Genomic DNA, 207,665 nt, shown 5'->3' on the forward strand with positions numbered 1-207,665 from the left:
AAACGTTTTTACCTTGTCTTAGTTGAATAACGGTAGTCTGCCCGCATTCACGAACATACGAAAAGTGCTAGACATTCTGAACATCTCCGCTTCATAGAAATTCCTCCTTTAGAAATGTCAGCCAGAAAATGGCCCAATCTGAACAACGGATACATATTACGTAAAATGCATCTCACTGCCCCCCCACTCTCATTCAATTCCCTCCCCTTCAAAATAATTTGCATACATCCGCCCTCTCGCCTCCAACGGGAAGTACATTGCAGCAGTGCTTGCGGAGTTCAAGGCGAAATGGCGAGTCGCGTTCCGAGGTGTGCTCTTCCAGGCTGTGCAAGCGGTGTGCAAACTTTCCATTACATTCCCACCGAAAGAAATGCACGAGATGCGTGGCTGCTGTTCATTTATAATCGGATTCCAACTACATTCAACCACAGACTGCTACTTCGTTTGTGAACGGCAGTCTATGGCGAAAGATAAATTATTTTCTGGTCCCGATCGACTTGTGCCTTGGATTATACATATGTTGTTTTTCAGAATAAAAAATGATTTTACATGTCAAGAATGTCACAGTTTGTCGCAAGATAGTTAAGTAAAACGCTATGGAAAATACGTAATTAAACGAACTACAAGTCCCGCATGCTGGCGCGTACAGAACCGACCAAAACTCCCTTCGGTAAGTAGAGGGGCGGGACTTCGGCTCTCTATAGCGAAGTTTACATTCTTTTGAGTGGCAGCAAATGCAGCCAATCAGCGTCAAGTGCTTGCATTTCATAATGAGGTTGCCAGTTAAGCCCGAAGGGGCGCCAAATAGGTGCAAAACCACGCGTTTAAAATCCCCCACCCTAATATAGCTTTCTGAGAGAGGTTTTTAGGAAGCTTCTAAGGCATTACAGACCCAACCAAAATTTTGTTGTCTGCATGTCACATCACAGATCAAGGATAAATACCCCGTTCAATCATTCTATGTCACCTTTAATATAGTTATGTCAACAATTTCCACATAACTGTGTTGTGTTCAGGGCGGCACAGTGGCGAGGTGGTTAGCACCGGTGCAAGAAGGTCACCGGTTCGAATCCATGGGCCGGCTGGCCTTTCTGTGTGGAGTTTGCATGTTCTCCCTGTGTCTGCGTGGGTTCTCTCCGGGTACTCCGGCTTCCTCCCACCGTCCAAAGACATGCTCATTAGGTTAATTGGTGATTCTAAATTGGCCATAGGTGTGCGTGTGTGCGTGTGTGTGTGTGTGTGTGTGTGTGAATGGTTTTCTGTCTCTGTGTTAGCCCTGTGATAGACTGGCGACCTGTCCAGGGTGTACCCCTGCCTCTCGCCCGATGACAGCTGGGATAGGCTCCAGCAGACCCCCACGACCCTTAACAGGAATAACCGGGTATAGAAAATGAATGAATGAATGAATGTGTTGTGTTCAAACTAATTTAATACTACTAATACAGAGTAAATAATAAACTTATGTGAAACCAACAAGACTGTATTAAGTAATTTCAATATTATCTGGTCAAGTTAGCCTTAATTGATCAGGCAGTGTTCAGCTAACTTAACAAGCATTCATTACACTGACCTAACTCACTAATGTAAATGTAACTCAGCTGCATTGAGTAACACCAACTGAACAACTCCTTGTAGTTCCAACTTAACTGACTTGAATAATCAGTACTTACATAGTTGTCTTTATTATCAAGTTGGTGATTAATGTTGGACTTACTAAACCTAGTTATGTCAACAATATAGTTAAGTAAATTCAAATTACAACACCTTAGTTATGTGAAAAATATTATTTATTAACAAACAAAACATTCATTCATCATCTTCTGTACCCGCTAAGTCCTGTTAAGGATCGCGGGGGTCTGCTGGAGCCTATCCCAGCTGTCATCGGGCGAGAGGCGGGTACACCCTGGACAGGTCGCCAGTCCATCGCAGGGCCCACAAACACAAACAAAACAAACGAACAGCTAGCATGAGCTAACATGTGTTCATATATGCTAGATTTTCCCAAGACAAGTAGTAGCACCGGCAAAACCTCTCTCTAACCATTCACGAATGTTCCAACATCAAAAAATATACTTAGACAGAGATAGATGCCAATTTGATGAAATCAGGTTCTTGACCGAACACATCCACCCGGCCAATTTTCACACAGCAACAGTGGAGTTTGTGGAATCAGCTTCTGAGCATGCTCAGAAACCCATCTAGAACATTCTCACTGTGATTGTGCAATTCACTCAACAGTGTTATGTTGAATTTACTTAGCTGGCTTTTTTTGCTTTGACAAGTTTTAATTTTAAGTTACACTTATTAAAGTAGACTTGGTTTTAAAACCAAACACAGAAATGTTAATTAAATGTAAAATAGGATCATTTATTTAATTCAACAACTCACAGAGTTCACTTTTTTGAGTGAGAGAGAGAGAAACACAGAAATACGTTGCCCCTGCAAATTTAAAGCATCAGAGGACCTGCAACTTCCAGTGTGGGTGCGTTTCTGTTTGATTTATTTCAGATGGGCGCCCAAACTTTCAATGTCAAGTTGGTGAAATGTTACAGTACACATTCCAACATCCAGTTCCTGAAGGCATTATGGAACTGTGTTACAGAAAGCTGAATTATTGTAGAGTCGTGACAAGTTTCAGCTCGTCTCTTCCCGAATCACCTGAACACCCTGAGAACACCAACACCAACGCACCCCTTTCAAAAGAATACTTCCAGCACCCTGCGACATTCTTTGAAGACCCCCATATCTCCATACTTGGTATCTGGGACCCCGTGGACTATCTTCTGATGACTTGGCCTCTGAGCAGTATGCTGCGGGTTTCCAGTGAAGCCAGCAAATATCTGGCTAGTAGATAATGTATGTCTGCCCCTACTTGTTCCATGTGACTGACATTTTTCTCACTCAACATCTGCAGGCACAAGAATGGGGTCGGGCTTGAGAGGGAAACATCTACAACCAGACATGTTGCAAACTGTTTAAACACCACTACAGGGGCTGTGTTTGAGGTATTTTCTTGACAGACATAACGCGTTAGCTTCATCGTTAGTAGACTATGACGGTGACTTATATCCTCCACACAGACTGTTTGCTTTCATGCAAAGAAAGCTTGCTCAGACATGACTGGTCAATACTCCTGTGATTACAAACATAAACCAGAAAGGTTCTGTAAACCAAAATCGTGTCCCAGCTGCATACTGACATACTGTACAATCACCCCCTTACAGAGACAGAATAAGTTTGAACTGACTTGGTAAAGCTGGAACACTAGTAGAGCTTGAATCCCTCAAATCTTTTACTTCATTACTTCAGTTTTGACTTTATAACAAGCGCAATTTTCCCTTGATGACTGAATTTAAGACAAATGTTTATGGAAACACTATTTGTTGACTTCAAGCCTCGCTTTAAGACATAAAGACTGTTCAACTGAATCAGCTTATGCTTTAAAATAAAGTGGTGGCCTGTCCCAGTAAACATCCCCGTTTTTAATTGGGGAGCAAAGTATACTTAAGTAAATCAATAAATTCAGTGGCAGCACGTTGCCAGTTCAGTCACATTTGGGCTTCTTTTTGTTAACAGTACTTACTTGCTTACTACAGCAAACCTCCAACCACTATGTACTTTTTTTGAGTCACCCACCTAGGCCAGATCAGGCACCCCCACCCCATAGCAATGACACTCCTTGATGGCAGCAGCCATCCCCAGCAGGATGCAGCCTGACACAGACACACAAAAAATGGTTTAGGAACAACTAAAAAAACAGCACAAGGTGTTGACCTGGCCTCCAAAATGATCAAGTATCTGTGGGATGATCCACAGAGGCCCCTCCCCTCAACTTACAGGACCCAAAGGCCCCCCACTAACGACACCCTCAGAAGACCCATGTCTATTCTCTGATGAGTCCTAAAGGCTAGATTATGCTTCCGCGTAGTGATCACGCAATGGTCACGCAATGGCCACGCAGTTGCTCGGACGCAGTCGTGAGACCGTGATGGTTCTGCGTGGGGTTTACGTGTCGAAATGCATGCCACACTGGTAGAGGGCGCTATGATTTTTTGTGACCGACCGACCGAGACTCTTGTGACGTATCTCGCCTCGTTATTTACCTTCCGGCTTTTGTCGTAGTCACAGTGTACGATGGACACCGAGACAGAGAGACTGGCGTTGGAGCTCCAAATTATTCAAGCAGAGGAAGAAATACTTCTATTGCAAATTAGGGCACGACAAAGGAGACAATGATGTTTATGAGTGGAAACCGGAAAAGCGGTCTCCAGCGGATGTAGTTAGCGGACCAATCACAGCCAATGCCGCTGCGTTGCTGCTGCGTTGCTGTTGTGTCGCCTCGACGCGCGTCGAGGATTTTTGGGAGGTGCACGTCTGGCCCTTGCGTAGGACGCACGGGGGTCCGCAAGGACGCAATAGGTCCGTAATAGGTCCGTACGCACGGACGCGCTGTGTCAACGCGGAAGCATAATTTGGGCTTAACTGTTTTGGAGGCACAAGGGAGACCTACACTATATGAGGAAGTTGGTCATAATGTTATGCCTGATCAGGGTACCACCTAATTTAAGCGCTCAAGGCCTCAACTGTGATTATTTGGTTTCTTCTGTGTACTTTGGGCCGACCTGTAAGAAAAAACGCATGAAAAAACAGACACCACAAATGTGTTGATATATTTTTTTATGGCTCGTCATCCTCAACATTTAGCAACCATCACACATCCATTAATTTCATCCAGTTGATGAACAAGAAGAAAACACAAATTCAAGAAAAGCAATAATGATGCAGTGACTGTACACCGGAATTGGTGCTTGTTGTTTTCAATAGAAAAATGAGTCAGGCTACCAGTGCTCTGATGTAACCGCAATAGCAGACCAACTTTCCATGTAGCCTGCTTTTATGCTTCATCACAGAAGCATCCTGTAGGGAGCCTCCTTTCTCCTAGAGGACCTATTCAGTTGTGTTGGTAAAGTGGAAGCTGACCTTTGTTGGGCGACCAGCTACTAATTCCTGCGTGCTTGTGGACGGGCTGGTAACAGCACCGCCATGGTAGCAGCTGTTTATGGTATTCCCTGTGGTTTCTCGCCCCTGTGGTCCCTCTGGTAGTTGGGTTTAGGGTTGGTGCATGGAAAGATTTGAGTCTTTTACCACTGGCTTGAGAGTTTAAAGTAATGCTTAAACGAGGGCTGGACTGAAAGGCGGTGTTAAGAAAACAAATAGCGGTTTGAATCCAACCCGGGCCCATCCATACCAAGCAAACTGAGAATGTTTCAAGGCAATCTCTTTCCTGTTTGAAGTCCAAATGACTCATTCAGTGGAAAACAGTATTATACAAACACATCAATAATCCATGCTATTACGATGTAAGATTAAAAGCTGCAAAACTAAACTGAGAATCTAAAACCTGGCACCCAGTTCCACCAGGATCATTCATAGTGCATTTTCTTTTTCTTTTTTCTTTTTTTTTGCATGAATCAACGTCTGTATCCTGAACTGGAATATTCAGCCACCTCTCACAGTCTCACATCTTCAAGTGCCAACGCTGCATCAATAGTCTCTGAGGAAATGTGTCAGCATTCATTCCGTACAGCCTTAGCCATCCAGTCTGACCTGGCCACTAGTAACCTCAGTCTGGCACCAGATGACTGGATCAGCTCCCGTCCACTGAAAGAGAGGTGAAACAAATGTAAATAAAGCCGTTCATCATTATTAGACTTTAGAATTTGGGGTCTTTTGGACTTCATACCCCTGGTAGTCCATTCCAAGCAGACTGATTCCATTAACGGCCATGATCCTGTCTCCCGGAAGCAGCTTCTGACTTCTGCCTGCAGGAGAGTCTGGGACCACTGTGCGGATGAAGATGCCCTTCACCATCAGCGGAGTGTCCTGGAGACATATGTTTGATGTGATGAGCTGCCCAGTCAAAGACACTTTCTAATTTCAAGTCCAGCACCACACAAAATATAGTTAATAGACCTAAATGGGGGCACATTATAAACTAAATGAAAAGAGCTGTAGTGCTGAGGTGGACTTCAGCGGAGTTTGGGGAAAGAAAAGTTACATTATTGGCAGTGAAGAAGTCAACAGCCATGCTAGCAGCTCTGAGACTGTACTTAGCTAAATGCTAACAGGCTACTTTTCACTACACTCACCTTCTGGACTCGTGTCAGAAGCTTATAATGAGGTTATCACAAGACAGCAAGCATCAATAACAGGCAAGGATATGCAGCCCAATTGTATGAAAGCTAACTGAAACCTCTCTACGCTCTTATTGTAACAAAAGTATTTTTGATCACTCGAAGGACGATAGCTACGTACCGCGTCTCAGCTGTGCAGCCAAACTACACATCTCAAACTAAAAGGCTGGTTAGAAAATGCGGTTTTATTGTCATGACAACAAGGCTGTGTAAGATTAGAATTACAAGGATCTCGTTCACTCACACTTGTGTCAACCAGAGCAAGACCAAGTCCTGTTTCACCTCGCTCCAGCTCCAGGCAAAAAACCTCATCGTTGTTGTCATCATACTGACTGTCTGCCTCCTCTTCCTCCTCCTGCTCCTCTTCTTCCTCTTTAAGTTCTGCAAGTCTTTTCGTGCTGCTGCAGTCTGATTTCAAACGGTCTACCTTCAGTGCAGCCAGACATTCAAACACTAATCCACCTGCAGAGAAAACAAAGGTCGTGTTTAATTTCATTACATGTTTTTTAAGAGCCCTGAATGGACGTGTCTTTTCTTTGTGTACCTTCATCGTGTGTGTCTACATCAGAGCACCAGGGAATTGTTTCACCATCAGTCTTCATCCCCTTTTCCTGGTCTGCCTTCACCTGATCAACGGCATCCATTAGCTGCGGGGTGTTAGGTGGGGTGAGGAGACAGGAGGGGTCCAGAACCGACCTTCTCAACTCACTGGTCTCAGTCTCTCTGGTCTGCAGCTCCAGATTCCTCAGCTTTTGGGATAAGATGACGGCGCCACAGGAGCTGAACTCATCCAGGTGGTGGGTGAGGAGAGGAGAGGACGGCGATGGCGGGGATGGAGGTATGAGAGGAGAGGTAGTAGAAGGAGGTGTGTGGTGTGGGACAGTCGCCTGAGATAAGACCAGCTCAACTGCTGATGTATGACAGGTTTCCAGACTGGCGTTTGGAAGGATGTCCACCTTAGTCAGGTTAGCATCCATCTGAATGGTAACATCCTGGAGGACAAACAACATTAGATAAGTAGGACACATTTAATAACCTTATCTGAAAACTGGTTTAACACAGTAGTCTGGCTTTTTTGGGGGCAGTTGGACGAAATTGGCATTGTCAACATTAGAACAGGGCGGCATGTCGTCTCAGTGGTTAGCACTGTTGCCTCACAGCAAGAGGGTTCTGGGTTTGGACCCGACGACCATCTGGGGGCCACTTTTTCCTCATTCTAAAGACATGCATGACACCTAGTGGCTCTAACCACTAGTGGCTGTAGTCGTGCATGTGAGTGTAAATGGTTGTTTGTCTCTTGGTGTTAGCCCTGTGATAGACTGGGTGTACTCCTCTAAGGATAAGTAATTTTAGATAACGGATGGGGCCAGTATTGCTATGCAGATCAAAAAGCCTAAAAAACATTTCTTGTACCTGGTGCTCTTTGGCAGCCGTGGCACTTAGCTGCGAGTCAGAGAGTGTGTAAATAAACTCGTTGAGCTTCTCCAGCTGCTCCTTCAGAACTGAGTCTGTGACTGGCCTTCTCAGCTGGAGCTGGTAACCCCCATCAGGCAGCACCAGTGGATGATGGGTGTCAAAGCTCTCCAGGATGTCAGCTGAGGAAGCAATGGGTGTGTTGCAAAATTTAAGGAAATTAAAAGCAAACCTTTCCTATGAGAATATTACAGATGACTATACACAGGTAAGTATGTGGACCTCTCACCTGTTTTGTGTGCTGCTGCTTGGTCCTGCGCTGATGGAGTCCAGGTGTGCCTGCAGGGAGACGCTGGGCTGTACAGGCTCAGCAGGTGGTTCACCTGGGCAGGACTCAGGGCAGGGTAGTCGGAGCGCAGGGACTCCCAAGATGTCTGCAAACAAACACACACACACGGGCTATTCCTCAGCGAATGGTGCACATTTATGATATTGGCCATGTCCAAAGGAAAGAAAAATGCACGATTCTTTCCTCTCGTGTAAAACTTTTGTCCATTAAACACAATTTAATTAAAACAAGCAGTTAAGATAATGTTTGGCATTTGTAAGGATACCTTTAGAAACACAAGATCCAGAAAAAAGTACGGGAGCTAGAATTCAATAACAGTACTAGCGCTGGAAGATGTGTGTACACTACGTGGCTTTGGTGACAAGTTGCTTTAGGTCTTTAAAACGCTCTCTATTGGATTCCTTCCATCCATACAAATAACCTACAGATATTTGAAAGGAACCGTATCTGGAATCTAAGAGGGAAACAGCCATTAAGGTAAATAAACCAACTCCAAATAATTCACCAAGCCGAAGACTAATCTGGAATTGTCTCAATTTTGGACCAATTCTGGACATAACAGAGTTTTGCCTTTTGAAGATGAAAGTTAAATTTGATTTAAATATATAATATAAGAAAAACTGCAGACATATTCATTTCTGCAGGACAGGCTACAGGACACTTTCTTCCTGGAAGTGCAGAAGTACAAAAAAGAAAACGATATATCCAGAATACGATCAAAACCAGGATACCCTGATGCGTATGTGAACACATCTGAAGTAAGTGGTGGTCTCTGACCCTGAGGAAGTTGGACCCAAGGCCAGCAATCACGTCAAGCTCAACTTGTCTGGATGACTTGGAGCAGGAATGTTTTAGGCCTTATCACACAGTACCACCAGGGAGGAACCTGATTGGTCCCGAATTCATCCTGCAGACTAATGTTTGCGCTCACTTCAGGCCTTTTTCTGGATTTATTGTTAACCTTGAGTGCTGCATGTGGAGAATTTGAAATATTACAGTGGGAGCAAGAGAGTCGATACTAGATACTGCTAGACGAATGGCTCAATTAAGTCACTGACACTGTGAAAACATATAAGTAGGGGAAAGCTTTCAAGGCAGAATTTAACCTCTACATTTTAAACTTATGAGTTTCCTTTTTTTAAACTGCAGGTTCTAAACACTAAAACCACAGCTGCTTGAAATAGTAGTCAAAAACACTTGCTTAAATAACACACTTAATTGAGACTGACTTTTTAAGGTATAACAGGGCACTGTTTAGTTGTATTATTTTTCATGTAGAAATAAAATTGTACTCCTGCTGGACTACAAATGACAAGCCAGACAAGCATAATGGCTTCAGTATATCTTTTTTTCTTCAGTCCACCCAGCTGAAATAGTATGATTCAGTCCTCTGCCTGCTATGTGTCCGCTGATGATTTATAGTTGTATAATCGTAACACTGCAGATGGTGATGTGTGTGTGTGTGTTTTTTTTTTTTTACCTGCACTAAATTCTTTCTAGGCGTAGCCAGCAGATTGATAGCCGACGAGAGAGTGTGTGTGTGCTCCATGGCCAGTTCTCCCAGTCCTGCTGCATGGGCCCAGTCCAGGAGCAAGTCAAGACTGGCCCTCATTCTCACGCCTCTGGACCACTGGTAGAAGCCTGGCTCCGAGCCTGTGAACATATCGGGACAAAGACTCGTTTTAAAAAAGAAGCTTTTTGTTTGTGGTCATCATTTGGGTCGACACCACAGCAAGTCCATGCAATTCTTTGTAAATAACTCTGCAAGTGATGATGTTAGGGAATGGGTTGCCTGCTATTCCAGACAACCTGTGCACATTATAATATCCTATCCTTATACGTATAAAACAGCAAATCAACAAGTCAGACGCTGCCAGATCTCATGACAGCCACTAGGGAGCAGGGCCGTCACAGCTAAACATGACTATGGCTTTGAGCCAATACTCACAGTTGAGGCCTTGAGCGCTTAAATTAGCCTGTACCCTGATCAGTCATAACATTATGATAATAATACTGTGTAGGTCTCCCTTGTGCCTCCAAAACAGTTGTGACTCAACAGAGAATGGACATGGGCCTTCTGAGGGTGTCCTGTGGTGTCTGGCAACAGAATGTTGTTAGCGGGGGCTTTTGGGTCCTGTGGGTTGAGGGGAGGGGCGGAGGGGTGGATCTGGCTTGTTCCAGTGCATCCCACACCCACACTCCCACACATTGTGCTGTTTTTTTATGTTTTTTTGAGTTGTTCCCAAACAATTTTTGTGTGTGTGCCTGTGTCAGGCTGCATCCTGCTGGGGATGGCTGCTGCCACCAAGGCGTGTCGTTGCCATGGGGTGGGGGTGCCTGGTCTGGTCTAGGTGGGTGGTACATGTCTAAGTAACATCCGCACAAATGCCAGGTCCAAAAGTTTCCCGGCATAACATTGGATTGTCTCAAGATGGTCAGCGTTATTTCCTTCTCCTGTCAGTGGTCATAATGTTATGCCTGATCGGTGTATGTAGGGACACTGTATATTTTATCCACACGTGATGTACCATGGTGTACGGCACCAGTGCAGAATTAAACCAAAGGCACAGAAGCTTGTACCATTAACATATTTGACAGAACGAATGACAGCATTATCATTACAACATTGGATCATGTTACTCTGAGCTCCACTGATGAAATCCTGCAGGTATAATCATTATTTATGAATTTAGTAGTGGCGCCCTCAGTTTGTCAAAGCAGCCTTAGTTGAATCCGGAGTGGACACATGAAAGCCCTGCCCTTTATATATCTATTGCTCTTTATTACTCATCAAACTTTTCCATCCATCCAGCATCAATGACTAGATACATAGATGGATGAACCCTCCCTGACCTTACCCTTAGATTTCCTGAAAAGCAGTTAGAAAGCTCAGTGTGGCGTCTCCACCCATTCCCATCTTGGCAAGGTTACTGACTCCCCCTAACTGCTGGCTTATTCAAAAATGAGCAGAGAGGTGGAGTGTGAGTGAAGCTGAAGTGGGCGAGTCACCCACCTGTCACTCAAATCAACCATGACTCACTGAATAAGCATAACCTTGGGCCTTGTCATGAGGGAAAACCTTAAAACAAAAGATCAACTGGATAATCTGACAATCTCAAAAGTTAAATTACATCAGCCTGAAAGGGTGGGATAACTAAGTTTAGGCAGCACGCTGGAAGGGTACATTGTACAAGAGTCCAAAACATTGAAATGTCTGCCCAGCTTTAATACTGCTAGCATGCGATATTTGATACACAAGAGGTGCAATGGCAAAATGTTCCAGGTGAAATTACTGGCATTAATGTCTGGGAAGGTTCTCAGTGATCCAGGTCATGGTAGATGAAGAAAAAACAAGCTAAATCAAAGGACTTGTTGGGTTCCTTGAAGACGTTTCGCCACTCATCCAAGTAGCTAAATCACTTCTAAATGACTGGAGTAGGGGTTTTAACAGGAACATCTGGGTGTTGCCCATCTTAAACTGACATGAATAGGGCTTGTTAACGAGACACTTACATGTAATTTGAGAATTCTTGAATTACAGGTAACTGCTGACAGTAATTATTAGAATTAGACTTAAACCAAACATCCTGTGTTGGACTGTTGGGGATGGATATGGACAGTGCTACACCACTACTGGCCACGGAGCGTGTACTTTCTCTCTACTATTTTTGCTGATACCTCTCTCCATGAGTGAGTTGAAGAGTGATGCATTGATGAAGTAGAAGAGGTAGCCGATGAGCTGAGAGGAAATCTCCACGTGGACCTGGCAGTCTGAGAGCAGCGTCCAGCTCTCGGTGAGAACCTCCACCACCTGCTGGATCTCCCCAGGGACCTGCAGTCCGCCGCCGCCCGGGACCCGAGCGTTCTCCCCAGTCCCCCTGAAAGGGTTGCAGTCCAGAAGTCCTGGCAGGATCGGGTAGAGGACCTGGTCAGACGGAAAAGAGAATGCGCAGCTAAGAGTGACTCACTCATTCATGTGGAGCTGAGGATTGTTGACAATTCCTGTGGGTCACTTTGAGGTTGGAAAAGTTAACGTTGTGTGGTGGATGTTCTAATCAGTGGTGGGATGAATTAGAACATGTAACCCTCTAACCCAGATTTCGGACCACCCGTACTGCCTCTGCAAGTCTGTCTCTCACACTATAGCAGAGCTGATACAAGATTAGTTTGACACAACCAGCGGTTGCGGAAGTAAATGAAGGCAGAGATTCTAACATTTCCTCCCTTTCAGCCAAAGGTCCTTGGTGTTCTTGAGCGGGAGCCCGGACAACGACAGCTTTGTTCAGGCTAATTGTACACAGACATCCCCCTTCCCTTCCAATCTCACTCTTACACCCACCAAGCATCCGAGGCCTGCGCCAGCCGTGGATCCACATTCCTAAAAAGTTGAATATGGCTCATGTGGGCTTGGCATGGTGCTGCAACAAGGACTGCTGAGTGAAGAGTTCTGAAGGAATTCACCCTGAGCAGATCGGTTTACATTTACTGTAAGGCCCCGGCAGCCAGGACAGGCTGAACACGAACAGGCCCAACGGAGACAATGGAAATGGCAAAGCATTAAGCCAAATTATCTCGCAAGTGCTGCTGGTTGGAAAATGTCTCTTAGTGGAGCCAAGCCAGAGAGGATTCCTTCATTTAAGAGCACTGGATTCTGGGACTACCACATGCATCCGTGGCACGTATTAGCCTGGAGTCAAAAAAACAAAGTGTGTTTTAAGCCTATTTGTGCATTCATGGTGCAAGTAAACACACAGTCCGCCCACAAGACTGTTAAAGTGCACATATATTCATCACAACACAATCTTCGGCGGGAATGGTCGCTCACCAGTGGCGCCTTTTGTTTTCCAGCGACAACCCACACACGCATGGATGACCATGCAACATCCCAAAACAAACAGAGATCTAAGAAACCGTCACCGCTTCCGTCATGATTTAGATCATTTAAGACGGGAGATTTACAATGTCACCGTCTGTCTTGGTAAATGGAAGATGAAACACGGAGGTAAGCTGAGGTAATGCAGCTCGGTCTTTCATGTGAAACTTCGAAATCCCTGCTGAAACCTGGATCAGGCGGGCTACGCTCCATTAAGAGCTGCCAAAAATCACTGTCAGCTAAACTCTCTGAACCTACTACGGAGGGGACAGGATGGCTGCTAAAATAAATCTTCAGGCCGCAGTCGGGTTAAAGCCGAAGATTGACACCGGTGACTCCGCCGCATTCCTCGAGCCTTCCGCGGAGTGACCACAACAGCCATGATGGACGGCACGATTAACTAGCAAGACTGAGAAAAAGTGGCCACATGCTCAAAGACTATGCCCTAAGCTAAGTCTGAAAGCCTGAATGTCCAAGCAAAAGGAAAATAGCTTCTCCTCTTGTTGGCAGCAAACATAGTTGTGCACCACACCTATGTATGGCAGTAAAATATTACGCTTCATAATAATGTGTCCTTTGCTTAGAAAAGAGTAGTATGATGGAGTAGAGGTGGAATATAAAATGAACTGTACAATTCTGAGGTATTTTATTCTACTTGCGACTTTAAAAATGCACACATGAATGTATGAGTAATAAAAATATATAAGGCTTTATTAATCCCAATAGGGTTATTTTACATTAATGATTTACCTGCCTGTTATTTTCTTACTTGCGCATCATTTTCTTTCTTCTGTCAAATATCAGAAAACGGTTAAAAAATCCAGTTTACTATTCCCTACATGTGGGGACAACCTCGATCTAACTATCCAACGACCTCAAACTTAAATATACTGAGTTTAATAGGACACAGAGAAGCGCTCAACTTCACATTTGAGTGGATAATTTGCCAAATTTACATAATTGATGGATCAATGAATTCTGAATTATACCAGCAGATTGCAAAAGAAAATGTCAGGGCGCCTGTCTGTGAGCTGATGCTGAAGAGAAACTTGGTCATGCAGTGAGACAGTGGGCCCAAGAACATAAGAAAAAACACACACAAAAAAACAAAAATTGGTAAAGAAAAACAAAATGAATGTTTTGGAACAGCCACGTCAAAGTCCTGATGTTAATCAAAAAGAAATGGTGTGGAAGGACCTGGAGCGAGCAGTTCATGTGATAAAACCCACAAACATCTCAGAACTGAAGTGGTTCTGTTCTGAGGAATGAGCTAAAATTCCTCCAAAGCCGCTGTAGATGACTGATCAGCAGTTACTGGAAACTTAGTAAACTTTTACTGCTGCACGAGGGGATCGCAACAGATACCGAAAACGAGAATTGTGCAACTCACAGACATGTACGAATGATTAATCTCCTCGAATAAACAAATATGAGTATAATATTTCAGTTTCATTTGTTTGATTGGCTTCGCTTCGTCAACTTTTGGGACTTTTCTGCGAACATCTGCTGATGTTTTAGTCATTATTATGCAGAAATGTAGAAAGAAGGGCTCGGTAGGTTTTAAGCGACACTGCATGTACACACATGCAAGGGATTCGTTCTCTGCGTTTAACCCAGCCATTTGCGAACACAGAGAGTAGTGACCCCACTTAAAAGCAGTTACAATGGATGTTATTTGGCTATCAAAACACTGTGGTTGCAGATCATTTTCTGTCAATTAACTAACTTATAAATCGATCTAAATCCCAGTAATACAGTATTGTTTAACATTTTTGATGGTGGCTGGTTTGCAATATGAGTGGATGTTTGTTGAGGTTCAATTTTGTATCAATGTGTTAGTTTAGGAAATGAGGGTTAGGGTTAGGGTTACCCTTTAAGATCGAGGGAATTGGCTATCCTCGACTGCAAGAGGAAAAATGCAGCAATGCAGTAACTCAGATGTTGTCTGACTTGCATGTTTTTAATTATTGGCTAACCACCTACCTAGGTTTAGGCCGAGTTACGTTGTGAGGCCAAGCTATCACTGCCTCTTTGTTAAACCACTGTTTTACGTGTGTTACATGTAGCTGATCAGAAATGCGACAGTAGACGTTTCAGAGCTGTTTACAAGGAGTAAAGATAGATTGCTGAACGGCGGCGTCTCTTTCGTTTTCAGTGAAGTAACTGATCGAGCCATAAAATGGATCTGGCTCATGAGCACAACTGAACAATTTTCAGATTCAACCACACTGAAAGAAAGTTTTCAGACAGCTCGGTTGTTGGATGTGGAAAGTTGGACAAGAGAAGACAGAGGGCAAACGTACAGTGTACAAAAAAAAGGAAAGTTTTCACAGGTTTCAATTAAGATCTTGCAGAATTTCTAGATTAGTTACGGACACACCACATCTGGAAGTCATTTGGTTCATCAAGCAGATTTGAGAAATGACTGCTATCTGAGAGCAGGTACTTAGATAACCACATCCTCACTGAGCAAAAAAATGAAAAAAAAAAAAACTGCTGTCTCAAAGAAGAAAAATGAACAGCAGCTACTGAGACTATAGTTTCCTCTTTAGACGTCCATCGTCACACCACTGACTTCCTTCCTGTAAGGGAAATTGATATAGAAGCAGACAAAACCTGGCACATTAGCCACTAAACCCATCTGATGCCTCAGTAGTTAACATGAAATGGCCCTGCGCTCTTCAGACAGATGTTCGTGGAGCATCGAGGTCTCTGGAGGGGGAGAGTCTGAGTTGACATCCACCTCAGCTGTCTGCTGCAATTTCTAGTTCAGCTGCTGTTTAAGAAGGAGGAACGGTTGTGTAAGTTCAATGTCACTGTATGAATGTAAATAGGTCGATAGTCTCATTAGTACTTTTTTGTGTGGTTTTGATCTTCCCACGCAGCTCAACTGGAAATTCATCTGAAAGTTTCCTGGGATAGTTCCATGGGTGTGGTGCTTCAATGAAAGTGTACACCACTGGAAAGTGTGGCTACAATGACATATTATTTTCTCCCTTTCCAAGGAAAACTGAGTGAGCACAGAACATAAGCCACCACAATGCAAACATGTAGAGTTTGTAAACCTGCCTATTTACTATCAGTGTTCAGAGGACTTGACATATACAACATGTAGCTTAAAGACTAGGCTGCTAGCCTGGCTATCATGCAGTCATGTTGAACTATACTATTCTTTAAAATAAGAAAAAAGTCAACTAATAGGACCATCTCCCAATTCAATTAAAGCAGTATTTTTTAAGTTTTGGCCACTTGGGGGCAGAAGAGCAAGCTTTACATGTAATACTTACTAGCTGTTATGGCTAATGTGTTCAATTCAGCATTCAGTTTCTTATTCATACATCAAGACATTGGAAATAGCATTATTTTAATTTATGTTTAATGGAAATCTGACACTCTTCAGTTACGAAATGCACCTCTAGTGTTCACCAAGCAGCAAACTCCGTGTGCGAAAACGAAGCCAACAAGGAAGTGCAAAAAATTGCATTTCCTTGAATGACAACTTCAGGCGGCCTCCAAAAGCGAGACAATGCCTACAGACCTCCATGTTAAAATGTCTTACTTTACAGCAAGTATAAATAAGTGTACAACGGATACACACACACACACACACACACACACACAAAGAGTTTTGAAGTTGAATGCTGAATACTTTTCTTGTTCACGGCTATACATTTTTTATACAACACACCTATTTAAATTGCGCTAAGGCTCAACAAAGATATACATAATTAGGGGCGTGGCAGCTGGGAGTTAAATGCTGCCAAGATGGCGACAGCCGGAGACACCATACTGGGCTTCAAACTTGCGCTTCAGGAGACCTATTGTCACAGAGTTGTCCATTTTTATATATAGTCCATGTTGTTCACCAGCAAGTTTGTGACTGTGTCGCTTTTAGTGGAGGGCAGCAACATTACAGTGGTCTTGTAAGAGCTTTTCCATATAAAACATCCGCTCTCTTGCACTGGGAATAAGTTTGATGAGTGGCCTAAGAGTAAATCAAAACCATACACAACTCAGAAAAGCAGAGAGAAACTGTGGAATCTGAGATTATCCCTTCTCTGCTAGGACATTTCACATTTCATATAGTCATTTGATCAAATGTTCATATGAAAACACTGATTAGTGCAGCTTTAAGATCTTACCATGTAAAGTGTGCACTGGCTGACATTCAGCTGCTCCTGGTTATTTTATGCTCTAATCTTTTACATTGGCTACATGTTCTTCATTTGTGTACCTGACTTCTTCTCCCAGCTATTTAACCAAAAATAGAAGTTGCAATGAAACGGCTCCTTGCTTGTGCGAACACTATTCATCCTCCCCCAGCACTCGCAAACACACAAAGGTCCTTGCTGTCCTGTCTCTCCCATGTCACAAAGCCCTCAGTGTGGTCTGGCAGTGTAGCTGCTCGGGCTGTTAGAAAGCTGTCAGATCGCCTCACTGGGCTCCTTATTCTCAGCCTGTCTCTGATTATTTTTTCCGTCTTTTTTTTTTTTTTTTAAGCCACGCATCACAATCATCAGCGAGAGAATCAGATGTAGCTGCAGCACAAGCCAGGTTAGACTTTTCTCCGCTGGCCAAAATGACCCGGTTTTGGTTAAGGTGGATGTTTAGTTATTATGAATACTTGGTTAGCCCTAACATTTTAAAACTGCCTTGGCAATCAACTCTACTCCAGTAACATACAATTATTTATATGTTTCTTACCTTGGTAATGTAGTACACACACTGCTGGAAGGCAAGCATGATGACCTCCTCCAGGACGGCCATCGTCTCCTCACTGGCTGAACGTACATGAGACAGGAGAAGCTCCAGCTTGGCTGAAAAACATTTTTACAAGTGCATAAATATCTTGCAGATTTACGAGAACGGAACGTAGACTTAAAGAGACACTAGTAAACGTTGCCTTTTTTGACAGGGTTTGAAGGTCTTCCTTGTCTTTACTACTATACATTTCTTTCAATGGTCCAAAAAGCTGATGGCAGGAGGGTGTCAGCCCAGATTCTTTTGAAAGACTTAATGTTGCTTTTAACTTTCAATCTGCTCTTCCCCCATGTGCAAACATTTTACGTTTGCAACCAAGAGCAGCAGCTTTAATTATTATCACGGTCACACGATCACCGTATCACGTACCCAGGTTCTCCACTTCCTTGCTCTCGTCATTTCCCCTCTCTTCTTCCTCCTCCTCATCCTCCCGTCCCCGCTCTTTTCGGGCTCTCCACTCCAGAACGAGAGGCAGCTGATACTGAATGAACTGCAGCAGCTCCAGACAGTTGGACATCCACACTACAAGGGGGCACAGCCCTGAGATCGCCTCATGCAGGCTGAGGGCCCGGAGGTCTTCTGGGTGGTAGTCTGTAGCGCTGAGACTGCAACACAAGAGAGAAGGGTCTGCTGTGTCCTCTGTGGAGACTAATAGGACCGATTGTTGGAAGAAATAAAACCCTGTGTGGTGTGCTTACACTTCGGGTTGAACGGCAGCCAGGTCCTTAGTGTGCTCCTGCATGAGAAGATGAAGATGTTTTGAAGTAAACACAAACTGAGACATGGAAACAAATGTAGACTACACCCATGGTTATGTGAAGAGTAAATTGAATTTGAGCTGTGGGCTCCCACTCCCCTTCTCTGTGCATTTGTCTGTGCGTGCTTTGGCCTTTAATCACCCCATCAGTTTTAATGTACCCCTCTGACTGATGTTTGCTGTTTATCATTTGCATCTGGGTAAAATACTAAATCACTTGATTAGTAACTTCATAATAAATTAATCAACATACGATAAACCCGACCATAGAGGGAATACTTCGAAATTGAACACACTATAAATATAAAGGCTGCTCATGAACTGCCTTCACTCTGCATTGTTTCATTTCTTCGAATTTTCTCTCTGATAATCCGTCATCCATTTTCTTGTTTGGCAACAAGGAAAAATTACTTTTGCAGTTATTTTTCTCCAAATATATTTCAACCCCATAATCCTAACATCCAAAAGCTTACAAACCTTTGGTCTATGTTAATCAGGTGATTTATTAAAAAGCAGTGCCTGCCTTATGTGATTCTTTTGGTTCCATGTTACAAAACAATGATGGCCTTAACAAATTGAATTACAGCAGGATTATGTCAGCTGCTCAGTGAACAAAGCTGAAATTAAGTTTGCTGTTGCACATTTTGGAAATTGTGCAATCCCGTTGTTTTGGATAAAGTTGCAAGCCCCTCCTAGAAAGTTCATGTCTGTCCTCTACAGAAAGCAGCAACCTACCTCTGGAGGAGCAAAAACAAACTTTTTAAAGGATTATCTTATCTCATCATCACTCATTTAACTGAATCTCAAGTCAGATTTTTCACTGTTTACATTCTCAGCTGGGTCTTGGTGTTCATCATGATTTATGACTGAGTAGAGCTACGGAGAGTTCAACTGATTTGAACTTTCAGTATCATCAGATGTCAGAGCAGTTGTGACTGCTGTTGAAACAATAATGCACATTTGCTTTTAACTACACGTGCAGTGGGGCTACCTCGCGTGCCCTGTTGTTATGTGGGAGCATATCTTATGCGTGTTCTCAGCAACTTACGGTATGCATACACAATGTGCCAGCCAGCCCCTTTGTGGAGATGCGCACCAAGTAGGCAGGCACGTCAACAACAACAAAGGGCTTTGCAGCTGTTTTTTACAAGTAGAGGTTGGTTAAAAAAAAAGAAAAAAAAAGAAAAAGCAAGCATATCATCCCTTTAACCCTCAAACCGTGTTTTTAAAAAGTTTCCTTGTTACCACTAAGGGACAAAAGTGTCTTATTAAAAAAAATAAAGCCTTTAAAATAGTTTATGTTAATATTTCTTTATACTTTTGTTTTACATGAATCTTGTAATCATGATCATGAATACTAAATATTTAGTTAATTTCAATTTTTTAACTGTTCATATGCCAGTGTTTGTGAATTTTTCTTTATATTTTCAATAATCCGAATTCAAAGTGGGTTTCTTGGGGGGAAAAATTCTGAAATGAATTGAATATTTGGTATTTTATGATCAGGACTGAAGCTGATTAAAAGATTCACGTAAGAAAAAGTAGAAAAAAATATTAACATATACAACTTTTATGCCGTTTTCAGAGAGGAAAACGTCATAAAAGGAAGGAATAGGTTACACAGTGTAAATATAATATATATGCACTGTGCATCGTTTAGTAGCACTCACCCACATGGCACTCTGAACTCCGTCAGCGATAAGCAGCAGTAGCCTGCGGAGGTCTGAGGTATGAAGACATGCCGACGAATACTGAACGCACAAGCACAGCAAAAAAGAAACAGTCAGCGGTGGCCTGTCGTTGCTGCATCCCATAGCAACGATTTCCTTGACAACGTGATCCTCATCGTCAGTCCCATAGGTCAGAGTCAGGCAGTGGCCCTCGGGAGTCTTTAGGAACGGAGGGCCGCCGTCTGGGGACGGTTTGCAGTTTGAGCTCTGGAGGTCAGTGCAGGTTGAGATGCAGGTGTTGCAGAGGATCATTTCTCTGGGGTGGCTCGCTGCAGTGGTGGAAGCGGCGGACAAGCTGGGCTCAGGAGCAAGGCTGATCACTTCCTTCATTTCCATGAAAGAAACAAAACAACATTTAAATTGTCGAAGAGGACAAACAAATCTAGCATATTTGGAGCAGAGTATCGTCTTACCGCCTGCTTCAAACCTAAAGGGTCTTTGAAAAGAAACAGGTAGTGCTGTCCCAACCCGATAACATCGCCCGGGCAAAGCTGGACGTCGTTTCTGAGCACTTCGCCGTTCCTCGTGACCACGGCATCCTGACACGGGCAGAGCGTGGTGGGACCGCCAGCGCAGCGGCGACGGAAGTAGCAGTGTCTCGGAAGAATATCAGTGGCAAAGAGGAGGATGTCGACCTTTGACCCGTCTTCATTATTACTGTGCTGACCAATGACAACGTTTGGGCCCACAAGTAGGTAGATGACAAAATCCTGAGTGGAAAAATAAATGAATAAACTCATTGATTTGTTCCTGTAGGTGTAAATCTTTATTTATTTAGCCATGATAAAGCAAATTACTAGATTTCCTGGAATAATGTTTTCTGCCGTTTGAGGACAGTTCAACAGCTTGGACATACAGCAGTGATATAATATCGCCGTTTAAAAGCCTAGATCAGTGGTGGGTAAACTACGTCTCGTTGGCCACATACAGCCTGTCATTGTCTTAAAGACTGTATTCACTTCCTCTTTTTCCTACAATACTGTGCAGTTATATTGATCCCAGTAAACTACTGTAACAACCTTTGCTAAAGCAGAGTCTATCGTCTCTTTTCACACGTCATTCACAGTCTGCTACTGTCCCGCCCTGTCTGTCAAGTTTTAAAACCCAGTGTTGCCCTTGAGCCAAAAAGTTTGCCCACCCCAGGTCTAGATGTTTAGACAGAAAGCTTAGATGGTTTAGGAACGACTCAAAAAACGTGTTGACCTGGCCTCCAAATTCCCTAGATCCCAAACTATTCAAGTATCTTTGGGATGATCCACAGAGGCCCCTTCCCTCAACCCAAAGGACCCAAAGGCCCCCCACTAACAACATTGTGTTGCCAGACACCACAGGACACCCTCAGAAGGCCCATGTCCATTCTCTGATGAGTCACAACTGTTTTGGAGGCACAAGACCTACGCAATATTAGGAAGGTGGTCATAATGTTCTTCTTGTCGACATCCCAACTGTAAATAAATAAAATTTGACCCACTTCGACCACCCAAATAGCTATGGAAAGGTGAAATGTGTTTAAACGAATGTCTAAACTTCAGCCATTCTGACCATAACTGAGAAAAGCGGGAGATTTTGGATGTAATTTAGAACTGACGTTCATTTCCGCCACCAGCTATGTAGCAACAGTCTCCCTCAGTCAAAGCTTAGCAGTCTGATCATGTGAAGGTATTAGAATTACAGCCTTGATCCAAGCCTGATTAGACAAACAATGTTTTATTAAACTCGGTGAGTGGCAAGCACAATGTGCAGGGATTATTATTTCTGTCATACCCCTTGTGATGGCCGTCTTTTCCAGCTGGACAGATTTAATCGGCCGAATTAATTCACAAGTAAAGTCTCTAAACCTCGTTGTAATAGTATTTGTCAGGGGTGCACGATTATACTCTCATGATACGTCTTTAGGGAGAACAAGTGTGACGCAGTCTAAATCACTGTGTGAGAATAGCCAGCTGTGTGTGTCTGTGTGTGGCAGTTGTCCACCGTTAAAACGGCGCTGGCAATCAGTCAGGAAGCAGTGGCAGGTTTGTCTTTCTCTGTTTCCTGATCAGTGTTTTGACACATGCAGCCTCTAAGTACAGTTCACAGACCTTTCGGATGATGACTATCTCCTCTGTTTCTCTTTGCACTGTGAAAACAGCTTTTTGTCTGTGTGTTTTACAGCGAATGAAAGGCATAACAATGTCCCGCAATAAAATTATTTAATCTAATGCAATCCTCACATGGACATTTTGAAAAGAAGCCAAAATCAGCGTGCAGGAGGTAGAATATACTGTTAGCCCTGCCCCACTTGTCGTTAGCGCGCCGTTATCACGCCGCACATATACACTTTAAGATAACAGCCCTTCATTCCAGGTTTTTAATCTTAGTGAAAGACAAAAAACAGGCCTCTCAGTTCTGTTTGTTGACTGGAAATTTAACCCGTTGGAAGGATGACTGAAGATTTTAACCGCAGGAGCTAGGCGCCGATCGAGTGAATGAAGCTACCTCCATGCTAACTCCGTGAACTGGTACAAAATGCTAATTCCACAATGAGAATGCCATAAATGTTTAATGCTGTTGCCATCAAATGAGACTTGTGAGATTGTGATTATGAACGTAGAGTTAGCTACACAAAATAGCCGGTGTTAGCTTTAACATGAGCTGTAAGTCAGGAGAACACTGCTGCTAGGCAACTGTTAGCGTCTAGATAGATAGATAGACAGACAACTTTATTGATCCCTTTGGGAGGTTCCCGCAGGGAAATTGACATCTCCATCGCATACAGCACTGTCAGACACACATGTACACGAATTATATAGAAAGCAGTGAATAAACCCCAAATACTCTACACCCAGAAAAGAATAATAATAATAATAAGAAGAAGCAACCGAGGCTAACACTTTAGCAAGCTAACAACTTAACGTAGGAATTCATTAATTCACTTATTTTCTGTAACCGCTTGTCCTCTGGAGGACTGTTTTTTCACTGTATCTAGTCCGGCTACTTAGTTTGCATACATGTTCATATAATATACACTGAAATGACACAACATTATGACCAGTGACAGCAGAAGTAAATTACATTGATTACATTACATTCTGCTGGGAAACTTTTGGACCTGGCATTCGTTTGGATGTTACTTAGACATGTACCACCCATCTAGACCAGACCAGACACCCCCACCCCGTAGCAATGACACTCCTTGATGGCAGCAGGCATCCCCATCAGGATGCAGCCTGACACAAACACACTCAACGGTTTAGGAACAACTCAAAAAAAATGAAGAACAGCACAAGGTGTTGACCTGGCCTCACTAGATCCCAAACGGATCAAGTATCTGTGGGACACACTAGAACAAGCCCGATCCACAGAGGCCCCTTCCCTCAACCCATAGGACCCAAAGGCCCCCACCAACAATAATCTGTTGCCTGTTCCAGACACCACAGGACACCCTCAGAAGGCCCATGTCCATTCTCTGATGAGTCACAACTGCTTTGGAGGCACAAGGGAGACCTACACAATATTAGGAAGATGGTCATAATGCTATGCCTCATCGGTGTATATTCATATAGGCAAATAAACTTACTTTCAATGTTACATATCAGCCTTGGACATGAGGCCTGTTCGATGTGTTTGGTTTTTGGTACTTCTTGTACAATCAGCTGGGGCAAGTATTTCACAGTTGATGTAGTAGTCGTGCATTACGCTTTTTTAAAAATCCCACAAAGTAATGTAGCTTTGTGAGCCCTGAAAGTAAAGTTTGATTGATGACACGCCAGCTTTTGCAACGTCAATAAACTGGAGCGCCCCAGAAGAGCAGTGGTCGAAGCCCATAACCACAAAATATGAACTTTGCGGGCCGCAGAATTATAATTATCAGCTGAAAGACGCTAAAACGCTCATTACCTCAGGGATACAAAAGAGTGAGATGACGATAATAGCCCCAACCTCGCCCGCTAACACAATATTTGCAGCAGAATGTTGGTCTGGAGTCGCTCCGCTGGGAACTCATTATGCTCCAGTAAAGCTTTGCCAGGACAGTCCAATTGTTTGTGTGGGCGTTGTGTGGTGACGGACAGAAGAGTAACAGCTGAATATGTTTACAACAAAATGCCTCTGATTGGTTGTAGGACTATCCCGATTGCGTGCAGAGGTATTTTTTTCTGTGTATCGGTTGAAACACGCCCCGTAATGAAATTAAAAATGCGTCTACATTTCACTGAGGGACAGTTTCATTACATTTTTGAAGCATTATTATAGATTTGATTACACAACTGAGAGTCAAGTTAAAATAAACTCCACTTTGAACAGCTACAATGCTGCTTCCACTTTGATGATTCAGGAACAGTAATGCTGTGTACACTATGTATTAGATTATATACTTACTGTATGTAGTAGTGCACCGCAAATTATATATTTAGTAAATGACGGGCCCTTAAGTTAGACTATGCTAGAGGATGCTGGATAGAGATGAGGGTGTGGTAATGGGACTGTACATAACCACAATGTCCACAGTTTGATTTGCATTTCTACTCTCTCATTACTTCTGGTCTCTCTCTCTACTGTCTTCTCTACTGAAGACGAATTGACTATGAATAAAGACGTAAGCAGATAAACAGATAATTTAACATACGTCTGCTGTTGTGTTTAGAGTGTTTACTGGGACTAAACAAGACGCTGCCTTCTTCTATCAAACTTTTTATATTCACAGTTGCACACTAACATGTGGAGAAAGCCAAATTCTGACAGGCATAACTTGCCCCGCCGCCGATGCTAAGCTATGATTGGACGGTCGCCTTTCAGGGCCGGTTGCAGAAGGTGTGTGTTTGGATACCTGTGCGGGGCTGCAGCCCTGCAGCAGCAGCAGGTACGGACAGTCGTGAGGAGGGTGAATGGAGTACTGTGTGGTGTTGTCGTCGCTGCTCTCCGTCTCCTCCCTCTCCGACTCCTCTCCTTCCCGCTCTCCTCTGGGCCTCGGTGGACAGAGGGTCTCTGTTTTGGCCCGTGACCCGCCGTCCCCCTCAGAGGGAGCCGCGAGGCCGTGAATGTGATTCTGTTCTTGAGTTGATTGGGGACGTCCGTAGCTCTGCGCTGCCGCGTGGTTCAGGCTCTCGACTCGATCCCGGCCGTTCTCCTCTGTGCCTTGTTTGGTGTCGATATCCAGGAGGTCCATCTCACTCTTGCTCCTCCACAGTTTCTGGCTCCGACCCAGGGTCCTCTCTATGAGGGTGGAGGTCACTCTGGAGCGGCTCTTCTGCAGCTTACGAGCCTGGGCATTGATACCTAACAGGGAGACGAGCAAACAAATAAGAGGGCTGGGAACGGTGTTAAAACTATAAATTGAGCAGCTATACAAACAATAAAGCACAGGGGTTATGGAACGTGGCAATAGGACAACACCCGTTTTTTTTTTTTTTTCCTGAAGCAAGGTGAAGTGTGTTTGAGCCTGTCGTTTGCACGTGTTGTGTTTATGCCAGAGTCAACAAGGAGAAGCTTCATACAGGAAACAGACCTCAGTGGAAAGAGAGACAGAGCTCATGGAAACAGAAAAAAAAAAAAAAAATTCACCCTCTCAGCAGGCATCCACGAGCTGACGCTGATAGAAGGCCATCACAAGCTGCGCCATTCATAAACGCATAACAGGACGCACTCTTACACCTCGACCGCAGCTGTGTCAACCCCAGCAGGGCCCTCGGATAGAAATGACGAGCGTGGTCCACCCTCCGCCTTCACACCACCATGTAGTGTTTGTGTCAAGCATCTGTGGAAAGTTCTGGCTATTGTTTCTCTTTTGTCTCTTTGTAAATATGAGCGCATCCCGTATTTTGCAGTGTAAAATCTTTATAGCACGCTGCTGCTAACAGTAAAGTATTAAAGCCAGGGCGTGCCACTGGAAGAAGTTCAGTTAAATGAGTTTGTGTCTGCAACATTCATTACATTCAGAGATTTAAAACCCATATTAATGGCAGTAAGAATGAAATGTAAATCCAAATTTGTTGCAGAAATTGAAAAGAAAGAAAGAAAAAGAAACAGCAGACCTATTAAAATATAGTTTGGTTTGTGCGGCTTGGCAGTTTTCCGCTGGAAAAACAGCATGCCAGCAAACCACATTTTTACAGTGAGAACTCTAAGGCTGGATTTAATACTGACAATGCTTGTCTTAATGGTAAAGGGCTCATATTCCAGAGCATGCAGACGCACTGATTCAGGATGTGGTATACCGTGAAGCGATCACTCCCTAAAGCGCCTCGAGGCCAGAGCGTACCAGCCGTGATGGTGTCCTTCTCCTTGGACGTCTTCTCCTCCACCAGGCTCCTCTTCTGGATTTCAAACCTTCTCGCCAAACCCTCCCGCGGTTTCCATAGTGACTGCAAGAGGAGGGGCTTCTCGTGGTCGCCCACCACCCTGAAGCCTTCTGTCCTCCACTGGTGATGTCCGATGGAGCCAATGGTGTCACAGAGAACGTAGGACTCTGCCTCCTCCTTGCCCAGGCCATACCTAGATCACAGGTTGAGCATTAAAGTAACTGTCATACACCGATCAGGCATAACATTATGAACAGGACAAGTGAATAACATTGACCATCTTGTGACAATATAATGTTCTGCTGGGAAACTTTTGGACCTGGCATTCGTGAGGATGTTACTTAGACATGTAGCACCCACCTAGACCAGACCAGGCACCCCCACCCCATAGCAATGACACTCCTTGATGACAGCAGCCATCCCCAGCAGGATGCAGGTTTAGGAACAACTCAAAAAAACATGCACAAGGTGTTGACCTGGCCTCTAAATTCACTAGATCCCAAACTGATCAAGTATCAACCCATAGGACCCAAAGGCCCCCACTATCAACATTCTGTTGCCAGACACCACGGGACATCCTCAGGAGGCCCATGCCCATTCTCTGATGACTCATAACTGTTTTTGGAGGCACAAGGGAGACCTACACAATATTAGGAAGGTGGTCATAATGTTGTGCCTATTAATGGAAATGAATGGATGGTTGGAAACATGATCCAACTATTCAGGGTTAAATTTGGAAACGGTTTGTTCTTCAGCCACTTGAAGGCTGCATGACAAGACATCCCCTGATACAGTAACTTACTTACCCATCCAGTAGACTCAAAGCAACTTTAGCATCCATATGGAGCTGTTTGTTTGTCCTTTTAACTCTGTTTTGGTTTCCGTCTGCTCTACCAGGGAAATATGTCTTTATCCCTCGTGCTACCTTTGGGGTCTCTGGGACCCCGAGCGAATGGACAGACAGATAGAGATCATGCAAGAGGGTAGCACGAGGGATAAAGATGCTAACTGCTATGCTAAGTGGTTAGTCCTGGTCAGGTGTGAAACAAATCATAAAAGGTGCACATGATTTGACCAACAAAAAACCAAAGAATCTCTGCATGTGTGTGTCTGTTCTTTCCTTTCTGCATTTATCGCATCTACTTCACACTTTTGGTGTTTTTGTTTTTTTGTCGTTGCCGGGGTTTCAGGTAAGAGCGGTGTCGAGTTTGAAGTTGTTTGGATGATTGGTCGTTGTGTTACAACAGCAACTAAAGCCGTCTGTCATCAGGAGGCTTCGACCTAAACTGCAGACATGACGTCGGGAGCTGCCAGGAAATCACATGACCTCCACTGCAGGCTTCAGGGGGCGTGGCCAACTGCTATCTGTTATTTCGTCTTTAAGTAAATTCACAAGCTCCCCCATTTCAAACAGCCCTAACAGGACTATTTGAAGAAAGCACTATTTAAAGACATCATGGATGGTGAGCAGATGTCTAACTGTAACAGTAGGTAACTCTGCATCATCAACTGTTGTCCATTTCTTTACTGTCCTGAAATAAAACCTTAAGAGTGAAGCATGATTCATCGTCAGCGGAACCAGATCGCTGAGTGAAGTGTCTTTTTTTGGTCTGTTGTTTAGGGTAGCAGTCCTGGAGAAAGCTGCAAGGTGCAATCTCTGCGCTGGCAAAAACCAAAACGACAGGTTGCAAGAGGATGAAAGGCTTTGTGTAGTAGAGGGAGGCGGTGAAACCAGGTGATTATTCTTTGTGGGTTATCACATAGCGTGAGTGATTTGACCCACTGTCAACATAAAACAATACCTATCAGTGCAGCGCCGGACACCCGAGGGGTCTCCTTAACTCTTGAGTTGCAGAAGTACAACCCTCCCGTTTCCATGAAAAGTTGTGATGAGTGACGTGAAGCAGAGGACGTTATTGTGATCTGATGTGCGATCATTTGAAATACATTTTAGGAGATCGTGGATGGATACCAAGCTTTCTGCGCTGATAAAGGGAAGAAGGACTTTCATGCTGGTTATCAGCACTCGCACGGACAACTTGCACATCTGTGAAGGAGCCATCAGTGCCGAAACAATACGCACGTGTTTTGGAGACGATCATGTCCAGGGCCTATTGAAAACCTTTGCTGCATTAGGAAACACAGAAGATAAGCTCCCCTGAGCTTTCCAGTAGATGAAATTCAATATCGAGCGAGAAAATATTTCACTTTCGAAACTAAAGATAAGGGTCTCTTCAATTCCCGAACACTTGCAGGGTTTTGTTAAGAGAAGATGTGATGCAAGAAAGTGGTGAAAATGCCTCCCAACTTTTGAATCTGGAAATCACTGTACTGTTGTGTTCTGTTTTTATCTACATTTTACACTACATTCTAACTAATGGAAACCTGCTTTCATCTCTTTCCTCGAACATAATCAAAGCAAAATGTTTGTGATATCCGGTTCAACCTGCACCAGCATAGAGAAGAAAATATATATTAAAAGTTATAACGCCATGATGTGCTTCATGCTAAACTCTTCCAAAATGCATGGTGTAGTAGTGACATTAGCTAAACGTCTACCGAAGGAAAAGACCCACGGTTTACTCGTTCCACTGCGAGCTGAATACCGCTCGCATTAATCATCCCATCATGTTTTTGGCTGAAACAAAAGCAAAGACGGACACTGACGCTCCAAAGAGGCCGCCTCAGAGGCAGCACTGACGCTGGCTGCCTCTCCCATAAGTCTGTGGTTTGCTCTTTTCAGAGCCACTAAATAAATAGTACTTGGCTCTCACACACTGTGTGCATTGTACTGCAGTTGCAATAAACAAAACAACGGGTCAAGTTGACTCATCACAACAACAACATCCGCGTGCCAAAGCTTCATGCACAGAAAACTATTCCAGCTGCTTTGATATGCAGACGATATAGCACAGAGGTCCACTGCAGGGGAGGAAGCGCGTGCATGGACTCACAAGGACACACGTACAAAGCAGACACATGTGGCAGGCAGACGCACACACACACACACACACACGGCCAGATAACACATGGTCTTACCGTTCGAGGGCCTCCTTGACGAGCTCTTTGGCACTTGACTGCGTGGTGGCCAGGACACTCTTATAGTGAGCTCCCTCGCAGATTTCATTCCCAAAGATCTTCAGGATTCCCGGGGCGGTTATTTGATTGGACAGCTCAGACGGGTCGTCCTCTATCAGAGCTTCGGTAGAGATCGCTGGACATGGAGAGATGTTTCACTGCCAAGGAAGTGGTGCCAGCGCCCATTTCCACATTTTATTGCGAATGTATCAGCCTTGAAGCCGCGTTAGTTTGACAGCGAGGAAGGGATGCCAGACATGCACAGACGGATGTAATTTACACTGGTTCCTCGATTTCTGTTTAGCAGTAGTGCAATTCAAAACCCAATTAAAGAATCAAACAATTTAAGAATGCATATTGGCAACTGTATATGTATTTAGTACTGTAAATTTCTCTGGATAAATGAGCAGAGTAGCCAAACTATGGTGAGATGTACTACTTGAACATGGCACAAATAACAGGTAGATCTTAAATAGACAACAGAGTGTCTCATTTGTTTGACTTTAAAGTTTAAAGTACTGCACTTTTAAAGATGAATGGTGGTTTTTGGAAAGATGTAATCTCTTGAATGGATCTATTGTCCTACTTTCCCCATGAGTATCTTTTCTGTTGGAGTGTGGCCTCAAAGCCTAAGCTGAGATAACCCTCAGGACACCTTTAACACTTCCTCCAGAGCCGCAACCACCTTACAAATGTGAAAATGCTGCAACCTCGCAATGGCGGCAAAATCCAAACGTGCAGGGATAGAATACAGGCGGTGTGACGTACTGCTTCCCTTCCTGCTTTGGATGGACAGCGACGACCTGAGGCCCGCGGGCAGCGCCATGGAGCCTGAGCCGGAGGCTGGGCCGCCGCGGAGGAAGACGCCCGAGAGGCGGTTGGTGTGGCGACGGATGCGGCTCTTGCTGGGCTGCCTGACGGTCACGGCCTCGGCTGACCTGCAGGTGGAGGAGCTGCTGCTGGATGAAGCTGACCTGAATGAAAGAGAAGGGCGAGGAGAGGGTCCTCTGTCAAGAACATAACCTGAGGAAGTTCAGGAGGAGGATCAGCTGGTGATCAGACCAGAAACACAGCTGACTGAAGAATGGGATGTGTCTCCAAACCATCAGGCACTTCACATCAGCTCATCAGACAACTAGCATCTAATGGCAACACGAACAAAGGAAATAAATGACTAAAAAGGTAATAAAGCTGAGACTAAATGTCAGGATTGGTGTGTACATACGTGTCAGTCCCCGGGACAGTGCCCTCCGGTCTCCTTCACCATGCCACCCTCTGCTCTCTCTCAGCACATGAATGAAATAATGAAGTCCTGTCTAACTCTGGCCAAGCCTCTAAGCTTCTTACCACTATGGTTCAAAGGTTCTCTGCTGTTACGCCACCACTCGGATATGAAAGATTTACATTTCTGATTATTATTATCAGTGTTGGTGGTGAAACTCTGTGGCAGTATGCCATTACAGAGTGGTTTAAATTCATATTTAGAGGACTATCAGAATAACAATAACTGAAGTGATCTTTGATAAAATAATGTGTCTTTATTCGAATTAAATTAAATTAAAGGCCTTAGACTCCATCAATTAGAAGAGGCTGAGTACTCACTGCTGAGAGCCATCACTAGTCTTCCTTCCCAGCTTGACAAACCGTCTCTTTGGGGAAGCCGCAGGTAAACTCGGAGGTCTCGGTGGGAGAGAGCTCAACTCCTTACAGGGATTTGTCAGTTGATTCATCCCTCTCTGATCTCACTTGGGAATCCCGGCTCAGTTCAGACTTAGATGCAGATTTAAATCAGCAGTGATGGATCTTCCCGTGTCCCATTGGGGAGCAGCTCGAGCGATCTAAACGGTTTTCGGTTCATTCCTGAGATGTTCCATCCAGGACAGGCGGCGCAGAGCCACTCTGCAGCTGCTTCTTTTTACGCACTCCGGAACAGGCGCTGCAGATGTTTCCAGCCCTCATCCAGCTGTTGGTTGAGGCTGCTGCGGGCGGGCTGTTCAGCCCAGCGAATGCGGCTCGAGTTACAACTTCACCTCGCACTGTTTCTGGACGCTGGAGATGAATAAAAAACGCTTAAGGCGCTCTGGTGCCAAGCCAGAAACGACCCGGGCAAATGTGTGATAGATACGCATTTTATGATTTATTCCGCGTCAGAGGAGGAAGTGCGCTTCAAATTAATAACGGCCCCCTCTCTCCAGATGTGGGCCGAAAGCGCAGCTGCTTGGAGGTGCCGACCCGCCCATGCACATATAAAACTTTCAGAAACAAATCCCTCACAGATGTCCTTAAAATCCTTATTGGACAGAGTTCCTTTTTGTTTGGAGGAGGACGCTTGGATCGTGTTTGTGCACAGAGGAGCTGTCCTCGTTTGCACCAAGAACTGTACGAAACTAACACCCAAACGTTTTCTACGTCCACGACTCCATCTTCTGGCAGCGCACAGATCTCCACTGAGATGAGAGGATTTCTGTTGAGTAAAACCAGATTCAGTTTGTGTTGAAACAGCATCTGAAAGGTGGTTATTCCACTGGATGATCACTTTGGAGGATGCAGATTGTGGTCTAGTCTAGGTCACTGACTATAAATTGAGCTGAGACAGTCTCTACACTGAAAAGATACAGTGATCAGGCATTACATTATGACCGCCTTCCTAATATTGTATACTGGAAGCCAGGCATGCTGAAGGCCAGGTCAACACCTTGTGCTGTTTTTCATGTTTTTTGAGTTGTTCCTAAACCGTCTTTGTGTGTGCGCCTGTGTCAGGCTGCATCCTGCTGGGGATGACTGCTGCCATCAAGGAGTGTCATTGCTACGGGGTGGAGGTGCCTGGTCTGGTCTAGGTGGGTGCTACATGTCTAAGTAACATCCACATGTCCAAAAGTTCCCCAGCAGAACATTGTAGATGGTCAGTGTTATTCACTTCTCCTGTCAGTGGTCATAATGTTGTGCCTGATCGGTGTACCATAACCATAACAACCACTTTCATATGCTCAGTAATAGTTCTCACTGAAACCACACTGACCTTAATGCACAATATGTGCATTGTCCCCTTAGGTCAAAAGGACTTGTGAGGACTTTTTTTTTTTAATGGCAGTCATACTTTGTATGTTCTCTCTGTACCTTGGATTACTCCCACAGTCCAAAGACATGAATGCGAGGTTAAGTGGTGATTGTGGATTGGCCTTGTTGTGGATGTGAGTGTGAATGGTTGTTTGTCTTTGTGTTAGCCCGGTGATAGATAGATAGAAACCTGGCCAGTATATACGTGCACATACCTGTCGGCTAATGCCCCGGGACCTTCTACAGGTCAAGAGGTTTATCTAATGGATGGATGGATGGATGGACAGATGGATGATCTTAATGCTGTTTGTGTTTGTGTTAGTGACCACTAGGTGGCGTGCTCTGCTCTGTAAAACACCTGAATGAACTGTGACACCCTGAACAGTTTCAGGAAGAGGATCAGCTTTAATGCTGCCATAGTTTACAAGCACAAGCATATAAAAATATAAAATCAGGCTGGTGCATAATTAAATATATGGCATTATATCACATAAAACCTGCACGTTACAGCAATAACAACGTGGGAGCCGTGTGGTGTAAATGCTTGGTCCGTTTTTGGATCGCCTTTCTTTCAGACTTTCATTGAATTAATTTATTTCTGCTTGATTTGATTTGATTTATTTGTGTCAAACCTAATAAGACGAGTTGCGCACCAACCAGTGAGGCTAGAGGGAAATCCCTCCTGGCATTCACTGAGAGGTAAATGGGTTTACAAGGCGCTGGGCGGAGCTGCTCTGGATAGACCCTACTTGTATAATGTGACACTGCTGATACCTGAGGACCTGTGACAGCTCACGTAGCGCAAATACTACACAGGGCATCCCTCACATGTCATGGTGAGTTCACTCTCCCCAGGTCCTCTGCCAGGTTGTTTAATTTACCTGCGCTGGAAAGGATATCCATCTAATCACGGGCGCAGAAGAATCTGCCTGCAGGCCAAGGTCAGCTCTTCTTGGGACGTATAGAGAACAGCGGGGCTTAACGGCCTGGTAATCAGATCCCCTGTTGGACAAGGAGGAGACACCTGCAGCAAGAGGCCTGGAGTCTTAACAAAGCCTTTGCTCCTGGGTGCTTTTACAGCCCATATAGCGCAAATTCTTGCAGTAAAGTGTGGATTCAGTGTCGCTTATGTTGGCAGGACATTTAAGTGGTCTTTCCTAAACACAAAGCTCCCTTTCTCCACTATTATCTCCTCTCCAGCCAAAGACAAAACACTTCTACTGTTTTGCATAATGAGCCAAGACAAGATAAAGCACTGTACGTTTAACTCTTTGTGTGTGAACTTGGTACTCTAAGCTGTATCTGATGTTTTCGTCAAGACTGCTTTATCACACAAGCCACCACCACAACTCAAAGATTAGTGAGAACTTTAAAGGGCATATCTTGGAAGCCTTTATCTCGAGCAGATAAGATCTAAACATTGCTGAGGGCACGCAAGTGCAGCCTCGAACGAACGACTTTCTCGCTGCATGTTCCGTCTTGGATTTTAAGAGGAGACATGGAAAGCGGCCCGAAGAGGCGGTATGACACCCACCCGTTCAGCATCTGAGGCACTTAGCTTGGAGAAATGTTGAATGAACTGCAGAGACACAAGAAGAACAAGTTCCTGTTTCAGAGTTTTACTTAGCTAACATGCAAGGTTGTGTCACCGGGCAGCATACTTGTAAAAATACGTCTCCAAATAGTGCTTCTGTTGAGGGTGTCGGAATTATCAAAACTAAATAATTAGGGTTGTGTACATTCATATACACACAAAAAAAGACAAGACTATATGCACGTATGTACCTTGGTTTTAGGGCAGTACATCAAATAACAATTCTGACGTTCATTTTGGAGAACATACATGAGGCTAATGCTGCTAGCATGCTTTATAGCCGATCAACTTGACTGCCAAAACATTTTAGATGGAACTCTGCGTTTTCTGTTAAGTTTCCTGTCTTCAGGTTTGGGTTGCTACTAGGAAACCAGGATAATCCAAACAAACTCGTGTGCCTGAAATCAGCCGCATACAGTTCAGTGTGTGTGGAAGTGAGCGTATGTGTGAATGCGTATTCACCGCCGAAAGAAGAAATGGTCCGATTCCTGGTTATGGATACTTGGAGAAACTGTACACATGGCAAATGCGTGTCCATGTAATATGTATTTGTGGAAGGGATGGATGAATGTGACCAGAGCTGGGTCGTCCCCGACCTTTCTCGCCGATCCCTGAAAAACAAAAGTCGTTGTGAAGTGGTTGCGAACGAGGTCTCAAATAAGCAGCTGTTAATGATCCCTGGAGTAAGAGAGACATCTGGCCTCTGCATGTGACCCGTCTTGACTGTTTATATGCAGTCATAACCGGGGGCCAGCGGGCTACAGATCTGAGGCCAGTGTTTTCAGACAGACACTAACATTCGTTTGTGCTAACAAAGACCAGATCAGATCTTCATTGATGCAAAGAAGTTCATTGGCAGTGAGGGAAAAGGATGTAGGGATGAGAGAGGTCGAAGGGAAGGGATGAAGGTGGAGGAATGTGTGGATGAATGATGGTAGGGGAACCCGGGGATTGAGACTCAGGGCGGGGACACATCTCAGGAAGCTCCGGCTCCTTGTCCCCCTGGTACCCGATGGAAAAGAGAGAAAGGAGAGGGATTGGTAGGGTGTTGGTTGAGAACAGAGAACGGGGATTATAAGTTATAAGTTATAATAACTTGCTGAGAACTGTGATGGATTTCGGAAGTTGGAAGGGGGCGCTTTAACATCCCTTTGAATCAGCTGTGATGGTTAGTAGGTACTGGTAATAGCCACTAAATGGATGTGGGTTTGAGGTGTGAGGGCTGTGAGGTATCATTATGATCTGATCACAAGTGGGCATCTGCAAGTACAGGTGTGAACGCTTGCATTGAAGACGCACTGAGCTCAGACCAGGTTTGGAGGTTGCCCGGGACGACCACATCAGTTAAGCAGTATAACCACACATGTGTCATGGCCACATGACAGGCCACCTGCACCACGGGTGCCTTCTGCATATGTAGAGTTTTTGCCTCATTCATTGTGTTTATGTAGCCCAACACCACCACCGAGCTACCGCCTCCCACACACTGCATAAAACATTAGGTTTTTCTAAGCAGTAAGTGAGACTGATTTCAAAAATGTTTTATTTATCGACCAAATTACACAATTTTGTTTTTCAAGGGAGGCTGTCACAAGCACCTTGGAAAACTCCTCTACTGTAGAATGGAGACTGGGCGTCTTCTGTGTCTTCACGTAACCCCAGACTGACTCCATGATGTTGAGATAGACACACGGTGGGGGTCACAACATCTGTTGTAGGTAGTTCTGGACTCTGGCCGCGTGTTTGGGCTGATGGTCGTACATCAGAACGAACCGATCTGACGCTTCACAGGTGGCACCTAAACAGCTCAAGAGCCAAACACCTTTTTCCACAGTGATGTGCATTTGGGAGTTGGTACCAATCAGGCATAGCATTGTGCAGGTCTCCCTTGTGCCTCCAAAACGGTTGTGGGTCATCAGAGAATGGACACGGGCCTTCTGATGGTGTCCTGTTGTGTCTGGCAACAGAATAGTGTTAGTAGGGGGTCTTTGGGTTCTATGGGTTGAAGAGAGAGGCCTCTGTGGATCATCCCACAGATACTTGATCAGTTTGGGATCTAGGGAATTTAGAGGCCAGGTCAACACCTTGTGCTGTTTTTCATGTTTTTTGAGTTGTTCCTAAACTATTTTTGTGTGTGTGACTGTGTTAGGCTGTATCCTGCTGGGGATGGCTGCTGCCATCAAGGAGTGTCATTGCTATGGGGTGGGGGTGACTGGTCTGGTCTAGGTGTCTAAGCATCATCCACACGAATGCCAGGTCCAAAAGTTTCCCAGCAGAACATTGTATTGTCTCAAGATGGTTATTTACTTCTCCTGTCGGTGGCTTTAATGTTGTGGCTGATCATTGTGTAACTACTCCAGGATGACCAAAACCTCACCATTTCACCTCTATGCTTCCTGTAATTTCTGACTACATGACTCAGCATTGAACTTATTGAGTCATGCGTGCACATGTGTGTTGGCAAGAGTGCGAGACAGAGAGGGAGGGAAGAGGCGAGGGGGGCGGGGCTTCGTAAGCACGCCCTGCCCCGCCATCGCGACAACCTCCCATAGAAAGAATTCTTGCCTGGCTCCGGATGACTTTTTCTCTGTCGTGTCTCGGCAGAGCGGAAGGAGCGGAGCGTTTCCTGACGCAGGTCGGTCGGTCGGTCGGTCCACGCTGTCAGGAGGAGGGCTGCAACGCAGAAGAAAAAACAAAAAAACAACAGACGCGTCTCACCGACACACACACACACACACACACACATACCTGTCCGTGCGGGGCATGTGACAGCTGGCGAGCGTCTTGCGAAGCGAAGGAACAGGAAAGCTGGTCGTCAAGAAAAAGGGCTCGACCTGCAGAGGGGATTAAGAGCTCTCTCTCTCCGGTGGTTCCCGGTCTCCCGCCGTGACGGAGATGGAGCGGCTGTGCGGACCAAAGCTCCCCTTCTGGGTGAGTGCGTTTCCAGACACCGGTGGTTTATCGTCACCGCTGTGCACGTTACTAATAAAACAAAAGAAAACTATAATGGTGCTTTAGTACCTGAATAAGGTTGTACACGGTCCTCTTTTCTTCTCGGGCCAGCATTCAGAAGTGTGTTAACGGTGGTAGCTGACTGTAAATACCTCTTAATAGCATTTACCGGGTTAACAAGCTTCCAGGTAAATAACATGTTGAATCACGCACTATTTTCGTTATTATTTTGCTTTGCCATATAAGAAAAGTCGTTCAGCGTGTTTTATCTTTCTCGAACAATATCACTGTTTGCTGCTGGTTATAGCTGCCATTGCTGTCAGTGTCATTGTTAAAGTGGTGTCTGTGGTAGTAGTGGTGGTGGTCGTGACACTGTGAACTTATGTCAGTGGTGCAGTAGCCAAGTCCCTGCAGGAATACACAGAAGACATAACAATACCTGTTACAGCCTATTAAAGACACAATGTAGTCCCACTGGGAACCATTGTGTATGAAGATAAAATCGAGTAGAGACTCTATTATCACTGCCTGGCCACATTACACCTTATTAAGTAGGTACTGGTAGGCTGTCATGTATATTAGAGGAGATGGGAGATGCTGTGGCCTATTGTGGTATAAGGTGCCTACCACCCCAGTAATCCCAGTGATACAGATGATAATCTCCAAGGGGACTATTATGGAAGACACACCACCTACGCAGGGATTTTAGCAGATGATGTGACACTCACTCTCCAAAACATTAGGTCCGCCAGCGACAGGTAATTAAATACTGCACTAAGTCTTAGCTTCACGACTGCTCTGATGTTCAGTTGACGGGAAACAGCGTCCAAAAGGTGGTCATTCAGCTAGATGATCACTTTGTAAGGATGTAGTGTTTCCGTTATTTAGCCTAGCACACTGACTAAATTGGGCTTGTCAAAATAACATGACTGGTACTACACAATACAATACAATACTACAACAAACCGCAACCTCCGAACACAGTTGAAACAACGCCTCTCTGTTATTTGAAACAAATAACCTTTGTTAAGATAAGATTTTATGTTTTAGTCGGTGGCCCAGACTTAATCACACACACGTCAGTATTTACAATGATAATCCAGTTGAATTACCATAAATTGAACATTAGAACAGTCTTAAAGAGGGATTTAGTGCAGGACTGTTATATTAGAATGCACTGATTTGTACCTAACGTACTGGCAAGTGAGCGTATACGGCATCAGCCGCCTTGCTTTTGGCATTTCTTTCTCTCTTTTGCGGTCTTCCATCTTTCTAAGAATGAAATACGAAACCCCCGAAGAACCCCCCCTGTTAGACTGCATTCGTTTTAACCTGTGTACCTCATCGACTGGCAAGTGAGTGTATTTTGGTGTCTGACACAGGTGTGTGTGTGTGTGTGTTTGATTTGCATCATCGTCCGTGCCTTAAATTGAATTTGATATACGGGTATGAGGAAGTCTGCCTTATAGAACTGTCGCTGTGGTGGATCAGTGTTCCCCAGGCTAGGTGTGGATGGTGGGGAGAGGATATGTAGGTGCTGGGATGGAGATGAGAAACGGTCCGAATCGCGAGGAGTGTTCTTCGTAATGAAAGCAGGCTAGATTATTTTGAGGAATTGACAATTCGAATATGATCGTGTAGCATTACAATAAGATTCAGCAAGATCAGTATAAACTCTTTGCCAGTTTAGTAGGTATGTCTAGCTGAAACAAACCATATGCAATAGACTTATAATGAATCCTTCTTTATAAGAGTTATACTGTATAGGTTGGAGCCACATAACATGACATAACATTACCTTACATTATATTTATCTGTGGTTTCATATTAAAAGCATTTATTGAAATTTACATCATTTTATTCCCTACCTTTTGGTATTCAAAGCACTTTACTGTCACAGTGCCACATCTACCCAATGCCAAGCACTGGGAACAACTTCAAGTTCAGTGTCTTGCTCAAGGACACTACGATGTGTGGCTACAGCCGCCCCAGTTTTCTGGTACAAGGTATAAACTCACCATACCAGACTCCACATACTTTCTTTACATTAATAGCTGAAACATCACACATAGGGCCTATTAAACTGAAATTGTTCTTAATTGTTTGGCCAGACATGAACATATCAGTTGCCTATTTATACAGCAGGAGTTAGGCAATATTACGGTTTTTATTTGTGTTTCTTTCTAATAATCACTCTCATTTTAGCTCTACCTTCGTCCCCACCAGGTCTTGAAAATAAAATATCATTTTCTTTTTGGTTCGGCAACACTGACTGTCTCAACCGTGCTTTTCCTACGGTTCAAATGCTTGTCATTAAGATGCCCTGTTCTGGCGACGCAGTGGTGTGGTGATTAGCACTGATGCCACGGAAGGTCTGGGTTTGAATCCACCTTCCTCTGTGGAGTTTGCATGTTCTCCCTGTGCCTGCGTGGGCTGTCTGGTTACTCCGGCCTCCTCCCACCGTCTAAAGTCATTTGGTTAATTAGGTGATGCTAAATTGGTATGAGTGTGTATGGTCGTCTGTCTCTCTGTGTTAGCCCTGCGATGGACTGGCGGCCTGTCCAGGGTGTACCCCGCCTCTCGCCCAACGGCAGCTGGGATAGGCTCCAGCCCCCCCACCCACCCAGGCGATCCTCCAGAGGACAAGTGGTTGCAAAAAAAAAATGAATGAATGAATGCCCTGTTCTGTATTAAACCTTCTTTAAGCTCTCGTTAATATAAAAATATCATTTCATGAGCTCTTGTGTTGCAAAACAAAAAATCCTAAGAATACGAGTGTGTTGATGTAAATAGGTCAACGCCTCCACAGCATTCAGACGTCCAAATATATGGGTAAACCTTATCAGACTCTCTGTCTGTGTCATGCTGTATCTGTCTGCTGTACGAAGCGCTGAGGAGCCCTTAGCTCACGCTGTCATGAAGAAATCTCTCTCCGCGCCAAACGGTGACTCTGATTTGCCTTGACCTGATCTCACTCCAAGGCCTGGCAGGTTTTTGAGGCCATCTGAGGTGGCTTAAACTAGTTGCTGCTGTTTACGTCCACTTCAAACAAACTGGAGGCGCTTGTAATCCCCCAGCGCTCAGCAGTGCGTATTCAGTACAGGTCAGGTTAAATACTGAGGTCTGGTCAGGGGCTTTATGTGCAATCTCACTGTTTTCAAAAGGTGGTAAATGCGTTCTTCGTCTGCTCTACCTCTAGCTGATAGCTCAGACAGCATTTTCCTTAATAAGATATTTATGCAGTATTAATGAAAACTTCTGTAAGTTCTTCACTAGACTGATGTTTGATTCAGATCCCAAAGCTTATCAGCTCATCTGCTGCCTATTGTGTACTGATCATCAGACAAACAAGGGGAATTATTAATATGATATTATGCCAACCAACTGTCCAAATCCCAAGGATATTCAGTTGACCACACTCTCAGTTTTTGTCTACTTTAAATTGGACACGGCAGATGGCTTCCACCGGCAGCTTATCACCATCACTGTGGCTTCTGCCTAACAAGAACCTGAAACATGAAAGTTGCTGAATACCGACCATTATTTTTTATTAGAGATTTTTGAGGAACAGTGCTAAATGTGAAAAATATATTAGGTTTCCTGCAGCTGCTCACAAGAAGAAACCTTTTGTTTTGGCATCGAAAACTGAAAGCAGAAGTGCCAAATGATGAAATATCAGGTCTTATTGGTGTATATGGTGCTACTGGTAGACTGTAAATAGTAAATCCAGTAACACTGAGATGAAATTGGGCTGGATCACATGCTTCATCTTTTCTTTCTGGTGCTTCCTGAATTGCTGTTGTCTTTGAAGGCAGCTCCAGTCTAGGGCTAGAATGGCTCTCATTCAGGGACTGAATCAAACATCTGTACCAAACTGTCGGCAACATTTACCCCTTCTGATACACCCCAGCAGAATGTAAATACATTTCATGGTTGTTGCTGAACACTGTCAGCAATAAACAGCATTAAAAATGGGTTTGATTTAGGGTTTATACTTTTTAAAAGCTCAGAAGAATTGTATCGTGAACATCTGCAGTTCTGCGTTAACCGAGCAAACTTTCAATGAACCTTTTACTGAGTGTGTTTAAAGAAAGATGAAGTGCCAGAGCTTTTTTTTTTCAATGGCACCAATGACTCATTGATTGTGGAGGCAGGTCTGTGCTGCAATAAAACCATTAGGCACTGAATATTAATCACGCTATCAGCAACCCGATGTGAACCGTGCCTGGAATGCATACATGCGGCACAGTTTGTGTTCTCACTTAACAAAAGCTATGAGGCAAACATACTGTATTTACAGCAGAAGCAGAGAGAACGCGCGGCGTGCAGTGCACATGTTAACAGGACGATCCAGAAAGCCTCTTTATTAGCGGCATTTTATAGCAACAATTCAAACTGTCAGCAGCTGCTCGGATTATGGTTGAGTGTCGAGGGGAAGCGTAACCTGCCGGGGGGGGGGGGTTGGGAGTTTGCCTTGAATGCTCTGTGCTCCCAGACCCTGTAAAATATAGTGTGAGGTGTTGAGTCTGGAATAGTTTATGTCATGCCTCTCGTTACTGGTTACTGTGGGGCAGAAGCTGAACAGAAAGTGAAAAAGAGGAACTTGTTGTAACTGAAGAAGTAATGATGACAAAATGCTGGGAAAATATATATATATTTTTTTGCAGAAGTTGACATTTGTTTAAAATGTGTTATTGTGAGGTCAAAGCTTTTTCATATTGCAAATGAGCAATCAGATAATAGTAGTGCACAAGGCAGATAAGGTATATCCTTAATCCTGTCCTTCATAGAAAGGTTAGACAGTGGTTTATCTAGTTAATTTTTAGTAGTCATGTCCCAACGCCGCTTTCTACCATTTTCATAAAAGTGCTTATGACATCCCACAAGAGGCTTTGACTTAAAACTGAACATTACATCAGCTTTTGCATCCTGTATTGCCATTCAGACCAAAAATCCCAAGGTATAATTTTTGGTCCACACCGCACAGCTCTAAGCCAAATTCCAAAATAGTCCCACTTAGGACTGGTTCTTGTTTGAGAACATTTATTGTCAGCCCTGGACAGCCTTTAAAACGCCTCTCTGTGTCTTTTAGACAATCAGTAGCTTGCAAAGATTGTGTGATGTTGCAGTTGAGAAGAATTTACCAGAACTGACAAACATGTAACGCTGGTTGACAACAAACCACAGTCAGAGCAGCAGCTTGTTCTGGAAGTTTGTGAAACTAGTGGGAACCTAATGAGGAGATCTTTCAACAGGCTTGGTTTAGCTAAAATTGAATTTCTCCAGCTGTTAACGTCAGTAACCGCCATCTTTCATTATCACCAGAAGTGGAAAACCTTTGTCTCATATAAATTCTAGCACTGTAACATTTTTATATGTCTGTGTACACGTCCAACCCTTAGGTGAGGCAACAGTGATCCTCTAGGAAAAGTACTAGACTGCCAATTATTTGACTTTTTTACCCCTTTGCCTTGCACTACCACAATTCTTTTCTATTCTCACAGGAGAATCTCCAGATGCACTGTCGACTTCCTGAACTGTACGATAATTGTGCTAACACACGGCACGGAATCAGGAATTGAAAGTTGTGAAATGGTCTCATTTTCACCTCAGATTGAGAAGGGAGCGTACAATTGTGGGATAAAAAATCTTGCAGAAAATGTGCTGCCGTACGTGAACCCATGATATCAGTGAGGCAGCAGCTTGCTGCTCAGCACATTTGTAGAATAATGTCCTTCATACATTGTCGTATAGCAGGCTGAGCTGACATTTCTAAGACACACAGCAAAAACCTTTTCTCCAATTCACATAAACAAATCTGTTCTGTATTCTGCATTTAAGGAATTTTTCCACACAGCTATGGAGGGCACATGTATAGCACTGCTAATGTGTTCCTTGTTGGCGTGTAAGCGGCCATAGCTAGCAGCAGTTCCCGTCCCCCTGCAGTCTTTGCTGTCGTCAAACTCCCATTCATACCACATGACAGTTTTCAGCGTAACGGAGAACAGATGGAGAGCCCGCTGCAGTTTGTTTTCTCAAACCTCTAAATACGCTAGAAAACACGAACCTGTCACCCTCAAACCACCTGCACCATCTTTTAGAAGTGGTTGATGCATTGATCTGCTCTGGCACGTTGAGCATTTAGATTTCCAGGCAGAAAAATAACGACTTCAGTGCCCAGTCCCAAACACGGTGGAAATTATATTTACAGTAATTTTGGGAGCAATACGTCTAAAACTCACCAACTAAACTAAAGTAAAAACAGCAAGGTTGGCTTTACTGTACAAGTGTGGGAGTGGTATCTGTCTTGTCATCTAACATCTGCCACAAAAAGTTAATGATTGTACTTTCCAGTTGGTTTATAAGTCATTTAATGTACAGGAAGCAGCTGCTGCCTGTGATATTACATCAGGTTTTCTCAGAATGAAAGTTACTCTTACTTTGACCCTGACAAACAGCATGATGCCACGTTACGCTAACACCTCATGAGAGCGATGCTACATCAGTGTGATAACGTATTAAATACCGTACACTAATAAGAGAAGTGACCAGGCAGACAGCTCGACAAAAAAGAAGCCGTGCTTTGTTCTGCTAAATTTAAAATAAAAGGCGTTTCTCGTTTTGGATTTGTTCCTCTTTTAACAGATCTCTGTCTCCCTGTTTTCTTATCTACTTCCCAATAGTTTTATTGAGGCTCCTGCCTTGATTGGTTGCGGCGTTGCGAAGGAACTGAGCACTTCTCGCTGTGTCACATTAAACGCTTTCAGATCAGATTACGTTTGTATTCCAAACTTTGACTCTAAAAGCAACATTTATGAATGGGGCTAGAAACATCAACTTCACCTCATGTTTTACATCTATATTTAGTTCTGAGTTCTGCAATTGGCATTTGCTAATACTGTATTTATGTGGGAAATTTGAATTTTAGGAAATAACAGCATCGATAATGGCTATATAACGATAAGCTTATAAACTAACCAAACTGGGGGGGAGACGCTCCCGGTTAGGGAATAGCAAAGAAGGTGTGAACTCTAATATATCCCAACCCTTGTTGCCATTACAGGAAGATATTCAGTGTTATTCACTTAACCTGTGAGTGGTTTTAATGTGGCTGATTACCGTATGTTGTCATGTTTTTGCTGGATAGAGCGGTTTCAGGGTTTCCCATACAGTGTTAATACTAGGGCTGGCCCACCTGGGTCTAATTTACTCCGCCATGGTCTCATAAAGAAATATTTCCGAAATCATCTCACCATTAGTTTGCTCGTCTCTTTTATTAAAAAAGAGCTAGCTAGCACAGTTAAAATGTTAAGTCAACTGTTTACTATAAATTACTTTTATTCCCTTATACTTTATTTAATCTTACATACTTTTGTCCATAGATTGCCACGTCTCAACAGCATTATGTTTATGAACTGCACACGCTGCAGCCGTTTGTCGCTAATAAATGTGTTATTGTGGTCATTTAAAGCCAGAGTGATGAAAACATCTTATTCTACGTGCAGTAATTTTAATAGGAGGGATAGCATTGTAGTAGAAGTAGTAGATAATTAGGTGCTTTCATTTCATACGGTAGAAGTAAACCCCCCTCCCCCCGAAAAAAAGAATCACAACTGAAACCAAGACACTGCTGTATTCAGTTGCATAAATGACAGAAGTTTTTGGATGCAGCAGTGTTGCCCATCTCGTTGCACTCTTGTGCATCTAAAGCGGTATTCACGTTTGACATAGTTTCAGTTTTCACTTTCTCAGTGTAGAATCAGTCGATGTTTCCTGGCACATGTCCGTTTGCTGTATACAAGTCACGAAATAAATAAATGTGGCAGCCCTGTGATAGACAGGCGGCCTGTTCAGGGTGTACAAGGCCTCCAAGCCCCCTGTGGGGAAGATAAGTGGTAATGGATAATGAATGAATGAATGAAATAAATCACTGTAAATTAAATTTTTGACCTGGCGCCAGCTTGCTCTTAATGGCTTTAACACTAATTCTGTCTCAGTCAATTTGCTCGCTATACTGCCCACGTATAGTATTTGTCTAGATCATCCTGTGACAAGTCATCTATCGAAAGATTCACTGGAGATTGTTTTTATTATTTTGTCCAGGATACTCAGCACTTTCATGTGTAACTACTAAAACCACTAAATATGGTTAAAAAATTGTGTTGTAGCCTCATCATCACACTAACTGCTCCATTGATTAGTCTGACTAATTTGGGAACGCCACATACTGTATATATGTTGTGAAATGGTTCAGAATTACTCGTAGATGAGAAAGGCCTTGTGGTTATTGTAACATGCCTTGTTCTCATAGTTCTGGATAAACTAAATACAAAAACTCTTTGGTCGTCTGTCCATTTTGTCACCAAAGATCAAGCTCTTCTGGTTTCCCAAGTTGCAAATCTGGCCGAACTACTTGCGCCTTTCTAGGAGCATAGTTGAGGCAACTAAGGGAAAGGTTTAGAGGATTCTCTGATCAGTCCTTACTCCTCTTTGGACCACTAACAGAAGGTTTTGTGACCAACAATCTGCTGGTTTGCTTTTGAACCAAAAAAAAGCAAGCAGATTCTGAAGTGCAGCCGTAGTTATTCATTTTAGGATGGTATTTAGCGCCAAAACTACCAAAAATTGAAGAAAGAAAGGCATCTCTGAGCCCTGTCAGATAGTTTGTTCTTGACAAGAACAAATTTACCTGCTTTTGCTGTCGATTTGAACTGAGCAAAGAGCTTTCTGAGTGGATGAGATATTGACAAGAGTAATACAAACTTTATAAATATCTCTTCCAGATAAATTTAAAACTGATATTAAAAAGAAAGGGAATCATGCGATTAATCACAATTAATTATTTTAATCCATGTAGTAGCATATATAATACTATGAGACACACTTGAGAACATTGTGAAATCTCTGTAGAATGGGTGTGTATGTATTTTTTTTGTTGTGACATCCAGTTACCGATAAGGTGAGTGTGTGGGCACAGATGGGAGCAGATTCATGAATGAATGAATGAATGAAGTCTTACTAGTGTGAGTCATTTTACAAGCTCAAGCCCCCTAAGCACATGTTGCACCATGTATAAACAAGGTGTGTCATATCAAACCAAAGAAAGGCTCTGACACACGCCTTCTGAGAACTCAGATGATGGATGATTTGGAGGGAAGTCTGAGGCCAGGGCATATCTGCCCTTTGTCTTCAGGGAGGAACTGTTTATTGTTAAGCCCGGCTTCCACAGAGAGATTCAGCAATTTACCTTTACAGTAATGAAGTGGAGGGTTAACGGTTTGTCGCGCTGTCTTCGCCTGGAAGTACAATGCATTTATGTAGTAAAAAAAGTTTTTTTTATACCCATTTCTCAACATCAAAGATATAATCGGCAACTGTGTTGTGTTGCTGTTAGTATCACGGTGTCACTACAGATTTCCTGAATCGATTTGAGTCCGATTCACAGGGTCCTGATTTGATTCAATTCAAAATTATATTTCAGTCTTAAAACAATTTTACATAAAACTAAAGCTAACGTTGTCAGTGGTTCCTTAGATTTGTGGTATTTCCACAGTATTTGATCTCTGGTTTCACATCTTGCATTTGGCTTTCACACAGCCCTTCTCTGTCATCCTACTTTTTTAAATTCAGACACTTCTGACGCTTGACTGAGCTCTCTGGGTAGTAGCTGTTGTCATGTTTAGGATCTCCCTCACAAGTTTGTTGCGTGGTCTTGTGAGATTTGTTGTACAAAACCTGTTTTCTGCCGAGAGGATGCAGGAAATTGTGTATATTTAAAAAAAATATATCCGAGAATTTCATGAACTGATATCGGATATTTCAAATCAAGAAGCATTGAGTTAGGCAGGAAATTAAGATGATTTTGTCTTTCATTGTTTTATTTCGCATCAGGGAGCACCAAGAATTCAGGGACAGGATATGTAGTCTGTGTTGGACATATGTGGCACTAGGGTGGGGTTTAATCTGCCTTTAATTCTCCCTCCAAAAGTTTCACTACCAGTAAAGGAGCTTGTTTCTTGGATATAGAGCTCCTATTCTCTCTGTGCTTTTACAGTTTTCCTGTCATCTGTTTTTGCATCGCTTAGCAATCAGATTCTGTCTATATACATGGATCAGGCATAACATTATGACTACTGACAGGTGAAGTAAATGACATTGACCATCTTGTGACAATTCAGTGTTCTGCTAGGAAACTTTTGGACCTGGTATTCATGTGAATGTTACTTAGACATGTACTACCCACCTAGACCAGACCAGGCACCCCCACCCCATAGAAATGACACTCCTTGATGGCAGCAGCCATCCCCATCAGGATGCAGCCTGACACAGACACACACACAAAAACGATTAGGAACAACTCAAAAAACATGAAGAACAGCACAAGGTGTTGACCTGGCCTCCAAATTCACTAGATCCCAAACTGATCAAGTATCTGTGGGATGATCCACAGAGGCCCCTCCCCTCAACCCATAGGACCCAAAGGCCCCCCACTAATAACATTCTGTTGCCAGACACCACAGGACACCCCCAGAAGGCCCATGTCCATTCTCTGATGAGTCACAACTGTTTTGGAGGCACAACAGAGACCTACACAGTATTAGGAAGGAGGTCATAATGTTATGCCTAATCGGTGCACTTTACTTCAACTTGAGTATAATTGTTATATCATATATATTTGTTGCTTAGCCCCACAGAATGGTTTAAATGCTGAAAAATTATTCAGATTTACATTGAAACTGTAGGAAAGGTAGGGCTCGGTAGGAATTACAACCATTTTATACGCAGTCCCTTATATTCATTGCTCAAAGGTGATTGGACACTTGACTCAAAACCTCTTTCATTGACCGATACTCTTTCATTATGTCTTTTTCAGCTAAGCAGGTGAAAGGCCGTGTTTCCGGTCTTGGTGATTGCATTTAGAAACTGTTGGAACATGTGTTCAGTCATACTCAGGCTGCAAAAAACAGAAGGAACATTAGCAGAGACCAAATCAAAGGGGAACAAAAGAACACACTCATGAGCTCTGGAACAAAAAAAGGCCTGGTCATCAACAGTCCAGTGATGGATGATACCAGGATTCTGTTTGTGGTGTGGAAAACCCCTTCACAAAATCCAGACAAAAGTGAACAACCTTCCTCTGTAGTTGGGCCTTTCTTTATCCAAGTCTAACATAGAGAGAATACTTCACTAGAGCAAATATGGAAGGCTTTCCACAAGGGGCAAAGCATTCATACACCTCAGTAATAGAAAGCCAATATTAGACCTATACTGGAATGACAGGAAGAAGAAAATATGGAGAGGGCTTTGAACTGCTCATGATCCGAAGCATTTGACATCATCTATAAAACACAGTGAAGGCAGTGTGATTCATGGGCATGCATGGCTTCCAGTGGCACAGGGTCGCTAGTATTTATGACGATGTGACAGAAGATAGAAGCAGTCTGATGGAGTCTAAAGTGTACAGAGATATACTGTCTACTCAGATTTAGAGAAATTAAAAAGGTTCTTCACAGTACAAATGGACGTCAACCTGAATGAGCATGCATTTCACTTTTTGAAGATAAAACTAAAGGCAGAAAGACCCAAGATCAAACAACAACTGAAGACAGCTGCAATAAAGACTTAGTAGAACATCACAAAGGAGGAACCCCATTCTTTGGTGATGTCCACAGGTTCTAGACTTCATACGGTCATTGGATTCGGGACGAAGTATTAAAAATGAACAATAGCAGCACTTGAAAATAAGGGACTGTGTATACTCTGTATAAAATGGTTGTAATTTTCACGCACACACACAAAAAATGTGTTAATGTCTAAACATACGTAAATCTAGCTGTATTTACATGGACATTTTTGGATTTGACTTTAGTTAAACCAGTAAATAAACTGTTATCTTTATTTCCAACATAGCAATCTGCAAACAAAGGGGAACGTATGATGGGAACCGATTCATTTGTCCATGCAGTTGATGTGTTAATACATTTTAAGCTCTGGTTGAAAAGGTGTTGCTTTGAACCACACTCAATGTGATGCAGTTTACTTCTTTGAAACTTTAAGGCATGTCATGTCAGTTTATTAAAATAACTAGGTGTAATACTAATGTGACAGTTAGAAGAATTACCGTCCTGTAGTTTAGCACTGTCTGCTTTCTTTCATAGTTGATTGCTTTCAGACTTCCTACTCTTTTAATGTATGGGTTTTAACCCTGTCAGTGAAGTAATCCAGCCCTCTGGTGGCTTGCTGTTATTGTAAAGCGACGCACTCTTTTTATTTCTCCTTTGGTTAAAGTGTCAGGTTTCACGTCTTCAATGTACTGGTAATCAGCAGAAATAGGTTCTATATCGTAATGGTAGTCTACTTTAAAGAAACAGAACTTCTATCTACTTTTTAGAGGCCTCTGAACTGTCATTGAACTGATATAGATTGTGGAGTCTTGAAAGGTTAACAAATGCTTATACACTCGCAAAATATTCTGTTCCAGATTTTGTCAGTAAGCTTAAACATATTTTAGGCTGTGACTTTGATAACAACCAGCAGAAACTAGCCTCTATATCTTTTTTTTTCAAAGGAGAGCATGTTTACGCAACAACATTCTTTCATAGCAACCAACGGACTTACAAATCAAAGCCTTTACATTCTGCTTTTTTTAATCCATAAAAGCTTTCTTTTAATCTTATATAACTTATTTGTTTTTACTTTCAATAGCAACCAAAAGTCTGAATATCCGTTGACAAACTTCCCCCATTGCCTTATTTTACCACGTGAAAGCGCCGTCTCAAAGACGAGCGACCATATCAGAAACTAATTAAACCACATCCTATGTACATTCAGCATATTTTTGATAAGAAATAATCTGATGTGTGTGTATGTGTGTGAGAGAGAGAGAAAAGAAAAATCTCTAGCCTAGTCAACATACAACATCAGCGTGGTATGTACACACTACCTTTGTGCAGTGCAGAGATGTCAGTGCTTTTATATTTGATATTTACTTTTCAGTGCTGTGCCCCATTCTGACTGAGACAATGATGTGTGTTCTGTACGATACAAACACAAATACTTTGCGGTCGGCTGCTTTTGCGCGGGTCACGTTGAAAAGTTTGAGTGGACGGTCTATGAGTCATTGCAGAAGTCATTACTCCTAACAAAAATGGAGTATAGTAGAGGCAGAAGTAAAACGATTGAGCCTGGGTATGCCGCGTCTAGCTCTAATGCTTTGTCTCACGTCAGACGGCATGGATTCGCTGGATTCGTTTGGAAGTAACTACTTTTTTTTTATGTGTATTATCACTTTGGCTCGTATGTCATAGGCATCACTTAAAAGGAATAGTTCAACATTTATTATGGATGAGAACTGATGAGAAGCTTCACAGTTAGTTTAGCTTAACAACAATAAACAGGAAATATTAGCTAGCCTGGTCCTATTCACTAATTAGCACACTATACTATAGCTTTCCAACTAGCTTTCAAACTGATGGTGTTTGTAAGAACTAGGTAAGTCTTCGCAAGAAAAAACTGTGTAATTTGGATCCAGGAAATGTTAGCGTTGTCCAGTCAAGAGCTATCACACCAACTGCAAGCTTCAATTTTGGCTAGCAAGCTAAAAAACAGCTTGGGTTAAACAATATATTGAACTGAACTACACATTAGAACGTATTAATATGTTTTATACATGGAGATGTTTATTTCAACGTCAGTCGGGTTCATATAGTTAGTGAGCCAAAGTTTGGAGCCTAATGTTGTTAGCATAATGTCTCATAATTCCAGGTATGTGCTAGCGTTTTTGTGACATATTTCAAATCTTCTATTAGTTCATGCAACACTGTGTTGCTAACCAATCATATTAGCTCTTTGACGCCCCGCTCTTAACTGGTTAGATATTATTGCTAATTTTGTCCGTTAGATAACATAGATAGCTACTCAACCTGGTGAAATATTCAGTAAAACTTCTGGATGGTGCAACCAGGATCTTTTTTTTTTTTTATTTAGTGAACATGTAACTTGTTATGCAGAGCTGTACTTAAGTAGATTTTTCAGGTATCTGTACTTAACTTGGGTATTTATTTTTCTGGCGACTTTTTACTTTTACTCCCTACATTTGTAGACAAATATCTGTACTTTCTACTCCTTACATTGGAAAAACAGGCTCGTTACTTTTTTAACCTCCACGGATGACGTGACGTAAAAGACGTGACATGATCGGACCGGACATGACTAGAGCATCGGACTAGAGAAGGAAAGTCGATGATGCGCTCACAAAATGACTGGCCTGTTGGTGTTACCTGTTGACCTGATGCTGATGCTGAAGGTGCCTGTTATCAATCGATGGAAATTCACAGTGGACTGAGAAACTGAGCATAGAATTAGACCAGTCGCGTCATATTTAGTAAAAACGCGATCTATGTACATGCCTACAGTTATAAAGAAAAATACCCTCCAATTCAGGTATGGTGTGGTTTCTGTTGCTATCATTAGCTTTTTGAGCATTTTTTGGAAGCCACTTTACAACGTTAGCAATGCTATGGGAACACATCGTTTATAGCTAATGCTAGCTAGCTCTCGGTTTAAAAACAACAACCCAATGACCCTTAATTTATTATTAAAAATTATCCAGATGCTCATGCAGGACCTCTGGTCAGATCAGTCTAGATTATTCTGCTAGAATCTTTTTCATTTTGCAAAATTATCAACGGATGAATTGTTTAATTAATGGCAAAATCATTTTTACTTTTACTTAAGTACATTTCAAAGCCTGTACTTTCTTACTTTTACTTGAGTAAAGGAGTTGAATCAGCACTTTTACTTTAAGTAAAGTATTTTTAGAGTTTAGAGTATTATTTTACACAAGCATCTGTACTTTTACTTAAGTACAGATAATGAATACTTTTGCCACCTCTGTTGTTATGTAGTCAGCTATAGATGATCTTACAAGTGGATTGTTTTACTCCAGAGCAGTGCTTGGCCAGCCTTTGTGCTAAGCTAGGCTAACATACAGCTCGCAATAGCACACAGAAATTAGAGAAATCTACAAGATCGGAGTATGGCAACATTTTCTCTTTCTTTCTTTATTTTTTTAATAAAGATATATTTATTGTCTGTGGTGTGGAATTTTATTTAGGTGATGATAAATTATTCATTTATGCTACTCACTGTAATTTCAGATGTAGCATTTGAACAGTGTCTTAGGTGAGCTGGTTTATCTGGAGTTGTTTATCTACACTTTCAAAGCCTTTTTCCTTTGCTTTTTTTATGGAGTCCTGCCTTGTTAAAATGGAAAAATCCTGTTGAACGACGTTGTTTGAGTGCGATGTAAATGTTTATTCACCTTTCTGCTGAGTCATTATTAGAGTTAGAGCCCGTCCCTTCTTGAGACTCAACATTAAAAACATATTCCGCTTGAAGATCTTAAAGTTGGCTCCAAAAGTCAAACGCATTTCACAGGAATGAAACAGCTTGTTCAGGGGTTCGGTCATGAGCGAAGATGTTAAGACCATCTGAAGTAGTTAAGGATATTTTACAGCTGCCCGACTCAACACACTGCACACACACAGACACACACTGGCACGAGCAGCTACCAATCACCTCCTTACACCGCAACACTTTCACTCACACTTAGCCGTACATACGTGCTTCAGCAGATGGGTGTGGTGATGTATGGAGAATGGTTGGAGGTTGGCAGCTGTGTTTATCTTAGTTCTATCTGTGGGTGGGCCTTCAACCGTGTTTATCCAGGGGAGCACGATAACTACTGTGTCAGGGTTGTGCCTCACTATTATTCATGTTTACCTTACCTTTCACCTCCGGATGTCCTCTAGATCACTCAGTTATTGTTCTCAAACAGCCAAATAAATATTCACACAAAGTCCTGGATGTTTTTGAAATAACATTTTACCTTGTCTTCTACAAGTTTTGTGATGAGTCATGGCCGACACTCAAAGGCTGTGTCCCGTCAGCGTGGTCTCTGGATCAGATGCTGGTGTGTTTTACATAGTGACCACAACGGTCATAGCTTAATAGCTATGAGCTACATTTCAGTGTATTACCACAAATAAATGTTTTCATTTTAAGATGGGCCCAGACTATAAGAGTTTTGGGTTGATTTATCTCCTCATTGACCCTTCCCAAAAAAACAGATATAAACTCCGGACCTCACTCAGTACTGAGCTTTTGCCAAGTTCCTCTTGTAACATGAGGTGTTTACAGGTCTGCTCCTAAACCTCTCGAGCCACTTGAACACTCATCACAGCTGCAGATTAATATCAGAACAGGCAACAACTGCAATAAGTCTATAAGGAGGTGGTGCAGCTGACTAGACGTCTTAGCTAACATTTGCTAACGTAGCATCCATACTCATTTAGACCTATGCTTTGTGTTTTTTTTCTCACTGCAAAGAATTTTGAAGTTACTTTAAGTTGAGTTATTATTACCGTAATGACTCAAATATTGGGTTCAGCGACAAATAGCTAAACATAAAGCTGTTGAGACGTTGTTTTCTTTGGACAAACGTATGTCAGATTAGATAAAGCAATTAAAATGAATTTATAATATGGAGTATGGAGTATGGAGTCGTTTCCTCTGGATTTTCATTTTAAATTATATGGTCTAAAAAATCAAGAGCACAAACATTTGATTTTAAACGGTGTCGTTAACGTGCCGTTTTCTCCATCAGATTAAACTCAGTACAGAGCAGGTGAGCGACCGGTGTGTGTGCCATAGTCGGCGGGCTGCCATAGTGTTAACATTGTATGGGAAAAACATGAATATCATTATTTTCAAATCATGTAATGTGTGCAAGTTCGAGATTAGAGTGCAGAATATCTGCAAAGATTCTGCTAAAGTGTGTGATGCAGGCAAAAATCATGGGATTAAAAATTTAGCCAATACATTTTTGTTTGTTGTGGTCCTTGTTTATACAGTCATCCATGATACCAATATTACAAATGCAAATATATGAAGTTGGACATCTTTCTAATTTTATATTGGTCAGATTATACTTCTAATACAACACACATATTTAGGAAACCAACTGGATACTGATTGGAAGTGTTTTCCGTATTATGTTATTATTACTTATGGATATTACTCTTGGCTGAAATCAGTTGAACACTAATTTAATCTTAATACTTAACAGTAATATATCGAGCACAGATATGATGCTTTGAGGTACATACCTACATACAGTGCTGAATACTTCACATGCTCCCTGCTGTGCCTCGATTCACTTTATAAAGTGAGACAGAATTTAACATGACTCCATGGACGTGCAGTATATTTCATCCGAATATCTGACACATTTTCCTGTTGAATAATAAATCTCTGGTTCTGACAATGTTGCCACGTTGTTTCTTTTACAGCCGGAAGTGTTTACAGAAGGAAAACATCTTGTCTGAGTGAGCTGTGATGTTTGTGTGGGTGGTGATATCTGGGGTGACACATGAATGTACTGTTTAAGACATTGTGTCAACAATATTGATTTGCCTCAGTGGCGAAAGCTGAAGAACAGAACAGTTTGGGGTGGTGTCGTAATGGGTGACTAAGTAAGTAAACTAAAGCAACGTCTCGTATGACTTTACAGGACGCCAATCTGACCTTACACACAGAACCGCCCAACCTTACCGAGTGTTTTCAGCTCTCTGTGCTGTCATGGCTGCCGTGCATCTACCTTTGGGTCGTCTCTCCCATCTACCTCCTCTATCTCAAGAGGAACAACAGAGGGTACATCATGATGTCCATGCTGAACAGGTTCAAAACGGTGAGAGGGTCCTCATTCATTATTTGTGTTGGTGTACTAAATGATGAAAATAATAAGCATTTATATCATTTAAGACAGAGGTGGCAAACTCATTTTAATTCAGGGGCCACATACAGCCCAGTGGAGCTGTAATGAACTGTGTGAAGTGCGATTTCGCTGCTGTCATGCGCTGTTAGTTGTAAACACAGTGCGCCCCCTAATGGACAAATTAGGAATAGCTGGAAATTGTAGTTAGGGTCTTTCATGTAGTTTTCGCACTTTGCAAATTCGCCCCGCGGGCCAGATCGGATCCTCCGGCAGGCCTGTGTTGGCACACGGGCTGTATGTTTGATACGCCTGATCTAAGAGCAGCAGAGTGATATTGGCTGTCCCCTACTGATGGTGATGAAATAACAAATGGTTAACAAATTATTTTCAACGTTTAAAGACATAAAACAGTTAAAAACATGATAGAGAACCTCAACGTCAACTGAGTCTTGGATTACGTTGGTTGATATTGTTTTTCTTAAAGGGGAACTACTGTTTTTTACAACCTGGACGTTATTTCTGTTATTTTTTGTCATTCAGACGATATTTAGATCTGCGTATATCCATATAGTGGGAGTGACTGGGGCACCGAAACACAGCCTCTAAATAACACATTATCTGCCGCGAAACTCGTTCATTTCACCAATATTTTGTTATGATACGCTAGTGCTATTCCCTGTATCTGACGAATGACAAAAAATGACACCAACGTTATATGGGTGAGTACAGTTGTTCCCCTTTAAGGACATCCTGTCTTCACAGATGCTATATAAATGTTATCTCGTGGCTTCTAATGCCACACATGGCACAGCACATCTCCTGCAGCAGCATGTACCAGAACAGTGACTCAGATTGTCTGATCATACCGTTTTACCATTTCCCCTTCCTTACCAAATGCCATATGGCTATATTATGAAGACTGATGTCTAATGATCTAGAAATTAATGTCAGATGCTCTTTTTTAATCAGTAAACACTCATAATACGAGCCAACCCAGTTAGCAATTTCCAGAACTGAGTATACAAACTTAAAGAACCCTTGCTACATATCCGCTTGTGTTGAAGTGGCTTCCTCATCTTGTTTACTTTCAGTTTTTCTCTTTACTTCACTATCCTGTGTCTTCCATCAGGTTTTTGGCTTGTTCCTGTGGATTGTATGTTGGATAGATCTCTTCTACACATTCCACGAGCTGCGGCAGGGGCAAAGCCAGCCGCCCATCTACTTTGTCACCCCGCTGATGCTCGGCATGACCATGGTAAGGAACACATACCTTCAAAAACTATATTTGAATAATGTCACGGCTTGAAAGACACATTGATGCAACTGTGGAAATATACAAACATTTTTTTTTACATATGCAAATGCTGACGACACGGTAACGAGATGCTATCTGAGGGCACAGTGATAGAAGATCAGGGTCACCAGGCTGCTGCACAGTAAGAATGACGGCAAGAGGCTGCAGTCGCCGCCGCCTACACTGTTTTCAGTGCAAACACAGCAGATAGGTGGCTGCTGCTGCTGCTTTCGTTTGGCAGTTAATAAAGCGGATAGAGTAATCAAACAAAATTTCATCCATGTCAGTATGTTTGATGAATAAATTTTGTCTCTTGGGCTGTAAACCGTGGTCAAACTTAAACCTCAGGAGCTGCCTTGACTTGCTTGCTAATAAAAGCAGTCATGGTCAGTTAACGTAGTCATGCTTACACATAAACAGAACTTTGAGATGAGACAATATGTGTCAGTCTACGCACAGAGAGTGACGGTTTCCATAAACATACACGTAAGAAGCCATGTACACATGCCATGTGTGTAACCATGGTAACCACAGAAACCACAGAGAGGGAAACATTACAGGAGGTGATTTTTTTTATTTGGTTTAACACTTTAGTGTTTAATTGAATCCAATTTAACAGCGCCACAAACTTCATCCTCCAAATTGATCATCCAGTTTGACGCGTTTTGACGCTGTTTTATCATCAACTAAACAGTAAAGCAAAGCAGTCGTGAAGGAGGATTCAGATCATATTTAAATGCATTCATATTCAATTCCACAAACTCGTTCGCCCCAGCCCTGTCCCATAAACAGATGACATCTTCAAATAGCCGCAATAAACTATTTTAAACATAGCTAAAGCAAATCTTATCTGACGTTCACAGCCGCTAACTTGTTTACTTTATTCAAAAGCGAAAATTATTTTTGGCTTCTTTGGGACTTCATAAAACAAGTACAACTTGTTTAAGTGGCAGGAGGCGCAGTCGTGGTAATTCAGGTTTGTTTTTCTCCCGAGAAACCGTTTAAAAGGCCAATTCTGCAGACTTCACCAGAGGCTGTGAAAATAGAGATAGTGTATTTTGCCAACTTCCTCTCACATAGCAAAGTCTCATTTTCTTCTCCCTCTTCTAAAGCAGAGGAATGTTGCCACGAGGAATTAATGTTAGTGCAGTCTTAGAGCCGTTTAAGCTACGCCAAACTAAGTTGTTTCTGAACCAAAGCCTTGTTGACAAACTGGCTTGGTTCAGATACTGTACCTTCACAGAAAGGAAACTGACCTTTGAAGTGTTCTTGATTTTAATGTGGACAGGAGACGAGCACACGGCTCTATTTAATCTATGATTTAGGCTACATGCTGCTATGTGGACTGGTCATCATTGTGGTATTTTGAAGTCACGCCCCCCTCTCCCCCCGAACAAAGAAAACGTCAAAGGGCTCCTGTGGTCGCTTCCAACGGACTGCCTGTGACTTTGCACTTATTATCTACGGAACATTCACAACAAAGTACATCAGCTGGTTACAGATTTGGCTGGAGCAACGTGTTAGTGATTAATCCTGAAGTGTGTCAGACGTTACGGCGAAGCTTGTCCCTGGACGTTGTTGCCTTCCCGTGTGAACTTTAACAGCTTTTGAGGATGAATAATGAAAATAGTATTTGTAATAATTTACAAAACTAATTCCCGATTTGTAGTAGATTAGTTGGGTCAGTTAAAGACATTATTAACCTTCGTAAAAACAATCGTACTTCCAAGATGATAGATCACTGACTTTTGTGATCCTCGTACCTAGTAATATATCACCAAATGTTTTAGCTGGATTGCTTTAAGGTCTGGTAGAATTTATGGTTTCCCAGAAGATGAATCTTACCTAACCTCACTTTGGTAAACTAATTTGTAAGTACTTACACGCTCAGCCGCTAAACCAAGACCGTGGTTAAAAATAATTATATGTGGTAAAAATCAAACGATCTAAACAAGCTCTGAGCTTGCTAGCAAATTGACGTTGGCTTCAAGCACGGATGTACAGGCTTAAAGACCTTGAGTATGCATCCAAATTCTGTTGTAGGGGAGAGACGTACCACTTAAAGAATCTTGAACAGAAAGATGTTGGGGAAGCACAGTTCTCTTATTTGAGTGCTGCTCTAATCCATATTATAGCAAGAACCACTCAACTAAATAAAGAGGAGCAATAGTCCATATTAGTCCTTCAAGACATGAAGGTCAGTCAACCCGGAACATTTGAACGTATCCCGAGGTGCGGTCAGAAAAAATCATTAAACGCTGTGTTGATAGTGACTCTTCTGAGGAAAGGAAGACCAAGAGTCACCTCTGCTGCAGAGGATGAGTTCATTAGAGTCACCACCCACATAGATGCACGTACACAACTGAGGTTCATCCCAGTTTCAGCTATGCATTGGCAGGATTCAGACTTTCAAACAGCTCCTGCTGGATTGCTGCAGCCATAATGTGACTTAGCTTCATGAAACAGACTTCACCTTTTAGTTTTGATGACAGACATGAACACGTGGGATGTTGGACATCAGTCAAATAGCGACGTTTTGAAAGTTTCTGCCAATTAACTCTCTAACGTTAATATTTATTTGATGTATCGTGTTCACAGTTTAAACACCATCTGTATTTTTTCTTTTTTGCATAGTGGAAAAGTAGTTTCTGCTGAAACCACACAAATGCTCTATGTTCAGTATGAATTATTTTTGCTTTAAGTACAAAAGTTAACTAACCCTAACCCTAACCCATTTTTCTTCAGTGTCCAGCCTTACTGTTTGTCTAGTTTAACAATCGTTAAACAACATGTTGTTCTTGTGAATTGGTCTTAGCTATAGCTTAGCGATAGCACCAAGCCTGTAAACATCCACACAGGGCATTGTGCTGATGCAGAGCTCTAACCCAGCTTTTCACAGAGGAACAGTCGGCTTGAAAGACTGACCCAGACTCACCGTGCTTTACCTTACGTGCCCTCGGTTGCCCTGTCGGCTAATCTAACTCGGCCTCTCCCTCTGCTACTCCACACACCTCCCACACCCTCGTTTATTTTTCCTAATACCCCCCCTCCTTCTTTCCCTCCCTCCCAGCTGTTGGCCACGTTTCTGATCCAGTTTGAGAGGTTACGCGGGATTCAGTCCTCAGGGGTCCTCTTCATCTTCTGGTTCCTGTCTGTGCTGTGTGCCATTGTGCCTTTCCGCTCCAAGATCCTACAGGCCTCCAGCGAGGTGAGAACCCTCCATTGCCCTCACATGCCTTCTACATGTCTGCCCTCCTTTCAGTCTGACCACAAAGAATCGCCACCACATCGTTTTATCTTCACCTCACTTGTTTTCCTTCTTTCTTCTTCCTGTTCCATTTATTCCACTCCTCTGCCATGAGCCATCCTCAGTGTTCTTGACATTTAAGGATACTTGAGCAGTCAACGTCCCCCTGTGCACTTTCCCCATCTTGTCCTAGAAGAAGTTGGTTTGGAGCTTACAGTGAGTGGATGTCCTGGAGGGGTCTTACCAGGGCACCGCTAAGCAGAGGGAATAGAAGGCCCGTTGTTCCTAACACACTTATTTCGCTTTCAGCGTGAACAGCACACAGCAAACAAAGCCTTCAGGCAGCATGACCAGACAGTCTATGGTGTCAGGGTTTAGAAAGTATTATGCACAGACACGCATAGATCATCAAAATAAAAATAAAATGTACAGCGTGATCAAAGGCTATGCATTTTGGTTGATTCATTAAAGCTGTTGACAAACACCACTGACCCAGGCGATTATTTGGCTAAGTGCTGAGATTTCTGGCTTTTAGGACTGAAAAGCTTACAAGACTTCCAGATAAGTCCCAATTTCTTTTGGGACCAAAGTGATTAGTGACCTGTAAACGTTCTACTACAATGGCTGAAAAATGTTTTCTAAAAGGTTTTCCAAAATTTCTAAACCGATTGGCGCTCAAACATCTTAGACCGTGACCTCTGATCTACATTCTGTCGGTAATCTAGTAATTGTTGACTCCCGAATGATTTCACCCAGAATTTACTCCGGGTGTTTGACTGTGAATGGTGCCACCGAGTTTAGCGTGGGTGTGAGCTTTCTAAAGATGATTTAAAGGGTCATTTAAAGCTGCTCTTAGTCTTTATTTCAACCGTCGAACAAATTATTCACACAAATTCCCTGACAGCTAAACTCAAAACACTGAAGAAAAAAAAAAAAAAAACACTGGAGGAGCCGTCTAACCCAATGGTTGACAATTAATTCAACCTATTTTTGTGCTCAGTTAGGTGTTCTTACGTGCACGCAATGATTGGATTATGGCGAGTAAGGATTATCCCAATTAACATGTTTACATTGGCTCATATTCTCTTTTAAACATGTGGAGGGTAATCTGATTTATGGCTAAAGACGTCCCCCTGTGACCTTAGACGGTCTTTCTGACAGTAGATCTTATAATAAAAACAATTACTTCCAGTGGTAAAAACATTTAGTACAGTACATTTATGCCTTTATTGGTTCTGCAGGTATGCCAGAGGTCACAATGTGCATCCGACTGTGACAGATTTGTTGCATCATGTCTTTGTTACTTTATGCTTTGGTGATGAGGGTAACGCCCTCCTCCTTCAGAGAGTCGTCCAGGCAGGCAGAGAGGCTTGGTGCACCCACTTACATTGATTTATGTAGCCCATGCACAAACATCATAGAGAAAACTGATGCGATTTTACGCTGTTGAAGGTAAAAACAAAAAAAGTTCCCCCTTGTGCGGGTGCTGGGAGAGCGACAACTCAAATGAATGGAGGGAAGCGGCATTTGCATATATGAAAGTATTTCTGTAAACACACAAAATGAGGTGATGCAGTTTTATCAAAAGATGTATAATGCTGATGTAGGCTATTGGATGTTTGCTTCCTGCTAGATGTTAGTATTTTAGGTCAGTTCTGTGCAGAACTTCAAAGTATTCACAGTAGGAAATATATGAACCGTGACTTTGGTTTTCCCCTTGTTTTTACCTAGCGTCACCATGTGGGTTTCACTTTTGGCTTTGAGTTAAATACACTGATAACTATGGGATGTAGTGTCATGATATTTGGACCCCATCAAATGAAGTGTAATTATGTAGTTGGACTGAACTCATGAACCCCACTTGTGCTTTAATTGTTTTATCAGCAAACATCGGTGCGCTAAACTGTTAGACATCAGCATTTTAGAATTGTTGTCATAGAATAATGACGTTAGCATTCACCTCATAGCTTCACACCTCGCTGCACACTCTTCTATCCAATGTTCTGTCCAATCCCCTGTTGTATTAACAGAACAGCAGCCACTAAATTCTTTCGAAGACTGTCCTTTCCAAAAATAGACGGCAACGTCTGGACCGGTGCTTATACTTTCATCGCCATGATGTGAACATGTGCCATAAACACGTAGCACAAAGCTGCCTGGAATTTGCGGTTTGTGCTTCAGAACATGACTGCCGTGATACAGTGATCATGTTTTATTTCCACGATTCACCCGCCGGCCCCTCTCCTCGTCCACCCGCTCGACAGCCACTTCAAACTGTGACAAAGGTGTCCATTTGCTGTAGGCGCATGTATCATTTTACCTAGAGTATGGAGAAAATGTTCCTGTAAATGAAACACAAGACATCATTTCCCTTTTATGTAAACACTATTGGACGGGCAATGCTTGCAGCTACTGTCTGAACTTACTTCCTGCATTTGGGTGTGTCTGTGTGTCTTTGTGGTTTTTATACATTTCAGAACGAAGTCACGGACAAGCTGCGATTCACTACATTCTACTTCTACTTCAGCCTTGTGGTCTGTGAGCTGATCCTCTGCTGCTTCAATGAGAAACCCCCTCTTTTCTCCAACGTTGTCACTGACCCCGTGAGTCGTACATCCTGTCCTTACACAATGCAGGAAAGCACTTTTGCATGTCACTGGACATCTGAACGTCTTATATTCCTGCTGACATTGTATGTTTAGTGTTCTGAGCAGTCGATAGTCTGGGTGCTCTGTTTTCAGCTTCATGCCTGTGAAAGCAGGTCACACACTCAGTCACACTTTCAGTCACACATACACACACACACGTACACACAGAGAATTCAGTTGTTTCTGGCTGCCCGCAGAAGCATGTCCTCCTTATCCTTGTTTAACCTCGCTGGCCTATTTATTTCCATTTCTCCTCAGAATCCCTGCCCTGAAAAAACTGCGGGTTTTCTCTCCACCATGACCTTCTGGTGGTTTACGACGTGAGTTCACACTACTCGCTGACGCCACACCCGACATCCATTCACACATAGTTTGAGCTCTATATAAATATGTATATATGTATGGTTATTTGTTTTGTAATTCTTTTTGTAATATTTACAAAAAGGCATTTTTCTTTTGCATATTGGGCTTGCAATTGGATAATCTTACAATCAACCATTTTGACATAAACAAATTCAAATCAGCTGCACTCACATGATATATATGACTATGTCTCTGTTACTCTTCTATCCATTGCCGCATAAAGACCACCCACTCTATTTGATTGGCCCTTCAGGTCTTTGCTGGAGCATAATCAGTTACCAACAGAGCAAATCCAGGTCAACTTGGGGGGGGTGTTCAGGTGGGCTTTCAGGCTGTTAGGTCTTTAAGAAGGCCAAAATCAAATTTGCTGATGTAATAAATGTGGTTAACGGACACACTTTTCTCAAACTAACCACCTCCATTACTTAAAAGTGAACATCTAGCTAGGCTAGGCTAGTTTGCAAGCTTGGGTTATTCCTGAAGGTGAAGCACCAAGGTAGTGCTGAATAAACTAGCTAGCTTCCGTTGATAATGCTAGCACTTACTTAATGCCAAGTTAAAAGCCAGTTACACTTCTTACCTCTGTCGTCGCCATATTGTGCCAAGGTAAACCTCAAAAGTGAAGCCAAAGCAAGTAGAGCTCCCCCTGGTGGTTGCCTGCAGTATAGGTCATAAGCTCCACCTCCTCCATGTTAGTGGTTGGGACTTGGACCAAACTAAAACACTACAATACATGTCAGATAATTTTTTTCAAGGATGGTTTCAGTCATTTTAGGTAGTTAATATAATGTTGATGCAAAAAGTGTCAATTTTTTGGACTAAGTTATTTAACGCTGTAAAAAACAGGATGTGACGTAATGGCGACCACCAGTTTCCATGCCCATGGGACCGTGAGAGTTGTAAAAAAATAAAATGTTTTAAATAAGTACAGTGTATAATCCAATATTTCTTTGTAACCGGCGGAGGTAGACCAGAGCGTAGTAACGAAATTAAACGAAAACACGAGTGAATCTGGATGAAGTGTGGTCGACTCATCGATATCGCGGCTCTGCATGGCTCCACACTAGGACCATACTGCGCAAACTCTGGCTCCTAACTTGGCGCTGCCCGTATCCCCAGGGAAATAGCGTCAGTTTGGTCAATGAAAGGAAGTGGACACGCATTGTCCATATTTATATACAGTCTATGGGCTAAACTAGTCAGCTGGCTAGGTAGCCTGAGCAGCCTTGTTAAATTAGAAAAGTAATAGAGAGGATAGTTGCTAGGCTCTAATTGGGTGAATAATAATTATTTATTATAGATTATTTTGGAAGCTTACAGGAGTTAACTGGTTAAATTTATTTGCAGTCTTTTAGCATTTCATTAGCTGAATGCTCAGGGCTAGGTCATAATGACTGCAATTGAGATAATGTAAGAGTTTATTAAAAATCTATTTAAATGTAAACATTTATTATTATAAAAATATGTAAAATCACAACATGCAGAGTAATAGTGGATTAAAGCCTTGGTGGTTACTGTAAACAAGTGAACCTAAGTTTGAGACAATTAACAGTTCTTCCATGTAAGCAGTTAAGCTATTAACTTTCTTCTGCAACAAAGAGGACATTGTTTTTGTTTTTTTCACATGGAAGCGCCGCGTCTTCTTTCTGTTTTACTGTAAGACAGTCTCTGCCCTTGTGCCGGAAAATACATCGAGCCAATTTCCGGTGAAATCCGATCCTGTAGTACATAATGATGATTAGCAAATCCAAGAAACTCAATTACATGTTATACGGAGAGAAACTAGGAAGGCTCTGAGATAGATTAATTTAGATTTAGAGTCACATTTTGGCCAAAGAATGAAACGAACACATGGGATTGAAGAAATCATAAGATTCCAACTTTAGTCCAACAGCGTCTTTCATTTCTAGGAACTGAACTTGATTGTGTTGAATTGAAGTTGTCAGTAGCAGATTGAATTAAACTACTGATTCTCTCTCTCTCTCTCTCTCTCTCTCTCTCTCTCTCTCTCTCTCTCAGCATGGCAATCAAAGGGTACAGAAAGCCCCTGGAGGCTAAAGACCTGTGGTCCCTGAACCAGCGTGACAGCTCGAAGGTGATGGTGCCCAGACTCCTCAAAGAGTGGGAGAAAGAGCAGGCCAAGTCCAGGAGGTACGTTTGTAGTAGAGGAATTAGAGAGAATGGATATGAATGAGTCGGTGAAGCGCTGCTAATTTCTGAAATGGATAGCGCAGGCTAAATGTTTTCCAGTATGTCTGTGTCGCTCACATGAAAGCTTCACTTCATGTCACAGTGTATGAAATTGAAACACTCGCTATGTTTGTGTTTACTAAGAAAGCGAGTTATTGGGGCAAATCAGGTTAAAGCTGGAAACTGGAGAACTGCTGTAACCTGGATACTTTAAAATGCTCAGCTGGTCAATAATTTGAAACCATTGCTGGCTTAATGTAAGTTTATTACTGACATACGATGCCTTGAGAGCAGCAAGGCTCCCTAGTGACAGAACACAGTTTTTATTTAGTGTGCAAAGGGTCTGCATTTGTACATTTATACACATATACATATAAGTTATTTAGATACAGCAAAGGAAGATTCTGTTTCCTTTCACCTCTCAGCACTCATGCTACACAAGCGGCTTTGTCTCTACTGACTATAGTCTCAGCAAACACTGTCTAACAGGAGAACGTAATGCATTTATCGAGGACTATTTTCCTCCAAAGATGAATACACATTAGGTGCTTTATTGACTAATAATTAGGGCAGCAGGATCGTATATGTGAGTCAAAATAAACTACAGGATCATGTCACACAGTGCAAAGATGCAGCACGCTGAGCTTCGCTGTCCTAGTTACAGTAAAGGTCTGTGGCATAGACGAACAAGATAACAGTATACCCAGCTCTGGATACAAACACAATACGTGTGCTGTCGTCCTGCAAGTGATAAATGGATAAGAAATTGGATTCTCCCGCAGCATTCAAGCAGTGTTAATCAGGTTTCTCATTTCTCGAAGTTCAATCATCGTGTTCGTGCAGAGAGCCGAGCCTGACAAGGTGCTATTTCCCAGAGAAACTGTAACTCTAATTCATGTAAATCTATAATTTACATTTTTTATTATTATTATTATTATTATTATTGAAGCTGCCTTTGCTTTTATTTCTTTGTCAGACCATATAACTGGGAGGATGTTGCCTTAGAGGGCAGGGCTCTTTGTTTGTGCAGAGGCACATGTCCATTCCCTTTTTTCATCAGTGAAACCGTGAACATGTTTTTTGTAATCCTAGAAGCAGGGTTTCTACTTCATATATGTGAAACTGTTACCACTGCTGCTATGACCAGTATCTGCTTCAGAGGACTGTGGGAATGTACTGAAAGTAAACAAGAGAAGGAAAAGAAGAACTCCTCAGAAATGGAGACTGCTGCAACATTTCGGCCAAAGAGCGTCTGCAGACACCAGAGAGGGCATTTAATATGCTTTGCCTTGTTTGCGGAATATTTTAGATTTTTAATGTCAGAGCCTCCAGGGATTAAACCCACCCCCTACTGTTCTGCTAAATTAAACGTTTTTTTTTCTCATGTCTGTAATATTGCATTCCAAGTTCAAGCGAGCTCAGCTACATACTGGAGAAATTGGATTAGTTTCCTGGCCGTTCTGAGCGGCTACACATTCAACTGCCTCGGCGAAAGAAAAAAAGGAAGGAGAAAAAAAAAACATGAGGCAGTTTTATGCACAAACATGCCCGACAAGCTCTCTGAACTTTGACCTCCATCTTTCTTTGAGTTTCACCATGCGCTCACCGCTGAGAGCTACGTGTAAAGTGATACAGGAAAGCTCTATTAAGCCTTTTCACTTCTTGTCTGAAAACCTGTTTGAATTCTATCACGGTCGTCTTGTTGGACCGTAGTTACCGGTTAGTTCACCGCTGGAATCTGACTCTTGCACTTTAAGCAAGCCGGTTCCTTTCCCCGCAAAGTTGGGTCATTTCTCGCGTTACATCTTGCTGCCTGAGGTACCTTTGAACAGTTTAACCCTCCTATTTACCTGCTCAACAAATGCATTCACAAGCAGCCAAGGAGGTCACGATAGCATTTCATGTTGTCAGGGTTTTCCTACTTGGTACTTAAGGAATAAATAGTGCAAAAGGGATGAAGTGTGTTTTATTTTTATATTTATCTCCACTAAAGTGGTTAATTGCAGCCCTTCTGCTCTAGCTGAAGCTCCGCTACTTAAATCAGTTTATAACAATTAATTACTGCTGAGTTAGAACTCATTGTGAACCGTATCGTGAAGACCAACATTGATTTAAGTCAATACACATTTACTTTATTCAAAAGATTAATGTGTGGTCTCCACATTTTACCCTTCCTTTGAGCCAACTTCTATAAATTAATCACTTATCAAGAATCAACTCTACTTGACATTTAAATCAAATTAGTTAATAGGTTTGGATGGTCAGCAATTTCCTTCTTCGATAACAGCTGTCCCATTTATCATCCAGCAGATGTTAGCCTCCATATAAAGATCCGTTATTCTGTTTCGTTTTTTGCTCTAGTTTGGTCTCCGCTGACTGCTGGGTGCGACAGGGTAGCATTGAGAGCAGTGAGTTTGAAGTTGTGCACGGTAAAACCATAACGAAAAGCCGGGAGATGCTATAAAACTCTGTGGGGCCAAGTAAAGTTCAGATGGGTGATATTTGTATATGGGTTTGTTGCTATGAGCAACCTCTTTTACAGAGAAGCAAATATTTAATCAGTTGTGATAGCGTAAAGACTGATCATAGCAGCTTTGATATTAATCTGATTATTGGTACTGCTAGTGTTGCTCAGATACAGCTTAAGCGCCGAAGAGTCTACACAAAGTAATTTTTTCAATTTTTTTTATATAAAAAGTCTGTAATCTGTCATGTATTTAAAACTAGACTTTAATATGAAGTGATCATTGGAAAAAAAAAAATTAAATTCAAAGTGAAGATGGGTTGCGATGGCATAAAAGTTGTTGAGAAACCTGAAGAGCTGACTGGGAAGGATGGCGTCATTTCTAGTATAAATATTAAGGGTTCAAGAATAGAGCCCTGAGGCACTCCATTACCAATGGTACGAGGGCTTGACTAAGTACCATCAACAAAAATTCATTCATTCGTTTTCTGTAACTGCTTGTCCTCTGGAGGGTCGTGGGGGTTGCGGAGCCTATCCCAGCAGTCATTGGGCAAGCGGGGGTACACCCTGGACAGGTCACCAGTCTATCGTAGGGCTAACATGGAGAGACAGACAACCATTCACACCTACAGCCAATTTAGAATCACCAGTTAACCTAACAAGCGTGTCTTTCCACGCAGACACAGGGAGAACATGCAAACTCCACACAGAAAGGCCCCATTCGAACCCAGAAACTCCTTGCTGTGAGGCATCAGGGCTAACCACCACACCTTTGTGCTGCCCATCAACAAAGATTAATCTCTAAAGTGTTATAGTGCAAAAACTGTTTTGAAACTGTAACTTACAATTTCTCTTCCTCTGTCTCTTACTTCTTGAAATTCTGTCCTACCATTCAACTGCAGTGATCAGAGTCTGTCCAGCCAGGCTGTGTACTCCAAGCCCCCACCATCGACCACCAACCACATCACAGGCGGAGGAGGAGGAGGAGGAGGAGGTGAAACCAGCCCGGAAGAAGTCGAGGTGCTGCTGTCCAATCAGAAAGCTGCACCCCGCCAGCCGTCCTTCCTGTACGCCCTCATCAGGGCCTTTGGACCCTACTTTCTGATTGGCTCGGCCTTCAAGCTCCTGCAGGACGTCATCACCTTTGTCAACCCTCAGCTGCTCAGGTAGAACGAAAGATTGCACTTCACTACTGCATGCTTTCTCCCAAACAAGCTACCACTGTTCCAGCGTTGCCCCTACGTATTGTTTGCATATCATGTTTGTGTTTTTGCATTATGGTTTGCTTAATACACAGCCATACTCTGTTATTTATTTAAAAAAAATGTGTGCTGTCCCTGTTCAGGATACAAAGTCATTATGTAAATATGGTTCCTGTTCATGCTTCTAATGGCCCTGGGTGGAAATTTAGTAATAGCAGCTGTTGTGTGAAAACCTTATCTCTATGTAAGTGAGATAAAATATCCGAGATGGTTGACCACATATTTTTCCTGTAGCCGGGGCATTTCGTCTAGGTCATGTGGTTGATGATTGATAATTAATGTTGACGTCGATATCTTTGTCCCCAGATAAACATTGTCAGATTTTGCATAAGGCTAATGTTAGCGGCTGCTCAGCCTTCCAACACTGTATACCCGGTTCATGAAAAGCCAGAAGTTAGCATAGTTAGCTCAGAAATTATGCAGAGATTTTTTTTAAATAGACCCTTAGCCAAGACCATGAGCCTTGAGGCTAGCTAGCGTTCTGCACGAGGGACGGAATAAATCAAGTGTTAGGCAATTTGCGAAGCTGAACAGCTGACATGCAAAGATAACTACCACGCTAAGCTAACCAGCGTGCATGCGTAACATTTAAGATAAGTAGCATGCTAAAGAACATAACTTCATGTTGCCCGAGCCATCAAATAAAATGATAATTAGCATTTAAACTAATTAACTAACTTGCTGAAAGTGTGCCAGTCTATCCTTGCAGTCATCAGCACACATTCACATACTATATGTTGTAAAGAACGTTACAAAGCAGTATGCCATTACATAAAAAAAGGAGCCAGCATACGTAGACAACTGTGTGTGCATAGTTTCGGTCTCTCTGAGGCTTCGGGGGACCCCAACAAAAAGAATTAACCCACGTAGGATAAGGGCCATTACATGTTTGTATGTCAGAAGATCCCCTGATAGGAATGTTGTGCTGCCCTAACATATCATAGGCTCATAAAAAAAATGCAGCCTGTTTTGATTGTGATAACAAACAGGCTTTTCCAGAGAAGTTAGAGATCATGATTAGTATCTTTGGAGAGGGGATGCAAATAGGGTGTATGAGGTCTTTACAGCGGGGAGACAACAAAGTCTCTGCCAACGTGAGAAATTCTGAATAATTAATCTAGTGAGTTGTTGTGAATGCTTGTCTTTATTTATCCAAGCTGGCACGAACAGTGTTTATGTTTGCTGACAGGCCAGAATGTGTATCTATCGTAGTCAGGAGTCATATTTTATGGTCACAGGAGAGCACATGCATGTGTCTTTGTTAACGCTGGTTATTTAAGCGCTGTGAGCTTTAATCCAAACACTTTTTTTTCTGCTTCTTCCCCTTTACAGGATGCTGATCTCTTTCACTAAGCAGAAGGACGTTCCTGACTGGTGGGGTTACACTCTGGCGTTCCTCATGTTCTTCACAGCCTTGATACAGACCATCATCCTCCATCATCATTTTCAGTACTGTTTCGTCACCGGCATGAATGTACGCACCGCCATCATTGGAGCTATCTACAGGAAGGTAAGCTGGACGCAGTCACGTCAAGCCTAATTTCTTATCAACAAAGTGAACGAAAAATCCTTTTCATATACACATTTCATCAAAGAGAAAATACAGCATGCTTCACAGAGCGCTAAGTGTAGTTGTGTTTTTTTAACCCTTCAACATTATTCTGCAGGCGCTGGTGATAACTAACGCCGCCAAGCGTTCGTCTACGGTGGGAGAGGTCGTCAACTTGATGTCCGTGGATGCACAGCGGTTCATGGACTTGACCACTTTCCTCAACATGCTGTGGTCTGCTCCTCTCCAGATTATGTTGGCGCTGTATTTCCTCTGGCAGGTACATGCACAGATTATACTCATCGTCCGCGTGTCAGTTTTGTGGAACAAAGTCATTAATTAATTGTAGATAAATGAGTTTTCCCTCCTTATTTGAGTACAAGTTGTAACAGGGTGTCAAATGTAAAGCCATGGATAGAGCCAAACAATGACTGTAACTTAGTAATGTATTTTCTACTGTCAGTAATAATAATAATTTGTTCAGCCAGCAAGACGAAGATTTACTGCATGTTTCTGTTAGCATCGCAGAGATTTATGCTTTTAACAGCTGACAGACTATTTAGGAACCTTACAGGTGTTAGTGAGGTTAACAGGAGCTGTCATATTTTCTTAACGTGTGCTCGGGGGAGTTTTGCTTCGTCTCGAGGCTTCACTGATTTGCTGAAACCCGTTGTATTTCCACAGAACCTCGGCCCATCTGTGCTCGCTGGTGTCGCAGTCATGGTCATGCTGATTCCTTTCAACGCCGTCATTGCCATGAAGACCCGAGCCTATCAGGTATGAACCGTCAAACTAAGACAGGGCAGTGTTTAATATAGGCATACATAATGTTTTTGTTTTACATGTACCGAGTTACTGCATAAGTTCATTGTATTAAGCTTCAGTTTCAATGATATAGCCGGACTCAATCAGAGATATATTGCTGTAAACGTATTCAGCTTCATTTGTCCACTTTTTCCAGTTTCTTTAGGGTTTGGTTAGTTTCGGGTCCATCAATTCTCAAATTAACAACAGTTTGTCTACTTGTCAACCTCAGGTACAGCAGATGCAGCATAAAGACTCTCGTATCAAGCTGATGAACGAGATCCTGAACGGCATCAAAGTCCTCAAGCTGTACGCCTGGGAGAACTCCTTCAGAGACAAGGTCCTGGCCATTCGGCAGAAGGAGCTCAACGTGCTGCGCAAGACGGCCTACCTGGGAGCGCTGTCCACCTTGGCCTGGACCAGCGCGCCATTCCTGGTAGGCTCAGTCCACATGTCCTGGGACCCACTGTTATTTTATTTTGTTCATTCAGAACAAAACGGATGATCTTGGCTTGCAACTTTCTGCCAAACTGTTCATCCACAACAGTTTCTTAGTGGACACTGCTCATACTAAGGAATACACCTGCCATGACTTCTCCTAACAATATTAAACCTTGGCTTTGCTCAGTGGCCATCTTTAGCATGAATAACGCTACTGTAGGAACAATAAAATTCAGGCTGTGGCTGTTTAACCATGATTTTACGCAACCACCAACATGATGCAATAATAATAATAATAATAATAATGTTTTGTGTATAATTTGAGAGTGTGCTGCTGAACATACACACACAAAGACAACAGCAATCCTTGCCATGTAGGTAGAAGGGGTTTCCTTTAGGGATGGACCATACATTTCTGTGAAGATGTTGCTGTGGAGTAAGGTTTGTCACCCCTCAGGGGCCCCATGGAGTGTCTCATAATAGTATCCTTATGAGTGTTACACCTCACTGAGGGACCAATTCTCCGTACCATTTTAAATATATCTTCAAAACAACACCACGAGAGTACTGGGAGTTGGCATACGTTGTGGAGCAGTGAGCTTAAACTCAATATGAAGGCGTCTGGAGCTGCAGATCCCAGTGATACTTTCTCTGTAGGTTCCACTTTCACATTATCACATTATTTTCACACTGATAATTTATGCACTGTCTCTCCAAAAATATCTGTCATACGTGTTTTTAATTAAACATTAAAAGTGACATACAGTATATTTGTCACTTACAGCCTCGATACGTGCGTTATGCTGTGCTACGTTACGGTATAAGCTAACGGGTTCAAACGATACTGGCCAGGTGAAAAGTGACACGTGTCTGGTTTAGAACAGCTGTGGTAAACCCCTCAGGAGCGGTGTATCAGCCATTATTAGTCATTTTGTGCTGACAAGGGTCAGTGTGGATGTGTTGTGGGTGGCCTCTGTCGCAGTGCATTTACTGTAGAATGTACATGCACTATAACCTCTGGACTCGAGGCCCACATGCTTGGCTTCAGATTCTTGGATTAATTTCACAGCGATGTGTCAAATGTGACCCCTCAAGTTGACCTGCTGGCAGAAACCGAGGTTAATATTTTAATGGTATAAGCACTTAATGGAAATCAAAGCCAAGCGGTGTGAGGTGGCTGTAGGTCGACTCATAAAGAAACCAGAGCTTGATCCTGGATTACTCCTGTTCGGGAGTTATCCAACCAAAGAAATAGTCAACTGTTCTGTTTTTTTTTGTTTTTTTTCAAATGTCTGACATCTATGTAATTAGATTTTGAGGGCATGTTGTGTTTACTAGATAAAAGCACATTCCATTAGCCAAAAGCCAGTGTTTATGAGTGATTATAAACTGTAATGTGCTGAATATCCACAGCTCTGACTGCTGTTCATCCCTACAGTAAACTGAAAGACCCCGACGGCCTGTTTGTCCATGTGTTTCCAGGTTGCCTTGACAACGTTTGCCGTGTATGTGACGGTGGATGAGACCCACGTCCTGGATGCGGAGAAGGCCTTTGTGTCGCTCTCGCTCTTTAACATCCTCCGGTTCCCTCTCAACATGCTTCCACAAGTCATCAGCAGCATCGTACAGGTGAGCGCCGGTTCATTTCCCTTTTACTGCCTTACTTCCCGCCAGCGATTGTACTTCAGATTTCAGCGAAAGCCCTTGTGTTTACTCTGCCTGACAGGCCAGCGTCTCTTTGAAACGAATCCAGACTTTCCTGAGTCATGATGAGTTGGATCCAGATTCAGTCGACAGAAAGAACACGGGCACAGGTAAACGTAAAAACTGCACCTCTTTTGATTATTGTTACAACACACCCAACAAACCTTAATGACTGCTACACACTGGGAAAATTGGCATTGTCATTGACATACCATCAGTCACTTCAACTCCGTATAATCACAATATAAGGCTTAAAATGGAAAGCCTGGAGAGCTTTGAACCACTAAGAGTTGTTTTAGTCTTTTGTTCTGTCAGATCTGTGATGTCAGTAATTGAATAGCCGCTGAAAAGAAAGTCGTATTTCATTTTGTTGCTCAACAGAGTTTGCAGTGACAGTTGTCAATGGGAAATTCACCTGGGCTAAAGAAGATCCTGCAGTTCTGCACAAGTATGTCTTTAAAAACAAAAAAACACATTACTTATCTCGGTATCAGTTGTCGTGTGTGCACGCTCTCAAAAGCTCCTCGTGTTGACTGTGTGTTTGTAGCATTAACGTCATGGTGCCCCAGGGCTCCCTGCTGGCGGTCGTGGGCCACGTTGGCTGCGGGAAATCCTCCCTTATCTCTGCGCTGCTGGGTGAAATGGAAAAAGTGGAGGGAGAGATTTCTATTCGGGTAAGATTTAAACAGCGGGTTATTTCATCAACTTTATTTTACCCCTCGGTCTTCAGCAGCTGCAATACGCAGCGTTTTTGTATCGGTATGGATAAGTTGACCATATAATGTGAAAGAGGTTGCTTGTGGTGATAATAATCACCTGACTCTGCGGTTCCCCTCAGCTCTGTGGAGAATTTGAGTGTTTTCCATCTGTTTGTTTTAATTTCATGGCGCGCAATTTTACTGTTTTGCTTCAGGTCCTGCTGTCTTTATTTTTAGTGAGAGGGTCCGAGAAACTTAACGCACTGTGCACAGCATGCATACAGCTGAGTAGCTGCTAAAGCCATAAAGACATTTTCCTAAAAGGTTAGCTTGTTAGCCTGCAGACAGTTAGCTTAGCATAGCTGTGTGCAGGGACATTTTGGCTCATTTATACATTTTGTGTTTTGTGTCACTTAGTGAGCTTTAGAGATTCGTGTCAGTTAGTTTTTTACTAAGTTGAGCTAATCTAGTCACCTGCTAGCTTTATCTTATATATAAAATAGACACGCATGACAGTTGTGTAGCATACGTTCTCAACTCTGAAACCAAATACCATCAAAACGTGCAGCTTTAATCTAAGGCAAAATACAACACCTACACCACCTCCTGGCTCCCGATGGGGTCACAGACATATAAAAAAGTAAATAATAAATTAACTGCCAGAGTGCATCAAAATGTTTTACAACCTGTTATGACTATGGAGCTCATCAGCGGGAGTCTGTGGAAGTTTATTTCACAGATTAATTTAACTTCACTGTTAACCGTCAGTGGGCTTTAGAGCTCCAGGCTCGTTTTTAGTCTGTTGCTAAGTTAAACTAAACTAATATCAAGCTAAACTCTTTATCACAGCGGTGTTGATTTTCTTGCCTTAATAACCAATTATCCTCCAAACAGTGTGTCTTAATAATGTGATCAATCCATATAAGTGTCAATACGACGTGTCTCTAATCTAGTCTTCATGCACTACGACATACGCAGTAGTTCAGAAGAGTTCTCTCAGGGGAGAATGAAACTTAGTGCGGCTGTAATCATTTCTGGAAATGTAAATACACAGATTAGCTATGATTTATTCTGGAGACTAAAACATGCGAAGGTTTCCTAGTTGAGAAAAACTGTTGGTTGCCTCTCTCCTCAGGGTTCAGTGGCGTACGTGCCTCAGCAGGCCTGGATACAGAATGCCACCCTGCGTGACAACATCCTGTTTGGGAAGCCCTACAATGAGCAGAAATATCGCTGCGTTTTGGAGGCCTGCGCCTTAACCCCTGACCTGCAAGTCCTGCCTGGAGGAGACATGACTGAGATCGGAGAGAAGGTACATAATATTTCTTTAAGTATCTACTTCAGTTCTAGTTTCCCCACAGCAAAGACTCGGCTCCAAACATTCTCTCAAGACTCTCTCTCTCTTGAGTTTGTTAAATACTTTTCTATAATTTGATTAAGGTTTTGTTTTGAAGAACACTGTCGCGCTTTCATGTGGTTCGACTGGCCACCAGCCACGGCGACTAAAGTGACTTGTTTTGGCGCCGCAGGGCATCAACCTCTCCGGCGGCCAGAGACAGAGGGTGAGCCTGGCTCGGGCCCTGTACAGTGACGCAGAAGTCTACCTGCTGGACGACCCGCTGTCCGCCGTGGACGCCCACGTGTCCAAACACATCTTTGACAACCTCATTGGTCCAGAGGGGGTGCTCAAAGGCAAGGTGAGAGGAGTCAAAAGACAACTTTCAAGTTCGTGGTATTCTTTTAGACTGATTGTCATGGCGTTTCTCACAAATGTTTTTGCGCCTCACAAGATGAAATCTAGTGACATTGATGACTCAACCTGCTACTCTTTGTGGTGACTCCTTTTTAGCAACTGCTGTCTTTTCAAATGAGGTTGACAGCTGTGACAAAACCCAAATTAGCGTGTTAGCATAGTCACTGTTAATACGTTTTCTCACATCTCAAAGCACCAGAGTGGCCGTGTTGTTAAAAAATGTTTGATGTAGCAAATCCTAGACATGAAGAAGAGTCTGCTGGATGGTCCTTTGTGAATTCCTTTGACAGTCCAGATGTTTCTTTGTATTTGTCTCCAAACCAGCTTAATGAAACACATTTGCTTTAGAAATAAACTGGAGACAGCTGGCACCTAGATATATATAGTCTCTCAGTGCCTAGTCTTGTTTCAAAAGAGGAACTAGCTTATCTTTTCACTAAAGGAAGTTGAGTCAGGTTTGATCAGTTTATTACTCATTCGGTTTTCATGTTTATGACACCAGTGTCTGATAAGATCTGTCTGAGTTCTTTATTCTGGTGGGAAAAAGCACAGAATACGTTGACCTTTTAATAAACGCTGCGTCCGTCTGTAGGCTTGCATCAACACAAACAGAGTTTTCTTTTGTTCTTTGACTCCAGACGCGAATTCTGGTGACACACGGCATCAGCTTCCTGCCTCAGGTGGACAACATAGTGGTCATTGTGGAGGGCCGGGTGTCCGAGATGGGCTCCTACCAGGAGCTGCTCAAACAGAACGGAGCCTTCGCAGAGTTTCTCAGGAACTACTCCCTGGAGGACATCATAGAGGAGGAGGAGGCCGCTGGTAGAGCAACACTTCCTTCCTCCTTTGATATTCAAAGTCATATGACTGCAAAGAAATCAGATGGTCGTGGTAGCTCCTTAGACGGATCATAACACCGTTTCTCAATACTTTCACAGATGAGTTCGAGGAGGAGGAATTGTTCCCCGAGGATGCCCTTAGCAACCACACAGACATGGTGGACAGCGAACCAGTCATCAATGAAGCTAAGAGAAATTTCATAAGGTACTGGAAATATTGATCCTGGTTGTTTGTGTTTATTTAGCTAGCATTAAAGGACCTGAGCACGGACTGATAAGATTTTGGAAGTTAAGCTCATGCTTTAATACTCCAGGACTTCTGTTATTAAAGATTTAATGCTTTGTTTTTATTTCCTATTAGTTTTTTCTTTGTTCACCTGCTAATTGACTCTTACTTATACAGCTGCCATCTTCATACTCTGACTTCAGTTGTTTCCCCCCTCTCTCTTTCTCTCCCTTCCACAGGCAGATCAGCATCATCTCATCAGACGGAGAGAACCCCAGATCCCGCTCGGTGAGGAGGCACGGCTGCAGCCAAAGGAGACATTCAGAACAATCAGATAAGAAGAAGCCACGGGAGATGGAGAAACTCATCCAGGCAGAGACTGCTGAAACGGGCAGGGTCAGACCATCACTTCTATGTTCTCAACATCGCCTCAGTGTGGCTGCTTTTATAGAGCAGACGACAAAATGTGTTTTTCTCATTTGTACATTACATTTTCTAACAGATCTATAATTCGTTTTTCGTCACAACTTTAATAAGTAGCCCGTTTCTCTCCCTGTAAGAAATGAGCAGTGTAATAAAGCTAATACTGTCAGAACTCTGTTGACTGTGCCCTCATTCCTAACAGGTGAAAACCAAAGTGTACCTGGAGTACGCCAAGGCGGTGGGACCGCTGCTCTCGGTGCTCATCTGCTGCCTGTATGGCTGTCAGAGTGCCGCCGCCATCGGCGCTAACGTCTGGCTCAGTGAGTGGACCAACGACGCGGTGACTAATCGGACCAAGGAGAATGTACATATGAGGGTGGGGGTGTACGCAGCACTGGGCATTGCACAAGGTAAGAAACAGTGACGCTGAATAAGTGCAGTAGCTCATTTCATAGTCAGATCTTGTTCGTTTTGATGCATTTATTGTATAAAACAGCAACGTTAACCCCACGATGGCGATTCTACCCTCACAGCTCCTTGTTGCTGACCTCATTGAAATAATCTGAATGTATTTGCTTTGCAGCCAGTGAAAAGTTTTGCGTTTTGTACTGAAAGCTCAGTGGAGAGATGATGAACCAGAGGCTATTCTTGAAAATACTAGCTTTAATACCTACACTTAAAGGACCAGTATTACACCTCATAATTAAATGCATTGTTCCTGTTAGGCTTTTGTTCACTGAATGCATGGAGGCTGCGGATGATAACTGTTGTCTTGACTTCTTCATTCTCAGGACAGATGCTGCCTTTGTCAGCTATTAATTCCACTGCATTCTCGTTCTAAAATAAAACTTCCCTCTCCAATGTCTTTTCCCTCTACTCCTGTGGTCTAACCCAATCCCAGGTATCCTGGTCATGATCTCTTCCTTCACACTAGCCATGGGGAACATCGGTGCAGCCAAGAAGCTGCACCATAACCTGCTCATCAACAAACTTCACACGCCCCAGTCTTTCTTTGACACCACACCTTTAGGACGCATCATCAACCGCTTCTCCAAGGACATCTATGTCATAGACGAGGCTCTGCCAGCCACTGTGCTCATGTTCCTGGGCACCTTCTTCGTCTCTCTCTCCACCATGATAGTTATCATTACCAGCACGCCCATTTTTGCCGTTGTCATAGTGCCCCTGGCTTTGATATACGTCTTTGTCCAGGTACTCGGGAAGGGAAGGGAAGGGGAGGGGTGCTGGTGATGCTCTATGTTCCTCTTTTCCTTGCAAATGTGTGGCTCTTCCTCTTCCTCCTCCTGGAGTGGCATGCCGCATGCACGTTGGCGCAGCAGGTTTTATAACCTTCCAGCTTTTGTTTCTCCCTAGCCTGTGATGTTGTCAGTCAGTGACTCCCTCCTGCTGGTTTTCTCCTTTTTCCAAGTGTAAAACTTAACTATGCTTCCTCCGCAGCACTTCCTGTCCTGCCTGCAGTCTGCTGCCACACACACACACACACACACAAAGACACACAACACTGTCATGCTGAGCGATACAACCTGGTAAAACACAGAATATACTGTAACTGACTTCAATGTAAATCCAGACCTGGAAGCACCGGCGGTTGTGTCAGTCAGTCTTTTGTGAGCTATAACCTCCCTCTAGTGGTGGACCAGTGGTAATACAACTGAATCTACTTGGTTTGTCGTAGGGATTGTGTGTGGAGCTGGGTATGTCGCTACTGTTGCGTAATACACAGCGTATGTACGTGAGTAAACTTGGAAACATGGAGCATTTCAGTTCAAGCAGTTCAAATGCACTGGCTTGGCGTCCTCATAGGTAACTGTGACTAAATAATGATGAGACTAGTTTTAAAATCTGTGTCTTGCACGGTTTGGGTTTCACTTGTTTTTCTAAACCTCCAGGATACTCACAGCTGACCTAACACACTGTAGCTGAATAAGAATTTGGGTCATGCCCCGTGAGGGATTCACATCCGATTCACTGTCTTAAAATGCAGTTTTCTTCACTGCTTATTTTGATTTAGTTTAGTTGGTTATGAGCAGAGGTGGAAAAAGTACTAAAATATCGTACTCAAGTAAAAGTACCAATACTTGGATGAAATATTACTCAAGTACAAATGAAATTACCCATCTGAAAAATTACTCAAGTAAAAGTAATAAGTAGCTAATTTAAAATGTATTTTAAGTAAAAGTTACTTAGTTACATTTAAAAAAAAAACATGTAGGCTAGAACGGGGCGGGGGATCTCTCCCATGTAGTGAAAATAGGACAAGGGGTCATACATCCAAAACTGTTTAGTTTTTAATTAAAGAACAATCTATACAAATGTATACACATGTAATGACAACATAACACATGTCACACATGACATGTAAGACCCTTAGAAAGGGATAATGTGCAATTTTAGTTCTGACCATCCCATAAAACTTTTTCAAATAATCAACTGTCAATCAAACTGTCTCTGAACCGTCGTCGCTCTTCTGATCCACCTCCATCTCGTTCTCAATCTCCTACAGAAAGACTTGGCGCTTGGTAGTGGTAGCCTACATGCTGACCATACGTCACTCACTACGTGGTTCCGGGCGCGATTTTTTTTTCGGTTTTCGTTAGTCAACGTTTTTTTTTTTTACTCAGTAACGGATGGGATTTGTAATGTAGCGAAATACAATACTTCACTCAAAACGTAATCAAGTAAAATTTAAATTACCGATTTTAAAAACTACTTGAAAAATACAAAATACACAAAAAAACTACTCAATACTGTAACGTGAGTAAATGTATTTCGTTACTTTCCACCTCTGGTTATGAGTTATGATTCATGTTACGCTGCATAAAATGTATTCCAGTGCAGACAATAGATTTAAAAAGCCACAAAAAGACATCACTGGTGTTGGATACGCTGTAGTTAATCCCAGTTAAAACTACTCCTGTTATTGCCATTGCCAATTTTGCAGTTTAGGAAGTAGGAGTGGGTAACGTACATGGCCACAAAGGTGAAAAGCTAGAGGCAGGTTATATCACTGTGAGGACTGTATTCAGATTTCTGCGGGATTAATGTTATGAAACACACGGGGGACAAAACCTGATTTGTGCTGACACTCCCCTCTACCTTCAGAAAAATGTGCGTGACACACAAGAGGTACTGGTATACTGGTATAGATTTACCGGGCAGTCAAAACCATGCGGGTAGCAAACATAAAAAGGAAAAGGAGTCCCTTGGAGAAAGATGAGAACTTGGTCTTGTTTAAAAAAAAAGCCACAATCCAGTGCTAAATCTGCGACACCTGCACTGACAGTGGAAGCTGCTGTTTCATTGTGAACCACTGGTCCTGGTCCATTTAACACAGGTGTTGTTGTGTTGTCATACTTGACCCCCTCCCCTCTCCCCTTCTCGCAGGTGTGCTGTTGTTGGCTAACTGCCTGTTGTGCCGGGCCTACAGTATGCTGCGGGCAGCCAAGCTTACACACCGCAACATGCTTCAGGGGGTCCTGCGAGCTCCGCAGGCCTTCTTCGAGAGCACCCCCTCTGGGCGGTTATTAAACCGCTTCAGCAAAGACGTGGATGCTATAGACTCCCTCATCCCAGAAAATATTGACATATGGATGCGCACTTTCTGGTACACACTGAATGTGCTGCTCATATGCTCTGCCCTCACCCCAATGTTCCTCATAGTCATAGCCCCGTTAATGGTGTTCTATTGGTGGGTTCAGGTAAATAGGAAGCGAGTCTGCTGACTTATTAATACAACATGCATGTCTGAGTGTTGTGTGCGTGCTGGTAGACTGTTGCATGCGTTTGAAGCAGTGATCATTGCAGCTCTGTAGGCCCTAGTCCAGTAGTTGTAGACGGCTGTGGCTGTAGTGGCTGTGTGGTCAGTTTGTAGTTTAGGACTGTGGGAGTAGTTTGCAGCACCACATGGTTCAGCTGGTCACAGCAATCATCTTTGTGCTATTTATAAATGTAACATAACATAGACGTTTAATTAGGATTGAGCCGTTATTGGAAATTTTAATTTTTAATCAGTGCTAGGCGGCAGGGCGACTCTTTAGGCAGAAATAATTTTAGTGATCACATATCAGACACAGACAAAGGCCTGTGTATATAAGTACTTTAATATTAAGCCAAAGGGAACATGGCTCACTCGTAGAATTAGCTTTTCTCTGCTAGCTCTTTTTATTTATTGTCCATCCAGTCCTTATAAACATAATCAGTAACTTAAATCCAGTTAATGAGAGTATTTCTGCCGCAGGAGCAGCTTTGTCTGACCTGTTAGTCGTTGAGCTGTCAGAAACAGATGAACTGTGGTGGCTGGAGAACAGCCGTTTCTAATCATGGTGTGAGTGTGGCTCAGGTTATTGATTATTATTATATTTAATAATAACAATGATAATAATAATAGGGCAGATTCCAGATCAACACTATTTATTTTTTAAGAAATTGCTCATGATTTGCTGAATTTAGGTTTATAACTGAGGATCTTTTATGTGTTAACACTGCATCATGTTGAGGTTAGAAATCTGATGGGTGTAGATTTGACAATATTAACTTCTGGTTACAGCACACTCTTGAAGTAGACCTCGAGATGGGCCCACCACTGGTTAAATGGGCCCTCCAACAAATTTAACACATGCCAATTTTAACCTATTTGCTTAAATTACAGGGTTTTCTAATCATCCTGTGGAAAAATAGTGATATAAGGTCTTCTGGAAAGCAAAAAAAAAAGGGAGAGAAAACATGTGGTCAGGGTTATCTCAGCTCAGGTGTTAAATTTTAATCATTACAAAATTAAAGTGTGCGCTTTGAAATGATCCAGTGTTGACCCATATTAAAGGATAAACATCGGGGACATCTCTTAATGCTACTTGTAAATCATTTTAATATCCTTCTAATGCTGTCTGGGATGAAATCATTTAGCTGTTTGGCTAACCAGATTAGCTTTCCTCTGACGCTACTGACATTAAATTAAATGATTACGCAGCTCATCAATCACTCAAGTTGTAGTAATTTCTTGGGGCTTCGCTGATGATGAAGATTTCAGGATAACGTGCATTAACATGTCAGTTCGTATAAATTTATCCAGCTTGTTTCAAATAACTGAGAGGGTTGCTGATCGTGAAGTCGGTGGTCAGAAATCAACCAGAAAGCAGTGCAGGGTCTGTGTGTTCACTGTGTGACGCTGACTGGACCTACAAACGACTAAAATCCGCTGTACTAACACGAGCTCATGTTACTCCTGCTGCTTTGTCATTGCATCCACCCTGCATGGCCTGTCTCTTTGCTGCATCATGTGTCTTTAACCATATTGTACTGGGAGACTTCTGTTTGACTGACGCCTAATGACATTAATCCGATGACACATGTGGGGTCTAAGGGAACAGACCTGTCGCTTCTAAACTGTCTTTATTAGAATATAAATTTGGTGTGGATGGCTGTTTATGTGGAACTAAAAACATCTGCAGGTAATCATATCCAGTGCTGTCACAGCCCTGGACAGTAATGTTATAGCGTTATGTTGGTGACTTGATTAAGCTGATTACACGCAGCGTGGCATGTGAAACAGTCGCGAAGCGCCGACTGATTTACATGTTACTCCGCCGAGCGTGCGTTTCTCTAGCTGGCGCCTTATCCACAATCTGAAAAATTGGAATATCAAATGAGCTCTGCAGGTGCTTTGTTCACACAGGCTTCATTTATGACTCTGCGTGCGTGCGTGCGGGTGTGTGTGTGTGTCTTGCCTTTGTTCACTGTTTTGAAAATATCTGAGCATGTGCACAGCCTTGTCCAATTGTAACGATGTGTTTGTTTCTCTCCCCCCTCGACGCCTGTAGAGATTTTACGTTGCTACGTCTCGGCAGCTAAAGCGCCTGGAGTCGGTCAGCCGCTCTCCCATTTACTCCCATTTCTCTGAGACCGTCACTGGCTGTAGTGTAATCCGAGCCTATGGCAGACACTCTGCCTTTGTTCTGATGAGTGATATGAAAGTGGATGAGAACCAAAAGAGTTACTACCCGGGTATAGTGTCCAACAGGTAGGTGTCTCCTGTCTCGGATCATCAACTCTGTGATCCAGTTTGGTTGAGAAGGTTTCTTTCATCCCTCTGTACTCAGCCAGTGGAGTCACGGACGAGATGTTTAAGATCCTCTGTGCTCATGCTGCTTGATCAAGACTTGGAGCGATACTGTGTAAAGACCGTGTCAGCATTACGGCTCCAGCTAATGATCATTATTTATAAGTGGTTAATCTGCTGCTTCTATTCTAAATAAATCCATTAATTCTTAAAAAGACAATGCAGAATGCAGCAAACTATGTTGTTATACCTATAGGGACGTCATGTGATGTCTTAATTTGTCCATGAAATAGTCCAAAATTCAAATACACTCCAATAATGACAAATGACAAACCAACACCTACGCATGCCGTAATTGAAATCCTGTTGATTTAAATGTAACTTTAAATCACCTGTACTCGATATGTGTGTTTCATACACAGTTTAAATTGAAAAACAATGTTGAAGTGATTGTGCATTTCAGTCTTAAAAGCATTGTGCTCCTATAAGTAATCGTTCAGACATAAAGGCTCCGTTTGACTGACTAATTTGCCTGTTGATATTTAATTTGCCAAGGAGGAAGTTATTCCATGCAAATCATAACCAAGACGCTATTTAAATTCAGAAATGATGTATTTATTGAGGTGTACGTGTTCTATGATACATGGAAGTGATAGTCACACTCAAAAATGTTACGTTCACATACAGTCTTACAGATTACTGTTTGGGAGATTTTGTGACTTTTAGACAGAGCTGAGCAAATCTCTATATGTTTATGCATTTATGCTAAGCTAAGCTAAGCTAACTGGCTGCTAAGTAGAAACTAGTGAAAAGGTTCAGTGATTACGTTCCACTGGCAATGTGGTGTTGTTATCTGTCTCATGTCCAATTAAAATAAATAAAAAGTAGTGTTTATCCTGTCCTGAATAGCAGAACCAAACAAACCTCCATCACCATCTTATTATCAGAGGAAGGACAAAAACAAAATCAAGCAAGCTCCATCGCTTCCATATTGACTGTCTTACCAGTCCTCTGTGACCCTGTGGCTGAACACAGAGGATGAGAGAAGCCGCAGAAAAGAAAGATTTCAACACTGGAGCACAGCGTTGACACATTTCACTGCAGTCACTTAACCACAGACTATACTCACAAAGCTAAATGTGTTGTAATGATGTCTTAGAGTAACTGAGAATAAGAACAGTTAACAGGAAAAATAATCATTCTTTTATTTTGAAAACACTACCGATAAATGAATACTTTACGTATTTACATCAGAGTCTGATGAGTCGTAGACTTCTTTTTAACTGTAACCTTGGTGTCATACAGGTGGCTGGGAGTGCGTATCGAGTTCATTGGGAACTGCATTGTGTTGTTTGCTGCCGTGTTTGCTGTGACCGGGAAGGCGACCCTGAACCCCGGCCTCGTGGGTCTGTCCGTGTCCTACGCTCTACAGGTGCTGCTATAAACTAACAGCTGTAATATGATTATTAACATACAGCAGGGCAGTATGGGCCATGGTTAATATTTACAGATTAAATCCAGTAGCAGTGTTATCAGCATCAGTACATACTTTAAAGTTACAACTGCCACCTAAATATTTCTCCGTTAAAGCCGCACCAGTTGTTGTTTTTCTACTAGCAGTGGATCAAGTATGTTTTTTAGCCTCTTTTAACTCGTTGTTTTGGTTTTACAGCCACAAACTCTGGCCCCTTCAACCTTGTTTCCAACAGCTGGTATCTATTTTCAGCAACAAAACCTCTGATAAACCCATAGTCCATTATCATCCCAGTAACTAATGACGTGTGCTCATTACTTTCAGCCTTTCCACCACTGATCTACATTTTGACTCATTTTTAGCTCACTAGTTTAACTGTTTAACTGTTACTCTTATCTCAATGGATAAAAGAGTTATCTAAAAGTATCTGTTAGTATTTCCATTGCTTTTAGACAATAATTAGCCAGTAATTGTTTAGACTCCTCAGCTCGCTACCGTTTCCACTATACTGTCGCATGATTCAACATGTCTGTATATTTTTAATAGAAACCGGTAAGTTCATTTTGGTGGCTGAGCTACCGACACACCCCAGTAGTACCTACTAGTTTTTCACTAGTATATAAAATAAAAACTTATTTTTTGTTTTCTGTAATAATATGCTTTTTCTGTCTTAAAGCACCGGATCAGGCATAACATTATGACCACTGACAGGAGAAGTAAATAACTTGAATAACGTTTGGACCTGGCATTCATGTGGATGTTACTTAGACATGTAGCACCCACCTAGACCAGACCAGGCACCCCCACCCCATAGCAATGACACTCCTTGATGGCAGCAGCCATCCCCAGCAGGATGCAGCCTGACACAGACACACACACACAAAAAACGGTTTAGGAACAACTCAGAAGACATGAAGAACAGCACAAGGTGTTGACCTGGCCTCCAAATTCACTAGATCCCAAACTGATCAAGTATCTGTGGGATGATCCACAGAGGTCCCTCCCCTCAACCCATAGGACCCAAAGGCCCCCACTAACAACATTCTGTCTGCAGACACCACAGGACACCCTCAGAAGGCTCATGTCCTGATGAGTCACAACTGTTTTAGAGGCACAAGGGAGACCTACACAATATTAGGAAGGTGGTCATAATGTTAAGCCTGATTGGTTTATATTGCGATGGTATCTGGTATGAAAGGTGCTATACAAATATACTTGCCTTGTGTTACTGTAAAACCCCTAACTGAGCTTTTAAGTAGCGCTTTAAAGACAGTATTTTTTAACAGGTGACCATGTCTCTGAACTGGATGGTGCGGATGACTTCAGATCTGGAGAGCAACATAGTAGCAGTGGAGAGAGTGAAGGAGTACTCTGAGACCAAGACAGAGGTATGTTGTGTGGCATGTGTGAGCGTACACACACACACGATGCATCCAGTATTCATATTCCACAGAGTCTGGATGTTGCATGTGTTTGCTTTTAAAGCAGTGTTGGCTTTGTGTTGCACTTAACATGCAGGAATTTACCCACATTCCAAAAAACTGCCCCGCTGCTCAAATCACACACTTCCAAGACCTATAAACTATAACCAGATCCAGAAATGTTAGATTAGATGGTGCCAGCAAGCCCCCCTCTGTTACATAAGACAAAAAGGGCATTTGTACTGTACACAGTGTGCTTTTTCAGCAGGCATCACACAATGTACCCCTTTTATACGGGAACTGGTATAGCTGTTAGTGAAAGCCTTTGTTTGGTTCGTCCGTTGCTTCCCAGAGGTAAAATAAATGTTTGGCAGCTCTGAGTGAGCTCTCCAAGTTGTTAGAGTGATAAACAAACCAGTTCTGCTAAACGCCACGCAGGATAATGAGTTGTTCAGAAAGTTTTCCTAGTCAGAAAACCTGTTTGTGTTCACAGGCCCCCTGGGAGGTGGAGGACAAGAAGCCCCCTCCTGAATGGCCCATGGGCGGGAATGTGAAGTTCAACGACTACAGCGTTCGGTACCGAGAGGGACTGGACCTCGTCCTGAGGAACATCTCTCTGAGTGTGAAGGGAGGAGAGAAGGTGGGCGACGGTGTGACCGACTGATTTCTGATCAGTCAGAAGGGTTCCTGTGACAGCTCTTCATGTGTTTCTGTACAGATTGGCATTGTGGGGCGTACAGGGGCCGGCAAGTCCTCCATGACGCTCTGCCTCTTCAGATTGCTGGAAGCTGCAGGAGGAGAGATCACCATCGATGAGGTGAAGATATCTGAGATAGGCCTGCACGACCTGAGGTCCAAACTCACCATCATTCCACAGGTACACAACTCTCACAGTCACACAAAAATGGTTTGAATGCCTGAAGCCCAGATCTTTAAAGGGGAACTACTGTTTTTTACAACCTGGACCTTATTTTTGGCGTAAAATACGGTTGTTTACTCACCCATATAACCTTTGTGTAATTTGTAGTCCTTCGGGAGATATTTACATCCGCGTACATCCATATAGTGGGAGTGACTGGGGCACCGAAACGCAGCCTCTAAATAACACATTATCTGCCGCGAAACTTGTTCATTTTACCAATATTTTGTGATGATACGCTAGTGCTATTCCCCGTTGAGTACGGAGTTACCTGTTATCTGTTCGCGGACGTGCAGCGGTTTGTTGTTCTTTGGCCAGCTGTTCCTCTCTCTGCCTCCGCGTCCTCCTTTCAACAAGCTCCTCATCTGTATACTCTGGCTCGAAACGGTAAGGAAGTCCATCATAAACAAAGTCGTCATCCACAATCTCAGAATCGGAAAAATATTTAGCCATGTTGCAAAAAACTAGCAGTAGCAAACTACAGGTAAACAAGCCGCGCGGGGAGATGACATCATCCAGGTCAGAGGTTAGTAGGTCAATCTACAGACCCCAGATGATGATAACAGGTAACTCTGGACTCAACAGCGAACAGTACTAGTGTATCATAACAAAATATTGGTGAAATTAACGAGTTTCGTGGCAGATAATGCGTTATTTAGAGGCTGTGTTTCGGTGCCCCATTCACTCCCACTATATGGATATACGCGGCTCTAAATATCTGACGGCAAAGTTACGTGGGTGAGTAAACGATCGTATTTTATGCCAGAAATAAGGTCCAGGTTGTAAAAAACAGTAGTTCCTCCTTAATAGGATCTCCTGATAGCAGCAGATAGTTAGCTTAGCTTAGCACAAAGCCTGGAAGCAATGGGGGCAGCTCGCCTGTAAAAAGGTAAACTATAATATAATAATCATCAGATTTATTGATTTATTTATTGACAAAAGTCAGGGGCTTATTTGTTTTTCTTTGAGCTTCCTTAACTCACTGTCTCTGCCTTAGGAGCCAGTCCTGTTCTCTGGGACACTGAGGATGAACCTGGACCCCTTTGAGAAGTACAATGACGAAGAGTTGTGGAAAGCCCTGGAACACTCTCACCTCCACAAGTTTGTCAGCAACCAGACGGCAAAACTGGAGCTGGAGTGTTCGGAGGGAGGAGAGAACCTCAGGTATGTCCAGAGGAAAAAGAAACGAGGCGAACCACAACCCTGGCTCTCTCTCTCTCTCTCTGTCTAAATGTTGGTTCTTGTGCTGTTGTGCCTACAGCGTGGGCCAGAGGCAGCTGGTGTGTTTGGCTCGAGCTCTCCTGAGGAAGACGAGGATCCTCATCCTGGATGAAGCTACTGCTGCTATTGACCTGGAGACGGATGATCTCATCCAGTCCACCATAAGGACTCAGTTTGAAGACTGCACCGTCTTCACCATCGCACACAGGCTCAACACAATCATGGATTATACAAGGTTAGATACACTGCATAGTCCACCATACTACTTTGTACTGCTGGTAGGTGAACTAGGCAGAACAGATCAATCACACTAGTCGAGTAGATTGGATATTGGAAATCACATGTGGCTTGTTGCGTTCAAACCTTGTGGCCCTACGTGGCCAAGGCTCTGTTTCACGCCTCCTACTAACATGCATCGTGGGTGATCCATCCACAAGTGAGCAGCAAGTACAGGTGTGAACACACCAGGCGCATTTAGGACACACTGAGATATAATCACTCAGACCACAATAGGAGGGGGTCTGTGCGTTTTGCCTCCTTCATTCTACGCTGCAATTTGCTTTGAAAGCATGGGGGCACGTCAAATGATCACAGAACAAAGAGGCGGCTTGTTCACTGTTTTGCCAGCATGTGAGAGCGTAGAGCACACAGCTGCTGTTATGAATCATGGACCGGCGAAAAAAAGGCCAACTTCTTGTAAGTGCTGTTTATCAATAGGGAGAGCTGTTAAACGCCTTCTAACTAAACTAATAAATACATGTACACAAGAATAAACGGAATCGAGACTGTGTGTAGTTACAGCAGAGACATTACTCTGATTATAGAGGCCAACGTACTAAATACTGAAGTACAATGGCCTTTATCAAGGCTTTGCAGACTATTAAATTACATAAGTATCTTTTCTTTTCTGTGTGAAACTCTAGAATAAGAGTTTCTCCTACCATGTAAACCCTGCAGAGCGTGCTTTGGCAACCCTACACTTACAGTCATTATGGTTACCGGATTGTTCCTGTAATGGCTATGTGTTTGTGTTTTGTATTTAAAGTTGTGTATGCTTTGCAAAGGAGTCATCCTTTTCTCTCTTCTTGCAGAGTGCTGGTGTTGGACAAGGGACAGATAGCAGAGTTTGATACTCCTGCAAACCTCATGTCAAAGAGAGGAATCTTCTACGGCATGGCTAAAGACGCAGGACTGACACAGTAGAACTGCGTTTTTGTCCCGCGGTCATAAAACCCAGGGTGGAGGATCATCTCAGTTCCCGTCAGTCTGGCCGTGTGCTTTTTAAATTTTTGCAGTGGAACTGAAGAGTACTTTTTTATGTGCACTTGGTATTTATCGGGGCACTTACTGCTCGTTTTAAATGAAGCATGAACTCCTTTGCAGACTTGGGTCAATCAGCAGTTCCAAAGAGTTTGTCAGAGGCCACATCAGGACATTTACACGCTCTTCTCTTTGACGTTTCTGGCACTGACTGTGTTGTCCTGCAGGGCTCTCTTAATCCAACTGTTTGGTATCTATATAGGAAACAAAAAGCCATATGTGCACATGCTGCTTGATCCAAGTCTGCCCTTTAGTGCCTTCTGCCAGTGGGATAAAGAAAGCCAGTGAATGTATAATTTTTTTAATCCGCTGTCTGCTGCAAAACAATGGAGAAAAAAGAAAAGGAGGAACTTTTTTATTTTATTTTTTCTACAAAGAAGAATATTGTGCCACTGTACCTTCCTCATAAGAAAGAAAGAACTACACTTTTTGTACTGTACCATTATTTAAGCTACTTTTTAAACAGTTGTCTCATCTAGGGAAGTTTGCTCAGTTAAATATGTGATTCTTCTGTGAACCAAATCTATAAAGACTTGAATTGTGTACCACCAAAATATGAAATATGATAATGCCTTTATTAAAAAAGAAAAAAAAAAAGGAAGAACAATGTGTTGGTGTACTGTCTTGAATAATGGATTACCATTAACATGCATGGAGATGTCTACATGTGACATACCTACATCTCTGACTTCAGTAATAGATGTTCTGTGGCTCTCTAGGAGCTCAGGTCTAAATAATAACCTGTTATTCCAATGCTAAGTTACCCTAATGTCTAAACTACAGGCCTCGTAGTCACGGTAAGTACACTTTAACATTCAAACTCATTAACAAGCCTGTAAATTAGCTCCACCGTTTATACTTGTGTTTATATTCTGTTATTTTATTCAGATTTAACTGCTAACTGGTGGCTCAACGGCCACGCTCCTAGCTTATATGCAGCTTTTCTACCAAGTGAGACTTCAATTATTATTAGATCTCTTACGTTTTGAATGATTCAACATGAATGCAGCCAATTGCACGTTTAATCACGTTGCTTGCATCATGTGAAGATTTATTCTACGGAGCAGAAGTGAGGTTACTCCTTTGAAAATAGCTCATTGAGATCAGGTGTCTAAGCTCTCTGTCCTGGTTGCAGTTTATCCCGTAATCCACGTTGCGGGTATTTTTTCATATTATTTTTTCAGGTACAGCAATATCACATTTCTCATGAGTCATGTTGCTGGGGTTGTTTTTGAGTACAGAGTGACATGACCTGACAATGTTTTTTACAATCTGAAAATGTAAATATGCATGTAATGACTTCAGTCATCCACTAGAGGGTGCTCACAGCTAAATGGCAAATAACACACAAGCCGCTCACAGGCCAATGCATTCTAATGGACCAGTCCTGCACTAAATCTGTATTATATTACTATATTGTATTGTGTTGTACCAAGACATGTTTTTTATTTTTTGACAACCCCATTCTAGTCAGCGTGCTAGGCTAAATAACAGAAACACTTGTTTAATTCAATCCAGTTTAACAGCACCACAAAGTACATCCTCCAAAATGATCATCCAGTGCAATTACCACCTTCCTGATGCTGTTTTAATATAAACTAAACTTTAGAACAGATCTAAAAGAGGATTAATCCAAGACTGTTATATTAGAGTGCATTCATATTCACTAGTGTGCCAATGAACAGGCAAGTGAGTCCGTCTAAACTTGTTTTTCTTGGTACTACAATTTGCAGTAATACAGTCATACTTGATCTTTCACTCACTAAATAAGGTCAGACACGCGTTTCTAATGTCAAACACTTGACTAAATAGTGTTTTTTTCTAGTTTGCTTGGTTTAATTCTGTGATTTAGTTTATTTTTTTTTGGGAGGACGTGTCTCATTCAGACTTTTTAGCTGCCTGCTCTCGGAGCTGATTTGAGAAACACACAGACAGGTCGAATAAGTTCAGCCTCAGATCCCTTTCAGCAAGATCTCTCTTGCTCCACACACACACACACACACACACACGCTGTGGTTAACGTTTCTCAATATTTTTTTTCCCAAATTACCGATTGTGCAGACACCCCCTCTTTGTCTCCGACATGCCATGACTGACAGATGCTGATGGCCCGGGATGAATGAGAGCTCAGCTGCCAGCTTTGTCGGTAATGTCACTGCCTATGGGCAAAAGTGTACCATGTAATGGCAGGGAGGTCTGGCTCTGGCTGTCTGCTGACTTGCCTTGCCTTGACTTGAGAGGAAGATTGGATGCCACTTTGTTGGAGAATTAACGAAGCAAAAAAGCTCCTTGTTTTTCTTTCGACACTCAATTCAGGGAGTTTTATTCGGGAGTGTTGCTCAATGTTACGGTTTGTCTCTGAATACCAAAGTGATTGGAATGTTCTTTTGCTATATCCGGGCCACCCATGGTTGACTAAAAAGTTAAAGGGATAATTTAACAGTTTGAAAAGTTCTGTTTTTACCTTTCTTGTGGAGAGTTCAGTGAGAAATGAGAATATGAAGAAGAACAATTACTAGCTTGCTCTGCGTAGAAAAAAAAAAGAAGGTAGCACTTTAATAATTGATTAAATGTATTAATTGTATTGTATGAAGTTAACAATAGTGGGCTGTTTGCTAACCTTGGCATAAACGGAGCGCCCTCTTGTGGTGCTCACTACCTTGAAAGTGGAAAGATTCGATTTCACAAACTGTGACCTTTTTTGGGTCAAGTCATAGACTGTAAAAAAATGGACGACGCCTCTCCACTTCCTCCCATTGATCAAACTGGCGTTAGCATCCCAGGGATACGGGTGGTGCCATCTTGTGAGTTTAGAGCATAGACTGTAAAAAGATGGACAGCGGGACTGCTCCTCAAAAGTGAAGCCAAAGCAAGTACAGCTCCCCCTGGTGACTGGCCACAGTATAGGTCGTAAGCTCCACCTCCTCCATGTTAGTGGATGGGGCTTGGGCTCCACTCTCGGACCGTACTGCGCAGACTCTGGCTCCAAACTCGCAAGATGGCGCTGCCTGTTACCCGGAAGTGGAGACACATTGCCCATGCAGCCGTGGCCTACTGGTTAGCGCTTTGGGCTTGTGACCGGAGGGTTGCCGGTTCGAACCCCCGACCGGTAGAAAGCGGCTGAAGTGCCCTTGAGCAAGGCACCTAACCCCTCACTGCTCCCCGAGCGCCGCTGTAGCATGGCAGCTCACTGGTCCGGGTTAGTGTGTGCTTCACCTCACTGTGTGCTTTGTGTTCACTAATTCACGGATGGGATAAATGCAGAGACCAAATTCCTTGTATACACAAGTATACTTGGCCGATAGACACTTAATCTTAATCTTAATCTTAAAATATTTATGCAGTTTATGGTTTGGAGCCAGAGTCCGAACAGTACTATTAGAGAGTGGAGCCGTATTATCTACGACCCGTTCACACTTCCGCTAAACTCACTGGTGTTTGTGTTTCATTAAAGGGGAATTACCGTTTTTTACAACCTGGACCTTATGTCTGGCATAAAATGTGATCGTTTACTCACCCATATAACTTTGGTGTCATTTGGAGTCGTTCGGAGAATATTTAGATCCATGTATATCCATACAGTGGGAGTGACTGGGGCAACGAAACGCACCCTCTAAGTAACGCTTTATCTGTTGTGATACGCTAGTGCTATTCCCCGCTGAGTCTGGAGTTACCTGTTATCTATTCACGGACGTGCAGCGGTTTGTTGTTCTTTGGCCAGCTGTTCCTCTCTCTGCCTCCGCATCCTCCTTTCAACAAGCTCCTCATCCGTATACTCTGGCTTGAAACAGTAATCACGTCCATCATAAACAAAGTCGTCAATCAAGCCGAGCGGGTGCGCGCTGGGGTTAAGAGATGACATCATCCGGGTCAGAGGTTAGTAGGTCAATCTACAGACCCCGGCTGATGATAACAGGTAACTCCGGACTCAACGGGGAATCGCACAAGTGTATAATAATAAAATATTGGTGAAATGAAAGAGTTTCGCAGCAGATAATGCGTTATTTAGAGCCTGCGTTTCGGTGCCCCAGTCACTCCCACTATATGGATATACGTGGATCTAAATATCATCCGAATGACACCAAAGTTATATGGAGTTTTCTTCATAATTGTATAATGTGTCTGAGGAAGATTTGCATCTCTTACATTACGTTATTCACTCATTAGTTGGCTAGCTCTTCCTCTGTTCCCTAGCCTCCAAGCTTATAGTAGCTCTTCCAGGTTCTACTTTTGAACTACACACTACTGCTACCTGCTGGTATTAAGATGTATTTCTTTTCATGCAGGACATATGTGCCATGGACACTGGAAGATAATTTTTTGGTAAGTACATTTTTTCTTGGTAATTGTATTCTGACACGACACAAATATAAGCAGTCAAGGCATCAGCAGTTGCCTAGTATTTTCACAATGATCGCCTAGAATGAATAAACTTTACACCGACCGATCAACATGATTAAAGGGGAACTACTGTTTTTTTCAACCCGGACCTTATTTCTGGCATAAAATCCGGTCGTTTACTCACCCATATAACTTTTGTGTAATTCGTATTCCTTCGGGAGATAATTAGATCTGCGTATATCCATATAGTGTGAGTGACTGGGGCACCGAAACGCAGCCTCTAAATAACGCATTATCTGCCGTGAAACTCGTTCATTTCACCAATATTTTGTTATCGTATGCTAGTGCTATTCCCCGTTGAGTCCGGAGTTAGCTTTTATCATCATCCTGGGTCTGTAGATTGACCTACAGACCCCGGATGATGTATCTGACCTGGATGATGTCTTGTCTGAGCGCGGCGCGCACAGGCGACGGTCGGCTTGTTTACCTATAATTTGCTACTGTTAGTTTTTTTGCAACATGGCTGAATATTTTTCCGACTCTGAGGTTGTGGACGAACCATAGCAGATAATAGGCAGATAATGCGTTATTTAGAGGCTGCGTTTCGGTGCCCCAGTCACTCTCATGGATATACGCAGATCTAAATACCTCCCTGCTCTCTTCAGTAATCCCATGGTGACATCAGTGAGGATTCATCCATCTTTATATACAGCCCGTGCAGTCCATTTGAAGGCAGCGTATGTGCTGTCTAACAGAATGGTTTTCATGACTGTCGATTTGTTTTCATCCTGCTTCAGGATGTTTGCTTAATGTGTCTTTTCCAATTCAGTGTATTTTATTGAGTATTTTTAGTTTGAATAAAATTAAACTAATGGTAGTACTCCAAAAGCACACCTTGTACAGCAACTGCTTTAATTGCACACATGAAGCTGAAGATCCAAGTGCGGAAAAGTGAAATATAGTGATTTTCTATGTCACCTAAACTCTCCAGGTTTCATTTTCCAGGAAACTGTTTTATCAAAGCTTGAATCCTCAAATAACCTCTCTCCTGAAGCGGTGCCATTCGGTGATTTTGTACTTTTCGCAGCTCCTAGGGGCTTGTACCTGATTCCACAGGATAGGCCTATCATTTCCTATGTGTTCGTAGCCCCGAGCTGAATCCATCCTCACTCAGTTTGACAGGAGTTTATTAATTCCGCCTCCACATGAAACGCTTCATTTGTAAATGACAGGCTCAGACTCTGGTAAGATGATTTTTGTGCACGTTGTGATCCTAATGATAACTTTGTAAACTATTATTAGACTTTTGCATATTGTGCAGAAATGTGAACTCCCCTCCACACGTACACACACGCGTTAAATAGTTCTAGCTGTCGGTTAATCATACGTTCAGGATATGCAGTTGTTTGTCATTAGTGGAGAAACAGGGCAAATATAATCCTTCTTACAGGATTCAGACCTGCAGCTCTCGAAGCCCCCATAAACAAGGCCTTTTTTATTTGCTTGTCATGCAGCGCACACACTTATTCACAAAAGTCACCACGTCTGCATCAAGAACAAACAATCTCCCGTTCACACACTTTGACACAGCGTGAGTCCACTGTTATTGCACTGGAAAGTGGTCTAATAGCTCCCCTGTCCCCGGCTGAACCGTGGAGGAAGCATCCAAGTAGTTTACACAGGAAAGGAATGAGCAGTGCAAATTACAATAACAACTTCATTCATTTAATGCTGCGCCATCTCATTCCCCCACTGTGGCGCACATCACCTGATCCTCAAAGTTTTTTTGTTTTTTTTTTCAGTTGTACTGTCCTCATCTCACCTCTGCTGGCAGACGAGTCAGATTTGTAAAGGGGCGCATTAAAAGCTAGAGACATGTCTACTATTTTAAGTCTTGGATGAAAAGCCAAACTCATAAATAAATAAAATGAAAAAGGCTTAATTGTAGTGTTGTGTAGCCTTTTTCTTGTCAGCATGATATCCTATTGGCTTTATTTGCAGCAGCCGTAGACTGTTTTCTTTTTCTGGAATTCGTAGGTCTTGGGAATGAGTCTCTAAATTTCCACAAATCCACACAAAGTGCATGTACAGTACACAACTAATCCTGTGTACAAAGACATGCTGTATACAGAACGCCGGCTGGTGAATGTTGGTGAGAAAACAGAAATAGTTGTGCAAGAGCAGTCACGTATCACTGGCCACATGTGTTCGGAGAGTTAGAACTGTAATGTGCATGGATTTTATTCAAATGTTACAGACGTGTATTTTTTCTTTCTTTAAAATTGTACTATTTAACTTTCCTGTGAGCTAATTTGGGATTTCAGTCAGAAATTCAGCCCATTTCACACAGTTCAAAAAGTCTATTACCGTGAAGTCATTTCTGAATAGGCATCAGCTCAGTCAAAGTTTCTGCATGTTGATTTTAAAATAAGGTGTCTACATATAGGATTGACTTGGATTATAATTATTCTCTAAAGTGTTGGAGATTAAAAACTGTATTAACCTGTCAAACCTGTGAGAAAATCATCTTATTATTGTTTATCACTAAAGTTACAGTTGTCCCCTGTTCATTGATTTAGAAATGTGAACTTTTACCAACCACTATTAACACTGTCCCAGTATTATTTTTGAATTATTCTTAAGTACAAAATATTGTCTTATAGTTTTTATCGTGAAAATAAAAGTAAATAAAATACATTTCCCATGAGCATTTCGTCGTATAAACGTTTAAATGCAAATTTAAAGTTTCCTGTAAGTGTTTAATATTATTATTTATTTAAATAAGTTGTATATTTTATGAGCACTCCTTTAAAATTAAGTTATATTCTGAAAACGTTATGTTCTTTCAAACGTGGAGTAAAACAACCTTATAGTGTCGCCCATCTCCAACGTGCGCACAGCATCACTTCTTATTTCAACTGTAAAACACTAAGCACACTAACTCAAACAATCTGACTATGTGTTAACCGAACATGTGGTTTTAATTGTTTTGCAGTCGTTAAATAATAAATAATCCCATTGTTTTCAAAGCAACTAGTTTGAGACGTTCCTCTCCGTGCGTCTTTGCGCGCGGTGCGCCGTGGCGCCTGTAGAGCCCGCAAAGGGTTAAACGGGGTTACCAGCAATCCTTTTAACAGGCAGGTGCCCCGCCAGCTCCAGCCCAAAGCTTTGCTCTGACTTTTTAAAAAAGCTTCTTCCAACGTTTACTTACTCGTCGAGCCCTTTTTTTTTTTAAACGGTATAAATAGAGCATCATCGCTGCAACTCAACTGGAGCTGACACACATCAGGCTGACTCGCAGGCTCAGGGCACGTGTGACGCGTTTCTATTTTTTTCGCTCTTTTTTCCACCAACCTTTATTTAAAAAAAAACTCTGATTTAGTAGAAATATATATATATATATCCATATATATCTTTTTTTATTTTTATCTTAATCACTCGTTGAGTTGCGTTCAGCTCTGGAGATGTGGTGGATGCTGTTTCCACGCTGGATCTGGTTCCTGGCGTGTGTGTCAGTGTGGATGGAGCTCCAGGTCGGAGCTTTGCCTCACATCACCTATTCACATGCGGGCATTTGCCCCAATGACATGAACCCCAACCTGTGGGTGGATGCCATGAGCACCTGTACAAGAGAGTGTGAATCTGATCAGGTAATTAGAATAATTTTGCAGTTTGGAAATTGAATTTACATGTTTTAACTGTTTCATTCTGTTTCTGGCTTATATTCTACTTCATCGCTGCTTCTGTAATTTGTCCTCTCTCCTCCTACAGGAGTGTGAGTCCTTTGAGAAGTGCTGCCAAAATGTTTGTGGGAATCGGAGTTGTGTGGCAGCCCGTTATGTGGACGGAAAGAAGGGCCCCGTGGGGATGCCCAAGGAGGCAACTTGTGCCAGTTTTATGTGCACCCAGCAGGGGTCTGAGTGTGACATCTGGGATGGCCAGCCGGTGTGCAAATGCCGGGACCGCTGCGAGCGGGAGCCGCACTTCACCTGCGCCTCCGACGGCATGACCTACTACAACAAGTGCTACATGGATGCTGAGGCGTGCTCCAAGGGAATCACCCTCTCTGTCGTCACGTGCCGCTTCCACCTCACCTGGCCCAACACGAGCCCGCCGCTGCCCCAGGCGACCACTCTTCGCCCTACCACTGCTCCCCTTCAGGCCACCATCCCGCCTCCCACCGAGCCTCAGCCACCCGTGGTGGTCAGCAGCCCCACTCACCAGGCTGTAAATGTGGGCGAAACAGCCAGCTTTGTGTGTGACGTCATCGGTCGCCCCCAGCCTGAGGTCACCTGGGAGAAGCAGCTGCCGGATGGCGTAGAGAGGGTTGTCATGAGGCCCAACAATGTGCTGGGGAACATGGTCGTCACAAACCTCGGTCAGCTGGTCATCTACAATGCCCAGCCGCACGATTCAGGTATCTACACCTGCACAGCTCGGAACCCGTCCGGATCAGTGCAGGCCAGCCACCCGCTCACTGTGATGCCCACAGAGGTGCTGAGAACCCCCGAGCCCAAGAACCTGACCCGCTGCCTGCCTGAAGAGTGCGTGAAACCCCCCGACAGCCCAGAGGATTGTGGGAGCGAGCTGGAGAAAGTCAGCTGGTACTACGAGTCCAAGACAAACAACTGCTTCTCCTTCACCCACTGCCACAGCCACCACGGCAGCCAGCAGCCCGGGAAGGTGTTTGAGAGATATGAGGAGTGCATGCAGTGCTGCGGTCCGGAGCTGTCGGGCCCCTGTGGGCTCCCCAGCCTGCAGGGCCCTTGTAAGGCGTACGAGCCCCGGTGGGCTTACAGCAGCACCCTGCGGCAGTGTCAGTCCTTTATCTACGGAGGCTGCGAGGGCAATGACAACAACTTCGAATCTAAAGAAGCATGCGAGGAGATGTGCCCCTACCCCAAAAACCACCACTGCAAGGCCTGCAAACCAAGAGGTAAGATAGTGACAAGCTTCTGCCGGAGCGACTTTGTCATCTTGGGCCGCATGACGGAGCTGACGGAGGAGAAGGACTCGGGTCACGCCCTGGTGACTGTGGAAGAGATCCTCAAAGACGAGAAGATGGGTCTCCGCTTCTTCGGGAAGGAGCCTCTTGAGGTCACTTTCCTAAACATGGACTGGAACTGCCCCTGTCCAAACATCACGGGCGCTGCCGCAGAGGGCCAGGTCATCATCATGGGCAACGTCAACGACGGCATGGCCGTCCTGCAGCCAGAGAGCTACGTGGGCGCCTCCAGTCCTCGCCGGGTACGGAAGCTGAAAGAGGTCATCTCTAAGAACACATGTGACATTCTCAAAGCGATCACAAACAGCCCTCAGTAGGGTTAGTGCTCTCACCTGTACATAAAGTTTAGCTAAGAACCCTGACTTGACTGCAACAAACTGTTATCAGTAACGTTTTGACCTGTTCTTGCTACATTTATTGGTGTCTTTCTGTTTTTGAAAGTTTGTTTAGTTTTAGTTCCCAATAAGAAACTGTGTCACATGACATTTTGTATATTTTCCTATGGAGCCTTTTTGTTGTGGTTTGTTGATTGAAATACCATGTATGTGGACATCCATCATGATCGTCCAGTTACCTTAATCCTCCAGACTCCGTCTCCCCTCATGCCCTGTCCTGCCTCCAGCAGAAATGGAGCTTGCAGGCTTAGTCAAAAAAAAAAAAAAGAAAAGACAAAACAGACACGACAGAGTTCGATATTCATGTACATATCTGTCTTTTGATAGTGTTTCCACCTGATGCTGACTTTATATACTTCATATCTTTGCTCTATATGTCAAACCAGTACATTTGGAGTGAGTTGCACATCCAGTATGACACCCATATGAATAAGTTGTAATATATTTTTAACAGCTATATTTTCAGTCATTTTTTATTTTTTTTTATCTACTTCCTCTTATTTCTTGGGTATTTATTATCAAGTAAGCTTTCTTTTTGTACCTCACATCCTCCCTGAGATAAAGGGGAATTTTGTATAATTCAGTGTGTGTGCAGAAAATAAAGTTTTTTGGGGTTTTTCTTCTGTCTCCCTTTGTTTTTTGTTTGGTGTCTTTGTACCTGCTGGATAACAGAGAGCAGCTGCTTTCCGTACCTGTGTGGCTCCTCTGACAGGCTGTGATAAAAGAGACAGGGGAATAACGCATCCCCAGCTCCCCATGCCCCAACCCGTCCCTAAAAACCTCCCCAAAAAAAAAGAGTCTATGCATTCTCCAGACCCCTGTGGCATTGTAAAAACTTCACACTATTTTGCTTTGCCTCCATGGTCCAGCCTAATTGGGTAAGGAGCCCAAGCTGTAAACCTCAGATGCACAGGCATACAAGAGTTATGTGTTTCATGCCGTGCCAGCAGGCATCTCTGGGTTACGGGGGAACAGGCCTAGGTGGGCCTCGACGAGGGTGTTCTTCTTCCCAGATGAGATTCTGTTTCTCCCATCCAGTAGATGCGAAGGAGGCGGCTGATCAGCCCATGTAGGGATTTCTTTACTGGCGAAACCACCAGGGAGATGAGACCTGCACTCGAGCAGCTGTTGAGGCTCTGGAGCAGGAGAATATTAGATCTGCAGCACCTTGGATTACGTTACAAAGTGATATAAACGCAGGTCATGTCAGCAAAACAAGCCCTCCTCAGCTTAGGTATTTATTTATTTTATCATGTGTACTTTTTCATATTGTTTTTCTTGGCAGGGATGGGCTTCCATAGAACACACAGCTGTCTGTGTATAATCTGTTTCTTAGCGGTGTTTCTTGCCCATGAGTGGGGGTGGAGGGGTAAGTGCTTTTAGAGATAGACGCTGGTAGATGCGGGAGGAGTTGGGGTAATGCATACGGTAATATATCATAAATATTAGAAGATAAATGAAAGAGAAATGGGGTGAGAGAGGAGGAGGTGAAACAACAGGTTCGATCTCGAGCATTTTGAGACCGCTGTTTGGATTTGTGCAGAAGCAATGTCTGGAAAACCGACTTTCTTGATGCCACTTGAATTGTGCCTTGAATCGCACAATATATTCAAAGTTAAGGAAGTCAACAGCAACACTATCATTTAAACTGACAAATCTGCCATGGCGTTAGCTCAGGGTCAAGCCCCGCTCACAAGTCCGGCTGCATCAGCTGACAGCTCAGCTAAAGCATCCATCAAATCTCATACAGTTCATGTTACACTTGCCATTTCCTCCGCAAAAGATCCTTTGCAACCCACCTCAGCCCCCAGCTCCTCATTTGTTCAATGTCATTTCTGTGTCAATGATCCCTGATCTGTATCTAGGGCGTCTTTGCAGCCGCCATCTGGGTGTCTGCGTGTCTATCTAGAAGATTTGAAGAAGTCCTAGAGGCATACTGACAAAAACAGTGCCAATACATTTTCTTTGACCAAAGTGGTCCTGTTTAAGATGTTAAATGAGTAATTCATGGCATAACGGCACACCTCTTTATTAGATTAGCAGTGAACAGTTGGTTAGACACACTTAAATTAGATGCAACCCTAACCCTGGCCCTGGACCTAACCCTAATCCTAGCCCTAACCCTAACCCTAGCGCTGGCCCTAGCCCAGGGTCAGAGTATGTCCCAAATGAGAAGGTTGGTGAGGTGGTCCCAGTTTGCCACCTTCGGCTTCAAGTAGAGCCGTTCTGGTGGCATCCGACGCACTATTATTCAGGGCTGGTTATAATCTTTTATTTCCTCATCAGCCGTACGTGCTCACCGCTGTCCTCTCGTGTCTCTTGGATCGAGGCCAAGCGCTCACAGGTACGCCCAGCAGTTCAGCTGAGGGGATTAGTTCAGCTAGCAAACTGAAAGCACCTCAAAACAACCACAAATGCCATCAATTATTTTTCTTCTTCTCTGATTTTCCAACCTATGTCCATTAAAAAAACATTTTAATCACTTCAGCGCGCGGCATGGGGTCCACAAAAGGCACCATTTATTATCAATTAAATTTCAGCATATTTGAAACATGTGTGATCCCTATTTTTTTTCAGGCGCTCGCAGACGTTTTATGCTTTTCTAATTTGAGCTGGGCCAACTACAAGGGTGCAGGAGTTATGCTTTGATATGCTGTGCAGCATTTTCGCATTTCTTTTTTTTTTCTTCCCCTTTCTCCCAGGCTTTGTTGACTTGACGGGGTCGTTGCGTTCACGGGCTCGGTTCACGCGAGGCCGGAATAGTCGGTGTGGTCCGTGCGAGGCTCAGATGGAGACCTGCGCCAGGGAGCGAGGGCACAGAAGGAGCGGATTGGACAGCAGAGCCAGTGGCAGTAGAGCATGTGGCGAATCCATGTTGTGTATCCAGAGGAGATTGGACGGTAGCACCTGTGGAACGCATCAGCTCGCCGGGAGGTTTAAGACCTTTGATTCATGACCTGCATCTGTTATGGCCATATCATTTGGAACGTCTATTGAAAAGATACAGTAGCCACTCACACGCATTGACTGGAGATGAGCAGGCTCCCATGGCAGTATATCATCCTGTGGCAGCCGCAGCCGAAAGGGTTTGAAGCTGGTAGGTGGTAGCTGGTCTGAGGATGACGGCTCAAATCTCTGGATGGAAAATGACCGAGAAATGCTGTCACATCCCAGAATCAACAGCACACAGATGTGGTCATGAACAAGGCCCCTCTAACCCCAGATGCTCTTTTCTTTTTTTTTTGTCAGATGTGACAGACTCTGAAAAGGCAATCAGTGAATCATCAAGTGAAAGCCAGGAAAAGATAAAGTCACATTAAATCACTCGACTAAGGTCGGACATTATGCACAAACAGATTTATTTGATTCTAATTAAAGCCAAAGAATTATCTAGATGAGCTAATGCAAGCTTGATACTATATATCAACTTAACATTATGTTACAGTAAAGACAAGCTCACATTATTTCTTTAACACTCTTCCTTCAGTTGTTTTAGCGAGTCATTGCTGGCATGTTATTGACTGATTCCAGGTCGGCACAAATTAGAGTTACCTACTAATCAAATCCAATTCTTTCCATATGATTTTTACAACTATACAAAAGAGTAAATGTATCACAGGGACTTGTTGGTTGTCTGGTTTGTGTAGCTGTGCTGTGAACGGCTCCGGTCCTGCAGTGCAGCCTATGTCGTTCCGTGCTGAATGAGCCACAGCATCCTCTGGTGTTGACTGGGGCTCATCTACATCTACATCAGATCTGCTGCTCGGATTTGTAGTTTAAAACATTTAAACGTATTTTAAGTTTTTCTGTAACTTAAACAACACATATTGTTTTATTAAAATGGCTGTATACGGGTTAGTTTTGTAATTATTTCTTTGCAGGAAGCGGATGTTCAGTATTTATCAGCGTTGAAGGGAGTGTTTATGTCCGTAAAAACACTGTTAGAGTCAAGTCCTGCTGTAAAAATGTTATTAGAGTAAAAATTTGGGCGTATAAAGGGAAACATTTATTTAAAGCACCAAGCAGGGAAGTGGCAGGGATACATGGTTATGATTATCTAAAATTAAAAAAAAAAATTAAAAAAAAAAACAGCTGAAACCATGAACTGTAACTGTAAAGGTGTTTGCAACTGCAGTGGTTTGTCCAGAATCCTTTGCAGACAGCGACTGCAGGTAGTCTGGAACTTCTGGATATCCCCAAAGAGTATGTTTTTTGTGTTTTGTTTTTGACAAGGTCCCGTCTGGTCTTCCTTTTCTTGAGGCTTATGAATTGTTTGCATTTAGCGTTGATCCGTCTGTATTTGCTCTCTTCTCTTTCTAGCTGATTTGGAGAATGAAACACCTACCTCCTAGGGAGAGTTCCTCACCTGTCTGGATCCTGTGACAGGTTTTTTTCTGAGGTCATCCATCTTGCCCTTTTTATGCTGCTGAGCTCAACGGTAAGGTTCTTTTTCCCCCAGAATGTACTGAACTGTTTGATCTGATCATTCCCAATGTTCCTGCTATGTCTCTGGTGGATTTGTTTTGTCTTTGTGGGCTTGGTTTCGCCTGCATTGAGAGCTCCTTTGAAAGCACATGGAAATTCCTCCAGACTGTTTACCTTTCCTTGAAACAGCAACTGTCCGATCACTTTTGAGCCCCAGAAAAATACTGTGTATAAATATGGTTGTAATTCCTACATATTTCCTCCAGTTGGGATGTAATTACGGTCTTTAAGCCCATGTTCAGTATGCATCGATCAGGCATAACATTAAGACCACTCACACGTGAAGTGAATAACGCTCATTATCTCATTATCATGTCTCCTGTCAGTGGTAGGAATATGTTAGACAATAAGTGAAGAGTTGATGTGTTACAAGCAGAGGAAATGGCTCGTGTGGTTCGTTCCAACAGCGAGCTACTGGAGCTGAAATTAAATGATGTTAACGCTGGTTCCGGTAGAAAGGAGTCAGAACACAGAGTGGATCACAGTTTGTTTTCTATGGGGCCGTGTAGCTGCAGACCAGTCACGGTGTCCATGCTGACCCCTGTCCACTGCACCCACCACAGTGGGCATATAGTGAGATTAAAAGGAAGAAGGTGGCCTGGTCTGAGAAACCATGTTTTATTCTACATCCTGTGGTTGGCCATGTGTACAGAACACATGGCGCCAGGATGCACTACGGGAAGAGGGTGGAGGGTGATGCTTTGGCCAACGTTCTGCAGGGAGAGCTTGTGTCCTGCCATTCATGTGGATGTTACTTTGACACATCCAACCTAAGCATTGCTGCAGACCACGTCCACCCTTTGACGGAAACAGTATTCCCTGATGGCCCCTTTCACCAATTCCAGGAATCGTTTGAGGAAAACAACAACATGTTTAAGGTGGTCTAGAAATTTTCAGGATTTTAATTTAATCTAATGTATGTGGGACGTTCTGGACCAGCGAAAGCAATGCATGTGTCTATGTGCCGCCATGAGTCAGGTCTGTTTTGGCTGCAAAAGGGGGACCTACACAATACTAGGCAGGTGGTCATAATGTTGTGGTTGTTACTTTAATATGCTTTCACAAACAGCTAAAAAATAGTGTCCACAATTATAGGAACCTAACTGTATATGTATTTCCACGTAGCCTAGTCATAAGAAAGTCAGGTTTTCTTCTCATACTATATATTTTATAGTAACTAGTAGCTTAAACCGTCACATACATGCAGAGGAAAACAAAGATGCAACATTTACGTGTTGAAATGTGGTGGAGCACAGGCGTACAGTGCAATGAAATTATTTCTTAAACCTTTAAAACCAAATCGGTGAAGGTGTCAAAGAAGGAAGTTAAATTGGATGCTGTTTTTCCATTTTCCCCCATTAGACCTGCAATAGATGTTTACAATACAAAGCAAGGCATGCTGGGAAATCCCCCTGCTTCTTGTGATCTCAAATAAACAGGCAGAATGTAGAAATCAATGAATGATTAATATGTCACCCTACCAGAGACCGTGTGATCAATCGGGGCGATGGACTTTCAGCTCCACTAGAGAGCAGCACAGTCTCACGTAATCCGTTCACCGGCGTCATCCACGCCGAGCCACAGTGACAGATTACAACATCAATTCTCTTTCTCTCTGCATTTTCCCCGTAGATGCATTTTGGAAAACTTCAGAGGCCGGCGGTCTGTTGTCAGGCTCTTATTACCCGCAATGCAGAAACACATTTAGTCGAAGTAGTTCTGTTGCAGCTCCAGTTTTATTGTCCTCTGGTGGAGCGGCTCTGTTATCTAAGGCCCAGATAATTGACCATGTAATGAAGGAACTAACGGGAGTTATTCAAATGGACTGCAGCTTTCTGTCTCCTATCCAGCTGCGAGATGACTCTTTTTACAACCTCACTCTGCAAACCAGTCGTCAAGCCCCGGGTCACTTACATCCCTCTACAGCTGCTGTCCTTATGTAACGAGGGAACATACTGTAAGGGAACAAACACACACGCCCAGTCGTACCTCCGCCTCATCAGAGGGCATCACACTGACACACTCGTTTCACCGACCCTCGTCTTACAATTAAACGTTACGGGGGTCTTGTTTTTCTGTCCCCAAGGGAATCAGGTCCACTCTCTGTAACTGTGTAGAGAGATTTATGAGCCCACAGGATAGGTAACACACACACACACACACACACACACACACCAACACACATTGCAAACTCAGCAGGTTTCAGCGCTTGAAGCAAAACAGTGACTGGCTGGCGGAACATGAGGGGAGAAAGTGCATCCTCCCTTCATTTATTTTCATGCCGTGTGGTGACGAGATCACCGGGTGACACTTCTGAAGGAGTTTACTGTCCTTGAGTGAATATTTCATTGGCGTCATTTATTTTTTTCTCCATCCATGATAAGATATTTCATCCTCTCAGCAGTAAATACAGGCAAAGATGACATAACAGCGGAGTGTGTTTCATAGTAAAAGTTCACATTAGGCCTGAAGGTGATGTGCTCGGCTACCGAATGTGTAAGCAGACGTGGCGGTTGACGTAAAGAAAGAAAACACCCGGGGATATTTTCATGGATGTTTGTATTGGAGGCGGAGAGTGAGGAAAATCAGCTGCAGTGGAGCTGTTCAAGAACAAAACATTAGCTTAGCTAGCTGCTTTACAGTTAGCAAGGCTAGCTGTGGGCCCCTGCTTCCATTTGCCATGCTAGGCTAAACTAAACGTGTCACAACTCTGATTCATGCACAGACTAATCAACACCTGTTGTGGTTTTTAGGACCAGTTTCGTTCTGAAACAACTTGCTTTGTGTTCCCGGTTAGGCTACGCTACGCTAAACACAGCCTGACCTCAGTGGAGTCAATCTTCTTGACTCAGTTGCAAACATATATGTTTTGCATCTTTGGAAAATCTAAGTGACAGTCGAAGAATTTAAAAGAAATTTTGTTGTGTTTGTAAAAACATTCATCAGTATACACCGATCAGCCACAACATTATGACCAACAGGAGAAGTAAATAACAATACAATGTTCTACTGGGAAACTTTTGGACCTGCCATTCATGTGGATGTTTCTTAGACATGTACTACCCACCTAGACCAGACAAGGCACCCCCGCCCCATAGCAATGACACTCCTTGATGGCAGCAGCCATCCCCAGCAGTATGCAGCCTGACACAGGCACACACACAAAAACAGTTTAGGAACAACTCAAAAAAAACATGAAAACAGCACAAGGTGTTGACCTGGCCTCTAAATTCACTGGATCCCAAACTGATCAAGTATCTGTGAGATGCACTGGAACAAGCCTGATCCACAGAGGCCCCTCTCCTCAACCTATAGGACCCAAAGGCCCACAGTAACAACATCCTCTTGCCAGACGCCACAGGACACCCTCAGAAGGCCCATGTCCATTCTCTGATGAGTCAGAACTGTTTTAGAGGCACAAGGTAGACCTACACAATATTAGGAAGGTGGTCATAATGTTATGCCTGATTGGTGTATTTTTACAAGGTATCACAGTGTTGCTGTTAGGTTTTCATTTGGGCCATAAACGTATAAGCTTCAGTAAAACCAGATAAATCTAAAAGTCAAACTTGTGTGAAACAAAAGATGAAACAATAGAGGAGGAACTAAATCAACGTGGAAAACTGAACAGAGACATTTTTAACATCTGGATCTTTTTTCTATTTTTGACTTTCTACTAATCTTCATACAAAGTTGTCACATTTTTGCTTTTCCAAATGTGGGTGGTAGGATTGTATATCTGTGGGTCTAGCTGAGGAGGAGGGCTGGTGTTGCTGCATATGCATGTGCTCGCCCACTCCTTCATAGTGTTTTATTTTTGGAACAGCACACAGGCTGGTCAGGAAGAGAACAGCAGTCGTATGGAATGGGTCGACAGTCTGGAAGGCCGGTCCCCTCTCAGTCTCTCCTTCACTTCCTTCCATCCCTCCTCTCCAGACATGGAGAGAGTATGTCTGGTCTAATCACTCACACTGGCTCCCAGAGCCACCATGACCTGAATCCATCCCTTCTCCTCTCTTATGCAATCCCTTCATCAGAGAGAGACAGAGAGAGAGAGAGAGAGAGAGAGAGAGAGAGAGAGAGAGAGAGAGAGAGAGAGAGAGAGAGGCTGCTGTTCTAAATCTCCACTGCCCCGCTTCTGTTGCTCGTATTATGCAATCTGCTTTAGAAGTGTAATCAGGGTGCTGGCAGACAGCAGAGAGAGAGCTTGCGAGAGAAGAAAGAGATCAATACAGAATCTATCAGGGATGTTACAAACGCTGAGCCGTGTTACGCGCTCATCGTGGTCTCAACACCGGAGTCATACGGAAGGAGTCTGACGTTGTTCCAGATTAGAGCTGCAGTGGAGGATAAACTCAAAACTAAAACAAACCATCTATTTTTGGCTCGGCAGGGTTGATCCACGGCAATCTAAATCTGTGTGACATAATTTCTGATGCAAGTTGCTGATTGCATAAAGAAAGACTTCAGGACAGGAAGGTTTCAGTTACAGACAATTTGAAGTTTGTCACCAGCGGTGGGAATTTATGGTACTAATAATAAAAACATCAGCATAAAATACATATTGTTATGTTGTTTTAGTAGAAAGTAATATAAAAAGTATTTCTCCCTTGTGTTTCTGAAGCTAACGCTAATTTAATAAATCAGTTAATTCGGTAAACTGTATTATTTGATATGAAATGAAAAATCCTTCATGTACACAAAAACTGTCCAGACTGCGGTGGAGAAATTTAATAAAAGTGTTTTCGACAAACATTATGATGTCTGAGAAAACTGACCTTTGAGGACCGGGGCCACTTCTCTTTAGATTTGGCTTTAACTTTGATTTGAACTGAAGGATGAACTGAAGGTCAAAGGTCACTGTGATCTCAAAAAACGCGTTTTTTTTTTTTGGCCAAAACTCAACAAATCGTATTCTAATTATGACAGATTTCACTCAAAGTGATGACATCTGGACAGAAATAATGGTTGGTGAAGGTATGCATTAAAACTGCAACTCAAGTTTATTTAGCTCGTTGGGGAAAGCTTTATCACAGTTATTTAAACATCAGGTATATATGTAGCAACGTTAGCATTAATATGAAGTCATGTTTCTGTCCCTCTGATTTCCTTTTAGCTCTTTTTTTGGTCTCCTCCAAATCGTGGAAAATGTTGCCTTTTCTTACTCCACGATTTTTAGATAGTCAATGGGCCTCTGCAGTGGTACTGAGCACGTAGCCAACACCTGATCAAAGTTATTCTGAAAAACAGTGGCCTGCTGCCCCTGGAAGCAACTCTGATATGAAGAGATTTTGGGGGTTTGTCATTAAAAAAACGCTCCTTTTCATATTAAACATACTTTACTGCAGGGTTTAGTATCTCCACCACCACTGTGGGTTCAGTTACGTTTCGGCAAAGCTGTCTTAAATAAAAAATACCGATATTCAGAGTCTGTGCAAACTCACTTTTTGCTCTGCTTATGCTAATTTCATGGTAAATTGCCAATAAGACAAATATCACTGTTTCTTAATCAGTGCCGCAGTTATAATTGGAAAATGAAGTATGAGACGCTCCTGTTTTGTCAAAACACAATTAGGAGAGTGTCTCCAGCCTCCAGACTGTAAAATCTCTCTGCTGTGTGTTGGCGGAGAACTTCATTAATTCCTACATGGTGTTGATCTCAGCTGAGTCTTCTTCCTCTCTTGGCTCCATTGTTTGCAGGCTCTGAATAATTTGCTCGTGTTAATGCGGAGCAAAGCTCTTAAACCCAGATTTCCCTCGCTCATCCAAGCGTTTCCCTCATTCCCCTGTTCATCTCCCTCCTTCTCTCTCTCTCTCCACCCTTTACTCTTTCTGCATTAGCGTTTTTCTATCTTGTTGGACCTGCCGGATCTAGCCGAGTTTTATCCCAGTAAGCCCCTGGTGACAAAAAAAAAAAATAGTCAGTGTAAAAATAAGTAATTTAATCTTGTATTGCTGCTTCAAATCTCCTGTAAATTCAACTTGGAACAATTTAGCTTGTCTCCAACAAAATCGCAGTTTTTTTGCTGTTAGATTGTTCCTCAATCAGTTCTTGTAGGTAGACGTCGGCTTTAATCAGTCTTGTTTGTGCGTCCAGCACTGTATGGAATCAGTTCTGATATAACAGTCACTGTATATCTTGATGTTTGTGATGCATATTTCCCATTGGATTGGATTGTCATGTGTTAAGATGCAGATGAGATAGTTTAAGATTTTTTCTAACCTGAATGGATTTTACCACACTTATAATTTATTTGACCCTGTTTAAGTCATATACCGTAAATCCTCTAATATTGGCCTGTATTCCATTACCGGCCGGGTCTCCAACATTGGCCGTTCTCGCTGTCAGCGGAGGTAATAGTGGCCGGGTCTCTAATATTGGCCGGGGCTATTATTAGAACCATCTCGGCGGGTCAGGGTTTCGGGGGCACGGTGTGCGGGACCTCTCCCCGGCGTCAGCCGGCCCCTGCCGGGCGCATTTCCTCCGTGGCGGTGCGCCGCGACCGGCTCTTGGTCGGCCTGGAAGTGCTCGGGGCGAAGGTGGCTCGCCGGTTCCGGCCGCGAGCTTTACAGCGACCCCCCGCATCTCACCTCGCCGCTTCCCTGGGGTCGTGGAATCAGTGCTCACTGCGCCCTCTCTCATATTTTATAGGTTCAAATAGATACAAAATCTTGTTTTTATTCATTCTACTGGTAGTTCGTTTTGCTCAAATAGAAATTGGGGCCTGCCTCTAATTCTGGCCTCCTTCCAATAAAGGCCTGGGCCGCGATGCGCTTGAGTAAATAAAGGCCCGGGCCTGTATTAGAGGATTTACGGTATGTGGTATTACAGGAATGCTGTAATACAAACCCTGACTATTGATCGCAGCAGCCTGGCATAACCGGACTCAATTCTTATCTATTAACACTCTATTTGTATTTGTTTATGGGCGGTGTTTCAACAGATACAGATAAAAATACCTCTGCACACGACTGGATAGTCCTACAACCAATCAGAGCCATTTTCTTGTAAACCTATTCAGCTCCACACCCCTCAGATGAAGCGTATGACTATGTCGCAGTTACTCGTCTTCATCCGTCACGCCACAAAGCCCACCCAAATGGTTCGATTGATCCAGCAGACCTTTGCCCAACTGCGCAGTTCCAGACCAACTTTCTGCCACAAAAAAAATTGAGGGCAGGGGGGAAGTTGGTCTGGCTTCCAGTCTGTAGTCGCACAAGACCACAAAGACTGGTGGACTCTCAGTGTTAGAAGCGAGGCAAGTTCACGGTCCTAGCGTAGAGTCCTTGGCAATGATTGACATTTCTTAAGCCTTAAGCCGCCCTGCATTGTTCCCTCTACCTATTCCCAACAGAACAAACTATATCCACTTTTGTTGGTGATGACTATCCTAGGCTGTCTGCAAAAGTGCTATTGTTTAAACCAGTGTCCTGAACAAGGGTCCCAACAATGGCATGAGCACAATTGGAAAAGTCACTACACCACTAAAAGCAACACAGCAATAGTGGTTTACTAAAGCGGAATGGTTTTTAGTAGGGACTGATCTTGATCTTGGGTGAAGCTGTTATTTCTGGAAGGCCACAACTTGTACAGCTCTATCAATTTGGTCCGTGCTTGTCGCACAATGTTTCTGACCCTATCGTCAGTGAATGTAGCTAGCTATACAGGAAGATAACCATTTTTAATGCCATCAACTAACTTCTTATTGATCAAATGGTGCGAATGTTATCAACGAGCTCCAAAACTCCAGGTTTATCATGCGCAACCCTAAAGTCTTTCCCATGATGGTAGTTAGGAGAACGGGACGGCAATATGGCCGGCCACTCATTCAAATAAAGTATTTAATCGATCAATAACTGAGGCGTTGTGAAACTGGGTGAAACAGAGAGGAGTTATTTTGTGGACCGGGGACATGAATAGAAGAAGAACTATAGTCAGGAACTTCATCAACAGAAAAGTGGCAGTGTCACAGCCAAAACCCCACCCTCATGGCCGCTTAGCACCAGACAGGTTGCCAAACCTAAAAACAAGAGGATCCCAAGGATTAACGCTTTAAATTCTCCGCGCACGTGCTGCTGTAGCTCTTAAGAGTGTGTGTCAGCGTGTACTTTAGAGGTTCTGTTTTGTCTTTGTGCCACTGGCGCCAGCCTGCAGGCTTGGCACAAGACTCAGCGTTTACCTCACATGACCAAACCCTCTACTCTACTAAGCTTCCAGAGGACAAGTGAAAGGTAGAGAAGGATGAAATACAAGGAGAGAGGGAAAGAGAGAGAGAGAGAGAGAGGGGGGGGCCCGAGGGTGGTGGGGAAGCCATTAAAGGGGCTGCTGTTCACAAAAAGACCTAAGTAAGTTTTAGAGTACAAGGGCAGAAGAAAGAAGTGGGACAAGTCAGGAAGTCCAGGACATCAGAAGGGTATCGATGGCAGTGCGAGTCGGGGGGCGGGGGGTAAAGACAGGTCACAAGGGTAGATTAGGTTAGAGCAAATACAGAGAACAGGGGAGGGGGTGTGATAAGAGGTGTCCCCAAAGTACATAGCTGCATGACCGTCTCCTACAGTTGGATGCAGCCCAGGAAACTCTGCCTGGGTACATCGTGTTCACTCTCCCATTTCTTTCTCTCCCTCACACACGCACACACAAACACACACACACACACGGGCCAGCACAGCAACACTCCCACGCTCAAATTTGTTCAGATTTGCTGAGACATATTGACACAAATACCAGCCTAAACACAGAAAACAGTCTGTTAAGCCACACGCGCACACGCAGTAACATTTTATCTCATGTAAACTGCAATCAGTGACCGAAGACTAATACCAAACTGAGGAAGGATTGCTGCAGCTAATCTTTTAACTGAACACAGACCCTGCAAGATACGACTGAAGAGCAGTTTAATAAATATTTAAACTATATGACTGAAATGTTAACCAGTATGCGTGGTGAAATGCGCATACTGGTTCACAGGGTAGGTACACACAGGAAGTGACGAGCAGTGATGTTGCAACAAGAGTCAATACCTCTGGCCACACAAAGGGGGCAACTACCAAGTTGATTCAGTATTAATTCTGAGGCAATGACCAATGGGAGAAACTGACCAAGCTGACTGACATATGACGCAAAGTATGTTTCCCCAAACACAAGGAAACACCGCCCATAACTCTGGTTCCTGTTCGTAATTCCACCATGCTGATAGCGGGCTTGGAGCATTGGGTGAAGCCAAATGGAGCAAATGCTAGTTTTACTTGGAAACATTCGGGATGGGAAATATATTATAGTTACTCAAGCAATGAAACATCCATTGGGGACCAACTGTCAGCTACAAAGAGATGGGAGAAGAGTGAATTGCTTTATATTTGGACCTGGCTGAAGGCTATCGTTTGAATAAAAACTGTTTATTTCTGACCAGGACAGGTAATAGGAATATCCTTGTACAGGTTAAAAGGCAGGAAACATAAAACATTTTCATTTAGATTAGTTAATGAACACAAAACCCCTCAGCCACGCAGAGTGCATACACATTTGCCTAATAATAAAGGTGATGATGCACTGCCACTCCGATCAAAGGCCAAACCGGATTTCTGCAGACAGCCGCAGTATAGAAAAGTCCTTCCTATCAAGTCGTTTCTGTTTGTAATTTAGTCACTTTCTTAGTGAGTATAATAGAAATTGTATCCCAGCTTGGAAACAAACATTCATTAGTAATTTTTCCTGGCACCGACACTCTTTCTTAGAAAATGAGAGCAGACTTTTCTCGGAAAGAGTTATACATTATCAAACAGCTTTGGCAGGTTTCGGCAGTTCTTTGGGGAAAATAAATGTTTAAGCTCCAATCTAAACAAAAGGCAATTGATAAAGTAGAGAGCAACTTGTAACCGTTCAACTTCTGACAGCAAAACTTTATATTACAGTGTACTGTACGCTGTATACACCGATCAGGCATAACATTATGACCACCATCCTAATATTGTGTAAGTCTCCCTTGTGCCTCCAAAACAGTTGTGACTCATCAGAGAATGAACATGGGCCTTCTGAGGGTGTCCTGTGTTGTCTGGCAGCAGAATGTTGTTAGTGGGGGCCTTTGGGTCCTATAAGTTGAAGGGAGGGGCCTCTGTGGCTCATCCCATAGATACTTGATCAGTTTGGGATCTAGAGAATTTGGAGGCCAGGTCAACACTTTTCGCTGTTTTTCAAGTTTTTTTTTAGTTGTTCCTAAACTGTTTGTTTGTGTCCGTGTCAGGCTGCATCCTGCTGGGGATGGCTGCTGCCATCAAGGAGTGTCATTGCTATGGGGTGGGGGTGTTTGATCTGGTCTAGGTGGGTGGTACATGTCTAAGTAACATCCACACGAATACCATGATCCAAACGTTTCCCAGCAGAACATTGTTATGTGACAAGATGGTCAATGTTATTTACTTCTCCTGTCTGTGGTCATAATGTTATGCTTGATTGGTGTGTAAACTAAGAGAACACAAATAAGGTGTATGCATTTGGTGGTAAATTAGGACCACACATGTTTTAGAGATTCATCCCCATTCACAAGAGTATCATGTAAGCGATGTGTGTGGACTTGTTTTTAATCATATTAAAAGTCACACATGTGCTCATGAAATCATGCACTAAACTTACTTTTTCCCTTTGACTTTGTCCAATCGGCACCCTGACTAAAAGAAAATGAGGCTGGGCTTTGTAGATTTATAGTGCCTTGAGGATCCTGTCAGAGCAGGTTCCTCATGGGCCCCCAGCTTTGTCTGTTTCAGTTATTCTAATATTAGAAATTATGAGAGCTTCAAGGTGGCCCCTGCATTATTACCTAGTCTGGAGGCCCTGCTGTGTCTGTGTGAAAATCTAGTTTCAATACCTTTAATATTGCAGTTCATATTATTGAGGAGAAGAGAAAGCAGCGTGGGGGACTTTTTGCCCTGGGGCCTCGGAGCAGGTTCCTCTGGCCCTGCTGTCTGATTTCTAGCCTCCTGCTGTATCTGCAGGAGTAAGGAGATACAGCACTAAAGCACTCTGCACTCGTCCTAATGTGATGAAGAGAAGTGCAGGGGGACGGAAGATGAAGGGAGGCTCCGCTCTGTTAAATCTGGCTGTCAGACATGGCCTGAGCTGAGCCACAACAGCTCCTCTCCTCCGCGCCGGCTGGAGTCGTCTCCCTCCCCCGGCCCCTCAGGAGCAACCTGATGAAACTAAAATGAGTCTCCCTAAAAAAAATAAAAAAATAAAAAAAAAATAACAACACTCCATTAGAGATTTGCCGTGACGCAGCAGTACATCCACTTGACTGGGAAAGCCTCTGCACAGACGTCTCTGCGTGAACTCGGCCAAGGAGTGGCATTGTGGATCCACAGACAGACTCTCTCCAGGACGGATGCTCTGTATGAATACAGATGGAAGACGGTGTTAAAGCAAGACGAGATGAGTCACTGCCTTTTCATGTTCCTTATCTTGCCGTCTCAAGGTTTAAAGTTCGTCTCCAGGGAAGCTGCCAGTATGAATCTCTTCTTTTTTTCCCTTTTTTTTCTGAAGCTAACCTCAGGCCAAACTCTTGTTCAAAAGTCTACTGACTCTGAATGCAGCTCTCCCGTGCGTGCACTCATTCCAGCTGCTCTACAGCTGATGCTAATGGCTCAGTAATCACACAGGCTTTGGTACATTATGTCCTTGTATGAGTCTATTTATGTTCGGGGCTGAAAATGTTGTCCCTGATCATTAGTTCACGCAAATTACAGAACATATTTTCTCATTCACCTGAATAAATAATTGAAGGCATCTCTGCTCTTTATGCAAAACGACCACGTAGGTCATTTATGCAGGTTCTGTGTTATGCCCCAGAGTCACATTTCATTCTGTCAGTGGCTATATTTATTATGATGCTAGCAAAGGAGGAATTGAGGAAACAAAACTACCGTCACAAAGTAAAATTGGGGGGGAGGTTGGGGTGGATGGACGGGTTAACATTGGACTTAAATTGCAGAGTTCTTTTTATTTATTCAAATTTGTTTTACCCACTGACTGTATGACCTGAAATGTTGATTTATAATTGTAAAATTATCTATTTTAATCAGTTCTTGTAACCTTAATAATCAAATCTGGTACCACGTGCAGGCTCGCCCCGTCCACAACTAGCTTTCTGCTGTTGTCGTGTGTGAGTGAACAGAGGTTTAACCTGTATCAGGTCACACTGCGATTATTTTTCCATTTTTTGTTAGGATGTAATCCCCAATGCATGAGGGTGCAGTGAAAGACAATTGATTGGATGGATTTCTGAGCAGGGAGTGCGGTTCGATGGCCTTGTGTTGCAGTGAGTACTGTCATAGCTTCGCCCAGGCAGCAACTTGGCTATAAATAAGCACTGTGGCAAAATAAATAAACAAGCCTGAGAGAGTTGTTCAAACTTTCTCCGTCCAGCTTGGTTTGATTACTGTAATGCCTATCAGGGCTTTCAGCACCGCCAGTAAAATTCCATTTACCTTCATTATATTGAGATGAAGATGGAAATCTCAATCAATATCTGGACATCTGGTCTGCATCAACAAATACCACTGTTTCATTTTGGATCTACCTAACCTCTCTATACCTCAGGTCATCCAGATCCAGTTTCTGAGAAAAAAACGACCTCAGGAGGCTAAAGTTTTCTGCCTGGAACATGTTCTACCAGACTTTCATTGCCAGTGCCCTCTTCTATGCTGTGGTGTGCTGTGGAGGCAGCACTAAGAAGAAGGACGCCTCACGGCTGGACAAAATGACAGAGAGGACAGGCTCTGTGGTAGGCAGCTGGAGTACCTGACATCAGCGGCAGATGCAAGGACCTTGAACAAAATCCGGACCATTATGAACAATGTCCACCTCCCTCTACACGACACCATAGTCAGGGAGAGAAGCTCGTTCAGTGACGGGCTGCTGTCTCTGTCCTGCACCATGGACAGGTTGAGGAGGTTGTTTGTCCCTCAGGCCATAAGACTCTACAACACCTCCCTGTGAGGAACCAACTGGACTACTGTGGTCATTGCTGGTAAAGCAATTTACCAGCATTTATCTATGATATAACTGAAGTAACTAAGAAAATAGTAACTTAGAAACCTTTGACCTTCTCTAATTGATTTCTGTTCGAGACACTGAACTTGCCGATGTTTGTCCTTACATTACAGTACACGTGTGTGAGCATTTACATGGAAACACGCACACATGTTCAGTTGATCCTTGGTGACTCACTCTCCCTCCTCTCTGCTATATTTGGACTTATCTCTAGGCCTCAACTGAACATTAAAAAGCGAAAGGAGGCGGGGGAAGAGGAGGAGCGCATTGTGTGTGTGTGTGTGTGTTTATGGTGGCAGCCAGGACATGATTACATTCACAGCTGGGAACAATTCCTGCAGCTCACGCTGTGTAAACTGCGTTACGTCAGTGCCTACACGTCAGAGATGGGGGAGACACTGGTTATTTGGACACAATGGCGTTCTCCCCCGCTGCTGTTTCCAATTCTCTGAGTGGCAGAATGTATGCATCATGACTTTCTAAGCTTGGACTCCATCTGCAGCGTGGCAACACTGATGTGAATACAAAGAACTGCGCCACATGCGGGATTTTGAGTAAACAACAGCACTATTAACTCACCACCTGTCAGCTCCATCTAAAGTTGAGAACGGCCTCACTGAAGGAAAATATACATTCCAGCGTTTTGTTTTAAACACCTTTTCCAGCTTGTTAGACCATTGGTTAACCCAGGCTCTCCACATCTCTTAACAACAGAGGCATCCACCTCCCCCTCCCGCTGATTTCAAGCGCACGCTCTCATTATTTCTCCAACCCTGCGTGGTAATTAGATGGCTATTCCTCCAAATCATCATTCTCCTCATTTTTTTTTTTTAACGCGACCCAAACACATCGAGGCCGCCACAATTGATCTCTCTCGCTGCACGACGATTGTGCGAGGGTTCAGAAGGACCACGGGGTGGATCGCGCTTCGCGTTTGTGCCCGTGTTTTGCTCAGCGACCGGCTCATCAGTTTGTTTTCAGCCGGAGAAAGTGAGGTTACCTTTAGAGAGGCAGGTCCTCTATCAACACATTGTGATCTGCACAGCACACAGCTGTGCCGTGATTATATTACTGCTGCACTTTGACTCTATCAAGTAAAATGCCGAAGCTGAGAGATAAAGTTACACTGCAGCACTGACTGTTCTGCATGCCGAGTGCCAGGGACCTTTGAATACATGCCTACCTGATGTTTTGTAATACAACTAAGTTATCATTCATTCACAGATCCAGGTTAGCACGTGTCTTAATTAAAGAGACGGACTGACTGGTTTCCTCCTCCACCAGTGAATAATGAACCAGTTTTAACTTCCAGTCTCTGCTTCTCTCAAGACACAACCAACATGTCAATTTACATCATGTTTGCACGAATAAAAGGAACTGCAAAGAGCTGATCCTAAAGCAGTTAGTTAGCAGCAGAGCACACTGTATTGTTCTTCTCTGTCAAGAATGCGGGTTATGTTTCACATCAACTCGGCAGTGATGGAAATCTTAGATGTGGTTGAAACAGCTGGTGTCATATCAAGGGGAGGTGGATATTTTGGACATATACCAGACTTCCTATTATGCTGTATTTTATTGTTAATTTTGATCCTCTCCATCATCCTAAAGTGTTGCATGTAAAGGCTTCTGTCTCTTTTGCTGTGCATGTTAAATTATAGGTTTGTATTGAGGTGATGATTTTGCGATTATTGCATGAGCAGTGGATGGTCTTTGTTCAAGTACCATTTACCACCCTCCAGAATAGGGTTATTATGTGGCCACAGAGGCAGCTGTTGCCACTTTTCGGCAGAAAATGACTTTTTACATGTTAAAGCTGTAATATTTTAGTGTAAACCTTTGATCACGCAGTGTGTTTTAAACAACCGGGTCACGCAAACTAATGCACCCTCAAAGCATCGTCATCGTCAGACCCTGTTGTTGCTTCTTCCTTCTTCCTTTACAGAACTCAAAACTGCAGCCAAAGTTGAATCTGCTGAAACTGAAAATGTGACATTTGTCAGGCAAAGAAGCACACAACTCCAAATAAATGCCTGATGATGACTGGTGCCTGGCGGATGTGAAAATAGGCACCTGTTTGCTAATGCAGCTTTAAAGTGTGCAGATGGAAAATGTGGAGGAAATGTCTGCACGGTTTTGACGTACTCGCCTCTGCTTGGGATGTAAAGTGAATGTGACAGCTACTGACATGGTCCAAGAAATCCACATCAGACTGTACAGCGATCAGCCACAACATTAAAACCACTGACAGGAGAAGTAAATAACATTGACCATCTTATGACAATACAATGTTCTGCTGGGAAACGTTTGGACCTGGCAGTCGTGGGGATGTTACTTAGACACTTAGACTAGACCAGACCAGGCACCCCCACCCCATAGAAATGACACTCCTTGATGGCAGCAGCCATCCCCAGCAGGATCCAGCCTGACACAGACACACACACAAAAACGTTTTAGGAACAACTCAAAAACCATGAAGAACAACACATGGTGTTGACCTGGCCTCCAAATTCACTAGATCCCAAACTGATCAAGTGTCTGTGGGATGTTTCACAGAGGCCCTTCCCCGCAACCCACAGGACCCAAAGGCCCCCACTAACAACATTCTGCTGCCAGACACCACAGGACACCCTCAGAAGGCCCATGTCCATTCTCTGATGAGTCACCGCTGTTTTGGAGGCACAAGGGAGACCTACACGATATTAGGAAGGTGGTTATAATGTTATGCCTGATTGGTGTACAAGCAAAGATATTTACAGTTAGTTAAACCACGAGAAAGCAATCCCACTAGCCACCATCTATCAAATACCACATATAACGGCCTTCAAGTGTCTTCGCTTCTTCTTAGGGCAACACATGCTCAACCGTACAGACACAGACCAGTGTTCCCTTGTAACAGGATTATGAGTGCGGTGGGGGTGGGAAGGTCAGACCAGGGTGACATGTGTTTATGAACAACTGCGCCGCGCTGGTGAAGAGCCAAGCAAGGGAGCAACCATTTGAGAGTAATGAGCGAAGATGAGCTAAGCTAACAGCGGCTACTGAAGCGCCATGACTGCAAATGAATCCAGCAAAGCAGAAAAACCAACACCGTCGTTCAGCTGTGAAAGCGGCGCCTCCACCGTCTTCCCAGAAAACCGCCAGCGCTGCAGTCACTGTCTCACTAGTGTTCGTATCTGAAGTATCTGCACCAGCTGACTGCTCGCATTTTGGCGGTTTCGAGTAGCAGCAGATTTTAAAGTCCAGAAACCCCGCAAGGTGACTTCAGCACTTTATTTGCGTGAGTGCTTGAGTGATTTCATTGTGTGTTACTCTATAAATGCGGTGAACCACTGCATTTCAAGGACAAAACACTGTACTATCAATTAGGTTTAATTGTGATATAGGTTCCATAGTTCTTCATTGTGATTTAATGATGAGTCTGTATGATCCATTATTATAGTTCAAACCCCCCAAAAGCCCAAGCCAGAGCTGCAGGTGTCAAATAACACCTACCACCCCACACTCTTACTCAGATTCTGCTTTAATCTGGATTCATGCCTCTGCATCGCTGACAAACACCTGCCCAGGAATAACAACTACATGTCACTACATGACGCACAACGCAACATCTTTCATTTGTCCAAAATAGGTTTCCTTGCCAACCAGTGCACAGACAAGCACATAAAAATTGTGTTTCCTACACATCACCTACTTAAAGCACATTTCTTCATTGCAGTGATTTCAGTAATCGTCATGTATTAGCTCCGACTCCAACGTGAGCCGCTTAGTTTCAGTTGCCATTGTTTGAAGTACGCTGAGAAATTGAACCCAGCTAACTGTTGGTGTATTTTTTTTTAGTGGTCCAATTACAGAACAATAGCGATGCACAGTTGCACAACTAATGACGCTTATGACGCCGTAGGCTACGAGGTAAGCTCTGCGTGATTCACTGCGGCAGTTTAAACCAAGACTTACTCAGTCAGAGCACGTTCTCCGGTGTAGGCTTTGGGTCAGAAAATAAATATGTGTACCTAAAACTTTTCATCCGAAAGAAAGACGTGGGAATTTACTAGAGAATGAGCGTCAAACTAAATGATGCCCTTGGCTGCTTTATTAGAAATGTAGAATTTAGTGTTGTAGGACCATTGGGCTATAAAGTCAGTCCCACAAAGGTAAAGAATTTAGATGCAGCTGTAAGAAGTAACTCTGATGAGCAATAATAAATCCCTTTTGATTTAGTGTCTTTCCATGATATCTATTTTTACTGACAGTGCGCACAGCATGCTCATGCTAATGCCCGGCCTGTGACACTTTACACCAGCAGATGCCAGAAAGATGAGCAGGGACAAATATTTAAAGATGAGTTCAGCTTTCACAAAGTGACCGCCGTTGTAAAATATCTTTCCTCCTCAATTCTGAGTCATCACTTCATGGGGAAGGGAAAAGAGCCCATGCCCGACGCAAGAATTTGGGCAAACAAAATGTGCGGCATTAGCATTGACGCTGCGCCCCTCCACTGTTGCAGCGTCATGACGGAAAGCGTTGTGATGTGAAACTCTCACTCAGTGAAGCTTTGGCATTCTCTTTTGTTCTTGCTGCGCTCTGCTTTTTCTCTCCCCCTGCCTTTCCACCCCTGCCCCTCGCCTCCATCGCCCGTCAGCGTCACTTGTTACCGTGGGAAGAACAATGCTGACATCATACTCATTATGCAATTCTATCAAGTCAGGGCGGGCAGAGCTGCTATTTTTAGCAGCCGCTCAGAAACAACGGGTCATTCAGGCCTGCACATCTGCCCTGAGAGGGTATGATGGTGCGTTTGTGTATGTGTGTGTGTGCAAGCACTTATGCACGCTTGTGCCTGCTGCAATTACCCAGAAGACTGTAACAGAGAAAGAGTGTGTTTGTAATAAAGGGCCACAGAGAAGAGGAAGAGAAATACCACAGTAAGGGCATCTTGCTGCTCAGGTGGAGGGTGTGTGTACCTCCTGCTCACACACAAGATATCCCAAAAACAAACAGCTCCTCTGACGAGCCAAGGTTAGCTGTGGTGAAACATATGTTTCTCATAAGGGAGTTGTATTCTGCGTTGCTTTGCAATATTGCACCAGCATGCTCGCACACTAAAGGATTGGAAGGGCTCATGCCGGTTCTCAAATACTGGGCTGGTTCGACTGTGCATGAGTCTCAATGTGATGGAGAAACTGTTGGCAACTTGTCTCTGCCTGCCGTGGAGCCCCTGGAGTGCTGATACAGAGAACAGTCTATCTCTGGCTCTCGCTGCTTCACACAGACAGAATAGCGAGAGGACTGGAGCTGAATCCCAATATGCCCTCTGAGCCAGCTCCTTCCAGAGCAGGGGTGCAAGCAATACCCCCCATCCTTACTCTTTTTATTTTTCATTCGTCTGCTCAGTTATTCTGTGAAGCTTTATCTCTCCACTTCTACTTATTTGTAGCCACATTAATATTTCGGCCGGTCGGTTGTTACTCGACCACTTCTGTCCGAACTGAAACAATGGGAGGATTAGAAAAGTCTGCACAAACATTCCCCTGACTCCTCTTTCAGGTCCGTCATGTGGCTGACGTGTTGTGTTTTACGTCAAATGTTAAAAACCGCTATTAGATGGACTATAATGAATTTGATTCAGGCATTAACGCGTCCTCAGAGTGAACTCTCAACAGTGCTGACTTTTCTTTGTGCATTCCCATCAGCTTCAGCTGGACTGTAGTAAAAAGTTAAGATGCTAACTCACTAAGCTAAGGCAGTGAGTCAGTAAAATGTTAGCATGCAGACATTAGCATTGAGCTCAAAGCCGTGCTGTGCCTGAGCACGGCCTCATACGGCCACTAACACGCTTGCAGAGTCTTAAGGCCATTTATAAAATGTAAAAACATCACATTTTTGTTTCTACTTCCTGCTTTATTTTCCACTTCCTGCTTCACTTTCAGCAATGGCTACTGAAACTTTCGCCGAAGACGAGTCATACAAATGTTTGTATCTCCGAACCTCCTCAGTTAACCAGAACAGATCCAAAATAATCAAAGAGGAAAATTGTGGCGATGAAGAAGCGGCCGGAAGGAAACACTAAAACGGAAACACGCTACTAGTAAATGGACCAATCACAGCTCTTGTGGTATGCATTCCCACGGCGCGTAAAAAACATATCTGGGGACATGCACATCAGCTACGGTGCTAGGGTCTGTATGTGCTCTACGCTGTCTCCGTAGCTACGCCGTCAAATTGACGCAGAAGTATAAACCTATTAGTCTTTATTCCCTTATATTGTCTCTCTACAGTGTGTCTCCTCATCTGAACTTTGGTCTTGAATGTCCCCCAAAGTTCTGTCATAGTCGTCCCGTGTTTCCCTTGTGTGCGTTAACCCTGGGAGATAATAAGTATTTTAAAAGATATCACTTCCATGCAGCTCACATTCGGTCATACATCATTAAGCACCAGAATGTCCCAAAATGTTCTATTTCACATCACTCCCACTTTCACATCACTCTCACTCACATTATTTCCTTCAGCCTGGAGCCTATTAAAGAAAAGTTCTTATTTCTCGTCCAGTCAGCCTTGTCCCTAAGGTGCTAGAAAGTCCTGGCTGAAACATCTGAAATCCAGATGTCACTATCAATCAGGCACTGACTCCTAAACGGCATTCGCAGTAGTAGATGTGTCCTGTTCTGTTACAGCTGAGGAACACGTCTGTTAAGTCTCGAGAAGAGGAGATCATTATCACGTCCACTCCAGCGGCTTGAGTGGCTTTTTGGCTTTTCACCTTCCGAAAATGAGAGCTCTGGGACCCCTTGTCACAGGCTCCAGCTCAACCGGAGCAACGTTTAACCTTCACGTTTGGTTTTTGTCTGAAAACCTTTTAGAGGCTGGTTTATGATTTCCCGTTTCTGTTACTCGTGTTGTGATCCCTGAAATTTCACCTCACGGCAGATCTCCAGAGTTAATTAATGCAAGGAAATGGATGGAGGGATGAAAGGGGTCGAAGGAGGGATGGTGAAGGGTGGTGGCACATCTCAGGAAGCCTCAGCTCCTTGTCCTCCTGGTTCCTGTAATGAAAGATGGAAGAGGAAGAAAAGAAAAGAGAGAGAACTCAGATAAACAGAGAGAGAGAGAGAGTTAAGACGTATCTTTATAAGTAAGATGTAGAATAACACTGGAAGTTATACAGGACTTAGGACTCAAGTTCTAACAACACTGTTTGTGCTTAGGACGCTGCCTCTAAGCTCTTGTGATTGGATTTTGTTGATTTGTCCACAACAAGGCAGAAACCATGTTGATTCAGCGAAACCTGATGTGGTTATCAATAACCTCTGCCCGAATCGATTCACCGGCCATCAAGACAGATCCACTCCTTAATATGTAGGAGGCAACACACAAGCATGTCCTTGGTGTGAACTGACTTGTGGAGGAGACCGCTCTGTTAATGAATGCTATAATTATCACACAGAAAAATCAATAGCCTCAATTCCTTTTAGGGAACGGGGATAGGGAGGGGGTTGTCTTGTTTGGGGTAAGGCTGGAATGAGCCGTGGGACTCTGCGCTGCACAAAAATAAGATTTATGGAAAGACTATGTTCATAGCTGATTGACTCTAATTGTCTCCCAGCGAAGCAAGAATCCCATTCCGCTAAATGAGCCGGCGATCAAATTCAAATTCATTTATTGGCTGGCGAGCGCTCCGAATCTCTTCACTGTGCGGCAGAGATAGTTCCCAGGCACTTTTTGTGTGTTTTTTTTAAAGGGGATAAATAAAAACAGTCATTAGAACAGCTGTGTAGCTGAAGATTAGGGAGCAGCAATTAACAACTGGCTGGCCAGGGTTTCTGTTACACAGCTGGAGCATTAACTGTTGATGGACTGTACCAGCTCGTCTGGAATCCAGCCTGTTGTTTGCTTTGCATTCGTGACGAGCAGAGCGCCACCAGCACCAACCTCGTTTCCTCTGAATGAAAATAACGTCAGCCCGTGAGTGAGTCAGTAATCGGCGGCTACCCTGGGTGCGTTTACATCCTCGCTGGGCGTGGTGTTCCTGACATGGATGTGTCGTGAGTGGTACATTGTAACCTGGGAAACTCAAATGGCAAACAAATCTCTTCCCATTTATTTGATTAAGACGCGCAGACAGAGGAAATGGGTATGAAATGCAGTTTAAACGGTTCCTGTAATATGATGCTGAAAGCACATGGTATTGTATACTGTATATATACTGTATACACTGATATTAGATACTAGATTTATTTGATATGAAATAGAAACCACATATTCTGATCTAGCAGATCTAGCTATATGTTTTCATAAAAACCCTTTTCTTTACTTCCTGGGTAGATCTTGTCCGAATAAATGAGAAGTCAGCTAACAAGGCTAAAGTTCGCCGGTGTTGAGTGAATTGCTTGCTTTTCACGCACTCCTGCTTCACAGAAAACACACCTCCTGACACCTTCACAACACAGAAACTAATCTAGCTCAGATTTCACACTTCATTATTACTCCTTATGCAGGAGGAAATGGGATTGCTGAGGTAACCTTGCTCTGGAAATGCAGTAAATTAGCAAATCTCAAGGTGCGAGAGGGTTTTAGCGCTAAACCGATTTAACGGCCGGTTAAAAGCTATCAGGTCGTTATTATGATATGAATTAACTGTCGTTGCATCAGTTCAGATTTTGCTAATAACACCACGAACTGTGTTGCCAATAATGAGAGTGTATATAAAGGTGAGAGAACCCACTCTGACGTCACCCATGAGGTTTCTGAACAGTGGTTTTTGAAGCTCTGACGCTGTATTCACAATTCCTGACTTCATGTATTTACATAGCTTCATGTTATTCTAAAATGGACAAAGGCGGACGAGTGATGTCCTCACAGGTCACTGGTAACCTGCGAGGACAGTGTCATTCAAAGGTGTCATTCAAAGGTGCCACACTCTTAATTATACATAACTTAAAGCCTTACAACTATTAGCCAAGTTAGCCGTAGAGACCACAACCTTGGTACCAGACTGTTCGTGGCAGCTGTTAAATTCTGGTGTAAATGCATTTTAACGTGCAGGATTGGCTCAGTTTTGGAGACAGCCTCAAGTGGCCATTCAAGGAACTGCAGTTCTTGGAACCACAACAAAGGCGGTTCCTGGTTGCATCACGCTAGATGGAAAAGCTTCCACTGAATGAATGAAATTTGGAAATTTAAGTTACAAATATTATGTTAAACACAGTTTTATTTCCAGATATTTACATTTTAATTCAGCTAGTAATATTTTATGTACATTTATGCAATATTTAAAAAGTCAATACATATAATGATTAAATTGTTAAATGTGCTAAATTAGCAATATCTTTAACTGGAATTATGACTCCTCCAAAGATAATCTTGAATTTTAGATTTGAATTGTCGTAATCTAAATGAAGGTAACTGGGATTTGTATTTTAAATGTGCAAAATTGAGAAATATTTCAAAGAGATGGAAAGAAATTGTAGTTTCTGAGCCATTCTGAGCCACAGAAACAAAAATACAGCAGTGAGTTTCAAACTCAGTAGTGACGTCAGTGAAACGCCCGTAATCCTGTAGTTTTGGTCATTCCCTATTGATCTCCACTCGCGTCACACACCTTTCTGTCATCTGCGCGCTGACGCACACGCACACATGCAACCTCTATGTTAGGTTTTCTCTTTTAATCCTCACTGGAACAGATAAAACGCACAGTAGAGCTGACACACACATTCACAGTGTTTAAGGTCGGTTTGTAAAGTGTCGGTGCTGCATAGTGGTTCCGGGGCCTCAAAATATCCACCCACGTCTTCATCATTTATTCCGCTGATGAAAAACGTCAATGAACCATTCAGTAGATCCCTAAAACTGCAACTGTTTTGGGATTTATTAACATGAGCAAAAAACTAAAAACAAACCAGGAGCTGAATGGGGAGCCTTTTATTAAACATTTTGGATGTATACTCAGCTGAGGATGATGAAATGACATCATCGTGTCATATAATATTTATTAGACATTACAGCTACGATTAAAGGTATCTGTGATTACATTTGAACAAGCACGTATTGTCTGTTTGTTTGTACGAGGAAACTCATTCGTGACATCCGCAGCGAGCGCAGCTGATATTTGCTCAGACCTTTGAAAATAATCATTTCTTTAGACTTGGTTGAAATCTCAGCAGTGTCAGGTGTGTTTGTTTGTGTTTGTGTTACATCTGAATGCCCTCTGCCAGTGCGAGAGAGCACTCAGGATTTATGACCTTTACAGATGCTGCATGTTGCGATAAAGCCAACAAAAGGGTAGAATGGAGAGGCAGGCAGAGGTCGGGATGTCATATTGGATATTAAGGGGACGGTGGCTGGTGCACGAGGTGGGCTGCTCACCACTTCCTCCTTGAGCTCTGATGATAATCTCCACAAAAGCCTGAGCTATAAAAACGCACAACTTCTTCTGTTTCTTAGTGCAAAAGCTAAATTGCTGTGCGGGGAAATTCCCTGTTATTTCAACATATCCACTTATACAAAGTTTAATTAAAATGGGACTAAAACTGTGTTTTTATGATGCCTTCGAGCACCGGCCTTACTGCTGAATAGTCATAAATTTGCTCCTCCACACCTACACAGGGACCCTCAAGGTGTAGGTTCCTGTGTTTATGGGCGAATACAAGCAAGAGGAGACGTAAATGTGTAGACGGGTTTTCACACATTTGCATGTCTCGGTCCTGACGACGCGCAGAGTAAACCGGGCTTGTGTTGCTGTCATCGACACCCACTCGGGGAGGACAGAATTAGCTCCTGAGTGTGTGACGTGCATGGGTAACGTCACACCCCCTTTGCGCACATTCAGCGTGGGCATTGCGTGTGTGCGGCTCAGCAGGTGTGTTTCTTTGCGTGCCTGTTTCGTGCGCTGTCGATAAAACATGACAGCATGTATTTTGCAGGATTCATTCCTGTAAACAAATAAAGCTGTTTGTGGCGTGATTGACATCCTCTGCTGCTGCTGCTGCTGCTGCTGTGTTTAACAGAGGGGGTTTTGTCCCCTTTAAGGAAACTACATTAGAAGACAATGTCAAGTGTTTGAATTGTGAATTGAACTGCATCTGTGCATTTAGGGTGGAGTTTCACTTCAATCCAACGATCAGGTATTGACATTTCTACTTTCTACATTTAGTCACTGTAGGAGAACCACAAGCGCAAATAATAAAACAAATAATAGCTGAATTCAGTTTTATTGTCCTCGGATTGTGCAGGCCTGTTCAAAATCCTCTTTATTTTTGTATTTATATTATTTCTACTTGCACAGATCGCGAAGCACCATTACATTTTGTGAAATGCAGTAGTAAAGGATAATTAAATTCACTGCCACATCAAGTAAAATGGCACATTGTACAGCAACAGCAATAACCAAAAACACTTTCTTTTACAGAGCATCCAAATGCTTCAATTTTCAAACAAGCTTGACGTAAAAAAAAAAAAAAATCACATGTCCAAGAAAGAGAGGAGAAAGTTCAGGGAGAAAATCTCAACAGAAACTTTCCAGTTTTACGCTAATAGATCTAATTTTATCAGGAGACCTGATAGTTACCACATGTTCCTCGACATTCCCAGCCCATGCAAACACTGAGTTTCTTTGTCATATTTCTTTGTATCTCAGGCCCTGATCTCCAGCTACCGCCTCAACGGCCGCAATCCCAAGCCTGTGAAAAACATCTCCTTCCCAGGCCCATGCCGTCTTCGCCCTGCGTGAGTCCTGGTTATTTTTTTTTCCAGCGGGTCAGGTGATACGGACAGCTGGATCGCTGGCTACTCATCATGTGATAGGGTAGTGGGTGTAATGTGTGCTGTTCCAGGGCTCAGAGGTACTGGTAAGTGGAGTGGAATGACGTTACATAGGCAGAGGACCCGTCCAGACATATTAATAGCTGAATGCTAAAGCTGACTATGTGTGTGTGTGTGTGTGTGTGTGTGTGTGTAGGAAAGAGTTTGTAAGTGTGTCTATAGCGAGAGTCTTTAAAAGCCAAGCTGAGATAACTTCCCAGCTAGAAACAACATCAAATATTCTGTTAAAGGCTGAAACTTGCTCATTACAAGAAAAATCTTCTAAAATGTGTCTGGAAACTAGCATAAAAAAAAACCTCAAGCTTTGACAGAAACATCTAACATTTAAGTACATGGACAGCTACTATATGCTAACATCCCCACATGTACATTGTTCATCAGGTAGTATTCTGATTGGTTGTCGGTGAGTAAGGGGTTAAAGTTTGAGCCAATCAGAATGTTTTAAATAATGTAAATGTTATGTAAATGGTTTCTGAAGCTTCTGAAGCTGTTTGAGGACAGAGAAGGATCTGGGCTGAGAGGAATGATGGATTTAGAGAAATCTAACAAAACCTTTGTTGAATAGAAAGTCAGATATGTTTAAAAGTCAAAAAGGCCACGACTCTATAATACCACATCTTTATAATTATAGAATAAGAGAGCTAAACCTTTGATCGTTCTGATGTTAGAAGTTCAGACTTTTCAGCTCTTCAGTGTCGTTCCTCTTGCCTACTGACCTGCTCGCCAGTTTTTTGTCTGAAGCCAGTCTCGGCTTTCACCGTCTCACCTCGGCTCCGCCTCATCCTGCTTGTCTAGGGCGTCTCAAACGACATCTCCATTGGCCTATCTGTTCCGCCATTCTCCTTTCCTGCTGCCTGCGGCTCTATGACTCCTCACAGTCTAGCAGTCAAAATATTTGCTCGTCCTTGCAAGTCAAAAGACAAAGGAAAACGTGGAGCGTGTCTAGATTATTAAAATGTAATGGATAAATACATAGAGAGAAATAAATGTAATTGTACCGACTGTCAGCTGCTAGCGGAGGCGCGGGCTACAGAGCAAAGACGTGAAGCTCATCAACAGTTCACGTAAACAGCAGAGTCTATTCTGGGAACCTTTTCTCAAATTAACGCACAACTACAAACAGTAATGAACACCAAAAAAATTAGCACACATGCACCTATGCACAGCTAATTGGCCTGTTGGGACAGACATACTTCTCTATATATATTAGAGCTGAAAGGCCACTTTGGGTGACTTCCGTCACTGATCCTCGTGCGCCCCTCTGTGCCTCTGTTGTCATATACATGCACACTCTCACGCAACACTTTCCAAGACTTTTGAGTTCACACATACTCCAGTGTGTGTTGTGTCTTGCAGGATGCAAGAGGAGAAATATTCAAAGCTAGCTCCTTTGTTCACCTGTGCTGAACACTGACACCTGTAAACTATTTTGTACTAGTTTTACTATTAATTTTATATCTAATTTGAACAATTCCTCACGTCACTGAAGATTAAGCCCCAGTTTGCTTTAGCCCCTTTGTTATTTTCTTGTTTTTTGAAATAAAATTGTGGATAATTATGCTCAGATGTAATATATTGCTGGCTCAGAGGCAACGGTCTTGAGGGACTGCTTTGTGCAAGGCCAGGGCTACCTGAGCAATCTAGCACTAGCATGAGCTTGCTGTTCTCACAAAATACACTGTGAGATAAATTCAGAATATCCTGTGACCTCTGTTTGTTTCTCTGCATCAAAGTTATGGCACCATTGACATTGAGGAACCTCCAGTTGGTGCGTGGAGAGAGTAACGTATATTCATGAGTAGTCAGTGAAATAGATGGAGGGAGAGAGGGGTCAAAGTGAGTGAGGTTAAATGTGGAGATGGTGATGTTCAGACACTGAGACACCCAGAGCGAGATTGTCCCCCTGGTTCTCCTTGTCCCCCTGGTTCTCCTTGTCCCCCTGGTTCTCCTTGTGCCCCTGCTTCCTGTGATGTAAGACGGAAGAAGAAGTGAAGCAAAGAACGACTGAGAACTGAGACGAACAGACACCTTGACAGGTAAGTGCAGGAAATAGAAAGCTTTTCTTCTTTCTCCACTGATTGCAAACTAAAAGCTACTCTCCCCAGCAGTAGGCGTCCAACGCTTTCAGGCACGGCGTCACTAGGGCCTTATGGTGGGTGTTGTTGTGGCCCCTGGTGACTCACTGTGCCGGGAGCACATGGCTGCTTGTTGATGGACGCTGAGACCGCATCTGCTGTGGGTTGTGTTATTGTAACTCGTCCTTTTTATGAAACAGGATACTTCTCCCGCCGGGCTTTACTGTAGCGGTGAGGCCGCGGCGTACATTCAGGGATGTGACTCAGGAGCAACATCTCGGGCCTTCTGGCTGCTGCGTATGGCGACAGTGCAGGGCAGGCAAAGATACATCCGTGTGCATTGCTCACATTTTGTTATTCGGCTTATCGTCACGTGGCTCTCGTCTGTCAAAGGTCGCACGCAGGAGGAAACACAAACGCGTGCGTTGCCCGTGTTAACCCCGGGCTAATAGCACCTGCTCTGTTTCATATTCAGGGAGTATTCTAATCCGCTGCGTGGTTTCCTAACCGGGAAAAACAACCATGAGAATAGAACATCTATTTACAACCTGAGCCCAGCCATCCAATTAATCACCAGGCAGCCAACAGGCCTACTAAAATTAAAGCGAGCAAGTACAGCTGCCACAGCAAATACAGGGAGAAAGGAGGAGGAGGAAGATGAGAGAGAACAAGAAGAGGGAACACAGTGTGTTACCGCTGATGTAAAACTGAAAAGGAAGAGCACAGGAGGAGGAGCATACGCGGACAAACGTGATACACATTGCTGACACGCCGATGACCTTTACCCACGGATGAATTTATCAACAAGAGGTCAATACAAGTGCCCGTTTATTTTTGGACATTAGCAGAGGCACACAGGGACAGTGATGTCCTCCACCTCCAGCAAACCCAGGCACGCTCCGTTTTAGCTCTGCAATAAGAGGCGCACACACTCGCATAGCCCCCCCCTCCTCCCTCCCCGAGGCCGACATCGACTCAGCCCTCAGGGTGCAAACTAATTTGCTCACAATCTAACGCGGTAACTCTGTGCAAACTCCTCCGGACAACTGTCTAAATACTCTCTTCGCTGCAGGGCACAACTGAGATATAATGAGATACGCTTGGTTTCTGGAAGTGTGTGTGTGTGCACTTGCGACCGCAGGCACATCCACAAACATTTGTATGGGTATTTGCTTACGCTCATGGCTGCAGTTTGCCTGTTTGCCTGCGGGGTCTGAATCAGTAAGTGTTAACGTAGTTCTTAAGTGTCTTCCATCGTGTCGTGAAGTCTGAAATGTTTGTATCGGGACTTTTAAGAGTAAAACATAGAGCTCGAAATGATCTCACAAAGAGCTTAACGTTGTTTACGTCCTGGTTGTCTGAGGGTCCTGCTGGCTATACTATATACTAGGGATGTGCGATATTTCATCGTTTACGATATATCATCAAAAACATTCCCCACAGTAAGAATATGTCATCCCGCGATAAACACGATAAATTCCCATAGATGACGTATATATGTACGCGACACACTCACAGCCCAACACGTATGGAATATTGACAAATTGACAATGGCTGAAGGTGGAGCAGATACGCCGGGCAGCGAGGAGCTCGTTCCTAAACGAGGCTCCACCTCCATTATCTGGAACTGGTTTGGTTGCTTAACGCCTGAATTGATTTTTCAATTATATAAAGAAATGAAATATTTGTATTTTTGCTTACCACTCCGGCCGGTCCTACGAGAAACTAGTGCTTGCAAAAGGTTCCTAGGAATTTTTTGAATGTGCACAAACCGACATTGGAGGATTACATGCGTTATTTTGGCTGCAGTCTGAACGGAAACAGTGCGTCGCGAATTCGCGACACTAGGCATGAAGGGGTTAAAAAGTCAGATGCGGCGCAGCAAATTACAACATGCAAGGTTTGCAAACAAATAGGGCATAAAAAGGACAGTAACCACTAATTTGTTCCACCACCTCCAACACAAGCACAAACTTGCCGATGCATTATAGTCTGAATTGGTGTTTATTTATCGTCATTTTTATCGTTACCGTGATAAATACCAGAAATTATCAGGATAAAATTTTTAGTCCATATCGCCCATCCCTACTATATACACTGATCAGCCACAACATTAAAACCACCTTTCTAATATTGTGTAGGTCTCCCTTGTGCCTCCAAAACAGTTGTGACTCATCAGAAAATGGACATGGGGACATGTCTGGCAACAGAATATTGTTAGTGGGGGCATTAGGGTCGTATGGGTTGAGAGGAGGGGCCTCTTTGGATCAGGCTTGTTCCAGTGCATCCCACTTGATCAGTCTGGGATCTAGTGAATTTGGAGGTAGTCATAGTTTCCCAACCCAATCATCAGTGTGGTGTTTTGTCTTTCCTTTGACCTATCTTTTTCTTCAGCGTGCTGTGTGTCAGCACACGGACACGTTCTGGCCTTCTTGTGCAAGCACGGTGAACTATGATACACAGAGCAAGATATGATACTCAGTTTCCCCTTTTCTACCGCAGCACTTTTTTTGTTTAGGGCTTATACTGCGCAGTCTAAAGTCAGCACTGAGCTATGATTATATCAGCTCAACACGAGACATGTGATCACTGTCTTTTATGATCGCTGTTTATGATCCTTTTCTTATTTACAGTAGGAAGTTTGCACCGTAATCAGAGCTGCGTTCTGCTTCCTTATTGGGGATTGGGAGCATGTGCTGAAGTGTGTGCACATGTTTACTTGGGACTGGGGAACAACAACAGAGCATCTCTGTCATGAGAAAACCACAACTCTCCAGAACATCAACTTATTACAGGCTCTGTGTTTTTCCGGCTTTGGGGGCGATGCATTTTTATTTTCAGCTGATTCAGTGGGATGTTGATTTCTGCAAGAGAGGAAGTCTCAAATTTCTGTTCAGAGAAGAGAAGAGAAGAGAAGTGGCGACAGATATGACCTGTGGGTGCCTCTCAGTGCGTCTAACCGTCACTGTCTCCGTTTGTTTACTGCTGCTGCTCTGGGCTTTTTGTCCCAGCTAAAGTAACTTCCTCCCCAGGATCCTGTATCCTCATCCTTGGCTGCTGAGCGAGAACTCATTAGCATAATCCTTGTGAATGCTTCCCTGTAAAGAACCAAGGTAGCCATCGCAGCCGTGTAGGTATCAACTTCTTCTATAAGGATCCTTTCAGAGAGGCTGGCGTCGCAATATAATGACAAAAACAGGTAAACAAACCCTCTCTGCAGCTTTATAGACTGCTATATACGCATATTCTACTGAAGATGTAAGCTGAACATTTGTTGGATCAGGCTGAGAAGCACATTTAATCACTTCCTGGAAGAAAAGCTCCACGGCCCCAAAGATTAAATGACAGTTTTTTTTTTTGCTGCTCAGTCTGCTGAGGGATGGTGAGGTGTGAGTGGAAACACTGACCCAATCAACCTGAGCCAGTGAGCCCAGTGTCTGTTGACCCCCCCCCCGCCCCCTCGTCTCCGGTTTCCCCCACCGCTCACATGAAACCCGGCCGTCAGTCAAAGCGCAACGAGAACACGGACATGCATGATCCCCCACACGTCCCACAAGGTGAGGAGGCTGAGACTGAAACCTCTACCGCCGTCATATCTTCCTTCCTGCAAAACAAGGGATCAGCTTACTTTTTGTTTATCTGGCCTATATTATTCTTTATCGCAGCTTTATTCGACCTCCACGGGCTGGGCAAGCAAGCAAGCAAGCAAGAAACTGAAATGTGAGCGTGAGCAAGTGATAGGGGAAAATAATAAATATATTAACTGTGCAATATTTACATCGCAGGCGTTCAGCTGGCAGTCTTCCTGAGAGCAGCTTACAATAAGTGGGCACGCAGAGAGCTAGTGCATTTGTCCAAGGTCTCTCTGACAGGATAGATGTCTGTTGATGGACACACTGGTTATTACAGCAAGTACTGGACCTCTGACCTTTTCTTCCAGAGTAGTCTCCCTGACAACGAGCCCAGCACGCAGTCCACTTCATTCACTGTTCATGCTCCGATCCCATGATTTGATTCAGGAGACTTTGTCGTTGAGTGAGCGGAAAGAGGTTCAGTGTCATTTTTATTGACAGCTTTGACGAGGTCCCGCTGTTTTTTGATGGATGAATTTTGGGGACAGCCTGACTTGCAAGATTCGGCTCGTGTCCTAGAAATTATGCTGTTAGATTTTGTGTATTATTCAGTTGTTTTGTGGTAGCAGCATAATGTCTGAAGAGATTATGTTCAAGTGCAATGTTTCCTTTTTAGGGAGGTGTTTGGGGCGGACACGCAAAATGCATGTCTGTGGTTTGTTTTGTCACTGTGAACTTTTTCTATATGAAACCAGGCCGTGATCTTTTTCCTGTTCTGGCTGCGGTCGTGTTTCTTTTAAAACATATTTGCGTATGTTGTACATGAACATCGTTTTCATAACCATTCCAGTTTCGGTTGTCGCCGTTCAACAGCTGCTGGTTGACAAGTTCAATGCACCTTGAAATCATGTCAGTCAAACGCTGACAGACTCAATTCGACTCAAAGATGTCAAGGTTGCCAAAAAGCATTCAAGGAAATTGTGCAAAATGGTGTGGAAGACAAAAATATATTCTTCTCGTGGTTAAAAGACTCACGGGTATGTCTTACATTAGCTGGAAACAGTTGGAACAGAATATATTCTGCGCTGACAGAGAAAGGAATAAAAGAACTGAAATAACCTGTAATAAACTCAAAGGTAATTACTATTCTTGTATTGCGCACCAGGCTATTGTACATTCATATCCAGAGTTCATGTTGTCAGTTAGTCCTGCCATGAATCACAACACATCCGTGCAGTCACGAAATTGACTACAGACATATTCCTTTTTTTTTTTTTATTCCTATTTATACACACCAGTTTGGAAGAGATTGATCAATAAAGTCAAGAATAATCACACTGTCACAATCATTTCATGAGAAGAGGTAAAAAATATTATATTCCAACTTCCTGTGCAGCAGTATATATATGAATATGCTGAGTCTGTTGGCAAGAGACAGCATCTTGGTATCTGGTTTCCATTTTTTTTTTGTCAGTTTGTGTCCAGAATATTGTTGACCAATCACATTTGAGCTGGCTTTGGCTGGATTAAAAAGATGCAGGACGCCCCGTTGGCACGCAAACTAACAGGCCGTGTTTGTCAAGCAAATACTGTAGAAAGTTTTAAGCTGCTAACTGAGTAAACTCTCTCCCCCTCTCTCTCTCTCTCCATTCTGGCTCTAAGATTTGCTGAACTGTGAACGGTGAGCGGTGCACAAAATGGACAATCTTGGCCTGGTTGTCCATTATCGGCCTATCCGTCGATATCTGCCGGCGACACTCGAAGCACAAAAACTGGTCATCGAATGAGGGCGGATGATGGTTCTGAGATGTTGGTACTGGGGCACGGGATTGGAACCTCACAGGAAAACAACAAACACTCCACTGTGATTGAAAGTCTGACTGGTGGCGAATCAAAGTCGAAGGCGTCTTCGATCACCGCTTGAAAATTGTCGCTTTACCGCGAAAGTCAATTCAAATGCCAAACATAGCCCTGTGAGTTTAAACAACACCGTCAAATTATACTTGTAGCCTCTCTAACCCTGACCTTACCAGACAGTCAGACAGACAGCTAGATAGATATAGAGTGCTTGATTAACCCTGAAGGAAATATCCACCCATGAGGCAATAAAAAGGCAATGATAATTAATAACGAGCCATAATGACTAAATCTAATGACAAGCAGATGAAATCTAATGAACTAACCATCGTGGCAACTAAATTGGAAATTATCATTAATGTGGGTTCGGATAGGGGCGAGGGAATCTGACCGAACCACGCACTCAAATCGGGGCAGACACGTAGAAGCTAATTATAATAACATTCTGCATTTTACTTGCCTACATTAACATCATACGCCAGCACGACTCTTGTGTGATTTTGTTTGCAGTGAATCACTTCTGCGCGCGCGTCCTCCAGCCTGGTCACAGTGCTGACACGCTAAAAGCGGCGCATAACAAAAAAAAAAAAAAAGTTTCGGAAGTTCGGAGTTCGGCGCCTGTCCTCAGAACTCTTTTTCACCCCGCTGCATTAAGCTCGCTGGGGCTATTTAATATGCAACAATGAAACGGCGGCAGAGTGTAGCAGTGAGGGTTAGCAGTGAGTAACCCAAGTGTATGAGTAGTTTACTCCGGGCTGAGCTCAGCAGAGGGACTGAATTAGTCGCAGCGAGAGGCTGAGTGGGGCTAATTGGGAGCGACAGGGCCTGGTCAGTGTCTCAGGGCCCGGCTGACTGCAGCAGCACAGGTCAGCTGCACAGCCAATCTCTACAGTTTACCTCACCCGCAGTGTGGTGCATTTCACCTCAGCAAGGGTGACTGACGTTAAGTTGGCCTTTTGCCTTTTTGTCCTTCAACTACTTCTGCACACGTCCACACGCATCATTCAAACAATGACTTATTCAAAAAATTGTTGCATCGACATGGACGCAGTTTAAAACTCACGATCGCTGCAAGCTCTTTATTTTTTAATGTCAAACTCTTTGTTAACACTTCAACTACTTTCTTAGATCTTAGACTTCAAATTAGGTTTCTGTCCGTCTTCAACACTTCTGTCATTTCACATGCTTTCAGATTTTACTCTTCAAATTACTCACCTCAACTGGTACTACAGACCCTTTCAGGGCTCAGGTCATCAGCAGCAACAACAACCAAGTTCTTCAGCTCTTCCAGCTCACACAACTGAATTATTTTTCAGCCCTTCCATTTTAATGCCTTTCAGTGTTTGTATTCCAGCTGCTGCTTCTACAACAACTTGTACTATCTGTGTTGTGGAGCTTTCTCTGTTGCAGAACTCTGCAGCCGGCCATTAAAATGTGAAAGAAAAAAAAAAAAGCATAAAAGATGTTCAGCACAGAGCTAAAATATAAATGAGAAGGCTATTGATCGATGCTCAAAATGCTTTTTGGCTGCTGGCAGTTATGAAGCAGGACTTGCTGCTCTGTATTTTGACACGGGGCGTTTTGTCCATTAAGCGGGTCATATATCCACTGAGGTCAGACTGCTGAACCGACTTAACGGGACGCGAGGACACCTTTTTGGCTCACTTCATAAATCATTATCCGATAATGGTGCTAAGAATATCTACACGAACACAAACCTACATGAGTGAAGCTTTACACTTAACACTCATAACGACACAACGGTTCATTCACATTTCTCGTTCCTTCCAAAGCAGGTGCGTTAGTGACATGAGTTGCTCACCGTTAGTTTCTTATTTAAAATGCTGACCTTTGAGTTGCATTGAATTAAAATTTTAATGTATTTTTATATTTTTATTCAGAAAAAAATCATCCAAAATCCACCTGGCCGTCCATTCTTTAAATAAATTGTTGAAACAGTCCTGTATCGTTAGCCTCATAGCATAACTGCATATTTTAACATTTTCGGAAAACAAGAAAAAACATAATTTTTAGCAAGCACATTGGTATTTTTCATTGTCATTGTGAACAGTATCCAAAAAGTGACTTTTTATGCTATGAGGCTAACGATACTTAGCTCCGTACAACACGCACATAATGAGACTGATACCAGTCTTTTTATCTGTAAAACAAAGAAAAGAAGCAAATAAGCCCATCTCCAGTCTTGTATAGTGTATCAGTGTAAAATCAATAATTTAGTTTGTCTTAACCCTAGAGCACTAACGTTATAATTAGTAACACCATCACTAACATCGGGCATAATACACCAAACAGTAAAGACTTCTAATCAAACTATATTGAAGTACAACAATACATGGTAAACGGGGTTTCAGGTTTCAACCCCATTCACACCTTGACACTGGAGCCTCTGACGGACAAGGGTCGTTAGAGCACCATTCACAGGGAAAGAGGACAGGGACAAAACAACCCCTCAACGACAGGTAAGTACCCAACCGTTAATGGAAATTAGCTGCGTCGGTTTCTGGTTGTTTACACAACAAGCAAGTTTGTTGTTCAAACCTCAAACTTCCCGCTAGTCCCCTAGAACTGAAGAAGCTACTCGGATGAGTGGTGAAACATCTTCTCAAAAAACTCTACAAGGCCTTTTTCGAGCCTTTTATGGATATACCATGACCTGGATGACTGAGAACCTTCACAGATTTGTTTTAAACTATGAAATGTCTCATATAACACCAAAATCACAGGGTTCCCATATAAAAAGTCTCTAACATTTGCAAAAAATTAGGGACTCTTTAAGGAATAGCTTCTTCAAAACAAAAATAAATAAAAAAAAAATGGAGCTACGAACTTGAAATTCGGTCCACCTGTTCCTGGGACATGTAAGACTTGTCCAGTGAAGGCACAGTCTTCCTGCATCACTGACAACTGTAGGAGAGACGTTCTGAGTGGGTAAAAATGATGAGCTGACTATAAGAAAATGCGTTTGACCAAATGAATTCCATTGGAAATTACTACAAAATGGTATTTGTTCATAAGCATTGCATTAAATAAGAATTACATGCATATTCCAGGACCGCTTAGCTAGCTGTAGAATCAAAGAATAAATATGCGTAGCTGCCGATTGCTAAAGTAAAACTAGGTTTATGTTTTATTCACTTGTTTGGCATGCCAGATTATCCAAGCCTATGACGGGATGATAGCTGTGCATGGTATGTTGCCATAAAAATCTGGTTGCAAGTTATTACAATCGTCTGATTTAATACACAAACACTGAAGTCGAACACAGGTATTCAAGTGGGGAAACACTCCCTCTTTCGATGACGTCAGGGAGCAGCCTGAAGCTACTCGAGGACCCATGCAAATGAGACAGCAGCAACACAACGAAAATCACGTGACAACAATCGCTTGGGTGAAAATCACCTGACGTGAGTGTTCTAGGGTTAATGTACTATATTTCTATATTTTTATACCTGTCCATCAAAACATCCTCTCCATTTCATTAAATAAATTGTTGGAGCTTGTGTTTAAATGTGCACACCACCCTAGATGTCCTACAATAACCCAGAAGAATTTCTTATTCCCATTTCTCGTTCCCTTTCCTGCATTAATATTCCTCTACCTGTAAGCCCTCTGCTCCACTGGCTAAATGTCGGGGCAGAATGCTAATGCGCCGCTGTTCACTGTGAGAAAGCGGAAGTCGCCGTTGAATGTGAACCATTAATTGCGAACCACAATGGCATCCATATGGAGAGGGCATGGCCGTGCATAAAGAAGTCGGCGGACAATGGGGCAAACGTCTCGCACAATCAAAGGCTGGCAGAGGGAGGAGGAGGTGGGGGGCACTCTGCTGTAATGCGCCGCATGAAAGATTAGGCAACAAATTACACATTAACAAAATGACATTGTGTGGAAGAAGAAGGGGAGGAAGAAGGGGGGAGGGAAGGAGGGAGATGTTCTGACCTGGAGAAGGGATCGAGGGCAGTGGAGTTCAGCGTGTAAATCATTCAGGTTGAACGGCTGCCAGGTAGGGGAGGCAGCTTCTCACACAGTGAAAGACTCCAGCATAAGGAGCTTGAAATCCTAAAGCGAGAGGGGAACGCGATGCAAACAGACCACTCGTTTGCCACAAATGGGATTGAAACACTGACACCAAGCCTTTATGCGATCCAGAAGAGCTCTCCTCTCGGTGAGAGGCGGCCCTCTGAGGATCCGAGTTTGGAGTCAGCATGGAAACAAATCATTCCCTGGCTAACGGGTAGAGGTTCAATTAGATGCACTGCCTCGAACGGACTAGAATTCAATTATGTAAAGAACGAGTTACGGTTGAAGGATGGAAATAAACAAGGTGCTCTGATGTTTTATTCATCCCACACCCCAAAATACCTCCTGCATTAAACAACAGCCGCAGTCAGCTTTAGCTTCAGAGTGGAGCCTTGTTTTTTTTCCGGCGCTGCTTGCCTTTCCAGTTGTCAAATTAGAAGGGTGGCAATCTTCATATTTGCCAAGATTGGTGGGATTTTAATTATTTCACGGCAAGAAGCTAATAGAGACACACAGCGACTGCAGGACTCAGATAAGTGCACATGCTCCGTAGAAAGATTACCCCTGACAATAATTCAATACGGCGACAGCTTTGAGTAAAGGGACCCTCTCTAAATATTCATCAAGCGTAATGAGCAGGGTATACATCAGAAGTGTATGCCACTTACGCAGTGCACTTTATTTTACCCCGCCTTTTAAGCATTCATAAACGGCACGTAGAGAATGAATACATGATGTATAACACTGTGACATGGTTGCAAGCAGGCACAAGAACAGTTTAAGTGTTTGCGAGAGCAGCGGTAAGAAAATGCAGCTGATTAGCCAGGAAGATTCATTATGCCCCGCAAGATCTGCCGGGTCAATCAAATTATTTGGGCGGGTTTTATGCAAAAGAGTCGCAGCGATGTAGTCAGGCTCGTCACTTGAGCGCCATTGAGCCGAATTTGTTTACAACAAAATGAGTGATAGGGCAGAGGAGAGGGAGTACCTCAGAAATACCTGCAGGCGTTTACCCTCAGGATAACAAAGAATGTGTAACCTGTGAATAAATCGGATGTTTTAATTCCCTCCTGTCGGTTTATCTGGTATAAAAGTGTTTATCAGTTGCTGAAATTTTGTATTTGTTGTTGCTTTTATTCAGAAAATCTCATGACTGTTCATTAAATAAACTCTTGGCACGGCTACTTGGATGTTGCATTTGAATGTGCACACCTAACTAAGCCATTTTTTTAATCCAGGGTGGGTATGGCGGGCTGTAATCGTAGAATAAAGACACATTTCAATGATTATTGTATTGTGTTTGTATTTTTTGTCAACAGATGAAATTTGAACTCTCTGCTCTCCGCCGGGACCTTGATTCTGTGGTAAGGATCATTTCGGTCTTGCCAAGACAACCACCTGGCAGGGCTTTAAAGATGAACTTAATCCATTTCTATGGGGCATATTACTGCCCTCCAAAGGGTAAAATTATTTCCACAGCGTTACTGCAGCTTTGATGGCTTCTTGTTTCAACAATAGGTAGGGATAGTGATTGACAGGTTAATATAACCATTAAACTGTTAAAAAAAATACACTGTTTATTCGTTTAGACATACTTCTTCACTCTCCTGTGAAATCTGGACTTTTAGGAATACAATTGTTCTCAAACTCAAGAAAAAACCAGAGGCAGGGGTAAAGTGTTGCTGATCTTGATATAAGTGCCTGGCTCAGAGTGTTATTATCGGCCACAGGGACAATAATCCAGCTTGTCCTCCCAACTGTGGCGTCCTTTTTCCTGAGTTTGGTGCATACTGACCCTCACAGCCTGTGGCGTCAGTTTAGCATGCAGAGCAGCAGCTCTCCAAACGCCCACCGCCAATGAATCATGCACACACGCACACACGCACACACGCACGCACACATACATAACATTTAATCTCATCCGCATAGCCGACAGCTCGTTAATTTTACACTCCATAAAGGCGTGAAGAGCATCGCATCAATATCTAACACAATCACTTTGCTGAGACCAGCAGATAAAAACACACTCACAATGAAGTAAATACAGTGGTTAATCATAAGTGATGTGTGCTGCGCGGTGTAAATCCTCACATTCGCTAAGTATGGACGGTATGCATGCCTGCAATCTGGTTAGGCCTGAACCGTATTAATGTGGAAGAACTGAAAGGAGCAGACTGTCAGTCGTTTCCTCTTCTGGAAAGTGGTGCCGCCGAGGTGATTCCCGTAACAACTGGAGCAAAACATACAGCAATAACCAAGCCTTTCCTGCTCAGAAACTCAGCGGGCCGATCGGGTCACACCCTGAAAAGTATAAGCAAGGCTTCCTGCTATGAGGAAACAAAGAGACAACCTTGAGAAAACAGACATGTGATATTGCTACCGTGGTGAAGATGGATGTTTTTTTTCACACCCTACTCTAGAACGAGCGTGGGATTTTTCCCATCTGTGACAATTGAATGTCTATTTCCTACTATTGTAAGTGATACAAACAAAAGCGTCTTTGTTGCGGATGGGCGAAAATTTGAAGGAAAGCGCAACCTGGAGTGTTGTTGTGCAAGTCTGAATACCTGCTTCTTCGCACCTTATCATGAATTCATAGTTCGGACTGAGACTGCTGCAGGAATGAAAACTAGTCGTCCCGAAGATCCTCTCTTGTTTGATGCGCCACAACCCGAAGGTGTTAAACTGGACTGAGAACAGGTGATCGTGAAGGCCGCACCATTTTTACTCTCATAAAACATTCAGTAAACCCTACAGGTTGCCCCTATGTTTCTCTACCAACTCCTACCAAATGAGTGTTGAAGCCGTTTCTTGACTAGCTTCAATGTGTTCCTCAGCTTTAGCTCTTCCCCTTCATCGAAGCCAAGGTATCTGTTTAGCTGAGCTTTGTGCTAATCTAAGATAACACTATCCAGCCTTCAGCTCTGTACGGCACGCACATCATGAGACTGATATCAGTCTTTCCATCTGAAAAACAAGGACAGCAAACAAGTCAATCTCCAAAAAATCTCAAATCAAAACAACAGAAACAGCAAATAACACAGCCTTCTCTGCTGGCCTAAACTTTATCAAAACCACTTACATCTTAATATTTTTCCATTAATTTATTAAATGATTCCCAATAGCCTTTTCATTTCATGGCCGGTCTGTCTCTCAGCTGTGGTGCTTCTGGCAGTGTAACTTTGCATTAGAGCTTCTAATCAACCATATTTCAGTCGTCACGTGTTGCCGGAGTCAAAGGAATCTGCCTGGGCCTTCACAATTAAAACTGCAAGTGGCGAAGCTTGAAATACATTGTAATGATGCTGTTCCAGCCAAGCTAGCGGTTCATGTTCATCTGTTGCAAGCTTCACAAGCAAATCGTCCCCGTTAATGCTATTTTTGAACCCACAATGGTGGGCTATGTTAAAAAGCCATTTTCACCGCGTAAAAGCTGGACATTGTGAGGAGCGCTAACCTTGGTTGACAGGCTCCACGGAGAACTCTAAATTGTTTTTTAAGCTCTGGTGCGTAAAATGAATTATATTTACATGTTTTATGTATATTTTTATGTATATTTTTGCCATTTCATTGGGTCGACGTTGATGGTTCTGCTGGATTTGATGTATGTGGCACTGGTGCACAGCTGCACCAAAGCTGTGGGTGAGAGGAGACTTCTTGAATTGTTCTAAGTGAGTTTTGTGCTTTAGTAATGGCATTCATCACACTCTATGAGATAACGTCTACGATGCAACGTCCTGTTTTATTGCGTATCCGTATGATGTTGATGGTGGCATCATAACGATCGTATTAAGAGGTTGGAGGTCATTAAAGGCCTAGACATTTTAAGCCATAATCACAATTGCGAAAGTTTTGAAATCTCCTAATATATCTAACAAAAATCATAGTGATCCCGGGAAAAGCAAGCACAGCATGGATTTCTCTAGTCAGCCAAAGTCCATTGATTAGAGTAATGAAATGATGAATTGAAGAGGTATAGCAATATATTTAACAAATAGATGTTATAACTGCTCGGTCTTCCTAACCTGTTTATGTTTGCACAAGATACTCACTAGTCAAGCCAGCTGACTTCGTGCTGGCTCCCAGAACATGTGAATGGGGTCATGTGAAATAAGTATAATGATTCTTATTGGACTATGGAAAAATGTGTTCTCTGTTGTGTATTATAGGTTAAACATAAAATGATGAAGCCTAAAAATCTCAGTGCAGATGTTAGAAGCTGGGTATAAAGCACTAGCACAAGCAGCTGCCCTCTTAAATTGTCCAGTAACATGAACTTTCTCCAGTCGTAAATAGGGGAATCTTTGCCATCATGAACTTCCTTTCCGAATGACGTAAATACAGCAGAAGAAGCTGGCGTTTATTATTCACTGTTTAAAGTTTGTTCCTTCTCTTTTCTTTTTATTAATTTCCCTTTTTATCAGCCCTTTTACCAAAACATATTCATGCCTTTTTACCATCATATATTTTAGAAGCAAATTTTAAAATCAAACGTTGTCCAAAGCAAAATAAAACATGAAACAAGCACAAATCCATTCCCCTTTAGCCTCTGCACAAACGATTTATTTTAAAAAGTGATTAAAAAGAGAATATTTTTAATTTTGACTCCCACACCTTTGGTTTGAAATGTCTCTGCAGGAAGTGGAGCTTGAGAGCCGGGTACACGTGTGGGCCTTGGGTCATGATTGAAAATTTGCAGCTGACAGAATAATGAGAGACCTGACCTTCTCCTCTCATGCCGCTCTCTGTACCTTAAAGGCATCTTAGCAGCGGCGCTAATGATTCATTGGCTCGTGAGGTGAAAACAATACACGCAAGCACATGCACACCCCCCGCACACACGAACGCAGGGCCGAGCGGAGGGAGTCACCTAGGAAGGTCAGTGCATGGAAGGATGGAAGGTGACACCTTCTGACACAGACCCTCGTCCGCCCCCTCCCGTCACTGCTCCCCGCTCACAAAAGGAGCCGGACAAAGGAGGGCGACGACGAGGTAAAAACACACAAACGTTTCCATCTCAGTGTGAGTCCCGATCAGCAGCCATGTCTCATCTTGACATGCTCTCATGTCTCGTGTTGGTGTGGAGCTGAAACCCCATCCACTCCGCTACGTGGCCGGGCAGATGTCAGCTGCTGCGCACAGAGTTGTCGCCTTCCCGCTGACAGCCACGCCAGCAGAACGTGACTCTATTGATTTGCTATCGCAGGAACTGTAGGCTATTAAAAAGAGAAAACATCTCTGGCCCTTGGAAAAGGCCAGAGCACGGGCGGGGGGAGAGGAAATAACAGCAATTTGATGAAAACACTTGAAATGCATGAACTCACCAAGCTGCTGATGAAAAGCTCGCCAGTGAGGAAGAGGGAGAGTGGCCTGAGTGCGCGGAGCAGGCGCAGACGCTTCTCCACCACCGAGTGAATTATAGACTTGTACTGTGTTACATTAAAATGCCTCTCGGTGTCTGGTACACAACTCTGTTCTTTGCTAGCTGACGACTTAGCATTTCGCAACAGAGCATATGCATTAATGCAGACTCAGGAGCTCACGTCTGTCACTGCAGTTATGTAATCCTGAGACTCATCCTTACACAACGTCCTTACCTTCCTCTGCCTGTTGTTCAACTTCCCTCATTCACCCCCCCACGGGTTCCCTTCTTTCTCCTCACCTCATCTCTCCTCTGCCGTGTCCCTCCGCTCCCCTCTGATCTCCTGCTCTCCTCCTCCTCCTCTTCCTCTGCCTCCATCACATGGTAGTACACATCTGCCCACTGCCGACGGCTAGGGCGGTGCTTTGAACCCGAGGATGAAAGAGCTGAACCTGTAATGAGAATCTTAATACCAAGAAACAGTTTGGCTCCAACGCACACACAAACACACACACAAAAGACACACACACACACACACAGAGAGACACACTCGCAGGCTTTGAACAAATGAATTTTACAGTGCTTCTCTGCACACAGCTCGGCTGCATGTCTAATGCGAGCTATTTTGAAATTCTGCTGCCGCATGAAAGTTAAGTTAAAGTGGTTATGCAATTTCAGAGTATCACTCTCTCGCTTGTTGCGGACGGACGGCATGCACATGTTCAGAGCACAGGAATAGAAGTAAACAAGTGACATGGGTGTTAGCGGCGCTTGTGAAGCACTCCTTGCAGACTCCACACTCATTAGGCATGACGGAACAGACCCTTATCGCTGATACTATTAATATGGCTTCAAGCAAATCTGTACATGTAGGACAGACACTGGGAGAGGACTGAGCCTTTGATATCATTTCCCGTAAGTGGAGTGTGTTTCATCAAAAGAAGTAATTTACATTTTGCAGGTCAGAAGAGGTCGAAGGATGATTTTACTATTTTTGATAACATTATACACACCAGTGCAATTTTGAGATGTAGAAACATGCAGCTACAGAGCAGGGGGAACTACTCAAAAATACGACTATATGTTGGGGATATGGTGGTTGTTCCCATGGTGACTGTAATACCTGGGATTGGTCAAAAGTCTAGTGAAGACAATGCTGAGGAAGCAGAAGAAAGCCTCATCATCATCTGGAAACTATATTATTAATCCGTAATAAAATAAGAAGGACATCCAACACTGTCAGACAATGTCCACATGAGCATAACACCAAGGGTCCTCAAGTGTACACAGAGAAATCAGGTTTTGAATGCATGAAGACACATGCTTGCGATTCAATTTGAATGCCAGTGTGAGGGTTGGAGCCGACGTCCAGCACAATCCTGTCCGACTAGACTATTTGAAATCAAATGGCAGCACAGTGGTGTAGTGGTTAGCACTGCAGCAAGAAGGTTCTGGGCTTGAACCCGTCAGCAGGCTGTTGCTTTTCTTTGTGGGTTTTCTTTCTCCCACAGTCCAAAGACATGATTGTTGGGTCAACTGGTGACTCTCAAGTGGCCATAATTTGTCTCTTTATGTGTACCCTGCATCCGGCCCAACGACTGCTGCGATAGGCTCCACTCCCCAAGGCAAGCAACTATGGATAATGACTGAAGCCGTAATGGTGGGTTATGACAGCTACAGGCATTTGTTATATCCAAAATGCATCCCACAACTATATGCACACTTAGACTCAAACCCAGAGCAGCTCAGGACTAAGATATTTCACTTTGAGGCGGGTGTCAATCTAAAAAAGGTAGAGTGGGTACTGGGTTTCTATTCACTCCAAATGAATGGTCGCATTTCTCCAAATCTGCCAGATGCATTTGGCAGCATTGGACAGCTGTGGCTCAGTAGCTATATGTTCGATCCCCAGTTCATGAACCATGTGTGAACAAAGGAGTGGATGTGTCAATGTGACTGTAAAGAGTATTAATACTAATAGATACAAGTGTTGTATGAGTACAAGACCATCTACATGTCATGATATCCATCCATTTTCTCAAACTCAAGCCGTCAAAAATCATTGCGATTGTTGCAGAGTTACATGTATGACTTGCAGTGTGTGTATGTGTGTTCCTGGCTGTATGTACATTTGGTGAAACCCAGTTACCCACTTTATTTTTTATTCGTATTTTCCTTTACATCATTTGTTGGTTGTAGGTGGTTTATCAGTTCTAAGTTGTGAGTATCCTGTAAAGTTTGTTGTAGGTGTTTTATGTATGTCTTAGCACTTCACATTTCTACAGAGCAGCTCTCTCGTCCCTTGTGGTTCCAGTCAAACGTTTTAATCCAAACCACGTGTGATGAGAAGTAAGTGGCGGCCTCGAATGTGTGTCAAACAATCACCTTTGAGGAATTAGAAGAATGCAGGAGCACAACCTGAAATCAAGGAGTTCACACCATTGTGGAGCAAACAAAGGGAAAGGCGGAGATCATTCTTTCAGTCTGAGTTTCTGTACATTTCTGTTTTTGTTTAATAAGATGCTAAAATATGATACACTGAAACTCCTGCGTGCCTCTAAAAGCTCGAAGCGCGGTCGATCGTCAGCCCTAGCCAGCCTATTGAAGCTGACAGTAATGTTAAGTATATGAACTTACATTTCAAGTTAAAAGCTCATTGGCTGGATTATTTTGTACACGCACGGGGCCCCAAGTCTAAGAAGAAATCAAACGGGTCGATATTGCAGAGAGGCTCGGAGCAGGAGTAGAGGAATGAAAGCCCTATCGACCCGCAGAGCAATGATCTGAGGCTGATGTTACTCCGGCCGACAGATTTCCCAGCAGCACTTGCTCTTAAGGAGTCCTAAAAACAGCACAAATGTGAATCTTTCCATTCCACCTTGACCTTTCGCTGAATATCGTGTAGCGCATCAGAATGCCATTTACTCTCTCGGCTTGTGAAATATTTAAACCGCGGGAGAAGGCTGCTTAAAGTGCAGGGGCCCGTCTCTTCTCTGAGAGACATATGACAAGGAGGGGCAGACTGCGCCGCATCTATTTTGATGTGGGCCATAAATGAAACATGAAGATCGGGTGGAGGAGCCTCAGTGTGGGCAAACAGACAGCATTTTTGGTGAAGTCCTCCTTGCATTCATGATTTACAGCGTCTGCAATCAGAACTCCAGACAACCTCACCTGCTCTATTCCAAGAGCAAACACTGACTATGTGCAGAGACATGCAGCTTTCACGTCTGGTCTCAGCATATCGGTCCTCCAGATCACGTCTCAGTCCATCAGATATTAAACATCTCATAAGTCATAAGGGGGAACAGCAGACACAGAGGAAAGGGAATAATGAGGAATGGTTTTCCGAACATTCCTTGGAGCAACACTCTAACCGGCCTCTGTGTATCGGACAGAGGAATTCTCCAGTGTTGAGTCAACATGGGGTGGTTCCCTCTCTGTATATACGTACTCAGGTCACATATGGTACACATGACAGCGAAAGACTGATCCACCTCTTTCATTTGACGCATAACATACAGCATTGTTTTACTGATTGTTGTGATGATCAGGCATAACATTACGACCACCTTCCTAATATTGTGTTAGTCTCCCTTGTGCCTCCAAAACAGTTCTGACTCATCAGAGAATGGACATGGACCTTCTTCTGTGGTATCTGGCAACACAATGTTGTTAGTGGGGGGCCTTGGGGAGGGGCCTTTGTAGATCATCCCACAGATGCTTGATCAGTTTGGGATCTAGTGAATTTGGAGGCCAGGTCAACACCTTGTGCTGTTTTTCATGTTTTTTTTTTTTTAGTTGTTCCTAAACCGTTTCTGTGTGTGTGTCTGTGTCAGGCTGCACATTGCTGGGGATGGCTGCTGCCATCAAGGAGTGTCATTGCTATGGGGTGGGGGTGCCTGGTCTGGTCTAGGTGGGTGGTACATGTCTAGGTAACATCCACATGAATGCCAGGTTCAAACGTTTCCCAGCAGAACATTAACAAGATGGTCACTGTTATTCACATCACCTGTCAATGGTCTTAATGTTGTGGCTGATTGGTGTATAATGGTAGTTTACAGTGACGACCCCTCAAAATCCTTAATCTGAAAAATGGAACGATGATTTCTGACAGTAGTCAAAAACATTAGCAGCCAGTGATTTTTATGACTTGATTGTCCCAAGCAGATTTAATAAGCTGTAGTGATCTAATAAATTAATGAATTATAAAGCTGACGTTTTACCATTAAATGTATGGAAAAAGATATTAAATAAGCCCTAGACTGTCACTTGCACAATCAATTGTTAAACATCTCATAATAGTTACCACACCGAAGTCCCAAAATGTTGTAAAATTACAAATAATTGTTCAGTTCAGGTACAAAATGTGTCTCTTGGAGAGCAGCCCAAGGGTCAAACAATGTTACATTTACATAACACAATGGGCTTTGAGTAAACTGATTAAACTGGCACATGCAACACTGCCTTGGGAAATGCTGGACGGGGTGTGTGGAGGGTAAATACCTGAGAATGTTAACTGATTCAAACAATGTGGGTTTCCTCAATCTGTTTGTTTATCATTTCAGTTTAAACAACAGACTTGACAAATGGGCATATCTTTCAGTTGCTGCGTTTTTCTGATTTTGCTTTTATCTGTAAGGAAGACTTGTTTCTTGGTTTTTGTGACTGAGTGTCACAGACAATCACAATTGACTATGACGTTCCTCAAAGAAATATTCCAGGTCCTGTTGTCTTGATACATGCTCCCTTTGTGCAACATCATGATTCACCATAATATCGAATACCACCGCTATGCAGATGATACACGACTTCATATCTGTTTCACGAGAAATGCTCTTGTCTCAAAAACAAAAATATAATACATGCTGTAGGTTGTAAAGTAGTTACCTGGCTAACATATGTAGTTAACTCACTGTTTATTCCAATGGTTGACAGTTTTTATTTTAGCTTTTTTGATTTGGATATGCGGTAAGATGGCAGCCAAAGTCTTGACATGCCAAATATTGGTTTTCCTAGAGTCCAACACACATCGCTTGAGCATGCGGTTTAATCCAAGGCTTGACAGGCAGACGGTTGCTGCTCTGATAAGGGGTTTAGGGAACTGTCAATTAGGAACCACACTTTAACTGGCCTCTGAAGTAACACAAGAAGACAGTCTTCTAGTTCAACTGCAAAAAAATAGTGTATGAGGAAACCTTGTTTAGAGTCACGTTTTTAGGCCACAGCTGAGAAGCAGGCTGCTCCAGACATGACAGACCTCTGAACATTAACAGAGACACATCTTAACTATTTAATCAGTGGCACTCCTCTCTTGTCTCTTAACGCTGCTCTTAATACTGGTAACATGTACTTATCTGTACCCTATCAGCCTCCTGATAGGATACACAAAAGAAAGTCTCCATAGTGGCGGAAACGTTGCATAAAACATCAACGGTTTAAGGGTTTGGTCTTCCTTAAATCAACCATCCCTCTTCCCTGATTTTGTTGCAATTTGGGGGTGAATCCTTGTCTCAGAGCGGCCAAAACAAACCCGGCCTTATCTCTACGGCACAGAGGCAAGAGCAGTTATACACAAGCATCCGTGCACAGAGTCACAGATTAGAGAGGAGACTGTGCCTGTGCTTCCTATTATTAGAGCAGAGGTTTATGGTCAGAGAGAGCTGCAGGGAATCACTGAGATTAAATTACACAGACGGGGAACATCAAATACAGAAGAAACTTCCCAAGCTCTGGAGAGAATGATGGGGGATTGGATGAGTGGGGAATAGACGAGGGAGAGAAACTAGAGTGGTGCGTGAGAGAGAGAGAGAGAGAGAGATGTGCAGTATTACACCAAACCTGTCGCCAATTCCTCCTCTACACTTGGTTGTCTTCAAACATACCACAAAGCAAGGCTTTAATGGCGTAATATGACAGGAGGTATCACACGAAAATGCGTCATCACAGCCATTACAGCACAGGTTAGCACATGTATCACTAGGACCGTGATACACCATTTATCAAAGCATTTAACAATCCAAAAAAAAAAAAAACATGACATTTCCAAAAACCTCCCGGCCTCTAGACACATGGTGCGAACGAGGATGAAACGTTTTGGATGAGTACCATTCAATGGAACTGAAGAAGCTGCTTGGATAAGTGGTGAAATGTCTTCAAGAACCAAAACAAATCCAGGTTCCTTTTTCTGTTTTTTGGATATACCATGACCTGACCATGACCACATGACCTTTTAATTCCCCACTGTTGTGTTTCACTACTGTACTGCATTTTCCATTTCTGTAGGTGGTGCACTTCTCTTCATACGTACAGCAATGACGCTATGTTGAAACATGCCCTAACATGTCCCATGCATAAAATGACATCACTGTTAGGAACAGAAAACTGACAATTGTTGGTCTGTTTAGCTGCTAATTACAAAATGTGCACTGCAACATTTCTGGAAATAGTGAGAGAGAGAAAAAAAATGCAGTTTCCCAGAGGCTAAGCTAAGTCTTGTTTTGTCCAACAAGCAAAGTAAAACCCAAGGATATACAGTCAGATAAAAGAAAAGCAGATATTTGATGTCCTAGACACTGATGTTTGGCTTTTTTTTTGTTTCTCTGATGACTTTAATGATCAGTAAGTCATCACAGAAGCTATTGATTCATGTAACTGACTAATTAATTTCAGCAGTAACAAGGAAAATCTTTTATATGCCGCATGCTTTACTTTGATTTACTTGACAGGGATCCAAAACTCACCGAAGCACCAGCATTTGAAGTCAGAATACTGCATAAATACAGTTGAATCCAACCTGACAGCCACACTAAATCCCCCTTTTCTCCAGTTTAATGGAAACGGTGGAGATGAAACAAACCCTGATAGCTCCCAGATCTGACATCTATTTTGAGATTTTGTCCCCATTATCTCCAGTATGTACCACTGTGGAAACTCCTGACACTGCACATTTTCGCTCTGATTATTCGTATAGGAGCCAATACCTGAGGGACCGGCAAGCGCTTTCTCATCCTCCCACATCATAATCAACGAGGTTATATCTGTGATGGAAATATGTTTTCAGTGCGTCCTTTGCCTTTGCTGAAATTGCCCGGGCCTATTTCAACAGCTTGCGCACTCCTTTCTGCATCGGCAAGCCATTAACAGCATGAAAAGGTGAAGGAAAAGCGTTGTCATGGCTACATGGCTTGCTATTAATGTAGCCTGAAAAACATCTTTGTATATCCCTCCTTTGTCTCAGTCATTTTTCACACATTTCTTCCTGCAGATGGGGCCTGCTTTACCAGCTTCTCCTCATACCTTTGACTCTGCATAGCACAGAGAGAGCGACCCACCCAGGTTCCTCAAAAGGCTATTCATTCCTCTTCGGGCGTTACGTCAGAGCAGGTTGTGATGCTGGTGCGAGCGGAAAGAATGGCTCCATTCCGTATTTGCATACAAGTAGCCTAGTCCCTGCTGTGAAGTCAGGCATGATTGGCTCGCGGGATGGGGAGGGAGGAGGAGTAGCATGGGTGGCGAGGATTCTCCTTCGATGACGCAGAAACCCTGCAAGGTCTATTTTTAAACCTACTGAAGTGCGCGACACCCTTTCAGTACTGTAACCTTCAACTGTGCATTCAAACCAAAACAAACAGAGCTGAGGTGGTGCAGCAGGAGAGCGAAGAGTGCGGCGGCAACAATACATTCAGCTCCAGCCTTTCGTCTCAGGCTTATGGAGCCACAATAAAATATGGATTATGACTCCATATTGCTGAGATGGGGCGCTTTTAAGTTGAATGATTGTCTGGCTTGGAATAAGAATAGGGTGGAATGGATGATCCCTACTAAAATGAGTTGGCAGCACTTGAAAGAAGCGACTGACTGAGGTTCTGTCCTGGCCAAACTCAGCACAGCCTGCATTCATTAAAGTCTCAGCTCCGGGTTTATCAGCAAATAACACAGACTGGATGGAGCTTTTTTTTTTTTTATATCCTCTTTATCTTCTTTTCTCTCTCGTCTTTTTTTTAACTTTCATCAAGTGAAACGTTGAGCTTCCTTGAATTGCAGATGTGCTTCCCGCTCGCAAGGCTCTGTCTCTGGCCTTCGAGTCTCTGAAATGTCACAGCCAGACTGTACATGCCAAACTCAGTAACCAGGAACAGGTGCTATCCTCACTTCCTGATGTTTATGACAACAACAGCTCTGATCACAGGCTTTGTATAGAACAGTGATTGTTGATCAAGGTCAAAACCTGCCAGCACCGACAAGACGGAGAAAGTCTAAAAAGTGTAATATTCTCCACGATTCATCTCTGTCCTACTGATCTAAACCCCCTCATCTGGTATCAACTACAAATCTAAACAAGCTGAAATTCCCTCCCAGCTCCTCTCTTTATTGCCTGGCTGGCATTGGGCTGAAATACTTGGACCCATCTGTCCTCGCTGGAAGCCTTGTGATACACACCACTGTGTTAAAATGCAGTTCAAATGTATCATCTGAACTTCAGGATGACTCACTCTGGCTCGCCCTTTGTCTTGTAAACACAGTGTTTTTACAGAGTATCAGTCATTTGCATCTTCAAACTGAGGCTTAAAATATGTTTGTTCGAATGACAGATAAAAAAACTGACACAATTTTGACAACACTCCTTGCAATGCAGCCTCACTCACTTAAGAAGTAGAGGAATAAGTGACATTATCTTTTCCACATTTGCTTGTATTTTGATGTAAGACAATATATTTATGGAATTAAAAAGGATTCAAAATGTATAACTGTATAAATCTATTGTTGCATTTACTGACTACTGAAATCTTACAAGAACAAGAACAGGATACTCCTACTGCCTTTATCATGAGCCAAGAGTCAATTAGCTTAACTTAGCATAAAAATCGAAAGGGGAGCCAAGCAAGGGGAGCTAGCTTGCTTGGCTCCCTGTAAAATCCACCTTAAAGCATCCCTAAAGCTCACTAGTTCACCTTGTTGTTTAATGCAACATGAAAATCTACGTGCACAAATTAATCAATGAAAATCTCTAGTTTCCTGTTTTTAAGCTAAGCTAAGTTAGCATCATATCGTCGTAACTACTACAGACGTAGAGTGATATCAGTCTTAGTTAACTCGAATGGATTGAAATGAGACTGTTACGTAATTGTCTAACTTTACTGTTGAATCTTAAATTATTATTATGATTTTTTTTATTTTGAAAACCATTTACATGGCTTCTGTTCTTTTGTCTGATTTCAATAGGTAGCCATGTAGTGCATTTAGAGAAACTGGGTTCGCTAATTCCAGTAGAAAACTAAAGCATCCAAATTGAAAATAATTATATTCACTGATGATACTGCTTCTGGTACTGCTTGCTATTTTAGCTCAGCACACAGACTGAAGAAAGAGGAAAGAGATCTGTCCACAATCTACCAATATGTCACACCTTATGCCAATGCTGTCACAGTAACAAGTAGAGTCCAAGAAGTCGCCTGCATCTAGTCAAGTAATACCCTAGCACATAACTCCCAGAAAACTACTATTTGCTGTTTTTACTACTGCTAACTTCTGTATATAAGGAAGTTTGAACCTGCTGTGAAGTCACCCACATCTTACCTGAAGAGTGCTTCTGAAGCTCAGCGTGTTGACTGCGGTCGCCGCCATCTTGGAAGAAGTGCCCTGACTCCACCTATATCCGTGCTTATCTAGAAACAGAGACGTGGAAGATGAGTAGCGCTGAGATGGATATGGCAAGGCAGACAGCTGGACCTTTGAACGCACCACGGATAGCACCAACCAAACATTTCCTGAAGACTTCACACGATGTAAATGGGTAATTCATATAAAATTAATAAAACACGATACAGTGTTCACCGGGCTGTAAATGTGTTTATTCTACTGTAAAGTTGGACAGATTCTCTGATCAAGTGGGACTTGTCCAGACGTGTCCGCACACTTTTAAGCTAATGTCTACATGTTGCTGAAAACTACAAGCAACTTATCCATGACATTTTGTCTCACCTTACCGTCATCACCTCCTGTTGGTTCTAGGGGGCTGCACCTGGCGCATGTCACATGATGCACCGTTCATCTTGACAAAGCGTACAACTGCATTTTCTAGAATGAGAACATGCAGACCAAGCAATTGTTTGTGGCCCCCATATGGCCACCTTTCAGCATATTTTGCAATGACAACATAAACCCCTTTAAAGCCATAAAAGCCTTGCACTATACTGACAATACTCCACAGCCCCCCTTGAAGCCCAGTTCAACCTAGCCTATGACAGGTTTCATTAGTTTGGACTCGGGGATAGCACATCTTTGCCTGGGGCTGTCAAGAACCTAGGATAACAGCTGCCAGATTGTCAATGTGAATTTCAACATTATGGCTCAATTTCACAATTTGGTTCATTTGCCTCTCTCAGGGGTGCTTGTGGTTGAATTTAGTTTACAGTGTTTTTGTTAAGCTGAGCAAACACACATGACAGCGGTATCAAGTTCTTTGTCTTACCCCCAACAAGAATGTGAATACATTTTCAAAAAATATCAGGCTATTCTTTTAAATTTTAACCATGTTATCCTTTGCTTCGTTAAATATTTGCAGCATGTAATTCATTTTACAGTGCTGCAACATGTAGCATTAAGTGTGGCTGAGAAACACCCTTCAAGACAAACACGAGCTCACCGTGTTGCGCACACAACACTGGGCGTGTGAGAGATACAGTATGATAAGGTCTAGTGAGTGAGTAATAAATGAAGCTCGTGTCAGGAATGTATCTCTCTGAAGCAGGAGGAAAAAACAAGATGGAGTCACAGCAAGGCAACACCTCACACCCTGGGAGTCACCCAGCTGGTGTGACACCAGACCATCTGTAGACCTGTTTATCCCAGAGAGCCGAGGTGGCCATGTGGAACTAAGTGTGTATGTGTGTGTGTGTGTGTGTGTGTGTTTTCAACATTATTTTCCACTCGGACTGCAAAGCTCGATGGGCTTCAATACCTATTGAAAAGCAGCCGCTCGATACTTTCACCAGTACACTACGGCACAGCTCTGACTGGAGTTTCCCACCGGATACATAACTCTTGGGATGTTGACAGTCAACAAAAGGCGGTTGTTGTCCGACAAGAAACCAGTTATGAAAGCGTTTCTGCACACAGAGTCATTGGCATTACTCACGGCGTCCACCAAGAATGTTTCAAATGACTTGTGTCTCACAAGGGTGGAATTGCAACTACCAAAAGTCGCTGCGCACCATAATCCGCATCCTACTCCACCCAAGCCCAACGGGAATTAATTTGCAATGCCAGGGATTTTGAGCAATTTAGCTGGCACAGCAATCTGAACTGGGATTTGGCTTTCATTACCACTAGGCGCAATTCAGAAATATGCACATGCAACACCAGGCCTTTTCTACTAGTTTTCAATGACGTTGGTGCCATGGCTGTCCGCTGGTGTCCATAAATCTACTAGAAACATGTCATCTGAAGATGCACAGAAATTATTATTTATTCCATCCAGTTTGATCCGAGTCAGTCTGATTGGGCTGTTATTCTCTATTATCATTAGTGTCAATGTAAACACAGCTAATTCCTGTTTGGACCTTTCATATAAAGGAGTTTGTGGCCCAAATATTAGAATATTTCACAAGAGTAGAAAGATTCAGAGTGAAGACCTTAACATTTAGTTCAGTTTTCCCTTCAAATTAAACAAGAAACTAAGATTTACCTCATGACCCCTACTCTAGGAACCACTGGACTACCAAACTCTCAACAAGCTACGCCGCTAACATGTCTCTTAAACATTAATGCATCAGCGCTGACCACCTCGAAAGGTCGATTGTTTATAATACTGTATTTTTAAGCATTAATTTGAAAGGAGCATCGGTGCACTGAAATGCAACTACACAATGCTACTGAATGTATATTGCATATAAACCAAGCCAGCAATTACAGAACTTATGAAAATGTAAACAATTAAAATTACTTTATGATGGTGCATCTGTTGATTAAGGATCTGCTTCAGGAAATATATTCATAAAACATAGTCACTTAGGAGGATTTTAATGAGGCTTTGGGTGTGTTTAGGTGGACAAGTTTGCTCAGCTTTACTGACACTCCAGTGTACATATGTCTTTGACAAGGGAGGGAGGAGGCCTCAATTAAAGTAGAGCACAGACAAGATATTTTTCTCCTCACACCTTTGAGTCATAATGAATTGCAAATGTGATGATGTCTTTGGTGAGTTCAAGCTAAAGCCTCTGAATAATTGGGTTGTTCCCTTACTCAGCACAACACCGAGGCCCTGTGTAATAAATACGTTCTCCGATACCGTGACACATACCTGCCATAGAATAAACAAAAGGCTGGTTAGGTGAAGATTTGAATTTATGTGAAGGCTCATTCTAGTACAACAGATAAATGGCTCTCCACTCGTCTTTACAACCTCCGCTTCAAGCTCTTAAATGGATCCACGTTTACTTTACAAGCTCCCCGAGTGCGTTCGTTGCCACAGATTACTCGCACAGTTTTAACCTTCAGTTACCTTCATGACACAGAAGGGCAACTCCTACCATGTGACGACAGCTATTATCTACTCACGGGCAGAATAACTGGCAACGTCTGCCGTTAAGTTAAACATTGAAGAGAGTCTTTGCGTTGAACAAACAAGTCCACTTCCAACAGATCATGTTCAACTGTAGTTTATTTTATTAAAAAGACCAGGGTGCAAATATGAAATTAAAAAAAATAAAGACAAGCATATAATTTTTAAGCATTTAATACAAACTTAACAATATAAACTATTTCAGTCCCTCTTGACATGTAAGACACTGACTCAAAATACTTTGTTATACCGTATTTTTTATCAAGTATTGCACAATGTAGGTACAAAATTAATATTCATACGATTACATTTTGTCCATAGTATAGCAAAATCTTTTTAACCTCTTAACAGAAAATACAATTCATCTTTCAGAAAAAGCAAATATTCCTACACTTGAATTCCACCACTAAGGAATACTCTGTACACAATCTTTAGAATATTCGATGGATTTTTTTTTTTTTTTTTTTTAAAGATGGATTTCTTTAACAATTATCTTTAAAAAAAGAAAAATAAGGAAAAGCTGCTGCAGCCATCACAGATCACTGGAGTAGTAAAAAGATATAAATGCAACACCATGTCATAGAAACAATATATACTCTGATATCTTACAAACTCTGTACTAAATTAAATTATACAATTAGAAAAAGACCAAGTAACCCCACTTAGTAGTGCCAATTCATAAAAATCAGCCTTGTCTTACCACCGGTAAAATACTGTAAGAGGCCAAAACTTGAAGCTTTTTTTTTTTGTTTTGTTTTTTTTGAGTATTTTCAACATAGTAAAAAATTTTGTGCTTGGTTGGCAAAAAGGAAAAAGAAAAACAATGATGCATGTTGAATTGAAGTAACCAAGCTTGGATGTGTTTGTACAACAAGCTTTTAGTAGAAACCAACTCAAGGGGGCACAGTAAAAACACCCTTGGGCACATGCGCTTCACTGACTAGACACTACATCCTTAAAGTCCAGTTTCTAAGTGTGCGTTTTTGTTTTTCCTTCTCTTTGAGCCACCATCATTCATAAATAACATCTTGATGATGAGTTTAGTTAGCCATGACAGGCTGGAATTGCTGGTTAGAATACTGCATGTTGCTCAGACTGAAGTTGAGGCCATCCATAAGGGACTTGTCGTTGAGGCTTCCATAGGCTGCAAACATGTCAAAGGCATTGTTGTACTGCAGTGGGCCAAGGCCCAGGGAGCCCTCCCCGGGGAACACAGCCCCAGGACTGGACTGGCCCTGGAGGCTGGGGAACACAAACTCCTTGGCGTTGGGAGAGAGAGCAGAAGCCTTCTGCTGCTGCTGCTGCTGCTGTTGTTGTTGTTGACCCAGGCCCAGCCCGTACAGTGAGTGCATGGAGGTGGAGATGGCTTTCTGCTTCAGTAGGGTGTTGACATTCAGACCCAGGTTATTGGTAGGGGAGGTGCGGGCCACCTTGGTGCTACTGCCACTGCTCCCGTTGTTACCACGGGCGCTGCTCTTCATCTTGGTGGAGCCAAATTTGGTGGCAGCAAAAGTGGCAGTGGTGAAGGTTAAGGGCTGGGTGGAGCGAGGCATGAAGGATGGGCTCACGGCAGCAGACTGCCCAAAAGGAGGAGACGGGGAGCTGGACTCTGAGGAAGCCCCGACAGGGTCGCTGATTGGCATGAAGACCTGGGCCTCAGGATTAAAGCTGTTCTTGATCTCCTTGTCCAGCTCTGACCCATTCTCATTGTTATCATCCACATATAGCACCTTGACCGGTCCCTTCTCCCCAATCTGGTAGGAAACCTCAAACGGGTCAATCCACACACTAAGATCCTGAGGGAGATTATTCCGGACGTCTTCAATGTCCAGCCCGCTCTCTTTGGCTGCCTGCTCCACCACAGGGTCCACCTTCTCCCCTACGTGGATGCACCTGAACCCCGAACCTTTGTATGGCTTATCCGGATACCAGTGGCCTTCATATTTCTTCTTCAGCTGCCTCTCGAGCTCTTCGCCGAAAATATTAACGCGTCGTCGAGGGAGTTTGTTGTATAAATAGGAAATAATAAAGTTGAGTGCTACTTGAATTTCAAGCTGCATAGCTGCTTCAGTGGCGAGGGCGACTCTTTTACCGTCACAGAGTTGCTTTTCCCGAGCGTTGCAAAAACCTCCAAGGAAGCGGCGATCGGCGTAGAGAGGAGAAGTCTGAGTGTTTGTTGCCAAAACGAATATCCTTTCTGCAGCAGAGCTGGGTTCAGGATCCTGAAAGGCAAAGGAAAGCAAAAGCATTAAAAACTTGAAGCGGTTAATATAAATGCAGCCCTCCCCCCACCAAAAAAATTACTGACCATCTGTATCTTCCACCCCATACTCCGTATTCACTCCCCTCCTGCACAGCACTGCTGTATCTCAGCCGTACAATATCAACAGCTATAAATAAACACAGGCCACTGACTCAGAGATGGTGTCAGCAGTGTGTGTGTGTGTGTGTTCCCCAGTGATCTGGTGGGACAGATAAACGCACACACACACACACCGTTGACCTCTGCGGAGGGCGGCAGGTGTCAACAGTCAAGTATTTTCGATTGGGCCCCGGACATGTTTAGGCATAACTCCCTTTTCTGTCAAGCCTGCCGGGATATGCTAGTGCTTTCTGACTGGTGCACCGACTGAGCTACAGTAGCCCAGAGGGGCACGTACAAGCCTGCGACGTGAGTTGCTCTTACATAATGCTCATTCAAAAGTCTAACCCACACAGCCACGAAGCTCTACCTGCAACACGCTCGTTTAATAACGCAACAACACTAGCAATAAACACATTAATAAATAAAAACAGAACGGACTCATTTCCTCACCACGGTGGGCTCTGACATTGCCGACCAGCTTAGCATTAGCCGGACCAATTTAACGAAGGGTGTGAACAGAAATGTAGCCAGCTAGCTATCTATCTATATCGCCAGATACTGTTAATGTTTAGCTCGACCAGCTGGTTATCAGCGTTGCCTCGACGTGACACAGTGTGTGTGTGTGTGGCAAGCGTAAGGTAAACGCTAACGGTCGGTCACGCTAACGGCACGGTTAACGGCAACAGAAGAAGAATTTTTTTTTTTTTTAAATCTGGTCTGACAAACCCTCTTCGACGGATAAGCACACGCTACGTAGCATTTTAATTAGCTAACTGGCTACAGCCTGAATACTCGACAAACAACGTCGAGTGACACCCTTTTAAAACAGCTGCTACACATCCAGGAGACAATGCACGGCTAATTTAGTTGCCGACAAATAAATGTCAAGGTTGCGTTAACGGTTACTTACATGGAAATTCACAGCAGGTACCTTCTTGCTCGAGCAACAGTCCGCTCAAGGAAAACGTTACACTTGCACAGCCTTCTAGAGTAGCTTTCTAATCAGGATACAAAATGTTTCTACGGTGCTCCAGGCGTTTTTCTTTTTTTGTTTGCTTCTGTGGGGTTTAGTTCAATTCCGATTCGCAGGCTACCAGTCTGACTCCCCACAGCCTGGGAGTTTTTACAACTCTGCCCTTTAAAACTTGGGCTGGTTTGTTTATATAGTAGTCCTCCGCCACGGGCACAGAGGAGGTGGTGATGCGGCTCGCAGAGGTCAACACCCAGTACCGCGTTTCTATTGGCCGAGCCCGCCTACGTCACCAACAGCCACCCAAACCGCGGCTGTGATTGGATGACTCCGCGCTCGATCTAACGCAGGGGTCTATTTACGGTAGTGGTTCGCCTTTCATGTGTTTCGGACTATTTTGTTGGAGCAGGTTTTTCTCTAAAACACAATTTAAAACCTGTATGGCACGGTACGATTATGGAAACGCTAATGAAAAAAAACAAACTAATAGAAGCATAGTTGAAGTTTAAAAGGCTGGCATGTCTATAAATGTGTGTTTTATGTGATACCGTGGGAGGTCCTCTGTTTTCAGAAGTTGTGCTCAGCTGTGCATGTAAACTGGCTGAACAAGGACCCTGATGTGATTATTATGCTCGTTTCATTGTATAATTATTGTTGCCAGAGAGATACAAGACAGAAATTAAACCGATTCAGGCTCCACTCTTCCCACTACAGGGTTAATCAGACTTGGCTGTCCACCGTGGCGGAGGGACACACCTGTCACTGGTTGTGTTTCTTCTCACCAATGACATTTTGGTGTTCCTTGAACCAGCTGTAGCTGTAGCTGTGTGTTTAAACCCTTCTAAGCAGCTGTCCCTTACTCACTGCCTTTGCTTGATACAGCAAAATGTCCAGCACAGAGTTTATAGTTGCCATCAGCATATATTATCATTCTCCCCTGATGTGTAGCTGTAATAAAATTCTCTTAATTATAATGTCTGTGAATTGTGGACATGAATTTCAAGCCTCCGTGCTGGCTACTTGTTTTTAGCTGTGCTTTGCAGTGCTGGGCTTTAGTTCTCCTCTGTCAGGCCCAAAATGTTTCATGCTACATCCTGTTCTTACCTAACACACACTGTGTTTGCACAATAAATACAATGGCACATGAACTGTACTGCTGAGAGGGAGGTGGCAGGGCAGGAGAGGAGGAGGAGGAGAGATCGCAGACTCGGACACAAAAGCGTCCCCTGACTCTAAAACGCACTCAGTTTTCTATGCCGTCCCCGTGAATGTTAAAGCTGATTTATAGGAGAGCTGCCAGCTACTTACGGGCTCTCTAGAGGGAACGGCAGGGGAGTCAATATAATTTCCGAGGCGTATATGATCGATCTGAATCAATAATAATTCATTTAGATAGTCTGTTGTCTGAGCCATGTCCAGAACTAAATCATGACAGCAAAAATGAAAAATAAATATAGACACATTCCTGTTTCCCTCCTCTGCTCGGCTAAAATTAACATATAAATATACTTCAAAGCACACTAGTCATTTTGACATAGGTCCAAGTGGCCCTGGACAGGACGCCATATCACCTCAGAGAAAATAAGCTTCCAGAGGATGTATGGAATACAAAAAGAAGCAGAGAGTTAGACTCTTTTAAAGTCATCCTTTTCTCTCTAAGTGTGTTTTGGTATGAACATGATTACTCCATTTTTACCCATGCCTTGTTCTCTAAAAAAAATAACAGAGCCACATGTGTGTACTGTGGTTTATCAATACCAAAGTTAATATTTAGCTCAGAGCCACATCCCAGTGTCATAAACAAAGTGCTATAAAATGCAGTCTGATCGTAGCCAGAGGGCTGCAGGATGCTGCAGGCACAATGGAGAGTTCTTCCATCCTCCAGATTGAGTCTCAGCAGGGGTGAAAGATGAGTCCCCCCACCAACGAGGAGCTTGTGTGATGGATGACCCGAGCACAAACTAAACACACTGTGGGGGCCTTGGAGACACACCAAGGCCATCAGAGCAGGACAGGTTTTTTTTTTTTTTTTTTTTTCGCCCTCAAAGCACAGGAAATGTGTGAGTATGACCAAATGTTCCGACATGTTTCAATTTGCACCAGGCTGCATCACTGTTCAGCAAGAAATACGTTTTTTCCAGTGCTGTTAGAAATACCATGAGCGAGACCACATTCATTCTGCTCATTCTCTCTCTGTGTATACTCTGTAAGTAAGTGTTAGTTTTGGCGGTGGCCAGGTGGAATAATAGTCCCACACCATGCTTAACAATGACTTATTTGTTATTCTCCACCAGAGTATGGATCTGGTGCGCGGTGAAAGTTTCCTCCTGTTGTTGTGAGTCTGTCTGGCTGGGACCTGGAGGTAAACACAACTAATGAAGTGAGATGTTTTAGCATGACTCATGCAAATTTTTTAGTGAAGTCAGTCCACATCGACATTTTTCACCCTTCTCTTCACAAGGCTGTGAAATCCTTTCCTCTCTTCTCTGGCTTTGTAGCTGCACCCGGTCTCTGTTAAATTCCCAGATGTGGTCAGTGGACTTTAATTTGATATGTGGAACATCACATGCTCAAGACCTGGGATGAAATGAAACCTTAGACAATAAGAATTTGTGCCGCCTTTTGCTTGCTTGCTACCAAGACAAGAATGAAAAACATCCTCCACAGACTGGTGACTTTTATGAAAAGAAACTGGGTTTTGGCACACTGAATTAAAACGACTGACACAAAAGCATTGCTCATGCGAGCATGCTGCATAATAATAGGCTGCATTTGTTCCTCTTGGTTATTTGACTAACACCGTGAGAGCTCAGATAGATTTATTAGATCCCTTTCTTTCCAGTGGACTTCAAAGCTCAAACCGTGTTCAGAAAGATTACTTCACTCTTTAATGTCTCACATGTGGACTTCCTTCAGAATTTTCACCTGGAGGGAAAACATTTTTATTACCCATTTCAATTTCAAGTTGTGGAAGCTCATTTTCTAGCTTCAGGTTGTGCCTTTCCCTAGAAGAAGTATAATTTGAAACACAGGCCAAAAATGAATAGGCAGCTATTAACAAACTACCGTCTCTTTGCCTCCCTACAGTTCTTCATTAAATCCTATGCCCCTCTGAAGACAGATTCACTTATCTTCATTTCTACCTCTAGCTAAGTGCAGCACCATATATTCTTTATGTGGAGACAATAACTGCGACCTAGCCTCGCGTAGCCACACTCACTTCTTATCAGAAAATGAATCTTAGATTTTGGATTTCATTATGGAGCGTGTTTCAACCTATACAGAGAAATAAATACCTCTCCACGTAACTGGATAGTCCTACAACAAATCAGAGCTATTTTGTGCTAAACAAATTCAACTTCATGGCGCTCATGTTTGCTAACATTAGCCACTTAAGCTACACTAGGCCGTGCAAGGCAGTAACAGTGTGTTATATCCTCTTTCACACGTTACCTAAACTTCCCCTTTAAAGCTAACTGGTGCCAGTAAATCTTGCTGCCTTCTTGTAGATCTTTTGACCTTGCAGTTCAGACATAGGAAGTCGTGAAAACACAAAATGCTTTGTGTTTAAGTGGTAACATCAAGTCATAAGAGCACTAAGCAACTGTTGGTGTCTGGAAGTCACAGAGGCTAAAGTTTTAGCAAGCTAATGACCAGGTAACTTAGCAACGGCATGATGAAAAGATGAGTTTGTTGCACTGGCTAGCGATTTTACCCGTTTCCTGTCTTTGCATTCATGTGAATAATCCAATCTTTGTCATGCAAATACCAGACAGTAGCTGGTTTTGGGTCAAAAGAATGTCCAATGTCATTGTCATATTTCAACTTAAGAGCATATGAGTCGTAAATGGTCTTGTATTTATAAAGCACTCTTCTACATATTGGTAATCAAATCTCTACAGTCACAATGACACGTCTACCCATTTGCTAACCCAAGTGCACACTAGGGGTTGTACCGACCGGTCAACTCGTCGACTATAAGCAGGAAGTCGACTAGTTGCCGATCACCTGATAATAACAACACAGACGTCTCCGAGAAGACAAGTGAGGAGCCCAGTGGGTCATTGCAGCAAACAAGCAGCGGTTCATCAAGTGTGTGGAAATACTCCACTAAAGATGAAGCCTGTTCTACCGTGACATGCTGCAAAGCATTTGTTTCTACTGTGTTTTTACGTGTGACGTCATCAACCAGTCGACCCCTAGTACACACATATTTAAAACATCAGTGCCAAGTCCTGCAAGCAATTCAGGGTTCAGTGTCTTGCTCAAGGACTCTCCCACATTTTTACCAGATCCATGTGCTGGGAATTGAAACGCTATTCCTTTGGTTTGTGGACAACCCACCCCGTGAACACACCAAAGTTGGAAAAATTGCCAACTCTGGAGATCATCCGAGGAGCATGCAAATGCACATATTTACACACAATCAATGGAAGTCAATGGGAATTCGTCATGATATCTCAAAACACAGGTGGCCTTGTTTTTTTATTAATGAAAACAGACTAAGACTCAGATAAACTGAATCTTAGAGTATAAACAGCCATTACTTTTACAAATGCTCTATCTGAGTGCAGTTTTGGCCTAATTGTGTAGCTGTCTTTCTGTAGTCCTCTCTTAAGAACAAGGTCTCTTTCAGCTGGTCTCTGTAAATACGGCCTCTGCGCATATATAACTTTTACCAGCTAAATAAATGTGATCCCGTGTGGAATAGAAGTTTTACTGCTCTGTTATTGAAATACAGTCTCATCCGTGGAATAGGAAGCGGCTCTCAATTAGTATTCATAGCAGCTCTGTAGTGATAGCAATCTAGTATGGAATTTATAGCTTCATGCACGCATGCACAAGCACCTGCTTTATTCTTCCCCTAAATTCTAAGAAATTACAGTCTTAAAACTCTCAGCTGCGTAGATGAAAGCAGCTGCGAGTGAATTACTTGCAGCATGTATGTTTACACAGGAACATCATTTAAAAGTGTAGAATATGAGTCTTTGCTGTGGTACATGGCCGCCCTCTCGAATCTGGAGGGCGAGGAGATCTGGTGTTGCTTCTGTCTGAGTTGTTTACAAATCTTGTGGCTGCCGATGGGGGGGGCAGAGGGCTCTTTTTCACACCAGTGCCAGGAATGTCATTAATATAAGCAGTGGTAATATTTGCGCCCCTCTCCTACTAAGACACACTCTCATACCTACATGCATGAACAAACAAGACATTTCTCTGTGAGCCTGAGCTTACTCGCCATGCATCTACAGAGGGGGATGAAGTGGTATTTATGTGGAATAATGAGCGTATTCATGCCACGCAGCACCCAGCGGTTTCATATTTGAGCCGGGTTACAGTGTTTTGACCCCTGGAAGGATTCATATCAAGCCATCTGGAGGAGAAGGAAGGTTACACAATAGGGGATCAGCTGCGCTCCTCCTATTTAAACATCACTCTGCTCTACTATTTAGTTTCATGTTGGAGGATTATGTTTAGCATGCCGGGTGCTGTGTCATGAATCAGCCAGCAGAACAGAACAGAGTCGCGTTAAGCTTAATAACGCAGGCATGGCACGGAGACAAGATCACTCAGTGTTTTTGCCGCTGTCCCGGCTCACACGGCGCGGTACATGGCAGAGCTGTGCCCTTGCAGTCAGATCGACTTTTTGAGAAATTCAATTACGCACTGAAATGAACAGCCAGAGCTTGTGGATGGAACAGGGTTTAGAGTGAGAGCCATCCATAGGAGTAGGAATGTGTCACATATCCATGAATACTGAATGGAGTGTGCTACAGTAGGCAGGCTGCCCCTGTCATTATGATTTGTATTTTTAACCCCCCCCCCCCCCCCCCCCCCCCCCCCATCCCTCCCTCACTTGCTCCTCTTCTTCCATTTGGACTGTAACCTTCTCCCCCGCACCCGCTGCACACTCCTTAAAACAGATTTCTGTCTTCTACCCTCATTTGTGTGGGTGAGATCGTTCTCTGGGCAGGCACTGCAGCGGATGATGTCAGATTATGTGAACACCATGCATCATCATCACCATCATCACACGATATCAACAGAAACGTTTGCATGCACCAGCTCGAAGACACCCTCAAAACATTGCTTTTTCACATCCGCGTGTGCGGAGCCGGGATTTGCACAGATCCTCTATTGAGAAGCCTTCAATTCTGTTTGCCAGAAATGATGTCAGTGTAGTCATGGCAACTATTCTTACACATTACCCCATGCTCTTCCACAGTTAGAGTACCAATCAAGTGCTATTTGTCTAACAAATGTCAGATCTCATCTCTTAAATGGCAATGAGGTTTTTTTTTTTTAACAGTTAAAAAAGCAGAGGAGGAAGAGTTTAATATGGCCCACGGAGACATATGTCATTGCTCTATTCTGCTTTCATAAACAGCTGACCAGGAAGAGACGAAATAATGAGCATGAAATCAGGATCATTGAACTGTACATAGGGTAATGGTGCTGTATATCTAATTCTTTCCATCTAGGTATTGTAAATGTCCTAATGGGAACTCAGGCTGAGCTCGTTTCATACAGTGAATCATTCATTTGAATGGTGTTGTAGGTTCGGCGTGAGTTGTCCATAACCTCCCCAGCGCCACCAGTAGCAGCCGCAGCAGTCCATGCTCTCTGGTCCAGGGAGCTGACACAGTGCTGCTGGAGTAACGAGAGAAGGTGGAGCCATATTTCGCTGATGGATGTCCTTTGATCGAAAATGGAGAAAGGTGATAGGCTGGCCAAAAAAGAGCGTGAGAACACAAAAAAGAGCCGCGGTGCAGAAAAACGAGTGTTTCAGGCAGGGCCCGCTGTACCGTACGCAACTGCATCAGCAGCTCAATGCTGTAATCTCCGGGGAGGGCAGAAGGAGAGTAATTGTGACATTGCTCTTTGGCTGGGAATTGCTACTCAGTGCAATTCAGCCCAGTAATCAGAAAGCGTTGGGGTGAATAGTCAACGCGGTCAATTCAGTCAATTCGGTCGGTTTAGATGATAAATGGAAATGGCAACACCCAACTGCAATACACCTGAATGATAAAGAAGAGAATTTCCTCTGAGGCTCTGCCTGCGACGAACACTTCCACTTACTGTTTAGACTCTGTATTTCCAGACCTTGTGTTATACAGACCTTTCACACAGTCTATCAGTAGAATTAGGACTAACTATATGTTCACTCTGTGAAGACATCAGACGGGGACTTTATTCTGCTGCTTCAGGTTGATGTTTGTGTAAATGAGGCTCAGTGAAAAAAAAACACATGTCCCCTGTCGGTGGCATCTTCCTATCCATGCAGATAAGTATTTACCCATATTTTGAAATGGAGTTTTCATTACTTCCTACTGAAGAAATAGTCCCTCAAAATGGTCACTGAAAGCAGCTGACAGCACATCATTTATCAACACTGTGAGTGCTGAAAAATGTACCTCGGCGGTACTGTGGTGCTGGCAGAGATGGATATCTCAAATCTTGAGCACATAAAACTGAAGCTATCTGCATGGCTGCATTGCAGAAGATGTTGAAAGGAGTCTTCGACATTTGATGAATACTCAAACATGTCTAACTAGCGTCAGCTGAAAACATCAACCACTTTCTTGATGTAGAGAGGCGATTAACCTAGCTTCAAGATACCCCTACCAGCACCTCTTAAACTCATCGCTACATTGTCTTGCGTTTGTTTTTTCATTATGTGTGAAAATGGCCATGAATATAAAGCTTACGTGTTTTAGTGGGAGCTAGTTCCCTGGTCCTGATGCTAAGCTAGGCTAACCGGCTATAGTCTTGTACTTAGTACAGAGATATGAGAGTGGTATGAATGTTCTTAGCACTAAAATGCTAACTACTCAGTCAAGTAAAGACATTTGGTGAATCAACCCCTTAAAGAAAAACAGATTGACATAGCTTTTAAAATGATATAAACAAGAAAAATAGTTGTGGTCAATGGCCAATGTGAAAAAGCAACTATCAACACTGGTTTAAGTGTCATTACATCCTCGTAATGAATTCCTACAAAGGATTAAATGTGTTGTTGTGCAGACACTATTTCAGTTAAGTGTAGATTCTACCTGTTTCAGCTCTACAGTAAAAAAATGACTCTCAGTCACTGACCGCGTTGTTCACAGCATGATAAGCCTCTAGATAATCTGAAATTTGACCTTAGCAGGTCAGCTCCCCTCCTCCTACATCTCCCACCATCTACAACCAACGTCATGTGTCCGTTTGTTACGCCACCTCCTAAGAGTACAATACAGGAGGCCACACAAGGCCACGCCAGTGCTCACCACAATACAGCTCAGCTGTGTCAATCCCACAAAGCTGCTGGTGTTGGGAAATATCCACTGCCTAGTGGGACACAGAGACTCTCCACAACAACAGCTTAGCTTACAATGGGAGATAGGGAAATTCCTACATCCTGGTTATTGGTCTAATACGATTTGTAGTAAATACTAGTGGATTAGACACGCTGCAGAGTTCAACTCCTTTCATTCACAGTTGTTATTCACATGAGTGGCATAGCTCGACACGTGTTCTTGCCAAATCACGCTCTACTTTTTAGTTGCAGGTCTGTAAACACTTTGCATCCTGAAAGAAATATGGATGGATCACAAATCATGATTCATGACACCCAGAGGATGAATCCTTTCAACTTCGCTGAACTTTTTTTTTTTTTTTTTCTGCAGCACCACCATCAGACTGTGAGAAATATCTCAACATATTGGATGAAATACCATGAAATTCTGTCCAGGCGTCATGTGGTGATCCTGTCATCTGTAGCATTTTAGTTCTACTTTAATGTTTGCATCTAAATAGATGTTAGATGTGTTAGCATGTAGGTCAAAGCACCAGTATATCAACGTGCAGCATCACAAAGCTGTTAGCCAGGCTGTATACCATCTCGCTTGTGTATATTCAGTAAAAAAAGCTGCTTGGCTAAATGTCAATGAAGATTAAGAATCGTAGCCAGCAAGAAAGCTGGTCAGCTGTTGAGCAGTTGTGTAGTTGTATAATGAGCCATCTCTATCAAAGAGATTTATGCATAGTCCAACCAAGTGTTAATGCATGAATGTAGTAAGCATTTGGTGTGTGCCTCAGCTTATGGAGGTAATATTAAATAAGCTTCTACATACACAGCCCAGTGAAGTAAACCTTCACTCCCTCTGAGCTGAGCCCTTTTGGGCATTTACTTAGCGCAGTGTTTACTGTCTGCTTTGACCCAAGTGGGCGGAGAGACACCCAGCCCTCAACTGGGATCGAGCCAAGAAGAGCACTGACAGATTAGGAGGAATGTCACAGGGATGTGGTGAATGATTCCACGTCTGTGTGAAAGTCCGTTAATCACAAATATGCCCCGATCAAAACGAGAGGTCAAAGAAAGAACCCAAACATGCCTCTCTGTGCTTCCTCTGACCACGGCCTCCTCCTTTCTTTCGTTCCTGTTTCTTTGCTCTGTTGTGTAAGTGTTTTCTCCTTTACGCTTTACTGCGTAACATTTGCCTTTTTCCCTGTGACAGTTTGTTCTTCTTATCTGGACTTTTTTTTTTCCCCCCATAAAATGTTCTATATTTTCTTTCCTCTCTGCACTCGGTCGCAGTGTGAGTGGCTGTAGTCTGGAGCGACGCCAGTACAAACAGCTTGGGCAAACCTGCTTTCAGGGCAGGGGCCGTAAGAGCATGAGTGTGTGTGATGCACTCACACGACCAAGTCCAGGACACCGTGCCATGCGTCTGCAAGGTCAACATGTTCAGCCTCAAATTCATCTGAAAAGGGCAGCTTTAACTGACCGCAACCGTGTACGCATTCTTCCTGTCTGAGGGGCGGGTCCATGTTGTGTCTATCAGGAAACGTTGGTTGCGCAAAGCTATAATGATGAGCTATGGTATTAACAATTGCTCTGAGGCATACTTTATATGCACAATCAATATGGTAAACAATGAAAATAATCTTTAAATCCTAAGAAAAAAGACCTAGCAGGACTATTTAACTTAATTTAAATGAGGGATTAAAATGCACTGCATACCTTACATACAAATGACATGTATGCTGATGGTCCTCCATCTTAAAGGGGAACTACTGTTTTTTACAACCTGGACCTTATTTCTAGCATAAAATACGGTCGTTTACTCACCCATATAACTTTTGTGTCATTTGCACTCGTTCGTCAGATATTTACGAACGATATATACGTAGCCTCTCTATAACGCATTATCTGCCGCGAAACTCGTTCATTTCACCAATATTTTGTTATGATACGCTAGTGCTATTCCCCATCGAGTCCGGAGTCACCTGTTATCATCATCCGGGGTCTGTAGATTGACCTACAGACCCCGGATGATGTCTTCTGACCTGGATGATGTCATCTCTGAGCGGCACGGACGGTCGGCTTGTTTACCGGTAATTTGCCACTGCTAGTTTTTTGCAACATGGCTGAATGTTTTTCCGATTCTGAGGTTGTTGTGAGGTTGTATGAACCATAGCAGTGCCCTGTCCCTCCCACTATATGGATATACGCTGATCTAATTATCTCCTGAACAAGTGCAAATGACACAAAAGTTATATGGATGAGTAAACAATTGCATTTTATGCTAGAAATAAGGTCCAGGTTGTAAAAAACAGTAGTTCCCTTTTAATAAGATGCATGTTTGTCCCATTAATCTTTTTGGAAATAAGAGTCTCCCATTGCAGTAGGAATTTTCCATAAATGACTAAATCTAAAATATCACGTCACAATGCTGCACTATTTGTTTTTTTGGCAGTGCAACAAGCTGTCACCATGACACGCACATCACCCTATAAAGTCAATATGGAGACGGGGGGGGGGGGGTTATCACAGCTGTTGCTGTTGTTGTCACATTATTTTTGGCTGAAACGAAAAGATGCTAAAATGCTTAAATTGACAATTGACAACTAATTTTCTGATAAAAAATCCCCCCCCCCTCCCACACACACACACACACACACACACACACACACACACACTGTTAATATAAAAATGTTGATCAATCAATGCATCTTAAAGGTTATACTTAACCAAACAGGGCATGTTTATCGGTTGGGATCTGGTTCTTGATAGACTGGAAGCCAAACCAACTTCCCTGGATACAAATAGTTTGTGGCCAGGAACTCCTCCATTGGGAACTGATTATGCGCCAGCATGCTCTGTAAAAAATGAAGGCAACTGAAAAGTCTTTGTTAGTTTATCAGAGTGTGTTACACTGTTCATACACATAAAGAAAACATAATCTGATTATAGTTGCTTTAATGAGAAGAACCAAACATGTTTTGGTTTCTACATAAAACCATATACTAGTGTTTCGAAACTCAACCAAACTCTTTAATCTGATTTTTTTTTATATATTGTACCTCTTATCAGGTTAAAAAACCTTCAGTCTAAAATTATTCTCTACATATTTTGTAGTAGTTTCAGTGTTTTGCTAGTTTCATTTTTTTAGGTTTATGGGGATTTTTACGGTGTACTATAAAAGCTCAGCACTCATCTTTCCTCGTCCTGTTTTTAATCAACCTGTTTGTTCTACTGTGGAAATAAAGACAGAACTACACAAATGTGGCTCTGGAGATTTCTAATGATTTGGAGCAATCTGCAGCTCCTCTCCAAATCCAAAGCTGCATCCGTGCTCCTGAACAACAGATTGCTGTAGTTAATGCAAAATCTAAAAAAAAACAACAACAAAAGAGCGGGTGCCATTCAAACCTCCAACGACGGTGAGTCATTACAAGCGTGATGGAAAAGAGGAGGGGAAAAGAGAAAGAGGAAGGGAGACGGATTGTCACATCATCCACGCCATCAACTCCAACACAAGCTTTTGATTGTTATTTGTGATAATATACTCCAAACTTTGTTCTTCTGCTTTGTAGCTTGAGCTCAAGTTGTGAATTCTGGAGCAGCATCTGACGTAAGTTCTCCTGACATAACGACCCAGAGGCAAACACAACCCACGAGCTGAGAGAAGCAGCTTTATTCCCCTCGGAGAAGCCAAAACAATAAAGTTGCTACATCTTGTCTCATGCAGTCTGAGCAAACTCTCGCTATACTTTCAACATTCGTTTAGGGGAAACACAACAACTGACGTGCACAACGAGCCGCCGCCTAACTCTGAAGCCGCAGACCTCTTTCAGCGGGATGGTGGGCAGGTTATACAAGCACGGCTTCACTTTCAACAGCAGCTGTTATCAAATGCTAATTGACAATCCCATTTTGTGTTTGTGTAGCCATGTATTCACTATTGGCACAGGGCAGGCTGAGCACAGGATCATAATTGTGTGCAGCCACTGGTGCCGCGAATGATTTCAGGAGTTGTCCTCTTCAGTGGAGTGGAGCTGAGTGGCCGCAGCGCAGTGTTGTTCTGCTCTGTGCTGATATGAGCTTTCCTGTTATCCATTTCCACCTTAGCAATAACAAAATATGGAGAGGTCGCAGAGAGGAATCAATAATGTCTTTCTAGTGGGGAATCAGAGCCTGCGATGGGAGAGGTTTGAATTTCACCAGGCCAGACTGAGGTGAAACTCCAGCCCAGGCCCGGTCTCTGTGGGAATGAGGCAGAGGCAGCGCTGAATACTCTATTCATGGATGATGCCCTCTCTCTCTCTCTTTCTTTCTTTCTCTGACTCCCCGTAACATGTTAACTGTATGTTAGCCAGGGCAACCTGAGAGCTACTTTGGGGGGGAGGGGAGGTCAGAGAATGGAAACTGGCATTTGCTGAATAAACTCAGGAACTGTCACACTGAGAAGTGAAGTCTCAAGGATTTGGCTCAGACACGAGGGCCTGAAAAAGAGGAAGCCAGCTGAAATATAGATGAGTGCTCTGCAAAAATGTCACTCATTACTTATGTTATGGCAGTTCCATGGATTCTAAGTTACCCAGAGAACCTGGTGTCCTCAGTGTTTTATATTTTGGTGGAAAAATAAGTTTTCTGGTGCAGTGAGGTCATTTCCTTGCCTGGCGGGGCCAAACTCATTTCTTATCAAAATTTGAGTCTGTTAACAGGCCATTGGGATTTCATCATCTGGTTTGTTTCAGCTGATACAGAGAAAGAAATAAAACGGCACGCAACCTATCAGAGCCATTTAGTTGTAAGCAAATTCAACTCCACGGTGCTCAGATAATGTGTATGACTACATCGTTGTTAAGATGTTACTCCTCTCTCTGTCACCGCTTAAAGCCTGGCTCATCCAGAACATGCCGGAGCATAATCAGTTCCCCACGGAGCAACTCCAGACCAACGTTCCCCCATAACAATTTTGTAGGTAGTACAAGTTTGGATTAGCTTCCAGGCTAATCATTTCTTATTTTGCTTATTTATTATAGTCTCTTTCAGCCACTAGCTCAAAACAATTAGCAACAAAACACATTATTGTTTATTTCAACAGGCCTTACTTAAGGCTCATTTAGGGTACTGCGGGACATAGACACCTTAACCTACGCATGTAGCCTACACCAGTGCGAGCCATTTATACTCGTCAGTCTGACTCGCTCTGTAACAACGATAGTCGGCGTCTTTTTTGCCGGTTAATTTTTGTTTCTACTTCCTGCTTCCTGCTTCAGCTGCTTCACATTCAAAGAAGAATACGCATTTGCTGATGTTTTTCTGTGTCAGGTTGTTAGCTCGTGTTTGCCATGTTTATGAGAAGATGTCCCTATATGAAATATTCATATTCCCATGAGCCTTTTAACGGCCTTTAATTTCCTACACTCATTACCTTGCTCAACTGTTAGCCTGGGTCTCTTTTAGACTCCAACAGTTGCCTAGTAGCAGCTTTCTAATGACTTATGGCTGATGTTATTACTTGAACGACAAGAACTTCATGTTCCTGTCCGATTTCTTGTGAACACAGTAAAAACACAACCTCATTTGAAGGATGCAAGTGTTCTCATTCATTCATTATTACATTTACCCATGTCCCTAAAAATAGTTACAGCTAACTTTAAAATAGAGCCCTGCCAACTGTTGCATAACGGTCTAATGGTGGTATCTTTAAAGAAACTGGTCATGCTTTAAAGATTTTTGTGTTTCTGGTTGCCTGATTTGGTCCTGTTTTGGTCTCCAACAACCTCATGAGGCAAATGTTCAAGAGTTTCACTGTGAACATCACACAGAAACTCAAGGAACTAGAAATTAAGACACGCTCTTAGCATTTACTCCACTTCCAAACTCTCAAAGATAGAAACACAAGTTTGTGTGAGCCGGTCCGTGCACATGTGTGTGTGTGTGTGTGTGTGTGTGTGTGTGTATCTATATGTGTGCGTATGCAGCCTTCTGAACGAGACCTACTAAGCTCCTCTTTAGTTTCCACCCTGTACTCAGTTTCACTCTATTTCAGAGTTGGCTAATTAATCATGCATTATTGAGAGACAGATCCAGGGAGTGTAATAGCCTTCACTGCAGTCCCTGCACAATACAGAACCATGTCCTAATGACTGTGTGTCTGTGTGTGTTTGTGAGGGGCACTCAAGGTCAGACAGAGAGTGAGGCTGAACCTCTTTGATTTTCCTGTCTGTGTTCGTCTGTTAAAAGACGAATTCTCACAAACTCCATTTTGGCAACATGAACCATCAGCAAGCCTCCATCATGCCAGACCCTGACTCTATTCTATTCTATTCTATTCTATTCTATTCTATTCTATTCTACAGTCTTTTGAGGGTGATTGGCTGTCTGTGATGATCAAATGAAACCCTATGGTTGCAGTGACTGAATATAGAGACGTCTAATCCCCTTCATGGTTTTCTATAGGCCACTGTTTGGCCACTGTTAGACAGATAGTTGCCTGTAACAGTGGACGTGACAGCACTACGGGTCACCTGTACTTTCTATTTCATTTGCTGCCATCATTTCTCTCTTTTTCTCTCCCAACAGTCACCAGGACTGACTGACAGACTGCCAGTGTCCTGTAGTGCCCCCCCACAACCACATCCTTTCCTCCATCGGTAGATAACGTGGGCCGACACACACGTGCAGGCAGAGTTGCGCCTCCCCTCCCCTCCCCTCCCCTCTCCCGTGGTCCACACACAGGCGTGATCTTTCTCCCAACTCTTTCTCTTTCTCTCTCCCTCTCTCTGCACGCGCACACGCACATACACGAGTTCTTGGCAGGATGAAGACCTTGCTTCAAGGGTTTAATCAGAGGCAAAGGGACTCTCGTCTGCAGGCAGGCAGAGCAAGGCGCTCTGAGAAATAGGCTAACACATAAACCGGACGGCGGTGAGGTGCAGCAGCCCACTTTGCAATCAGACAACATTTCATATGCTGATCAAACACGAGGCAGAAAATTTGAATTTAACTGAAGTGATGTCGAGGAGCCATCTGCCCACTGATTAGCAGGACACCGCGGAGATCATGCTCCTGTAGGATGGCAGACATGGCACGCATATTAGAAAAAATATTGATTGGGCTGTGAGAGTGTTTTTGTGATGTTTGTCGATGAAGGACACTGATTTAGTGACCGTGCTGCTGCACCCACCCCCTCCCTTGCCCTTGTTATACTAACCAAAAAATCATATTCAAACCCTGGATTAGAAGCTTTTTGCACTTGTTACATACGACATGTTCACAAGCTGAAGTTTAATCACGATCAAATGCCTTAATTTCCCCAAGTCAAACCGCAGAGCACTGATACCCCACAGCGAGAAGGTCCCGGGTTCGAATCCATGGGCTGACTGGGTCCGTTTTGTACCATACTACTTATATACCATAATATTTATGCCACGTGCACTTACTGCCTATTGCACTTCTGGTTAGATGCTAAGCTGCATTTCGTTGCTCTGTACCTGTACATATGTAATGACAATAAAGTTGAATCTAATCAAATTTTTTTGTGACAATCCAATGTTCTGCTGGGAAACTTTTGGACCTGGCATTCATGTGGATGTTACTTAGACATGTAGCACCCACCTAGACCAGACCAGGCACCCCCACCCCATGGCAATGATACTCCTTGATGGCAGCAGCCATCCCCAACAGGATGCAGCCTGACACAGGCACACACACTAATACAGTTTAGGAACAACTAAAAAAACATAAAAAACAGCACATGGTGTTGACCTTGCTAAAAGACACAGATTGATGGGGAGAGAATCACAAGCAGTCAGATGATCCCACGACCACATTTTCGGGGCAATTTAGCATGCTCATTAGCGCGTGGCTCCGGAAGAGCCGTCTGAGAACCTGCACTTCCGCTGGCCAAGTTGGCTGACTTCCTGTTTGTTTCCTACATCATACAGCTGTTCTGCATGCAGTGTCTTCGCAGGTTTGTGTCAACACCTTGTGCTGTTTTTCATGTTTTTTTGAGTTGTTCCTAAACCGTTTTTGTGTGTGTGCCTGTGTCAGGCTGCATCCTGCCGGAGATGGCTGCTGCCATCAAGGAGTGTCATTTCTATGGGGTGGGGGTGCCTGGTCTGGTTTAAGTGGGTGGTACATGTCTAAGTAACATCCACACGAATGAATACCAGGTCCAAAAGTTTCCCAGCAGAACACTGAATCGTCACAAGATGGTCAGTGTTATTAACTTCTCCTGTCGGTGGTCATAATGTTGTGGCTGATCAGTGTATGTGATCGGGTAGAGGAAATACTGTCCATGTAAATGTAGCCGATGCTTATTCCTGAGGTGTTCCAAGAACTGTGGAAAAGCCTGAAGCCAGAGTTTGAGGCCTTCCTCTTGAAGGAATAGTGTGCCACATTTTCTTCAGAGGTTCTGTAACAGTTCTTCACAAGGGCTTTGATGCCTTCAAGGAATCTGCCCACATCCTCTCCTCTAAACAGGCATTCAGATCGTTTCCCTTTCCCAAGCACAGTTGCGCTCGCAATGCGTAAAATCAATCACAGAATCATCCACAGAGACGACAAAAATATGCGTCACACTGACCTTTGCAGGCACATGGCTACACGGAATTGGCTGATCTCAAATAACTCTGCATACTTGTTAAAACCAGCTGATCTTTGACCCCGGGGGGCACATGATCCTTTTTCCAATCTCCTGCTCTCTCCTCCTTGGATTTTTTAATTTTTTCTTCAAAGTCTGTGCATTTACACAACACTAAATCTGAGGTCTGGCTAACATTTAGATAAGTGTTGTGAAAGCCTCACCTGACCTCACCACACGCTGAAGGCATGCAGCCCTGCCCAGCGCTGGATAATCTGTGGGCAGGATCCCAAAGGGAACAAAGTCAAGCCTACAGAGAGAGAGGGAGGGAAGCGGCTCAGCTCATCTATACGTCAGGTTCCAGTTACATGAGAGGTGAGCTCACTTAACAGTATTTCTGCCTGGCTGCTCTTCATCACAAGGAAGTGGTCAAACAGATCACTGACAGGGTCCCTGACCCAGAAAACGTGACTCGCTAATAAACACACTGAAGTGTTTGGCACAATGATAACCTGAGCGTGTAATGTAATATCCTGCTGTATTTGTGCTATGGCACCACTCTACAGAAAGGTACCAACATATTGCTCAATTTCACAGCCTGATGGAGGTTTTTTTAATAGAGCAGAATGGAGATGGGAGCAACAGAAGGATAACATTGCCAGAGATTGCTTGAGTTACAGCACAAGATATCACCAATGGGCCGCTGACATGCCAACATCATCGTCCCCTAACAGCCTGCCTGAGCTTCTTACAAGACCGTAAAAGATATTTTACAAGAACTTGAGCAATAAAGCTGTTCAAGTTGGGCGCCTGACTTGTGATCGACCTCGTACAGCTGTGGGCAACACTTCAGACATTAATGAGAATATGATTGATCACATGGAGAGTAATTGAAATTGATTAATCATTTGAGTCGTGGAACTTAATCTCTCCAGTCTCCAGGAGTTATAGAGGTTATGAGACAGCAGTGAGGTTCTGCATTATCGTGCGTGCCGTAGGCAGCCCAACGGAGGCCAGAAGAGCAGACCAGTGATCAATAGCAGCAGAGACAGACCTGAGAGCCCCGGCCCTGACAGCTGATTTCCATTCCCCGGAGGGTTCAAAAGCAGTGCGTGCATGCATGCTGAGGTATTTGTTGACATCCTTGAATTGTACCTGCAGGGAACTCTTCCTTTGACGCACTGGACAGAGCGGCGGCTGGTTTCGGAAGCTAAAAGTTGCATAATTTGATGTTGCGTGCCTAAACTTGAGGATTTGAGAGATAAACACTCAGATATGTACGCACACCCATCACATCTGGCTCATCTGGCTCAGGGTACATACTCCGACAGGAAGTGGATTAGAGGGCCGGTAGGCTCGACGAGGACAAGCCCGGAGAGAATATCTATAATCTGCACATCCACAGATTTATTAGAGATTGTGACAGCGGGCTCCAGTCACACTAAGAGATCTGATTGAGGCAACCAGCTGTTATAGAGGCGCAGCCAGAGACCGTAGCCCGCTAAAGACCCAGAGAGTTTATTTAGCACATTGACTGTATCAGAAAAACAGGAAAGCATCTCTTCACAGCAATTAGCTCTGGCTTCATGACATCTAGCGAAGGCACATTATGTCCATATGTTACCTGTGGACAAATAGCAGGCAATGACGTTAAGCGCCCCCTTGGATTGTTTGAGCGTCCATTTGCATTTTAGAGTTGCTGTGTTCTCTCAGTCCGAGTCTCCTGGCACACGATCGCACCAGAATACGCCACATGGAAGCTTTGAAGCTTACGGCCCTTCTGTCGCTTCAATATTAGCTGGGTAGAGAAAGCTTGACTTTAAAAGATAATTCCTTTCCCGTTTGGCTGCGGCGAAAATCGAAAGTCTAATCGAAATGAAAAATGGTTTGAGAGAGAAGGATGTAAGGAGGAGAAGGAGGGTTAGGGTTAGGGTTCAGGGTTATTTTTTTCTTACATTCTTTTCAGTGATATAATGATGAAATTGCCCTCACTCAAATAAATGTCAAGATCTGGGAATTGGACGACATCACAATAAAGAAGTTAGATAGGGCAAGGAAAGAGGCAAACGGACAAGTTGCTGTTCAGCTGTATTATCTCAGGCACTTTATTTTGAGGTAAACCCTAGAGTACAGTGAAAATGTCTGAAATAAAATGTCATTGTCATTATAAGGCAGATGATGAACCGGGAAGGACAGTTTATCTGATAGTTTGATTGATTTCTTTAGCCCTCTATTGCACGAAATATCACTTAAAGATGACAAATGTGTTTTTATTACTTGAAAATCTTTATATCATGCAAATACTATATTATATTATTATGGTATTACAGTAAAAACATGAATTTTGCATTACTGCCTTTTGGTGGAATTGAGATATTGTCACCCTCTGTTGCGACACCATGTACTAGAGGGTTAGTTTGTCTTTCTTTTTCAAACAAGTGCTAAATCTGATTGGTGCACTAGTTGTGTCAAAAGCAGAAACTTATTCACCCATTAATAGGATGGTGGTGGCAACACTGATGAAAGTGCCAGACTTTGCCAGGATTAGTGCCTTCCCCTCGCCATCCATGGCTAAAGGGCCCTTGAGCAAGGCACCCAACCTATTGCACAAGGCCGCCCACTGCTCTGAGTATATGTGTACGAACAGATGGCTCAAATGCAGAAGGAAAATTTCTTTTTCCTTCTGCATTTTCAGAAATGATGGAGGTGGATGTTAAGATACTGCCAGTTAGTCATAGAGTTTTCGTCATAATTTTATACACCTCAGAAAAACATTTATATTCCCAACGGCCTCCTCCTTTCATTACCCCTTTACGTTTTTCTTGCATTCAGTTACTTAGCTAAACTGTTAGCTTGAGTGGCTTTTAGACACCGACAGTTGACTCCTCACGACTTAAGGTTGATGTTACCCCTTGACACTGTGCGCAAAACACAATTTCTGATGTTGTAACCAGGAGCTCATTAGTTCAGTATGAAGGCAGCAGTATTCAGTGGGTTGTATGTGACTTCCCACTGTCAGTAGCTGAAATAGTCGCTAGCTTCAACACACAGCCTTCACACACAATATCCGCTGTAACCTAGCAATGTACCGTAACAGTACCATCACAATTTCCCTCATTTCTGTAAACATGACTACATTTTTGATGATGTGTCTTGAATTTGAGCATCTGCATCAAATTAGCCTTTCGAATTTGATTTGGGACGACAAGCTAACAAAGCCTAGCTATCAAAACTGCTCTTGAACGCAGGTTGTAGGAGGTAGCGGCACAATTTGACATCGGGAGGTTTAAGCTAGCAAAAACCTTGGTAGCATTTCCAAAATACTGTGACCAAAATATAATTTAATGACTCTGTTGTGAACTTTACCTAATATGTTGTCGTGTCATGTCACATTACGGAAGCTAAAGACGTCTGTGACAGTCATTTAACTATGAGTTTCAAAGTTGTTTCTTCTTTGGTTTCATCCAAGTAGCTTCTTCAGTTATAAAAACGCTGGTGGGGTTTAAACAGGAACGTCTGTGGGTGTTGCCCACCTGAAACTACTTACCTGTAATGGAAGGAATCTGTTTTGGTCTTATTTCCCTTCCCCAGTGAATGGTAGTCTAATGACCCATTATTGACCAGAGGCTACAGTTTCAAGGTGTGAAAGGGGATGAACAAAAGAAGCTACTTGGATGAGCCTTCAAGAAACCCTCCAAGTTTAGTTTTGTCTCAGCTTGCTTTTGTGGACATGGCCCAAGACAGACAGACAGACATACTCTAAACACACAGCTTGGGTATAATGTTACTGACAGACCCAGCTAAAGATCAGTTGCAAGCACATTCTTTGATTTTCAGTTTAGATTTCCAAGGGCAATGATGAAATTTCATGCTGAAGCTCCACGTTGAAATAGATTTATATTTTCCAGAGTGAAGGTCATCCAATATGCACAAAGTCAGAATCCGTAAAGCTGCGCTCTTATTTTTCCTCAGCTAACATTCTTTGCATAACTGCAGCGGCACCCACATTTCATCTCCTGCCTTTGTCACTTCCTCTCTTAAGTCACACTGACACTTCTTTTTGTCATTTCCCTTCAGCATGTTCCGCAAAAAAAGATTCCCTCCCCACACCTTATTTATGCCCCAGTTTTATGCTGTCTCTTTTGCTGTATTTTAGCCCCAAACCTCAGCTTCACTCGCCGTCCTCCTACTCAATATGCAAAACACACCAGATGCAAATCCATCTGAATCACCCACAACATGTGGCAAAAAGAAAATGTTGCAGTATACGTTGTTTATTTATTTATTTATTTATTTTTAAATATATGCCCAAGGTGGTTGCTGAAACTCCGCTCCCTGTGTTTAAATCTATATTTCACATGAAAAGCAAGCCTTTATCAGCCGAACAAAGTTTTTCTGGAGCTGGCAGAGATCAAATGCGTGCAGCAGGGGTTCAAGGACAAGAAATCCACTTTGAAAGCACGTATTTTTCAAATAATATGGCGCCCAGTCACGCTAATTTCAATAAGTTTCATTTTAATGCAATGCACCGCTGTCCCTATTAAAAAGTTCCTGCAATCCAACAGCATGAGCACTCGGGCATGTGGCTCATTAGCCCTTCATCTTCTAAAGTTAGTTGGTGTGATTGTTCCTTTTAGCTGTTTCAAGTTTAAACTCTCTCAGAGGCAAGGTTTCCAGTTTATTATTTGTGCTACTTCATAAGAGCTGTAGCTAAACAACACATTATATTATCTTTCAAACTACGTGCTCGTTGGATCATTAAACACCTCTTCCACTCACACCTTGCTCCATCGGCATCCAGCAGGGTGACATTTTTTTGTAATAAGAATGACAATCAAGATAACGCTATAAATGTCTTTAACAAGTTATCCCCATCTCCACGATATGGCCTTCTGCAACATCTGTAAACACCAGAATTCCTTTTGACATGGGGGGCAGCTGTGGCCTAGCGGTTTGAGAACCAGGCCTGAATGGTCACCAGTTCAAATCCCGGGACTGAAACAAAAAGATGCAAGAGGGTGTAGAGAACAGTGCTTTCTCCTTGGCATCGATGATTAAAGTACCCTTGAGCAGAATGCTTAAATCCTCATTGGACCAAAGTTGATGGGCTGTGCTAATGAACCATTTTCCACTGTTGTTGCTTCAAATTAAAACCACTGACAGGAGAAGTAAACAACACTGACCATCTTGAGGCAATTCAATGTTCTGCCGGACAACATTTGGACCTGGCATTCGTGTGGATGTTACTTAGACATGTACCACCCACTTAGATCAGACCAGACACCCCCACCCCATAGCAATGACACTCCTTGATGGCAGCAGCCATCCCCAGCAGGATGCAGCCTGACACAGGCACACACACAGAAATGGTTTAAGAACAGCACAAGGTGTTGACCTGGCCTCCAAATTCATTACATCCCAAATTGATCAAGTATCTGTGGGATGATCCACAGAGGCCCCTCCCCTCAACCCATAGGACCCAAAGGCCCCCACTAATAACATTCTATTGCCAGACATCATCATTAAAATCATAACAGTTTGTGATCTACAGTCCAACAAAAACTGTACAGAATACAGAAATAAATGATAAATAAGTGGCCTCTTTTGGCCTCAATTGCCTATGCAGGTACCCAATTTCATCTGTGTTTTGATAATGGAAACAGAAGTGAATCTTGCTGCTCGGTTAGAAGGCCGTCTGGAAATAAATCTTATTTAAACAAAATGCATTGGATATCTTACTCCCCATCTCCCCCTCTGCAGTGTTAATCCCACCTGACTCTGTACTTACACTGAGTTTTGCAGGGTATTTGATCATAAACCAGGGCTTTGGACAAAGTCAAAATCTGATTAAAAATGTTTTTATAATTCATCCTGAGAGGCCTGTGAATGTCTTTCATAACAATTCATCCAACCGTTGTTGAAACACTAAATTTCACCTGAGTCAACCTTCACCCTCTGGAATATCTGCAGGCTGCGTTTTACGCTGATCCATTGATTCGCTGTTGACACGTCTCAGTCTGATCAGCATCTCCACGTCCACTCTGCCATCGCAGCTAAAGTAAAAAAAAAAAATTGGTTAGCTAAACATCATATTTTATAGAGGAACGTTACTCACCTTTGGAATATTCATACTGAAGAGGCTTTGCAGTAAATTGATTAGTTTTAGTAGCAGCATTGCGTGAAGTTTTTATTCTGCTGCTGTGTGCTGTGAGAGGTTTGGACAGACCGCTGGATGTTTCTAATCAAAGAGGCTGAATGTAGCCTCTGGTGGCTCAGCTTTCATCAATAATTTCCAAGTTTTCAAGTTTTACCCACTAACACTGAACATGTATTGAGACAGAGTCAAGGCAAGTGTAGAGGAGAGGACGGAGAAGCAGGAATCTGAACTGTAACTGAGGAGAGCTGAGGTTTAAGTGCAGTATTCTCATCTTTAGGTTCCTGTTAGGTATTTTAGTCCAAGCTGTCTGACTAAAGTCTGTATTAATTTAAGACGTCTGAGGATTCAAAGATGTTGGAGGAATGTTACAAACTAATCGAAGGAAGCGGTAAAAAGCAGCAGGTGTATTTCAGGCTCATCTATAAGAAGCACTCTCCAGCCCTCTGTGTTTGTTTCCTCCTGTTTCTCTAATTAAATCCGGTCAGTCTCCCAGTGCCACCTCCAAAGACCAGAAATAAATATGCGCCAGCTCATGGTTTGATAAGCAAAACAACACGGGGCTCCCTGGAGGCCACGTGTGGATCTCTGTCTCGTCCCAGAGGCTCACAAAGTGTCTGATTCATGCTGACAGCCCTCTGAAAATGTAGTCTGAGGAAGAGAAACAAAAAAGACAACAACAACAACAACAACAGCGCAGCAACAAGGTGAATCACAAATGACGAGGCCCTGTAAGGGTAAGAAAATGATCAAATGGCAATATTCCCTTTGGCCCGGCCTGCCTGTGAAGACCGCGCAGTAATTGGACGAACAGAACGCATTTGAGGAAGTTTTCCTCCTGATCGAAACGCGGAGGGCGACTTCAAAGAGGTGTCGGCTAATTTAAAGCGTGTGTCTGCACCGGGCTTAAAACAACGGCTCATTAAATGATTTGGAAATTTTTGAGACAGTTCTCTTTCCACCTGTCAAAATTAATGAAACCAGCTTTAAGGGTTCTTTATGTAAATACTTTGATCTACAAAGGGAACACGAATAAAGCCTGAATAGGGAGCATAGTGTTTTTTCAGCATCTTTGCCGCGTCCCACGTTACTGGTTACTCTAAGACATTACACTCACAAACAACTCCGAAGTTTTTAGCCGTTCACCGAGCAAGATTTATCCGGATCTGTGAGAATGAAGAGCCTTGCAGGAGTTGGTATACCTAGTGACCAGCTCAGCAGTATTGCTAGACCTGCCAGCTGTCAGCTTTTTAACTAACAAGACAGCCAGCAGCTGATTCTAACTAAAGCTGAGCTCCGGGAAAAAAAATAAAATAAAATGACCTGCACAAAAAGCAACAGGTGACGTAGATGGCATCTGGAATAAAAATCACCGGTAACAGGCAGCAGAATGTAGTAAACAAGCGAATTAGAGGCTCCAAAACTGCAATGTATGTGACAAGCCGTGCTGCAGATGCGTCCTCAACCAACAATATTTGCAGCTAGAGTGAAATCGGTGCTGTAAAGTGACACGGCGTGCCTCTGGAGGAAACCTGCTCTTTGATATGGTGCAGTGACCAATATCAGGGGTCAGCGCCGCTTCTGACGTTCTCTTTTATTTAACCTGGATATGTCTGCACTCTAATGGCTGGCTTCCACACTTAAATTTCCTTGTGTCGCACTTAAAACGTACTACAAACGCCTCCCTAGTCAGACAAGTGGCTCCTTACAGCAGCTGTAGTAAGACCAAATATTACTCTGATGGGATCTTGAGGCGTTCATTTCGGCCACCGGGTTCTCTGATCTTTGCCGCATTTTGCAGTTGGTGCAGTAACTCTGACATATCAAAACTCTGTGTCGAAGACAGCTGAGGCATGAGCTAACAACAGTCCGCAGCCATGCTAGCAGCTCTACGAGGCAGTGCTTAGTCACAGCGGTGCTTCGAGTTACATCCAGGTTACATCCTAACAGCACAGTGATAGCCGTTTCTTTTATTTGACCATGAGGAAGAAAGGAAATACATCACAGAAGCCGTGATGAGTGATTATTTTCAAACACATGCTCATTCATCTGCTCCAGTGTGGTGATAGGGGGCTTATGTGAGACAGACACGCAGCTTGCAAGTGATAAAAGTGTTTGGGTTAGGGTTACTCACGTCTGCCACGTTTAACGCCAGCAACTCAGCAAGTATGTACCAAAATATTCGTTCCAAATGAGGGTGGCGTTCGAGTGATGTTAGTATTTTCTAATTAGCATCAGGAGTCTATTAAAAGTCCAGACTCCAAAATGGTGGCCCAGTGGTGAAAGAAGTATTCAAATGCTTTACTTAAGTAAAAGCATTGATACCACAGAGAGATTTGTAACCAGAATCAGTTCCTGTCAGAATATGAGTCTGGTAATACTCCATTATGGGGCGAGTTTCAACCGATACTGAGAAATAAATACCTCTGCACGCAATTGGATAGTCCTACAACCAATCAAAGCACATTTTGTTGTAACCAAATTCAACTCAACAGCACTCGTGACATGTATGACTACGTCGCTGTTACTCCTCTGTCCATCAGTGCATGAAGGTCATCCGAACGATCTGACTGGCCCAGAAGATCTTAGCAGACACATAATCATTTCCCAACAAAGACACTCCAGGCCATCTCTCCACCACCACAACAAATTACAATCAAGCAAATACTTTTTGAATAAAAAGTGAAAGTGCTTCTTGTGACCACCTTAGATTGTATCTTTAAACTGTTATTACTGATGAATGACCTGGTCACAGACTTCCCACTGAGATGACAACACATTAAAAAAAATCCTTTTACTAGACTGGACAAAGGTTTTCTAGAAATATCGAAACCTTATTAATTAAAAATCAAGATATAAAAACATAATACTTATATAATATGTTTGCAGTAAGATGTTTAAAGACATCTTGCATTTTTAGCTGTGCTGGAACGTGTGACCATAGTGACAAAGGTGGAGACAACGTATAATACATCTATAAGCATTGATCCATTGGGGCTGATGGGAATAGAATCTGTTTTGCTAGTACTTGCAATACAAACTGACATTTTGACCTAGTGACAGTGATAAAGGAGAAGCAGGGGTTCACAAATGTAATTAAAATTCGTCCCTTTGTAGAAATAGTAAAAGTTATGGTGTCTGTGGTTTTGACTCATTCAGTATGATTAATACCTATAAGCTCTTAACTAGCCCAAGCTACGCTAAGTTTCTAGTAAAATAATTGAAAAATGGTTGAAAAATGAATGTGACAAAAAAATCGACTTAGCCATCAGTTAATGTTTAAGATTTAAGGAAGTCCAGCACAGACCGGCTTGACCGGTTAGGTCAGGCTGACCCAGCAATCCTTCACGTTGCCGATGCAACGTCTTTGAGGAAGATCCGTGTAAGTGGGTCGCAGTCATTTTTAGCATCACAGATGTCCTCCCAACCTTTGACCTCGGGGTGCATGTCTCAACACTCTCTGATCTTTAAACAAAGCTGTAAATCACATGAAACTGGAGGCCCAACATGCAGACCTCCAAGTGTGCCCCGCTCTGCATGTGTGCATTCGGTCACACGAAAAACACGAACGCAGATATGTGACCCTTTCTAGTTTGCCTGTCAGCTCCTCAAAATGCAAAACGACTGAGCCGACGCAACAAGCGCATGATGGATAAGTGAAGATGACTCTCCAATTCAGAGGACACTAGGCCGTCACGGTTCTCCTCCCTCTCAGACACTCATGCACGCGTCCTGTTTGTGTAAAGACTGTACGCCTCATATGCGTGGCATTATATCCACAAAAGTCCACATTAGCACATGAATGGGCATCAAAACAGGTGAATTAGAGCTCCCGTGATGCTTTTAACGTGTCCTCTCTCCGCTCTCTCTTCTATCCCTAAACTCAAGGCCCTCTCCACGCGCCCCCTTCTCTCTTTCTTTGTGTGATAAAAGGATGAAAGCGGCCAGGATGAAGGGGAGGAGAAAGAAAAAAAGCGTAAGCTATTCCTGTCACACCAGAAGAGGGCAAGCCTCAATGAGGAGAGCGTGCGTCACAGGTGTTTGTGTTCTTGTGACGCTTCTCCGTGCCACCGCAAGGACAAGATTTGTTTTGCTCTCACTCTAACGAATGCTGAGAGCATTTATTGCCTTAGCAGCTCAGTGGAACAAAGAGGGGGAGGGAAAAAAAACTGCGGGAGAGCTACAGAGGGGAGGAAAAAAAAAAACATAGGGGAGTTGGGGAGTCGAGGGAGCATGGTAAATGAGAACATAAATCATCTGAATGAGACACATGAGTCAGTAAGCAGAATTATGCTCTGAATCTTACTATCAGCAACTTAACACAGTCACTGGACATAAAGTTGCTGCTGCACATGAGTGTGTGTGTGTGTGTGTGTGTGTGTGTGTGCGGAGGGGCAACATTTGCACTTTATAGGTATTCTTGTTGGTATATTAGAGGCTGGCATTCAAAACTATTTTCAAATGTTTATGACTCATCCTTCACTCCGGGGCGTTTACGGATTTTGCGTCCAATGAACCCCCCCTCCCCGTGTCCATCGTTCACCAGCAGCACCGCTCGAGCATGTATGAGCGGCGCCATTGGAGCTGACCAATATACACCGATCAGTCATAACATTATGACCACTGACAGGTGAAGTGAATAACATTGACCATCTGGTGACAATTCAATGTTCTGCTGGGAAACTTTTGGACCTGGCATTCATGTGGATGTTGCTTAGACATGTACCATCCACCTAGACCAGAGAAGACACCCCCACCCCCACAGCAATGACACTCCTTGATGGCAGCAGCCATCCCCAGCAGGATTATAGTTTCAGGTTTAAATCACTTTTTATAAAGTGAACAAGATAATATGTCTATACTGTGCTTGTTTAAACTAGGGCCTTTGTTTTTACCCCTGTGAGTCTTAAAAACAGAAATACTGATCTTTGGTCAGAAACAACCAGCATTTATATTTATTGGACTTCTCAGAGCAGCAGAGGTCTGAGCAAATATCGATTTAATGTGATCTAGAGGCAGAAACTTTAACCTAAAACAAGTGCTGTGTATTCAGTTTTCCCACTGGTCCTCTGATCGTCAGTAACTCTGACTTATATCAGAACAGTTGAGACATGAGCTGATAACATTCTCATACGGACAGTGATACCATGATGGCATTACAAAGGTATAACGTTAATATCAGTTTAAACAACACTTTCACAGCTGTTTCCAGTGTTTCGGTGGCCAAGAAGAACAAAGAAAGTGGATAAAAGGAGCCATGATGTGTCATTAATGTCAATCAAAAAGATAATTTGACTTTGTGTAAATTTATATTTATCCGACTTCTTCTGACCATGCCAATAACGACCCCAGAGACCTCTGTCCTGCAACCAACAATCAAACATGGTTTCTTTTAACCACGATCACAATCGTTTAACTAAATTAATCTAAAATTTTAGGTGACTAAACAAAACTAAACCTTAAAGCAGCTATGAGTGATATTTTATCAACAAAAGGTCTACGTAAAACAATATGGTGACGTGAAAGGTGTCACTCGTAGTGATGAATGTTTTTAGTGAGTTCCAGCTCATTGTTTATCTCTCTGACCGGCAACTTTGCTGCTTCGGTTCACTCTCACTGCCCGCATTGCCTTGTTTTTGGCCAAAACATGAAGTTGTTTTCAGCTAGAAAGCTCTGAAAATTTACCGTACACCACCGGCCCAGCACTAAACAGCAGATAGTTAAGAGCTAGCTAGTAAACGTAGTGCAGCTAATAGTAGCTGAAGAGCTAGCCGGATCCATCGGGGGTTGGGAGAGACAAAAACTGTTCATACACAGTACATAACATAAATAACTTAAAAATATACTGTTTATCAATGTTTCCTTTATATCTCTGTTCAGAGGCAAAACCCCCCCAAAAATTTTTAAAACTGTAAAGAAGGACAACTGAACTTCATCACTCATCTCAGCAGCTTCTTCATTTCTAATAGACTAGTGTTTAACAACCAGATACTCACCTGTAGTTGGAGGAAACTGTTTTGATCATGTTTTCTTTCCCCCAAATGAATGGACCTCTAACAACCCATTCATGTCCAGAGACTTAAGTCTCGAGGTGTGAATGGGGGTGAAACTTCTTGGGTGTGTTGAACATTGACAGCAGATTATATCTCAGTGCTTCTCCTCTGTTCCCCCTGTTGGTTTAAGGCCCAAACCAGTCACCAGTCATTTAGAACTGAAGGAGATATTTCGATATGTGGTACATCGGCTTCAAGAAACTCTACAAGTCCAGCCACCCTTGTTTCAGCTTGTCTTTTAGATATACTATAACCTGGATGACCTTCACGGACAGTTAAAAAATGGATGTACAGTATATTAGGGGTTGCTCACAACAACAGACTCCCAGAGAATTAATGCCATGCTGCAGTTCCCCATAGCTCTATGAGCATTTTTAGGTCATTATATCTTTTCCTTGCAGCTTTAAAGTTTTAATTTTTTAGTCACTGCTGCAGCTCTCATCAGCATCTTTTCCAGCTGCTGGCTAGTGTTAACCAAATATCAACGAAAGGTGGGAGGTCAGAGAGCATTCGTTTTGGAAGGTAAGTCGAGCTCATTGGTGCATGCAACAATCTCATGACCAAAACTGCAAAAGTAAAGTTACAGTATAATAAACCAGAGTTTGTCCTTTAGAGAAAGATGAGGATAACTTGTGTGAAATAAAGAGCAGAGTGAGGCAGCATGTGTGTGTGTGTTTGTGTGCATGTGGAAGGGTAATTCAGTCAACCATATCTGACCCTTAGCAACTGTCCCCACCAGAGACAAGTCCCCTCCCTGTCAGCCAGTGTAATCCTCAGCCGGTGGGAACAGTAGGATACCAATGCTCAACCCGGCGTCATAACTTTGTGACCTGGAACTTTTTGATTGACCTCGAGGGGATTTGGGATTAAAGTGGTGGTGTAATGTGCATTAGGATGATGTGTGTGTGTTTGTGCGTGGTGGTTGGGGTCTGGGTGTTAAGGTAATCCTGATAGAATCTATGTAAACCCTGGGTGGATGCACACTGGTGGCCAAGCAGAGACTGACAGGCAGAGATCATTGCGGCTGTGTGGAAATATTAAGTCAGAAGTTATGTAAGAGATACATGGACGTATACACCATCCCACTATCACAATCTCTCGCCTAATTTCTCCCTCTCTCACACACACTCCCACACGTGCAGCGTATGCAGGACCTGAGGCGCTGAGTGAGGTTAATATATTATGACCGATCGCCATTCCAACCTACACAAAAACCTCAAATAGACTCAGGACCTCTAGCATGTGAATGTTGCAAGAATAACATCAGATTGGATGCTATAAGCTGAGGAAATATACAATCATATGGCTGCTTTCTGCATAAGAACAAAGAAATGGAACAGATACTTGAGTTAACCCTCCTGTTATGTTCATGTCTGAGGAACAGCAATGATGTTCCTGTGTCAGTTTGATCCAGGGCATGTTTAATTATTTAAAAGTGTCCAAAAAAGGCCAAAAATTCCAATAAATATTGTTTATATCTCATTATTAGCTCCATTATTATCCATTTCAGTCAATATTTAGTGCAATGGTGCTCTTTACCTCTCACAGATCACAGTTCAATGACGATAATTCACTCGTTTTTCATAAAAAAAAAAGTTTTACTCGACACTGATGTTTTTTTAAATTTTATTTTACACTTTTAATTTTTTTCTTGTTATCGGGCCACAATAAATTGACCCAAACTGAACTGGAAATGAACCATTTTCATTTTATGTGCTGATTACACTAATTAAGCCAAGCAGGAGAGGTTTCATACAGAAAAAGTCCTTTTACTAATTAGATTTTTTAACTTTAAAATGGGTCAGTTCCACCCACGGCATAACAGGAGGGTTAATTTATTTAAATCTCTTAATGTAGTAGTTTTCCTGCCAAGAGCTCAATAATAGACAATTAGCGATAAGCAGGCTAACACAGAGTAGCATTTAGCAGCTATAGATCCAGATATTTGCCCCAGTAACTGGTGGAGACCTGTTTAAAACATCAAAGTAAACAAATGTGTAGCCTACTGATATTTATACATAGGCTATGGCTTGTTGATGCAGGTTCATGAGTTATAACGTGTTAGCTGCCTTATTTTCAAACAGAGGTGACGCAAGTGGATGACATAGTTCAATAGAGCTTTCTTTATAATATGTGTGAGAAAAATGTTGATATTCCAAACAGCCTAATCTTTTAACTACACCTTTGTTCATCCAACATGGCCGTTAGCTCTTCTTAGCTGCTAGCATCTGTAGCTTCTAGATGCCAACAACAGTTACCTAGTGGCAGCAGCTAATAGTTTAGGTTATCACTGCAACAACCATTTTGGATGCACAACTTTCTGTGTCAAAACCACAAGTTCACGAATCCCAATTGAATCGTGTATTTACCCACAAACAGCTTGGCTAATGTTGGCTAACGTTAGCTAATAACACCGGCTACCAAAGTACTGGTGCTAATTCTTGTATTATTAGCATCAAAACTTGCATTAAAAAGTCTGCATGTGTAAAATTTCTAGTCACAAAAACTGAGGCTTACACACACATTTTATTTATCTTAAGTTTTGCTGCTATCACATCTTTTGGTGTTAAGGTCAGCCAATGTTTGTGGTAGTCTAATGTCCATGCTACTTTCAATGCCTTCCAATAGCTGAGCGACTGAGGCATCAGGGGAAAAACAAACAGATGGCTGGACCCGCCACAATCCCATCTAACCTTCTGTGCAAAATAGTGTCAGCTTTAAGGCCATTTTTTTCCCCTTATCTTAATTCACAAGAAAAATCAGAGACCTGACTCTGCTTTCCTTTTCAGTTAAATGGTTAAGTGCACACTATAGTAAACTACTGAAAAAATCAGCAGCTCCGGCTTTGATCCCTGTACCACGTTCATATTCTCATTCGCATGTTTTTCTCTCTCTGCAAATGTGATGGTGGGGGAGGGAGGGGGTTACATGCCACTTAGCCCAGCAGCCTAGTGACGCTCTGAGCCTCTTACACAAGTCCATTAGCGAGGTCGAGCACGCACAAACGCACACAAACACCACATACGGATTAGGTGTCGTCACACACGGCGCAACCGTCATTGCTGCTGGAATGTGGACAGGCTTTCCTCATATGAGGTGGTTTAAATTAGGAAAGGAAATGAGAGTGGGGGGGAGTCAGGTGGGGCCTGCGACGGAAAGGTCAAAGATACGGGAGAAGCCCTGGCTGCAAGACAGCCTTGCCTTCACACACACACACAGCAGCTGTGCATCATAAACAAGTATCTGAGCTGACCCCTGTGGGTAAAATCAGAAAAGGGATAACACACGCACATGCAGATGGTTATCCTTTTCAGTCTTATCTTCACTTCTTCAATCACGGTGTTCAGTGACCTCATCGTGTTAATAAACTAAGCAAAGAATAGCCCCTGTCTGAGCTGATAGGAGATTGATTGCAGCTTTTGTGCCGCAGCTCCTCACAATGCTTGATATCTGCTTGTGTATTCAGCGGCAGTTCCTCTTTCGCCGCTCTCTGTCTTTGGCCAAGGTGAAACATGACTTGATGGGATTTTCTGTCTGTCTGCGAGAGACATGGAGGCGGCTCGTTTGCTCAGCTGACCGGCGTGCACGCAGCTCTACGGATGAATGACAAGACGCTCAGCTTTGAGCAGGGGGTGAAGACGCCAGCAACACTGCATCGGATGATGAAGTAAAACTCCCCGCTGCACTTTCCACACCACCATCTGTGGTGATTTACTGCCTTCACCTTTGGCTGCTACAGTCATTCTGTCATCGGCAGAGAACCCGCTCAAGAAATCCCTCACATCGCCTTCTTCTCTCAGAAAAATAACTTCTCTTCTCACTCCATTTATTCTTTCAAATCGCCTTCATCCTTCTCTTCTAACAGCTTGAATTGTTTCATGATTGCTCTCGTGGGAGCATTTCGAGCCATTAAAGCCTCAACCTTTAGCCACATGATACGTGGTAAAGTTGCTGATCTTGGAATTAAATCTTATTTAATGTTGCACTCATTATATGTCGCCTTATTTAAGAGAATTATCAATGCAGCTTCTGTGGAGCAGGAACTATTTGCTGTTTGTGTAACTAGGTTCATGTAACAGCCAATTAAACCGTGGTAATGTGTCATGTGACTTTAAGTTAGGTATTAGCAGGGTATTGGCTGGCATTTACTACAGTAAGGTGATTGCATAAACACCATCAACAGAAGGTACACAGATCACTATGTAGATGAGGATTTTAGAAATGAACATTAGCCTTAGATTCAATCATATAGTTTACAGCGGTTCCTGGTATTTTTTAAAGCTTCTTATAGTAACACCGGAGCAACGAATTAATTCGCTAATTAACAGGAAAGTAATCAGTTGAAAATCCAAACATTTACTGGCTTCAACTTCTTAAATCTGCCTCTTTCATCTATATGTACACCATGTCAGCATTGCATATTTGTTCGCTTTTGGACCGTTGGTTTTATGTAACTAGTGACTGCGTTTTTAATCACAATTTTCTGACATTCTGCGCAAAAGAACAGATTGGCAACAACAGATTATCCACATTGACAACAGAGAACAGTAATTATTAGTTGGGGCTATGTATAAGTGCTTCACAAACAAAGAAAGGTAGGAAAATGCAACAGGAACTCAGTCCTTTGGGGGGCTGGGTGCTGCAAGGAGTAAGGTCCATATTTACAGCAATCAGACCCTGTATCACAAATGACCGTACAGTTTCAGGATTATCAGATTACGTTATAACATAATCACACTAAACTGCAGTTTGATACAAGGCTCTTTTGGACTGCAAGAACCTTTCATCAACCTTTTCAACTGTTGAAGAAAGTACCCCTGTTTTAGACGTCAACCCAGGAAGATGATTGTGGGTCTTTTTTTAGCTCCCACTTCAAGGTTTCCCAGTACAACAGGAATCGTAAATGGCGTAGGTGTACGGTTGTTGGTCAAACACAAGACTGCAACAATAACAGCTGTGTAACAGCTTAGAGTTAGCCTCAAAAATGCATGATCACAAGACCAACAGTGAAGTCCTGAGATGTTGTTATGTTGGCAAGAACTAAGTTGTGTTGATATACCAACCATCTGGTTGCTATGTCACTTCAGTGTTCCTCCTGTTAGTGTGAACGCAAACAGAAAAAAATCCCTTGAAGGTATTTACACGGCTCTAGCCTGATCTTCTGTCCATCACTGCATAAAGCCAGTCCAAATTAGGTGATTGGAGCGTAATCAGTTCTCAACGGAGGGCTGCCAGACCGTCTTTCCACCACAAAATCTTTGTAGGTGGAGACATTGTCTGGTTTCCAGGCTAGTTTATTCATTCATTCATTCATTTTCTGTAACCGGTTGTCCTCTGGAAGGTCGCGAGGGGGCTGGAGCCTATCCCTGCTGTCATTGGACGAGAGGTGGGGTACACCTTGGACAGGTCTCCAGTCTATTGCAGGGTTAACACAGAGAGACAGACAACCATTCACACTCACACTCACACCTACAGCCAATTTAGAATCACCAATTAACCAAACAAGCATGTCTTTGGATAGTGGGAGGAAGCTGGAGTACCCAGAGAGAACCCATGCAGACACAGGGAGAACATGCAAACTCCACACAGAAAGGCCTCAGTCAGCCAATGGATTTGAACCCAGAACCTTCTTGCTGTGAGGCTCCATGCTAGTTCTTATACAATAAGTATTGTATAAAAATCTTTATTGTAGATTTGATTGTGAAATATGTTTCAGTATTGTCCTGCTCTTGTTTAATCAGGTGAAAATAGGGTTTTGATAAAATAGCATGAACTCTGGTTGACATTGAAGGAGAACATGGACAGTGTAGTCTGTTTTGCCCTGTTTTCTCTGACCTGCTATATAAACAGAACGGTTCTTGGAGGCGAGGCGGGTCCCCAATGCCAGAGATGGGGGAGAAGTCAGGATGCTGCAGCAGACTGCCGACTCCTGGAGGACGGCGCAAGTCCATCTCATCTCTTAATTACTGTCGTCCCTGAGACCCAGCCGGCTAATAACTGCCCTGCTACTGCAGCGGGGCTGGAGACTCCACGGAGCACGAGCAGATGGAGGAAGAGAGAGAATCTCTCTGCTTCACAGCCAGCAAGAACAGAGAGGGCTCAACTAGGCCTTTCTTGACCATCTGGACTAATATGCAAAGCGCAGCTCACGCACGCAAACATACACACACTTTATTTTTGTAATAACACAGGCCACGGTACACCCTGTTTCCACTCGCACCCGATTTGTAAGAACATTTGTCATCATCTTCACCCCTTGTCACAGAGCCAGCAGCATGGATACCTGACAGAGAAAGTACAGTACATTTACTACAGTGCACTCAACAAAACAAAGCCTGGTACATTAGCATTAGGCTTGTTACTGTCCTGTTCCATACTTGGCCGGCCAGATAAACTTTCATCCACACTGTAAATAGCATTGCATCACTGTAAATACACGCAGCTTTAACCTGGTCAGCGCACTACCTGCTTTGGCACTTCCCTTTCTGGGAACATATGGGCTGATGAGGATCAATGGCAGATATGGGCCAGTATTAGCACAGACACTAACGCGGCTAATCGCCCTAACTTTCTAAGATGTTCTTCCCACTGCTGTGGAAGCAAACACACACACACACACACACGAGCTGACCTCAATCCTCCCTCTTCTCCGGGCCTGTGGATCCAAGGGCACAGGCTTTATTTCAAGACACTCCTGATGAAAGGCTGTCCAGCAAGTCACAGGAACCACAGTATTGTTGGTATATAGTCGTCGAGTGACCTTTTCCTCATGTGTCATTGGCAAGACTGAGACAAAGGAAAGACTTTGAGAGGAGAGCGAAATACTATACAGTACAGAGAGAAATGCTGATTGTTGTAACCCTGTTCTGAAGTTTATTTTCTGTCAGAGAAGAGCACACACTCGATATTAGTGCAACGCCTGTTCAAAACGTGGCTTTATGGAACAGGTTCATCTCAGCCTGCAGGTTTGCTCTTCCGAACAAGTCCACACTGTACATCCTTGGGTCCTGAGCAAGTGGCAAAATCCAGGACTGAAAAATGAAGCCAAAACACTAGTGCCAAAAACAGCACTTCCTCAAATGTCAGCTTGAGGCTGGATCCAAGAAATGAGTCAGTTATCAAAGTGTTCATGTTTAAATAAACACTTTACAGCAGTAGAAGGCATGTTTTCCATTTTTATATGACTGAATCATTTTAATTATAACAAAGTTATGCATACAGTTAGGTGTGCACCAGCACTAGTGACCCACCTGACTCAGGTACACTCATGCTCCACCTCACCCATTTTTGAATATTACCAGAGTTAAAGGCGGTTTGGACTTCTGCGTTGCAGTTTGACACCGTAGCTACAGCAACAGCGCAGACCGCAGCTGACGTGCACCTCCCCAGAAATGTACCTATGCGCTGTGGCAACGCAGAACGCAAGAGCTGTGATTGGTCCGCTTGGTGGTAGCGTATTTCCGCTTTAGTATTTCCAGCTGCATTTCCATCTTCGCAATTTTCTAATTGGTTGTTTTGGATCAATAAAGATGGAACACATGGAGGAGTGGTTCTGAGATACAGACATTTGTATGACTCGTCTTTCAGTCACCATTGTTGAAAATTAAGCAGGAAGTAGAAACTAAAATTAACCCGACTGGCAAATAAGGCACAGTGCTGACGAGCGTTTGGGTGGCGTTGTTACAGAGCGAGCCAGACTGACGAGCGCACAAGTATAAATGGCTCCCACCGGCGTAGGCTATGTGCGTAGGTTACGGCATCTATGTCCCACAGTGCTTTAAATGAGCCTTTAGTGCAGAGAGGGCCACTGCCAAGATGACAACAGCCAAAACTCTTCATGAAATCTGTTTGAGACATCGCAGAGAGTTTTGTCCACCTTTATGTGGCCAATGATTCGAAGTAAGACACCTCCCATGACATAGTGCTACATCTAGGCCTCACTTTAGGCCCAGTGATAATTAGACAGAAGTTGGCTTGACCGTGGTTTCACACTTAGCGGCTCAATTTTGCAGAGTGGCTTTAGAAGCAGAGTTCACGCTAACTGCAGCAGCCGAAACTCAGCTTTTTATCACTGGCTTGGACATAACACACAATAAATAAAATCAATAGAGGGGCAGCTGATGGTTAATAAAGAAAGCAGAAAGAAAATATGATGACCAACTCATCCAAAACGACTTTAAAGTTGACTCTGTACCTTCTTGGGTTTCCAGCAGAGAAATTCCCCATTAGTGAGATATGAACATGATCCATTCTCTAAAAGGGAAACGCTGTCAGAAAAAGTGTGACAGTAAAAATGAACTCTGCTGATTAAAATGCAAAGTTGGCAACAATCCGGCACTTGAGGCAAATTTAATCCAGGATAATTAATACTTTCCTTGAGATTGAAGGGGCTGCATAATAATCATGAGTCTGTGGAGCTTCATGGAATTCACTTTTACTGTGTAAGGAAGCAAATTATATAAACACTAAAATATATATTACACATTAAAATTTCAAGAATCAATAATTCATCAACATGCCCAAAACCTTTGCCCGGTACTGCAGTTTTAAGCTGGTTTACCACAAATCTAACATTTAATTCAATATCTATGGTGGATGTAGTGATGTCAGGCCTGTTTGGCTTGAGGGGCCATGTCCCCTGACCCTCATAGTTCGGCTGAAGTAATAAAATTTAGAAACCATAAGCACTTTTCTGTATGTTCATTCAGACAGACTGGCACTGGTTGGGCTATTTGGTAACTTCTGCAGGCAAGTGACCAATTGGTCCCAGTGTCCACCCACGGGACTCAAACAAACAAAAAAAATCCCCTGTGGCCCATAAAACATTTCCCTTTACTACCTGCCCTTCTATAAGATTTACAAAAAGTTAGAATATTACCTCTTGGCAGATATACTTCTTCTTTCGCCTCCCTTGCTGGACTCAAGGCAGACTGGACACTCATTATCACCTCTTGTGGTAGAAAGTGGTATTACAAGACAGGTCGAGTCGATGCTAGCTGGTTAGCTTGCTAACTTAAGTAGATAGCTCTGCAACATAATGAACAGGGAACTCACATGTCGATATGTTGATAATTGTGTTGGCTGAAAAGCAAAAGACGTATATGTCACCTTTAAATGGCCCTTTCATGATATTGTTTGCCAGATAACAAAGAGAAGAGATGTTAGCGTTCATGTTTGTCCGTTGCTAAAAGCATGTAGCACGTAGCACAGCAATATAATACAGTATGTACTATATATCATGAAACAACAAAAAAAATTCAAAAAGTTTTAATAGGTCTACGTGGTTTATTAACTCATTTTTTACTTGTAAGCAGCAATATAACATTTGACAAAAGTAAAGATAAGCGACAATATGCTTAGCATTGACCCAGACACCTCTTGAACCACCTAATCTTTAGTTTTGTAGCTTTCTTCTTTCCCATCAAAGATACTGCTTTATACTGTCACCTTGTCATCTTAAAGAAAATGAGTTCAAGCACATTGCAAAAGTCAGCCTGCACTCTTCTATATTTTTGTACCTTCACGTCTTTCAGTCTCACACCATAGGGTACTTGAAATTCAGTTCATATCACCGAAACACTACGGGCCGAACACTGTGATGACAGCACCAGAGTCTCAAAGCCATTCTTTTTCTTATTTCTGCTCAGCCTCTCGTTCACGTAAAGAAAATCAGTGCTGGTATCTTTGCCAGCACAGGTTCATCTCTACTTGTTATGGGGAACCTTGTTCAAACTATCAAAATAATTTATAAGACCCCGGCGATCGAGCTGGTTTTATTTTCTTCTCTGGTGCCAATCACTCTCTCTGAGCAATTCACTGTTTGCCATTTCGGCTGATGTCAAGATGGGTCGTCTGCAGCAACCCACTGTGTTCACCTGTCTCCACTCACACTGGAACTATTCCTGAGTGGAGCTGCAGGTAGGGTGATTGCAATTTTTATTTTGATGTTTTTTTTTTTTTTTTGCAGAGTCTCGTCTCCGTGGAAACTGCTACCACACATTTATATGCACATGGTATTTATTTATTTATTTAGACTCAGGAGGAGAACTACAGTCAGTCTTGATTTGGATATTTGGAGCATCCAAGGCTCTGATCATCCGATGAAAGTTTGAAAAAGCTGCCAGACGCCGTGCAATACTCTAAGGTGGCCGGTATCTCTCTGTTACATTGAACTGAACAGCTGCTGCAGACTGGACAGAAAGGAGGCATCACTTGTGACAGGAACTCGATTTCCAGCTCACCTCAATCCACCCAGCACACACAAAACAAGGGCCCGTAAAAACAACAGCAGCTCAGAGGTAATGCAAATAAGTCCCATTAACCTTTGTGAGCTCACACTCTCCGTCTCTGCTTCTCCTCCTGTATCCCCGCGCTGTCCTTCACAGTCTTTCCATTTCTCTCATGAATGTTTGATGGCGCTGCCAGCTGCTCTCGAAGTCTGAGGGAGGCACGTGTTCTTGCTCGCAAACACAGGTCGTGCATTGTTTTGTGCTTTGGAAAACAGTGGCAGCGTGCATGTGCAAATAAAACCCCACAAAAAAACACTACACTATTATGATAAGAGTTCTGTTAAGGCGGAGTAGTATGAGGTGGGCGATGACAGTGCTATTTTAAACATATAGGAAAGTCATTGTTTTGTGTCCAAATGTAGCAAACAACAACAGCCCCTCAGTCATTTCAAAAATCTCTCTCAAATGAAGTGTGGGCAACGTTCCCTCCCACACAAATTGCCCTGACTGTGTTTTCGTGCACAGACATTTAATTTTCTACTGCTGTCCCATTCTATTTAGTTTTTTGTTTTTTTGTAGAACGTACCATCCTTGATCATAAATTCCTGGGCAGCTGTTTGCCAATACATATCAGTAGAGAAGGTGGGCGGTGGTGGTGGTAGTGGTAGTGGTTGGGTGGGGCTGTTGACACACACAAAAACATCCCTAATATGCGACACAGAGCTCGAGTGCCCACAGAACATTTCCCTCACTCTTGTTTTCTTTCCAACCTTGCACAGACACTCGGCGAGAGCTTCCACCTTTTCTGACACCCTGAGGATTCTCTGAAAGAGCCATATGTCTGCTCTGCGTCGTCACAGCAACAATCTCACGAGCATGATCCACTTCTCTGTTATCATGCAAATGAAGCAGGGATCCAGACCCAGTGGCCTGCAGGCAGATAGAAGAGCTGACCAGCTGCCTAATGAGTGTGCACATACTGTTTGTGTCACAAAGGGGAACAAGATGCTGAGTATGTAACTGGCATATTCTCTAGTTCTATATTTACTAGCGGAAAGAGTTAACATGTGCAGAGTGGATAATACACAGACAGGAAAATAATATATCAAAGCCTGTTTTTTACAAGTGAGCTTAGTATTAGTAGAAATTGAACATTTCAGTTGTGCGATATCATTATTGTCTTCCAAATCAAAAATTTTACAGTTGGATTATATATCATCATGAGACAAGAACAGGTTGTAGAATCCACTTGTGTATTACATATAAGTAAAGTAATACTTTTCTCAAAGTTTAGGGGGGAAACTCATGTGGCAGGGATGTTTTACATCCAAAACCTGTTCGATACTTTCCCCAATAACCATTATACATTTCTGACGTAAGCCCTGGAAGAAAAGCAAACTGACAAGTTGATTTAAAGTAGCACTGAGGGCTGGTATGAGCTGAGCATAAGCTTCAGCGAGTGGTAAGAGTAAGACACTGACAACATAGTTCTACTGAATACATACAGTATAGTATGTATTGTTCTGCTTGTGTTTGAAAACCTACAAGCTATAAAACAAAGAGAAGTGGGCCAAGGATAGAACCCTGTGGAATCCCTCCCCATGGTTCATTGTTAGAAATTTGTAAGTGTTTTGGTCTACCATGTACCATGTAGGCCAAAGTATGACACTTTTCTCTCCATTGTGATACTTTTCTCAAAGTTTAGGTGGAAAACTCATGTGGCAGGGATAGATTACATGCAAAAACTGGTCAATACTTTCCCAATAACCGTTATAAATGTCTAGTGAGAGCTGAACCCTGGAACAAAAGCAAACTGACATGTTGTTTTACAGTAATACCAAGAGCCTCTATGAGAGTAAGCCAGTGGTCAGACACTAACAACGTAGCTCTACTGAATACATATAGTATGTAATGGTCTGCTTATGTCTGAAATCCTGCAAGCCATAAAACAAACAGAAGTGGGCCAAAGACGGAACCTCTTTGTTGTTCATGGTTGTAAATTTAGAAGTGTTTTGGTCTACCATGTAGGCTAAAGGCCTTCCCTCACTATCCAGAAATGATTAAATATAGCCATCGGAATAAAAGAAACCATTGCTCATAATTGTCTTCTTATTGTCCTCTTGCACTAAGCTGTTTTAAATGTGAAATGTCTAAACACTTAATTTATCGGAGGAAAAAAATTGCTCTCAGTTTTATTTATAAAGAGTGAATTGATCATTTCCAGGAGAGGAAGCTGTCACCCTCATTTATGAAAGCTAGACAGCAGCAGTTGCCAGTGTGCGTAGCTGAAAAGAAAAGTAATACAATGACTGCTTCAGCCAAGCGCTGACTGTCCAGGCAACAGGAAGACAGAACTGGGTCATGGTGAACCTGAGGCCTGAAGCTCTGGTTACGTTACCTCCAGAGTCAGGACCTTGAGGCCTTGAATAGGATTCAAACGTCAAAGTTTGGCTCAGACTGCTATCTGTCACCATCAGCAGAGCTGGTCAGCAGAGCTGCACCTCACAAACAGCCCTCCCACAAAGCAGTTAAAGTAAATGATGGGTTTTGGACCCACTCGTGGGTCAATAACACACTTTTCCAACTCTGGGCAAGCGACTGCATAGTGGCTCAAAGTGCTGATTTGAGTTCAGTGTGTTTATGTGGGTCATAGTATTGCAAAGCTTTTAGGCTGTAGATGCTCTAATAGCGGTCGTTTCAAACAGCCAAAACGTTCAGTGTGCTGCATGAAAACCAGTGTTAGAGATAATTCATTAAAAATCAGTACACAACTGCTGTCACACTATATTGGCCTCTAACAGAGTGAAATGCACAATTACATTACAGTTAGTGAGCCTTAACCTCTTGATTGGAAAGTTCATGTGTCCTCAATGTCATTATGGAGCTTCTGAAATTAGATAAAATGAAAACTTTGACCACTTAAGGGCACTGGAACTACACAAAAAAGTTAAAAAAATGACAAAGCTGACACTGTGAACATGTTAGTGAGTATTTATTTGTTTACCCACCCAGCAGACGGAGCAACAGTAGAATTCAGTAGCAGCAATGTTTCTTGACAAAATAACAAACATAAGTGTGATATAGGCCATTGCATTGACATCGGAGCTTTTAGTACCTGTGTTCACTCTTGGCATTAAAATGCATTTACACACACGTCCCCAGCCAGCACTTTAGATCCAATCCTAGTTTCACGCTCTTTATGCAAACTAACAATGGCATCATTTGGGAGCATATAATATTATAACTGTGTCTAATGGATCTCTACCGCTGTATCTGAACCATGAACAGGTGCTTGCTGTGTGTGCGTCATGACTCACATATTTTGGAACAAGTTGTGAGGCCAGAAGTCTCTCTCACTGAGAGCACACAGGTCAAGTTATCATTTAGTTATTTTAGAGTAGACAGAGACAGAAAAAATCTCTGGTGATAAAGGTCAATACAGACACGAGTCATTATTGAAGGAATAATAAAGCCTACGTAACTCCTTATTAGGGGTTGTACCGACTTAACCACATGCAGATATGTTTTTTTAATGACAGAATCGCACCCAGTGTTCTCAAAGTAATAGTCATTAAATAAACTTCATTTGTCAATTCTTGTATTTTTAAAGGCTCTGATTACTAATGAACAGACATCACTTATGGGGCTTCTCCCTTGTCTGGCGTTCATTTATGTATTTTTCTGAAGGACTGAGGCAAAACAACGCTTAAACAAGAGCACCCCTGTCGAGTTGGCGACCTTGAACGTGAACCAGGACGCATTGTGCGTTCACACTGCCAAAGAAAACTCGTGCGTCCCAGACCACTTCCAAATGTGGTCTGAGATCGGCTCCCCTAACTGCATTCTGAGCGTGTTTTTCCACCTGTGCTTTAAACTGGCCACTTGTGCTCATATTGCCCAGGATAGATATTAATAAAGGGTCTAAGCAGGGCCACAAACTCTTCTTTTAGCTTTATTTTGGTCCCCACCACCTACTGAGAAAGCTAACAGGCTCTGTAGCTGCTAAATATAAGTCTGTGCTACATGTCACCAGCCAGTTGCTGCCCTTGCCTTTATCATAGCGCTGATGCAGCAGCTTACAGTAGATTTATCAGAGCTTTATGTGCCTGGAAAACCAAAACAACAGGCTAGAAGACACTAAAAAGTGAGGCGAGGTCGGGCGATAATTGTACGTGTTTGTCGCTACTTTATCAGACAGTCACTTGATGCATTGTTCATGTGAAAAATACTGATTATTGGAGCTTTAAGCGCAGCTCAAACAGCTGTAATTGATGCCCCCTTCGTAACTTAATACCTTAAATGACTAAACATGTATTTGCAACAGTACCAGTGTTTAGGGTTTGCCTTACAACACACTGTATGTACACATGGAGGATAGTGTAGTGTAATGAGAAATAACCTTCTGTGAATAATACATGTGAGAGTATAATTCATTCAAGTTGATTACTTAGAGCTCTTTAAGCAGCCACGGGCATGCTGGGATAACTGTGATTTTCTAAATAGCATTAAGTAGGGAAAAGTATTGAGGGGTTCTTGTAATCATGTTTCTGTGCAAGTGTATGGGCTGTGTAGTGAACTGTATGTTCCTTTTAACCAGTACCCCCAACGTGCATTGATGTTTAAGAGGCCGGCAGTCAGGAGGCCTTTGTGAAATGGACATCACCATGACTCAGCGGGCAAACAGGTACCTGAACAATCCGAAATTAGCGTCTATTGTCTGAACCCCACTCTCCGTGGTTATTTACAGCATCTTAAGAATGGAGTTTTGCTGTTTTGCATCGATTGACCTGGAAATCTTGACGCGTGCTCGTGCTCAGATTATAAGTACAGTTCTGAACTGGAGCTGCTGCACTGTAAAATAATTTTCTTTGTCTCGCGGCAAACATCCGCGGAAGACAGAGACTGTTTTCTTGGCATTTACAAGGCCAGACAGCGAGCGAGCAAAAGGTTACCGCATGCAATCCTTCGAATATCTTTCTCTGATGACACATGCGGACGATTTACCCAAAAGGTTGCACATTGTTTTCTAAACAAAAAAAAACACACCGTTCTTGACCTTGGCACTGCAGCTGTCGGCGGACTCGAAAAAAAAGGAAACGCTAGAAACTGTTAGTGTTACCGTAATCCTGCGCTCACGGAGCTCGGCGACAGGGAGTGATTTTGAAGAGAAGCAGAACATCTGCCTGTGTCACATGGAGGTGTACCAAAGAGGATTGAAGCTATTTTACCCCACGTGGCTGCGTGTGAGATGGATTCGACAGATGATCCAAGGGGGAATTGAATGCAACATGGTGTTCACTGTGGTTCTTGTGCATGTTAATATATTGATCTGAAACAATCAATGCAGTCAGATGATAAATGACAACCCTGGTCCCCTGGTTACTGTTGCTATATCAATGAAGCCACCAGTTGTTGCACTATCCGTAAAGCAGTTAACAATAACTGAGAAAGAGTAACCATTCAATTGTGTGTTGTTGTTTTGTATTATTGATTTTAAATAGACAAAACCAGCCTTCTAATCATTTTTTATTTATTTTTTTTTTTATCAGAAAATGACAACTGTTGTTAGCGTCTCCTATCAGCTGCTGAGCAATTGAGCCAGTGTCACCTTAGCTGGTTGAACACTGCATCTCTGGCATTTTTCCAGCTGACTCGTTTTCAAAAAATGAAAAGCCTCTTTAAAAAAAATTCAATTTTGATATTATGCTCAACGCTGAAATTTGGAGACGCTGTTTTGTAATTACGACCTCCGTATCTCATAATTAAAAATTACTATTGCATACTGTAATTATGAGGTTGGGATCTCATAATAAATAAATTAAAAAAACCTCTGTAGGAAGCCTCTGGAATATAAATGGTCTGACGGTACAAAATAAAACACTCTCACAATACTGCTGCCAATCCCTGCCTCGTTTGTCATTTGTACATACATTTTCTCGAGATCAGCCACAACATTATGATCACATTATGACAGGAAAAGTAAATAACATTGACCATCTTGTGACAATACAATGTTCTGCTGGGAAACTTTTGGACCTGGCATTCGTCTGGATGTTACTTAGGCTAGACTACCCACCTAGAGCAGACCAGGCACCCCCACCCCATAGCAATGACACTCATTGCTATGGGCAGCAGCCATCCCCAGCAGGATGCAGCCTGACACAGGCACACACACAAAAACTGTTTAGGAACAGCTCAAAAAAACATGAAAAACAGCACAAGGTGTTGACCTGGCCTCCAAATTCCCTAGATCCCAAACTGATCAAGTATCTGAAGCTGTTGCCAGACACCACAGGACACCCTCAGAAGGCCCATGTCCATTCTCTGAAGAATCACAACTGTTTTGGAGACCTACACAATATTAGGAAGGTGGTCATAATGTTTTGCCTGATCGGTGTAGCTACATGTGCAATGCCAACAACCAATTTCCAACTGAAATTATCCTTCTTTTGTGGAGTATTTTCTTACTTAATATTACAGTAATAACACACTTGGTCCTTCATACCTACTTATTTTTTTTTAACAGATCCCATGTTCTACTGTCCCATCCCATCTGCTGTAACATTGTGAATTTCCAAACTGCGACATCAGTAAAGGACGGCCTTATCTTTGAGATCTTTTCTCCTAATTTTGAGGTGGTGAGTTGTATTTGTGAGCTACAGAGGTCATAATGTCACATGTGCAGTCCAATCATTACTTGTTGGGATGTAGAGGTCAGTCAGTCGCGAAACGCCAAAAATCTAAAATCCTAAACACATTCTGGTTGGTTTAACACTTTTTAGTTTCCTCCATATTTCCATATGCGTTCCTTCACAGTTTTGATGTCTTCAGTATTAATCTACAGTACAAATATAGTATAGAATAAAAATAAAGACAAACCACTGAATGAGAAGCTGTGTCCAAACTTTTGACTGGTCCTGTACATCACGATACAGACTAGACAAAGCTGTCAGTGCAACAAGAGCTCGAACTCAGTCGATTCTTTGGACACAAGAGAGCGAATCGAGTTCAAATTGAAAAGCGAGCGACCTCGGCTTAAGGTCAGTGTTTTGGTACGCTCTGCTCGACACACACACACATGCACACATCATATTAGTAATACAGGCTTCTAGAGACTTGCAGTATATTCTGGTGATCTGCAGAAAGGCGTTAGCCGTGGACAATAAAATGTGGATGTCCTTCACACGAATGCACACACACACACACACACACACACACGGAATATTTGGCTGGGAGGAGTGTGTCTCACAGGCTCTGCGGGGCTGAAGTAAAGACAGAGCTTGTTGTTTTCCTCTCTTCTTACCCCAACTTCCAACACAGCAGTGCTCCCTGC

General features: G+C 43.0%; 4 protein-coding genes and 1 long non-coding RNA gene across 9 annotated transcripts; 2 read left to right on the plus strand and 3 right to left on the minus strand.

Annotated features, from left to right (window-relative positions):
- Positions 1–3,613: 3,613 nt before the first annotated feature.
- LOC311504512 (ras-associating and dilute domain-containing protein-like) lies at positions 3,614–31,737 on the minus strand. Of its 4 annotated transcripts, XM_084567662.1 has the most exons (18): positions 31,036–31,737; positions 30,202–30,407; positions 29,395–29,569; positions 26,316–26,548; positions 24,885–25,333; positions 20,491–20,787; positions 20,018–20,401; positions 18,289–18,326; positions 17,960–18,195; positions 17,534–17,646; positions 11,635–11,881; positions 9,437–9,609; positions 7,897–8,041; positions 7,608–7,789; positions 6,739–7,186; positions 6,439–6,656; positions 5,744–5,883; positions 3,614–5,661 (listed from the first exon to the last, which is right to left on the minus strand). In XM_084567662.1, exons 1-18 carry the CDS (start codon positions 31,161–31,163, stop codon positions 5,568–5,570), a joined length of 3,906 nt encoding a protein of 1,301 aa, XP_084423788.1. In that variant the 5' UTR covers positions 31,164–31,737; the 3' UTR covers positions 3,614–5,567. The 4 variants fall into 4 exon arrangements, 3 of the variants coding, with proteins under 3 accessions (XP_084423788.1, XP_084423789.1, XP_084423790.1); XR_014699627.1 differs by lacking the exons at positions 3,614–5,661; positions 5,744–5,883 and having other exon boundaries at positions 6,610–6,656; positions 6,739–6,820; positions 6,891–7,186; XM_084567663.1 differs by lacking the exons at positions 26,316–26,548; positions 31,036–31,737 and having other exon boundaries at positions 30,202–30,341.
- A 4,953-nt stretch (positions 31,738–36,690) lies between these two features.
- On the plus strand, positions 36,691–90,312 carry abcc3 (ATP-binding cassette, sub-family C (CFTR/MRP), member 3). 2 transcript variants are annotated; one of them, XM_084567989.1, is made up of 31 exons: positions 36,691–37,015; positions 54,609–54,785; positions 55,942–56,067; positions 59,177–59,314; positions 61,831–61,956; positions 62,260–62,321; positions 64,384–64,515; positions 67,921–68,184; positions 69,613–69,790; positions 69,948–70,109; positions 70,514–70,606; positions 70,866–71,069; positions 72,557–72,703; positions 72,801–72,888; positions 73,160–73,226; positions 73,326–73,452; positions 74,612–74,788; positions 75,006–75,173; positions 75,868–76,051; positions 76,168–76,273; positions 76,534–76,690; positions 76,920–77,127; positions 77,619–77,929; positions 82,555–82,754; positions 84,099–84,225; positions 85,554–85,655; positions 86,182–86,328; positions 86,407–86,565; positions 87,605–87,771; positions 87,869–88,063; positions 88,920–90,312. In XM_084567989.1, the coding sequence occupies exons 1-31, from the start codon at positions 36,980–36,982 to the stop codon at positions 89,029–89,031; spliced, it is 4,647 nt and encodes a 1,548-aa protein (XP_084424115.1). In that variant the 5' UTR covers positions 36,691–36,979; the 3' UTR covers positions 89,032–90,312. The 2 variants fall into 2 exon arrangements, with proteins under 2 accessions (XP_084424115.1, XP_084424114.1); XM_084567988.1 differs by lacking the exon at positions 77,619–77,929 and adding an exon at positions 80,123–80,436.
- Positions 90,313–92,122: 1,810 nt separating this feature from the next.
- On the minus strand, positions 92,123–147,288 carry LOC311504341. Its single transcript, XR_014699620.1, has 3 exons — positions 145,438–147,288; positions 122,909–123,456; positions 92,123–92,156 (listed from the first exon to the last, which is right to left on the minus strand). It is a non-coding gene; the product is annotated as an uncharacterized lncRNA (long non-coding RNA).
- On the plus strand, positions 96,393–99,437 carry LOC311504697 (WAP, Kazal, immunoglobulin, Kunitz and NTR domain-containing protein 2-like). The gene is made up of 2 exons (XM_084567932.1): positions 96,393–97,139; positions 97,261–99,437. Exons 1-2 carry the CDS (start codon positions 96,954–96,956, stop codon positions 98,809–98,811), a joined length of 1,737 nt encoding a protein of 578 aa, XP_084424058.1. The 5' UTR covers positions 96,393–96,953; the 3' UTR covers positions 98,812–99,437.
- Positions 147,289–157,783: 10,495 nt separating the features above from the next.
- Positions 157,784–161,211, minus strand: LOC311504408 (protein Tob1-like). The gene is made up of 2 exons (XM_084567461.1): positions 160,978–161,211; positions 157,784–159,924 (listed from the first exon to the last, which is right to left on the minus strand). Exon 2 carries the CDS (start codon positions 159,760–159,762, stop codon positions 158,743–158,745), a length of 1,020 nt encoding a protein of 339 aa, XP_084423587.1. The 5' UTR covers positions 159,763–159,924; positions 160,978–161,211; the 3' UTR covers positions 157,784–158,742.
- Between the last annotated feature and the right edge of the window lie 46,454 nt (positions 161,212–207,665).

The sequence above is a fragment of the Chelon labrosus genome (genome assembly GCF_963514085.1).
Source record: "Chelon labrosus genome assembly, chromosome: 19".
NCBI lineage: Eukaryota > Metazoa > Chordata > Actinopteri > Mugiliformes > Mugilidae > Chelon > Chelon labrosus.

Bases quoted from the DNA above. Each gene is read 5' to 3' on its own strand.
- LOC311504512 (XM_084567662.1), bottom strand. From the start codon at position 31,163: ATGAATCAACTGACAAATCCCTGTAAGGAGTTGAGCTCTCTCCCACCG. The intron at 17,647-17,959 runs GTACGTGATACG...AATGTTTTTCAG, and splicing joins CAAGGAAGTGGAGAACCTGG to CCAAGCTGGAGCTTCTCCTG. The intron at 7,187-7,607 runs GTACAAGAAATG...TTTGTCCTCCAG, and splicing joins CGGCTGCCAAAGAGCACCAG to GATGTTACCATTCAGATGGA.
- abcc3 (XM_084567988.1), top strand. From the start codon at position 36,980: ATGGAGCGGCTGTGCGGACCAAAGCTCCCCTTCTGG. The intron at 72,889-73,159 runs GTAAACGTAAAA...GTTGCTCAACAG, and splicing joins CAGAAAGAACACGGGCACAG to AGTTTGCAGTGACAGTTGTC. The intron at 88,064-88,919 runs GTTAGATACACT...CTCTTCTTGCAG, and splicing joins ACAATCATGGATTATACAAG to AGTGCTGGTGTTGGACAAGG.
- LOC311504697 (XM_084567932.1), top strand. From the start codon at position 96,954: ATGTGGTGGATGCTGTTTCCACGCTGGATCTGGTTCCTGGCGTGTGTG. The intron at 97,140-97,260 runs GTAATTAGAATA...CTCCTCCTACAG, and splicing joins GAGAGTGTGAATCTGATCAG to GAGTGTGAGTCCTTTGAGAA.
- LOC311504408 (XM_084567461.1), bottom strand. From the start codon at position 159,762: ATGCAGCTTGAAATTCAAGTAGCACTCAACTTTATTATTTCCTATTTA.